Source organism: Macaca nemestrina, chromosome 7, assembly GCF_043159975.1.
Source record: "Macaca nemestrina isolate mMacNem1 chromosome 7, mMacNem.hap1, whole genome shotgun sequence".
Taxonomy (NCBI): Eukaryota; Metazoa; Chordata; class Mammalia; order Primates; family Cercopithecidae; genus Macaca; species Macaca nemestrina.
This window is the reverse complement of record NC_092131.1, coordinates 125,617,922-125,900,297: the sequence shown is the minus strand read 5'-3', so window position 1 is coordinate 125,900,297 and position 282,376 is coordinate 125,617,922. Positions and strand designations below refer to the sequence as shown.

Sequence of the window (282,376 nt, the reverse complement as noted above, 5' to 3'; positions counted from 1 at the left end):
CAAAAATGTTAATGTACAAACTGGTGTGGGGCCCTGGGTATCCACAGTCTTCTCAGGAGTGTCGCAATACCTAAAACCTTTTTCTTCTTCTTACATAAAACCTGGCCTTTGTACATGTCTGACAATTTGTTTTTGAAATACTTTCTGTTTTCTATAAAATCAAAGAGGAAAATCATACTCAATTCCTTTTTAAGCTAATTTCTTCCCGAGTAATCCTTGTTTCTTTTTAAATCGCTCCTCCATCCGTAGCTTTTGTGTAAGTGCCGATTCTGATTATAACGTTTCACTGATGGATATGATGGCTGTTTAAATGGAATATTCCAGTCTTGAAAGAGTTCTTTCTGTACTTTTTCAGATGGCATAAAATGACTCTCCAAGAGTCTTTCACCAAACAGGTAGTTGTTCATTGTTTCAACTTGGCAACATCCTCAGACTCAAACTCCACAAATGCATAGCCTTTGCTATTTCCAGTCCTTTTCTTTCTGGATAGTCTGAACCTTGAAACAGTGCCACACTGGGAGGACAGGAAAGGATCTGGGTTTCATTCAGTAGGTTAGGTAGGTGGCGCACATAGACTACTCCAGGAGAAAGTTGTTCTTGTTTGTTTGTTTGTTTGTTTTTGTTTTTGTTTTTGTTTTGAGATGGAGTTTCACTCTTGTTGCCCAGGCTGGAGTGCAGTGGCAAGATCTCAACTCACTGCATCCTCTGCCTCCTGGGTTCAAGCGATTCTCCCGCCTCAGCCTCCCGAATAGCTGAGATTACAGGCATGCGCCCACCACACCAGGCTAACTTTTGTATTTTTAGTAGAGACGGGTTTCTCCATGTTGGTCAGGCTTGTCTTGAACGCTCAACCTCAGGTGATCTGCCTGCCTCAGCCTCCCAAAGTGCTGGGATTACAGACATGAGTCACCGTGACCGACCAGTTGTTCTTGTTTTTTTTTTTTTTTGTCAGGGTATGCGCTTGCAAACCTGTGCCACCTCCTTCTGAAACTCAGCATCTACCTGCAGGTTCGGTAACAGGATAGGCGCAGCCAGGCTGGAAAAGGCTGCCATGCCAAAAGTGGCCAACACCAACTCCATGAGGCACTCCCGGAAACACCCAGTTTTTTATATTTCTAATATAAGCAGGGTTTCGCCATATTGTCCACGCTGGTCTAGAGCTCCTGGACTCAAGCGATCTGCCTGCCCTGGTCTCCCAAAGTGCTGGGATTATAGGCGTGAGCCACCGCACCCAGGCTTGACTTTGAAATATATGTTGTACATCCAGTCAGCAGTGAACTCTGGGGGAACACCAAAGGTGAGGAGAATGAGAGAAGAGATACCTCCAATTAAAGGAGTTAAGAAAAGATGCTTGAACTTATGTTTTAAAAAGCCACTGCAGGTTGGGCACAGTGGCTAGTGCCTGTAGACACAGAACTTTGGGAGGCCAAAGTGGGTGAACCACTTGAACCTAGAAGTTTAAGACCATCCTGGACAACATGGCAAAACTCCATCTGTACAAAAAATGCAATAAATTAGCCGGTCGCCGTGGTGCCTGTGGCCCCAGCTACTCCAGAGGCTGAGGTGGGAGGTCGAGGCTGCAGTGAGCTGAGATTCACCACTCCACTGCAGCCTGGGTGACAGAGTGATACCCTGTCTTAAAAAAAAGAAAAAAATAGTCACTGTTTTGGGGTTTTCTGCATGAAATCTCTGTTGCCATTGGAAACAAAAAGGGTTGAGACAGTATGTATTACTGATTCAAAATCATAATCAGCTGCTTAGAGTAAATCATTGTATCTATTGTTTCAAAAACCAACCTCAGGATTGTTAAAAGTTAGTTTTATTGGATTTTTCTTTAAGCTGGGCTGGTTCACTCAGGTCGGTCACTTCCAAGCCCATATTCTACTTAGTAACCCTATTTGGAAGGAAAACTGCAGCTAAGGTTATGATCCATCCTGAGATGAAAAGTTTCACACATATACACGACACATACCCCTCCCCCACAGTATGATGACACAGCGACCCAACCTTGGGCAAATGGTACCACTGCCAGCAAATGCATTTTTTTCTTTATTCTAAATTTTTTTTCTTTATTTCTTTTAACGGCAGCAAATGCATTTAACATTTTATTGAGATTCTCAACAGCTGCCATTTGATTTGCATAGCAAATTGTTTACAAAGTAACTTTTTTCCATTTTTGATATTTTAATGAAAATTATGTTCTTCAGTTTTAAAGCCCCGTCCCTCTCCCAGAGAAAGATTAATAACTAACTACCAAGTAATGATCATTTAGGAAAAGAACAAAAGCAAAAACAACTTTTAAACACTTCTGGAACATGGGTAAGCTTCCAAAGTCAAGACCTTCTGGGCCCAGTGGAGGTGCTAGGCTGCCTCAGGACACCATCAGCACTTCCCCATCCACAACATCCTCAACAGCGGGGAGCCATGCGCGGACCCCGGGGGCTTCCTGTTCCACAAGCTCCCCTCTCTTTTTCCTCTCCACGCTTGCTGCTGGGCCTCCCCTCCAAATCTGCCTAACGAAGGCAGCAGGGTCTTTAATACTGTTCGGCTTTGTCAGTGGAGACAGGGTACTCTAGAAAACTGAGAGATTCCCTGGTCCAGTCTGGGGGAGGAAAAAATATGCAGTGTAGCATAGATGGTTTCACTTGTCCACTTACACACGCTCATACTTATTCAATGGATGTATCAGATGCTTCAAAAGTCCTGATGTGTAGTAGAACAAAAGTTGCTTGTAAAAAAGAAGTTGCAAAATTATAAAAATCTCTGCAGCAGTTCAGGCTCCTGATGACAAAGCTGGTTCTGCTAAGTAGTTATTTTGACATGCACAGCAGCTTTCCCTAGAAGTCTTGTGTTCCAAGGGGTTCGTTTAGATCACAGGAAATTGAAATCGAAGTTTAAAAGGCTCTCTGCTGACAAAATGTGGTATATCCATCAATGAACTTCTACTCAGTAATGAAAGAAACAAACTACTAAAACCTGTTATACGTCATGGACTAACCTCTAAAACATTAGCTAAGTAAAAAAAAACCAGACAGGAGACCACATATTGTATAATTCCATTGCTTTGAAATGTCCAAAAAAGGCAAGTTGATAGAGACAGAAATGGTCTGATTTACTTCAAGAGGTAGGGATTCAAGCTCTCTAGAGTACATGTGATACATACCTGAGAAAAAAGAAGGAAAAGAAAAGAAATTTAAACATAAGTAGATGAAATAATACTTCTCCCTGAATATAAAGAAAATCGCATTCTTTTTGTAATAATTCGGAAGACAAAATATGAAGAAAAGTCTTTAATTTTGCCACTCAAAACATTCTGGTTTGTTGCTTTTTATATTTCTTTATGGGTATAAACATTTTTAAAAGTAGAATCATAATATATAGTCTTTTGTCACTATGTTGTGGGCATATTTCTATGGCGGTAAATATATCCTCGGCATCATCTGTTTTAAAAGCTCGATGTATATATTAAGCTAATCATTGCCACCCCTGAAGTAAGTTGTCTTTTATATATATATATATTCTAATGGACTTGAGCAAGCATTTTTGGACTGAATTCATAGAAGTAGAATTTCTGGAGGAAAATAACATATAAAACAGTTTGAGGATTTTTAAGAAATTTTCAAATTATCCTGCAGAAAAATTGGTTCAGTTTATACTGCCACCAACAGGAGCAGAGCTCCAGTTTCCCCCTTCCATTTGCCCTCTTTGCTGGTATTTAAGCAGAAAATCTCATTGTTTTCATTACATTTCTTTGGTTTCTAGTGCTTTCAATTTTTCTTTTCTTTCTTTCTTTCTTTTTTTTTTTCTTTTTTAGATGGAGTCTTGCTCTATTGCCCAGGCTGGAATGCAACAGTGTGATCTTGGCTCACTGCAACCTGCATCTCCTGAGTTCAAGCCATTCTCCTGCCTCAGCCTCCCAAGTAAATGAAATTACGGGTGCCCACCACCATGCCTGGCTAATTTTTATATTTTTTAGTAGAGACAGGGTTTCACCATGTTGGTCAAGCCGGTCTTGAACTCCTGACCTCAGGTGATCCACCCGCCTCGGCCTCCTAGTGTTGGGATTACAGGCGTGAGCCACCGCACCAGCCTTGAATCTTTTTTATATGCTTATTGGCCATTTTTATTCCTGTGGAAAGTGCCTGTTTTCCATTGCCTATTTACTGGCCAACCTCCAAAGTCACAATTCACTTAATTTTTATCTTGGTGATTGAAAGCATTTTAACTTAGTGATTTTAATGTAAACAGGAGCAGGACAGACTGTAATTATCTAGATCTTGCTCTGTCACCCAGGCTGGAGTGCAGTGGCATGATCATAGCTACCACAGCCTGGTACCCCTGAGCTGAAGCAATTTCCCTACCTCAGCCTCCCAAGTAACTAGGACTACAGGTGTGTGCCACCATGCCCAGCTAATTTTTAAAACTTTTTGTCGAGATGTGAATTCGTTATGCTGCCCAGGCTGGTGTTGAACTCCTGACTTAAAGTGATACTACCACCTTGGCTTGCCAAAGTGCCGGGATTACAGGCGTGAACTACTACTCCCGGCCAAGAGCTCATTTTGTTTGCTAGTGGTGTTCTTGGTATCTTTTCATATTTGAGGCATGGGTGCTAGTGCTGAAGTATTACATTCACCATCCGGGGTTTACAGGACCTTTGTTTTAATATTGAACAGATGGAAGTGTTTAGTTCTGCATTTTTGCAGGTATACAGAATGTGCTTACCAGGCCTCTGCTTTATACCCATTGAAAGCAAGAAGTAATACAGTAAAACTTTGCCTGGCTAGAGGCTGTGAAAGAATGGAGTATTCTGGTTTAATTCTATTAACTTGGAAGTATGAAGGTGAAAAGAATCCAAAACTTACATTTCCTGTTGAATGCAATTTGAAAATATAGCCAACGATTCCACTTTTCTTCTCTAGTAAGTTTGGACATTCTGATCTACTTGGTGTTTTATTATGGAACTGCTAGTGTGCCTGTGACTTACATTGTGAAGATACGTTTTTAAAACTTGAGAGGTAAGAGGGTGTAAATCGTATTGTATGAGATCAGGCTGGATGAGAACTGACACTTGTAAATATACTTTGTAGACTGAATCTCTGAATGCCACTTTTTTCTTATTTAACTCATAAAAATAAAACACATTGGATGGAGGGTGGGAGTAGGAAAGAGATTTATGTCTTTTAGTTGTATGTCATTCTTTCATGTCAAGACAGAACATTTGGTATCCCTGGCTTTGGATCTACAGAAGGAAACACATTTTTCTACCTACTATATGCCAGAGGTTCTTGAACATCTGGAGGGATTACTGCAGCACAGATTGCTGAGCCCTACTCCAGAGTTTCTGATTCACCAGGTCCAGGGTGGGGCCTGAGAATTTGCACTTATAAAAAGTTCTCAGGTTCTGCTGGTGCTGCTAGTCCAGAGACTACATTACTGAGAGCCACTCTTGTCTACTAACTGTAAATTGTAGAACTCTAGGAAATAGCTTAGTTTGGTGTGGGAAAAGAAGCTCACAGGTTATGGAGCAAATCATGAAAGATTCAACCCTTGATCTCAGCCTAGTGTGGAATTCAGGTACAAGCAATACACAGTGACATAACACAGTTCTTGGTTTTCATGACTATAAGTCCTAGCCAAGTATCAAGTGAGAAATTCAGTTTCATTTGCAAGGTTTAGAGAGGCCAGGTGATTCTAGAAAAAGAGACCTTGTATTTGCTTTAAAATGGAAAAGAGCTTTGAGTGCTTATTAAATTGAAAATTTTGTGTTTTTCTTTATTTTATTTTATTTTTTTGGTGATGGAGTTTCGCTCTGTCACCCAGGCTGGAGTGCAGTGGTCTGATCTTGGCTCAGTGCAACCTCCGCCTCCCGGGTTCAAGTGATTCTCCTGCCTCAGCCTCCCGAGTAGCTGGGATTACAGGTACCCACCACCATACCTGGCTAGTTTTTGTATTTTTAGTAGAGATGGGGTTTTACCACTTTGGCCAGGCTGGTCTTGAACTCCTGACCTAAGGTGAGCCACAGCACCCAGCCCAAAAGCTTTGTGTTTTTAAAGATATTAGACATGTTTCTTGTTTTAAAAAAAATCTTAATAATGTAGGAGAATAAGAAAAATGTTTTTCCAAAAGAGAGAAATCATTGTGATTATTTTACCTTATTGGAATGTTGGATAATATAGCCTCTTTCATTAATCATCAAACATACTATGGATTTTCCATTTTTATAGGATTTGTGTCTCAGTTGAGGTAATACTGGTAATTATCGTACTCCATTTGAAGATGAAAAATGTAGGCCAAAATCATAGACCATGCATAGAAGCTGGATAATGAAGACAGCACTGAGGAACATGTGGACACACACACAGAGAACACATATGTACACAGAATAAACACATATATTTTTTGAAGTTTATTTTTAAAGTTTTAAAGCAAAAGCTGGCCCCTCTCCTCTCCTGGAATGGGCAGCCCATCCCATCTCCTGGATTAAGCAGGCCCCGCCCCTCTCCACAAGTGGGTGGGGACAGCAGTTGCAGAGGCAGTTTTCCTTGTGATGCCACAGGTTCCTCTGGACACACTGCTGCCTAGCCACACCTCCTTTCCCTTTCATCTTTCTCATTGACCAATGGGCTTGGAGCATTAAGGCCACGCCCCTATTCTGTGTTCTAGTGGGGCCCTGGTTACCCCTCCTCTGGCTCAGTCACACAGCTGCCTGGTAGATAACTGGAGGTGTTTGCTGATGTGGCCCCAACCCTGCCTCCCTCCCAACCCTGTGATGTTAGAAGAAACTTGTCAGAGCAAATTGGGAGCAGCCAAGAAAAAGGTAAAACGAACCAGGTCTTGGCCCCTCAACCCAGCCAGAGATCCCTTCCAATGACCAGACCTCTGCCAGAGTCCATACCACTCCTGAGGCACACTGGGCTGGGTCCCTCCACCCCGGCATCTCTGGGCTCCCCGCACCAAAGTCTCAGCAGTCAGCCCCACCCCTTCAGCAAGCAGCCCAGCTCCTGCCCTCTCCAGTCACTCCAGGGTGACTTTGGACTGGTGACTCCTGGGGCTCCCCACTCCATACTCGGCCCTCACGCCCTGCTGCCACAAGCCCGACCTCCCTGGGTTCTTTGGGCTCACCTCACCAAGAACCTGGGTCTTGCAGCCCCAACACCCGCCCATTGCCAGTCATCCCTGGGTGACTTTGGGCTGGTGATTCCTGGGGTTCCCTGCTGTAGACTCTGCTCTCCTCTCCTGCTGACCCAAGCCCAACCTCCCTCGGTTCCTTGGGCTGGCATCTCCAAGGAGCTGGGTCCCAGCCCTATGTCCCCCTCCCCCATCATTGATCAGCGACTCAGCCATTGCACTGATGTGGTTCCCCCTACCCTAGGAGGAGTGGAATGTAGTGATGTCACAGTCCCCCTAGGAACTGTCATTACTGCTGCAAGACCGGCCTTTGATCTTACGCTCTGGTTGCAGCACAAATTTCCAGGTGGAAGGGGAATGGGGACTACAGGACCTAGGAGCAACAGGTTTCAGGCTGCCTTACTCCCTTCACATAGACATTGACAATGTGAAAAGCCTACACGTCACCCATGAGCTCAAAACGTTGACAGTGTCTCTGGGCGGCAATGGGAGAACAGGTTTGGGTTGGTTTTCTCCCAGGCTTCTACTCTCCAGGGAGACTTTAACATTACTTTCTGAGTTCTCCACCTCATATTCTTTCTCCACGGTTCTGGGACCAGACTGCCCTTCAGTCAGTGATCTCTGAAGTGAGATTTGCTCATCTTCTGTGGAATAGATCTTGGGAAACTGAACTTGACAGCTTGAATCTTCCTCATATCATCTCAACCTGGGTACTTTGAGTGCCACAGGATAAATGTGGGAGATCTTTCTGAAGCATCAGTTTCCCTTGATTCTCTTGAGAGAGAAAAAACATTAATGTACTTAGGGATGACTGTCACATACGTTTCTAAGAGTATACCAGACTTCTCTCTGAAATGAGGCCTGGGTTGTCCTCTTTCTGATAAATTCCCAGATTTAACAAAAAAGCTGCCTTCTGCCATGAGGACACATTGACATAAAGTTTGAGAGGTACTGGTGTACTTCTTCACACTAACAGATGTGTGAGGATGTATGACTAAACCACATAGCGTACAGTTCCTGCCTACTTAATGTTTACTTTTCTACCTCTGCTTCTGGTTTTGGTCCCTGGAAGCTGCTGAATCGTGGCAAAATCCCAGAGCTTGGAGTCAGAAGACTGAATTTAAGTTCCATTATTGCCACCCCCCGACTTTTTTTTTTAGCCATAATATCAATCCCTCTCAGTCACTAAGTTATTGTGACAACACCTTGTACAGTTGTTGGTGGCATTAAATCAGATGGTGTATAGGAGTATTTTGTAAAAACTGTAAAGGAGGATGTGGCTGTAGGGGCTGGTAGTCCTCATGAGTATGACTGCTCTTCTTTCCCACAGCTAAAAGAATATCAGCAGAGGAGCAGCCCTGGTGTTCCGGCAGGAGCAAAGATGAAAAAGAAAAAAACTGGCCGTAGCCCTGAGACAACCACTTCTGGTGGTTGCCACTCACCTGGGGATGTGAGTCTTGGCTGGCCAGGCTCCTGGGTACAGGGGGTCCAAGGGGCAGTAGAGGGTAATTGTTAAGATTGCCGGGTACTGGTTAAGAATTTTGGGTTTGAATCCTCCCTCTCCATCTGCTAGGAATCTGATTTATGGCAAATTGCTTGAGCTCTTTGGGCCTCTTTTTTCACATCTGTAAAATAGGGGTAGTATTGTTTGACTTCCATTTGTGAAGTTTAAATGAGATTTCTTATTGTTTTTATGTTAATCTTTAGTACATGGCCTGCTGTAAACACCCAGGACACCCAGGAAATGGTCATTGCTGTTTGATTTTCCTCATCCCCAGTCTCAAGGGGAACCTGGGCCAGTGAGCACAGTCACTTGCCATCAGGCTGTCCCTTTAGGAGTCACCAAAGGGGGCTCCAGTGTGTGGCGAGGAAACCCCAGGAACTAGGAGTAAGAGAAGATCTAACTTGCCACCAGCTTGCTGGGTGACCACAGAAAAATCACTTCTTCCCCTGGGCCTCAGTTTCCTCCTCTGTAAGATGATACTGGATAAGATCAGTGTCTTTCAAACTTGCTTTTTAGCTGGAGCCCTCTTAGTTCAAGTGAACCCTTACTCAGAAGTCTGGTTTTATTAACGGAGGTGGAGGTCTGGAGCATTACCAGATTCATCGCCCACATCCTGGGACTGAGGAGAGGGGTCCAGTGAGTGTGTTAAGAGCTGCATTGGTCAGGTGACTCCACTCTGACTGCATCGCTCAGTGGACTTTTCCATCTATTTGTTCCTGCCCCTGGCAAGGCAGCAGGTGGCCATTTGGAAGAATGGCACAGGCCATGGTTTTAATCTCCTCTGCTCTTCCTCAGCATTTCGTTTTCCTGAACCCACATCTTCCTCCTACCCTGACTTTCTTGCTTCTCTCTAAGCCACTTCTGTCTTTCTCCCCCTGCCCTTGTTATCCCCTTGTCACCTCCTATAGATTCAGGACATTCTGAAGGTGCTGGTGTCCAACCTTAACCATTCCAGTGGGGTAGCGCTCCCCCATTGCACAAGTGGAAGGTGAGGCAGTGCCAGGACCCCTCTCTGGCTTGCTCTCTCCAGCTGTGCATGCCCCTGAGGCTTCTCCGGTTTGGGGGATACTTTGCCTCTGGCTTATTTTATTTTGCTGCCATTAACCTTCAGCCTGTTTATGTCTTCTTCTTCACCTGTTTGATTGATTGGGTTTTTTCCTTCCCTGCATCTTTTATTATCTTGGAAATGGTGAGACATACCTTAAAGTTTAAAAGTAATTTGGGAATAATGTACAGAGCAGACATGTGGGATTTGGGGCTTTATTTTATTTTATTTGAGACAGGGTCTCACTCTGTCACCCAGACTAGAGTGCAGTGGTGTGATCTCGGCTCACTACAACCTCTCCCTCCCAGGTTCAAGCGATTATCTTGCCTCAGCCTCCTGAGTAGCTGGGATTACAGGCACCTGCCACCACACCCGGCTAATCTTTGAATTTTTAGTAGAGATGGGGTTTCACCATGTTGGCCAGGCTGGTCTTGAACTCCTGATCTCAAGTGATCCACCTGCCTCAGCCTCCCAAAGTGCTGGGATTACATGCATGAGCCACCATGCCCGGCCCTTTGCTGTTTTTATACTTTCTCTATATCCATAACTGTTTCCCATGTAAGTTTTTTTTTTCTTTTTTAATTTCTCATTTCTATTACCCCTGCATCATCTGCTACCCTGAAGGATCTGGAGGTAAGAGGCCCTGGGCCAAGGCGCAGTGACCCTGCAGGCCAGTCCTCCAACCTCCTCTCACAGCGGGAGCTGGGTGCCCCTCTACCAGCTGAGACAGCCCACACACACCCCAGCCCTAATGATTGTTCTCTCTACCTCTCCCCGCAATCCTCCTCCTACTCCTCCTCTCTGCATGTGCATCAGAGCCGGAACCAAGAACTAGCAGTAGCCCTGGACTCAAGCTCCGCAACCATCAATCAACTCTGAAAACAGAATCATTGGTAAGAGTCCATTGGGGTCCCCTGATTCCATGCTGCCAATCCTGGGCTTTAGTTTCCCCTTGGGGCTCTGAAGAAAGGGGCGGAGGGCCTCTGGTGCCAAGGGCAAATGGGGAGCTGGAGCACCCAGTCCTCACCTGGGGGAACCCCAGAACAAGGAGCATGCAGCATGGCTCTTCTGTCGCTGCCCTCTTTGCCAACTCTCTCTTCTTCAGACACCCCTGCTCCAGTCCTTGCCACACACGCCCTGGGGTTGTCACCTCTCAGGGAAGTACTAGTCTGACTGGTTGTCAAGGACCCCGTATTTCTGTCCTGACTCAGTCCCTAATTTGCTCCTTGAGTCTGGACAAGCCACCTCTCCTCCTTGGGCTCCTGTTTCTGGAGGAGGTAGAGCATCAAAGGTCTCTGTTAGTTCTGAGAGTCCGAGATTTCAAGGTCCCTAGAACGGAAACCTCAGGGCCAAGGGCTCCTGTCTGTCCTTTTCTGTCCTGTATCTCTGCTGTGAAGAACCCGTACCTGGTTCTTACATGCTCATTAAATGTTTGTCAAATGAACGCATCTTTCTAAATCACAAGCTGGCAGAAGGGTGTGCCTTTCCCAGACTCCGTCTCTAGAGGTTTGTGTTACTGTCTTTTGAGAGAATCCAGATTCAGACTGTGAGTTCTGTGGCTGTGGGCAAAACCCACAAAGACCCAAATCCTCTGCCTTTGGGAGCTTGAGGAGAGTTGACCAGTTCATGTTGCCATTGGGTCTGAGAACTTTGCCTTTAAAATCCATTCCTGGTCCCTGCCTACAACTTCCTGGCTTGGGCAATAGACTTGAGGGGCCCCCCCCTCAGTCACCTGAATTTGACTCTCCCCACAGAAACAACAGAAGAAACAAGTGGAACATCAGCTGGAAGAAGTAACATGATTTCTTTGCACACAACATGACTGCTGGGTTTGGGGGGCACTCAGATGTAGAGGTGCCAGTCTCGTCTCACCCACTCCCAGCCTGGGGAAGAAGGCTCACCCCTGAAAACCTGGTCCCATGGGTGTGCCTGTCCTGGGGCATTGGTGGCATGCTGGGGGCATGTCTCTTGCTGTGCCATCTCTGCCTCCCCTGGGTAAGAGCTCTGTCTTCCTCTTCCTACAGGAAAAGAAAGCAAACAATGACATACACAAAGCACAGACGGAGCAGTTAGAGGTGAGTGGAGGGTGGGGAGTTTTCTCCTGTCCTCCGGAGAATGTTTCTTTCCGTCTCTTTCAGCACTTGCTTGGCTTTTCTCCCAAACGTTCAATTCCAGACAATCAACATCCTCACATTGGAAAAGGCAGACTTGAAGACCACCCTTTACCATACTAAACGTGCCGCCAGACACTTCGAAGGTGGGAATCTGGGCACCCCGTCATCCTTCAACCTGGCACTTTGACAAGTCTTTAGGTGGAGTCCTTTGAACCTCATCTCAATCTCTCATTACAGAAGAGTCCAAGATCTGGCCGGCCGCCTGCAATCCTCCTTACAGCGTATTCAAGAATTGGAGCGGGCTCTCTCTGCTGTTTCTGCACAGCAGTGGGAAGAGGACAGGGTGAGTCCAACCAGCTGCCCCCTTCCCTGGCAGCCTGGCTTCCCAGATGCAGGAGTGAGCCTAAAGGTCCCTTCTGCAGGATGCAGTGTCCTGCCCAGAAGGCAGCATGCTCATTTCTCACTGCTTTTGTGTATGGTTGTTAGAGGCAGCCTGGGGCTGAGTCAGCTGCTGTGGGTGAGTTGGGGGCACTGTGGGGAGTGAACACTGGATACAGAACTCGGAGGCCAAGTGCCTGCCCTGCCCTTACCTGGCTGTAGCCTTGGCCAAGTCCTAGGTGGGGTATTGGGTACTTGTGCTGTGAAGGTACAGAAGAGTACCTTTAGTATGTCACCATTTCTGTAGAGAGAGGAAAGATGTGTGTGTGTGTGTGTGTGTGTGTGTGTGTGTGTGTGTGTGTGTGTATGTACTATGATAATATACATGAAACATGTCTGCAAGGGTTCATAAAAACCTCAGGAGAGAGTAACAGGGCGGCTGGGAGACACTTCCCTTCTGTACCTTCTGAGTTTTGAACTATGTGAATGTATCCTCTTTCCAAAAAGCGAACAAAAGATTAATTTCCCACTTCCTACCTGTGCCGCTACCCACAACAAGAAAAATGGGCTTAGAGAATTGGGTATACCTGGATGTTCAAATCCCAGCTCTGTCTGAGTGATCTTAGACAAGCACTTAACCTCAAATACTGCATGTTTTTCATGTACACAATAGAGGCAATCCTAGTAACTGTCTCATATGGTGGTTGTGAGGATTAAATAGGATTGTTAGCATGGTACCTGGTGAAGCACTCCGTTAAGGTTCAAACAGTGGTAGTAATAACACTAGCAATATTATCTGATCTCTCTGGGCCTCTGTTAGCCAGCTATAATTCAATCTCTTTCCCTGTCCCTTCCAAGTTTACTGAGTTCTTTTAAAAACCAGGCCACGGGCTTGGAAATGCCTTGATCTTTACTGACCGAGTTGTATATTGAGCCTAGCCCTAGCCCTTTTAAGGGGCACTGCCCGGGCTCCCCACATCAAAACTTCTCACTCTTCACCATCCAGTCCTCGAGCCGCAGTGAAGCAGTCCTCCAGCGGCAGTTACAGCAGACCATAAAGGAGCGGGCGCTGCTGAACGCACACGTGACACAGGTGAGGCTTTGCAGAGGGAGGGATGTGGAAGGAAGATGACCCCAGGTGGCCAGGAGCAGGTGAGGACCAATGACAGCCCTTCCTCACTTCTGTGGCCATTCTTGCAGGTGACAGAGTCACTTAAACAAGTCCAGCTAGAGAGAGATGAATATGCTCAACATATAAAAGGAGAGAGGGCCCGGTGGCAGGAGAGGATGAGGAAAATGTCGATGGAGGTGAGACCTGACCCTTCAGCCCCCACCTTAGATGGGTCACTGCATCTTTCTGGGCATCTGTAAAACGGGAATGGTGTGACCTGGGAGCAGGACTGGCATCACAGGGCTGTGGGGTGGCTTAGAATGCCCCAGGCAGGTGGGTGGATGGAAGGGATTTGAGGCAGTGGAAAAGAGGTCTGTGCCAGGATTCAGCAAGTCTTGTCATCTCCATGAGCCTTAGGGTCCTCATCAGCAAAGAGGAAGGAGTGCCCGTTGTCAGCCACCCACAGTGCTCTCTATCTGACATGGCTGGGAAATTGGCTTCCATCGGGTGTGAGGAATCATTAGCAGTGAGGCCAAGTTTGGGAAGCCTCAGAGGAGCTGTGCGTCAAGAGTAGGGTTGGTTTTTTTGAGAGGCGGGGGTTGGGGAATCCAGAGGCCCTCATTGTCTGCTTCCTTTCTCAGCTGAGCCCCCATCCCCAGTGCCCCCAGCAGGGCCCTCTGAAGTGGAGCAGCTACAAGATGAGGCCAAACACCTGAGGAAGGAGGTGGAGAGTTTGGTGGGAAAACTCCAATCCCAGGTGGAAAACAATCAGGCCTTGAGTCTCCTGAGCAAGGAGCAAAAGGAGAGGCTTCGGGAGCAGCAGGAGAGGCTGCAAAAGCAGGAGGAGAGGCTGCGAAAGGAGGAGAAGAAGCTGCAAAAGCAGGAGGAGAGGCTGTGGGATCAGGAGGAGAGGCTGTGGGAGAAGGAGGAGAGGCTATGAAAGCAAGAGGAGAGGCTGCAAAAGCAGGAGAAGAGATGCACACTCTCCCAGAACCACAAGCTCGACAAGCAGCTGGCCAAGCCACAGTGCGGCTTCAAGGACCTGGTAGGTTGCCCCACCTGGGGAGCCTGCCCTCATCCCTAGCCCTCCAGGCCTTTGTTTCCCCACATGTAAAATGGGGCAGTGTAGCCCTCACATGACATGGTACTGCTAAAGGCATCTGTGAGCCAGAGCTCATCAGGCCCTCCTCTGATGGCTGTGGGGGAGAGGGGATGATTTTTCTAACCTGCCTCCACCCTTCCCGCTGACATGGGAGACAGACACCAAGTTCTGGGGTCTCCAGCTGCAGTGGATGGCCACTGATTGCTTCTTTCTGTCCAGAACATGAGAACAAGAGCACACTGCAGTTGGAGCAGCAAGTAAAGGAGCTGCAGGAGAAGCTGAGCAAGGTGAAGGAGATGGTAAGCTCTGCCCCATCCAAGAAGGGCTGGGAGACAGGTACCAGCCTCTGGGGAGGCGAGGTGCCAGGCCAAAGGCAGCTCCAACTGCAGAGCAAGTGACCTTAGCACGCTCCAGGGCAGCCCTATGTCTGTTTGTTGCCTCCTGCCCTCTGACTTTTAGAGGTGGGTAGCCCTGGGCTCCTCCCAGGTCTGGACATCATCATCCCAGCTAGAGGCATGGATTCCCCCAATCACAGGGGAAGAGACAGTGGTATAAGAGGCTTCTTATGCTGGGCATGGTGGCTCATCCCTGTAATCCCAGTACTTTGGGAGGCTGAGGCAGGAGAATCACTTGAAGTCAGGAGTTTGAGACCAGCCTGGCCAACATGGCAAAACCTCATCTCTACTAAAATTACAACGACAAAAAATTAGCCAGGGATGGTGGCACATGCCTGTAATCCCAGCTACTCAGGAGGCTGAGGCATGAGAATCACTTGAGCCCAGGAGGTGGAGGTTGCAGTGAGCTGAGATTGCACCACTGCACTCCAGCCTGGGCCACAGAGTGACGCTCTGTCTCAAAACAAAACAAAAAAGCCTCCTTAGATTCGAACTGGATTCTGGCCTCAGTCCCACTGGTCACCATTCAACTACTTTTCATCTCTAAGTCTCTGTTTCTTTAGCTTCAAAAGGAAGTTAGCATTTTTCTTATGGAGGTGCTGGGGATTAAATGAGAGAACACATGGAAAGCATTAGGCATGGAGCACACTTAGCAGATGGTGATTGGCTCCCTCTGCTTTTCCACAAGTCTGTGGTCTACAGTTTAAATGGTGGGAAGAAGACATGAGGTTTGAGGCTGGGGAAGGAGGCATGGGGTTCTAGGCAAGGGAGGAAGTCTCTAAGGCCTGGAGCAAGAGGCCAGGGGCCTGGGCAGGTGACAGAGCCCCCACAGTGCCCTCGTTACCCTATTAATGGGCCCAGAATCTGGAAGCCAGCCACCACGTGCCCTCCTGCCTAGGGCCTTCCTGCAGCTGGAGCTGAAGAGCCAAGAGTCTCAGAGTCTGCACAGCAGCAGCGAGACTAGTACCTCGGTCACCCGCAGCAGTACGTGACCACCTATCAGCAGCTGACCTCTGAGAAGGAGGCGCTGCACAGGCAGTTACCACTACAGACCCAGCTCATGGACCTGCAGCAGCAGGAAACTCGGGGCAAAGCGGTGGCTGAGATGGCCTGCCAAAAGTTGCAGGAGACCCAGGGGAGTGAGTTGCTGAGGACGGGGCCCCCGAGGGGGACGACCTGGCAACCTCTATGCCTTCTCACTCTGTTTCCCATCCCATTAGGAGCACCTAGAAGCTGCCAACCAGTGGAACCAACAGCTGGAGACCCAGTTGAGCCTCATGGCTCTCCCTGGACAAGGTACAGGAGACCACTCAGGGGAAGAGGAGAGAGCCCCAGGAGGAAGGGGGGACTGTCAGCAGCATAGGATCAAGGAGCTGGAAGAGACCTTTAGAACATCTGGTCATTTTGCCAACTGGGTGTCTGCACTAAGTTCGGCATCAATCGGGTGACCTCCTGGCAGCAGGGGGCCACCAGGTTGCCTAAGGATGAGTGAACTGGCCCAGATCAGAAAGGGAGCAGGTCAGAACTCCCGCACCAACCGGTAGTGTGACTGTGCCTGGGCAATATAGCAAGATCTCGGTTCTTAAAAGGAAAAATAAAGAACAGCAGCTCATTCCCCTCTGGGGAGGGGCTGTCTCAGGGTTACACAGTGAGGGTGGGGACAGAGGTGGGCCCACAGTGCCTCCCTTGTTGGGTTGTCTGAGGACCCCTCTGGCCACCTCCCCACAGGAGATGGAGGAGGACATCTGGACAGTGAGGAGGAGGGGGTGCCTCGGCCTATGCCGAGTGTCCCAGAGGACCTGGAGAGCCGGGAAGCCACGGTGAGTCTCACTTTCCCTGTGCCCACGTTGCCACCTTCCTCTGTGGTCCCTCCCAGGCCCCCTTATGCTCTTGGTTTCCCCGCCTTCTGATTTCTCTGGACCTTCACCCCTTCCGGGAGCCAGTGGTCAGACACCATTTCACCTGTGACCAACAGGTGCACTCTCTGAGGCCCCAAGGGAAGGGGCTGTGCTCCACCTCCCTGCCCCATTTGTTCTGTGTATGCCCCTACAAGAATACTCACCTCTTGCCTTCAAGTGGCATTTTCAACTCCGCTGGAGCCAGTTTCCAGGAGGAGCAGGCACGGCTATGTGGGCAGCGGAAGGTGTGAAGGCTGTGCTGCCTGCACCTGGCTCACCTGGTGGCCTCGGCCTGGAAGGAGCCAGAGGAGAGGCCCCAGCCTCAGGGACTGTGTTTGAGTTTGTGTGTGGGGAGAGCTACCGGGCCCTGAGGGAGGCCATGGAGAAGGTGAAGGTGAGTGAGTCCTGGCATGGGCCAAGAAAAGTGAAGGTGGGGCAGGACAGGTCACTCCCGAGATATGACCAGATTATTTTGGCTGCAGAGTGGCTTTATGGACCTCCGAAAGGAGAAGGTGGACAGGATGGAGCAGGTGGAGAACCTAAAGCTTGGATTCATCCAGCTCTCTGGAGCAACAGACGGCATGAGTGAGCGGGAGGCCACGGCATGGGCACAGGGAGCTGCAGGGCCATTGGAGGGGCCCCAGCGTCTGAGCCCTGTCCTCTTGCAGGAGAGTACATCACCATATATGGGAGCCAAGGGGCAGTGCCAAACACGTGGCACCAGGAGATGGAGGATATCATCAGGCTGGACCAGAACGAGGAGGAGATGAAGGTAGGGCATGCAACATCTTTGCGGGGGTGGGGGTCAGCATGGGCACTGGCGCTGGATCCAGAGTGGCATCTGAGGACCCCTCCATTCAGGTGAATCTACTGGAGCTGCAGAAGCTGCTGTTGACACTTGTGGGTGACCATGAGGGACATGACAAATTCCTCCCTGCTGCCCACAACCCTGCTGATGAGCCTGCTCCAGGGGCCCCAGCCCCCCAGGAGATTGGGGCTGCTGAGGAGCAGCCTGGTGAGTGGATCCCTGAGGCGGGGTGGACAGGCAGGAGCAGGGGAGGCTCACACTGCACTCAGACCCCCACCTGCCTCTCTCCAAAGATTTTTATGAGGTGAGCGTGGTGGACAGCGTGGAGCCTGCACCAGGAGAGGCCAGGGAGGGTTCTCCCTGTGACAACCCCACCTCACAGAAGATCGTGCAGCTGCTTCCTGTAACGCAGGACACCCAGGAGCACCCAGGCTTGGCCAGCAAACCCTGCATGCCATTCTTTTACTGGGCAGCCGAGAACAGAGAGATAAACATCATCATCACCTAAGAGCTGGTCAAGAAATTGAAAAAACAACAACCAAAAGTTATGGGGTTAATCTCCTACACAATTCATTTACTTCATTTGAATGTTAGAGCTCCTCATGTTTATTTATGTTTCTAATTTACAGTTTAAATTTATTTGTAGAAAGTTAAGGGAGAGTGGGTCTTTCCCTGATGTTCACTCTGGCATCCTTCAACATTTTTGTTTTTAATTTGATAATTGTAGGTCATTAGCTCGCATATCGAGTTTGCCTTTACATGGTGGGAGTTCAAACACACAAAGACCCACTATTTGCACAAAACTATTCTTGCTGGTTTGGAATAGGCTGCCATGCTTTTTAAATGTTATTGCAGCATGTATACTCATTACAGAATTCAGATAAAATTTGCTTATGTTCTGCTATTATGTTTGATCGATTCCTAATCACAGTGAGCTCTTCATTAGCTCAATACGTGGTTTGCCCTCAAGTGCACACTGTTTCTTACTTTGTAATATGCCACTGTGAGTACTGACATTTAGAGTTGTTTAAAGGCCGAGAACTGGAAACAGATTTTCCCCTATTTTCTGTGTATTGGGGATGGGAGTAATAACATTTTGGGGAGCTTTTTAAATCTCACAGAAGAGGAAAGTGGCCTGCTCTGGCAGGTGTGTGCAGGATAGAGTGTGTTTCATTTGTTCTGGTGTCAAGAATGAGCGCAGTACTATGGTAGTTCCCTTAGGATTTGTATGTGCTCTGGGCTCATGAAGATATCGCAGCATGAGCTGCAGCAGTTGTACTCTTTCTCGATGACCTAAAAAAAAGGTATTCTTTCTGAGGAATGAAAGGCTCCCATCATTGACTGTGGATGTGGAAAACCTTTTCCAGCCTAGAGCATTTATATCTACAATACATTTTAAAGTCAGAGTTCATGTTACCTGTTTTAATCACGTGACTACATGTCACAGTACACAAAAGGGCACTGGTTGATATTCTTCTTAATGTATTTAGTAAAGATCATAAGAAATCCTTTCAGAGTTTAAATGTCCCTGGAACAGGCATACAGGCTCTAGTCAAGAATGAATTCAAGTGAAGGAAAGCTGTGTGACACCTGGCATTCCTCTATGTTCATGGAGCTTCTTTGAGGCTAGAAGATTGATTTTACCATCTAGACCTCTCTGGCTAATACCTATTCTTCAACCACATTGGTTACTCTGAAATAGGAATTTACTTCTTGTCCTTGAATGGAAAATACTTTAAAAATAACAAACATTATCATAAACTAATATATGTGACAGTACTTAGTTGAAACAAAAAGGAGTTTTAGTAGACAGTATTATATTTGAAAATCAAGGAGAAGTTTATGCAACTTAAAATGTTTACAGACTGCAGTACAATCTACTGTTTGTGAAAGTCAAAGTATTATGAGGAAAAGTGTCTATACAATCACAGAGTTCTATTTCCTCACAAAGTTCTTTACGAAGAGTGAAATATGTTTTTATACCTCTTGGTATCACTTAGAGGCGTATTTTTTTGCCATATTTATGTTCATGTGCCTATACATGATGAATGAATTATTTCAGTCATACATTGCCTAAATTGTAACTTTATGATGCTTGGGAAAGAATCAACAGCTAAAACTTCATGAAGTTCTAATGTCTATGTTCGAAAATATGTCACATTATTAGGATGTAGGGAGAGATGTGTGTGCACTCCCTGGGATGGGCATTTCTAGTCACTAGATCATCTCCATTTTCAGCATTTGACATCCTCATGATACTTTTATAAATATGACATTAATAGGAGAGCAATAATATGATTTTACAGATGGAATAACAGATTTGCCTGCATTCACTGAAAGAGTGCAAATATTGGGTCCTTGTGACTTCAATTGACTCTTCCAAATTGTATGAATTTATCAATGTATTAGATAAACCCAGTTTCAGAATGATAAAGAAAAACTGTTAGACCAAATAATGTGGCTAATTAACAGTGGTACGATTTCTAGCCTGAGTATTTAAAATGGACTTAAGGTCCTGTTCTTGCCTTCTATTTTGTGAACTTGCTGCTTTTGCATTATTTGAGTTCACTTGAAAGACTGTTACTTTAAGTCCATTTTAAACCCTCGGGCTAGAAATCTTACCACTGTTAATTAGCCACCTTCTTTGGTCTAACAGTTTTTCTTTATCATTCTGAAACTGGGCTTACCTAATACATTGAAAAATTATTTCAAGGAATTTTCATAGTTCAAATCACTTCACTTTTGCCTTGATAAATATAAATGACTAGGAATGTCCTTCAGATCACGTTTAGCATCTGTAACCAATCTGACAATAATGTGCTCATCAGGTACCTATGGGTGAAATCACACACTGGCATGTTGAAGCTGAATGTCAGTCTGGAAAAGAAATGTACTGTATTAACCAAAATACCACTCTTTGTGTAGATATTTTGTCCTATGTTTCCGAAAAAGCTAGAAAGAATGGAAATCCTATGACAATAACTTAAGTCTTCAAAGTGCATACAGTCTCTTGCGATACCTCATTCAGCCAAGTATTTATTCTCTTTCTTATTCAGTATAAGACAGCTTTCAATTTGCTTAGAAGGCAACATTAGAAGGTTAGAGTTCATCAGAAATATAGAATTTTAAAATGTGAGTTCAACTGAATAAATATGAATTTCTGTAGGAACTAAGGAATCAAAATACATATTTAAAGATTGCAATATATGGTCATTATTTTTAGAGTATCTGATTAAACCTGATAGGTTTTCCAGAAATGAAAAAAATCAGCTCTAAAACCAAAGCAGATTTTTAGAAAAATGTGAAAATGTAACTCAGCCCTATCCATAATACTTTCTCTTAAACCTTTATCTTACAGAGTCACTTTAAAATAATATAACTATTGAAAAATATAACTGCTATGTTAATGTTGTGAAATAAGTTAAAACATCTTAAAATATGAATACTGTAGTTTAAAACAAAGAAACTGGGGGAAGGAAAAGTAGAGAAAGAGATGTCAATTCCAGTCCACAGCTTTATTTGCCAAGTTTTCTTAAAATGACTTTTACCAATTTACGAATTCCTGTCAACAGAATGTATAATGGAAATACTGAAAGACTGTTGTCTAAAGTGCCATTATTGACTGCTACTGTGATGCTACTGTAATGTAATAAATTAGGAAATTGTTACAAAATGCTGTTTTTGCCTTTAAATTTTGTGTGTCTTGTAAACTATGTTGTTAAAGGTATTGAGTGTGCAAATCCTGGGCACGCTTGGCATGAGATCATCGGATTTTATTTTTACAAAATTGTAACTATGCAAGTGTGTTTATTGAAAGGACACAAACTAAAAAGAAGTTACAGGAATTTTAAAAGTGGGATGAGAAAGTTATTGGGATGAAAAATGTAGAAAAGTTGTGGCAAAAGAAGTTGTGGAAAAAAAGTAGAAAAATGTTTTATGAAACATGTTTTAAAAAGTTATGAAAAGGAAGTCATGGAATTTTTTAAAAAAAAGTCATGGGAGAAAAATAAAAGCAGGCCCCTGTCAGCATAACCCTGGAGAAGTGGGGCTGGAGTCTCCACCCCCACCATGTATCAACCACTCCTTCCCAGTCACCCCTTTACCATTAGGGTAGCAAGAAAAGACCCCGTCTAATGGAGGGAGACAAACAGACCCTTTGCCACCTTGACCAGGGCTGAGTCCTTAAATTTCTGGACGGTGATGTTTGTTATTTAAAAGCCAGAGGCTGGTGGAGCTGGTTTGTTTGGAGGAGGCCTGATGGCCTCTCTACTCTCACCAAAGCAACTTTTCCCTCAGGGGGCTCCCATCTTCTTATTCAGAGAGGCAGCTGAGGTGGGACAGTGGGGCTAAGGGTAGAGTAGGCGAGGGCACAGGCTGCTGGGGTGGCCCCCCTTCCCCAGTGTACATATACTATCTGTGTAACATTTTGTATATTCTGGGGGGTAGGACCACCCCCTGTATCATACATAGCAAAGGCTGGAGCTGGCATATGAGGAGGAGATTCTAATTGTTATTTACAGCTGGGAAACTTATTTATTGATACCATAGGATGGAGGAAGGAGGTGGGGATGGGGTCCTGCCTTCCTTGGTGGTGCGACTCCTGTTTATTTTGCTTTTCATTTCGGAATAAATGGATTTAGCCATACTGCGCAGCCTGGTGGGTTCCCATTTCCCTCACTGGGTCCTGGAGTTTGTGCCACTGAACGAGGAGCCCCAGAGTGTCTGAGCATGTCCAGCTGGGCTGTTGGGGACTTCCAGGCCTGTTACCTGTATGCTGCCTGGTGACACCTGGTGAATTTCATGGGGCCTACTATGGCGCCTAGCCCTGACAGCCAACAGGCTCAGAAGCCTAATCTAGCGGTGGCCAGGAAGACAGACACCAGCACCGAAGGCCACTGACTTCCATCCACCCCAGGCGTCTTCCGTTCCATCCCCTTGCCTCCCTCTCCTGTCTGCACCCGGTGGCCTATTCTGTCTGTCCCTCCAGAGTGCTGGCTGTCCCACAGGCTCCTTCAGGCTGAGTTCATGGCCCTGCCCCCTAGTGGCCAGAGCCTGCTTCACAGGATAAGAGCCAGTTAAGTTCCAGGGGCTTTCCAGGAAAAGTGTCCCTTGGAAAGGCCTTTTCACTACTCCCAATAGCACCCTAGAAATGGCTTGGCCTTTTCCCTCCCCTGAACTCCACAGAGAACACAGCCAGCAGAGGACACATTCCCCGCCACCCAGAAATGGGTTTGATTCTCAGCTGAGGGATGGCGGGACTGATAGAGACTGTCAGGCCACACGGCTGCCTGCACAGCACCCCCATGCACCCCCATGCTTGCTCATATATATATATATGAGTATTTATAGATATTAATAGAACACAGCAGGGCATTCCACAGAGTAATTATAGATATTTATAGAACAGGGCAGGGCATACCACAGAGTATTTATAGATATTTATAGAACAGGGCAGGGCGTACCACAGAGTATTTATGGATATTTATAGAACAGGGCAGGGCGTACCACAGAGTATTTATGGATATTTATAGAACAGGGCAGGGCGTACCACAGAGTATTTATGGATATTTATAGAACAGGGCAGGGCGTACCACAGAGTATTTATGGATATTTATAGAACAGGGCAGGGCGTACCACAGAGTATTTATGGGTATTTATAGAACAGGGCAGGGCGTACCACAGAGTATTTATGGGTATTTATAGAACAGGGCAGGGCGTACCACAGAGTATTTATGGGTATTTATAGAACAGGGCAGGGCGTACCACAGAGTATTTATGGGTATTTATAGAACAGGGCAGGGCGTACCACAGAGTATTTATGGGTATTTATAGAACAGGGCAGGGCGTACCACAGAGTATTTATGGGTATTTATAGAACAGGGCAGGGCGTACCACAGAGTATTTATGGGTATTTATAGAACAGGGCAGGGCGTACCACAGAGTATTTATGGGTATTTATAGAACAGGGCAGGGCGTACCACAGAGTATTTATGGGTATTTATAGAACAGGGCAGGGCGTACCACAGAGTATTTATGGATATTTATAGAACAGGGCAGGGCGTACCACAGAGTATTTATGGATATTTATAGAACAGGGCAGGGCGTACCACAGAGTATTTATGGGTATTTATAGAACAGGGCAGGGCGTACCACAGAGTATTTATGGATATTTATAGAACAGGGCAGGGCGTACCACAGAGTATTTATGGATATTTATAGAACAGGGCAGGGCGTACCACAGAGTATTTATGGGTATTTATAGAACAGGGCAGGGCGTACCACAGAGTATTTATGGATATTTATAGAACAGGGCAGGGCATACCACAGAGGGGCACAAGTTTTCAGGAACGGTCACACCTGGATGTGTCAGCTCAGCACTACAACAGACTAAGTCACAGATGAAGGGGGCTGGCTTTGGGGCTGGGGAGCCACTGTCAAGTCACAGGACACCCGCCCAGCAGGCCTGGAAAGGGAGGCCTCCGAGAAGAGGAGGATCTGTTTAGAGGTTAAAGTGTGGCTGGGGCTCTCAGGATGGGATGGACTTGCCTGACCCAATCAGCTGGCAGTCAGAGAGAAGCAGAGAGAAAACAGGAGAGAGAAAAGCAAGCAGAGAGCTGGTGAGGCAAGCGCAGAGCACTGGCGCGCCACAGCAGCTGTGGGAGGGCCAGGGAGGGGAGGGCGCAGGTGTGGGTGTGGCAAAGGTTCCTGGAAAAGGGGCTGGAAGGGAAAGGGGAGGAAGATGGAGGGAGGAGCCAGAGCTTCACAGGTAGTGCCTGGGGCTGTGGCAGCCCTCCCCAGCCCACACACGCTGGCCTCACCCATGGCACCCAGGCAGTGCACCCACAGTTCAGACCAATGCTCAGCCCCCTTGGGCTTCCCCCTTCTCTGGTCACCCTGTCTTCCAACCCACTGGCCCAGGGGCACCTCTTGTTTGGGGAGCCCCACCCAACAGCCAACTGGCCTGATAAGGAACACTGCTTGAACCAAAATGGTGAAGCTATAAGGGACGGATGGCTGGAGTGAGTGCCAGAGGCCCCTCTGAGTGGTCAGAAAGACCAGGGTCCTCTGAAGGGAGCCTGGGGAAGGCAGGGAGGGCAGGTAGCTGGATGCCACTGGCCATAGACTTGTAAGTCTAAGACGGGAGCCTCAACTGGTTGCGGGGCAGGGGGGCTGCGGGTTTCATAGGTGAGGCTGGGCCCTTCCTGCTGGGAAAAGCAGAAGAGGGAGAGTCTGTGGCAGGAGAGGCAGGTGGGCTCACTAGGCAGAGCTCAGCTGGGCCAACAGGCACTGTGGTCCCGTTGGCTGAATAGCACAGGTGACCCCTAGGAGCAACTGGCCAAGGTGCGTGAGCCTGCTGGCCAGTGGTAATGCTTCAGCGGGGGCCAGGGACCCTGCCTTCGGTCACACACTAGCAGCTATGATGGTACCTGGGAGGATGGGAAGGGGGCTGTGTGTCCCTTCCTGGCCTGTGAAGTGTGTTGTGGGATGACCATGTGTATGGGACTTTAAGATTTTATCCTAGATCATCACTGGATTGCCGACAGATAGAGGAGGTGGGACCCCGACTATCACCGCTGCTCTGCAGTGGATTCGGCTCTCGGCACTCCCAGGCTGGGAGCTGGATGCCCTGCCCTGGCAGCATGACTCAGACTGCATGACAGGTATGGCGTGCCCAGGATGACGTTCCTAGACCTCTGGCCTCCTCAGAGTCCAGCCCCACACAACGCCCTCCAAGCTCCCAGCCCCTACACCATAAACCATGAGCTCTATGCCCTCTCTGATGGCTCCAGAGAGCACCCATGTCTGCCAGCTTGGGCATGGAGCCTGTTCCGAGAGCCCCCAGGCTCAGCCATGGAGGCCATGGGCAGTGGTGCTGAGTCCCATGGCTCACAGGGAAGGGAGGTGAGAGAGCCACAGCACGAGGACAGAAAGAGGAAAGAGCAAATCTGCAGCTCCAGAAAGGAGGGGCAGGGAGCCTGGATCTGAGGTCCCAGGTGTGCCCCCCTGTGGAGCTGGTGCAGTGGGGCGGGAACACCATTCATGCAGCAGGTGGCGAGGCATGTATCTACCACGGCTGATGCTCCTCAGGGGCCACTGATAGTGATTCTGAAAGACAGCATCAAATCAACATGGCAGCTCATATGCATGGGTGGGGCAGGCCTGGGGTTGGGGGACACACACATGCACTTGCCGGGGTGTGCACACACATGCTGTGAGGCCCCACTGTTGGCATGCACATGCTAACACACATGCCCACAACACGCATACGCCTCCTTCCCTGCCACCTCCCAGTGCCCAGCACCCTCACTGGCTGGCACGTGCAGCACAGATCTGGGGTGTGCAGCCACTTGGCACACTGAAGCACACACATGGGCAGAGTCACAACACAGAAGCTCACCCACACACAGAGGCATTTGCACCAGCTCCCTGCACACTCATGCTGGCATGCTCAGAGGACCATCCATGCTGCTCATGGAGACAGCGCTTGCTCGCTAATGTTCAGCTGCCATTTCTCTACCTAAGAGCCTTCCATGGCTCCCTACTGCCTACAGCATTGAGCCCCAACAAGTCATACTCTTCGGACTTTGAAGTTCTCCACCCTATGCCCCACCCTCCCCACAGAGCTCTTTCTCTTTCTGTCTCTGTTCCCTGCTTTGGCCAGTGGGTGTCCTCAGTGAGTCCCACACTAAACCTCTGCCCACACTGCAGCTCTTTACCCAGATACCCTCCAATTCCTCATCACATAAGCCTATCTCAGTCATGCCCTGGACTGCATTGAAGCCAGGCTGCCTTGAAGAAGCTCTCTCCCAGACTGCCCTTTTCCTCAAGGCAGGATCATGACTTGCCAAATGTTTCACATGTGTTAGCAAGACTAGAGTTGGAGCAGACATCAAACCTTACATCCCATATGTCACACCTCACCACAGACCTGGGTTCCAAATACCCTGAAGAGTCTGAACTCATGTTGGTAGTTAGCAAAGTGCTCCTATGGCCACATCTACAGTTAACACAGTATCCCTATGACCACTGTCTCCCTTGATCCCCACAGCCACCCTGGGAGAAAGGCAGAAAGAAATCATTTGATAGAAAGGACGCTGAGGCTCTGGGAGGGAAAGGGACTTGCCTGAAGTCCCAGGGTGAAGCAGCATCTCTAGACTCCCAGTCTTGCCCAATACCGCACTGCTTGCCTCTACCTATCTCCGTTGGTCATCAGCACATCCTAGGGCAAGCCCCAATCCTTGCCTCATTTTGGTTTATGGGTGCTGGACCCACAGCCCCACTCTCCAGCCATTTGGAAACAAAAACAGATACTATTGTTCTTCCTTAGAGAACGTGGCCAGTGGAAACAGGGCACACTGGGAATCAGAGTGAATGTCCTTGAAAGAGGGCCATGGGTCAACAAGACCAAGCCAGAGGATGTAGAATGCTTTTCCTTAGAAATCTTTGGGAATTAAGTGGGCTTCAGACACTCCCATCCCTTCCCCAGCAGCCACCCCTACCACATTGGTTTAGATTGGGTAAGGTGGCGGGGGGGGGGGGAGGTGGATAAAAAATCAGATTGCTCATGGCCCCCAGGCTCCTTCCCCAGCTGCTTCTGTCCTAGCCCAGGCTTGGTGCCATTCTCACATTCTCACACTCATGTGATGTGTCACACACATCACAAACCTTGATGGTCACACAGTCACAGCCTGGTCTCTGCTCCTGTGGTCCAGTGGCTGGACACCCCCTGGGATGGCTCAAAGGAGTCAGGACTTGGAAGTGGGAACATCAGGGTAGCTGAAGGAAATCCACACACCCAGCGTATCTCAGGGTTCAGACTCTCTGACCTGAGGTAGGCTCCCCAGGGGCTGGGAGAGGAGTTGGAGGGAATGGAGGATGGAGGACAGCGAGGAGGAGGAGGAATGCAATGTGTGGGGCAGCCACCAAGAGTGAAAATAGAGGGAAGTGCCATGTACATGCTGGAAAGAAGGGGGCAGGTGGGACGAGCCCCATAGCCCCCTCCCCAAAAACGACCACCTCCGGGAGTCAGCGCTCCCTGGGGGGCAGGCTCCACCAGCCCTCAGCCATACGTGGCTCCGGCATCCATGGTCCCAGTGCCTTGGAAGGAGAGGGCCGGTTCTGGCAGCCAGGTCCGATGCTCTGGAATCCAGTCCCATGTCAGGGGAACATCTGACCCCTTCCCTGCCCAGTTCAGTGTTGTGGGACAGGGCTGCTGTCAAGACAATCCCCAGTCCTGCCCTCCTCCCTGAGTGGGCCAGATAGCCCATGTAGCCTCTTCCCCACTTGCCTTTGTGGCACTGCCAGCCTGGTACCCTGGTGCCCATTCAGTCTAGTCCTTCGTATTGCTGGGGCACGGGGAAGCTCTGAGTAACGTGGGACTATAGAGTGCGCAAGGGTTGCTGATGGCCGGGTCCCGTGCCCTCCCCATTCCTGTGCATTCTTGACAAAGGCTCCCAGCAACCGAGGGTACACAGCAGCTGTAGACACCAGCCTGATGAATATCTCATTGTGGGGAGGGGGCCATAGCAGGAGTGGGGCTCCAGGGAAATACAGAACCTGGGACTGGGAGGTGTTGATGTGAGAGGCCCAAGAAACCTCTGCTTTGCATTTCCTGAATACCATCTGCGCCTCTCAGGAGGGAGAGTGCCAGGCTCAGGAGGTCCCTGCCCAAGCAAGGGAGCTTAGAAAGGGGGCTGGGGTGGGCTGTGCCATTTTCAAGGGCTGGCGGGGGGACCAGCCAGCCAGACCCCTCTGGAGGTACTTGGGGCAGTACCGCCTGCCATGGCTCCTGAGTGACAGAGTCAGCTCTGCGCCCCACAAGACCGCTCCCTACTCAGAACTCACTGTGATCATGTGCTGGATCCAGATGCCCATGCAGCCTCCTGGCAGGGGCATCAGTTGCACCACCTGCCCAGGACGGCCCACGGAAGAGTCTGCGCCACTCTGCCCTGCTATGGAACAACTCCTGTTCTGCCTTCGGGAAGAGGTGTTCGTTTAAGTGATGACTGGGCTGGCCCCCATGGCACAGTTATCACAGAGTCTGCTGCTACCCATGGCTGAGAGCTCTAGTTCTTCCTAGTGGTCTCTGAAGCCACCAGGACGGATGAACCGTGGCTTCACCCTCTTGGCTGACTCAGCTGCCTTTCATCAGCTCATCTGCCCCTAGGATCCACTGTCTCTGGCTGGCACCTGACCTGAGCCCCAGGCTCACGCCTCTGCCCACAGGCCCAGCAGCTGCTTCACCTCCAACTCCAACCCTCTGGACCAAGCATTGCCCCTTGCCAGCTACTGGGGTACCACTAGTGCCCCCTCTCCAGACCCTTGGGTCTGGCTATAGCTTTCTTCTGGAAGCCACACCCCAAGACCCCAGCCCTGCTCTAGGGCCCTGTATCCCCAACTTCCTGCATCCTTCTTTCTCCTTCTGGGAACATGAACTTGCTCTGCCAGCCTGGTGGCTCCTGGAGGGCAGGACACCAGGGCCTGGACCATGGCAGGACTGGGAGTGTCTGCTGCCAGCGATGCTGGAACCTGCACCCATGTCCACATGATGTCTGTGGCACAGCGGCCACCTGAGGCTGTGGGCATCTGAGTGGTGGCTGCAGAGTGAGGCCCTTACCTCTGCCTGAGTGAAGTTCACCATGTCCTCCCCTATGCTGTCCTGCTGGGCATGGAACAGCCGGCCCGGCTGGGGGCCCGGGACCACACCATAGAGCAGAAGCTAGGAGTTGGTGTCTGCGCTGGAGCTGGCTCTGAGGCTCTGGCTGCTGAGTGGCTGGACGGACCCTTCCAGATGCAAAAGGGGCCATCACCCTTTGAAATCCAGGCACAGGCCTGTCTCTCCAGAGAGGCAGCGTGACCCTGGCGTGCCACCCTCAGCTCTGCCCCAGATCCTGGCACACCCCGGAATGCCCACAATCAGCACACCCGTCTAGCCAGACAGTCAGCGTCTGGCTGCCCTCCAGCGAGAGGAGCACTTGCTTCTGGGCCATCACTCGGAAGAAGTGTCTGGAGGAAGTGTGCTTGTCATCAGAGAAGCCGAAGTAGATGCCTCCGTCCAGGGCTCCTGAAGACAGAGTCATTGGGTCCGGCTGGCCCGAGCTGGCTCCCCATCTCAGGGCACCCCTGCAGGCAGCAGGAACCCAGGGCCTGGCCATCAGCACCCACCTCTGTGTGAGAACAGCACGAGCCCACTGCCCAGCTGGGCCTGCATGAAGCTGCGCACCTCGGTGCCCGGCGCTGCCCACAGCACTACCCGCCCTTTGCTGGGCTGCTCAATGGCGTAAACCATATGCTCAGGGGCCCAGAGTAACTGTCCATGCTCCTCAGGGCCTCCGCAGGGATGGGCACAGTGGCCCCCTCCCACATCTGGGGACACAGGCCTGTGAAGGTTCTGCCTTGCCCTGCTCACCCACCCCTTCCTCCCCAGCCCTGGGCTGCCACCAGGGTTCCAATCCTGCTGCGGCTCAGGCCCTCAGGTGGCACCGAGGCTGGCACTGCTCTGGCTCCCCTGCACAAAGGGCCCTCCCCACATTCACCTTCCCTGTCACCCCAGGGAAGGCCCCAGGGAAGGTCACCCTCCAGGCCCAGCCTCCTTGCTCTTCATCTGCCCTAGTCCTGCGTGTCCCTCAAGGCCAGCTTGTGTCCCCTACCCAGGAAGGCCCCAGTTCTTACCCTCACCAAGTTCTCACCCCCAGAAATCCCCAACGTTGACCAACAGTGCTCCTTAATCTGTCTCACTGGTGGGGCAGGGGTCTCCTTTCAGAGCCTCCGTGTGTGCCTGGCCAGGGCCGGGCACAGGTGGGAGTGGTGATTTTAGAAATGGGCCCTCCCTCCGGCTGAGGGAGGGGTGGGTGGCGCGGAGAGTGGGGGGCTGATGGTTGGTATGTTCTGCAGCACAGAATCAGCGCTGCGATGGGCCCAGGTGCTTCCAGAGCAGTTACGGGCCCTCCTCATGTTGGGTGAAGGGGACCCTTTTTCAGGCCTCCCACTTGCAAGCAGAGCAGGCGCCTGTTCCTGAGGTCCTGGTACCAGTCTTGGTGGGTCAATTACTTGTGGGCAGAGCTGCAGTGGGACTCACATGCCCGGGAAACAGAGCTTTCTGGCATTCTTGGGCTTCCTTCCCTGGCCCCAGGGAGCCCTCAGGCTGAGTCTTGGCAGAAGGGGCCATAATGTGGGGGACAGGGCCCCATTGCTGGGCTCCCAGACCAAACACGGGTGGATGGCACCACCTGGAGGCCATACTGACACACAGCTGTCCTGGCTTGTGGTTCCAGGGGCCTGTGGCCTCTGCACCATGAGGCCACCCTCTATGGGCACATCCTAGACTACCAAAGCCCCCCTCAGCGCCCCATGTCAGAGACAGCCCAAGTCAGCTCTCCTGTGGAACCTTCAGTGACTCTTGCTGACCCAGGAGGATGTACCCCAGAAGCTGGCATTCAAAGCCCTGCCATGTGGGCTTAGTGAAGCCATGCCCTTTCTGTTCTACCAGAACTACTTTCACAACCATAGAGAAGTTCCACCCCATGTCTGGGCCTCAACTTCCACCTCTGCCAAATGGGGGCCCTGCTCTGCTGTGGCACAAGGGGCAGGAGTTTGGGGAGCCAAGCCACGGCCTTTACTTGCTGGGGTGAAGGTGGGAAGCTTATTGGCTCCTGCCCTGACACCTGCCCTTATGGGCTTGTAAGTGATTCTGTCGGGAGTTCTGGTCCTGAGCCACAGGAGAAGGAACAGCAGAGCCACCCGTGGCCGCTCAGAAGTCTGCCTAACTTACCTGCAAGTGTCCATGACAAAACCTCCCACCTGTGTTCCGTTTCAGCACAATCTCACAACTCTCCTTCCAACAACCCCGTGAGGCATGCGGCAGCGTCCCCATTTTGCAGAGGAGGAAACTGAGGCTCAGACAGGGGGAGCTCTGTGCTGGGAAGTAGGGGACGCTGGCCTCTTTCTCGAAGCAGACATGGGGGATGGTGCCGGGAATACTCTCACCTGCAGGCCTGTGTTTGTAGTGAGGACGGGGGGTTGGTCATTGACAGGCAGGACGGTGACAGTGAAGGCCACAGGATGGCTCTGGCGGTCCATCTCAGAGGTGTCAGTCATCAGGACAAAACTGTCTGTCAGTGTCTCGCTCCCGTCGTGCACGTAGCGGATCAGTTGCTCTTCCACCTACGGGCAGGCCCAGGGCTAGTCAGGCCCCAGCAGCACCTTTCATGTCCTGCCTTTGGGTGCAGGAGGAGACTGACTCTTTTAGGGCTTCAGCTTCCATTGGTGGAAAATGGGGACCATAAGTTCTGGCTCCCAGAGGAGCTGTGAGGAAGAAAGGAGATACAGTATTTAAAGCACAGGTGCTTCTGATATGTGACTCCCCATCTCCTCTCTGTGTATAACTCCCACACTGGGAGTACCCAGGGTTCAGGGTACTCTGTGTCCCAGAGCTGGGCTGCAGCCCCTGGGCCTCTCTCACAGCTGTACCTCTCTCCAGGAGAAGGCGCTGAGGGTCCTGGCTTGAGGTCCGTCCTCCTTCTGCAGGGCCCCATGCCAGGGTGGCTCCAGCACCTGCAGGCTGAGGCCTGGGAGACTGGGGAAGTAGGGCCCGGTGACACGGAGCAGTGGAGGGGCCAGGGTGAGGCTGCCACCCATGGGGACACTGAAGTTTTGCACCTCCAGTGGGATGGCAGCGGGCAGCACCTCCAGCTCCACGTGGACGCCCTTGAGGGGAGCACCCAGGCCTGAGGGCACATCCATCGAGAAGGCATCGCTCCAGGCCTCAGGGCGGGATTGCAGGTACAGGACTCTGACCGCGTCCACTCCCTCCTGGGAGAAGCTCTGCACGGGGTCCAGGCTGGGTGGCTCATCTGCCAAGATGCCACGAGACACCATCACCACGCAGCTGGCACTCGGTGGACTCTTCACTGAGAATATGATGTCTGCCGGCGGCACTGCCTCCTGGGCTGCCTGGTTAACAGAGGTCATGAGGACTCACAGGGGGCCACAGAGGCAGTCTCTGAGGGGCCATTGTGGCCCTAAGCAGCCAGAACAGGCTTGATCTTGCCCCACTTATTCCTCCAGATACCACTGCTCATTTAGACACACAAGCACACACATGGGTTCACACACACAGCAGCCAGGCATGCAGCTGGTCACATTTTTTGTTTTTTGACAGTCTCACTCTGTCACCCAGGCTGGAGTACAGTGGTGTGATCACAGTTCCCTGAAGCCTCAACCTCCCAGACTCGAGGGATCCTCCCACCTCAGCCTCCCAAGTAGCTGTGACCACAGGCATGTGCCATCATGCCCAGCTAATTTTAAATTTTTTGTGTAGAGATGGGGTTTCACTGGTTTGCCCCGGCTGCTGGTCACATGTTAGTACCCACCCCACACACGGTTACAGGGGGTTAGTCACACAGCTTGAGATGCACTCCCTCGGGGAGGTGCCTAATCACATATCCCCAGACTCAGTGACACAGACACACAAGTTCATCATATGCTGACACAGTCACACATGTACATATGCGCGTGTACACACACACACACACACACACACACAGGCCTACCTGCTCAGGATCTGTTCAGGTCTGTGGCTGGTTTCCAGGCAGTGCTTCCCCAGCCCCTGCTATTACCACCGAGGACCATCAGAGGGCGCTCTGCCCCACCCCTCCTGGAGGCACAGCCGCCTTTAGCCCAGGCCCTATGGAGCTCAAGCCCCAAAGGCCACATGGGCTCCCTCACCTGATGGGCCTGTCACAAGAGGCTAAACCACTCTCAAACTCACATTCTTGTTCTATGCCTTTGCCTGGAATGTTCCTTCTGCCTGGAATACCACTCCCCATTCTCTGCTCCTGATGGCCTGTGCTCTTCAGAGCCCGGCCCAAATGCTGCCTCCTCCTTCGAGGCCTTCCTAATGCAAGATTTGCTGGCTCACTGTCAGCCTCAAGCTCCAGACATGCAGACAAGAAGGGTCTCCGAAATGAGCAGTGTAGGAGAGTAAGGCCGAGAGTGGGCAAGGACTGGCCTGAGGTCACAGGGCAAGTCAGCGAGCCTTCTGGAGGGCCCGTGGCTGCTCTGTGTGGTTCCTGGGTGGGTAGAAGCCCTTGACCGACCCTCCTAGTCCTGGTCTGGGCTCTGAGAAAATAGCGGGGAACATGTGGATCTGAAGAGCAGCCACCTGTCTCCACGGCCAGCAATCCCCAAAGTTCAGGACCCGTGATGCCCTCCCAGGAAACTGACTGCAATGCAGATTCTTGGGCTCCACTTCAGAGATTCAATAGGGCTTGGTGGGGCCCGGAAATCTGCACGCTCAGCCACGCCATGGACACAAGTGGACATGAACTCTGGAGGCACACACAACTCCCAGGAGGATGGGTGTACAGCAAGCTCCCCAGAAACTCTTGGGAGCACAACATATACGGGAGCACATCTGAGACCCGTGCACACATGCAACTGGGACCACCACAGCCACAGCCCAAGTCACATGTGTACCTGGCATGGAAGCTGGGCCGGAGGCCCTCTACCTGGCCCACACCCCCACTCACCACCTCCAGCTGGTCCCTTCTGATCTCAGCTGCCTCTCCCTGGAAGACATAGATCTTCTTGTGCCGGACCAGCTTCAGTGGGGCCAGTGGGCCCTCTAGGCAACGGTCACTTGTAGGGTGGCATCCGTGTGCACTGGCCCCACTTCCATTGAGAAGGTCAGGGTGCTGCGGGGGCTGAGGCTGCCATTGAGGTCTTAGAGAACAGCCCCATCCAACAGGTCCTCCTGGGAGAAGGCTGTGGCTGGCTGAGTGGCCCAGAGCAACTGACCCCAGCGAGGGCCGGCTGTGACATGGTAGTGCACCTCATCCCCACTGCAGATATCAAGGTTGGTGTCCAGGTGGAGCTTGGCTGTGTCGATGGTGCCCTGGCCTCCTTGAGGGACCACGAGGCCGGAGCCTTTGGCCACACAGAGGTAGGGCTCCAAGGCCTGCACCTCCAGCAGCGCAGTGGTCTGGTGTTGCCCATCGGACATCTGCAGCTGGATCCAGCCATGATCAGCCCAAGTGCATGAACAGGACTCACCTCTTCCTGAGGCCTCCTGGGTGATTTCCTCGCCATGTAATTCTATCTCAGTTATGGCCCGGGCTGCACTGAAGCCAGGCTGCCTTGAAGAAGCTCTCCCAGACTGCTCTTCATGACTTGCCAAATGTTTTGCATGTTAGCAAGACTGGAGTCGGAGCAGGGATCAAACCTTACATCCCATATGTCACACCTCACCACAGACCTGGGTGCCAAATACCCTGAAGAGTCTGAACTCACGTTGGTAGTTAGCAAAGTGCTCCTACAGCCGCATCTGTAATTAACACAGCATCTCTATGGCCACTGTCTCCCTTGATCCCCACAGCCACCCTGGGAGAAAGGCAGAAAGAAATCATTTGATAGAAAGGACGCTGAGGCTCTGGAAGGGAAAGGGACTTGCCTAAAGGCCCAGGGTGAAGCAGCATCTCTGGACTCCCAGTCCAGTGGTCTTGCCCAATACCATGCTGCTTGCCTCTACCCACCTACATTGGTCATAGGGCAAGCCCCAACCCCTGCCTCATTTTGGTTTATGGGCGCTTACCCTACAGTCATTTGGAGACAAAAACAGATGCTATTGTTCTTCCTTAGAGAACGTGGCCAGTGGAAACAGGGCACACTGGGAATTAGAGTGAATGTCCTTGAAAGAGGGCCATGGGTCAACAAGGCCAAGCCAAAAGATGCAGAATGCTTTTCCTTAGATATTTGGTAGTGAAGCAGGCTTCAGATACTCCTGTCCCTGCTGCTGCAGCCACCACTACCACATTGATTTAGACCAGGTCGGGTGGGGCGGGGGTGGGGGCTGAGGAAAACATCAGACTGCCCATGGCCCCCAGGCTCCTGTCCTAGCCCAGGCCTGGGTGCCATTCTTACACTTGTTGCAAGCTCCCCCCCACACATCACACACCTTGATGGTCGCACAGTCACAGCCTGGTCTCTGCTCCTGTGGGCCAGTGGCCGGACACCCCTTGGAATGGCTCAAAGGAGTCAGGACTTGCAAGTGGGGACATCAGGGTAGCTGAAGGAAATCCACACAACCAGAGCAGATCGGTGTTCAGACTCTTTCACCTGAGGTAGGCTCCCCAGGGGCTGGGAGAGGAGTTGGAGGGAATGGAGGATGGAGCACAGACAGAAGAAGAAAGGAGGAGGAATGCAACGTGTAGGGTGGCCACCAAGAGTGAATATGGAGGGAAGCGCCATGCAAGTGCTGGAAAGAAGCGGGCAGGTGAGAGGAGCCCCATAGCCCCCTCCCTAAAAACGACCACCTCCGGGACTCAGTACTCCTTTGGGGGCAGGCTCCGTCAGCCCTCGGCCACTCAGGGCTCCAGCACCCACGGTCGAATGCCTGGGATGGAGACGGCCGGTTCTGCCACAAGGTCCGATGCACTAGAATCCAGCCCCATTTCCCTCCCTGCCATGCCCGTCCGGCGGCCTCTCCCACCATATTCACCCCTTACTCACCTGGGGACCCCGGGCAGGGCGCGAGGGCACCTGCTGGGGGAGGGCGGAAGGGGTCAGGGGAAGCCCCCGGCCTGGAGGGTACAAGAGGCGCTTCCCCTAGGGCGGACCCAGCAGGCAGAGGCTGGGGGCACGGCGGGGGCTCCGCGCTGCGTCGTGGGGCTGGACTCGGGCGACCTGCGGGCGACAGGGAGCGAGGAAAGGAGAGAGGAATGATAAGTGGCCCCGCCCACCCTGAGGCCCCGCCCCAGCCCAGTGCCAGCCAGGCCCATGCATGCAAGATCCTCCCTGCCTGCCCAAGGCGGTCGCCGGAGCTTAAGCCCCGCCGCCAGCGGCACCAAAGTCCCAGCTCCACCCCGCCCGGCAGGCAGAGCTCCACGGCAAGCCCCGCCCTCTCTAAGCTCCGCTTCTTGCTTCAAGTGGTAGCCACTCTGGGGAAGGGGCGCGCCACTGCCTGGTCTGGTACTTCTCCTGTAGCCCGGGCTAGGGGGCTTTGGGGTCGTGGGAGCCGGCTGTGGTACCTGCGTCCGGCCGGGACGCTCTGCACCTGCAGCTAGGAGTCATCTACAAACCCCGTGGGCGTGCTGACGGTGGTCGTGTTAATGTCATCGATGATGCTGGGCGCCTCCCTCAGCACGTGGTGCATGCGCAGCATCTCTTTGCACCGCTGTGCCTGCTCTGAGGACTCCTCCATCAGCTGTTCTGGTTCCCACGGGAGTACAGGTTGGCCAGCAGCTCCGAGAAGATGAACTCGTTGGTCTGAGAGTGGGCAAAGAGGGAAGGAGGTTGGAACCTGATGCCTGTGCCGCCCTGGCCGCCCCGCCGGGCTCTGCTGGTACTGTTTGCTGGACTTGGAACCCCGAGTACAGCTTTTCAGACACTGCTTCTACACTGCTTACACTCCTTCGAAGGTCTGCCTCCCCACCGCCCTTTTCTCACTCAGATGAGGACACTGAGGTCCAGAGGAAAAGTCACCTGTCTAAGGTCACAGATCTGGGAGGGGACTCAGGATCTACCATGCCACCAGGACATCTGTCTACTCAGTTTTTAAAAATTTTTTTGGAGCTAGGATCTCCCTTTGTCGCCAGGCTGGAGTACAGTGGGCGAGATCACCGCTCACTGCAGCGTCAACCACCTGGGCTCAAAGTGATCCTCCAACGTCAGCCTGTCGAGTAGCTAGGACTACATGCACCTGCCATCACCAAGCCCAGCTAGTTTTTTAAATTTTTGTGTGGAGATGAGGTTTCATTATGTTGCCCAAGCTGGTCTTGAACTCCTGGGCTGAAGCAATCCTCCCACCTTGGCCTCCCAAAGTGCTGGGATTACAGGCATGAGCCACTGTAATCCCACATTGTATTTCTGTGGGACAACTCTGGTCTGGACCGTGCCTCCCTTTCTGAGGCTGGTCCCATAAGGCTGGTCGGCATCTCCCCCAGGCCAACATGGCCACCTGGGTCTCCAGTGCTACAGGAACCCCCTACTCCCATGAGGCGGCACATGCACGTCATGAGGTGGATGATGGTCTGGGCATGAGGTCCTGCATGTTTTTGTTGACAATGGCCATGTACGAGTCCACCAGGTTCTGAATGGTCTCCACTTGCTGCTCCAGCTGTGGTCCATGGAGTGCATGAAGCTGTCGGAGCCATTCCCCTCGGTCTTGCTGGCCTGTCATGAAGAACACAGGGCATCAGGGTACACAGGCCATGTAGCCAGGCTCCAGGCATCTCCTGCAAGGGTACCTGGAACATTGATGCAGAGAGAGAAGCAACTGGCCTAAACAGACACCCAGATCCCCACATGCTCTAAAGGGTTTCAGGTCTCTGCCCATCCCTATATCTCTCAGGACCCCAGACTCCCCTGATTCAGCCTCATTTGTTTCTGACTATAGTACCCAGAGTTTGCCTCAATTTCCCAATCCAGAAATGAGAAAACAACATCTGCAGGTCCTTTGCTTAAAGACCTGGCCAGAGCTGGTGCCAGGCTGCAGACGCCTGGCAGGAAGCAAGAGAAGGTCACACTCACTTTCTTCTTGTCCTGGGAGGCCCACACACAAACATTGCCACCACTGCTGGCACCAGGGAGCACAGCCAAAGTAGACACACACAGCGGGGAAAAGGGGATAGGTTGAGTGAAGCTGGGACACTGCACCCCAACTCTAAGGCTCCTCTAGACAGTGCCACAGTGAAATAGGGGAGAAAAGAGAAGGCAGTCACAGGAAACCAGCATCATAGAAAGGGCATGCAGGAAATACCATCTGTGGCAGAGACGGAGACACAAAACTGCCACTGGAGAAGGATGGGAGGACCAGAAAACTTAACTCTGATCTCACCCCCAGAGTAGATAGTGGGGAGGATTCCTGGTTATTTCTGAGCCAAATAAGGGCTCAGAAACATGGCATGAGTTGGCATCACTGTGGATGGTGCCCCAGGGCCCACTAGTATCAGCAGCTTGCCCCTCCCCTCCTTGCCTTGCCGCTCACCCCAACACACTCAAGGTACATGCCAGCCCTCAGAAAGGAGGACTTCCAGCTCTTCACCTCCTCCTGTGTCTCACGGGCCAGCTGCTGATAGTCCTTGTAGATATTCCTGCAAGACAGGGCAGGCAGTGAGGGCAGATGGGCAAAGCCCCACTCTCACTGGGGGTTAGGGGCATGCCTGGACTTGGAGATCATCACACCTGAGGCAAGTCCTGGCTTGCTCATTTCCCAGCTGTGTGATTCTGGGCAAATCCCTTCCTTTCAGCCTCAGTTCCCTTATTGGGAAGATGGGTTAATAATAATTCCTGCCTTGTTATGGTTTGGCTGTGTCCCCATCCAAATCTCAACTTGAATTGTATCTCCCAGAATTCCCACGTGTTGTGGAAGGGACCCAGGGAGAAGTAATTGAATCAGGTGGGCTGGTCTTTCCTGTGCTATTCTCATGATAGTGAATAAGTCTCATGAGATATGATGGGTTTATCAGGGGTTTCTCCTTTTACTTCTCTCATTTTCTTCTGCTGCTGCCAATGTAAGAAGTTCCTTTCGCCTCTCCCCATGATTCTGAGGCCTCCCCAGCAATGTGGAACTATAAGTCCAATTAAACCTCTTTTTCTTCAAAGTCTCGGGTATACTTTTATCAGAAGTGTGAAAATGGACTAATACAGTAAATTGGTACCAGTAGAGTGGGGCATTACTGAAAAGATACCTGAAAATGTGAAAGTGGCTTTGGAACTAGGTAACAGGCAAAGGTTGGAACAATTTGGAGGGCTCGGAGGAAGACAGAAAAATGTGGGAAAGTTTGGAACTTCCTAGAGACTTGTTGAATGGCTTTGGCGCAAATGCTGATAGTGATACGGACAATAAAATCCAGGCTAAGGTGGTCTCAGATGGAGACAGGAAACTTGTTCGGAAGTGGAGCAAAGGTGACTCTTGTTATGTTTTAGTAAAGAGACTGGTGGCATTTTGCCCCTGCCCTAGAGATTTGTGGAACTTTGAACTTGAGAGAGAAGATATAGGGTATCTGGTCGAAGAAATTTCTAAGTAGCAAAGCATTCAAGAGGTGACTTGGGTACTATTGAAGGCACTCAGTTTTATAAGGGAAGTGAGCGTAAGTTTGGAAAACTTGCAGCCTGACTATGCGATAGAAAAGAAAAACCCATTTTCTGGGGAGAAATTAAAGTCAGCTGCAGAAATTTGTGTGCGTAGCAAGGAGCCTAATGCTAATCCCCAAGACCATGGGGAAAATGTCTCCAGGCCATGTCAGAGGCCTTCACAGCAGACCCTCCCATCACAGGCCTGGAGGCCCAGGAGGAAAAAGTGGTTTTGTGGGCCAGGGCCAGGGACCCTGTGCTTTGTGCAGCCTAGGGTCTCAGTGCCCTATGTCCCAGCCACTTAGCCGTGGCTGAAAGGGGCCAACATACAGCTCAGGCTGTGGCTTCAGAGGGTGGAAGCCCCAAGATTTGGCAACTTCCATGTAGTGTTGAGCCTGTGAGTGCACAGAAGTCTAGAATTAAGGTTTGGGAACCTCCACCTAGATTTCAGAGGATGTATGGAAATGCCTGGATGCCCAGGCAGAAGTTTGCTGCCGGGGCTCTCATGGAGAACCTCTGCTAGGGCAGTGCAGGAGGGAAATGTGGGGTCAGAGCCCACCCCACAGAGTCCCTCCTGGGGCACTGCATAGGGGAGCTGTGAGGAGGACAACTGTCCTCCAGACCCCAGAATGGTAGATCCACTGACAGCTTGCACCATGTGCCTGGAAAAGCTGCAGACACTCAATGCCAGCTCATGAAAGCAGCTGGGAGGAAGGCTGTACCCTGCAAAGCCACAGGGGTGGAGCTGCCCAAGACCATGGGAACCCAACTCTTGCATCAGTGTGACCTGGATGCGAGACACGGAGTCAAAGGAGATCATTTTGGAGCTTAAAATTTGACTGTCCTGGCCGGGTGCAGTGGCTCAAGCCTGTAATCCCAGCACTTTGGGAGGCCGAGATGGGCAGATCACGAGGTCAGGAGATCGAGACCATCCTGGCTAACACTGTGAAACCCTGTCTCTACTAAAAAAAATACAAAAAAAATTAGCTGGACATGGTGGCGGGCGCCTGTAGTCCCAGCTACTCAGGAGGCTGAGGCAGGAAAATGGCGTGAACCCAGGAGGCGGAGCTTGCAGTGGGCTGAGATCCGGCCACTGCACTCCAGCCTGGGTGACAGAGCCAGACTCCATCTCAAAAAAAAAAAAAAAATTTGACTGTCCCACTGGATTTCGGACTTGCATGGGCCTTGTAACCTCTTTGTTTTGGTCAATTTCTCCCATTTGGAACAGCTGTATTTACCCAATAACTGTACCCTCATTGTATCTAGGAAGTAACTAGTTTGTTTTTGATTTTACAGGCTCGTAGGTGAAAGAGACTTCCTTTGTTTCAGATGAGACTTTGGACTGTGGACTTTTTGGGTTAATGCTGAAATGAGTTAAGATTTTGGGAGACTGTTGGGAAGGCATGATTGGTTTTGAAATATGAGGAAATGAGATTTGGAGGGGCCAGGGGTGGAATGATATGGTTTGGCTGTGTCCCCACCCAAATCTCAACTTGAATTGTATCTCCCAGTATTCCATGTTATGGGAGGGACCCAGGAAGTGGTAACGAATCATGGAAGCTGGTCTTTCCCGTGCTATTATCATGATAGTCAATAAGTCTCATGAGATCTGATGAGTTTATAGGGGTTTCTGCTCTTGCTTCTCTCTCATTTTCTCCTGGCACTACCATGTAAGAAGCGCCTTTCACCTCCCGCCATGATTCTGAGGCCTCCCCAGCCATGTGGAGCTATAGGTTCCATTAAGCCTCTTTTTCTTCCCAGTCTCAGGTATGTTTTTATCAGCAGTGTGAAAACGGACTAATACATGCCTCTTTGGATCACTGTGAGGATTCATCAAAACATTATCCTAAAAAGAAAAAAAATAAGTTAAAAGTCTTGCTTAAATATGACAAGCTTATAAAAATTAACAGAAGCGTTATATTAGAATTTCTAAAGTCATTTCCATTGAAATCAAGAATAAGAAAAACATGCTGCTTTCCTCAGTGTTAGTCAACATTATTTAAAATGTTTAGCTAATTAAAGTGAAAAAAAGAAAACAATTGGCATGTATATCATACAAAAAAGGTAAAATTGAATATTTTCGCATATAATAGAGAACAGAGAAAATTTGATTTTAATAAGATAAATACTACTACCATTAAAATAATTTAATAAAATATCTTAAATCAAGATATACACAGTACATAAAAAATATTAGCCTTTCTCAATATGAGGAATAACTAGTCATGGATATAAATTTATTTTTTAAATAACTCATAAAAGCATTATATATTACATAGGAATACATATAAAACCATTATCTATTATTTAGAAATGCAAAAATACATTTAAAAAATGTTTAAATGCCTGGGAATTATACACACTGACTCCTAGACACTAGCCACATATTTAGAAAGGGGGAAGATGAAAGAATGTCATCACATTCTATAAATATGTCAAAATGTTAAAATCTAGTGAGTATGAGAGGAGGGTACATGTTGCCTGGAATATTTTGTATATTTCTCTGTGTATTTGAAATATTTAATAATACAATTTTAAATTTGAAATAGCTTCTTTAAAATCATGATAAGGCCGGGCCTGGTGGCTCATGCCTGCAAATCCAGCACTTTGAGAGGCCGAGATGGGTGGGTAACTTTAGGTCAGAAGTTCGAGACCAGTTTGACCAATATGGTGAAACCCGTCTCTACTGAAACTACAAAAATTAGCCAGGCGTGGTGGCATGCACCTATAGTCCCAGCTTCTTGGGAGGCTGAGGCAGGAGAATTGCTTGAACCTGGGAGGCGGAGGTTGCAGTGAGTTAGATTGTACCACTGCACTGCAGGCTGGGTGACAGAGCAAGATTCCATCTCAAAGAAAAAAAAAAAATCGGCCGGGTGCGGTGGCTCACGCCTGTAATCTCAGCACTTTGGGAGGCCAAGGTGGGCGGATCACGAGGTCAGGAGATTGAGACCATCCTGGCTAACATGGTGAAACCCTGTCTCTACTAAAAATACAAAAAAATTAGCCAGGCATGGTGGCGGGCGCCTGTAATCCCAGCTACTCAGGAGGCTGAGGCAGGAGAATGGCCGTGAATCCGGGAGGCGTAGCTTGCAGTGAGCCAAGATCGTACTATTGCACTCCAGCCTGGGTGACAGAGCAAAACTCTGTCTCAAGAAAAAAAAAAAAAATCATGATTAAAAACAACAATAGGCCAGGTGCGGTGGCTCGCGCCTGTAATCCTAGCACTTTGGGAGGCCGAGGCGGGCGGATTGCCTGAGGTCAGGAGTTCGAAACCAGCCCGGGCAACATGGTGAAACACCCTCTTTACTAAAATACAGAAAAAAGAAAAAAGAAAAAGAAAATGAAAACAAAACAACAACAATAATGGCTAAGAATGTTTGTATATGAAGTCATTTTTAAAGACAGAAAACAAGATCTAAGCAAGTGGAGTGACATGCTAGTACTCCAGAAAGGATAGCGTTAATATTAATTTTTAGAAAAATTAATGTATGTGATGCAATCCCCATTAGAATCACATTGAATTACGTCTTGGTCCATTTTGGCCACTGTAACAAAATACTATAGATTGGAGAGCTACTAAACAACATAAATTGACTTTTTCTAGTTTTGAAGGCTGGGACGTCCAAGATCAAGGCACAGGCAGGTCAGTATCTGGTGAGAGCCCATTTCATTGTTTATTTACGGTGCCTTCTTGTTATGCCCTCAGTGGGGGAAGGGACAAGCAAGCTCCCTTGGGCCTCTTTTATAAAGGGACTAATCCTGTTTTTGGGAGCTCTGCCCTCACGACCTAGCGACCTCCCAAAAGCTCTACCTTTTAATACTGTCACCTTGGGGGATAGGATTTCAACATAGGAATTTGGGGAGGGCACGAACATTCAAACCATAGCAAGTCATTTTACAAAAGTACATGAAATGAACGTAAAGTTCAAATGAAAAAATAAATGAATAGGCAAGAAAACTATGAAAATAAAAAATAGAAACAGGGAGAATTGCCCTACCAAATTATTAACCTACATTATAAAGACACTATAATCAAAACAACATTAAAAGATGAATAAAAATGTCTCTGTGGATCAGCAATTGATCCCAAAATCAATGTAAGTATATATAAGAACATAAAATATAGGCAGGGTACTATTTCAATTCAGTGGGAAAAGGTTAATTTTTTAAATATAAACTGGCCTTCAATCTAGAAGAAAACACAACTAAATCCACTGTCTCATGCCATTCACAAAAATAAGGTTCTGATGGTTTAGACATTTAAATATAAGGAATAAAGAATATGAACAAACAATGCGCAGCAGAGAAACGTGTTTTATAATATTATGAAAATACACTCAATGTCATTAGAACTCAGGAATAAGCAAACTGAATAATCTGTAGTTTTATCAATAACTTGGAATATGATGTAGTTTTTAAAAATATTGATCCAGAGTCTCACTTGCTGAGACAGAGAGATGAAAAAATCACATTGCTTAAGTGTGATTTTTTTTTATCAATCATAAAACACACTATACTTGGATATACCAATTTTTATAGGTCTGTACAAGTATAAGGAAAGATATGGACCAAGGGACATCGAGCTGTTACTATTGCTTGTTTATGGGGTGAGGATGGAAAGGACTGGAAGAAGGTTATTAATGTTATTCTTATATATATATGAATATATTTTACTTTTTAAAATAAGAAGACTTGCTGATATAATTTAAAAATAATAATTTTAAATATTTAGGCATATTGAGAAAAGAAAACCAAGGAGGCTTTGCAGACACCCCCGCCGTCGGGAGCCCGGTACTGTCAGCCATGGCTAACCCCACTGTGTTTTTTGACATTGCCATCGATGGCGAGCCCTCGGGCCATGTCTCCTTCAAGCTGTTTGCAGACAAGTTTCCAAAGACAGCAGAACGCTTTCATGCTCTGAGCACTGGAAAGAAAGGATTTGGTTATAAGGGTTCCTGCTTTCACAGAATTATTCCAGGGTTTATGTGTCGGGTGGTGACTTCACATGCCATAATGGCACTGGTGGCAAGTCTATCTGCGGGGAGAAATTTGATGATATCTTCATCCTAAAGCATACAGGTCCTGGCATCTTGTCCATGGCAAATGCTGGATCCAACACAAACGGTTCCCAGTTTTTCATCTGCACTGCCAAGACTGAGTGGTTGGTTGGCAAGCATGTGGTCTTTGGCAAGGTGAAGGAAGGTATGAATATTGTGGAGGCCATGGAATGCTTTGGGTCCAGGAATGGCAAGACCAGGAAGAAGATCACCATTGCTGACTGTGGGACAACTCTAATAAGTTTGACTTAGGTTTTATCTTAACCACTAGACCATTCCTTCTGTAGCTCAGGAGAGCACCCTCCACCCCATTTGCTCACAGTATCCTAGAATCGTTGTGCTCTCACTGCAGTTGCCTTTGGGTTCCATGTTTTCCTTGTTCCCTTCCATGCTTAGCTGGATTGCGGAGTTGAGTTTATGATTATGAAATAAAAACTAAATAATCAAAAAAAAAAAGAAAAAGAAAAAAAAAATGAATTGGCCTTAAGAGGTATAATGGCTATTATCCTAGTGTCGTGGTAGAAGAAAGGAGAGGATGGAGAGAGATTAAATAAATTAGTTGTTTACTGAACTTTTTTTTTTTTGAGACAGAGTCTTGCTCTGTCACCCAGGTTGGAGTGCAGTGGTGTGATCTCGGCTCACTGCAAACTCCACCTCCCGGGTTCAAGCCTTCTCCTGCCTCAGCCTCCTGACTAGCTGGGACTACAGGTGCCTGCCATCACAGCAAGCTCATTTTTTGTATTTTTAGTAGAGACAGGGTTTCACCATGTTGGTAAGGCTGGTCTTGAACTCCTGACCTCAGGTGATCCACCCATCTCAGCTCCCAAAGTGCTAGGATTACAGGCATGAGCCACTGTGCCCAGCCTGAAACTTGTTAAGCCCAGGTAGAGTTCCTGGGGCCCAGAGGGATACAAGAAATATAAGGCACAGACCTTACTCTCTATTGGCATAAAGTCTGATCATGGATGAAATTAAAATACTTGAAACCATTTACATATAATGACACAAGCCCCTCCAAAACTGTCCAGTTATTTGTGTTTTATATAACAGTAGTTTCCTTTTCAATAGGTGAAAACTTAAATTTTTTTAACATGTTATAGGGTTGGGGTTGAAAAATTGATATGTATGTTTTAGAATCAGGAGTTGTAGAAATAGGAAAACTTGATGAGACCTGAAGAAATAGATTAAAACCTGTTTGTTTGGGGATGTTTTGGAAAGTTCTTGAGCAGATGTGTTACATATGCACCCACTTTGTGGGACAGTGCCTTTGCTAAAGTATAAATGATTATATTTCTGTAAATGGACTTTTTCCCCAAATTTTAATAATTTAAGTGTTCTTGGCATGAAAATGTGGAGGAACATTAAATTTTGCTTTTAATTTTAGTAGCATAATCAGAACCAACTCTGCAGCTCACCCCATGTGAACTACTTTTCCATGCATGATCAGGGAGCTGCTCCTTCACAGTTACTGTGAGCTTTGCTTCCTGGGGAGAAGCTCGGAAGAGGGAGGTCAGATGAACCTCAACCCCCATCACCGTGGTTAGTTTTGGAGTTGCAACTGGCACTCATTTCCTCTCTTCTCCACTGTGTATTCTAATGCCCTTTACCCTTGGCTATGACCTCTGCAAGTTTTGGATGCTTACTTGGTGACGTGTTCCAGACCACATTACTGTAGGGGCTGAGTCGTGAGTAATCTCTGGCCAAAGTTGCTATACAAAGGGGTCCCTTCACAGTACAGGTGGGTATGGGAATACTAAGAGGTACCCAAGTAGGTCACCTGAGTTCCATATGTACACCATGCCTCTGCCCATTGTATAAAAATGTTCTTACCTTCGCTTGCTGATCAAGATAAATTACTCCTGCCAGGATGGTGACTTCTCTTCTCACTTGCTGGTCTCTGGAGACAAAGAGCCCAAGGTGCCCTGGAAGGCTGCCTTAACCTTGTGTTCAATGGAACTCTGGATTTGCTCCCTGGCTAGAGCGCACCCACTTTGAGGACCGGGAGCTCTAACCCTACAGAGACCACAGTTGTGCAGCCAGGAAGTGAAAATGTCCCCTTTGAGTCATTAGAAGGGATGAGAAGATGGTAGAAAGGAAGGCACTCCTGCTCCTGCCCCTTGGTTCCTGGGTCCATGCATTCTTCTCACTGGAGACACAGCTGCATGCGTGAGGACAGGCCTCCCCAGGTCTTTGATTCAGTGTATATGCTGCATCCTGGAGGATGACACCCGCTCTTACAGAATATTGTGTCTGGGCTGGCACTGAAGTTGGGCAGTAAGAAGGTTATTGCAGTGCTCTTTCAGGCTGGCTGCTTCTGGATGGTTGTGGTACAACAAGTTGGCCCTGTGGACATGGGCTTCCTTTAGTGTGAAGTGCGTCTCCTGTTGGATGTTAAGTTGTGTGGGATTCCATGCCTGTGGATCAGATATTCCATAAGCTTCCAAATAGGGAGCTTAGCAGGCTGAGGCTCCGTGGGCAAGAAATGCAGACTTTTACCAGTATAGCTATCTATTCCAATAAGAATTAATCACTGGCCCTCCAATGAGGAAAGGGAACCAATGTAGTCAATTTGTCACCAAGTGGCAATTTGGTCTCCTCAGGAGATAGCGCCATATAGGAGGGTCAGCGTTGGGATCTATTGCTGGAAGATTGGATGTTCAGAGGCAGCCATAGCTAGATCATGGGAGTTCATGCTGTTGGGCCCAGCTCTGCTTCTGTGGCAGCTTCATTCATTCTGTGGCAGCTTAATTCTGGGGCAACTAATGACAAAGGCTGGATAACACTGGCTGCCCAGGTCATTTTTGCCTACTTGCTTATTCAGTGCCTCTTCCTTGGAGAATGCTTTCTGTAGGGTCATCACTTTCTTCGTGCTTCCAAGAACCACACAGACATGAATCTGCCTATCTCCTAAGAGACACGGTGTTAAATCCAGTGTCCTAAGACAGTGTCCCAAGACTATGAAGTCTTGCTCATCCAGTCTTATATTCTGGCCTCTTTGATGTAACACCCTCAACATGAAATCCCAGGAGTTCTTCCCTTGGCTTCTGCCAGTCCATGGTGGCTAATTCTTCTAGCTGTTTTGGGATGTGATCTTTTTCTTCCATGATCAGTCACAGCATGTCCTTGGAAGTGGTATGCTGGGGTTTAGGTCTGTTTATCCATCTGGCACCAGGAGAAGAGATAGTATTCTGAGGGGACACTTGTTGTATTGAAGAAAAGAGGCCTCTGCAGTGTCCTCCTTCCTGGGCAAAGGTCTCAACTTGTTGTGGGGTGAGGCACTTCTGCAGCCTCTAAGGGCTTGGGAGTTTGCAGAGCCACAGTCTTCAGGGGTCCTTCACCCAGATGTCCTTATCCCATGTTTCAGGGTCCCAGCTTTTCTCAACTAGGGCCCTGACCTTAGTGTAGCAGACCTGCCTTGCCTGACCACTCATTGACTTTGTAGTTCTGCAACTCTATGAAATGTTGACTTTAGGCCGGGCACGGTGGCTCAAGCCTGTAATCCCAGCACTTTGGGAGGCCGAGACGGGCGGATCACGAGGTCAGGAGATCGAGACCAGCCTGGCTAACACGGTGAAACCCCGTCTCTACTAAAAATACAAAAAACTAGCCGGGCGAGGTGGCGGGCGCCCTGTAGTCCCAGCTATTTGGGAGGCTGAGGCAGGAGAATGGCGTAAACCTGGGAAGCAGAGCTTGTAGTGAGCTGAGATCCGGCCACTGCACTCCAGCCTGGGTGACAGAGCGAGACTCTGTCTCAAAAAAAAAAAAAAAAAAAAAGAAATGTTGACTTTATACTGCAGTTATGCCCACTTTGCACTGCTGAACACAAGAATGCTGTGTAAGCTACCAAAAAGGACCTTTGTCTATCATACTTATTTTTTAAATCCAGGTTAAGGTAAAATCTACATATAGTAAAATTTAGATGTATACTTTGATCAGTTTTTGACAAATGTATATATTTGTGTAAGAACCACCACAACTGAGATAGAGAACATAAGCATCAGTCCCCAATATTCCTTCAGGACGCTCCTTTGTAATTAATCTTCTTCCCAACCCTGGTGCCTGGCAACCACTGATCTGATTTCTGTAGCTGTGACTTTTTAGAAGTATCATATAAATGGAATCACTCATGAGGTCTTTTGCACCTTGCTTTCCTCATTTTAACACATTTGAGATTCATTCACGTTGTTGCACGTATCAGTACTTCATTCCCTTTTGTTGTGAATAGTATTCCATTGTATAGATGCATCACAATTTGTTTACCCATTTCCTATTAGATGGGCATTTGGGTTGTTCCAGTTTTGGGTAATTATGAATAAAACTTCTAAAAACTTTCACATTCAAGTCTTAGTGTGAAGCTATGCTTTCATTTATCCTGGGTAAATAGCCATGAGTGAGACTGTTGGGTTATATGATAAAGTGTGTGTTTCAGTTAATTTAAAAATACTCGCAGGCTGGGGGCAGTGGCTCAGGCCTGTAATCCCAGCACTTTGGGAGGCCAATGTGGGAGGATCACTTCATCCCTGGAGTTTGAGACCAACCTGGGCAACATAATGAGACCCCCATCTCTACCAAAAATGGAAAAAGTAGCCAGATGTGGTGGCACATGTCTGTAGTCCCAGCTACTTGGGAGGTTAAGGTGGAAGGATTGCTTGAGTTCAGAGGGTTGAGGCTGCAGTGAGCCCTGATCATGCTACTGCATTCCAACCTGGGCAACAGAGTGAGACATTGTCGTTTGTCTGTTTGTTTGTTTGTTGACGGGGTCTCACTCTATTGCCCAGACTGGAGTGCAGTGGTGCAATCTCGGCTCCCGGGGCAATCAGGGCAATCTCCACCTCCCAGGCTGAAGCAATTCTCCTGTCTCAGCCTCCCGCCGAGCCTTACTGCCTGGCTAATTTTTGTATTTTTAGTAGAGACAGTTTCGCCATGTTGGCCAGGCTGGTCTTGAACTCCTGACCTCAAACAATCCATCTGCCTCGGCCTCCCAAAGTGCCAGGATTACAGGTGTGAGCCCCGGCGCCTAGCCAGACCCTTGTCTTTATAAAAAAAACAAAACAAAACAAAAAGAAAGAAAGAACGAAAGAAAGAGAGAGAGAGAGAGAGAGAAAGAAAGAAAGAGAAAGAAAGAAAGAAAGAAAGAGAAAGAAAGAAAGAAAGATGTAAGTTCAAAAAAAACGACGAAAAGGGAAGAGATGTGGCTATAAAATAATGGCAAGTGGGAGACCCATGGTGATGGTCCAGTTTGAGTATCTTGATTAAGGGAGTAGTTTTGCAAGGCTACACATGTAATAAAATTGCATAGAACTGTACACACACACACACACACACACACACACATATCACACAAATGAGCCTATACTGGTAAAATATGAATACATTCTATGGATTGTACCAATGTCAAATTGTTTTGTTTTGTTTTGTTTTGTTTTTGAGATGGAGTCTTGCTCTGTCACCCAGGCAGAGTACGGTGGTGCGATTTTAGTTCACTGCAACCTCTGCCTCCCGGGTTCAAGCAATTCTCCTGCCTCAGCCTCTTGAGTAGCTGGGATTACAGGTGTGCACCCCCAGGTCCCGCTAATTTTTATTTTCCTTTTTTTTTTTTTGACGGAGTCTTGCTCTGTCACCCAGGCTGGAGTGCAGTGGTGCAATCTTGGCTCATTACAACCTCCGCCTCCCAGGTTCAAGCAATTCTCCTGCCTCAGCCTCCCGAGTAGCTGAGACTACAGGTGCATGCCGCCATGTCCAGCTAATTTTTTGTATTTTAGTCGAGATGAGGTTTCACTGTGTTGCCCAGGCTGGTCTTGAACTATTGAGCTCAGGCGATCCACCCACTTTAGCCTCCCAAAGTGCTAGGATTACAGGCTTGAGCCACCGTGCCCAGCCCTTTTTTGTTTTCTTGAGGTAGAGTTTTGCTCTTGTTGCCCAGGCTGGAGTGCAATGATGCCAGCTAGGCTCACTGCAACCTCTGCTTCCCGGTTCAAGCACTTCTCCTGTCTCAGCCTCCCGAGTAGCTGGGATTACAGGCGCCCGCCACCATGCCGGCTAATTTTTGTATTTTTAGTAGAGACAGGGTTTCACCATATTGGCCAGGCTGGTCTTGAACTCCTAACCTCAGGTGATCCGCCTGCCTCAGCCTCCCAAAGTGCTGGGATTACAGATGTGAGCCACCACGCCTGGCCAATTGTCATGACTTTTCTAATTAAAAGTGGTACATCATTGTTGAACATATGATTAGCAACCACAAAAACCCACTGAATGAATATCAAAGTGAATGTCCTGCCTGTAGGCATTCAAACAACAAAACTTTTTCTTTTAATCAGTCTTGGAAGGATAAAGGGAATTTAAAATAAATAATATTTACACTTAAAACATGGAAAAATCATACATTATTTGCTAAGAGGTTTGGCAATAACTTGACTGTCGTTTGCCTTAAAGGTGCTTGCCAGCCTGCTCTCAGTGGGAAGACCAGGTTAGACCCTTGTGTAGGACAATCAGATTATTTCCTGGGTCTATCTCCTGATCATTAACAATGATTGTTGAATAAGGACTACTCCTTTCCTTCACGATCAGGAAACCCTGAAGATAAATCTGTTCTGCTCTGTTTTCAAGGCTTTGTGACCACCCAACAGCCTTCAGAGAGACTGTGGCAGCCTCAGCTGATGGCTCTTTGCTTCGTATCATAAAATCCCAAGAGAAAGGTGGTGTGTAAGCTTAACATTTGCTCATTTCCCTTAAGCAGGCATAATACTAATATTCATGGAGGCCTGCGAAGAGCCACTTGATGCAGAAGCCAGGTGACTATAAGTGATAGAGGAAATTTACCTGAATTGGTTCAAGATGTGTGTTGCTAGGAAACTATGTCCACAGGTGAATAATCATATTGATTCTAGGAAAATGGTGACATTAAGTAAGTGAACAGACAGGTGCAGCCACACAAACTCCATTTAGCTTTTTTATGCTCCTTAGATGAAAGGCTTGCTCTTGTTTTGTATTAAAGTTGATCTTGAGGAAAGAGAAGAACAAGGAATGATTATTTGCTATGATCATCATAATATTATTACTTAGATATATTTACCAAGGCCTTTTGCAGACATTATTTCTAAATTTTAAAACAACTTTTCCCTTTTTACAAATGAGGAAATTGCAGCCCAGAGAGGTGACATATTTCCCCAAAGTCACACAGTAAAGGGCAGAGCTAGAATTTGTAAGTCAGGTCTGTCAGATTTCGGCCTGGGCTCTTGTCACCACAGCTGCCAAATGATCACATCTTTGTGGTCAGAGGAAAATATTAAACTAAAATAAATGGCTGAGCGTGATGGCTCACACCTGTAGTCCCAGAACTTTGAGAGGCTGAGTTGGGAGGATCCCTTGAAGCTAGCAATTTGATACCAGCCTGAGCAACATAGTGACACCCTGTCTCTATAAATATTAAATTTAAACAAATAAGAAATGTATTTGTGGCGAACAGAAGGATGCTGAACATAGCCTTAGATAGATTTATGTTTGCAGTGAAAATATTTTCTGGTGTTTTCCTAATACATAATAGCGGAAAATACTTGGGGTCCCAATTAGATTGGCACCACACCTCCCATGTTTCACTGACACTAAGTAAGTGGACAGGTGCAGCCACACAAACTCCCTTTAGCCTTTTTATGCTCCTTAGATGAAAGGCTTGCTCTTGTTTTGTATTAAAGTCAATTTTGAGGAAAGAGAAGAACAAGGAATGATTATTTTGCTATGATCATCATAATATTATTACTTAGATATATTTACCAAGGCCTTTTGCCTTGGGGTCCCAATTAGATTGGCACCACACCTCCCAAGTTTCACTGACATGAAGTAAGTGAACAGACAGGTGTGGAGGGCAGGGCCATATCTCTGTTGTGTCCATGGTGCCCTACTGTAAAATGGGTATAACAAGGCTTCCAGGTTTGGAGCCAGCTGGCTGTCATTTGTTAACTATAATGACATTGGGGAAGTCACTTAGGACATCTGAGCTTCATTGATATCTATATGGGGATCATGGCACCCATGTTGCAGACATGTTTAAGGGGTCTGAATTTTATTGCACAATCCTGGGGGTAAGACTCATATTATTTTTCTAAATCAAATTTAACCTGACTTCAAACCCTATATGTCAGGGTGGGGCAATCTTTCCTTTGGGGAGTTGGGGCGCTGCTTTTGGGATGTATGGAAAACAGAGAACGATCTTTATTATTCAGTCCATCTGATTGCCACTGAGATGCTTGTTGTCTATGCCAATGTTTCTTAGAGTTGTCTTAGAGTCTCCCTAAGGCAGGCAATTTCATCCCTCCTCTGAAGTTCCGATTCTACTGTCTCACAGCTGCTCCCAAGGCCATGGCTCTTGGTGGCCAGTCCTCTGGTGGCCAGAGTGGGCCAAGAGCTTCCACCACCCAAGGAAATTCCCTTTAAATCCCTCTTCCTCAGTTCAGGGCAACGTTTCCCAGTGTATAGTTGCCCTGTTATTACTGCAACATAACATGGTTTCAGAGGTATGCTGAGGGAGAGACTTTTTTAAATTTCAAGAGTTATATATTTAATGTGTATTAACAATTTGAGCTAATATATTAAACCCATGATCTATAGCTTCCTTTTAAAATAACTTTAAAATGTCAGTCAATATAAAGTGAAAAATAATGATTTCATAATATTGCCATCAGTAATAGCAGATATTGCAAAAATCTTGAAGAGCTACAGGGATTTCTGAGGTCTGTTCAATAGAAATATCACATGAAATCAAAAATGCAACCACATATGGATATGTACTTTAAAATTTTCTAGGAGCCACATACAAAAGAAACAGGTGACATTAATTTTGATAATATGTTTTATTTAACTTGATATGTCCAAAATACTATAATTTAATATGTAACCAATATAAAAACTATTTGAGATATTTTACATTCTTTTTCCTTTAATGCAAAGTTTTTGTTTGTTTGTTTGTTTGTTTGTTTTTTTAAAACATTTTTGCTCTTGTCACCCAGGCTGGAGTACAGTGGTGTGATCTCGGCTCACTGCAACGTCCGCCTCCCAGGTTCAAGCGATTCTCCTGCCTCAGCCTCCCGAGCAGCTGGGGTTACAGGCGCCTGCCACCACGCCCAGCTGATTTCTGTATTTTTAGTAGAGGTGGGGTTTTGCCATGTTGCCCAGGCTGGTCTTGAACTCCCGGCCTCATGATCCGCCCGCCTTGGCCTCCCAAAGTGCTGGGATTACAGGCGTGAGCCACCACGCCCAGCCAATGTGAAGTTTTTGAAACCTGGTATACATTTTATACTTACTGCACATCTCCTTTAGACTAACCGTGTCCCAGGCACTCAACAGTCACATATGTCTAGTGGCTACTGTACTACAGGACGCAGATTTAGGGAAGTGAGGACAGATTCTGCCACTTAAGCCTCCAAATCCCACAATGGCTGTTGCCAAACATTTTTTTGGCTCAGGTACCTCCAAAAGAGTTTTAGAAACCTATGTGTCCCCTCCCCACCCTCCTCTGTCTCACAGACACACATTGCTAGATTGATAACGACAAGTTCTGTAAGATTAAATAGTTGTTAAGGGTATAATTTGCAGTATCTTCTAAATATTGACTTTAGGCCGGGCATGGTGGCTCATGCCTGTAATCCAAGCACCACTCCAGCCTAGATGACAGAGTGAGACTCTGACTCAAAAAATGAAATAAATAAAAAATAAATATTGACTTTAAAACAAAATTCTAACAGCATTTTTAGAATAGTCAATGGAATGTAAATATCATAGCACTCTGTTCCCTACCATTGTCCAATTATACAAATCATTAAGGTCTTGCTTTTCTTCATTTTTCTTCTTATACTTGTATTTCTATTTCTCTTTCCTCTACCTAACTTTATCTAAAGTTCTCTTATTGTCTTAAATGAGCCTCTCCGCAAAAGGAATTTATATATAAATTTAAATTTAAGAATGACTTCCTGTGACCATAAAGCTGTGTTATTTAAACAGTACAATTATTTTGGAAACCCTTATCTAAACAACAGAACTGGTCTTGCCACCCGCTTCGTTCATGTAGCCATGGATGAATATTTCAGGTGGGAACAAAGATCAGACCCTACTTTTACCCTGGGGTGTAAACTAAGCCCAATGAAGGTAATCTTCAGAACTTGTTTAAAGATGTGCTTCAGCTCCTTAATAACTATTTTTGTTCTCAGTAGGTAAGGTTTTGGTTTAATCTTGACACATTAGAAGGAGTCAATCTGAGAAGCTTGGATGGGAGGGCAAGGACAGTTAAGAGTCTAGGATGAGTATGTTTCTGGGTATTCTCCCGTTTTGTGGAATCCTCTAATTACTAACATCCAAATAAATGCCCACTCAAATCAATAAAATCCTATACCTAAACTGATTGGAAAGCAGGAACAATGTAAAAAATATATATATATGTATAAACGAGGACTTCATTTTAAATGTCTTCTTCCATGAGTTGCAAGAAGCAGGGCCACTAATCAGGATTTGATGAGATCAACAGGGCTTTGTGTGCCCCAGCTTTTCAATGGGGAAATTACATAGTGGGAATGCAATTTTTATTTAAAATGGACACATACAGACCTAAATGGTGGGTGGATCACAGACTAGAGAAAAAAAAGATTTCAGGGCACCTCCAATGGGACACAGGAACTAGGAGGAGGGCTACATAACAGTAAACTTGAGCTTGTTCTCTGTGCCCTCAGATGTTAATCTTCACAGCTTCCAGTTACATCCCTCTCGGATGCGAATAACAATATTTCTCAAATTCCCATGTGGGCTGTTAATGACATGTTATAGAAGCACAAACTATTGGAAATTTTTTGTTTTGTTTTGTTTTTTTGAGACAGTCTTGCTTTGTCGCCCAGACTGGAGTGCAGTGGCGTGATCTCAGCACACTGCAACCTCCGCCTCCCAGGTTCAAACAATTCTCCTGTCTCAGCCTTCTGAGTAGCTGGAATTACATGCATGTGCCACCATGCCTGGCTAATTTTTGTATTTTTAGTAGAGATGGAGGTTTCACCATGTTGGTCAGGCTGGTCTTGAACTCCTGACCTCATGTGATCCACCTGTCTTGGCCTCCCAAAGTGCTGGAATTACAGGTGTGAGCCACCGCGCCTGGCCTGAAAGTTTTAAAATTGGATTTCATTCTTACTGATTTCTCAATTACACATATTTCAACAGGCTTTGGCATCTAGAGTTAATAACAACCGTTGCTCACCAAACACCTAGAGTCTGTTGGGCACAGTGCTAAGCCATTATATGTGTTATTTCAGCCAGGAGTTTGAATATCACACCTTGGAGAGAGTTTGGTGCTGAAAACTGGCTCCCACAACCTAAACGCACATGATACTGACTGAGTCTCAACTCAGTGGATTAAGTTTCAATGGGGAACATGCCCTCCCAGTGATGAGAAAAGGGTTGTCCATGGGCCATCCCTCCAACCTGGAGTAATAATCAGAAAGTAGCAGACTGAACATGGAGCCGGAGAGAGAGGCAGCTGGTGCTGAAGGATCCTTCAACCAGACAGGAGGACAAGTCCCCAAACAGCCTTGGCTGACTCTCTCTTGCTTGCAATTCTTGGGCAGAATGTATGGAGAATGCAACGTGCTGAGATGAGGAGGAAATGCCCAGAATACTCCAGGCTTCGTCTCTGTCATTCCTAGAAGAGCCTGCACTGCTTGGCTCAGCAACCCAAGTGGCCTCTGAGGTATAAAACCAGAGCAGAATGCTTTCAGGGTGCCTCAGCTGTGGTGCTTTATTAGTCCAGTTTGTGTTGCTATAAAGGAATATCTGGGTAATTTATACAGAAAAGTGGTTCATTTGTTTTATGGTTTTGCAGGCTGTGCAAGAAGCATGGCACCTGCATCTTCTCAGCTTCTGGTGAGGTCCTCAGGAAGCTTCCACTCATAGAAGGCAAAAGGGGAGCCAGCATGTCACATGACATAAGAGGAGCAAGAGAGAAAGGAGAAGGCGCCAGGTTCTTTTAAACAACCAGATCTCATGTGAACTAATAGCGTGAGAACTCACTCATTACCATGGGGAGGACACGAAGCCATTCATGGGAGCTCTGCCCCCATGACCCTAACACCTCCCACTAGGCCCCACCTCCAACACTGGGGATCACATTTCAACATGAGATTTGGAGGGGACAAATATCCAAACTATATCAGGTGCAAAGTAGGGCACATACAGATAAGTCAGCATCTACTGTGGGCAGCCTCCCTGAGCCTTGGGGGCCAGCACATCATGGATCCTAGACTTCTGTTGGCCCTTGCTGCCTGTCTGGGAGTAGTAAGTTGCTTTGCCTGACATGCTGCCCAAGTGCCGTGTCTCACCAACACTGGCAGCTGGGTTTGGGCAAAACCTCCTGCTAGATCTAGAAAACTGCTAGATCTAGGAACCTTAGTAGTAGTAGACGTTGGTGAGTGTTTAGAGTTCTCCCCTGGGATTAATAAGTACACAGAATTCCCCTGCAGGGATTGATACCCATACACAGTATTCTGCTTAACAGAGACCCTGGTGGTGCTGATGAGCACCTACTCCCCACGCTCCACCACACCTTCAGGGAGTCCAGAATATCCATGTCCATCAGAAAGTCAGGCTCTTCTTCGGGACAATATTAGACTCTAAAAATTATTATTATTTTTTCAGACATAGGGTCTCACTCTGTCACCCAGGCTGGAGCACAGTGGCACAATCATAGCTCACTACGGCCTCCAACTCCTGGACTCAAGTCATCCTGCCTCCTCAGCCCGCTGAGTAGCCGGTACTACGAGTGTGCACCACCAAGCTCAGCTAATTTTTTTTTTTTTTTTAAGAGAAAGGGTCTCACTACGTTGCCCAGGCTGGTCTCAAACTCCTAGCCTCAAGTGATTCTCCCACCTCAGCCTCCTAAAGTGCTGGGATTCCAAGCATAACCTACTACGCCCAGCCCCCTATAAATTCTTAACTCACAGTCATCTCCATCCTAAATTTGATGAGTTTAGATCTTCTTCCTTGTGTCTCAATCATTCCATCAGATTTTTCAACATATTTTTGCTCTTTTCTAAACATGTAGACAGTGTTACGTCATGTACTGACAAATAAGGATTATCAACAGACACACGTAATGCCAACGATCCCACGGCTTTCCTGGGAAGATGAGTCTCCTGCCCCTTCCTTTGCAATGTCTTCCAGATTTCATCTCCACTGTACTTATAGAAATGATGTTCTCAGCCCTCCACTCATGTCCCCCGACCGATTCTGGCAGTGAGGCCTGCCCTGGGATTCCCACAAATCTGACAGAAATTTATGTGACCTCTTTGCTAGGTCTCACTGGTTATTAGTGAATATGTGGTGTGTTATCTTCTCTTAACTACCTTGTCTTTGGGGGCAAATGCAAAGCAATTCTGTACACCTCACCTCTCTCCATCCAAGCCAAGCCAAGCCAAGGGCCAGAGTCCTCGGGTGACTGTCCTGCCCTGTGATCAGGCACACTTTCTGGCTCTGCTACAAGGCAAACTTGACCTTCTTGTTTCTGCCAGCCTGCAAAAACATTAACGATCAACTATTGCTGAGACCAGCTCGGTCAGGGAGACCCTAACCCAGTGGTGCTAGAGGAATTAAAGACACACACACAGAAATGTGGAGGTGTGGAGTGGGAAATCAGAGGTCTCACAGCCTTCAGAGCTGAGAGCCTTGAACAGAGATTTACCCACGTATTTATTGACAGCAAGCCAGTGAAAAGCATTGTTTCTATAGATTAGAGATTAACTAAAAGTATTCCTTACAGGAAACAAGATGGGCCAAAATAAAGGGATGGACTCTGGCTAGTTATCTGCAGCAGGAGCATGTCCTTAAGGCGCAGATCGCTCATGCAATTATTTGTGGTTTAAGAATGACTTTAAGCAGTTTTCCACCCTGGGTGGGCCAGGTGTTCCTTGCCCTCATTCCCGTGAACCCACAACCTTCCAGTGTGGGCATCATGGCCATCACGAACATGTCACAGTGCTGCAGAGATTTTGTTTATGGCCAGTTTTGGGGCCAGTTCATGGCCAGATTTTGGGGGGTCTGTTCCCAACAAACTATCACAACCTTTATGCCACATTTATCAACCTTAAAGGGATGCCTGGACTTTGAAAGCTTTTTAGCATGGTTGGCTGCCCAAGAAGTCAAAGACCAGACCAGCCAATTGTGTCAAAGTTGACCTCGTTCTTTAGAGCCATAACTAATACTTGTTTGTTTGTTTGTTTATTTTGAGACAAAGTCTCGCTCTGTCACACAGGCTGGAGTGCAGTGGTGCAATCTCAGCTCACTGCTACCCCTGCCTCCGAGGTTTAAGCGATTTTCCTGCCTCAGCCTCCTGAGTAGCTGGGACTACAGTTGCATGCCACCATACCTGACTAATTGTTTTGTATTTTTTTTTTTAGTAGAGGCAGGGTTTCGCCATATTGGCCATCCTGGTCTCGAACTCTTAACCTCAAGTGATCCACCCGCCTCAGCCTTTCAAAGTGCTGGGATCACAGGTGTGAGCCACTGTGCCCAGCCTACATTTTTATTTAATATGTTTTAAGTCACTGTGCTCAACTAAGCAGTAAGATTTGGAATGTGATCTACAGTTCTTACTTTGGGGCATCAAGGAAAACTTCCAGCTCAGTGAACAAACAGGCAGTTTAATGTGGTATAGAAGAGTGGCTTTCAAACTGGCTTCACGATAAGAAATTCATGTTAAATGATAACCCAATGCATGCACGTGTGCACGCGTGCGTGCACGTGCACACACACACACACTCCTACATCACTGAAACAGAAGTATCTTCAAGCAGTGCTGCACTAGAGGAAAATGCACATGAAAGTGATTTCTTAGGAAATATTTCCAGGGAAAAGAGAGAAGTGAGAAAGTAGGAGTAGAAAGAGGCCACGTAAGGGTACAACATCAAGTCAAGTCCCAATTGGAAGGCAATTTTGATTCATTCCCACAGAGGGCTTGGGGGAACATCATAGATCACACCTCAAAGTCATCCCAGTGAGACGGCAAAAGAGCTGGAGTATGTCTGTCCCCACCCTCATCAGTCATTGGTTAAGGGCTGTGCCGGGAGGGAAGGGACACAAATTCTCAGGCGCTTCTGGCTCTCTTGCACCTTCCAGCAGAATGCTGGCTTCTGTGAAAGAATGCACACTGGAATCCAGCTGGTCTACAAAGAGATGGCAGAGGGATCCCAGATGACATAGGTAGAGCAGGGACAGCTTCTGCTACAAACACCCTATATTGCTTTTGTTTTCTGATATTTTTCACAGCAAAGCAAACTTTCTTGTTGCTCTGCTAACTTTGTTACCGCTCACCCATCTGCCTTCCATCTTCCAGCATTTTGTTGCTAGTTCTTGTCTGTTGTTGCCTCTTCTGTTCTCTTTATCCTTCCAGTTTTTATAAGATTGTTTTTTATTCCTTTTCAGTCATTTCAGAGATGCTTCAGGATGGAGCTGTGATAAACACATGTGTTCAGTCCACGATGTTTAACAGGCACTGCCTCCTGATTTTTCCATATGAATTACTGAAGAGTAGGTAGCAGACTGTCTTGATGCCCTTCCCCATGTCCCCTGAACTGAGCTGACCTGACCTGCAGCTGCAGTGAACTTAGGAATCCTAAGCATGCTGACGGCTTGCCCACTCAAACACCTGCCTCATTCTGCTTCTCTGAGGATTTCTTCCAGTACAACAAAAGCTTGCCCAACCTTCACAAGGCATCCTAGAATTGCTGGGGACAGAACACCCCTCAACCCATGAAGGATGAGGATCAGTGGATTAATATCCAACCATCCCATACCTTGGTGGGACTATTATAAGGCATTCTGTGTGGTTCCTCAGAGGTCCCAAATGGGAAAGAGCCCAAATTGCCCACAGTAATAATCCATTCATCAATTCAGTTTTCTATTTCACCTCTCTCACTTTCCACACTCACTCACTTGCTCTACCTGGGATCCTCTCCAAGAGAGACTCTTGTATCCAAAGCTTTGTCACAAGGTTTGATTTTGGAGGAAGTCAAATTAAGGTAACGGGTACTGGAAGTGACTATAGAAAGTATATTCTCAATGGTATGGTGGCAACAAAAACCCCACTGATGGTGGTGAGTAAGGTGGTGACAAACCCTGGCACTTCGAAGATTCCATACCTACACTTGACCCATGGTGTACTTGGATGAGGTAAAGGTGAAAGAGAAGCTTAGCTTATGCAGTAGTGCTCATCCTCCTGAAGGATGTGGGGTTGTGATAGTCACAGGAATTGAAGAGTTGTCTTGTTCTTGTTAACTGCCTTAGAAGAATTGGGAAAAAAGAAAGACAGGTTTATATCATCCAACTATCCATTCACAGCATAGCAGTGAAAGCCAGAAGGCCTCCTTGGAAGGATCTAAAGTGATGTCCATTTCCTTAGCCAGGTATGGTGGCTCACGCCTGTAATACCAGCACTTTGGGGGGCTGAGGCGGGTGGATCACTTGAGATGGGGAGTTCAAAACCAGCCTGGCCCACATGGTGAAACCCCGTCTCTACTAAAAATACAAAAATTAGCTGGGCATAGTGGTGCACGCCTGTAATCCCAGCTATTTAGGAGGCTGAGACAGGAGAATCTCTTGAACCCAGGTGGCAGAGGTTGCAGTGAGCCGAGATCATGCCACTGCACTGCAGCCTGGGTGACAGAGAGCCAGATTCCGTCTCAAAAAAAAAAAAAAAAAAAAAATCTCCATTTCCTGCAACTGGGGGCAGACTGTTCTAAAAAATGACACTCAGGGGTTCATTGCAAGAGTAACAGAACTACAAAGCTGACTGAAGGCACAGTCCAGGCAGTCCTCTGATGTAAAAGACAAAGCCCTAGAGGAAGGAAACGGTCCCTAGAACTACTGGGGTGCAGGCAGGCATCTGGGTAGACATGCTTGAGAACCTTGAACCCCTAGATTCCCTGAACCCTCCAGGTTAGAAGTATCCTGCACCCCATTAGTTGAAGAGAACAGCTTCCCACTGCCTAGAGACTCTACACAGTCCTCCTCTGAAGCAGACACCTCCAAGATCGCTTCAAGGTCTGCTACTGCCTGCCCTCATTGCATCTATTCCAAAAACTAGGAACAAGTCTCAGCAGGCCCTGAGCAGGGCAGCATAGTTCTTGCTGTGAGACATGTGGCAGGTTGTATTTTCTAAAGAAGGCTGCAACAATATCTCTCATCCCAATTGCTTTGCTACGATGCAAACTTGTCATTCTCCTACGAAAAGATGAAATCTAATTTCTTTTTTCTTTCTTTTTTTTTGAGACAGAGCCTTGGAGCCTCGCTCTGTCACCCAGGCTGGAGTGCAATGGCACGATCTTGGCTCACTGCAACCTCTGCCTCCCAGACTCAAGCAATTCTCCTGCCTCAGCCTCCCAAGTAGCTGGGATTGCCGGTGGCTGCCACCACGCCTGGCTATTTTTTTTTTTTTTTTTTTTTGTATTTTTCGTAGAGACGGGGTTTTCACCATGTTGGTCAGGCTGGTTTTGAACTCCTGACCTCAAGTGACCCGCCTGCCTCGGCCTCTCAAAGTGTTGGGATTACAGGTGTGAGCCACCGTGCCCGGCTGAAATCTAATTTTAATCCCCTTGAATCTGAGCTGGACTTTACTTGCTTTGACCAGTAGTGTTCAGAAGGGATGCTGTGTGATTCTCACAGCTGAGTCATAAAAGGTGATGAAACTTCTATCTTATTCCTGGGGACAGTTGCCTCTGTGGCATTGAGCTACTGTGTAAGAAGACAACCTACCCTGAGGCCACCATGCTGAAAGAAAGCAAAGCCACATGAACACTGAGTAAGCTGGTTGCTTTAGCAAGATCCTTCATACTGATAGTGAATGTGTACTTCTATCTTTCTCTTGTGAATGCAAACTATTTTTGCAATAGTCTCACACTAAGTGCCAAAGACTTGTTTTCGTTGAATGCATTCTCTTTATCATTCACGACCTGGTCCTAGGAATTTGTTAAATGCTCCTCATTTCTGTTACAATATAGTCTGCAGTCACCTTGATCATCTTGACATTCTATAGAACATAATCCTGGCCCATTATATTAATGACAGAATAATAATTGGACTTAGTTTTCAGGAAGGAGCAAGTATTCTGGCTTGAAATACTTCATGCTGAAGGATGAGAGATAAACCCTACAAAGTTCTGGAAGCCTGCCACGTCAGGGAGTATTTTAGAGGCCCAAAGATCTAAAGGTATGTTGAGACGTCCTATCTGAAGGAATATTTTACATTTCCTACCACTAAGAGAGAGGCACAGCACTTGCTGAGCTGCTTTGAATTCTTGAGGCAAAAGCAAAAACAAAAAGACACAACAAAACCAAACCAAAACTACCCTTGAGAGTAACGCTCTGATCCATTGTATCAGAAGACTATTGGCTTTGAGGAGGTCAGAGGAAGCATCTGAATAGCCTTGTAAACACTTAAGGCATCAATTTAGAAATGACACCTCGCATGGCTGGGTCATTGTCCTTGAGGATGCAGTATGTTTGCTGAACCAATGATCACCATATGCAATCACTGTGCTGTTTCCCCAGCATCTCGAATACACAGGAACGCTAATTAAAGGGTGCAAGTAGGATGGACTTAAACACACTCCCTTTGAGCCACTAGTGGAAATTATGTTTTTAATTCTTATAACTTCAGGCTCTTCCTGATGAAAAGCCTTGGTCTCAGGGTGTGTGGACAGAGGGAGACAGTAAGCGTTTCACTGCATCAATACAGTGTCACCTGAGGACTTGGGCATCTCCATGCTGTCAGATCAGCAGGCAAAATGGGCATGATTACACTGGCAGGGGTGACTGACTTTGATTATCTTGAAGAGTTGGAGTTGCTGCTACACAATGGGCCCAAGGAGGAAGATGTCTAGAACTTGGGGGATTCACTTGGGGACCCCTTAGTATTTCTATGCCTGATGATAATAGCAGAGAAGCAAGTGAAGCAACCATGGCCTGACAAGGGCAAGGTAATCAAGGCTCAACCACTCAGGGATAAAGGTGCAGTCATTCACTGAGCAAGCAACGATGACTAGTGGAAGTGCTAGCCAAGGATTCGGGAAATCTAGAAGAGGTGGTGGAGCAGAGGGATGATGAGTATAGATTATAGCCTTGGGACCAGCTGTAGCAGTGAAGATTGTGACTTGTTCCACATATTCTTCTATTTTCAATCATTTTTGGAGATTGCAGCCAGCTACAACCCTGAAATGTCAGTAACAGAGCAAACTCAGGGTGGGCATGAGAGGATCTGCTGAGAGCAAGGAGTGAACACAGTAGTCACTACTGACACCCTGCCCACGGCCCACCTGTTAGTTCCCCTGTAGCTTGCAAACATGTCCATACACACTGACATCTTCATACCACGAGTGCCGTAACTCTGCTTCTCTGCTGAGGCCCTTCTCAGCCCGTAGTGAGAGTAGCCTGGAAGTGCTGAGGGCATAGTGCCCCCAAGGTCAACCTTTAATCAATAAGGTTCAAGAGTTAGAAGATAAGCACTCCCAACTTCCCCATCCCTCAGTGAATTCCTCCTGAGGCATATTCTATATGGTTTCTCAGAGGCTCCCCAGTGGAAGTGAGCCCCAGTGGCTTAGGAAAATGGAACCTACTAATTAAGGTACCCCCTTTTAATTTTTCTCCTTTCTTCCTCTCCCTTTCCTCACTCCATCCCATGAAGTTCCTGAGATCACCAAATAAACTATCTGTAATCAAGTCTTTATCTCAGTCTGCGTTTTGGGGAACCCAAACAAAGATGTAAGTTTTCATCATAAGTTTGCCTGTCTACATTTATTTCTTATTTGCTACAAATATTAGTAATTTTCTTGACAAAAGTAATATGCTGTCAGTTGATAGGCCTAAATAATACATACTTGTGGTGATACCTGCAGTAAAAATGTGAAGAGCAATTTTTAAAAGTTATTTTCACTAGCTTATGAAAAATAAAGAAATCGAACTTTGAAAAAAATGCAGCAGTACATCCTAACGTCATATAAAGAGGAATATTTTCATAACTGTAGAAACGGTTGGCAGGCTGTCAACTATCCAGGGATTATTTTGAAATTGCTGTCATTGGCCAACTACTATGACCAATGAAATCAACATTTTCACGATGCAGGCAAAATAAACATCAAAAGTCAAATTTAATAGGTGTACGTTTTCCTTTAAAAGTTGTTGAACTATCTAGGATACTCAGCCCTTTATTTTTCATTTTACAGCAGAGTTTTTACATATGCAAATACACATACACACATTTGCATTCAGACATACATGCACATATCTTTTTGTATTTTAAATATTTTCAAAGTGTAGCTCTATAGACTTATGCATTTTAACTTTGGTAATGGATGCAGTATTCCGTTTGGAATCCAGCTTTTGAAGAAATTCATGCTGAGGGCAAGTATATAGTAATTCTTTATCTCTTGCATATTAGGAAACCCTTCAGGAGGGATATTACTAAGACAAATTTAGAAAGACCTCCACATTCAGAGACAAAAATGTCAGTGGCATACTGAGAAAGCCAGTGAGTGGTCAAAAATCAGGAATAAACAAGCTTTGCTCATTTGAACCTATATAAATATTTGTTGAATACATCCTGTTTGTTTTCACTTTTGATGGGATATTAGTTTGTGAAACCAAATGATATCCAGATTCTTTCTTCCCATAGGCTTATGAATACCCAAATATGGCATATTTGCCTCCATATTACAGGCTTCGTTGAACACCAATTGTTTCTCTCTACCTTTCTCCATTTCAATCATGTGATTCTAGTGTGAACTTCTAATTATGGACCCCTGATCTCTCTGTTTCAGTCATAGGGCAGGAATGTTGTTAATTACCATGCATCAAGCACTGTCTTTCATAGAGGCTATGAAAGCTAAACCAATCAGAGGCTTCCCCAGAATTCTGAAGTGGAGTTCCATAGGGAGGAAGAGCTTTCTATTCTAGTGATGATGTCTGGAAGCAGCCATGTACCTCCACCACATGGAGAAGGCTAGTATGAAAGAATGAAGTCGAATTGTACAGACACATGATACAAAGTGCCAAGTCCCCAGTTCTAGAGCTGGAGAATCCCACTGGCCAAATCTGTGCCCCCTGTCTTCTGGGGCTTGGTCCTTCTCTCCTCCCACTTTCTGGGAGTGCCTCTTGTATCTCTCCCTTCGTTCCTCTGTGGTGCTCAAAGTAAGCCAACGTGGGTTCCCACTGTTTACAAACAAGGGCTCTGATAAATGTGCTGCATTTACTTTTGTTATTTTATCAAATAGTTATAAACTCAACTGCTTAATCTGCTGCTTTTCCTTTTTGATATCTCAGTAATTGATTTCTAAGGAATAAACGGTATCTTGCTGGAATTGTTTTCACCTGTTGCTCTTTCACCCAGCCTCACCCAGCTCAGATATTGACTAAAGCTGTTCAACTCAGCTGACCTGGCTACGGAGTACAGAGGTAGGTGGGCACCATGGCTTGGGTGCAAAAGAGACCTTAGTGCCCCAAATTGTAATGTTTGGTTACCAATGCCTAAATGCTATCTATATTTTGGGACTGCATGATCAATTCCCAGGATACCCTCACCTTTTTACCCCAATGATAAAAACCAGAGATCTCAACAAAATAGCTCTTATCTACCATGCTGCAGACAGACTGACAATTCTTTTTTTCTTTCTTTTTTTTTTTTTGGAGACACAGTCTCACTCTGTTGCCTAGGCTGGAGTGCAGTGGTGCGATCTCGGCTCACTGCAACCTCCACCTCCTGGGCTCAAGCGATTCTTCCACCTCAGGCTCGTGATTAGCTAGGATTACAGGCGCACACCACCGTGCCCATTTCATTTTTGCCTTTTGTATTGTTTGTAGAGATGGGGTTTCACTATGTTGCCCAGGCTGGTCTTTGGTTCCTGGGCTCAAGCAATCTGCTCACCTCAGCCTCCCAAAGTGCTGGGATTACAGGCATGAGCCACTGTGCCTAGCCAACAATTCTTACAACTATTTTTTGTTACAATTCTGAAGACCTGCTTCAATGTTGGTTTTAGGGTTTTGTTTTGTTTTATATTTTGCTGAGTACTTGCTTTGTTTTTAATCATTTTAGAGCCATTTTGAGGATGCATAAACTTCAACTGTTCTTTAATTGTCAATTTCTCCAAATTAGGCTGGGCGCAGTGCCTCACGCCTATAATCCCAACTCTTTGGGAGGCCTAGGCGGGTGGATCACCTGAGGTCAGGAGTTCAAGACCAGTCTGACCAATATGGTGAAACCCCATTTCTACTAAAAATACAAAAATTAGCTGGCGTGGTGGCGTGTGCCTGTAGTCCCAGCTACTCGGGAGGCTGAAACAGGAGAATTGCTTTAATTTGGGAGACAAAGGTTGCAGTGAGCCGAGATCGTGCCACTGCACTCCAGCCTGGGTGACAGAGCCAGACTCCGTCCCATTAAAAAAAAAAAAATTCCAAATTTTAGGTTTAAAAGAGGCAGTATCTGATTGGCCTCGCTTGGGTCATGTGGCCACCTTCGCTAGAAGATGTGCAGGGCACACCCAAAAATGTTATCCACTGGGGAGTGTAATTCTCTCTAAGGAAAGTCAGATGCTGTTGGTAAGAGGAATGGATGCTAAGCAGTAAAATAACCACAAATGCCCACTACAGGGAGCATATGAGTATTTTCACCAGAGCTAAGCAGAACATAATTGGATAGTAACTGCTTCCTAAAACACCACATTCACCTGCCATATACAAACAGTTGAGACTACTTCTCTTGAACTTCCCACTTTCATTTTTCACTTCATTTAGCCTAAGGCAGGATTCCTGGTTTCTTTTTCCCTCCCTTATTTATTACAACAAAAAAAGACCACATTTTCTTTTTTCTTTCTTTCTTTCTTTTTTTTTTTTTGTTTTTTGAGACGGAGTCTTGTTCTGTCACCCAGGCTGGAGTGCAGTGGCACAATCTCAGGTCACTGCAACCTCTGCCTCCCGGGTTCAAGCAATTGTCCTGCCTCAGCCTCCCAAGTAGCTGGGATTACAGGCACCTGCCACCACGCCTGGCTAACTTTTTTGTATTTTTAGTAGAGATGGGGTTTCACCATGTTGGTCAGGTTGGTTTTGAACTCCTGACCTCGTGATCCACCCTCCTCGGCCTCCCAAAGTGCTGGGATTACAGATGTGAGTTACCATGCCTAACCAAAAACGGCCACATTTTCTAAAAATTTCAGAAGAAAATCTTCCTTTAAAATATTAATAGATTTATCTTGTCCAATGTGGAAAGCTATGCATTATATACTGTTAAGTAATAATAATCAAGCAGCAGAATAGTATGAAATCTCATTTTGGTAATTTAAAAAAAAATTTTTTTTTAATTTTTTAGAGACAGGGACTTGTTAATGTTGCCCAAGCTGGAGTGCAGTGGCTACTCACAGACATGACCATACCACACTACAGTCTCAAACTCCTGGCCTCAAGAAATCCTCCTGCCTCAGGCTCCCAAGTAGCTGGATAAAAGATTTTGAAATACAAATATAACTGAATATGTACCAAAAAGTCTTCCTAGGTATGCACCAAACACATAATGATGGTTTGGTAAGCAGAATAATGGCCCCTCAAATATGTCCACATCTTAATCTCTAGAATCTTATTTTTTTTTTTTTTTTGAGACAGAGTCTCGCTCTGTCCCCCAGGCAGTGCAGTGGCACCATCTGCACTCACTGCAAGCTCCGCCTCCCGGGTTCACGCCATTCTCCTACCTCAGCCTCCCATGTAGCTGGGACTACAGGCACCCGCCACCGCGCCCAGCTAATTTTTATATTTTTAGTAGAGATGGGGTTTCACCGTGTTAGCCAGGATGGTCTCAATCTCCTGACCTCGTGATCCACCCATCTTGGCCTCCCAAAGTGCTGGGATTACAGGCGTGAGCCACTGCGCCTGGCCAATCTCTAGAATCTTTAAATATGTTACCTTATATGACAAAAGGAACTTTGTGGATACGGTTAAATTAAGATCTTGGGATGGGAAGCTTAGCCTAGATTATTCAGGTGGGCCCAATGTAATGACAGGGGTCTTTAGAAGTGAAAGAGGGTGGCAGAAGAGTCATTTCAGAATGATATAATAGGAGAAAGATTCTACCACCATTGCCAGGTTTGCAGATGGAAAGAAGCCACAAGCCAAGGAATGCAGGCAGCCTTAGAGGCTAGAAAAGGCAAGGAAATAGATTCTCCCTTAGAGTTCCAGAAAGGAACTCATCCCTGCCAGCATCTTGATTTTCATCCAGCGAGATCCATTTCAGATTTCTGACCTCTAGGACTAGATAATCAATTTGTCGTGTGTATTGTTTTTTTAAGCCACTAAGTTTGTGATAATTTGTTACAGCACCAATGGAAAATGGATGCAAGTGGTTGCTCCTGAGAAGTGGGCTTTTTGGGGGCAGGGATGTAGGAGGAGAGATCAATGTATATTAATACTTCCAAGCTGGGCATTTTTGCAAGAATATATTATTTGTAAGTTAGACACTAGTATATATATTTTTGATTATACTATACAAATAAGTTAACAACATATTTTCAGAAGGGTTTACTGAATTTGCTGAAATTATCAGTTTCCCTAAGAGATTTGCTACTTAATGTTCATAGATATTTTTAAACAAATATAGATTTGTATTAAGAAATGTTTCAGGCCGGGTGCGGTGGCTCACGCCTGTAATCCCAGCACTTTGGGAGGCTGAGGCAGGTGGATCACGAGGTCAGGAGATCGAGACCATCCTGGTCAGCATGGTGAAACTCTGTCTCTACTAAAAATACAAAAAATTAGCTGGGCATGGTGGCACACGCCTGTAGTCCCAGGCACTCAGGAGGCTGAGGCAGAAGGATCACTTGAGCCCGGGAGATGGAGGTTGCAGTGAGCCGAGATCGCACCACTGCACTCCAGTCTGGCGACAGAGCGAGACTCCGTCTCAAAAAAAAAAGAAAAAGAAATGTCTCTAGCTGTGTGGACGTGTATATGTATCTGTATGCATGTGTCTGCGTGTATACACACCGTATTTATTTATTTGACCAAGATGAATGCACGTGTTCATTTGTGATCATTAAGGGAGCATTTTGCTAGGGCAGCAAGCTCAAAACAAATCACCTGTTGCCTCTGACAGCTGAAAGCCAGATGATGCTGAGGATGGCTGGAGAGGTCAGCTGTGACTCTTTTGCTGAACTGTTGGACAAGAGTAGGCTTGAAGTTGATAACCTCTATTCCTCTCCTGGGCAGTGCTTCTCAAACTTCAAAGAGCATAGGAATCACCTGGAAATCTTGTCAAATGCAAATTCACTTCAGCTGGGCTGGGTGAGATTGCCAGTCCATACGTCTAACAAAGTCCCAGGTAAGCCAATGCTGCTGGCCCACTGACCACCCCCTGGGTAACAAAGCTCTATGGCAGTGGTCTTTACACTTTGCTGCATAATAGAACCACCGGGAGCACTTTCAAAAATCCCTTGCCCATGCAATACCCCATACCAATGAAATCAGAAAATCAGAATCCTTGGGAGTGGACTCCAGGCCCCCAGGTAATTCTAATGTGCGGCTGAGTTTGAGAACCAGAGGTCAAGCACAGAGATTCTCAAACTGGAGTTTGAATCGGGATCACTTAGAGGGGTGCTGGGCATCACCCTCGAAGTTTCTGATTCAGGAGTTCTAGGGTGGAGTCCAGAGGTTCGTGATATTAGAGACAGAGGGAGAGGAAGATGGAGTTGGGTGCAAGAAAGAGAGAGAGGTGGTGGAATGAGCAAGAGAAGGAAAAAGGGAGAGGGGAGGAAAAAGGACAGGTTCCTAGAAGAAATAAGACAAATATTCACATAAACAGGAAACAAGATTAACTATGACACAAAGCCAAGAGAAAGAATCCAAATATTCTGGGGGAGAAGACTTCCAGCAGAGGTGATGAGAGGTGCTCCCAGGGGTGTGGAACTGATGACCAAGAAAAGGAACTGGGTTTAAGGAACGCTTTATGAAGAGGATCTCCAAGGGTTGGCACTCAAACAACAGCTGGGATGTTGTCACACAGAGATGGGACAAGGCTATTCCAAGCCAAAAGTTCAGGAGCAAGGGCCGGACATGGTGGCTCACACCTGTAATTCCAGCACTTTGGAAGGCCGAGGTGGGTGGATCACCTGAGGTCAGGAGTTCCAGACCAGCCTGGACAACATGTTCTCTACTAAAAATACAAAAATTAGCCGGGCATGGTGGCATGTGCCTGTTGTCCCAGCTACTCATATTCAGGAGGCTGAGGCAGAAGAATTGCTTGAACCTGGGAGGTGGAGGTTGTAGTGAGCCAAGATAGAGTCATTGCACTCCAGCCTGGGGGATGCAGCAAGACACTGTCTCAAAAAAAAAAAAAAAAAAAAAATCAGTAGCAAAAGGTGAATACTCGAAAACATAGGCTGTGTTCAAGAAACAGCAAGATCTGGTCTAGAATGGAGTGGGGATAGAGCATGGGGGGCCGGGGGCAGGAGCAGGCTGCAGGGGAGATCTGGGCCAGGTCCCATAGGGCCGCAGACTCCAAGCAGAACATGGAGGTCCTGCTTAATTTAGTAGACAATGGGAAGCTCATGAAGGTTTTTAAGCAGGAGCACCCTATCACTCAGGAAGGAGTGAAAGAGCTACAATGAAGGGGCAGAGGCTGAGGCTGTTTGGTAGCAGCTGCAAGAATTCAGGTGAGAAACACCAAGTGCCTGGATTAGGGCTGGGTATGGAGGTAAAATGTCCTTAGGAAACATTCACAGATAGAGATAAGCTCTGCCACTTAAACTGTTAACATAGGTCTGATCTTCATTAGAATTAGAAGATACATGAATTGTGAGTGCCTAGAAGTTCCTGCTAGATGAACATTAAACAACTACAGTCTAACCAGTTCTGGAAACATCCCGAGCTGGGTGAATGTGTCCAAAGGTCCCAAGCTGGACAATTAGAATAGAGGTCAAGCAGCCTTATGTCGAGTACATGTTTAAGAAGGAATGAAGACAAATGCACAGACTCCTGTGAGCAATCATGAGGAAGGTCAGGGGCATTTGTTAAACAAAGACCAACAAAGACAATCTCAGAGGCAGAAGTCGGGGACAGACAAACCCATGCACCTGGGATGGTCCCCAGTGGGCCCCATCTTGGGTGCCCAGTGAAAGATGAAAGGCACAGAGGCCCTGCCGCAAGCCAGGTGGGAAGAGCTGTAATCACCTCTGACGCCTGCTGAGACCTGAAACTCTGCTCTGTGCCTCCCCAACCAAATAATAACCTGAGGCTTCTCCTCAGCCCTCCACCACTCTCTCCTCCACAGTATCTGACTGCAGATCCAAAGTTCATGACAAACTGGTCACCTCCACTAGGAAGGAAGCAAAGATAGCTGTAAAATAGGATGAAAGTTTGCTTATTTTAATAGGAAGAATAAAATTAAAAATTTTTTTTTTCGGGGCCAAAGAAAATCAAGTACTTTGCTTCAAGCAAAACTGGGATCTCTATGCAGAAAGAGACAGGTCTGAGTTTGACTCCTGGCTCCATCACTTAACAGCCGTATGAGCTTCCTGAACTTGCATTTCCTATCTGTGAAATGACAATGCCAGCCACTCACAGGCTTCTTAGTGAGACAGGCATGAAGGTGCCCAGGGCAGGGCTGGGTCACTGCAGGCCTTCGGCATCAGTCCCTTTTGCCAGAGGGCAGCTCTACTCATTCTCCCAGTCCCTGGCAGTTGTCACAGTCTCTGCCCTAAACCCCCTTCAGTTTCCTTCTCTTCTCTTCTCTCTTCTGAATCCTCCAGGCCAGATGCTCTGGAGTTAGCCACTGTCTTAATTCCATCTGCATCCCCTCCTTCCAACACCCAGTAGGAACTGTCACTTAAAATCATACATGTGACAGGCCGGGTGCAGTGGCTCACGCCTGTAATCCTAGCACTTTGAGAGGCCGAAGCAGGAGGATCATGAGGTCAGGAGACTGAGACCATCCTGGCCAACATGGTGAAACCCTATCTCTACTAAAAATACAAAAAATTAGCCGGGCGTGGTGGCACACGTCTGTAGTCCCAGCTACTTGGGAGGCTGAGATAGGGGAATCACTTGAACCCAGGAGGCAGAGGTTGCAGTGAGCTGAGATCATGCCACTGCAGTCCAGTCTGGCAACAGAGCAAGACTCTGTCTCAAAAAAAAAAAATCATGCATGTGACAAAATGCTTAAAACATGGGCTATGTCTTCAGACACATGCATTCAAATCTTGGTTTTGCCTGGTACAAAGACAGCGATCTTAAGGGATCTCTGGTGATAATCCTGCTTATCTTCCAGGGTGGTGAAGATTACATGAGTTTTCCGTATTAAATGCCAAGCATATTTCCTGGCTTGCAGAAAGAGCTTGGGAAATGCTAGCCATTGTGACTTTCAGTTCTTTCTCACATGTGTCCCATCTGGGGCTGACCACCATCACTGCACACCTTCCCAGCTTCCCGGCTGCTCTCCTGTCCCTACCTCTCACTACCCTAATCAAACCTACATCCTGTTGCCACACTCCGCTTCCTCCCATGCCCCTTGGGCCCTAGTTCAAGAACCGGCTGAGGCCAATGACATTCAGTCCAAACCCTCACCCACCCTTCCCCTAAACTCTACTTCCTACCACTTCCTAAAAACACACTTGCCACTCCAATCAGCCAGCTCTCCTGTCACCCAAAGGTATAAACTACCTTGGCTCTGCCCTTCCCAGCCTCTGCTCAGCACAGCTCCTCTCAGCTGCTTGCTCCTTGCCCTATGCCTTTCCAAATTCTACTCCCTTCTACAACCTCCTGCTTTGGTGTCACCTCCTCCAGGAAGCCTTCTCTGACCTGACCTCTCCACTCCACGCTACCTTCTCTGAACTTCTGTAGTTCTCATCAGCACAAAGACAGCTATATCCTATGAACCCTGAGACAACTCTACTGGCACAGGTTCATCTAAAGTAAATATTTGGTGATCAAGTGAGTCCAGTTTAAAACGGAAAACCAGGAGGGACATAGGGCAGTTAAACAGCAGGTCGGGATCCCAACACTTATTAGTAACATTGGAGACAAATAGAGTAACTATTGCAAAGAGCTCAAGTTTCCAATTACTATTTTAAGAGCCCAGGATGACTTCATACCACAGAAAGTCTCTAGTCATTAGCTGGGTTACTTGTCATTTATGTTGGTTTCATAAAAATAATCACTTTGAAAACATCAGATTGTTTTCTCTAATTCCAGGAACTATTTGGATGTTTCTTGCACAACCAAGTGAAGGTGACAGAGTGTGGTTTGCAGGGGTCTCCAGCTCCTCCCTGTGTAACTTCCATCAGCTTTCCAACCTCTCCAAATATAAGTAAAAACTGTGCTTACTATGCAAATGCAGCTCTAAGCCCCTCCTACACCACAGTTCTGGAGCTGACACTACACACAGTGAGGACACTAAAAGGCTGATGAGTACACTGACTGCCTACAGACAGAGCAAAGGGATGGCGCTGTCCCCCACTCTGTCTTGAACACCACCTTCTCCTCTGAAACAACACACTCCTCCACCTTGGAAGGGTGCTCCCATCCTCTCCCTATGAGGTTGTATATCTCACCACTGTCCCGAAGGGTCTGGGTCAAGTCTTCCACCAGGGCTGCTGCCTCCTCACTGTTTTCAGGCCAATGCTCTTGCAGCCAAGCCTGAATTTCCTTGGCAGCACAGTCAACATCTGCTCCTTGGTGTGTACCTCTGGCCTCAGCCAGTGATGACAGAGCTCTCAGAGGTGGCCGAGTACATCCTGCAGTCCCCTGGTTGCCTCTGCCTGGGGGCTGCCCTTGCCGGCACTCTGGGGAAAGGGCTCAGACTGAGGGCTATCCTCCTGCAGTACAGCTACCTGCACCCAGGAGTCATCCTCCAGGATCATTATGGTGACCTCCTCCTCTTGTCTTTCTTCCTCTTTGACAGAGCAGAAGCATCGCCATCTTGGGCAAGCCTATTCTAAATCCAATCAAAAACCTAAATCCAAAGGGCATCAGCCTAATGGCTAAGGTCAGCATGACCATAAGCCACAAACTAACATCTCTCACCAGAAACATTCAAAACTCCTTCCCAACCAGAGACATGCTAGTCCTGAGACAACCCACCTCTTGCCGGAAAGATGTCAGCCCCAAGATAACCTCCCTTCTGCCCAGAGACGTTCCAAACCTGCCAAAACTTCTGCCCCACACAGAAACATTCCAAGCTTGTGATAAGCACCCTCACCCTAAAACCAATATATACTCTTAGTCTGGAAGAGAAAGGGCTCCTGACTGAAATTGGCCAGAAGCCCCTCTCAGGTTTTATCTAAAGTAAACCTGTCTTTAACTGTCTAGCCGTAGTTCATGTTTTTTTTTTTTTTTTTTAATCTTTCTTTAACTCTTACACTCTTGAGGCACCTGGACCAAGGGGCTCAGCGGAGTGGTCACTTTCGATATCTCTGTGGCCATCATCCAAGGTCCTGGGGCAATCACTTAGGCTTCAAGCCTTGAACCTCAGTCTTCTCCAGCCAGGCTCTGGGGTAAGACACCTCCCTCCTCAAATCGCAACAAGTAGTCCTGCTGAGAAACAAAAAAGAGAAACATAATCACTAAGTAGACTTTCCTAAAGCAATCTAACTCACAAGAGCCCAGGTCAGACCACCAGGTGGTCCTTACATATGCAAACCAACAGATGCTTCCTGTTGCTCTTAAAGGAAAAATGACTTATTCCTGAAAACATCTCTCTCTGTGGTAAGAGAAGTTAAGAAGTATTACAAGTGGCCAGGCACAGTGGCTCACGCCTGTAATCCCAGCACTTTGTGGGGGCTGAGATGGGTAGATCATGAGGTCAGGAGTTCGATACCAGCCTGGCCAACATGGCCAAACCCTGTCTCTACTAAAAATACAAAAATTAGCCGGGTGTGGTGGCATGCGCCTATAGTCCCAGCTACTCAGGAGGCTAAGGCAAGAGAATCACTTGAACCTGGGAGGTGGAGGTTCCAGTGAGCCAAGACCACGCCACTGCACTCCAGCCTGGGCAACAGAGCAAGACTCAGTCTCAAAAAGAAAAAAATAAAAGTATCACAAGCACAAAAAATACAGCATTGTTCTTTCCAAAACACCAGAGAATGAGTATCAGAAATGCAAAGTCCCCAGAAAAACCCATGACTGAAATACTGAGGACTCTCCTAAGTCAGCTCTGACTTGCACTGTGTGACCTTGACCTAACATACAACTTAGTCACTCAATCTCAGTGACCACTGAATAAAGAGAGATAATAACACTCATCTTTTTATTCTTATGGGGGCATCTTAAGGATTAGCAGTGGATCAGATATCAAAGCACTTTGAGCTTCATTGGAAGAAAGGCAATATCTCGACTGCATTATTACCATACTTCATGAAGATTAAGACATGCTCATATATCTCCAATCCAGTCTTGGCCCCTCAGTAATTTATCTTAAAAATGTTAGATATAAATTCCAAATTTATCTTCAAAGAATCAATATGTCAGTATGTTCAATTCTTTGCCTTCTACTTTTAAACTTAACTTCCTTGCAAAGCAATCTTTTTTGCCTATTCCACCCTGACTCATTCAGATTACCTTCTACCTGCTCCACCCTGACTCATTCTCCACCCTGCATAACCAATTTTTTCCGGCCAAAGCACTCACCCTGTCACTCTCTTTAAATTAGCCAATTGGAATTAGTTTAGCCTGTGTGGTCTAACCCTAGCCAATAGGGGAACAAGACAGCAGCAAGGGCCATGTGTGTCAGGGATAAGAACCCCTTCCCCTCCCTGGTCCAAGTGTGTGCTCACCATTGCTCCATCTGTAAGGGCGCACCCTTCTATAGAAGTAACTTGCCTTGCTGAAAATTCAAAAGAAAATTTTATATTAGAGTGCTATTTCTTTTGCGGCACCAAAACTTTATATATAACAACAACAAAAACCCATCTTTGCAAAAAGAAATTTATTTGCAAGGACACAAAACCACAACATCATTTCTAATTCCAAAAAATTGAGTCCTTAAGAATCCACCAGCAGGGGAATGGCTAATAAACTACAGCACATCCGTATAGTAGCACATATCAGAAACTGTGGTATAATAAAGGCTACCTTTGGGTGGTAATGACAGGGAAGGGGCTCAAAGGAGTCACCTGGGATGCTGGAAATTTTCGATATCTTGATTTGGCAATGGTTGCATAAGAGCAAACATGAAATTTAACATCTGTGCATTATACTATATGATTTTTTAATATTTTAAAAATTATGCTCACAAAGATTACTAATCACTAACGATTTAAGATAATCCTTCTGATATGAAAATAATGGATAAACGTCACTGGGCATGGTGGCTCACGTCTGTAATCTCAGTACTTTGGAAGGCTCAGGCGGGTGGATCACAAGGTCAGGAATTTGAGACCAGCCTGAACAACATGGTGAAACCCTGTCTCTACTAAAAATACACAAATTAGCTGGACGTGGTGGTGCACACCTCTAATCCCAGCTACTTAGAAGGCTGAGGCAGAAAAATTGCTTGAACTCAGAAGGCAGAGATTGAAGTGAACAGAGATTGCACACGGCACTCTAGCCTGGGAGACAGCCTGAGACTCTGTCTCAAAAAAAAAAAAAAAATTAATTAATTAATTAAATAATGGATAAACACAAAACCAGCAAGGCAGAAAAACCACAGACACAGTAAGTCCCCAATTCCCTTTAAAAATGAACTCATACACAGGAAAAAAGAACCAGATGGCAGTTAGAAAATATCGAGAGCAGTGGAATTGCAAACGACTTAAAATAAATATTACGAAAGCAATACAAAATTATTTTTAGGCCAGGTACTGTGGTTCATGCCTGTAATACCAGCACTTTGGGAGGCTGAAGAGGAAGATGGCTTGAGGCCAGTGTTACAGGAAAGGGGTCCGGATCCAGATCCCAAGAGCGAATTCTTGAATTCAGGACAAGTCCACAGTGCAAAGTGAAACCAAGTTTATTAGGAAGGCAAAGGAATAAAAGAATGGCTACTCCATAGGCAGAGCAGTCCTGAGGGCTGCCAGTTGTCCATTTTTATGGCTATTTTTTGATGATACGCTAAACAAAGGGTGGATTATTCATGCCTCCCCTTTTCAGACCATATAAGGTAACTTCCTGACGTTGCCATGGCATTTGTAAACTGTCATGGCACTGGTAGGAATGTAGCAGTGAGGAGGACTAGAGGTCACTCTCGTCACCATTTTGGTTTTGGTGGATTTTGGCCGGCTTCTTTACTGCAACCTGTTTTACCAGCAAGGTCTTTATGACCCATATTTTGTGCTGACCTCCTATCTCATCCTGTGACTTAGAGTGCCTTAACCATCCGGGAATGCAGCCCAATAGGTTTCAGCCTCATTTTACCCAGCTCCTATTTAAGATGGAGTTGCTGTGGTTCACACCCCTTTGACATCAGGAGTTGAAGACTGGCCTGGGCAACAGCTTGAGACCCCCTCTCTACAAAAAGGAAAAAAAAAAAAAAATTAAAAATTACTACATCATAAAGACTCAGATGACAATCCCCCTCAATAAAAAGGTGGGGGGAAAGTAGGAAAAAAAGCTTAAAAAGAAAGAAAGATAGAAAGAAAAAGCTATTGGGAAAACTGAAGCTCTCAACATGTATTTTACTCAAATGACTAGAAGAAAGAGTGGCATATGGTAAAAGAGAACCCTTCCTACTTGGGAGCCTGGGAAAACTGTGCCCGGTTAGCTAAGTTGCCGTCTGACTTGGGGCATCACACGTCCCTTCTGAACCTCAGTTTCCCCATCTGTAAAACGCGTAGGCTGCGCGGGATGTCGTCGAATGTCCCTTCCCGTCCAAAGTCTGCGCTTCCAGGTAGGAGAGGCAAGGAGAGCTCCACCAAGGAGAAGCGTCCGGGATGGTTCGCGGAGCGCAGCCGGGCGCCTAAATTGAGGCTGCCCGGGCCCGCGGGACACGAAGGGCGACCCAGATGCCCCAGCCCAAGCAGGGCTGCCGGCAGCTGGCTCCAGGCCCGCTATTCCCTTGCCTCGGTCTACTACCCGGGGTCCGCGCGGCTCCAGACCTGCATCTCCAGGTCACCTCTCGGGATACCAGGTCCTGCGGTGGCGGCTGCTCCACGTGCAAAAGTGCCCCCGGCCTTTTTGATGATATGCTAAACAATCGACCCGGCCCCTTGCACTCTGGCTCAAGCCCGTGGAGCACGGAGAGTCCTGGGCGGGACAGGTCCGCCCACCGCCGCGCTCATTGGCTGCCGAGAACGGCCCTGGGAATTCTGCCTTTCTATTGGCGGAAACAGCACCAAAAGCCGGAGGGCGGGAAGGCCCAACGCATTGGGGGAGACGTAGTCCGCCCGGAGACGAACCGGACCAAGGTCCCCTGAGCAGGGTTGCAGTTGATAGCCTGGGCAGTGCCCGCAGGCCAGAGGCAGGAAAATCCGCAGACTGGCCGTCAGGACCCCAGTATTGGCCAGAGCTGTGACCTGAGACAAACCGTTTCACTTCTCTAAGTCCTCTGTGTATTTGTCTATAAAAACTGAAAGGTGGATGGACGGATTTGAAGGTCGTTTTCAGCTACGAACCCGTGGCAAGGATTATTGTTAGGCGCCCCCGACCAGCGAGAGAGGACCCTGGGCAGGAAGGGAATCCATGCAGGAAAAATCCCTCATCGCCCAAGACTGGCGCCTGTTTCCCAGTTTGCAGCTGTACACATGCACCCGGCCTTGGTACACCGCTTTGTTTTCGCACGTGGTATACCTGTGTTCGGAGAAAAGCTCTGCCCGCCTCCTCTGCCGTGGAACTCCCATTCTTTCAGCTCCTCCTTGGTGGAGCCTGCCCTGTCATCACCTCCCTAGGCAGAGACACTGCTCCAGCACACCTGTTGGACGTCTTTTAAATTTTATTTAAAAAAATTATATATATATATATATACACACGCACATAGAGAGAGAGAGGGAGAGAGCGCGCGCGCGAGAGAGACAAGATCTCTCTATTTATATATATATCTATAGATAGATGGATGGATAGATAAATAGATAGATAAATAGATAGATAAATAGATAGATTTACCTCTCTCCTTGAATTCCTTGCTTGAGCCCAGGGTCTCCTCGAACTCCTGGGCCCAAGCAATCCTCTCTCTTCAGGCTCCCAAAATGCTGGGATTACAGGTGTGAGCCACTGCACCCGACTGACTCTCCATTTTAGTACCGACCACCATGTTGCTTACCTGTCATTCTCAGCATGGGGGAACGGAGGGTGCCAGGGACTGGGAGGATGGCCTGTATCTTGGTGTTCCTAGGGCTGGCGCTGTTGAAGAAATGGTTGCCCGAACCCTGCTTGAAAACAGGTGAGAAACTGCCTAGAAACTCAAGTGGAAAATCTCAGAATGGAGAGAGGCACCCTTAATGGCCTGTGATGGAATAGTTGTATATTTTGCACAGAGCAATTACTGGAGGCACATGCAGTGAAATAACTGCCTTTTTTTTTTTTTTTTTTTTTTTTTTGAGACAGTGTCTTGCTCTGTCTCCCAGGTTAGACTGCAGTGGCACAATCTCAGGTCACTGCAACCTCCACCTCCCGGGTTCAAGTGATTCCTCTGCCTCAACCTCCTGAGTAGATGGGATTACAGGCCTGCACCACCACGCCCAGCTAATTTAGTAGAGACAGGGTTGCACCATGTTGGCCAGGCTGGTTTCAAACTCCTGACCTCAAGTGATCTGCCCATCTTGGTCTCCCAAATTGCTGGGAGGCATGAGTCACCATGCCCAGTCCTTTTCCCATTTTAATTGGATTTATTTGTAAGAGCTCTTTGTATATTAAGAAAATTATCTCTTTGACACAATAGTTGCTACTATTTCTCAGTTTGCTTTTTGTTTTCTGTTATAGAAATTTGAAGTTTTTATGCAATCAATTTGTTAACCTTGTCTTTTTATAGCGTCTGAGTTTTGTGTTAGAAAATCCTCTATACCACTCCAAAGAAGTGAAATTCACCTGTTTTTCACTAACTAACCTCTTTAATCCAAATACAGAGATGCAAAGTGAGGTTTAGCTAGTGAATCTTATCCACTACCCTGGTAGTATCTTTATCAGTCCAGACTGACCACATGCAAACAGCACCACCTCCATGCCAGCCTGAGAAGTCTGCACTAAGCCCCTGGATGCAGAACTCCAGGCCACAACCCCACCAGTGATATTTGGGGGATGACATTGTGTTAAGAAAGATGAGTTTCCCCACATGTCCATCCTTACCAGGAATGGAAATTTACACAAAAGAGAAAAGATGCAGGGGAGGGTGGGGATGCACAGCTGGAACTTTCCAGCAGCCCAAGAGTTCATTTACCTCTCTGTTCCTAACCCATGTCGACCCTTGACCACAAGAACTGGCACTAGCTTGTCACTGAAGGGTCCTAGAGAAGCCGTCTCCTCTGTGTCTGATTCTGGGAGGTTAGTTCTTGCCAGTGTTAAGGACCTATCCTACATGAGACAGAGAGGAAGTCACACTTAAGATCAATATATGGCATAATGATCCCACTGAGAAGGGCCCTGGTAGCCGAGGCAGTACGCTAAGACCAGCCTGCCACAGTGAGGCAAGCCTGGAAACAAAGCCAAGTTCAAGGTTGCTCCCCCAAGAGATTCCTTTCTCTGTTGGCCAAACCACAGGGGTGAGAGAGGCTCGGTTCCACCAGGAAGCATTCTTGGTTAAAAGCTGGAGAACTAATCTAGCTAACTTAAGTAAAAGAGACCTATTGAAAGACTGTCAGGGAACTGACAGAATAGAAGGAAGCTGATAGATCAGGCTTGAGAACAGTTAAGAACCGAGAAACAAAGAGGAAGGCCCCAAGAACCACAACAACAGTCTCTTAACAGAAACGGTTCAGCCTGCCCACCCCACGACCTCTGGTGGTATTGCAGCCATCTGTGTTTCCCCGCCCTTCTCACCCAAATGTCCACATACAAGGAAAGAGCATTTGGTTGGCTGAGTCTAAGTCACATACACACTCCCTGGCTGCAGCAGGGCGAGAGAGGATCCGATGTGGCTCCTAGCTTTTCTTACTAAGACCCCACACAAAGGCAGATTCTCCACTCTGGAGACTGAAGGTCTATTAGGCAGAAACAGTGTCGCTACTTGTTTTTAGACTCTGAGCAGGAAGGGACTTCACCCCAAAGAATGCTACGCCTAAGGCATCTGGGGGCCCCTACCTCATCTAGAGTTGATGAAAAATGGTGTGTGTGGGGACCGGCAGAACTGCTTTTCCTAACAGTTCTTTCCATAACAGTTTTGATTGGAAGTTTAGTCCATTAACATTCAAGGTTATTATTGATCTGTAAGGACTTACTCTTGCCATTTTGCTATTTGTTTTCTGGTGGTTGTGGTCTTCTCTTTCTTCTTTCCTTCCTTCCTGTCTTTCTTCTTGTGAAGGTGATTTTCTCTGGTGGTATGATTTAATTTGTTGCTTTTTTGTGTGTGTATTAATTGAGTGTGTGTGTTTTTTTAAATTTGAGGTTCCCACAAGGCTTGCAATACTATCTTATCGCCCAGTGTTTTAAACTGATAACTTTACACTGCTTGCATAAAGGAACAAAGAAATAAACAAGCAAAAAGAAAACTAACCAAAACTCTACACTTTAAATTTGTCCCTCTGCTTTTTAACTTTTTGTTGTTTCTCATTGTACTGTGTCTTGAAAAGTTGTTGTAGTTATTATTTTTGTTTGGTTCATCTTTTAGTTTTTGTTGTTGTTTTTTTGAGACAGAGCCTCACTCTGTCAGCTAGGCTGGAGTGCAGTAGTGCCATCTCGGTTCGCTGCAACCTCCACCTCCTGGGTTCAAGTGATTCTCCTGCCTCAGCCTCCCAGGTAGGTGAGACTACAGGCACATGACACAACGCCCAGCTAATTTTTTTTTTTTTTTTGTATTTTTAGTAGAGATGGGGTTTCACTGTATTAGCCAAGATGGTCTCAATCACCTGACCTCGTGATCTGCCCGCCTTGGCCTCCCAAAGTGCTGGGATTACTGGCGTGAGCCACTGTGCCCGGCCTCATCTTTTAGTCTTTCTACTTAAGATAAGAGTTGTTTGCACACCACAATTACAGTGTTATAATACTCTGTGTTTTTCCATGTACTTACTATTACTAGTGAGTTTTGTACCTTCAGATAATGTCTTATTGCTCATTAATGTCCTTTTGTTTCTGATTGAAGACTTCCCTTTAGCATTTCTTGTAGGATTGGTCTGCTGTTGGTGAAATCCCTCAGCTTTTGTTTGTCTGGGAAAGTCTTTATTTCTCCTTCATGTTTGAAGGATATTTTCACTGTATATATTATTCTAGGGTATAAGGTTTTTTTTCCTTCAGCTCATCACATATATCATGGCACTCTCTCTTGGTCTGTAAGGTTTCCACTGAAAGTCTGCTGCCAGATGTATTGGAGCTCCATTGTATGTTATTTGTTCCTTTTCTCTTGCTGCTTTAGGATCCTTTCTTTATCCTTGACCTTTGGAAGTTTGAGTATTAAATGCCTTCAGGTAGTTTTCTTTGGGTTAAATCTGCTTGGTGTCCTATAATGTTCTTGTACTTGAATATTTATTCTCTGTTATTATTCCTTTGAATAAACTTTCTACCTCTATTTCTCTACTTCCTCTTTAAGGCCAAGAACTCTTGGCTTTGCCCGTTGAGACTACTTCTAGATCTTGTGAGTGTGTTTCATTCTTTTAAATTTTTTTTGTCTCCTCTAATTGTATATTTTCAAATAGTTTGTCTTCAAGCTCACTAATTTTTTCTTCTGCTTGATCAATTCCACTATTAAGAGACTCTGATGCATTATTTATGTCAATTGCATTTTTCATCTCCAGAATTTCTGTTTGATTCTTTTTAATTATTTCAATCTCATTGTTAAATTTATCTGATAGAATTCCAAATTCTTTTTCTGTATTATCTTTAATTTCTTTGAGTTTCCCTGTAACCACTATTTTGAATTCTCTGTCTGGAAGGTCACATATCTCTGTTTTTCTATGATTGGTCCCTGGTGCTTTAATTAGTTTGTTTGGTGAGGTCATGTTTTCCTGGATGGTCTTGATGTTTGTGGATATTCAATGCCTGAGCATTGAAGAGTTAGGTATTTATTGTAGTCTTCTCAGTCTAGCAGTGCATTACCCTCCTGGCTTTGCTATGTGCCAATACACATGGAGTATTCCAAGGCAGAGAGGCTCTCTCAAGCCTCAGTGTTCAAGGTGTTTACTGGAACTTCATCACAGAGGCATGCTTGATTGTCCACGTGGATCTTCTCAGTTTTCAGTTTCCAGTCCTTCCAGGGGTGACCTAAAGTCTGGACTTTAAATCTCCTAGTAGGTATTCCTGGCCTGGCTAGACCCCACCCTAAATCTCATTATTAGACTATCCGTTATGACCCAAGAGCCCCAGGCAAAGATACTCCTGTCAGGCATTACACATTGAAGATTACCTCCCAGGAGTCTAGGACAAAGGACAGTCCTCTTTTTGGTCAAGGTTAATTTTTATTTGAAACTGTACAACATGCCATCACTCTGTTATCCTTTCTGTTTTATCTTCAAAATAACCCTAATTGGTGGGTAAGGATGTTTATTATTATAAACAAGATCTCAAGAGGGAAGACGCTTGGGCAAGGTTGCGCAGTCGATCCTGGACTCATGGTACAAGACTCTTTCCACTCTCTGAGAGCCCCGAGTCCTGAGAAGAAGATGGAAACAAGGTGTGTATATGTGTGTGTGTGCGCACATGTGTGTGTAAATGTATATTTAATGAGTATGTGTGGATATGTGTATGTCTCTGTGTGTTTGTGTTTATATGTGGATGTTTGTGTGTCTATAAGTATTGTTATATATGTGTGTATCTGTTCAGTGGTGCACATCTGGAATGCCAGCTACTCAGGAGGCAGATGAAGGAGGATCACTTGAGCCTAGGAGTTTGAGAAAGAGAAAATTTCAATGATCTTCTTGCAATTAGAAGAAGAAACCTGGGGTTGGACATAAAAAGACATAAAGCACCGCATAAAGAGGCAGAGAAATGTCTAATGAAAAACAAGTGATCAAGAATTAAGTAGTTCATCTATAAAGAAATATAGCACTTGGCCGGGCGCGGTGGCTCAAGCCTATAATCCCAGCACTTTGGGAGGCCGAGACGGGTGGATCACAAGGTCAGGAGATCGAGACCATCCTGGCGAACACGGTGAAACCCCGTCTCTACTAAAAAGTACAAAAAAACTAGCCGGGCGAGGTGGTGGGCGCCTGTAGTCCCAGCTACTTGGGAGGCTGAGGCAGGAGAATGGCGTAGACCCGGGAGGCGGAGCTTGCAGTGAGCTGAGATCCGGCCACTGCACTCCAGCCTGGGTGACAGAGCGAGACTCTGTCTCAAAAAAAAAAAAAAAATATAGCACTTTTGCAGCAGAATAAAACTGCAAGATAATTTCCTCTAGAACCCTGATAATCTTTGTGAGAAACTGTTGATCGTATATGTTAATCGCCAAAACTTGCAGGACTCTGTGCAACAGAACTGGCTAATAAAATCATTTTTCTTAAATTCATTATGCTACAAGTGGCATTCAACTCTTTCTCAACCAAGATTTCACAAACCTATCTCCAGCTTCCAGATGGTGAGGGAAAGTGTGATCAGATTTTATGATAAATTGTGCCTGTCTCTGAGCCCATCTCCTCCTATTGAAGAGAAGGAAAATGAGGCAAGCACATTGCAGCCCTGCTGACGAAAGTCACAAGATAAGCAAATAATTATTATTTAAAACCAGAGAGTACTATAATTTATTCATGAATGCCACACATTCTATATTAGATCTTTCAGTTCAATTTACTTGTATTCTTCGAAGCAAATTTATAAGATTCAAATTATTCAGAAAATACTCCCAAGCTAATAAAACACTTTAACCACAGGAAGTATCGTGCCTCACAATATGGTGTGGTGGTGAAGGGTGCAGGCTTTAAAACCAGAAAACACAGGTTCAAGTCCTGGCTGTATCACCTTGGCAAGGTTACATGGTCTTGCTGTGCCTCAATATCTCCATCTAAAATGTAGGGATGACAATAATAGTGTCTATTTCACAGAGTTGTTTTGAGGAAAATAATATATATAAAGCACTTGGAACAGCAGTTATTGCTATATAAATGTTTGCTATAGTTATTCTAACATTTCAGATTATAAATATCTACCCTGTTACTCAGATAACAAGAGTCCCTAAGCTGATAACATGATGAAGAGCTTTTGGGTTTCTTAATTTCCATCAGTTTTGTGAGGGAAAAAATACTACATGAAGAAGAGCGACTAAGCAGGCGTGAGAAGGAAGCTTGGCTTAAGATTGGGGGGCTTGGATTTATTAGGCTTTTGTCTTCTAAAAATTTCCTAAGCTCCATTGATAAGAAGATGTTCAATATCAGTCTAGCTAAAAAGGACAAATAGACCCCACAAGACACTGAGTTAGAGCCAAAAGTAGAAGGGTAATAAATGAAATACAGAAAACTACACAACCAGAAAAATAAACAACTACCAGTACCCAAAACAAGGCTAAATCTCACAGGATTATGTTGAATGAAAGAAGCCAGCCACAAACGCACACATACTGAATGATACCATTTACATGAAGTTCAAGAACAGGCGAAACGAATCCATGGAATCATGTGAGATTTAGCCATGTTTTGGGTACCACCAAGATGGCACTTTGAACACTGTGTTCTAACATGGTGGAAAGGACAGAAAAACAAAAGAAGAAAACTGAGCTAGGTAGCTCCCTCAAGCCCTTTCATAAGGTCACTAATCCCACTCATGAGGGGGCTCCTCCCTCATGACTTAGTCATCTCCTAAAGACTCCACCTCTTAATGCTATCACACTGGGGTTTAAGTTCCAACATGAATTTTGGAGGAGACACAATCATTCCAACCATAGCAAATATACTTCACTAAAAAAGAAGAAAAGAAAAATCTTGTCTCTAAACATAGTATTTTAAGAGTTTATATATTTACAGCCCAGTTTTCCACTTGCATACATACATATTTGTGACCATGAGTGTCATTCTTAGCTGAGAAAAGTTTCAGTAAGTTAATTTTTTCTCACGTTATCTATTAATATCTTATTCAGATAAAACCAAATTTCTAACCTCGATTTTAGGTTGAGATAGAAACCCATAGTCATTTGTTGCGATGTGAGAATGACAGAGACAGATATTAACTAACAGAATCCAACTATTAAAATAAATTTAAGGGCACAATTCTCTACTGACTTCCCCAGACAAATCATTACTTGGATAGCAATGAATCAACTAAAAATGGAAGTGAGAACAGTTAGAGTCCTTTTTGCAATGGATGGATGTTTATGAGACTATTAAGTGAAGAGGGTTCAGAAACAAGGGGGTAAATGGCATGCTAATTTGGGGTTGAATGGAGTAATGAGATGATCTTGGAAATACAAGAATCGTGCTTAATGGGACTTGTCTACTTGCAATTCAATAAACCAATATACGTAAATTCAAAGAGACAAAGGACATGAGCACTCAGAACAAAATTATAGGAATACAGCCAGTCACAGTGGCTCATGCCTGTAATCCCAGCACTTAGGGAGGCTGAGGCAGGCAAATCACCAGAGGTCAGGAGTTTCTGACCAGCCTGGCCAATGGGGTGAAACCCCATCTCTTCTAAAAATACAAAAATCAGCCGGGCATGGCGGTGGGTGCCTACAATGCCAGCTACCTGGGAGGCTGAGGCATAAGAATCACTTGAACCGGAAGGTGGAGGTTGCAGTGACCCGATTGCCCCACTGCACTCCAGCGTGGGCGATGAGACTCCGTCTCAGAAAACAAACAAACGAACAAACAAACACAAATTTGCAGGGATAAATTTAGCAAAGAGGTGCCAAAGTTGAGATAAGGGTCACTGTTCCACGTCGACACCTTTAATTCTTGAGTCATGGGGATGGCAAGCCAAGAACAGAATCTTCTGACCAGAAGCTAAAACCAGCCTTTGGGGTGGGTTCAGAGAGACTGTTCAGACTCAAGATGTGAAAGCAGATGTTGCCTGGTAGAAAATATCCCGAATGCAAGGGCATTTTCAAAGACAGTGGTGCTCGGGAAAAGAGAATGCTGTGTTTAAAAAGGAAAAAAAAATTTTTTTAAAGAATAGAAACAAGGAAGGAAAAGTGACAGACAGTAGGGTGACCATACGTTCTCAGACCATCCAGGCTCTGAGGAGGGCGAGACTAGGCCAAAGTTACCCAGCAACAAGGTACAGCTAAGGTTATGTCTGCTGTCCCGGTGCAATTATTATAGTGCCCCTTTCACTCTCCGAAGTGTCTGGATTTCGATGATAAAGCTTATGATCACCCTACCAAAGAGAAGAAATTAGCCAGAAGACCCATGTGTCCATTTTAAACGGTGTGGACTGGCCCACAGTCCCGTGCCGCTGCCCAGCTGAGCGGCGTGCACCACCTCTGCCTCGCCCTACCCCGCCCTGCCCGGGGCTCCAGGAAGGCTGGAGCGGAACCCTCGGCTCCCGCGCTGCTCTGGTGCCACCTGCAGGTTACGTGTGGGAACTGCTTCTCCACACCCTGACCCTGGACAACCTTGGACTTGGCCAAAAGACATTCCCAGCAGGGGAAGCCCGGACTGGGGAGTTGGCTGGACCCTGAAGTCCACGTTACAGAATAAGATGGGCCCAGCTTAAACCAACAGAACCCAACTCCTCCTCTTCCTACCCACTCCTGTCCTGTCTCATTTTGTAGACGGGAAACTGAAGCCTAATTCAGATTTTTCATTGGTAGGATTGTGAAGCATACAGTTGGAGCCTCCCAGGTGCCATTCCCCACATATCTTTCCCCTAATACGTTAGGATAGTGGGGAAGCAAGAGAGCTTAAGCTCACTAAGCTCCTAACGTGTACAGGCCAGTGTGGGCACTTTTCTCTCCAGCCTCGCACTTGATGGGAAATAGGTGATCACACAACTAGGAGACAGGATCAGAGTGGGCTCGCGATGTGCTCACCGTCTGTCAGCTGAAACTGGAACGCAGTGTGAATATGTCAGTCTAAATGCAGAGCTCTATGCATGTTCCTCTCTATTCCCTTGGTCACCAACACCAATTCCCAAGGCAGAACCCCAGGAGGGCTGGACGGAAGGACCTGGAGGTAATAGAAAACAGCTCAAGAGTGGTGTACATGTCACTGGAATTTGGATTCCCCTGTGTTGGAGCCTGTGAATTGCTACTGGCAGTAAACTGAGGACATTGTAGGGTTCACCTTCTTTTAGGGATCACAGTTCTGCTTGACCTATCTCCAGTGTCTAAAAACTGTTGTTTTATATATTTTGTTCCATTTTTCTAGTTGTTCAAGGTGGGAGGCAAATCTGGTCCCTGTTATCAATCATGGCCACATGTAGAGGTTGCAGGATGTTGTTTATATCTGTATCTTTACTTTTTTTTTTTTTTGAGACAGGATCTCACTCTGTCACCCCAAGTGGTGCCATCTCACCTCACTGCCACCTCCACTTCATGGCCTCAAGTGATCCTCCCACCTCAGCCTCCCAAAGTGCTGGGATTACAGGTGTGAGCCACTGTGCCTGGCCTAAAACTGTATCCTTCTTATTATCAGTGAAGTTAAACAATTTTTCCTGTGTGTCAGCAGCATTTGCGTTTCTTTTTCTTTGAACTTTCATATATGTTTTCAATTTTTCTTAGAATTGTTGGTCTTTGTCTTCTCTACTTTTGAAATAGAATGAATATGATATTAATTGTACTTCAAATTCTGACCATGATGGAGTACCTGTATTGATGATAGTCTCCCAGCATGCACAACTACAAAGCTGGACAAAGTACATGAAGAAATTGTCTTCAAACATTGGGCAATAGGCAGTTCCAGGTACTATCCGAGAGACGGGAATCACATGAAGTTACTGTTACATTTTTCTGGTGGGGAGTTTCCAAACCCTCAATGACAGCACCAGGAAGCAGAATCCAAGCCAAGAGAATCAGTCTTGTTTGGTGGAGGAAACAGAGACTGCCGCTCAGGGCTGCTAAAATGTGTGTGGCAGAGTATCAGAAAGGACAGAGTTGCAGAGAAGGAGCCCCAGAAATCTTATAGAGGTTGCTGCAGGTCCTTGGCCAAATCGCACACTATGAATGTGTGGACTGAGACTCTGCAAGGCCCAGCACAGAACAGCCAATGGGGAGCTGAAAGCTAAACAGTAATTTCAGTGGTCACAGAGTGCTGGAGATACATCTGAATTCTGGCTCAGCCAGAGTCTCCAGTCTTGGAATCTCAGGTCTTGATGAATATCCCAGACATTCACAGGAGGGTCCAGAAGGCCATGCCTTGGGATTAAGGAGGATTCCCTAGGAATAAGGGCAAAACTGAAAAACAGCTCACCCTAACAAAACCTAAAATGGAGCCTTGACACACATGATCAAGTTAACCCATCAGTGATTTAATTCCCTGCCAAAATACAACAACACTAGAGTAGGATAACATAACCCACATCTTTACAATGAAGGTTCACAATGTCCAACAGCTCAAGAAATACTTACTAGATGTGTGAAAAAGTGAGAAAATACATCCTAAAATTAAGAGAAAACCAGTCAATTCAAACAGACCCACCATGCATGGCGGCTCATGCCTATAATCCCAGCACTTTGGGAAGCCAAGGCAGGAAGATCACTTGAGTTCAAGACTTCAAGACCAGCCTGGGCAAAATGGCAAAACCCCATCTCTACTAAAAATTCAAAAATGAGTTGTGTGTGGTGGTGTGCAGGGGTCCGTAACCCCCAGGCTGTAGATGGTACCAGTTAGGTACCTGTTAGGAACCAGGCTGCACAGCAGGACGTGAGTGGTGGGCGGTGAGTGTTACTGCCTGAGCTCTGCGCCCTGTCAGATCAGCAGGCATTAGATTCTCATATGAGTGTGAACCCTAATGTGAACTGCACATGTGAGGGATCTAGGTGTCGCACTCTTTATGAGAATCTAATGTCTGATGATCTGAAGTGGAACAGTTTCATACCATAACCACTGCCCCTGACTCCATCTCTGGAAAAATTGTCTTCTGTGAAACCAGTCAGGACTGCAGGTAGCACGTGCCTGTGGTCCCAGTTACTTGGAAGACTGAGGTGGAAGGATGGATTGAGCCTGGGAGGTGGAAGTTGCAGTGAGTTGAGATCATGCCACTGCACTCCAGCCTGGACAACAGAGTGAGACCTTATCTCAAAGAAACAAATAGACAAAAAGGGCCAGGCATGGTGGCTCACACCTGTAATCCCAGCACTTTGGGAGGCTGAGGCAGGCAGATCACCTGAGGTCAGAAATTCAAGACCAGCCAGGTGAGGCAGAGGTTGTAGTGAGCTGAGATGGTGCCATTGCACTCCAGCCTGGGCTACAAGAGTGAAACTCCATCTCAAAAAAAAAAAGGAAAAAGAAAGGATGAAAGGAAGAAAGAAAGGAAGGAAGGAAGGAAGGAAGGAAGGAAGGAAGGAAGGAAGAAAGAAAGAAAGAAAGAAAGAAAGAAAGAAAGAAAGAAAGAAAGAAAGAAAGAAAGAAAGGAAGGAAGGAAGGAAGGAAGGAAGGAAGGAAGGAAGGAAGGAAGGAAGGAAAGGAAGGAAGAGAGAGAGAGAGAGAAAAGACTCTCTCTCTTTCTCACACATTGGAATTATCAGGCCAGACGAGCTTTAAAGTAACTACGTACATACATTAAATAATTTAGGGAAATAGCAATACCTGTGAAGGATGGTGAAAAAAGAATTTAGAGAAATAAGTTTTAGTATAAGTACGTCCTAAATATGCATGGTACATACTTACTAAAAAAATAGTTTACTTTTTATCAGAAATCTAAATTTAACTGGGTGTCCTATATTTTATCTGGCATCTCTACCCCAAAGCCAAGCAGGAGAGAGTCCAGAGTCCTACCTTCCAGCAGGCGACCTAGCCTAGGACAGGGCCTGGCCAGGGGCAATTGTGCATTGGATGGGTTTGAGATGCCAGTCATTCATGTGTCAAAGGTTTGCCAGGCCAGCATACAATCAATATTATTTTTATTTAATATTTTTGTCCAAAGCAACTTCAAAAATTTTAACCTTTTATTTGGAAATATAGATTCAGAGGAAATGTCAAAGATGGTACAGAGAGGTTTCATGGACTCCTCACTCAGTTTCCTCCAAAGGTTCTATTTTATATTAGTGTAGAACAATATCTAACAATGTCACATGTCTAGGTCTATGCCATTTTATCACATATGTAGACTCCTTTAATCACTGCTACAATCAAGATACAGAACTGTTCCACCACCACAAAAATCCCCCTCCTGCTATTCCTCTGCACTCATTCCTGGCTCTTCCCCTCCACTATTCCTACTCCTGGCAACCACTAATCTGCTTTCTGTCTTTATAATCTTCTCACTTCAAGAACATTATAAAATGCAAAAATTAGCCAGGCATGGTGGCACCAGCTTATAGTTCCAGCTACACAGGAGGCTGAGGCAGGAGAATTGCTTGAACCTGGGAGGTGGAGGCTACAGTGTCCTGCCACTGCAGTCCAGCCTGAGAGACAGGGCGAGACTCTCTCAATGAATGAATGAATGAAGGCCTGGCATGGTGGCTCACACCTATAATCCCAGTGCTTTGGGAGGCCGAGGCAAGTGGACAAAAATTAGCCAGGCATGATGGTGTGTGCCTGTACTCCCAGCTACTTGGGAGGCTGAGGCATGAGAATCACTTGAACCTGGGAGGCGGAGGCTGCAGTGAGTTGAGATCGTGCCACTGCCTTCCAGTCTGGGCCACAGAGTGAGATTTCGTCTCAAAAACAAACAAACAAAAAAACAAAGGAAAAAAGAACATTATTGTAGATAATATAAATGGAATCACACAGAATGTGGCCTTTCGAGACTGGCTTTTTTTTTTCCTACTCAGCAAATGCCCTTTAAGATCCATCCAAGTTGTGCATGTTCCTTTTTATTTTTTTTTCTGTTTGAGATGGATTCTCGCTCTGTCACCCAGGCTGGAATGCAGTGGCGCAATCTCAGCTCACTACAACCTCTGCCTCCTAGGTTCGAGAAATTCTCCTGCTTCAGCCTCCTGAGCAGCTGGGATTATAGGTACCCACCACCATACCAGGCCTTTTTTTTTTTTTTTTTTTTTTGAGATGAAGTTTTGCTCTTGTTGCCCAGTACAATGGTGCAATCTCGGATCACTGCAACCTCTGCCTCCCAAGCTGAAGCAATTCTCCTGCTCCAGCCTCCTGAGCAGCTGGGATTACAGGTGTTTGACACCATGTCCAGCTTTTTTTTTTTTTTTTTTTTTTTTTGCATTATTAGGAGAGATAGGGTTACACCTTGTTGGCCAGGCTGGTATTGAACTCCTGACCTCAGGCGATCTGCCTGCCTCAGCCTCCCAAAGTGCTGAGTTTACATGTGTAAGCCATCATAGTATTTCATAGAATGGATGTATCAGTTTGCTTAACCATTCACCTATTGGGGGGTATTTGTTTGTTCCCAGTTCGGGGCTATTACAAATAAATCTGCCATGAACAATCATGTGTGAGGTTTTGTGCAGACATCAGTTTTATTTTCTGGTACAAATGCCCAGAAACAATTTCTGGGTCATATATTAAGGTGTATGTTTAATTAAAGAAGCTGCCAAACTATTTTCTAGAGTGTCTGTACCATTTTATATTCCCACCAGCGATGTATGAGAGAGTGAGTTTTGTCTGCATCCTCGCCAATATTTGATATTATCACTATGTTTGATTTGAGCTGTTTTAATAGATATGTAGTGATATCTTACTGTGGTTTTAATTTGCATTTCCCCAGTGGTTGGTGTTGAAGATCTATTCCTGTGCTTTAAGTCAACTCATTTTTAAAACCTAAATAAATGTATTTAAAAAGGAAACTTTTGCTTTGGGAGGCCAAGGCAGGCTAATTGCTTGAGTCCAGGAATTCAAGACCAGCCTCAGCACATGGTGAAACTCCATCTCTACTAAAAATAAAAATATCCGGCATGGTGGTGTGCACCTATGGTTTCAGCTACTCGGGAAGTGAGGCAGGAGGATTGCTTGAGCCTGGGAGGTCAAGGCTGCCATGAGCCATGATTGCTCCATTATACTCCAGTCTGGGTGACAGAGCAAAACCCTGCCTTAAATAAAAAATGAATAAAAGGAAATTTGTGATTAGTGGTTCTCAAAGTGTGGTCCCTGAGCCAGCAGCATCAGCATCACCATCACCTGAGAACTTGTTAGAAATGTAGATTCTCAGGTGCCACCCCAGACCTCCTGAATCAGAACCTCTGAGGAGTGGGTTCAGTGATCTGTGGGTTAACAAGCCCTCCCGGTGAGAATCAGTCTCATTTACTACAAATAGAAGGTAATGGTAAAAATAAATGCATCCGCATATCACCTGAAATCCTCTTGTGGGCACCAGGTTCACACACCACACTTTCGGACAGGAGTCCCACTCACAGAGGCTATGACAAGAATGCTCCTGCCCCTGGGGCTGTGCAGTGACAGCTCACACAGCTCCACGTGGCAGTTCTGAGTTTGGGAAGCGCTGATGCAGTCCTACTATAGCCCTTCCTGCCCTTCACTGGACTGAGAAAATCCAGGCTCTGAGGAGGGTGAGACTTGCCCAAAGTCACCCAGCAACATGGTCAGTCTCCTTTCCCAGGGCCCTCACAATGCCTGGCCTGTTTAAAGCCTGACTCTATTCACTGCTGGGTGAAAACTCCAGCTCCAAAACAGAATATGGGGAAGGATACTATCTTGGGCAGCTTATGTTTATAGCTGCAGATACATGGGAAAAAAAGTCCAAAAATACTGTTGAAGCTGTTATTTAGGGAGAGATGGGGTTTGCTGGTTTTTTGTGTTTTTCATTTTTATATTTCATAATTTTTATCACAATTCATAGTACACAATCAAAATTTATTAAATGTTAAAAATCGACATGAAGCCTGATCCAGTCATGGCCTATCATTGGCAGAGTCAGGAAGCCTTCCAGATAGAGCAGCCCCGCACCTGTCCCAGGTCACACTCTGGGCACATACTAGGTCCTCTGGACACCCTCACCCCGTGGCGGCCTCCACATCCATACTCACCAGCACCTCCTGTGGGCGAGGCCCTCCCCTGCATCCAGCCCTGGGCACCCCCTTGCCCAGAGGGCACCTCATGGTGTGAGAGTCCGCCTGTATGTCTCTAAAGAGAGGAAACTCCTTGGGACATGTGTTCCGCTTGACCATCACCCCGGCCTGGTACAGAAAGATGGACAGTGGGTATTTGGTGAATAAATGAATGAATGATTGGAATGAATCCACAAAATGGTGATTTCCTGAGGCCCGTCTCCAGCTGGCCTAGGTGGAACCAGTTCCACTTTTCACAGCAAAGCCAGGTGTGAGGAGTGGGGCAGGTATGTGTGAGGGGCCAGGTTCTCGAAGGCTGCATGGACACGGGGCTTGTGGCGGGTCTGGGGGTGACAGTGCTGCTGTGGGAGCCTTGGGGAGGGCTCATCCCTGGAATCCCCCCGGGTATCCTGGTGCCCCCAGCTGCTGCATGGTGTGAGAATTCCCGGCTGGTGGGGACACACAGGGACTTGTTTGGATTGGCCAACTGGTCCAGTCCAAGGAGCTGCGCCTCCAGCCCCTCAGGGAAAAACTCACTTTTGATGTGTGACAACAGCTGCAGGCAAGGGGAGGGAAAGGTGTGCTGGGCCTCGGACTTAGAAGCCAGAAGCCAGTTCATGCCCCTACCTTGGTCTACGTGGGAAAGGGATGGGACCTCAGCTAGCTCCAGGGTCCTGGGTTATAGTCAGAACCCTCCCTTATGCACTTAGTGACTTGGGCTGACCCAGCCCCTCCCTGAGCCTCATCAGTGAAACCAGGGCTGGGCCAGGGCTCTCAACACCTCCCAGCTCCAACCTCTGGCTTTGCCCCAGGAGGGCCGGAGATGAGAGAGGTGATCCAGGCTCACCTGTTTGCCTCAGCCTCCTTGTGGAGCCTCCCTCTTTCTGCCAGTGAGGTGGGTGGGGCCAGAAGGAAGGGCACTCACCTGTGGGTCTCTGACTTCTCTGTCCAGGTGTGCCTGGAGAGCCTGGTCTATACCCAGTGCTCTGCTACACCTATGGCCTGGCCACAACCTCCCTGCCTCCAGAACAGCCCAGGCCCAGGGAAGAAGCTGGTCTCTGCATCGAATGATAGGTAGAAAATGGAAGTGGGGATGACAGCTCTGGAAAGGAGCCAAGGACGAGGTGCCTTCCCAAGGATGTGGAGGGTTTTTCCAGAATGGAGCTTGACTGGTGCGGGCAAACATCAGGAGTTGGGAAGGGTGGTTCCCTCTGTGGGAGCCGGGGCAACTTGCCTGGGCCAAACGGTGGTAGGCTGTGGGTAGGGCAGGCAGAGCTGGGGTGCCTGGAGCCTGGGGTCCCTGTCCTTGCAGAGGACTGGAATACAAAACAAGTGTCCCCTGCCCTTTGGCTGGAGGTCATCCTCTACTTCCAAGCCCAGACACACACCAGCTGCCACAAGCCCCTGAGGCTCTTCAGAGGACCAATGGGCAGCCACACCCACTCTTAGCCAACTTGCTGGGCCCACCTGCACCCTGGTCAGGGCCCATGACTGAGGGGACTCCCTGGGGACAATGGGGGCAGTCTCATGCTGCCCTCTTATAGGTGGATCAGTCCCTGGGATCTGGTGTTGGGCTGGAGTGGGCTGAGGCTGTTCTCTGCCAGGGTGCCTGGTGGACAGCAGGTGGAACAACTTCTCCTTGGCTTTCCTGAACTGCAGGACACAGCTGAACACTGCACATTACTCTGGATGCCTTCAGATCTTCAGGGGACCCTGGGAAGGAAGAGGGGCTGCCCCTGCAGGGGGCCAGGACCCTGGCCCATGCTTGCTGCCTGCAGCAGGCACCTCCTCTCCAGATTGATATCACCTGATTCCTGAAGTCCTGGGCTACTGACCAGAGAGAGCCCCACACCCTCACCAAGGCCTGTTCTTACATCAGAGCAGCTAGTACATGAGTTCGGAGCTGAAGGGCGTAGAGAGAGAACACAGGGCTCTGTAAGAGTTCTCGGCTCCCTGCTGCAGTGGGACCCATAGAAGGCCCCCCAAAGATCTGCAGCTGCTGTAAGTCACTGGGAGGAAACTGCGGCAGACATGTGTTTCCCCAGCCTGGTAGATGCAGAGGGGTGTCTGGGCCCCCGAGTGGGAGGCCCAAACATGGCCTTGGATGTGGCAGTGCAGGAATTCTAGCCAGCTCTGGGGCCCTGGGCAAGTCATTTAACCTCTCAGAACCCCACTCCTGGTCACCATGGGGCTCTTGTGTGGATGTAAAGGACCCTCAGGCCACTTATGTCCCATCAGTGGAAGCCTAGCGTGGGTGGAGACCCCCGAGACTGAACTCAGTGGTGGGATCCAGCCTGACCAGCTCTCCTACATAGAGCCCAGAGCCAGCAGGGTGGGCTTCCTGGAGACGCAGGCACTCCTGCGGGCTGGGGAGCATGAGCAGGGGTCCCTTTGGGAAGGTGGAAGAGGCTGTGGTCAGTGGAGGCCATCATGAGGCAGAGCTTGGGCAGAAAAGGCATGATGATCTCTGAGACCCGACAGAGCCTGGACTGAGGACACTGTGGCCACCTCCTCCAGGTGCCGCTCAGGTGGTGGAAACTGAGCTAGGGCTGGGCCCCCTGGTCCTGAGTGAGGCCTTGCCAGTCTTGGAAGCTCTGCCAAAGGTGGCTTCGGGTAAGGGCGCATCTGAGGACTTTTTTTTTTTTTTTTGAGACAGGATCTTGCTCTGTCATCTAGGCTGGAATGCAGTGGCATTATCATGGCTTACTGCTGCTTCAAACTCCTGTCAAGTGATCCTCCACCTCAGCCTCCCAAAGTGAGGGAATTATAGGCCTGAGCTATGGAGCCCATTTTAAATCTTAATAAATATCTGCTCCTGGTCTGCTTCCCTGGCTGACACACATGCTGGCATCTTCCGCCCAGACAGACACGTTTCTGGACTTGGTTCCATTTGTTCTGATGGGCTCCTCTCTCAATGACCGCATGTTACAGTATGTGGCTATTCTTACACATTTCTGTAAAGACCTGAGCATTAGTATATTAATGTCAAAGTTCTACTGGTTTTCGAGGCGGGTGGAATGTTTGGGCTAATTACGTTGCGGGCATCTTGACAATATAGGCTTTCCCTCTGGGAACGGTGATTCTGGGACGCAGGTTTTGCACATTCTGGTTTATTGCTTGGCTCGCTGCCACAGAGGGATGGCACTGCTCCACACACCATGCCCAAGACATGTCCCACCTTATCTTTCTAAATCAAGCTGAACATTCTCAGCTGACAGCATATCATCGGTGCTGCGGGGACTCACTCCCCTCAACCCGAGATGAAGTGAGGCGGAGACTGTGGAGCAGATCCGTGCTGACTGCATTCGCCCTTCCTGACCCGCACTGCTGCTGGCTGGGGCTGTGTCTGAGCTGACAGAGGGCATTGATTTGGGGACCAGGCAGGGGGCAGTATGGGAGCAATGCCCCTCGCCTCCCTTAGCTCCTCCTGTCCCCCCAACACTTGGTCACCAAAGTCCCTGACTTCCAGGCCCCAATCACCACTAACAGGGTACTGCATGGGAAAAAAGTGTAGGCCCAGAACCTGGAGTTCAGGTCACTCCTCCTTCCAGTCAAAGTCTCTATCCCTCCCAAGTGATTCCAGCCTCATTCCTCCATGGGCCAAATATCCTAACCAAAGGCCTGGACAGGGGGTCTTTATCCGCGTGCCCAAAAACACATGCAGAAAGGCTCTGCATGCCTCCTTGGCCTGCCAGAGGTAAAAGCCTGGCCGTCAAAATGCACAATCCTGGTTCTTGCAGGAAGATGAGGAGCGGAGGAAGAAAAAATCTGTCTCATTCTTTTAGCAGGTACCTAAACTTGGGAAAGCCACACCCAGTACATTTCTTAATCCGGATACTTTTATAACTGATTACAGCGGGGTCACAAGCACAACTGTTTTCCAACATCTTTCAACTGGCCACATAACACAATGTAATTTATTTTTTTCTTTTTATTTTTTAAGGCCAGGGGGAGTAGCTCACACCTATAATCTCAACGCTTTCAGAGGCTGAGGCAAGAAGACTCCTTGAGGCCAGGAGTTCGAGACCAGCCTGGGCAACATAGCAAGACCCCATATGTAACAGAAAAATCCTGTCTCAAAAAATTTTTTTTGAGTACAGTGGCATGATCACAGCTCACCGTAGCCTCCAGCTCCCGGGCTCAAGCGATACTCCCACCTCAGCAGCTGGGACTCTCAGAGCACACCACCACATCTGGCTGATGTTTTAATTTTTGGTAGAGGTGCAGTCTCACTATGTTGCCCAGGCTGGTCTTGAATTCCTGGCCTCAAGAGAGCCTCCCAAAGTGACCTCACAATGCCCTGCGGTTACAGGCATGAACCGCCATGCAGCTCCTGCAAAATCTAACTGTTCTTCAGGTGCTTCTTTTGGACCTCCTAGCTAGACTGTCATTGTCAAATACTAGTTTATTATTTTCCCACATTTATGTTAATGGATTTCCCATGTTTTATTTGTCTAGACTAGGGTTTCTCAGCAGCAGCACTATTGACGTTTTGGGCTGGATAATTCTTTGTTTGGAGATGTTTGTGCCTCACAGGATGTTTATCAACATCCCCAGACTCCGCCTGCCACATGCCAGTAGCACTCCTCAGTGTGACAGCCAAAATGATTTCAGATATTGTCAAATATCCCCAGGGAGGCAAAATCGCCTCCAGTTAACAACTGCTGACCTAAAAACCTATGGAACAACGTTAGATCATGGTAATGATAGCACATACTGCTCCTGAGCTTAATGGGAATACCTCTAGCATCAAAGTATAGCAGCACCTGTATACTACTGTCTGGGCTGTTATTAGTACACTGTAGTAGTCCATTCTCACGCTGCTATGAAGAAATACCCAAAACTGGGTAATTTATAATGAAAAGATGTTTAAGTTGACTCAAGTTCTGCTGGGACGGGGAGGCCTCAGGAAACTTACAATTGTGGCAGAAGACACCTCTTCACAGGGCACAGGAGAGAGGAGAGCTGAGCAAAGGGGAAAGCCTGTTATAAAACCATCAAATTTCATGAGAACTCACTCACTATCACAAGAACAGCATGAGAGAAACCGCCCCCGTGATTCAATTATCTCCACCTGGTCCCACCCTTGACCTGTGGGGATTATTGCAATTCAAGGTGAGATCTGGATGGAAACACAGAGTCAAATCACATCATATCCTTTATATTAGCATACTGTATCAAACTATAATTTTCTTTCTTCATTTTTTTTTCTTTGAGACAGAGCCTCACTCCGGCTCTGGCTGCAGTGCAGTAGCATGATCTCAGCTCATGGTAACCTCTGCCTCCTGGGTTCAAGCAATTCTTGTGCCTCAGCCTCCCAAGTAGCTGGAACTACAGGTGTGTGCCACCACACCCAGCTAATTTTGATGGTTTTTTTTTTTTTTTTTTTTTTTTTTGAGTACACATGGGGTTCAACATGTTGACCAGGCTGGTATCAAAATCCTGGCCTCAAGTGATTCTGCCACTTCGGCCTCCCAAAGTGCTGGGATTACAGGCGTGGGCCACTGCCCCCAGCCTGAAGTATAATTTTCACAATATGAAAAGCTTGACTTTCACACAAATAATGAAGGAATATGTATAAGGTATTTTCTTTAATTTATAAGGGAGTCAGCAACATGGTGAAGCTAGTTCAAGGAGTGTTTTGAGAGTCAGTGTCTATAGTGCTCCAGGAAGGGCATTCTGAAATGCATTCTGAGATAGAGACAAAGCCCGTTAATACCCTAAAGGGAGGCTGAGCGTGGTGGCTCACACCTGTAATCCCAGCACTTTGGGAGGCCGAGGTGGGCAGATCACCTGAGGTCAGGAGTTTTAGACCAGCCTGGCCAACATGGTGAAACCCTGTCTCTACTAAAAATACAAAAATTAGCCAGATCGGTAGTGGGTGCCTGTAGTCCCAGCTACTCAAGAGGCTGAGGCAGTAGAATTGCTTGAACCTGGAAGGCAGAGGCTGCAGTGAGCCAAGATCATGCCACTGCATTGCACCCTGGGCGACAGAGCAAGATTCTGTCTCAAAAAAAAAAAAAAAAAAAATCATATTGGGAAATAAAACTGTCCTCTTTGGGAGTTATCTTTCCTACTGGACAGAAATCTGTAAGTTAACTTATATACATATTCTCCAGTATAGTCATAACATATTCTCTAGTATATTTCCCTACACTAGTGGTTTTCAAAGCATGGTCTCTAATTGGAAGCATCACCGTCACCTGGGAACATAGACATGCAATGCTCAGGCCCCACCTCAGTCCTACTGAGTTAGAAACTCTGGTGTGGGGCCCAGCAGCTGGTTTCACAAGCCCTGCAGGTGATGATGATACACTCTAATGTGTGAGAGCCAAGGCTCTAAATAGTCAAATAATCTTTAATTATAAAATAAGTATCTATGAAACAATGCTACAGTATGACATTAAAAGGGCACGGCACCCACCTTTAACTTTATTTCTGAATTTAAATATTTTGTCTGTCTGATGTTAAATTTGCTGTTTTGTTTTGCAAATACTCTTAAGACAGTTTTCATCTGTTCCTAATTTTCTCTTTTTAAATAAAAAATGGTTTTCCAAATCTATCCATTTTTCTCTTCTTTAAGCTATTGATAGGATGGAACTAAAGTTGAGCCATTATTCTGTGTTTTTTTTGATATGGAGTCTCACTCTGTCACCCACGCTGGAATATAATGGTGCGATCTTGGCTCCACCATCCAGGTTCAAGTGATTCTTGTGCCTCAGCCTCCCGAGTAGCTGGGATTTACAGGCACCCAGCACCAGCCCTGCCTTTTTTTTTTTTTTAAATTAGAGAGAGATTTTGCCATGTTGGCCAGGCTGGTCTCCAATTCCTAACCTCAGGTGATCTGCCTGCCTCGGCATCCCAAAGTGCTGGGATTACAGGCATGAGCCACTGCGCCCAGCATTTTTTTTTTTTTTTTTTTTTTTTTTTTTGAGATGGTCTCCTTCTGTTGCTCAGGCTGGATGGAGTACAGTGGTGCCATCATGGCTCACTGCAGCCTCCACCTCCCAGGCTCAAGAGATACTCTGACCTCAGCCTCTTAGGTAGCTGTGATGACACGTGTGCACCAGCACAAGTGGCTAATTTTTTGTAGAGACTGGGGTCTCCCTATATTGCCCAACAGATCCAGAACTCCTGGGCTCAAGTGATCCACCAGCCTCGGCCTACCAAAATGCTATGATTACAGGTCTTATGTTCTTAAAATTGTTCTTTGACATGGTATAGGATAGTCTAGTAACTTAACATACTGTTGTTTTCAACAGGCTAGTGCTTATGATTTGTAAAAGAACTCTTCAGAAATGAGCTCAATTTTACCATGAATTGGGACACTTTCCGTTTCTTTCTATTCTATAGAGCAGTTTACTTGTCATGAGCTCTGTCTTTCGAAAACTTGAAACCCTGCAACAATCAAACCAGCTGCACCTGGTGCATGGGATAGGCATGGAATTGAGGACAGAGCTCAAACTACGGTCAGTCCTCTGTATCCTCGGGTTCGGGATCCTTGCATTTTACCAACTGTGCATTCAAAATACTTGGAAAAAGGAAAACAATAAAAAACAAAAATTTATAAATACTTCATAACAGGTAATTACAAAGCATTTATGATTTATGTTGTATTAGGTATTATAGTAATCTAGAGATGATTTAAAATCTACAGAAGGATGTGTATAGGTTATATGCAAATACTATGCCATATTATATCAGGGACTTGAGCATGGGTGAATTTTGGTATCTCTGGGGTCTTGGAACTAATATCCTGAGGTTACTAAGGGATGACTCTATTCAATTTCTTCTCTGGTTATTAGTCTATTCTCTAATGTATTTTTGTTGTTGTTTTGTCTTTTTGTTTTTGCCTCTTCAAGTCAATGTCAGAAACTTAGTTGTTCTAGACTACCCATTAACTCAAAGCTACCAGTAAGCTGACTACCACTGCAATCTAAGCAACCGATTTTTTCCCCATCAGATTGGCAATAATTAAGCATCTATTCATGTTGAAGCTGTAAGGAGTTTTCCTGAGCATGTTAATTATGACAGCCCTTTTTGCTAGGCACCTAGACGATTCATCAAAATGAAATAAAATACCCATGCACTTGAAGAAGTTATCTGGTTATTTCCTTATCTGGGTGCAGGTTATGTGAGGTCTACAGTTGATGAAAACTTATTAAGCTTTTTATTTATAATAGCTACAATTTTCTGTATGTGCAGCATAATTCAATAGTTTTTAAAATGTCTTTTGCCACAGCCCGCAGCTGTGTATAATGCTATTTGCTTAACAGTGGAAAACATGGCAATGACCTGAATCTGAATCTCCCCGGCTCCCGGGATCCTGCCCCCTTAAGTTAAACAAATGAAATAACTCCCACTGTCAGTTAAACTGGCGGTGGGCGCTGGTTTTTTTCCAGGGAAGGATTCTGGGAGAGGAGGAGGAGACGCCAGCTTTTCGCCTGGGCACCTCCAGGGGGCTGAAGTCCGCTCTCTACCTCACTGGACCAGCCCCCACCCTCCCAGAGTCCGTTAGTCCAAGTCACCTGATCGTGGAATCAGCTGACCCCACGCGACTGGAAAAAGAAATTTCCGGGCCCTGGCTTCCTGGCGCGATGATGAGGCACCAGGGGTGAAGCAAGGCATGGGCTGCTGGAGCGGGAATGAGGAGGCATCAGTGGCTCCGGACACGGGGCGGGGGGGTGGGGGAGGTTGTCTGCCCTGGCCTCTCGGCAAACACAGTGTGTGCGAGCCTGAGGGCTGCAGGTCTGGTAGAGAAAAGTCCACTGCCATCCCGCTCCCGACACGGGGGCGGGGCTGGGGGGCGGGTAAGACAGAGCAGGCCGGCCAGCTCAGAGTCCCCGTGCTTCCCTGGCGGGAGGAAGGGCCCCGGTCTCCCGGGGCAGGAAGTGGGGCTTGTTTGGAGCTCGGAGTCCTTTCAGGTCTTCCCCAGCCCCAAGAGGACCTCCCAAGGACACCGTCTTCCCCAGCCCTCCTGTGGGACTTGGACACTTGCTTAGAATCAGCCTCACTCTTCCACAGTGTTAGGAAGCCCCTCCACTCTCTCCAGATCCCGAAAGTAGTAGTTTGGGGTTGAGACTTACCTGTCCATCAATCTAATCCATCCATCCATCCAATCCATCCATCCATCCATCCATCCATCCATCCATCCATCCATCCAATCCATCCATCCGTGCATTCTAAGCACTAGTCCATACCATGAAGTGTGCTAGGCACTGGGAGGACTTGAGCTGCCAAGGGAAGGAGAAATCGGAGGCTTGAATTGGCAGTCATAGTTAAGGCTCCAGGGGCGGAGACCTAACCGCGCGGTGTGTGTAGTGCTAAGGGGGCTCCCTGAGGATGCCATCAACCTTAAAGGCCGATGGCAGGAGCTGGCTGGCTGAAGTAGAGTTTGTGTACCAGGGGTTGGGAGGCAAGGGTGGGAGGCATGTGTCTTCAGACAGGGAACAGCATGTGCAGAGACCAGGTTAGAGAGAGCATGGCTTCCCAGGAATGAATACATTTCCCATAGCTGGCAGAGTATCATCTGGAGGTTAGGGAAAGATGAGGTTGCATAAGTAAAGATCAAATCTTCCTGGCTCTTGGATCACCACAATCAAGATAATGAACATATCCACCCGCCCCAACAATTTCCTTGTGTGAGGGGCTACTTTAGGAAGTATGATCAAGAAGGGCCAGCCTGGCAGGGTGCAGTGGCTCAAGCCTGTAATCCCAGCACTTTGGGAGGCTGAGGTGTGTGGATGACCTGAGTCAGGAGTTCAAAATCAGCATGGCCAATGTGGTGAAACCCTGTCTGTACTAAAAATACAAAAAAGCCGGGTGAGATGGTGCATGCCTGTAGTCCCAGCTACTCAGGAGGCTGAGGCAGAATTGCTTGAACCCGGGAGACGGATGTTACAGTGAGTCAAGATTGTACCATTGCACTCCAGCCTGGGAAACAGAGCGAGACTCCGTCTTTAAAAAAAAAAAAAAAAAAAAAAAGAGGGGGGCTGGTCTGATGAGGGGTCACTTGAGCCGAGAGTGGAATGAAATAAAGGATAGCAAGCCACACAGAGAATGCAGCAGGCATGGCGGCGGGAGCAAGGCTGGTGTCCCCGAGCAGCAGCAGGGAAGCCGGAGTGGCTGGAGTTGTGTGGGTATGGGGAAGAGGGGAGAGAGATCACCCATCTGTGTGGGGCCCAGGACTTTGTTTTATCCCCTGCTGTACCCCCAGCGCTTACAGTGGGAGCTAGCACAGAGAAGGCGCTTGATTGATGTTTGCTGAGCAGACGAATGCCTGGAGTAGACCTCAGAGCAGGGTTTGGTGGCAGGGTGGGTCAGGGAGAGAGTTCACTCAACAGCCTGGTGATAGGGGAGAACAAGAGGCCAGAGGGTATCCATCTATGATGGGGACCAGGGGTCCCTGCTGGACAGAAGTGTGGGAGACACGGATCCTGGCCACACCTCAGCCTTCCCTCCAGCCTGATTACCTGCCTCCCTCCCTTGCAGAGGTTTCAGTTCTGTGGTGATCTGGACTGTCCCAAGTGGGTCCTGGCAGAGATTGGCACGCTGGCCAAGATGGTTGAGTGCACAGGGTCTAGTCTGGGTGGAGGAGGGGCGCTGGGCTGGGGATTGTGGGTGTAGAGGATGGTGAGGTTTCTCTAAGGTTAGGGCCTCAGTGCTCTCAGCCTGTGCTACCATGCTTTGTGACCGTGATCAGCGGCTGGCCTGCTCTGAGCCAGTCCCCAGGAAGGAGGGGTGAGGTTCGCCAGCCTGGCTGATGTAAGGACTTCCCTTCCAGTCCTCTGTGAAGTTGCAGCTGCTCTGCAGCCAGGTACTAAAGAGCTGCTGGGATAGGGGAATGATGTGAGTACAAGACCCAGCACCCCATTGTCCCATGACCTTATGACCCCCAGTGCCCTGAAGCTCTGCACTAGGCCCGGGGAGATGGGTGACCCAGCCTGTCAACCTCTCTGGGCACCTCCCATACTTTTTTCCAGCCTGTCTGTTCTTATTGCAGGATCCAGGCTGAGGGTGAGGGGCTGGTGAATAGGGTACTGGCACCCTCTGAAGGTCTCCTTTCCCTATAGTATGAGAAGATCCTGAAGCTCACAGCTGATGTCAAGTTTGGTGAGTACCCTGCTGAGTCCATAGGCCCCAAGCTACCCTGGGACTTCAGCCTGGTGCCTGGCACAGAGGGGCCCTCTGTACCCACCCCTCCCTGCAGCATCCTTAACTTACCGTCCCTAGTGGAGGAGCATGAGGGAAAGAAAGACATTGACAGTCCCACCTTCCTGTCCTCTGCCAGCTCCTGGTGGAGCAGGAGCAGTGCCTGTGGCTTCAGGAGGCCTGGGAGCTTTGAGCTGAAGTTAATAGGGTAACTGGGAGGTGGCTGGGGCCACAGTGACAACCCTTGTCCCACTCACGGGTGCATCAGAGTCAAGCGATATGGAGGACACAGTAGCAGTGCTGAGTTTCATCCTCTCCAGTGCGGCCAAGCACAGTGTCGATGGCAAATCCTTGGCCAGTGAACTGCAGCAGCTGGGGCTGCCCAAAGGTATGGGCTGTGGGTGGGCAGCTGGGCAGCCTGGGGGCCAAGGTCTGCTGCCAAGGTCCTGTGACCCTGAGATGTACTCTGCCTTGTCTGGGCCAGGAACCCAAGCCCAGCCCCCACCTGCTACCTCCAGAGCTACTCCATTCTATCCCCAGAGCACGCGGCCAGCCTGTGCCACTGTTATGAGGAGAAGCAAAGCCCCTTGCAGAAGCACTTGTGGATCTACAGCCTACGCAGCAAGTATGAGGCCAGCCAGGGTCCAGGCTCCTTCTAGAAGGCACACACAGCACACAAAGTGCATGAGTGTCCAGGGAGATGACTAACCATGGTCACATACCAAGCAGCTGCCGAGCTGGGACCTGGCCCTGGCTCTCCTGACTCTGCGGGCTGTGTGATGTGTACCTACAGGATCACACCTTGCCCTTTCCTCCTGGCTGACCCTTCCCTAGTCCCCTGTGCCCCATGTGTGAGCACCCAGCTTTCTCTTATTCCTCCCTCTCCGAAGCGTGGTCCCTGGGAGCATGAGTGGCAGAAGGGGCAGCAGAGACTGTGGACCCCTCAGCTGCACCTAAGACCTCTGTGTGGTCTAGCTATGTGTGCTGGGGGAGGCTTTTGGCCACCATTTCCTCCTCTGTAAATGAGACCGATACCTGTGGCATGGAGGGCGGGAGGCCGGTGTGAGTGCCAAACAGTGGGAGCAGTGCCCTGTGTGAACATGGATGTGGAAATGGGTGTTCCTTGACTTTATGCACCTTGGGAATGGGAGTGGGGCTCCCTGCGTGGGTTGATAAGGCATTACTTTCCCCCACTCCACCTCTTTTCCAGCCCCAAAGTCCAGTCCTTCGGGGTCCAAGAGGGAAGAAGCCCCTGGCTGTGTGACCTTGGGCTGGTGCCTGGCTCTCTCTGGCTCTGAGTTCCTGGGAATGTCAGCACCCAAGGCATGCCCTCAAGTTTAACACCTTGACAAGAAGGGTGGGGACACTGGGATCAGGCCTAACCCTCTGGCCCCAAACCCTGTGGCCCCAGCTGGAGGATGAGGAGATGCTGGGCTTGGATGGGGGAATCAGGGGGGTAAAGGGACCTGCTCGCCCCTCAGCTTGGCTCAAAGGCTCAAAGTGTCAAAGGTTAAGCCTGCCCCTCAGGAAGCAGCCCTGGCCCAGCCAGACACTCACCAGGACAAGGGAAACTCTGACGAGCAGGAGGCTCAGGATGAGGAGAGCCACGGCATAGCTGGAGATGAAGACGTCTAGTGGGCTGGAGGCTTTGGGGCCAGGGGTGCCTAGAGCAGAGCTAGAAGACTATGACCAGGTGGGGCCCTGCCTCCCAGACTTCTGAGAAGGCAGAATCTGGGCCCAGAAAGTGCTGTGGGACCAGAGATCTGGGGCTAGGAGCATCTTGGAGGGCTCCATGAGGAGGGGAGGCAGGCTTCAGATCAGGGCATGTGGAGTAGGCAGATGGACAGAGGGAGAGGGCCTGCAGAGGGAAGGAGGTACTGACTGAGGTCTGGGATGACGGGTGTGCAGACCCTGGTGCAAACAGTCCCAGGAAGCTTTTAATCCTGGCAGGAGGTGAAGAGGGAGCAGGCCTGTCGCATGGTGAGAGAGGAAGAAAGAGAGAGGAGGCATCAGGCTCTTTTAAACAACCAGCTCTCCTGTGAATTGATAAAAAACTCACTCACTGAATCACTTGAACCTGGGAGATGGAGGGTGCAGTGAGCTGAGATCACACCACTGCACTCCAGCCTGGGCTGTGAGTGAACTCTGTCTCAAAAAAAAAAAAAAAAAGAAAAAGAAAAGAAAAAGAAAAAACAAAAGAAGAAAACTCACTCATTACCATGGGGAGGGCACTAAGCCATTCAAGAGGGGTCCCCCACCATGACCCAAACACCTCACACAATAGGCCCCACCTCCAGCATTGGGGATCACATTTCAACACGAGATGTGGATGGGACAAGTATCCAAACTATGTCAGAGGCCTCCCCCTCCCTCTCGTCAGAGTCTTCTGTCCTCAGTTCAGGTGCATGCTGGCCTCCATGCCTGGCTTCCTAGGAAATCATCTTGGCCCCAAGGGGTTGGGAAGGGCCACTAGGCTGAGGGCTGGAGCCCTACCTCTCCTAGTCCCAGCCTGGGTCTCCATCACTGGCTAGCCCACTCTGCTTGCTGCGTTCTCTCCACACCTGTTCCCTGCAGCCCAGGGGTCAGTCTGGGTGCAGGCCTGGGTAGAGGTCCAGGAGCAGACTCTGCACCCCCGGAGCTCATACCTCCTGTGCACCACGGCAGCCAAAATGCACCAGCATGGACAGGAGTGCTGCCTTGTCCCTGTAGTATCAGTGTTTTGGGAGGCTGAGGTGGAAAGCACTTGAGACCAGCCTGGGCAACATAGCGAGGCCCTGTCTCTACAGAAAATAAAACTAGGCATGGTGGCATGCGCCTGCGGTCCCAGCTACTCAGGAGACTGAGGTGGGAAGATCACATGAACCCAGGAGGTCAAAGCTGCAGTGAGCTATGATTGCACCACCACACTCCAACCTGGGCAACATAGCAAGACCCTGTCTCTAAAACAAGAAACAAAGTGCACCAGCGTGTGGATACCAGCTTCTCCTGGTGTGTGGACCTGACCGTACTTGGCCCCATTGGTGAGTAAGAGGCTGCCTGCTGTCTTCCAGAACATTCTCACCACTACACCTGTGTCCCTCCTGCATGCTCTGGCAGGCTTTGTGAGCAGGCCTGTCACCTGCCTCTCTGACTGCCCTAAGGCCCAGCTAAAACCATACCTGCCCCTGAGAACATTTTCCTGAAGAATCTTCCCCCAGTCGCAGGCCCCCTCATTTCAGAGCTTTTGGTGGGGTGAGTATAAGGATCGACTCTCTGCTACCAGCCTGGGAGGAATTGTCCCTAGGGTTGGGTCTCTGGATGGCATATGAGGGTCTAGACCAGGATCTAGATGCCTGTAACCTGAAGGGCTGGCCCTCAGTTGCCCCAGCTTCACAGAGCCCCTCATCCAGCCTGACCTTCCAGGACAGGACTGACCACTGCGTCCTTTGGTCTTGGTCCCTACTGGGAACTCTGGTTACCCTGGCTTATCTACTTTGATTCCAGAGGTAATGCTGACATCCCCCATGAGACACAGTGACAGATTGCTTACCTGGCTCAGAGTCACCATGGCCAGGCAGAGCTCAGGTCCTGGCCCTGTTCAACCTCTGCCTGCTGGGTTCAAGTGATTCTCTTGTCTCAGCCTTCCGAGTAGCTGGGAGTACAGGTGCATGCCACCATGCCCAGCTAATTTTTTGTAGTTTTAGTAGAGATGGGGTTTCACCATGTTACCCAGGATGGTCTTGATCTCCTGACCTCGTGATCTGCCCACCTCAGCCTTTCAAAGTGGAGAGATTACAGGCCTGAGCCACTGCGCCCAGCCTCCCTAACACCCTTCTAGCTCTGGTGCCCTGCAGGGTCTACTTTGGAGCACCTGGAGCCCAAGAAGCTGCCCCTCACCTTTGTGATCCCAGGGACCCACTCCCTGATCATGATGAAGGCGGACCCAAACCCGCTGAGGTGCCTGAAGGAGCAGGGTCAGCCTCTGCCTCCCACGGCCTCTCTGATGGTGAGTATGTTATCCCAGCAGCGAGAGCTGGGAGCAGAATCAGGAGGATGGGGGGTTTTCTCTGTAGGTAGCTCTGGGCTCCAGGGTGGAGCTCTTTTAACCTGGTCCCTCCCCTTGACTCTCCTTGGCCCCAGGCAATGAAAGCAGCTTGCTGGAGGTCACCTGTCAGGTAGGGACAGAGAGGGATCTGGGTTCTTTCTCACCCAGCCGCAGCTCCCCCTCCACCTGGCCCCTTCCCCCAGGTGATAGAGAACCTGGCATGCTGTGCCCCATAGAAGAGTCCCCTTTCCTTCTGGTGAGGGATGGAAACCAGCTTGGGGTGGGAGGGATGAGGGTTCTGGGGGCTCTCCCAGCCCGCCTCACATTTGAAGGATGGCATCTGGGTGGCAGCATGGTTTAGGCTCGACAAGGTGGCCCCTAGGTTTATTGTCTGGCCTTGGGCAGGATGCTGCCATGCCACCTTCTCTTCTGCACATCCTGACCTGGCACCCTACTTAGTTAAATGTCCTCAGGTCTCCTGCACCTTGGGCATTGCCCCCACTCCCTGCCCAGACACAGCTGTCCTTTTCCTGGACTAATCTTCAGAGATTCTTGTTCAGCCCACAGCTTTGCTGGACATCGCAGGCTGGGCCAGGCCCCCTGCCCAGCACTAACATCTCTCTGTGAGTCTCAACCAGACTGAGCTGCAGCTTCAGGGTCAGAGTAGGTGCTGACTTAATTGACGTGACCCAGGACAAGGGGGTTTATTGATGGTGTCACATCTGCTTAAGCTCTTGGCCTCTATGGTTTCTTTGGGGGCAAGATACTCCTCTGTCCCATGCTTAGGCACCCACATGTGGCCACAAGTGCCTTTCCTACCACCATCCCTACTGCAGGCCACTGTCCAGGCACCTGTGGCTCCAGGCAGAAGGCTGAGTGCAGAGCCAGGCTTGGGTGGACATTCTGCAGGGGCTGCAGGAGCTGACAGCCCTGGCCACCCAGCCCATGGCCATCCATTCCCCTTCACCGTGGCTGGTCCCTCATCCACCGTCCTTCCAGGGGCTAGGCCTGGGCCCAAACTGACTTTTGCCTGCCCTGGTCCCCCTTGTGCCTGCCAGGGTCTTGACTAGGCATGATGTTCTTGTCCATTTCCTTGATTATCCTCAATCAGAGGTTTATAGAGCCATGTGGGGACATCACATCTCCTGTCTACCAGGCCCTCACCAGACAGAGGACTGCCTTGGCCCGGGCCTGGGATAGTCAGGGGTCACACTCGCCTGTTGGGACCTAGCTTCAGCGGCTTCAATCTGGGCAATGGCCTGATGGGCGGCTGCCCCTTCTCTGCTTGGGGAGGCAGGAGAGGAAGGTCAGGCAGGAGATCTGCGTCCTGCCCACCTGAAGCTGGTTGGAAGCAGGGCGCCCACCTGTGCCTGTCTCACCTTGCTGCAGGTGCATTGGAGGATGAATCCCTCTCCTGATCTCCTGCAGGTGCAGATTCCAGGTTTACAGTAGGTGTTGGAGTGGGCTCCAGAGCTGTCCTGGCCCTAGGAAACCCTGGGCTCCATGAGTCCATGGCCTAGCCAGATTGTTTCCCACACTGTCACTCCCCACACTTTCACCTCCCCAAACATGGGGCTGCATGCTGTGTGCCCTGGGTGGGACATTGGAAGGAGTTCCACCTTCCAGGTTTGGATCACAGTAAAGCCTCTGCCATGGACATGTGCTCGCTGAGACAGATGGGGTTGAATCAGCCCTGTCACGTTGGCCTTGGGCAAGTCACCTGCACCTTGCTTCCCTTTCCCCAGCTGCTGGACAGGGATAATAGCACCTATTTCACCCATACTCAGGTGCTTACTTGTTAGCAGGAACTGAGTCCCGGAGGAGGTGCAGGGGGAGCCATCGAGGCAGCACTGCAGCTGGACCTGGTCTGAGTCCCAGCTCCTGGCTGTGAGATGTGTGTCTCCCTCTGTTGATTCATCTGAAGGACAGGGCTGTGCTGTTCTGGGGTCACTGTGACAATGCAGCTGGCCTGTGTGGGTTGGTGGTGGCCTCCTGAGGTGGTTTGAGGTGGGCTGGAGGTGTGTCTGGAATGACCCTCACCCACTTGAGGAAGACCCACTTCGGGAAGACTCATGTGTCTGTATGAAGGAAACCAGGTTCCCTGTCCCTCAGCTGTCCTCTGTCCCTTCCCAGCCCCCTCTAGTGTCATGCAGGCTCTGGTGGTGACCATCCAGCTTGGTGGCCATCTGGCTGGTCCACACTTCCAGGTGGACCCTCTCTCCTCACATGGTGCATGTCCCATTGTGCCACCTCCAGACAGACCATGCTAGCCCCAGGGCCTCCCTTCCCTGATACCCAGCCCCCACCACTAGGTATGTGCCCCCTCCCTAAAGCCCGCTCTGTTCCCCAGCTGTGTTTGAACTCTGTCTCTGTGCAAGGCCTCATGCAAAGCCTGAAACAGCCTGGCTTGTAGAGGTCCAGGAGACCAAAGCTTGAAGACAGAGTGATGGTCTCCCAGAGTCCACTTAGCCTCAGCCCCAGAGCTGCGTCCGTGCTGGTCCTGGCTCCAGTGATCCAGTTCTCTCCTGTGACGTCTGTAAGAGCTCCTGTGGTGATGGAGGTGGCTGGAGAGAACAGGCTGCCATAACCCTCCCTCCCTGAGAAGGCCCAATGGGGAACGTTTTAGGCATCAGGGCATCCCGGGGAGCATCTTCCAGGGACCCCTCCTACACCCTGCCCCGCCCTGGCTCTCTAGTCAGAAATTGCAGTTGCTTGGACAGCGGGGCTGACCCAGGACAAGTGCATCTATTAGGCTGGTCTTCGGGGTGCTGGGGTGGGGGCAGAGGCACTTCAGGGATAGGAAGGAGAGGCCTGTGTGTTCCAGAAGTACAGAGGAACCTGGTGCTGGCTGCAGTCAACCCCGATGTGATGACCTTTCTACCCGCCCTCTTTGATGTCTTGGTGCTGGCTGCTGTCTTTGGCCAGGTAAGTTCATGGTCTGGGCTTCTGGGGTCCCCTCACTGGGCCTGCCCACTGCCTACAGGCAGGGGAGCCTACGGGGCAGGACTGTCCTTGGCTTCCCGTTCCAGACCGTGGGTTCAAAGACCATTCCTGGGTTCCACCACCACCAAGCCTCAACGGTGTCCTGATGGGCACAGGAGCTGCTGGGGCTTTCTAGGTTAAGACTCTTGCCTATCCCGGTGTTCCCCCACTGCATTACGGGGGCTGGAGGGGTCAGCCTCAGTCTCTGCCCTGGGAGCCTGCCTTACCTTGCCCGGGCATCCCCAAACCTCCCCTGGAAGACCTACCCCCCACACCCAGTGGCTCTGATCCACTGTAGAGCAGCCAGGGCCCCCGTTGCTCACACCCTCTGGCCTGAGGCTGACTGGCATTGTGGCTGGGTTTGGGGATCAGGGTTGGGGGTGGGCCTTGCCTTCAGCAGCCCCCATTCCCACTCTGACCCCTTTTCAATCTTCCTCTTCTTGTGGGCTCTATCCTTGGACCCTCCCAGCTCCTCACACTGGATGACTTTCTAAATATCCAGAAATCACTTTTTACAATACCAGGTTCGGGGCTAGGAGTGCCTAGAGCAGACCAAGAAGGCTATGGCCAGGCAGGGCTCTGCCTCCCAGACTTCTGAGAAGGCTGAATCTGGGCCCAGAAGTTGCTGTGGGACCAGAGAGCTGGGGCTAGAAGCATCTGGGTGGGCTCCGTGAGGAGGGGAGGCAGGTTTCAGATCAGGGCATGCAGAGGCAGTGAGCCCAAGGGAGGAGGCAGGTGGACAGATGGAGGGGGCCTGCAGAGGGAAGGAGGTACTGACTGAGGTCTGGGATGACCATCTCTACCAAGAGGCCCTCTGCCTCTCCCAGGATGTGCAGACCCTGGCGCACACAGTCCCACATGAGAGCCTGGGCTGGCACCGCCCTGAAGAAGGTGGCACCCACTCTTGTGGTCAGCGGATCCAGCCTGGTGGGAGGATCATCCCACTTCAGGGGGCTGGCAGCCTGAGGGGCCTAAGGGAGGTCACCTCTTCCAGCCTCCTGCCCTCAACCCCAGAACGCAGGTCGGAGCCCCGGGCCACCCAGGCCACCCTGGACCCACCAGAATTCCTCCACCACCTCTTGGTCAAAGTTTTGTAGAGGTCTGAGGACAAGGGTCAGCTGGGGGATCAGGAGAGGATGAAGAGGGTCACAGCTCTAACAAAGTCTTGTCCAGTCATCCCTCATCTTCCCGAGGCCTCTTCCCCAACCCCCGTACTTCATTCCGCCACTTCACCCATCTCGTCAGCTGCCCCTGAAGTGCCCAGAGGTCAGGGCTGGTTTTGACCTCCAAGGCCTTGGTGTAGGGCTGGCCCAGGATCTGCAGCCAAACTTCATACAGCACCAGCTCCGCCTTCTCCCCTACAGAGATGGGGGTGGAGGTGGCATCAGCCTGCACTCCCTCTCCTGGAAGCCCTGGGGTGGGGCACGCACCCAAGCTCTAATGCTCCATCCAGGGGTCAGCTGCTGCTGGTCTAAAAACGAGATTTCTTGCTACCTGTTTTTGTGTGACCCATGAGCTAAGAATGACTTTTACATGTTTAAATGGTTGAAAACATGGAAAGTAGAATCTTATCTTGTGACACATGAGAAGTACATGACATGCAAACTTCCACGTCCATAAAGAAAGGTTTCGGGGAACATGGCCATGCTCATTTGTTGACATGTTGTCTAGGGCTGCTTTCTTGTGCAGGGGAGGGTTTGAGTATGTGATGATGGAGACCCAGTGGCCTGCGGAGCCTTAAAGAGTTTCCATCTGGCCCTTTACAGAAAACGCTTGCTACCCCCTGCACTGATCCATCTAATGGAATACGCTGCTCACTCCGAGAGTTGATCCTAGTAGGAAATGTTGCTGATAATCTAACAGATGCTGCTTTTATGTTTTATTTTGTCGCTGCTCTGGTGGGAGACATGTAAGAAAATTCACTCCCTGGGAGGAGGTCATGGTGGGGCTTGTGGCCATCAATGGTGAAGCCTCTTTAAGAGGATGTGTGGGGAGCTCTACCGTCTGCTGAGAGGGTTGTGATGGGCCCTCTGTGTTGAGGCATGAAGAGGGAACATGGTCTGTCTGCTGGGAACTGGCTTTCTGGGGAGCAGAAGAGATGGTAGTTCGGGCCTGTGGAGGCAGAGGCCCAAACCAATCTGGTCTCTGGGGCGGCCAGCAGGGAGAGTAGCTGTGTAGGAGTGGGTGCGAGGGCAGAGCCCGAAGGAGGGCACCCTGACCACACTCCCAGGAGGCTGCGGTGGTGGGGGTGGGGCAGCACTGTAGGAGGACCAGCACCTTCTGTGACTGAGGGGTCCTTGGAGAGCAGCTCTGGGCTGTGCATACCTGGAGGGGACTGATTTCACCTAGCGCTCTCCCAACCTGGGTGTGGAAGAGCTCTCCCTGTTAGGATGGCATGAGCTTGCAGAAGTCATCCTATCAGGAGGCCTCAAGAGGAGATATGGGTTTCTTGCAGCCCCTGCACTGGGCAGAGCTGAGGGGTTTTGCCTCTGACTTCGTGGGACAGATCTTGTCATGCATGTGAGAACCCAGTGAGGTCCTGGGCAATCAGGGAGGTGACGGGACCCTCTCATCCCTCTGATCTTGACTGCTTCTCGCCTATGTCCAGCTCCTTGCTGAAACTCTATGCCCCATTCCTCTCTGTGGCCCCAACACATGAGCGAGTATTGTCTGAAGAAAATTCTGCCCATTCTCTAGAAGGGGAACACCGAGGTTTAGAGAGGGGAAGAGCCTGATGGCCCAGAGACACACAGGGATCACAGCCCTACTAAAAACACAGAAATTAGCCGGTGTAGTGGCACAGGCCTGTAATTCCAGCTACTAGGGGGGCTGAGGCACAGTAATTACTTGAACCCAGGAGGCAGAGTTTGCATGAGCCATGATCTCACCACTGCACTCCAGCCTGTGCAACAGAGCGTGACCCTGTCTCAAAAAAAAAGTTAAAACCCATTTGTCCAGTATAAACTTTTTCAAAATATATACTCAAACATAGAAAAGTCTAGAAATGTCACCAATGGTAATTTCAGGAAAGAATTCTAAGGTGACTTGTTTTGGTTATCTGCATTTTTTTTTTCTTTTATTTTTTGGACATAGGGTCTTGCTCTGTCACCCAGGCTGGAGTGCAGTGACCCGATCAGGGATCACTACAGCCTTGACCTCACAGGCTTAAGCCATCCTCCCACCTCAGTCTCCTGAGTAGCTGGGATTGCAGGCACATGCCACCACACCTGGCTAATTTTTGGATTCTTGTATTTTTTGCAGAGATGGGGTTTTGCCATGTTGCTCAAGCTGGTCTTAAGTGATTCACCCACATCGGCCTCCCAGAGTGCTGGGATTACAAGTGTGAACAGTGTGTGCCAGGCCTATTTTCTATAATGACCATGACCATGGATTTCATGTGCCAATATTTTTCTAACTATAATATTTACAAAGCATACTATGAAAATATTCAGAGAAAAAGAAGAATACAAAATTGTAAAAATCATATATAACTAGTTTGGTTTTTTTTTTTTTTAAAAAGGAAGGAAGAAACAAAGTAGATTGTCCAGGAAGATAGTTACTTCCACTTTGTATTTCTCTGGTGAACTCATTAGGAACTCTAAAAAGTTCCAGGAGTAGAATCACGGGGTCAGAGTATCCCGGCTTTAACTTCTGGTTCAGAGAATCCTAACAACTTACATTGTCACCAGCAAGTTCTTTGACTACCTGAGCAAATCTCACCTTAAATCAATTCTCACCTGACATTAGCTGCTCAGCTTTCCGCTGACACATTGATTCCAGGAGAATCCTTGAGTTCTGTGTGTTCAGCTGGCCTCCCGTGGCCCCATTATTATTTTGTGCCAGGTAAAGGTCAGTCACCTGCACACAGATCTCATCACTCAACGATATGCTGCAGCTGGAATCAAACAAAGGCAAGCTGTTAGTGAACACATAAAACATTTCTCCATTATACAGCAACTCAAAAAAGGTTTTGATTTCTTTTGCTAGCAATTTTAGAAAATTAATCATGCAAACCACTGTATCATTCTCTTGGAGAATAATCAAGCCAAGATTTTCAACCGTCTCAGTGGTCCATTGAAAAATTTTCATATCTATTTAAAATCAAAACCAGAGAGAATTCAGGTTAATGTAGTTGTTGTTGTTGTTGTTGTTGTTTTTTGAGACAGAGTCTCGCTGTGTCACCAGGCTGAAGTGCAGTGGCTTGATCTCAGCTCACCGCAACCTCTGAATCCTTGGTTCAAGCGATTCTCCTGCTTCAGCTTCCTGAGTAGCTGGAATTACAGGCACACGCCACCACCCCCAGCGAATAATTTGTATTTTTAGTAGAGACGGGGTTTCACCGTGCTTGCCAGGATGGTCTTGATCTCCTGACCTTGTGATCTGCCCGCCTCAGCCTCCCAAAGTGCTGGGATTACAGTTGTGAGCCACAGAGCCTGGCCTAATGTACTGTTTATTTAAAATTCTAAGGATCTTTAAATAATTTTCCATGGATCATATTTTTATTACATTTTAAAATCATTTACACTTTGTTTCACACATATTCTCCCTCATTTGATCCTCACAACTGCCCTGGGAAGCAGGTTGGAGACAGAGTAGGGGCCTGTTAGGAGACAGATTTACACAATGCATAAGAAAGCTCACTGTAAGCCAAGTGACAAAGGGAGCCTTGGAGAATCATGAATGCAGTATCTATGTCTATATTCCCAGCCCAACTACAAAGCCTGAAATTCATTAGGTTTTTAAGAGATAGCTGCTAAATTATTGCCTAGGGGTGCTCAGTTGAAGAAGCACAATTGGGACTAACAGTCAAGCTTCCTGACTCCTAGCCCAATACCTTTACAAACACGCCACCTATTTTTCTATATCCAATAGAAAGTATAGTGCTTAAGTTGTACATAATGTTAATTCACTTTCAATACAGGTCAATCATGATTAACTGTCAGTAGCTTTTTTGACAAACTTAGTAAACTAGAAAGTTGAACCTTTCAGTGTTCCCATTCTCATGTCACATGCTCTTTCTGTTTTGAAATAAAAATCCTTCCACATGAAACTTTCTCCATCAAAATTACAGAGAAGTGAAAATAGATACAAGAAGAAAGCAAAACATTAATTTCAACATCAATTTGTCTATTTTGCTTTAGAAGTATAACCACCAAGACATTTTTAGGAAGATACATTCTTTTTGAAGTGTTAGGAAACATAATTACTATTCTTAACTTTAAGTCCTAAATGACCAGTATGTGTATTAGTAGATAACTGGACACAGTGTAAAGTCAGAAGGGTGACTGAGTGTGGCAGAAAGGGCAGTACGTCCAGCAACTGCAGATGGATAAATGACAATGAGTCCAGATAATGGATTCCTATACAACCATTCAAATAATGCTCATGAGTACTTGATAACATAGGGACAAGCTTAAGATACAGTGTTTTAGAAAAAAAGGAAAGGTGAAAAAAATAGATGGAAAGCATGACTTCAATCTTGCATACAGATGCTTCCACTTTATCCTTTTTGTTTGTTTGTTTCTCTGTTTGCTTTTGAGACAGGGTCTCACTCTGTCGACCAGGCTGGAGTACAGTGGCATCATGATCTCAGCTCACTGCGGCCTCTATTTCCTGGGCTCAAGCTATGCTTCCACCCTGGCCTCCTAAGTACCTGGGACTACAGGTATGTGCCACCATGCCCAGCTAACTTTTTGTATTATTAGTAGAGATGGGGTTTTGCCATGTTGCCCAGTCTGCTCTCAAACTCCTGAGCTCAAGAGATCTGCCTGCCTCGACCTCCTAAAGTGCTGGGATTATAGGCATGAGCCACCACCTCTACTTTCTACTTTCTTGTTGAAGTAGACTGTATTACTGATGCCCCACCCACACCCTCTTTTTGGACATCTGGCCCCTCCTCGAGTCTCTGGAAAGGGCAGCACTACAAATCCAGGGACAACTAGGGAACTCCCACCCTCACTGCTAGGCAGATCAGATTCTCTCTCCTGCTCATTGGAAATGACACAGAGAGTTTTCAATAGATTTTTTGCAGAGGAGCATCTATATGGTCCAGTAACACTGGGACCAGGGGTACTGCCAGGGCAAGCCAAAGCCTCAGAGGCTGGAGGAGCCTGGAGCACATGCCGAACGTTCATCTGCAGAGCAAAGCACAAGCATGGAGCAGAAGTCCAGAGTGAAGGCATGCAGGAGAGGAAAATCACCTCCCAGCCCATGCAGGCCTTCCATGGTGTGGTCCTATTTTAAGTTTTGTACTTAGATGTCTGTGAGGTTGCCTGTTGTATTCTTAATACAAATCCCACTTAAGCCAGCCTAGAATAGGTCAAGATAAATGTAATGACTTGACTTGGCTGGAGAACAGTGGCTTGGTCACGGCTCACTGTAGCCTCAACTTCCTGGGCTCAGGTGATCCACTTCTGCCTCCTGAGTAGCTGGGACTACAGGTGTCAGCCAACTTGCCCAGTTAATTTTTTGTATTTTTCTCATGAAAATATTTTTCAGAAGAAATCTATATACATTGAATATCACTGACTGCTTTTTCTTCGTCTTCTATGAATGTGTAGGTGTTTGAGTCTCTTATATTTCTTCTTTGACACAGGATATGGGCAGTTTGAAAACTATTTCATTATCTTCATCATTATCATTCATTTCAGCCACTTCAGATTTTTCATTTCTTTAAAAATGTTGATGTACAAACCAATGTGGGGCCATAGATATCCACTGTCTTCTCAGGAGTGTCAGAAGTGCCTAAAACCTTTTTCTTCTTTTTACATAAAACCTGGGCTTTTGTAGACATCTGACAATTCATTTTTGAAATACTTTCCATTTTCTGTAAAATCAAAGAAAGAAAATCATAATCAATTCCTTTTTAAGCTAGTTTCTTCCTGAGTAATCCTTCTTTGTTTTTAAATTGCTCCTCCTTCTGTAGCTTTTTTGTAAGTGCTGATTCTAATTATACATTTCACTGATGGATATGATGGCTGCTTAAATGGAATATTCCAGTCTTGAAAGAGTTCTTTCTGTACTTTTTCAGATGGCATAAAATGACTCTCCAAGAGTCTTTCACCAAACAGGTAGTTGTTCAGTGTTTCAGCAACTATCTTGGCAAAATCCTCAGACTTAAACTCCACAAATGCATAGCGTTTGCTATTTCCTGGCTTTTTATTTCTGGATAGTCTGAACCTTGTAACAGTGCCTTGCAACTGGGAGAAATAGGAAAGGATCTGGGTTTCATTCAGTAGGTTAGGTAGGTGGCACACATAGACTACTCCAGAAGAAAGTCGTTCTAGTTTTTGTGTGTGGTTTTGTTTCTGAGATGGAGTTTCACTCTTGTTGCCCAGGCTGGAGTGCGATGGCATGATCTCAACTCACTGCAACCTCTACCTCCTGGATTCAAGCGATTCTCCTGCCTTAGCCTCCTGAGTAGCTGAGATTACAGGCATGCACCACCACACCTGGCTAATTTTTGTATTTTTTGTAGAGACAGGGTTTCTCCCTGTTGGTCAGGCTGGTCTAGGACTCCTGGACCCAAGCAATCTGCCTGCCTTGGACTCCCAAAGTCCTGCAATTATAGGCATGAATCACTGCACCCAGTCCAGCCTTTACTTTGAAATATATGTTGTACATCCAGTCAGCAGTGAACTCTGGGGGAACACCAAAGATGAGAAAAATGAGAGAAGAGATACCTCCAATTAAAGGAGTTAAGACCAGATGCTTGAACTTATGTTTTAAAAAGTCACTGCAGGTTGGACACTGGCTGATGCCTGTAGACAGAACACTTTGGGAGGCTGAAGTGGGTGAACCACTTGAGCCTAGAAGTTTGAGACCACCCTGGGCAACAAGGCAAAACCCCATCTGTACACAAAATGAAATAAATTAGCCGGATGGGGTGGCGCCTGTGGTCCCAGCTACTTGGGAGGCTAAGGTGGGAGGTGGAGGCTGCAGTGAGCTGAGATCCACCACTCCACTGCAGCTTGTATGACAGAGTGACACCCTGTCTTTAAAAAAAAAATCAGTGTTTTGTGGTTTTCTGGGTGAAACCTCTGTTTCCATAAGAAAAAAAGGGGGTTTGGACAGTATGTATTACTAATTCAAAATCATAACCAGATGCTTAAAGTAAATCATTGTATCTATTGTTTCAAAAACCAACCTCAGGATTATTAAAAGTTAGTTTTATTGGATTTTTCTTTAAGCTGAGCTGGTTCACTCAGGTCTGTCACTTCCAAGCCCATGTTTTCCTACTGTTTAACCCTATTTGAAAGAAAAACTGCAGCTAAGATTATGATCCATCCTGAGATGAAAAGTTTCACACATATACACCACACATACCCCCCACCACAGTATGATGACACAGTGACCCAACCTTAGGCTAATGGTACCTCTGCCAGCAAATGCATTTTTTTCTTTATTCTAATTTTTTTTCTTTATTTCTTCTAACAGCAGCAAATGCATTTAACCTTTTATTGAGATTCTCAACAGCTACCATTTGGTTTGTAGAGCAAATTGTTTACAAAGTAACTTTTTTCCATTTTTGATATTTTAATGAAAATTATGTTCTTCAGTTTTAAAGCTCCGTCCCTCTCCCAAAGAAAGACAAATAACTAACTACCAAGTAATGATTTCTTATGAAAAGAACAAAAGCAAAAACAGCTTTTGGACACTTCTGGAACATGGGTAAGCTTCCAAAGTCAAGACCTTCTGGGCCCAGTGGAGGTGCTAGGCTGCCTCAGGACACCATCAGCACTTCCCCATCCACAACATCCTCAACAGCAGGGAGCCATGTACGGACCCCGGGGGGCTTCCTGTTCCACAAGCTCCCCTCTCTTTTTCCTCTCCACCCTTGCTGCTGGGCCTCCCCTCCAAATCTCCCTAACGAAGGCAGCAGGGTGTTTAATACTGTTCGGCTTTGTCAGTGTGGAAAGGGTACTCTAGAAAGCTGAGAGATTCCCTGGTCCAGTCTAGGGGAGGAAAAAATATGCAGTGTACCATAGATGGTTTCACTTGTCCACTCAGACACATGCTCATACTTATTCGATGGATGTATCAGATGCTTCAAAAGTCCTGATGTGTAGTAGTAGAACAAAACTTGCTTGTGAAAAAAGAAGTTGCAAAATTATAAAAATGTCTGCAGCAGTTCAGGCTCCTGAGGACAAAGCTGGTTCTGCTAAGTAGTTATTTTGACATGCACAGCAGCTTTCCCTAGAAGTCCTGTGTTCCGGGGGTTTCATTTAGACCACAGGAAGTTGAAATCGAAGTTTAAAAGGTTCTCTGCTGACAAAATGTGCTATATCCATTGGTGGACTTCTACTCAGTAATGAAAGGAACAAACTACCAAAACCTGTCATATGTCATGGACCAACCTCAAAAACATTAGCTAAGTAAAAAAAACCAGACAGGAGAACACATATTGTGTAATTCCATTGATTTGAAATGTCCAGAAAAGGCAAGTTGATGGAGACCGAAATGGTCTGATTTACCTCAAGAGGTAGGGATTCAAGCTCTCTAGAGTACATGTGATACATACATGAGAAAAAATAAGGAAAGAAATTTAAATGTAAATAAATGAAAATAATACTTCTCCCTGATTATAAAGAAAATCACGTTCTTTTTGTGATAATTTGGAAGACAAAATATGAAGAAAAGTCTTTAATGTTGCCACTCAAAACATTCTGGTTTGTTGTTTTTTTACATCTTTATGCATTTGAACATTTTAAAAAGTAGAATCATAATATATAGTCTTTTGTCACTATGTTTTGGGCATATTTCTATGGCAGTAAATATATCCTTGGCATCATCCTTTTTAAAAGCTTGATGTATATTAAGTTAATCATTGTCACCCCAGAAGTAAATTTTCTTATATATATATTTTAATGGATGCAAGCAAGCATTTTTGGGCTGAATTCATAGAAGTAGAATTTCTGGAGGAAAATAACATAAAACACTTTTAAGATTTTTCATAGAAATTTTCAAATTATCCTGCAGAAAAATTGGTTCAGAGTTTATACTCCCAAAGTGGCAGAGCTCCAGTGTCCCCCTTCCATTTGTCCACTTTACTGGTATTTAAGGAGAAAATCTCATTGTTTTCATTGCATTTCTTTGGTTTCTAGTGCTTTGGAATTTTTTTTTTTTAGATGGAGTCTTGCTCTATCGCCCAGGCTGGAATGCAACAGTGCAATCTCGGCTCACTGCAACCTCTGTCTCCTGGGTTCAAGCCATTCTCCTGCCTCAGCTTCCCAAGCAGCTGGGATTACAGGTACCCGCCACCATACCTGGCTAATTTTGTATTTTTAAGTAGAGATGGGGTTTCATCATGTTGGTCAGGCCGGTCTCGAACTCCTGACCTCAGGTGTTCCACCCGCCTTGGCCTCCTAAAGTGCTGGGATTACAGACATGAGCCATGGCACCCAGCCTTGAATCTTTTTTATATGCTTATTGGTCATTTTTTTTCTCGTGGGAAGTGCCTGTTTCTCCATTGCCTATTTTCTGGCCAACCTCCAAAGTCACATTTCACTTAAATTTTATCCTGCTGATTGAAAGCATTTTAACATAAACAGGAGCAGGACAGACTGTAATTATGTAGATCTTGCTCTGTCACCCAGACTGGAGTGCAGTGGCATGATCATAGCTACCACAGCCTTGTACTGCTGAGCTGAAGCAATTTTCCTACCTCATCCTCCCAAGTAGCTAGGACTACAGGTGTGTGCCACGATGCCCAGCTAATTCTTAAAAATTTTTGTAGAGATGTGAATTCACTGTGCTGCCCAGGCTGGTCTTGAACACCTGACATAAAGTGATCCTCCCACCTTGGTTTGCCAACGTGCTGGGATTACAGGTGTGAACTACTGCTCCCGGCCAAGAGCTCATTTTGTTTGCTAGTGGAGTTCTTGGTATCTTTTTATGTTTGAGGCTTTGGTGCTAGTGCTGAAGTATTACACTCACCATCTGAGGTTTGCAGGACTTTTGTTTTTAATATTGAACAGATGGAACTGTGTAATTCTGTATCTTTGCAGGCATACAAAATGTGCCTACCACGATTCTGCTTTATATCCATTGAAAGCAAGAGTAATACAGTCAAACTTTGCCTGGCTTACAGGCTTTGAAAGAATGGAGTATTTTGATTTAATTCTATTAACTTGGAAGTGTGAAGGTGAAAAGAATCCAAAACTTACATTTCTGGTTGAATGCAATTTGAAAATACAGCCAATCATTCCCCTTTTCTTCTGTAGTAAGTTTGGACATTCCAACCTACTTGGTGTTTTATTGTAGAACTGCTAGTGTGCCTGAGACTTACATTGTGAAGATAAGTTTTTAAAACTTGAGAGGTAGGAGGGTGTAAATGGTACTGTATGAGATCAGGCTGGATGAGCACTGACACTTGTAAATATACTTTTTAGAGTGAATCTCTGATTGCCACTTGTTTTCTTATTAACTCATAAAAATAGAACACTTTGGATGGAGGGTGGGAGTAGGAAGGAAACTTATGTGTTTTAATTGCATTTCATGGTTTCGTATCAAGACAGGACATATAGTATGTCTGGCTTTGGACCTAGAGAAGGAAACACATTTTTCTACCTGCTGTATGCCAGAGGTTCTTGAACACCTGGAGGGATTACTGCAGCACAGATGGCTAAGCCCTACTCCAGAGTTTCCGATTCACCAGGTCCAGGGTGGGGCCTGAGAATTTGCACTTATAAAAAGTTCTCAGGTTCTGCTGGTGCTGCTAGTCCAGAGACTACATTTTTGAGAACCCTCTTGTCTACTAACTAAATTGTAGAATTCTAGAAAAAAGCTTAGTTTGGTGTGGGAAAAGAAGCTCATAGGTTATGAAGCAAATCGTGAAAGATTCAACCCTTGATCTCAGCCTAGTGTGGAATTCAGGTAACAAGCAATACACAGTGACATAACACATTTCTTGGTTTTCATGATTGTAAGTCATAGCCAAGTATCAAGTGAGAAATTCAGTTTCATTTGCAAGGCTTAGAGAGGTCAGGTGATTCTAGAAAAATAGACCTTGTATATACTTTAAACCAGAAAGAGCTTTGAGTGCTTATTAAGTTGAAAGCTTTGTGTTTTTATTTACTTTTGACTCTTTTACTTTATTTATTTATTTTTTTTTTGAGATGGAGTCTCACTCTGTCACCCAGGCTGGAGTGCAGTGGCGTGAGCTTGGCTCACTGCAACTTCCACCTCCCGGGTTCAAGTTATTCTCCTGCCTCAGCCTCCTGAGTAGCTGGAATTACAGGTACCCACCACCACACCTGGCTAGCTTTTGTATTTTTAGTAGAGACGGGGTTTCACCACGTTGGCCAGGCTGGTCTTGAACTCCTGACCTAAGGTGATCCACCCGCCTAGGCCTCCCAAAATGTTGGGATTACAGGTGTGAGCCACTGCACCCAGCCCAAAAACTTTGTGTTTTTAAAGATATTAGACATGTTTCTTGTTTTTTAAAAAAATCTTAATAATGTAGGAGAATAAAAGAAATGTTTTTCCAAAAAAGACAAATCATTGTGATTATTTTACCTTATTGGAATGTTGGATAATATAGTCCACTTCATTAGTCATCAAACATGCTCTGGATTTTCCATTTTTATAGGATTTGTCTCAATTGAGGTAATACTGGTAATTCTTGTACTCTATGTGAAGGTGAAAAATGTAGGCCAAAATCATAGACCATGCATAGAAGCTGGATAATGAAGAGAGCTCTGGAGGAACATGTGGACACACACACACACTGACACACATATATTTAGAGTATAAACACAAATACTTTTTAAAGTTTATTTTGAACGTTTTAAAGCAAAAGCCAGCCCCCCCCTCCCGGAGAAGGCAGGCCCCGCCCCTCTCCCCAAGTGGGCGGGGACAGCAGTAGCATGGGCAGCTTTCCTTGTGATATCACAGGTTCCTCTGGCCACACTGCTCCCTGGCCACGCCTCCTTTCCTTTTCATCTTTCTCATTGACCAATGGGCTTGGAGAATTAAGGCCACGCCCCCATTCTGCATTCTAGTGGGGCCCTGGTTACGCCTCCTCTGGCTCAGTCACACAGCCGCCTGGTAGGTGACTGGAGGTGTTCGCTGATGTGGCCCCAACCCTGCCTCCCTCCCCACCCCATGATGTTAGACGAGACTCAACGGAGTCAATTGGCAGCAGCCAAGAAAAAGGTAAGACACAACAGGTCATGGCCCCCCAACCTAGCCAGAGATCCCCTCCGATGACAAGACCACTGCCAGAGTACATAGCACTCCTGAGGCACACTGGGCTGGGCCCCCTAACGCTGGCACCTCTGGGCTCCCCCCACCAAAGTCTCATCAGTCAGTCCTGCCCCCTCAGCAAGCAGCCCAGCCTCTGCCCTCGCCAGTCGCCCCATGGTGACTTTTGGCAGGTGACTCCTGGGGCTCCCTGCTCCGTACTCGCCCCTCACATCCTGCTGCCCCAAGCCCAACCTCCCTGGGTTCTTTGGGTTCAGCTGTCCGAGGACCTGGGTCCCCCAGCCCCAGTCCCCCACCATCGCCAGTCATCCCCGGGTGATTTTGGGCTGCTGACTCCTGGGGTTTCCTGCTGCAGACTGTACTCTCCCCTCCTGCTGACCCAAGCCTGACCTCCCTGGGCTCTTTGGACCGGCATCTCCAAAGGCCTGGGCACCAGCCCTACATCCCACTCCCCCATCATGGATCAGCAACTGAGCCATTGCACTGATGTGGTTCCCCCCACCCCCAGGAGGAGTGGAATGTAGTGACATCACAGTTCCCCTAGGAACTGTCATTACTGCTTCAAGACTGGCCTATGATCTTACAACCCAGTCCCCTAAGCATTCTCACCCCATTTCTGGTTCCTCTGGCCACAGCACACATTTCCAGCTGGGAGGGGAATGGGGACTATGGGACTTAGGAGCAACAGGTTTCAGGTTGCCTTACTCCCTTTGCATAGACATTGACTTTGTGAAAAGCCTACACTTCCCCTGTGAGCTCAAACGTTGACAGCATCTCTGGGTGGCAATGAGAGAATGGGTTTGGTTTGGTTTTCTCCCAGCCTTCTACTCTCCAGAGAGACTTTAACATGTTTTTCTGAGTTCTCCACCTCATATTCTAATTCTCCACAGTTCTGGGACCAGACTGCCCTTCAGTCAGTGGTCTCTGAAGTGAGATTTGCTTATCTTCTGTGGAATAGATCTTGGAAAACTGAACTTGACAGCTTGAATCTTCCTCGTATCATCTCAACTTGGGGTACTTTGAGTGCCACAGGATGAATGTGGGAGATCTTTCTGAAGCATCAGTTTCCCTTGATTCTCTTGAGAGAGAAAAAACGCTAATGTACTTAGGGATGACAGTCACATACGTTTCTAAGAGTATACCAGACTTCTCTCTGAAATGAGACTTGGGTTGTCCTCTTTCTGATAAATTCCCAGATTTAACAAAAAAGCTGCCTTCTGCCATGAGGACACATGGATATAAAAGTTTGAGAGGTCCTGGTGCACTTCTTCACACTTACAGACATGTGAGGATGTGTGACTCCAAACCACACAGTGTGCAGTTCCTGCCTACTTAATGTTTAGTTTTCTACCTCTGGCTCTGGTTTTGGTCTCTGGCAGCTGCTGATTCGTGGCAAAACCCCAGAGCTTGGACTCAGAAGACTGAATTTAAGTCCCATTATTGCCCACCCTCCCTTTTTTTTAGCCATAATATCCATCCCTCTCAATCAGTAAGTGATTGTGAAAACACCTTGTACAGTTGTTGGTGGCATTAAGTCAGATGGTGTATAAGAGTATTTTGAAAAACTGTAAAGGGGGATGTGGCCATAGGGGCTGGTAGTTCTCATGAGTATTACTGCTCTTCTTTCCCACAGCTAAAAGAATATCAGCAGAGGAACAGCCCTGGTGTTCCGGCAGGAGCGAAGACAAAAAAGAAGAAAACTGGCCGTAGCCCTGAGACAACCACTTCTGGTGGTTGCCACTCACCTGGGGATGTGAGTCTTGGCTGGCCAGGCTCCTGGGGACAGGAGACCCAAGGGGGCAGTAGAGGGTAATTGTTAAGATTGCTGGGTACTGGTTAAGAATTTTGGGTTTGAATCCTGCCTCTCCATTGGCTAGGGATCTGATTTATGGCAAGTTGCTAGAGTTCTTTGGGCCTCTCTTTTCACATCTATAAAATAGGGGTAGTGTTGTTTGATTTTCATTTCTGAAGTTTAAATGATATTCCATATTGTTGTTGTTTTTATGTTAATCCCTAGTACATATCCTGCTGTGAACACCCAGGATACCCAGGAAATGGTCATTGCTGTTTGATTTTCCTGATCCCCAGTCTCAAGGGAGAGCTGGGCCAATGAGTACAGCCACTTGCTATCAAGCTGTCCCTTTAGGAGTCACAGAAGGGGGCTCAGGGTGTGGTGAGGAGAGCCCCAGGCACTAGGATTAAGAGAAGATCTAACTTGCCACCAGCTTGCTGAGTGACCACAGAAAAATCACTTCTTACCCTGGGCCTCAGTTTTCTCCATTGTAAGATGATACCGGACAGGATCAGTGTCTTTCAAACTTGTTTTTTAGCTGGAGCCCCCTTAGTTCAAGTGAACCCTTAGTCAGGAGTCTGGTTTTTTAAATAGAGGTGGAGGTCTGGAGCTCTACCAGATTCATCGTCCACGTCCTGGGCCTGAGGAGAGGGGTCCAGTGAGCATATTAAGAGCTGCGTTGGTCAGGTGACTCCACCCTGTGACTTCATCGCTCAGGGAACTTTTCCATCTATTTGTTCCTGCCCCTGGCAAGGCAGCAGGTGGCCATTTGGAAGAATGGCACAGGCCATGGTTTCAATCTCCTCTGCTCTTCCTCAGCGTTTTATTTTCCTGAAACCACATCTTTCTCATACCCTGACTTTTTGTTTCTCTCTAAGCCACTTCTGTCTTTCTCCCCCTGCCCTTGTTTTTCCCATGTCCCCTCCAAAAGATTCAGGACATTCTGAAGGTGATGGTGTCCAACCTTAACCATTCCAGTGGGGTAGCGCTCCCCCATTGCACAAGTGGAAGGTGAGGCAGTGCCAGGACCCCTCTCTGGCTTGCTCTCTCCAGCTGTGCATGCCCCTGAGGCTTCTCTGGTTTTGGGGACACTTTGCCTCTGCCTTGTTTTATGTTGCTGCCATTAACCTTCATCCTGTTTATGTCTGCTTCTTCACCTGCTTGATTGATAGGGTTTTTTCCTTCCCTGCATCTTTTATCATCTTGGAAATGGTGAGACCTTACAGTTTAAAAGTAACTTGGGAATAACATACAGAGCAGGCATGTGCGATTTGGGGATTTTTTTTTTTTTTTTTTTTTTTTGAGACAGAGTCTCACTGTGTCACCCAGACTGGAGTGCAGTGGTGCGATCTCAGCTCACTATAACATCTGCCTCCCAGGTTCAAGTGATACTCTCGCCTTAGCCTCCTTAGTAACCTGGATTACAGGCATCTGTCACCACGCCCAGCTAATCTTTGTATTTTTATTAGAGACGCGGTTTAACCATGTCGGCCATGCTGGTCTTGAACTCCTGACCTCCACTGATCCACCTGCCTCAGCCTCCCAAAGTGCTGGGACTACATTCGTGAGCCACTGTGCCTGGCCCCTTTGCTGTTTTTATACTTTCTCTATATCCATAACTGTTTCCCTGTAAGTTTTTTTTTTTTAATTTCTCTTTTTTATTACTCCTGCATCATCAGCTACCCTGAAGGATCTGGAGGTAAGAGGCCCTGAGCCAAGGTGCAGTGACCCTGCAGGCCAGCCCTCCAACCTCCTCTCACAGTGGGGGCTGGGTGCCCCTCTGCCAGCTGAGACAGTCCACACACACCCCAGCCCTAATGATTGTTCTCTCTACCTCTTCCCACAATCCTCCTCCAACTCCTCCTCTCTGCACGCGCCACAGAGCCAGAACCAAGAACTGGAAGTAGCTCTGGACTCAAGCTCCACAACAATCAATCAACTCTATGAAAACATAGAATCACTGGTAAGAGTCCAGTGGGGTCCTGTGATTCCACACTGCCAATCCTGGGCTTTACTTTCCCCTTGGGGCTCTGAAGAAAGGGGCTGGGTCCCCTGAGGCCAAGGGCAAATGGGAAGCTGGAGCACCCAGGCCTCACCTGGAGGGATCCCAGAGCAAGGAGCATGCAGCATGGCTCTTCTGTCACTGTCCTCTTTGCCAACTCTCTCTTCTCCAGACACCCCTGCTCCAGTCCTTGCCACACATGCCCTGGGGTTGTCACCTCTCAGGGAAGCACTAGCCTGATGGTTTGTCAGGGGCCTTGTATTTCTGCTGTGACTCAGTCCCTAATTTGCTCTTTGAGTCTGGACAAGCCACCTCTCCTCCTTGCGCTGGTGTTTCCGAAGGAGGTAGAGCATCAAAGGTCTCGGTTAGCTCTGAGAGTCTGAGATTTAAAGGCTCCTACAATGGAAACCTGAGGGCCAAGGGCTCCTGTCTGTCCTTTTCCATTCTATATCTGCTGTGAAGAACTGTACCTGGCTCGTACGTGCTCAGTAAATGTTTGTTGAATGAACGCACCTTTCTCAATCACAAGCTGGCAGAAGGGTGGGCCTTTCTCAGACTCCGTCCCTAGAGGTTTATGTTACTGTCCTTTGGAGAGAATCCAGATTCAGACTTTGAGTTCCGTGGCTGTGGGCAAAAACCAACAAAGACCCAAATCCTCTGTCTTTGGGAGCTTGAGGACAGTTGCCAGTTCATGTTGCCATTGGGTCTGAGAATGTTGTCTTTAAAATTCCTTCCTGGCCCCTGCCTACCGCTTCCTGGGGAATAGAGTTGAGGGGGCCCCCCTCAGTCACCTGAATTTGACTCTCCCCACAGAAACAACAGAAGAAACAAGTGGAACATCAGCTGGAAGAAGTAATGTGATTTCTTTGTTTGCACACAACATGACTGCTGGGTTTGGGGGGCACTCAGATGTAGAGGCACCAGTCTCATCTCACCCACTCCCAGCCTGGGGAAGGAGGCTCACTCCTCAGATTCCACCATATCCCCACAGGGTCCCTGATAATCTGATCCCATGGGTGGGCCTGTGCTGGGGCATTGGTGGCATGCTGGGGGCATGTCTCTTGCTGTGCCATCTCTGCCTCCCCCGGGTAAGAGCTCTGTCTTCCTCTTCCTACAGGAAAAGAAAGCAAACAATGAAATACACAAAGCACAGACGGAGCAGCTAGAGGTGAGTGGAGGGTGGGGAGTTTTCTCCTGTCCTCCGGAGAATGTTTCTTTCCATCTCTTTCAGCACTTGCTTGGCTTTTCTCCCAAACGTTCAATTCCAGACAATCAACATCCTCACGCTGGAAAAGGCAGACTTGAAGACCACCCTTTACCATACTAAACGTGCCGCCAGACACTTCGAAGGTGGGAATCTGTGCACCCCGTCATCCTTCAACCTGGCACTTAGGTCTTTAGGGGGAGTCATTTGGGCCCCATCTCCACCTCTGTCATTACAGAAGAGTCCACGGATCTGGCCGGCCGCCTGCAATCCTCCTTACAGCGTATTCAAGAATTGGAGCGGGCTCTCTCTGCTGTGTGTACACAGCAGCGGGAAGAGGACAGGGTGAGTCCAACCAGCTGCCCCATCCCCTGGCAGCCTGGCTTCCCAGATGGAGGAGAGAGTGTAAAGGTCCCTTCTGCAGGATGCAGTGTCCTGCCCAGAAGGCAGAATGCTCATTTCTAGCTGCTATTGTGTGTGGTTGTTAGAGACAGCCTGGGGCTGAGTCAGCTGCTGTGGGTGAGTTGAGGGGCACTGGGGGGAGTGAGCACTGCACACACAGCTTGAATGCGAAGTGCCTGCCCTGCCCTTACCTGGCTGTGGCCTTGGCCAAATCCTAGGTGGAGTATTGGGTATTGTACTATGAAGGTACAGAAGAGTACCTTTAGTACATCACCATTTCTGTAGAGAGAGGAAAGGTGTGTGTGTGTGTGTATCTGTGTCTGTGTCTGCGTGTGCATACATACTATGATAATATGCATGAAACATGTCTGCAAGGGTTCACAAAAAACTCAGGAGAGAGTAACAGGGCGGCTGGGAGACCCTTCCATGGTGTACCTTCTGAGTTTTGGACTATGCGAATGTATCATCCTTTCAAAAAGTGGACAAAAGATTAACTTCCCCTTCCTTTCTGTGCCCCCATGCCCAGCAAGGAAAATGGGCTTAGAGAATCAGATAGACCTGGGTGTTCAAATCCCAGCTCAGTCTCAGTGATCTTAGGCAAGCACTTAACCTTGAACACTCCATGTTTTTCATCTACACAATAGAGGTAATCCTAGTAACTGTCTCATATGGTGGTTGTGAGGATGACATGGGATTGCTAGTATGGAACCTGGTGAAGCACTCCATAAAGGTTCAAACAGTGGTATTAATAACAGTAATAACAACAGCAATGTTATCTGATCTCTCTGGGCCTCTGTTAGCCAGCTGTAAGTTCGATCTCTTTCCCTGTCCCTTCCAACTTTACTGAGTTCTTTTAAAAACCAGGCCACGGGCTTGGAAATGCCTTGATCTTTACTGATCAAGTTGTACATTGAGCCTAGCCCTAGCCCTTTAAGGGGCACTGCCCGGGCTCCCCACATCAAAACTTCTCACTCTTCACCATCCAGTCCTCGAGCCGCAGTGAAGCAGTCCTCCAGCGGCAGTTACAGCAGACCAGAAAGGAGCGGGCGCTGCTGAACGCACACGTGACACAAGTGAGACTTTGCAGAGGGAGGGATGTGGAGGGAAGATGATCCCAGCTGACCAGGAGCAGGTGAGGACCAGTGACAGCCCTTCCTCACTTCTGTGCCCATTCTTGCAGGTGACAGAGTCATTGAAACAAGTCCAACTGGAGAGAGACGAATATGCTCTACATATAAAAGGAGAGAGGGCCCGGTGGCAGGAGAGGATGTGGAAAATGTCGGTGGAGGTGAGACCTGACCCTTCAGCCCCCACCTTAGATAGGTCACTGGATCTTTCTGGGCATCTGTAAAATGGGAAGAGTATAGCTAGAGGTGGTCATGGGTCTGGGCTTTGTGGAGGTGGGGGCAGAGAGGGAGATAGTAGCCTGTCCAGCCACCAGCCCCTCTCTCCAGGGCCCTTTCCCCCTGTGCTTTGGGCAGGCTCGCACATTGAAGGAGGAGAAGAAGCGTGACATACATCGGATACAGGAGCTGGAGAGGAGCTTGTCCGAACGCAAACACCAGATGGGTAAGATGGGGCTGGTGTGACGTGGGAGCAGGACTGGCATCAGAGGGCTGTGGGGTGGCTTAGGATGCCCCAGGGAGGTGGGTGAATAGAAGGGCTTTGAAGCAGAGGGAAAGAGGTCTGTGCCAGCAGCTGGCAAGTCTTGTCATCTCCATGAGCCTCAGGGTCCCCATCAGCTAAGAGCGAGGAGTGCCGTTGTCAGCCACCCACAGTGCTCTCCATCTGACATGGCTTGGAAATTGGCTACCATCGGGTGCGAGGAATCATTAGCAGTGAGGCCAAGTTTGGGAAGCCTGAGAGGAGCTGTGCATCAAAAGGAGGGCTTTTTCTTTGAGGGGGGGTGGTGGGTGGGGAATCCAGAGGCCCTTATTGTCTGCTTCATTTCTCAGCTGAGCCTCCATCCCCAGTGGACCCAGCAGGGACATCTGAGGTGGAACAGCTACAAGATGAGGCCAAACACCTGAGGAAGGAGGTGGAGAGTTTGGTGGGAAAACTCCAATCCCAGGTGGAAAACAATCAGGCCTTGAGTCTCCTGAGCGAAGAACAAAAGCAGAGGCTCCAGGAGCAGGAGGAGAGGCTCCAAGAGCAGCAGGAGAGGCTTCAAAAGCAGGAGGAGAGGCTCCAAGAGCAGGAAGAGAGGAGGTTGCGGGAGGAGGAGAGACTATGTGAGCAAAAGAAGAGGCTTTGGGAGAAGCAGAAGAGGCTGGGGGAGCAGAGTGAGAGGCTGCGAAAGCAGGAGGAGAGGCTGCGAAAGGAGGAGGAGAGGCTACAAAAGCAGGAAGAGAGGCTGTGGGAGAAGGAGGAGAGGCTGCGAAAACAGGAGAAGAGGCTGCGAATACAGGAGGAGAGGCTCGCGCTCTCCCAGAACCACAAGTTCAACAAGCAGCTGGCCGAGCCACAGTGCAGCTTTGAGGATCTGGTGGGTTGCCCCACCTGGGCAGCCTGCCCTCATCCCTAGCCCTCCAGGCCTTTGTTTCCCCACCTGTAAAATGGGGCAGTGTAGCCCTCACATGACATGGTACTTCTAAAGGCATCTGTGAGCCAGAGCTCATCAGGCCCTGCTCTGATGGCTGTAGGGGAGAGGGGATGATTTTTCTAACCTACCTCCACCCTTTCCGGTGACATGGGAGGCAGACACCAAGTTCTGGGGTCTCCAGCTGCAGTGGCTGACCACTGATTGCTTCTCTCTGTCCAGAACAACGAGAACAAAAGCACACTGCAGTTGGAGCAGCAAGTAAAGGAGCTGCAGGAGAAGCTGAGCAAGGTGAAGGAGATGGTAACCTCTGCCCCATCCAAGAAGGGCTGGGAGGCAGGCACCAGCTTCTGGGGAGGGGAGGTGCCAGGCCAAAGGAAGCTCCAGCTGGGGGGCAGGTGACCCCAGCACCTTCCAGGGCAGCTCCATGACTGTTTCTTGCTTCCTACCCTCTGACTTTTAGAGGTGGGTAGCCCTGGGCTCCTCCCAGGTCTGGACATCATCTTCCCAGCTAGAGGCATGGATTCCCCCAATCATAGGGGTGGAGACAGTGGTATAAGAGGGTCCTTATGCTGGGCACAGTGGCTCCTGCCTGTAATCCCAGCACTTTGGGATGCTGAGGCAGGAGAATCACTTGAAGTCAGGAGTTTGAGACCAGCCTGACTAACATGGCAAAACCTCATCTCTACTAAAATTATACCAACAACAAAAAATTAGCCCGGCATGGTGGCACATGCCTGTAATCCCAGCTACTCAGGAGACTGAGGCATGAGAATCTCTTGAGCCTGGGAGGTGGAGGTTGCAGTGAGCTGAGATTGCACCACTGCACTCCAGTATGGGCCACATGGTGACACTGTCTCTAAACAAAAGAAAAAAGCCTCCTTAGATTCAAACCGGATTCCGGCCTCGGTTCCACTGGTCACCATCAACTACTTTTCATCTCTAAGTCTCTGTTTCTTTAGCTTCAAAAGGAAGTTAGCATTTTTCTTATGGAGGTGCTGGGGATTAAATGAGAGAACACATGGAAAGCATTAGGCATGGAGCACACTTAGCAGATGGTGATTGGCTCCCTCTGCTTTTCCACCAGTCTGTGGTCTACAGTTTAAATGGTGGGAAGATGGACAGGAGATTTGAGGCTGGGGAAGGAGGCATGGGGTTCTAGGCAAGGGGGGAAGTCTCTTAGGCCTGGAGCAAGGGGCCAGGGCAGGTGACAGAGCCCCACCGTGCCCTCGTTACCCTATTAATGGGCCCAGAATCTGGAAGCCAACCACCACAGGCCCTCATGCCCAGGGACTTCCTGAAGATACAGCTGAAGAGCCAAGAGTCTCAGAGTCTGCAGCAGCAGCAGTGAGACTAGTACCAGGGTCACCTGCAGCAGTACATGGTCACCCATTAGCAGCTGACCTCTGAGAAGGAGGCGCCGCACAGGCATTTACTGCTGCAGACCCAGCTTGTGGACCAGCTGCAGCAGCAGGAAGCTCAGGGCAAAGCGGTGGCTGAGATGGCCTGCCAAAAGTTGCAGGAGACCCAGGAGAGGGAGTCGCTGAGGACAGGGCCCCGAGGAGGACGACCTGGCAACCTCTATGCCTTCTCACTCTGTTTTCCATTCCCTTAGGAGTTCCTAGAAGCTGCCAGCCAGCAGAACCAACAGCTAGAGGCCCAGCTGAGTCTCATGGCTCTCCCTGGACAAGGTACAGGAGACCACTCAGAGGAAGAGGAGAGGGCCCCAGGAGGAAGGGGGGACTGTTAGCAGCATAGGATTGAGGGGTTGGAAGAGACCTTTAGAAGAGCTGGTTGTTAAGCCAACCGGGTGTCTGCACTAAGTTCGGCATCAATATGATGACCTCCCAGGAGCAGGGGGCCACCAGGTTGCCTAAGGATGAGTGAACTGGCCCAGATCAGAAAGGGAGCAGGTCAGAACTCCCGCACCACCGCTAGTGTGACTGTGCCTGGGCAATATAGAAGATCTTGGATCTTATAAGAAAACTAAAGAACAGCAGCTCGTTCCCCTCTGGGGAGGGGCTGGCTCAGGGTAACACAGTGAAGGTGGGGACAGAGGTGGGCCCACAGTACTTCCCTTGTTGGGTTTTCTGAGGACCCCTCTGGCCACCTCCCCACAGGAGATGAAGGAGGACATCTGGAAGGTGAGGAGGAGCAGGTGTCTCAGCTCATGCCAAGCATCCCAAAGGGCCTGGAGAGCCAGGAGGCCACGGTGAGTCTGACTTTCCCTGTGCCCGCTTTGCCACCTTCCTCTGTGGTCCCTCCCAGACCCCCCTTATGCTCTTGCTTTCCCCGCCTTCTGATTTCTCTGGACATTCACCCCTTCCGGGAGCCAGTGGTCAGACACCACTTCACCTGTGACCAACAGGTGCACTCTCTGAGACCCCAAGGGAATGGGCTGTGCTCCACCTCCCTGCCCCGTTTGTTCTGTGTATGCCCCTACAAGAATACTCAGCTCTTGCCTTCAAGTGGCATTTTTCAACTCCACTGGAGCCAGTTTCCAGGAGGAGCAGGCACGGCTATGTGGGCAGCGGAAGGTGTGAAGGCTGTGCTGCCTGCACCTGGCTCACCTGGTGGCCTCGGCCTGGAAGGAGCCAGAGGAGAGGCCCCAGCCCCAGGGACAGGGGGTGAGTTTGTGTGTGGGGAGAGCTACCGGGCCCTGTAGGAGGCCATGGAGAAGGTGAAGGTGAGCGAGTCCTGGCATGGGCCAAGAAAAGTGGGGGCGGGGCAGGACAGGTCACTCCCGTGATGTGACCCTATTATTTTGGCTCCAGAGCAGCTTTATGGACCTCCCGAGGGAGAAGGTGGATGGGAAGCAGCAGGTGGAGAAACTAGAGCTTGGATTCTTCCAGCTCTCTGGAGCGACAGACGGCATGAGTAAGCAGGAGGCCAGGGCACGGGCACGGGGAGCTGCAGGGCCTTCAGAGAGGCCCCAGTGTCTGAGCCGTGTCCTCTCACAGGAGAGCACATCACGGTATATGAGAGCCAGAGGGCAGGGCCAAACACGCGGCACCAGGAGGAGGAAGCCAGCAGGCTGGCCCAGAACGAGGAGGAGATGAAGGTAGAGGGTGTGCAACATCTCTGCGGGGTTGGGGTGAGGGTGGGTGCTGGCGCCGGCTCAGGCATGGTAACTGAGCACCCCTCCCTTCAGGTGAAGCTGCTGGAGCTGCAAGATATGGTGTTGCCGGTTGTGGGCGACCACGAGGGGCATGACAAATTCCTCCCTGCTGCCCAGAACCCTGTTAATGAGCCCGCTCCAGGGGCCCCAGCCCCCCAGGAACTTGGGGCTGCGGAGGAGCAGAGTGGTGAGTAGAGCCCTCAGGCGGGGTGGGCAGGCCAGAGCAGGGGAGGCTCGCAGTGTACTCAGAGCCCCGCCTCCCTCTCTCTGAAGATTTTCAGGACAGCGTGGAGCCTGCACCGGGACAGGCCAGGGAGGGTTCTCCCCGTGACAACCCCACTGCACTGAAGATCCTGCAGCTGCTTCCTGTAACGCAGGACACCCAGGAGCACCCAGGCTTGGCCACCAAACCCTGCGTGCCATTCTTTTACCGGGCAGCCAAGAACAGAGAGATAAACATCATCATCATCTGAGAGCTGGTCAAGAAATTTAAAATCAACAACAAAAAGTTATGGGGTTAATCTCTTACACAATTCATCTACTTCTTGGAATGTTAGAACCCCTGATGTTTATTTATGTTTCTAATTTACAGTTTAAATTTATTTATAAAAAGTTAAGGGAGAGGGATCTTTCCCTGATATTCACTCTGGCATCCGTTAGCATTGTTGTTTTTAATTGATAATTGTAGGTCATTAGCTCACATATCGAGTTTGCCCTTACATGGTGGGAGTTCAAACACACAAAGACCCACTATTTGCACAAAACTATTCTTACTGGTTTGGAATAGGCTGCCCTGCTTTTTAAATGTTATTGCAGCATGTATATTCATTACAGAATTCAGATAAAATTTGCTTATGTTCTGCTATTATGTTTGATCGATTCCTAATCACAGTGAGCTCTTCAAATTAGCTCAATACATGGTTTGCCCTCAAGTGCACACTGTTTCTTACTTTGTAATATGCCCCTGTGAATACTGACATTTAGAGTTGTTTAAAGGCCAAGAAGTGGAAACAGCCTTTCCCCTATTTTCTGTGTATTGGGGATGGGAGTGGTAACATTTTGGGGAGCTTTTTAAATCTCACAGAAGAGGAAAGTGGCCTGCTCTGGCAGGTGTGTGCAGGATAGAGTGTGATTCATTTGTTCTGGTGCCAGGAATGAGCGCGGTTCTATGGTAGTTCCCTTAGGATTTGTATGTGCTCTGGGCTCATGAAGATATCGCAGCATGAGCTGCAGCAGTTGGACTCTTTCTCAGTGACCTAAAAGGGATTATTTCTGAGGAATGAAAGGCTCCCGTCATTGACTGTGGATGTGGAAAATCTTTTCTAGCTTAGAGCTTTCATATCCACAATACATTTTAAAGTCAGAGTTCATGTTACCTGGTTTAATCACATGACGACATGTCCCAGTACACAAAAGGGCACTGCTTTTCATTCTTCTTAGTGTATTTAGTGACGATCATAAGAAACACTTTCAGAGTTTAAATGTCCCTGGAACAGGCATACAGGCTCTAGTCAAGAATGAATTCGAGTGAAGGAAAGCTGTGTGACACCTGGCATTCCTCTATGTTCACGGAGCTTCTTTGAGGCTAGAAGACTGATTTTACCATCTAGTCCTCTCTGGCTAATACCTATTCTTCAGCGACATTGGTTAATCTGACATAGGAATTACTTCTTTTCCTTGAATGGAAAACACTTTAAAAATAATAACAACCATTTTAATAAAGTAATACATGTGAGAGTATTTGTTGAAACAAAAAGTAGTTTTAGTGGACAGTGTTATACTACATTTGAAAATCAAGAAGTTTATGCAACTTAAAATATTTACAAACTGCAATGCAATCCACTGTTTGTGAATGTCAAAGTATTATGAGTAAAAGTATCTACACAATCACAGAATTATATTTCCTCACAAAGTTCTTTATGAAGAGTGAAATATGTTTTTGTACCTCTTGGTTTCAGTTAGAGGCATATTTTGTGCCATATTTATGTGCCTATACAGGATGAATGAATTATTTCAGTCATATGTTGCCTAAATCATAACTTCATGATGCTTGAGAAAGAATCAACAGTTAAAACTTCATGAAGTTCTAATGTGTGTGTTCCAAAATACATCACAGTATTAGGATGTAGGGAGAGATGTAAGTGCGCTCCCTGGGGTGTGCAATTCTAGTTACTAGACCATCTCCATTTTTAGCATTTGGCATCGTCATGATACTTTTATCAATATGACATTAATAGGAGAGCAATAATATGATTTTACAGATGAAATAACAGATTTGCCTGCATTCACTGAAAGAGTACAAATATTGGTGCTTCAAATGACTCTTCCAAATTGTATGAATTTATCAAAGTATTGGATAAACCCAGTTTCAGAATGATAAAGAAAAACTGTTAGACCAAATAGTGTGGCTAATTAACAGTGGTACAGTTTCTAAATACCACTCTTTGTGTAGGGATTTTGTCCTATGTTTCAGAAAAAGCTAAAAAGAATGGAAATCCTATGACAATAACAAGTGTTTCTTCAAAGCATGCAGTCTTTGCAATACCTCATTCAGCCAAGTATTTGTTCTCTTCCTCATTCGGTATAAGGCAGCTTTCAATTTGCTTAGAAGGCAACACTAGAAGGTTAGAGATCATCAGAAATATAAAATTTGAAAATGTGAGTTCAACTGAATAAATTTGAATTTCTGTTAGAAGAATCAAAATACCTATTTAAAGATTGCAATATATGGTCATTATTTTTAAAGTTTTTGATTAAACCTGATAGGTTTTCCAGAAATAAAAAAAAAAAAATCAGTTCTAAAACCAGAGCTGATATTTAGAAAATGTGAAAAGGTACATCAGCCCTATCCATAATACAGTTTCTCTAAAACTGTATCTTACAGAGTCACTTTAAAATAAAATAAAATAACTATTCAAAAATATAACTGCTATCTTAATGTTTTGAAATCAGTTAAAGCATGTTAAAATGCAAATACTGTAGTTTAATAGAAAGAACCTGGGGGAAGGAAAAGTAGAGAAAGAAATGCCAATTACAATGCCAAGCTTTATTTGCCGAATTTTCTTAGAATGACTTTTACCAATTTATGAATTCCTGTCAACAGAATGTATAATGGAAGTACTGAAAGACTGTTGTCTAAAGTGCCATTATTGACTGCTACTATGATGCTACTGCAATGCAGTAAGTTAGGAAATTGTTGCAAAGTGCTGTTTTTGCCATAAAATTTTGTGTGTCTTGGAAACTATGGTGTTAAAGATATTGAGACTGTGCAAATGCTGGGCACGCTTGGCATGAGATCATCGGATTTTATTTTTACAAAATTGTAACTATGCAAGTGTGTTTATTAGAAAAACACAAACCAAAGTTACGGGATAAAAAAGTTGTGGATGAAAAAGTTATGGGATAAACAATGTTGTGGAAAAGTTGTGGCAAAAAAAAGTGTTGTGGAAAAAAAGTAGAATAACACTTTATGACAAGTTTTTAAAAAAGTATTATGAAAAAGAAGTTATGGGATTAAAAAAAAGTCATAAGATAAAAATAAATAAAAGCAGGCCCCTGTCAGCATAAGCCTGGAGAAGTGGGGCTGGAGTCTTCACCCCCACCGTGTCCCTACCACCCCTTCCCAGTCACCCCTTTACCATTAAGGTAGCAAGACAAGATCCCTGTCTAATGGGGGGCAGACAACCAGTCCCTTTGCCACCTTGACCAGGGCTGAGTCGTTACATTCCTGGACGATGATGTTTGTTATTGAAGAGCCAGAGGCTGGTGGAGCTGGTTTGTTTGGAGGAGGCCTGATGGCCTCCCTACTCTCACCAAAGCAACTTTTCCCTCAGGGGAGCTCCCATCTTCTTATTCAGAGAGGCAGCTGAAGTGGGACAGTGGGGCTAAGTGTAGAACAGGTGAGGGCACGGGCTGCTGGGGTGGCCCCCCTTCCCCAGTGTACATATAGCATCTGTGTAACATTTTGTATATTCCAGGGGTTAGGGCCACCCTCTGTATTGTACCTCATGGAGGTTGGAGCTGGCATATGGGGAGGAGGTTCTAGTCATTACTTATGGCTGGGAGACTTATTTATTGATAGCATAGGACAGAGGAAGGAGGAGGGGATGGGGTTGTGGCTCCCTGGTGATATGACTCCTGTTTATTTTGCTTTTCATTATGGAATAAATGGATTTAGCCTTACTGCTCAGCCTGGTGGGTTCCCGTTTCCCTCACTGGGTCCTGGAGTTTGTGCCACTGAACGAAGAGCCCAGAGTGTCTGAGCATGTCCAGCTCAGCTGTTGGGGACCTTCCAGGCCTGTTACCTGTATGCTGCCTGGTGACACCTGGTGGATTTCACAGGGGCTGCCATGGTGCCTATGGGGCACAGTGAGGCCCTGACAGCCAACAGGCTCAGAAGCCTGATCTACCGGTGGCCGGGAAGGCAGATACCAGCACTCAAGGGCACTGACTTCCATCCACCCCAGGCATCTTCCATTTTGTCCCCCTGCCTCCCTCTCCTGTCTGCGCCTCGTGACCAGTTCTATCTGTCCCTCCAGAGTGCCCACTGCCCCGCGGGCTCCCTCCAGGCTGAGTTCATGGCCCTGCTCTCTAGTGACCAGAGCAGGCTTCACAGGATAAGAGCCAGCTAAGCTCCAGGGGCTTTCCAGGAAAAGTGTCCCTCAGAAAGGGTGTGGCCTTTTCACCACTCCCAACAACACCCTAGAAATGGCTTGGCCTTTTCCCTCCCTGAGCTCCACAGAGAACACAGCCAGCGGAGGACACATTCCCCGTCATCCAGAAATGAGTTTGATTCTCAGCCGAGGGACAGCAGGACTGGTAGAGACTGTCAGTCCACACAGCTGCCTGCACAGCTCCCCCATGCTTGGTGGGGGCTCGGAGGGATGGCGGAGGCTGGCTGTCCACAGGCCAGGCATGACAGGGAGGCTCACTGGAGGTGGTGCAATTTGGAGGGGAATGTCGGGGGAGAGCTTTCTCTTGTTGGGCCACAAGATTCCACAAGGACAGCACGGTGACTGATTCCCAGCGCTAGAGGTGAGGCAGTTGGCCATGTGTAGGGTGTGTGTGTGTGTGTATGTGCATATATATATATATGTATATGTATGCATGTAGTTATAGATATTTATAGAACAGCACAAGGCATACCACAGAGTATTTGTAGATATTTATAGAACAGGGCAGGGCATACCACAGAGTATTTATGGATATTTATAGAACAGGGCAGGGCATACCACAGAGTATTTATAGATATTTATAGAACAGGGCAGGGCATACCACAGAGTATTTATGGATATTTATAGAACAGGGCAGAGCATACCACAGAGTATTTATGGATATTTATAGAACAGGGCAGGGCATACCACAGAGTATTTATGGATATTTATAGAACAGGGCGGGGCCTACCACAGAGTATTCATGGATATTTATAGAACAGGGCGGGGCGTACCACAGAGTATTTATAGATATTTATAGAACAGGGCAGGGCATACCACAGAGTATTTATGGATATTTATAGAACAGGGCAGAGCATACCACAGAGTATTTATGGATATTTATAGAACAGGGCAGGGCATACCACAGAGTATTTATGGATATTTATAGAACAGGGCAGGGCATACCACAGAGTATTTATGGATATGTATAGAACAGGGCAGGGCATACCACAGAGTATTTATGGATATTTATAGAACAGGGCAGGGCATACCACAGAGTATTTATGGATATTTATAGAACAGGGCAGGGCATACCACAGAGTATTTATGGATATTTATAGAACAGGGCAGGGCGTACCACAGAGTATTTATGGATATTTATAGAACAGGGCAGGGCATACCACAGAGTATTTATGGATATTTATAGAACAGGGCAGGGCATACCACAGAGTATTTATGGATATTTATAGAACAGGGCAGGGCATACCACAGAGTATTTATGGATATTTATAGAACAGGGCAGGGCATACCACAGAGTATTTATAGATATTTATAGAACAGGGCAGGGCATACCACAGAGTATTTATGGATATTTATAGAACAGGGCAGGGCATACCACAGAGTATTTATAGATATTTATAGAACAGGGCAGGGCATACCACAGAGTATTTATGGATATTTATAGAACAGGGCAGGGCATACCACAGAGTATTTATGGATATTTATAGAACAGGGCAGGGCATACCACAGAGTATTTATGGATATTTATAGAACAGGGCAGGGCATACCACAGAGTATTTATGGATATTTATAGAACAGGGCAGGGCATACCACAGAGTATTTATGGATATTTATAGAACAGGGCAGGGCATACCACAGAGTATTTATGGATATTTATAGAACAGGGCAGGGCATACCACAGAGTATTTATGGATATTTATAGAACAGGGCAGGGCATACCACAGAGTATTTATAGATATTTATAGAACAGGGCAGGGCATACCACAGAGTATTTATAGATATTTATAGAACAGGGCAGGGCATACCACAGAGTATTTATAGATATTTATAGAACAGGGCAGGGCATACCACAGAGTATTTATAGGTATTTATAGAACAGGGCAGGGCATACCACAGAGTATTTATAGGTATTTATAGAACAGGGCAGGGCATACCACAGAGTATTTATAGGTATTTATAGAACAGGGCAGGGCATACCACAGAGTATTTGTAGGTATTTATAGAACAGGGCAGGGCATACCACAGAGTATTTATAGATATTTATAGAACAGGGCAGGGCATACCACAGAGTATTTATAGATATTTATAGAACAGGGCAGGGCATACCACAGAGTATTTATGGATATGTATAGAACAGGGCAGGGCATACCACAGAGTATTTATGGATATTTATAGAACAGGGCAGGGCATACCACAGAGTATTTATGGATATTTATATATAGGGCAGGGGCATACCACAGAGTATTTATGGATATTTATAGAACAGGGCAGGGCATACCACAGAGTATTTATGGATATTTATAGAACAGGGCAGGGCATACCACAGAGTATTTATGGATATTTATAGAACAGGGCAGGGCATACCACAGAGTATTTATGGATATTTATAGAACAGGGCAGGGCGTACCACAGAGTATTTATGGATATTTATAGAACAGGGCAGGGCGTACCACAGAGTATTTATAGATATTTATAGAACAGGGCAGGGCGTACCACAGAGTATTTATAGATATTTATAGAACAGGGCAGGGCATACCACAGAGTATTTATAGCTATTTATAGAACAGGGCAGGGCATACCACAGAGTATTTATAGATATTTATAGAACAGGGCAGGGCATACCACAGAGTATTTATAGATATTTATAGAACAGGGCAGGGCATACCACAGAGTATTTATGGATATGTATAGAACAGGGCAGGGTATACCACAGAGTATTTATGGATATTTATAGAACAGGGCAGGGCATACCACAGAGTATTTATGGATATGTATAGAACAGGGCAGGGCATACCACAGAGTATTTATGGATATTTATAGAACAGGGCAGGGCATACCACAGAGTATTTATGGATATTTATAGAACAGGGCAGGGCATACCACAGAGTATTTATGGATATTTACAGAACAGGGCAGGGCATACCACAGAGTATTTATGGATATTTATAGAACAGGGCAGGGCGTACCACAGAGTATTTATGGATATTTATAGAACAGGGCAGGGCATACCACAGAGTATTTATAGATATTTATAGAACAGGGCAGGGCATACCACAGAGTATTTATGGGTATTTATAGAACAGGGCAGGGCGTACCACAGAGTATTTATGGATATTTATAGAATAGGGCAGGGTGTACCACAGAGTATTTATGGGTATTTATAGAACAGGGCAGGGCATACCACAGAGTATTTATGGATATTTATAGAACAGGGCAGGGTATACCACAGAGGGGGCACAAGTTTTCAGTAACGGTCACACCTGGATGTGTCAGCTCAGCACTACAACAGACTAAGTCACAGATGAAGGGGTCTGGCTTTGGGGCTGGGGAGCCACTGTCAAGTCACAGGACACCCGCCCAGGCAGGCTTGGAAAGGGAGGCCTCAGAGAAGAGGAGGATCTGTTTAGAGGTCAAAGTGGGGCCTGGGGCTCTCAGGACAGGATGGATTTGTCTGACCCAATCAGCTGGCAGTTGGAGAGAAGCAGAGAGAAAATGGGGAGAGAAAAGTGAGCAGAGAGCTGGTGAGGCAAGCGCAGAGCAGGGCTGTGCTGCGGCAGCTGTGGAAGAGCCGGGGAAGGGAGGGTGCAGGTGCAGGTGTGGCAAGATCCCTGGAAAAGAGGGACTGGAAGGAAAAGGGAAGGAAGATGGAGGAGCCAGAGCTCTGCAGTTAGTGCCTGGGGATGGTGGCGGCCCTCCCCAGCCCACACACACTGGCCTCTCCCATGACACCCAGGCAGTGCACCCACAATTCAGACCAATGCTCAGTCCCCTCAGGCTTCCCTCTTCTCTGGTCACCCTCTCTTCCAACCCACTGGCCCAGGGCCACCTCTCGCCTTGGGGAGCCCCACTCAACAGTCAGCAGGCCTGACAGAGAAAGAACACTGCTTGACCCAGGATGGTGAACCTAAAAGGAATGAATGGCTGGAGTGAGCGCCAGAGGCCCCTCTGGGTGGTCAGAAAGCCCAGAACCCTCTGAAAGGACCCTGGGGGAGGCAGGAAGGGCATATGCCACTGGCCATAGACTTATAAATCTAAGAGGGGAGCCTCAGCTATTTGTGGCGTCTGCAGGCCGCATAGGTGAGGCTGGGCCCTTCCTGCTGGGAAAAGCAGAAGAGGGAGAGTCTGTAACAGGGGAGGTGGGTGGGCTCGCTAGGCGGAGCTCAGCTGAGCCAGCAGGCACTGTGGTCCCCTTGGCTGAATAGCACAGTTGACCCCTAGGAGCAACAGGCCAAAGTGCCTTAGTCCGCTGGCCAGTGGTAGGGCTTCAGCGGGGGCCAGGGACCCTGCCTTCAGTCACACGCTAGCAGCTATGATGGTACCTGGGAGGAAGGGACAGGGCCTGTGTGTTCCTGCCTGGCCCGTGAGGTGTGTTGTGGGATGACCACGTGTATGGGACTCTCAAGATTTTATTCTAGATCATCACTGGATTGCCGACAGATAGAGGAGGTGGGACCCTAACTATCACCGCTGCTCTGCAGTGGATTCGGCTCTTGGCACTCCCAGGCTGGGAGCTGGATGCCCTGCCCTGGCAGCATGGCTCAGACTGCATGACAGGTACCAGGTACGGCATGCCAAGGATGGTGTTCCTAGGCCTCTGGCCACCTCACAGTTCAGCTTCACACACACCCCCCTCCAAGCTCCCAGCCCCTACACCATAAACCACGAGCTCTGTGCCCTCTCTGATGACTCCAGAAAGCACCCACATCTGCCAGCTTGAGAATGGAGCCTGTTCCAAGAGCCCACAGGCTCAGCCATGGAAGCCCGGGTGCTTTGGTGCTGTGGGGGCCAGGCCTGGTACCTGAGTCTGGCTGGGACGCTCTGCACCTGCAGCCAGGAGTCGTCCATGGGCCCCCGTGGGCATGTTGTTGGTGGTTGTGTTGATGTCGCTGATGATGCTGGGCACCTCCCTCAGCACGTGGTGCATGCACAGCATCTCGTTGCCCCGCTGTGCCTGCTCTGCCGACTCCTCCATCAACGTGTTCTTGTCTCCACATGAGTGCAGGTTTGCCAGCAGATCTGAGAAGATGAACACCTTGATCTTAGAGTGGGCAAAGAGGGAAGGAGGTTGGGACCTGATGCCTGTGCCACCCTGGCCACCTGGCCAGGCCCTTCTGGGACTGTACACTGGACTTGGAGCCCCAAGTGTGGCTTTTCATATGCAGCTTCTACACCACTTAGACTCAAAGACCCACTTCCCCACTGCCTTTTTTCACTCAGATGGGGACACTGAGGCCAAGAAGAAAAGTCACCTGTCCAAGTCACAGATCTGGGAGGGGAGTCAGGACCTATCATGCCACCAGGACACCTGTCTACTCAGTTTTTTATTTTTGGAGACAGGATCTCGCTCTGCTGCCAGGCTGGAGTACAGTGGATGAGACCACTGCTCACTGCAGCCTCAACCTCCTGGGCTCAAAGTGATCCTCCAATGTTAGCCTGTTGAGTACAGGCACATGCCACCACCAGGCTCGGCTATTTTTAAAATGTTTTTGTAGAGACCAGGTCTCACTATGTTGCCCAGGCTGGTCTCAAACTCTGGGGCTCAAGTGATCCTTCTGCCTTGGCCTCCCAAAGTGCTGGGATTACAGGCATGGGCCACTGTGCCCAGTCCCACGTTCTAGTTCTATGGGACAGCTCTGGTCTTGACTGTGCCCCTCTCCCTGGACCTGGTCCCATAGGGCTGATTGGCATTTCTGCCAGGCCAACATGGCCACCTGCATCCCCAGTGCCGCAGGAGCCTCTGCCCCCATGACGCGGTGCATGCACATTGTTGATCATGAGGTGCATGGTGGTCTTGGGCATGAGACCAACCAGGAGGTCCCACATGGTCTTGTTGACAATGGCCACATAGGAGTCCACCAGGCTCTGTGTGGTCTCCATTTGCTGCTCCAGCTGTGGGTCCATGGAGTGCATGAAGCTGTTGGAGCCATTCTCCTCGGCCTTGCTGGCCTGCCATGGAGAACACAAGGGCATCAGGGTGGCCAGGCCATGCAGCCAGGCTCCAGGCATCCCCAGGATCTCAGCCCCTCTGAGGGTACCTGGAACACTGAGGCACAGGGAGAAGCAACCGGCCAGAACACACACCCAGCTCCCCACACACTCTAGAGGGTTTCACGTCTCTGCCTCTCAGGACCCCAGGCTCCCTTCTATTCAGCCTTGTCTTAGTTCTGACTCTAGTACCCAGAATTTGCCTCCATTTCCCAATCCAGAAATTAGAAAAGAACATGTGTGAGGGGCCAGGTTTTCTAAGGCTGGATGGACACAGGGCTTATGGCAGGTCTGGGGGTGACAGTGCTGCTGTGGGAGCCTCCAGGAGGGCTCATCCCTGGAATCCCCCCGGGTATCCTGGTGCCCCCAGCTGCTGCTTGGCATGAGAATTCCTGGCTGGTGGGGACACACAGGTACTTGTTTGGATTGGCCATCTGGTCCAGTCCAAGGAGCTGGACCTCCAGCCCCTCGGGGAAAAAACTCACTTTTGATGTGTGACAACAGCTGCAGGCAAGGGGAGGGAGAGGTGAGCTGAGCCTCGGCCTTAGAAGCCAGAAGCCAGTTCATGCCCGGGCCTTGGTCTACATGGGAAAGGGATGTGGCCTCGGCTAGCTCTAGGGTCCTGGGTTATGGTAAGGGCCCTCCCTTATGGACTCAGTGACTTGGGCTGACCCAGCCCCTCCCCGAGCCTCATCAGTGAAACCAGGACTGGGCCAGGGCCCTCAACACTTCCCAGATCCAACCTCTGGCTTTCTCCCAGGAGGGCAGGAGATCAGACAGAGGTGACCCAGGCTCCCCTGTTTACCTCAGCCTCCTTGTAGAGCCTCCCTCTTTCTGCCTGTGTGGTGGGTGGGGCTGGAAGGAGGGGCATTCACCTGTGGGTCTCTGACTTCTCTGCCCAGGTGTGCCTGGAGAGCCTGGTCTATACCCGGTGCTCTGCTACACCCCATGGCCTGACCACACTCTCCCTGCCTCCAGAGCAGCCCTGGCCCAGGGAAGAAGCTGGTCTCTGTATGGAATGATAGGTAGAAAATGGAAGTGGGGACAACAGCTCTGGAAAGGAGTCTAGGAGGAGGTGCCTTCCCAAGGATGTGGAGAATTTTTCCAGAATGGAGCTTGACTGGTGCAGGCAAACATCAGGAGGTGGGGAGGATGGTTCCCTCTGTGGGAGCCGGGGTGACTTGCTTTGGCCAAATGGTGGTTGGCTGTAGGTAGGAGCGGGCAGAGCTGGGGTGCCCAGAGCCTGGGGTCCCTGTCCTTGCTGAGGACTGGAATACAAAACAAGTGTCCCCTGCCCTCTGGCTGGGGGACATCCTCTACTTCCAAGCCCAGACACACACCAGCTGCCACAAGCCCCTGAGGCTCTTCAGAGGACCAATGGGCAGCAACACCCATGCTGGGCCAGCCTTCTGGGCCCACCTGCACCCTGGTCGGAGCCCATGACTGAGGGGACTCTCTGGGGACAATGGGGGCAGTCTCATGCTGCCCTCTTACAGGTGGATCAGTCCCTGGGATCTGGTGTTGGGCTGGGGTGGGCTGAGGCTGTTCTCTGCTGGGGTGCCTGGTGGACAGCAGGTGGAACAACTACTTGGCTTTCCTGGACCCCAGGACACAGCTGAACACTGCACTTTACCCTGGATGCCTTCGGATTCTCAGGGGACTCTGAGAAGGAAGAGGGGGATGCCCCAGCAGGAGGCCAGGGCCCTGGGCCAGGTTTGCTCCCCCTAGTCCCTCCAGCAGGCACCTCCTCTCCAGATCGACATCACCTGATTCCTGGAGGCCTGGGTTACTGACCAGAGCCCCAACTCCCTCACCACAGCCTGTTCTTACATCAGACCAGCTAGTATATGAGTTCAGAGCTGAAGCAGGTGGAGAGAGAACACAGGGCTCTGTAAGAGTTCTCGGCTCCCTGCTGCGGTGGGCCTTGTAGAAGACCCCCAGAAATCTGCAGCTGCTGTAAGTCACTGGGAGGAAGCTGCAGTAGACATGTGTTTCCCAGCCTGGTAGATGCAGAGGGGTGTACAGGTCCCTGAGTGGGAGGCCCAAACATGGCCTTGGATGTGGCAGTGCAGGAATTCTAGCCAGCTCTGGGGCCCTGGGCAAGTCATTTAACCTCTCAGAACCCCACTCCTGGTCACCATGGGGCTCTTGTGTGGATGTAATGAATGCCTCTGGCCTCGTATGTCCCATCAGTGGAAGCTTGGCGTGGGTGGAGACCCCCGAGACTGAACTCAGTGGTGGGATCCAGCCTGCCCAGCTCTCCTACTTAGAACCCAGAGCCAGCAGGGTGGGCTTCCTGGAGACGCAGGTGCTCCTTTGGGCTGGGGAGCATGAGCAGGGGTCCCTTTGGGGAGGTGGAAGAGGCTGTGGTCAGTGGAGGCCATCATGATGCAAAGCTTGGGCAGAAAAGGCATGATGATCTCTGAGACCCGACAGAGCCTGGACTGATGACACTGTAGCCACCTCCTCCAGGTGCCGCTCAGGCGGTGGAAGCTGAGCTAGTGCTGGGCCCCCAGGTCCTGAGTGAGGCCTCGACAGTCTTGGAAGCTGTACCCAAGGTGGCTTCATGTAAGGGCGCATCTAAGCACTTTTTTTTTGAGATGGGGTCTTGCTCTATCTCCAGGCTGCAATTGGGTGGCATGATCAGAGGTCACTGTAGCCTCAAACTCCTGGGCTCAAGTGATCCTCCACCTCAGCCTCACAAAGTATTGTAATTACAGGCCTGAGTTACGGAGCCCGTTTTAAATCTTAATAAATATCTCCCCCGGTCTGCTTCCCTGGCTGACACGCATGCTGGCATCTTGCGCCTAGACAGACATGTTTCTGGAGTTGGTTCCATTTGTTCGGAGGGATTCCTCCCTCTCAATGACCACATGTTACAGTATGTGGCTATTCTTACACATTTCTGTATAGAACTGAGGGTTAATGTATTAATGTCAAAGTTCTACTGGTTTTTGAGGCTGGGTGGAATGTTTGGGTTAATTTAGCTGTGGGCATCTTGACAATATAGGCTTTCCCTCCGGGAACAGTGATTCTGGGATGCAGGTTTTGCACATTCCGGTTTATTGCTTGGCTCACTGCCACAGAGGGATGGCACTGCTCCACACGCCATGCCCAAGACATGTCCCACCTTATCTTTCTAAATCAAGCTGAATGTTCTCAGCTGACAGCATATCATCAGTGTGCGGGGACTCACTCCCCACAACCTGAGATGAAGCGAGGCGGAGACTGGAGCAGATCCGTGCTGAGTGCATTCATCCTTCCTGATCCACACTGATGCTGGCCGGTGCTGTGTCTGAGCTGACAGAGGGCACTGATTCAGGAACTGGGCGGGGGGCAGTGCTGGAGAAATGCCCCTTCATCTCCCTTAGCTCCTCCTGTCCAGTCAACACTTAGCCACCAAGGCCCCTGAATTCCAGGCCCCAGTCACCACTACCAGGGTGCTGCATGGGAACAAAGTGTAGGCACAGAACCTGGAATTCAGGTCACTCCTCCTTCCAGTCAAAGCCTCTAGCCCTCCCAGGTGATTCCAGCCTCATTCCTCCATGGGCCAAATATCCCAAACAAAGGCCTGGACAGGGGGTCTTTATCCGAGTGCCCAGAAAACACACACGGAAAGGCTCTGTATGCCCCCTGTGGCCTGCCAGAGGTAAGAGCCTGCCTATCAAAATGCACAGTCCTGGTTCTTGCAGGGAGGTGAGGAGCAGAGGAAGAAAAGGTCCATCTCATTCTTTCAACAGGAGCCTAAACTTGAGAAAGCCAGACGCAGTACATTTCTTAATCCTGATACTTTTATAACTGGTTACAGCGGGATCACATGCACAACTGTTTTCCAACATCTTTCAACAGGCCACATAACATCCTGTACCTTCTTTATTTTTTTATTTTTATTTTGTAAAGCCAGGGACAGTGAGTGGCTTATGCCTGTAATCTCAACACTTTCGGGGGCTGAGGCAGGAAGACTACTTGAGGCTGGGAGTTTGGGACCAGCCCAGGCAACATAGCAAGACCCAGTATACAACAGAGAAAGTCCCTGTCTCAAAAAATATCTTTTCCAAGTGCAGTACCATGATCACAGCTCATCGTAACCTCCAACTCCCAGGCTCAAGTGATACTCCCACCTCAGCAGCTGGGATTCTCAGAGCACATTGCCACATCTGGCTGATGTTTTAATTCAGTCTCACTATGCTGCCCAGGCTGGTCTTGAACTCCCGGCCTCAAGAGATCCTCCCAGTGTGACCTCACAATGCACTGGGGTTACAGGCATGAGCCACCATGCAGCCCCTGCAAAACGTAACTGTTCTTCAGGTGCTTCTTTTGGACCTCCTAGCTAGACTGCCATTGGCAAATACTAGTTTATTATTTTCCCACATTTATGTTAATGGATTTCCCATGTTTTATTTGTCTAGTCTAGGGTTTCTCAATAGCAGCACTATTGGTGTTTTGGGCTGGATAATTCTTTGTTATGGAGCTGTTTGAGCCTCGCAGGATGTTTATCAGCATCCCCAGCCTCTGCCTGCCACATGCCAGTAGCACTCCTCAGTGCGACAGCCAAAATGATTTCAGATATTGTCAAATATCCCCCCAGGGGGCAAAATCACCTCCAGTTGAGAACTGCTGACCTAAAAACCTCTGGAACAATGTTAGATCATGGTAATGATAGCACATACTGCTCCTGATCTTTTTTTTTTTTTTTTTTTTTTTTTTTTGAGACGGAGTCTCGCCTCTGTCACCCAGGCTGGAGTGCAGTGGCACGATCTTGGCTCACTGCAAGCTCTGCCTCCCAGGTTCACGCCATTCTCCTGCCTCAGCCTCCAAGTAGCTGGGACTACAGGCGTGCACCACCATGCCCGGCTAATTTTTTGTATTTTTTAGTAGAGATGGGGTTTCACCGTGTTAGCCAGGATGGTCTCAATCTCCTGACCTCGTGATCCGCCTGCCTCGGCCTCCCAAAGTGCTGGGATTACAGGCATAAGCCACCACACCCGGTCTGCTCCTGACCTTAATGGGAATACCTCTAGCATCAAAGTATAGTAGTACCTGTATACTACTGTCTGGGCTGTGATTAGTACACTGTATTAGTCTGTTGCGGGAAGTCAGGGACCCCGAACAGAGGGACCAGCTGAAGCTGCAGCAGAAGAACATAAATTGTGAAGATTTCATGGACATTTATTTGTTCCCCAAATTAATACTTTTATAATTTCTTACACCTGTCTTTACTGCACTCTCTGAACATAAATTGTGAAGATTTCATGGACACTTATCACTTCCCCAGTCAATACCCTTGTGATTTCCTATGCCTGTCTTTACTTTAATCTCTTAATCCTGTCATCTTCTTTGTAAGATGAGGATATATGTCACCTCAGGACTCTGCGATGATTGCATTAACTGCACAAATTGTTTGTAGAGCATGTGTGTTTGAACAATATGAAGTCTGGGCACCTTGAAAAAAGAACAGGATAACAGCAATCTTCAGGGAACAAGAGAGATAAGACTTCTGGTCACCAGTGAGCAAAGTGGAACAGAGCCATATTTCTCTTCTTTCAAAAGCAAATAGGAGAAATATCGCTGAATTCTTTTTCTCAGCAAGGAACACCCCTGAGAAAGAGAATGAGCCCTGAGGGTAGGTCTATAGACGGCCCCCTTAAGGGAACCGCCTTTTACGGTCAAAGCTTTTACAGTCAAAGCGAAAGGATGAAATAAGCCCATCTCCTGTAACACTCCCAGGCTTATTACGACTGAGGAAATTCCCACCTAATAAATTTTGGTCAGACAGGTTGTCTGCTCTCAAACCCTGTTTTCTGATAAGATGTTATCAATGACAATGTGTGCCTGAAACTTCATTAGCAATTTTAATTTCACCCCATCCTGTGGTCCTGCTATCTCATACTGCCTCCACTTGCTTTGTGGAGTATTACCTTGTGAAGTATGTGATCTCTGTGACCCACACCCTATTCATGCACTCCCTCCCCTTTTGAAAATTGCTAATAAAAGCTTGCTGGTTTTATGGCTCAGGGAACATCACAGAACCTGCCGACATGTGATGTCTCCCCTGGACACCCAGCTTTAAATTTCTCTCTCTTGTGCTCTTTCCCTTTATTTCTCAAACCAGCTGAGATGCCTAGGAAATAGAAAAGAACCCACGTTAACCATTGTGAGCGGGTTCTCCTGACATTAGTCCATTCTCATGCTGCTATGAAGAAATACCCAAGACTGGGTAATTTATAAAGAAAAGAGGTTTAAGTTGACTCACAGTTCTGCATGGCTGGGGGGGGCCTCAGGAAACTCACAATTATGGCAGAAGACACCTCTCCACAGGGCAACAGGAGAGAGAAGGAGAGCCAAGCAAAGGGGAAAACCCGTAATTAAAACCATCACATCTCGCGAGAATTCACTCACTATCACGAGAACAGCCCCCATGATTCAATTATCTCCACCTGGTCCCACCCTTGACATGTGGGGATTATTGCAATTCAAGGTGAGATTTGGATGGGGATGCAAAGCCAAGCCATATTATATCCTTTATATTAGCATACTGTATCAAAGTATAATTTTCTTTTTTTCTTTTTTTTCTGTGAGACAGAGTCTTGCTCTGGCTCTGGCTGGAGTGCAGTGGCATGATCTCAGCTAACTGCAACCTCTGTCTCCTGGGTTGAAGTAATTCTTGTGCCTCAGCCTCCCAAGTAGCTGGAATTTTAGGTGTGTGCCACCCCCAAGCTAATTTCGATTTTTTTTTAGTAGAGATGGGGTTTCGCCATGTTGGCCAGGCTGGTGTCAAACTTCTGGCCTCAAGTGATCTGGCCACTTTGGCCTCCTGAAGTGCTGAGATTACAGGCGTGAGCCACTGCACCCAGCCTGAAGTGTAATTTTCACAATGTGAAAAGCATGACTTTCATACAAATAATGAAGGAATATGTATAAGATATTTTCTTTAATTCGCAAGGGCGTCAGCAACATGGTGAAGCTAGTTCAAGGAACTTTTTGAGAGACAGTGTCTGTAGTGCTCCAGGAAGGGCATTCTGAAATGTATTCTGATATAGAGACAAAACTTGCTAATATCTTACAGTGAGGCTGGGCCTGGTGGCTCACGCCTGTAATCTCACCACTTTGGGACGTCAAGGCAGGCAGATCACCTGAGGTGAGGAGTTCAATACCAGCCTGGCCAGCATGTTGAAACCCTGTCTCTACTAAAAATACAAAAATTAGCCAGGTGCAGTGGCGGGCGCCTGTAGTCCCAGCTACTTGGGAGGCTGAGGCAGGAGAATCACCTGAACCCTGGAGGCGGAGATTGCAGTGAGCTGAGATCCTGCCACTGAACTCCAGCCTGGGCAACAGAACGAGATTCCGTCTCAAAAAAAAAGGTGGGGGGGCCAGGTGCGGTGGCTCACGCCTGTAATCCCAGTACTTTGGGAGGCCGGGGCAGGCGGATCAACTGAGGTCAGGAGATCGAGACCATCCTAGCTAACACAGTGAAACTCCATCTCTACTAAAAATACAAAAAAATTAGCTGGGCGTGGTGGCGGGTGCCTGTAGTCCCAGCTGCTTAGGAGGCTGAAGCAGGACAATGGTGTGAACCCAGGAGGCAGGGGTTGCAGTGAGCCGAGATCGCGCCACTGCACTCCAGCCTGGGCTACAGAGCAAGACTCCATTTAAAAAAAAAAAAATCATATTGGGAAATAAAACTGACATCTTTGGGCGTTATCTTCTCTACTGGACAGAAACCTCTAAGTTAACATATACACATATCTCAAGAATATTCATAACATATTATCTAGTATATTTCTCTACATTAGTGGTTTTCAAAGCATGGTCTCAAGTTGGAAGCATGAGCGTCACCTGGGAACACAGACATGAAATGCTCAGGCCCCAACTCAGTCCTATTGAGTTAGAAACTGGTGTGGGGCCCAGCAGCTGGTTTCACAAACCCTGCAGGTGATTATGATGCACTCTAATGTGTGAGAACCACTGCTCTAAACAGTGAAATCATCTTTTTTTTTTTTTTGAGACGGAGTCTCACCCTGTTGCCCAAGCTGACTGAAATGCAGTGGTGTAATATCAGCTCGCTGCAAACTCTACTTCCTGGATTCAAGTGATTCTTGTGCCTCAGCCTCCCGACTGGCTGGAATTACAGGCACCCACCACCACACCCTATTTTTTTTTTTCCAGTAGAGACGAGGTTTTGCCATGTTGGTCAGGCCACTGGTCTCAAACTCCTGACCTCAGGTGATCTGCCTGCCTTGGCCTCCCAAAGTGCTAGGATTACAGGCATGAGCCACTGTGCCCAGCCTTTTTTTTTTTTTTTTTTTTTTGAGATACTCTCATTCTGTCGCTCAGGCTGGATGGAGAATAGTGGCACCATCATGGTCCACTGCAGCCTCCACCTCCCAGGCTCAAGAGATCCTCTCACGTCAGTCTCTTAGGTAGCTGGGACAACACATGTGCACCAGCACAAGTGGGTAATTTTTTGTAGAGATTGGGGTCTCCCTATGTTGTGCAAGCTGGTATAGAACTCCTGGGTTCAAGCGATCCACTGGCCTTGGCCTGCCAAAGTGCTATGGTTACAGGTCTTATGTTCTTAAAAAATTTTTTGACATGGTATAGGATAGTCTAGTAACTTAAGGTACTGTTGTTTTCAACAGGCTAGTGGTTATGATTTGTAAAAGAACTCTTCGGGGCCGGGCGCGGTGGCTCAAGCCTGTAATCCCAGCACTTTGGGAGGCTGAGACGGGCGGATCACGAGGTCAGGAGATCGAGACCATCCTGGCTAATCTGGTGAAACACCCTCTCTACTAAAAAGAAATACGAAAAACTAGCAGGGCGAGGTGGCGGGCACCTGTAGTCCCAGCTACCTGGGAGGTGGAGTTTGCAGTGAGCTGAGATTCGGCCACTGCACTCCAGCCTGGGCGACACAGCCAGACTCCCTCTCAAAAAAAAAAAAAAAAAAAATGGCCGGGCGCGGTGGCTCAAGCCTGTAATCCCAGCAGTTTGGGAGGCCGAGACGGGCGGATCACGAGGTCAGGAGATCAAGACCATCCTGGTTAACATGGTGAAACCCCGTCTCTACTAAAAAATACAAAAAACTAGCCAGGCGAGGTGGCGGGCGTCTCTAGTCCCAGCTACTCGGGAGGCTGAGACGAGAATGGAGTAAACCCGGGAGGCGGAGCTTGCAGTGAGCTGAGATCCGGCCACTGCACTCCAGCCTGGGCTACAGAGCGAGACTCCGTCTCAAAAAAAAAAAAAAAAAAAAAAAAAAAAAAAAAAAGCTCTCTTCGGAAATGAGCTCAATTTTACCATGAATTGGTACACTTTCCATTTCTTTCTATTCTATAGAGCAGTTTACTTGTCATGAGCTCTGTCTTTTGAAAACTTGAAAGCCTGCAACAATAAAACCAGCTGCACCTGGTGCATGGGATAGGCATGGAATTGAGGAGCGAGCTCAAACTACGGTCAGCCCTCTGTATCCTCAGGTTCTGGATTGTTGGATTTAACCAACTGTGCATCGAAAATATTTGGAAAAAAGTAAAACAATTAAAAAAAAAAAAAAAACACAGGCTGGGTGCAGTGGCAGGTGCCTGTAGTCCCAGCTACTCCGGAGGCTGAGGCAGGAGAATGGCGTGAACCCGGAAGGCAGAGCTGGCACTGCACTCCAGCCTGGGCGACAGAGCAAGACTCTGTCTCAAAAATAAAAATTTTTTAAACTTTATAACAGCTATTTACAAAGCATTTACGTTGTATTAGGTATTATAGTAATCTAGAGATGATTTAAAGTATACGGAAGGATGTGTATAGGTTATATGCAAATACTATGCCATATTATATCAGGGACTTGAGCATCTGTGAATTTTGGTATCTCTGGGGTCCTGGAACCAACATCCTGAGGTTACCAAGGGACGACTGTTTTCAATTTCTTCTTTGGTTATTGGTGTATTCTCTAATGTATTTTTGTTGTTCTCTCTTTCTGTTTTTGCCTCTTCAAGTCAATGTCGGAAACTTAGTTGTTCTAGTCTACGCATTTGCTCAGTTACCAGTAAGCAGACTACCAATGCAATCTAAGCAACTTATTTTTCTTCCCCATCAGATTGGCAAAAATTAAGATAAGCATCTATTGATGTTGAAGCTGTAGGGCGGTTTCCTGAGTATGTTAATTACGACAGCCCTTTTTGCTAGGCACCTAGAAGATTCATCAAAATGAAATAAAATACCCATGCACTTGAAGAAGTTATCTGGTTATGTCCTTATCTGGGTGCTGGTTATGTGAGCTCCACAGTTGACGAAAACTTATTAAGCTTTATATTTATAATAGGTACAATTTTCTGTATATGTAGTACATTTCAATAGTTTTTAAAATGTCTTTTGCCACAGCCCGCAGCTGTGTATAATACTATTTGCTTAACAGTGGAAAACATGGCAATGACCTGAATCTCCCTGGCTCCCGGGATCCTACCCCCTTAAGTTAAACAAATGAAATAACTTCCACTGTCTTTCCTAATGTCTTAATTCAGTCCTCAGTTAAACTGGCGGTTGGCGCCAGTTTTGTCCAGGGAAGGATTCTGGGAGACAGAAGAGGAGACGCCAGCAGTTCGCTGCGGGAACCTCCAGTGGGCTGCGGTCCGCTCCCAGTCTCACGCGAGCAAGCCCCGCCCTCCCAGAGGCGGTTAGTCCCAGTCACGTGATCATCGACTCAGCTGACCCTGCGGGACCGGAAAAAGGAATTCCCGGGCCCTAGCTTCCTGGCGCGATGGTGAGGCACCAGGGAGTAAGGGAGGGTTAGGTTGCTGGAGCGGGAATGAGGGGGCGCCAAGTGGCTCCGGAAACGGGGGGCGGGGGGGGGGGTTGTCTGTACTGGCCTCTCGGCAAACACTGTGTGCGGGCGTGAGGGCTGTGGGTCTGGTAGAGAAAAGTCCACTGCCATCCCGCTCCGGAGCCGGAGGCGGGGGTGGGGGGCGGGTAAGACAGAGCAGGTGGGTCGGCTTAGAGTCCCTGTGCTTCCCTAGCGAAAGGAAGGGCCCCTGTCTCCCGGGGCAGGAACTAGGGCTTATCTCGAGCTGGGAGTCCTTTCAGGTCTTCTCCAGCTCCAAGAGGACCTCCCAAGGACACCCCCTTCCCCAGCCCTGCTGTGGGACTTAGACAAGAATGTGCTTAGACTCAGGCTCACTCTTGCATACTGTTAGGAAGCCCCTCCGCTCTTTCCAGAGCCAGAAAGTAGTAGTTCTGGGGTTGAGATCCATCCATCCCTCCCTCCCTCCCTCCCCCCACCCATCCATCTCCCCATCCATCCCCATCCATCCCCATCCATCCATCCATCCATACGTTCTAAGTGCCTAGTCTATACCATGAAGTGTGCTAGGCACTGGGAGGACTTGAGCTGCTTGGGGAAGGGGAAATCGGAGGCTTGAACTGGCAGTCATAGTTAAGGCTCCGGGGGCAGAGACCTAACCACGCCTTGTGTGTAGTGCTAAGGGGGGCTCCCTGAGGGTGCCATCAACCTTAAAGGTGGATGGCAGGAGCTGGCTGGCTGAAGTACAGTTTGTGTACCAGGGGTTGGGAGGCAAGGGTGGGAGGCCTGTGTCTTCAGACAGGGAACAGCATGTGCAGAGACCAGGTTAGAGAGAGCATGGCTTCCCAGGAATGAATGCATTTCCCATAGCTGGGAGAGTATCATCTGGAGGTTAGGGAAAGATGAGGTTGCATAAGTAAAGATCAAATCTTCCTGGCTCTTGGATCACCACAATCAAGATAATGAATATATCCACGCGCCCCCAGAATTTCCTTGTGTGAGGGGCTATTTTAAGAAGTATAATAAAGAAGGGATGTCCTGGCCGGGCGCGGTGGCTCATGCCTGTAATCCTAGCACTTTGGGAGGGTAAAGAGGGTGGATCACCTGAGGTGAGGAGTTTGAGACCAGCATGGCCTGGGCAATGGAGGGAGACTCTGTCTTATTTTTTTATTTTTTATTTTTTTAAAAAAGAAGGGCTGATCTGATGAGGTGTCACTTACAGGATAGCAAGCCACTGGCTCATGCCTGTAATCCCAACACTTTGGGAGGCTGAGACGGGCGGATCAACTGAGGTAGGGAGTTCAAAACCAGCCTGGCCAACATGGTGAAACCCTGTCTCTACTAAAAATACAAAATGGCCGGGCGCGGTGGCTCAAGCCTGTAATCCCAGCACTTTGGGAGGCTGAGACGGGCGGATCACGAGGTTAGGAGATCGAGACCATCCTGGCTAACACGGTGAAACCCCGTCTCTACTAAAAAATACAAAAAACTAGCCGGGCGTGGTGGCGGCGCCTGTAGTCCCAGCTACTCGGGAGGCTGAGGCAGGAGAATGGCGGGAACCCGGGAGGCGGAGCTTGCAGTGAGCTGAGATCCGGCCACCGCACTCCAGCCTGGGCGGCAGAGCAAGACTCCGTCTCAAAAAAAAAAAAAACAAACAAACAAAAAAACAAAATTAGCAGGGTGTGGTGGCACATGCCTGTAATCCCAGCTACTTGGGAGGCTGAGGCAGGAGAATCACTTGAACCTGGGAAGCGGAGATTGCACTATTGCATTCCAGCCTGGGCAACAAGAGTGAAACTCTGTCTCAAAAAAAAAAAAAAAAAAAGGGATACCAAGCCACACAGAGTGCAGCAGGCATGGAGGCAGGAGCAAGGCTGGTGTCCCCGAGCAGCAGCAGGGAAGCCAGAGTGGCTGGAGTTGTGTGGGTATGGGGAAGAGGGGAGAGAGGTTACTCATCTGTGTGAGGCAGAGGAATTTGTTTTATCCCCTGCAGTACCCCTAGCACTTAAGAGTGGGAGCTAGTACAGAGAAGGTGCTCGATTGATGTTTGCTGAGCAGACAGATGCCTGGAGTAGACCTCGGAGCAGGGTTTGGTGGCAGGGTGGGTCAGGAGAGAGTTCACTCAACAGCCTGGTGATAGGGGAGAACAAGAGGCCAGAGGGTATCCACCTATGATGGGGACCAGGGGTCCCTGCCGGGCAGCAGTGTAGGAAACACACGGATCCTGGCCACACCTCAGCCCTCCCTCCAGCCTGAGTACCTGCCTCCCTCCCTTGCAGAGGTTCCGGTTCTGTGGTGATCTGGACTGTCCCGACTGGGTCCTGGCTGAGATCAGCACACTGGCCAAGATGGTTGAGTGCACAGGGTCTACTCTGGGTGGAGGAGGGGTGCTGGGCTGGGGATTGTGGGTGTAGAGGATGGTGAGGTTTCTGGGGTTAGGGCCTCAGTGCTCTCAGCCTGTGCTATCATGCTTTGTGACCATGATCAGTGGCTGGCCTCCTCTGAGCCAGTCCCCAGGAAGGAGGCGTGAGGTTCGCCAGCCTGGCTGATTTAAGGAATTCTCTTCCAGTCCTCTGTGAAGTTGCGGCTTCTCTGCAGCCAGGTACTAAAGGAGCTGCTGGGGCAGGGAATTGATGTGAGTACAAGACCCAGCACCCCATTGTCCCATGACCTTATGACCCCCAGTGCCCTGAAGCTCTGCACTAGGCCCAGGGAGACGGGTGACCCAGCCTGTCAACCTCTCTGGGCACCTCCCATACTTCTTTCCAGCCTATCTGTTCCTTATCACAGGACCCAGGCTGGGGGTGAGGGGCTGGTGAGCACGGGCCTGGCACCCCCTGAAGGTCTCCTTTTCCTATAGTATGAGAAGATCCTGAAGCTCACGGCTGACACCAAGTTTGGTGAGTACCCCGCTGAGTCCACAGGCCCCAGGCAACCCTGGGACCTCGGCCTGGTGCCTGGTATAGAGGGACCCCCCCACCCCTCCCTGCTGCATCCTTAACTTACCTTCCCTAGTGGAGGAGCATGAGGGAAAGAAAGACATTGACAGTCCCACCTTCCTGTTCTCTGCCAGCTCCTGGTGGAGCAGGAGCAGTGCCTGTGGCTCCAGGAGGCCTGGGAGCTTTGTGCTGAAGTTAATAGGGCAACAGGGAGGTGGCTGGGCCCACAGCGACACCCTCTGTCCCACCCACGGGTCCTTCAGAGTCAGGCGATGTGAAGGCCACAGTGGCAGTGCTGAGTTTCATCCTCTCCAGTGCGGCCAAGCACAGTGTCGATGGCGAATCTTTGTCCAGTGAACTGCAGCAGCTGGGGCTGCCCAAAGGTACGGGTTGTGGGTGGGCAGCTGGGCAGCCTGTGGGCCAAGGGCTGCTAGAGAGGGGGCCAGGCCCTGTGACCCTATGGTGTACCCTGCCCTGTCTGGGCCAGGAACCCAAGCCCAGCCCCCACCTGCTACCTCCAGAGCTACTCCATTCTACCCCTAGAGCACGCAGCCAGCCTGTGCCGCTGTTATGAGGAGAAGCAAAGCCCCTTGCAGAAGCACTTGCGGGTCTGCAGCCTACGCAGTAAGTATGAGGCCAGCCAGGGTCTGGGCTCATTCTAGAAGGTGCATGCAGCATGCAAAGTGCTAGTTCCAGGGAGATGACTTAACCATGGTCACATGGTTACTAGCAGCCATAGAGCTGGGACCTGGCCCTGGGTCTCCTGACTCCAGCCCAGAGTCCAGCCAAGACCTCTTGCCACTGAGGTCTGCTGTAGGTGATCCGAACTGATTATCGGGCACCTGCCCTGTTATGAGCCTGGGTCAGCGGGATGGGAGCTTCTTAGAGGCCACATAGCCTTGAAGGGTTGAGAGCTTAGCCAGGGTGTCAGCTGAGAGCCACTTGGCTTGCCTGCCTTTGGTCCTGAGAGCCACCCACCCTATCTCACAGTGAATAGGTTGGCAGGCGTGGGCTGGCGGGTGGACTACACCCTGAGCTCCAGCTTGCTGCGGTCCGTGGAAGAGCCCATGGTGCACCTGCGGCTGGAGGTGGCAGCTGCCCCAGGGACCCCAGCCCAGCCTGTTGCCATGTCCCTCTCAGCAGACAAGTTCCAGGTCCTCCTGACGGGTGAGGCTCAGCTTTCCTCGACGGGTGAGAGGCTCTCCCAGATCCTGCCTGACAGCCTCCCGGCTGCTCACCTCTTCCCTCTACAGAACTGAAGCAGGCCCAGACCCTAATGAGCTCCCTGGGCTGAGGAGAAGGGCATTCCAGGCCTGTGTGAAGCCGCCCTGCCTGTATGGAATCACTCCCTCTGAACTGCTCTTCAGGAGGCAGCCCTAGTTCTAGGATGCTGAGGTCCTGGCCTGGACTCTGGCCTCCCAGATCCCCAGCTGCCTCACTTCTCTCTTGAGAACTCGGCTCAGGGCTCCTGAGGACGTTTCCCAGCATTACCTTCCCTTCCCTCGAAAGGCAATTGTTGGCTGTTTTCATGAGCAGGAAAAATAAACAGAAGTATAAAGGAATGTGTGCAGGGGTTCTGTTTGGGTTCAGATCAAGGGTTTTGGTGAGAGAAACAAGTGACATACGGGCCTCCTTGGTCCATCGCTCATTTTCTTTTCTCAGTTGCTGATTGAAGGTGGTCACAGGTGAGGCCAACTGAGGACCAAAATGCATCTGCTTGTCTAATGAGAGGAAAATCAGGGTTCTGTCTCCCAGACCTGGGATGCTCTTGGCTCTGCTGTCTTTGCCCTCTGGCTATGTCCTCAGGCTAGCAGCAAGTTGGCCACCCCAAAGCCAAATGCCCCTTGTACAGAAAGGAGATTGCCCTTGTTTCACTGCCATCTTTTATTTATTTATTTAGAGATGGAGTTTTGCTCTTCTTGCCCAGGTTTCACTGCCATCTTATTTATTTAGAGACGGAGTTTCACTCTTCTTGCCCAGGCTGGAGTACAGTGGTGCGATCTCGGCTCACCACAACCTCTGCCTCCTGGGTTCAAGCGATTCTTCTGCCTCAGCCTCCCGAGTAGCTGGGATTACAGGCATGTGCCACCATTCCCAGCTAATTTTGTTTTTTTTTTTTTTAGTAGAGACGAGGTTTCTCCATGTTGGTCGGGCTGGTCTCGACCTCAGGTGATCCACTTGCCTTGCCCTCCCAAAGTGCTAGGATTATAGGTGTAAGCCACTGCGCCTAGCCACTGCCATCTTCTTTAGGAAGAGAGAAGCGACCATGCCTGAACCACTCATTGGCAAGAGGAACATTGCCAATGTTATGGACTGAATGTTCATGTTCCTCCAGAATTCATATGCTGAAGCCTTTGTCCACATGCACACACCACCAGATAAGGACCATGTGAGCATACAACAAGAAGGTGGCTGTCTACAAGGCCAGGAAGAGGGCTGTCAGCAGGAACTGAGTCTGCTGGCACCTTGATCTTGAACTTCCCAGCCTCGAGAACTGTGAGAAAGAAATCTCTGTGGTGTAAGCCACCGGTCTGTGGCATTGTTATAGCAGCTCGAGAAGACTAAGGCAGATGGGCTCCCAGGACCGGCCCAGACCAGCCAGGGCCCCTTGTAGAAAAGGCTGATGCCAAAGTTGGCACATGGAGGGTACAAGGAGGACCCGCCTGGAGTACCTTTCAGTGTAAGGAACCTATCAAAGAATAATCGCTTGTTCCACTGGCCAAAGATGAGACAATTTGAACATCAAAAGAGATAAGTACTGACTCTACTCTGACTTCTGCTTCTGGAAAAATGAAGTAGGTGTTTTCCGTATTCCTCCCACTAAGTACAGTTAACAACCCTGGATGTTACATATAAAACAAACTAAAAGACTGAGCGATGGAGAGAAGGCAGCCTATCCTGGCCGGGATCCTCAGGACCTGAGGCTCCACACAGCAGAGAAATTCCTGGAATCTGGACCCCACGGCCCAGTCAGGTTGACACATAAAACTGATCATCACCGATCTGTAGGACTACACAAAAGTGCTAACATTCATGATTAGCGTCTCAGAAGGTTAAGGAGGAAGAGAGTAGAATGGAAAAAGTATTCAAAGAAATAATAACTAAAGGCCAGGTGCAGTGGCTCATGCCTGTAATCCCAGCACTCTGAGAGGCTGAGGTGGGAGGATTGCTTTAGACCTTGTGCCTGGCCTGAGCAACATAGGGAGACTCAGTCTCTACAAAAAAATAAAAAATTAGGTGGGCGTGGTGGTGCATGCCTATAGTTTCAGCTACTCAGAAGGCTGAGGCGGGAGGATCAATCGCTTGAGCCCAGAAGTTTGAGACTGCAGTGAGCTGTATCATACCTCTGCACTCCAGCCTGGGTAACAGAGCTGAAACCGTGTCTCAAAAAAAAAAGTATATATAGACGTTGGAATACTATTCAGCCCTTAGAAAGCAGAAGGTTCTGTCATTTGTGACATGGATAAACCTAGACAACATGATGCTAAGTGAAATAAGCCAGGCACAGAGACACATACCACATCACCTCACTTACGCCTGGAATTGAAAAGAAGTCTTGGGGCAGTGGCTCGTGCCTGTAATCCCAGCACTTTGGGAAGCCAAGGTGGGAGGATCGCTTAAGCCCAGGAGTTTGAGACCAGGCTAGGCAACATGGCAAACCTGTCTCTATAAAAAATAAACAAAATTAGCTGGGTGTGATGGTACATGCCTGTAGTACCAGCTACTTGGGAGGCTGAGGTGGGAGGATTGCTTAAGCCAGGGAGGTCAAGGCTACAGTGAACCATGATAGTGCTCCTGCACTCCAGCTTGGGCAACAGAGTGAGACCCTGTCTCAAAAGAAAAAAAAAGCTAAATTCATAGAAGTCGACAGTAGAATGGTGGTTAGCAGAGGCTGGAGGAGAGAGGGGTGGGTTGTGGTCAAAAGGTACAACATTCCAGTTAGGAGGAGGAAGTTCTGGTGGTTTATTGCACAGCGTAGTGACTAGTTAATAACCATGTATATTTCAAAATAGCTAAAAGAGGGTTTTAAATGTTCTCATCACAAATAAATGATATTTGAGGTAATAGATATACTAATTAGCCTGATTTGATCTTTTTTTGTTGTTTTTTCTTTTTTCTTGAGATGGAGTCTCACTCTGTTGCCCAGGCTGGAGAGAAGTGGAGTGATCTCGGCTCACTGCCGCCTCCACCTCCCGAGTTCAAGTGATTCTACTGCCTCACCCTCTGTAATAGCTGGGGCTACAGGCATGCACCATCACCCCTGGCTAATTTTTTGTATATTTTGTAGAGACAGGGTTTCACTATGTTGGCCAGGCTGTTTTTATTTTTTTTTATTTTTTTTTATTTTTTGAGACTGAGTCTGGCTCTGTCACCCAGGCTGGAGTGCAGTGGCCGGATCTCAGCTCACTGCAAGCTCCGCCTCCCGGGTTTGCGCCATTCTCCTGCCTCAGCCTCCCGAGTAGCTGGGACTACAGGCCCTGCCACCTCGCCCGGCTAGTTTTTTGTATTTTTTAGTAGAGACGGGGTTTCACCATGTTCACCAGGATGGTCTCAATCTCCTGACCTCGTGATCCGCCCGTCTCGGCCTCCCAAAGTGCTGGGATTACAGGCTTGAGCCACCGCGCCCGGCCTAGCCAGGCTGTTTTTAAACTTCTGACCTCAGGTGATCCACCTGCCTCAGCCGCCCACAGTGCTGGGATTACAGGCATGAGCCACCATGCCCAGCCAATTTGATCATTCCATAATATATACATGTAACAAAACATCACACTGTACCCCATAAATGTATACAGTTATTATTTGTCAATTAAAAATAAAATTATAGGTAAGTCAAACTGGTATTCTAAAAAATGTTCAACTAGCCACAGTTGGGCAAGAAGAAACAAAAATGAAAACCGGAAATAAACAAAGTGATAAAAAAAAAATCACAAGGAGACTAGCCTGAGCAACATGGAAAAACCCCATCTCTACAAAAAAACCCCAAAAATTAGTCAGGTGTGGTGGTATGCACCATTGTCCCAGCTACTCAGGACGCTGAGATTGGAGGATCACCTGAGCCCAGGAGTTCGAGGTTGCAGTGAACAATGATCACACCACTGCACTCCAGCCTTGAGTGACAGAGTGAGACCCTGTCTCAAAAAAACAAAAAATAAAAAAGAGCTTATCCTGTCTTTTTAGTCAGGATAACCAAATAGCCTTGGTCAATGAGGTAAAGCTATACTTGACAGATGGATTCTATCAAATATATTAAGAATGACAATTAGAAAATCACTTTCAGGCTGGACACGGTGGCTCACGCCTGTAGTCCCAACACTCTGGGAGGCCAAGGCGGGTGGATCGCTTGAGGTCAAGAGTTCGAGACCAGTCTTGGCAACGTGGTAAAACCCTGTCTCTACTAAAATATACAAAAAAATTAGGCATGGTGGCTCCCGCCTGTAATCCTAGCTACTGGGAGGTCGAGGCTGCAGTGAGCCAAGATTGCGTCATTGTACTCCAGCCTGGGTGACAGAGTGAGACCTGTCTCAACAACAACAACAAAAACCTAAATATTTTATTTTCTTTTGAGACAGGATCTCAAAGCGAATTTTTGTATTTTTAGTAAAGACGGGGTTTCACCATGTTGGCCAGGCTGGTTTTGAACTCCTGGCCTCAAGTGATTCACCCCCCCTCGGCCTCCCATAGTGTTGGGATTACAGGCGTCAGCCACTGCGCCTGGCCAAAACCCCAAAACTTTATATTCATTGAATATCTACTACCCATTTCCTCCTTCCCGGCAGCTCCTGGCAACCACCATTCTACTTGCCGTTTCTATGTGTTTATTTAGATACCTCATATAAGTGGAATCATGAGGTATTTGTCTTTCTGGGTGTTTTTCCTTGTTTGTTTGTTTTATGAGACGGAGTCTCCCTCTGGCGCTAGGCTGGAGTGCAGTGGCACGATCTCGGCTCACTGCAACCTCCGCCTCCCAGGTTCAAGCAATTCTCCTGCCTCAGCCTCCCAAGTGTCTGGGACTACAGGCGCCCACCACCACACCCGGATAAGCTGGACCTGACCTGGGTCCTGTTTGCTTCTCTATCTTCACCTCCCATCACTACCCGCAGCTACACTCCAGCTACACAGGACTTCTTTGAGTTCTTTCAGTGACCAATCTCTTTCTCGCCGCAGGGCTTTTTCACTTTTTCCTTCCGCCCAACATGTCGGGTTTCTTCCTTTTTGCGGGCTGGTGCCTTCTGATTTCAGAGACTCTCTCCAACACAACCATCTGAAATGGGTCTGCTTCCCCGCCTTTTTTGTTGTTGTTGTTGCTTGGCTGCACTTCTGACCGGGCCGGCAGTGATGATGTTTGTTTATGAGTTAGGTCTGACTGTTCGTTGGTGCTTAGGGTCCCCACCGAGTCCCTAGGGCATGCGCGTACCGCGCACCTGTGCACGCCCTGCGCGCACCTGCAAGCGACTCCGCTCTGGCTCGTAGCTGCTGTTTCCTCCTGGGGGTGCCGACCCTGTCCCAGGCTAGCTGGGTGACTTCCCCCAACCGCAGAGACAGCGGCGACCCGGGGCCTGAGACCTGCGCCCGCATCCCGCCGGCGCCAGGCAGTGGGAAGTCAGGTTCCTCCGCCACCTCCCAGCCAGGTAACTGCCCCGAAGCCTGCCCCACAGCCCGGAAGCCCCCCGTCCCCCAGCTCGGGGACCCCACCCCGAGGACTCGCTACCGCCTCCCTGAAGGACTACACCTCCCAGCGGCTCCCAGCGCGCTCCTGGGCGCCGCCCGTCCTGGCCGTAACCCTTTAGTGGCTGCAGTGGCGAGGAATGGAGTGCGGGTTCCCGGGGAGGGGGCGTGTAGGATCCGGGTGCGGGAGGTGCGCTATAGGGCTAAGAAGAGGATGGGCTTTGGGGGGCCCTGAGGAGGAGGGGAGTCAGGACTAACCGAGGACAGGGTTGAAGCGGGGGCATGGGGAGGGCGGGCCCTAGAGCGCCGCTCCTCCCCCAAACTAGGATTTGGAGCCTCACGTTCTCCCAGAAAACGAACCTGTGGGTGCCAGGCCAGGGGCGGCGCTCAGGTGCGGAGGGGGCAAGGTACGGGCGTCTGCCGTCGCTAAGTGCCCCCTTCCACTTGAGGCACACCTTCGCCTCCGATCCCAAACCGCCCGGGGACAGAGGCAAGTGGCAAAGCGGGGAGGGCGAAGGTGAGGAGTGGGTACCCCCACCCCAGGGACCAGGCGCTGCCGCGGGCCCTTTGCCTCCCCCCGGCCCGGGGCCGGAGCTCAGGGAGCCCTTCCTGCTGCCCCCCGTCCTCCTGCGGAGCCATGGGGTCGGCTCCAGCGCACGGCAGCAGACCCCTCGCCTCGTCCTGGCCCATGCCCTGACCCGGGGGCGGCCGCGGGGGTGTCCGGCCCGTGAGGCAGGCCCGGGGGCTCGCTGCGGCCTAGCGGCCGATCCCGCTGCTCCCTTGCGCCAGGCCGAGCTGCTCTTTTTCCCTCGGTGGTGCGCGTCCTAAGTGGGTGGGGTGGGGTGGGGGGCGCAGGGAGGGGCGGCCACGCTACTCTAAGACCCTTTCACATGGTGGGAAGGCCCGGAGAAAGAGACAGCGTGTGCGGAGAGGGTGCCCCCTCAGATGGGGGGTCGGGAAGTCTCCCTCAAGTGTCCAGGACAGAGGGACAGCAGGGGCCAAGGCGGAGATGAGATCAGTGAGTGAGGGGAGCCCGGAAGAAGTGAGGCTGCAGCCGCGGCCCCGCAAGGGTTCGGACTTTCCTCTAAACGGGGCGGAAGCCCATGGAAGGAAGCGGTTAGCAGCAAGGCAGAGTCCTACCCCCTCTGCAGCCCCAGCTCCCAGTGCCCTGGGCTTTCCAGGCACTTGTCCGGGTAGGGGATTCAGGGCAGTGGCCAGGCCCGCACTTTCCTGCCAGCCTCAGCTGGCCACATGCCCCTCTGACCCTCCGAGTTCTCCTCTAAAAATGGGGCTGACAGCCCCTACCTCACAAAGTCCACACCCGGCTCCACCTGCTACCTTCCTCCCCAACAGGGCTCCGCCGCCCCCCTCAGGATGCCTGAGGGCCCTGAGCTGCACTTGGCCAGCCAGTTTGTGAACCAGGCCTGCGGGGCGCTGGTGTTCGGCGGCTGCGTGGAGAAGTCCTCTGTCAGCCGCAACCCCGAGGTGCCCTTTGAGAGCAGTGCTTACCGCATCTCAGCTTCAGCCCGCGGCAAGGAGCTGCGCCTGATACTGAGCCCTCTGCCTGGGGCCCAGCCCCCACAGGAGCCCCTGGCCCTGGTCTTTCGCTTTGGCATGTCCGGCTCTTTTCAGCTGGTGCCCCGCGAGGAGCTGCCACGCCATGCCCACCTGCGCTTTTATACGGCCCCGCCTGGCCCCCAGCTCGCCCTGTGTTTCGTGGACGTCCGCCGGTTTGGCCACTGGGACCTTGGGGGCAAGTGGCAGCCAGGCCGCGGGCCCTGTGTCTTGCAGGAGTATGAGCAGTTCAGGTAGGGCCAGCACCAGGTGTGATGAACCTGTTAGTGCCTTCTTGGTCAACACTCTGTAACACTAACACTCTGTTAGTGCCTTCTTGGTCAACAAAGGGCAAGTCCCTGCTCCTTCTGGGCCTCAGTCCCCTCATCTGCAGATCAAGACAGTGACCCTGTCCTGGGTCAGCTCCCTGAGCCAATGGACATGGAAACTCAAAACTAATTGGAGGCCGGGTGTTGTAGCTCATGTCTGTAATCCCAGCATTTTGGGAGGCCGAGGCAGGTAGATCACTTAAGGTCAGGTCGAGACCAGCCTGGCCAACATGGTGAAACCCTGTCTCTACTGAAAATACAAAAATTAGCCGGGCATGGTGGCACATGCCTGTAACCCCAGCTACAGGCTGAGGCAATAAAATCGCTTGAGCCAGGGAGGCAGGGTTGCAGTGAGCCGAGATAGCACCACTCCACTGCAACCTGGGCAACAGAGCATGACTGTGTCTCAAAAAATAATGATAATAATAACTGATGGGGCAGGAGAGAGGAGAGTCAAGAGGAGGATGGGTAGGCACTGCCCTGAGGACATGTGGCCAGTTAGTGTCAGAGAAGCTGGGGCTCCCACTCACAATCCCACACCACCTCTCAGGGCTCCCAGGAGGCTGAGAAAGTAGAGGGGCTTTAACATGGTAAGTGAGGCTGAGCAGAATTGTTTCAAGGGGATGGGGAGGGGACTACCTCATGACATGGCTTCCGTCTTGGGCTTTGTGGTCTCCCACATCCGGCCTGCCCACTACTCTGTGTCCTGTGGTCTCCTCTGTGCCGCTTCCCTGCCTGCAGGAGGGTATAACAGCCCCACCTGGGATGTGATGCAGGTCACCTCAGATGGTACAGTGTTGGCCACTTCCTTTCCTCTGAAGAAGAAACGTGTATGAGTCTCTGCTTCGTGCCAGGCCTTGTTCTAGGGGCTCGGGGTACAGCAGTGAACAAGATGAATGTGGCCCCTGCTCCCACAGAACTGATGTTCACATAGGGTAGGGGAATGAGAAATGGACCCATGCCTGAGGAAAACCCAACGGGTGAAGGAGGTAGAGGATGACTTGGCCGAGGGTGGGGGTGCATTAGCAATGGCCACTCTAGGGAGGTTTGAGCTGAGGCCTGACTGATGAGAAGGAGCCAGCCAGAGGAAGGCATTGGAACTGACAAGAGTCACAAATGCAGAGGCCTGGAGTGGGCTTGGCAAGTTCTCCCCTTCTGGGGGACCCTGGGTGTCCGTTGGCCCTTAGGGGACTTGGATGCCTGTGGGATGGGTCGGGGATGTCTCTGGTGCCTTAGAAGGCCATTGACTCCTGGCCTTCCCATGTGTGAACCCCAAGCACATCCCCAGGGAAACATCTGTCTTTGGTTCTGGATTCCTCCAACCTCAGCCTTCCTGGGGAGTCATGCCACAAGTTAACTCTGCCAGCTGGCTCTGAAGTTTCTCTCAAACCGCGAGCATTTGGGCTGTTTTCTTAGTCCTCCAGCTGGGGCGTGTGGCGATTGGATTCCCACAGGGATCAGGGCACCTCCCAGGCTACCCTTGTACCTTCACCCCAGAACTCTGTCTTCTGGTCCACTCATCACACCCACTAGTCAGTCTTGCCACGACCCTTTTCCGCAAAGAAACAAGATGCGCATCCTCTTTACTGTGGGGAGGAGACACCCATGACCCTTGGAGGTGGGGTGGGGGCTGCTAGGGCCCTCACTGGTACCCCACATATCTGCTGCACAGAACCAGACAATATCCAGGATCTTGAGAAGAATGGACCCTAACAATGGCAAACCCACATATAGTCTCTAACCCACCACAAATGCTATACAGGGAGCTCCAGACTACAAACGCACTTGAGGTCCTGTGGCCACACTGTTCTCATGTCCTGAGGAGTCTGAGGTGATAAACTCACAACCTCATATACAACCTCATGTTGCTTTTTTTTTGAGACAAGGGTCTCACTTTGTTGCCCAGGCTGGAGTGCAGTGGTGCCATCACAGCTCATTGCAGCTCCAGGGCTGAGGTGATTCTCCTACCTCAACCGCCTGAGTAGCTGGAACCACACGAGCACACCACTAAGTCCCTGGCTACTTTTAAAATTTTTGGTAGAGACGGAGTCTTCCTTGTTGCCCGGGCTGGTCTCCTGGGCTGAAGCAATCCTCCTGCTTCAGCTTCCCAGACTGCTGGGATTATAGGTGTGAGCCACCACACCAGCCTCACGTTACTTTAGATCAGTATTTTTCACCTTTCACAATGAATTTATTTTTAATTTTGTTTTTATTTTTTGAGATGGAGTCTCGCTCTGTGGCCCAGGCTGGAGTGCAGTGGCATGATCTCAGCTCACTGCAACCTCTACCTCCCTGGTTCCAGAGATTCTCCTGCTTCAGCCTCCCAAGTAACTGGGATTACAGGCACCCACCATCATGCCTAGCTAACTTTGTATTTTTAGTAGAGACAGGGTTTCACTATGTTGGCCAGGCTGGTCTCGACCTCCTGACCTCAAGTGATCTGCCTGCCACGGCCTCCCAAAGTGCTGAGATTACAGGTGTGATCCACCGTGCCCGGCCGTCCTATCACAATGAATTTAAATCCCATGATGTTCCCATTTAACAGACAGGAAAACTGGGGCAGGGAGAAGAGAAACTGGAACTCCCAGTTTCCTTCCCCTTGCACCCAGAAATAGGTTCTCTGAGCCCCTCTCCCCATCCCATGGAGAGTGGGAATGGGTCTTAGGCACCCAGACTGTGTCCCTCCAGGGAGAATGTGCTACGAAACCTAGCGGACAAGGCCTTTGACCGGCCCATCTGCGAGGCCCTCCTGGACCAGAGGTTCTTCAATGGCATTGGCAACTATCTGCGGGCAGAGATCCTGTACCGGTCAGCAAGCAGGCATGGGCATGGGGACTGGGGTGGGCCAGGTGTGCCCACATTCCCCACTGCCTAGCATGGCTTCCCCTCCCCCCACTACAGGCTGAAGATCCCTCCCTTTGAGAAGGCCCGCTCGGTCCTGGAGGCCCTGCAGCAGCGCAGGCCGGTGAGCCCAGAGAGGGATGGAGCACATGTGCTGGCACACTGGTGTCCATGTGGGCTGGCAAGGAGATGGGTGGGGTCAGGTGTCCACAGCTTAGCTCAACAACGGGGGTGGGGAGGCGATGAACCACCCAAGGTCTGGCCAAGCTCACAGGGAAGGTCAGCTGCCTTTACATTGCCCCACTGACAGACAGGTCCTGCCCCTGCCCCTGCCCCTGCCCCTGCCCCTTCCTCAGAGCCTGAAGCTGACCCTCAGCCAGAAGATCAAGGCCAAGCTGCAGAATCCAGACCTCCTGGAGCTATGCCACTCAGTGCCCAAGGAAGTGGTCCAGTTGGGTGAGGCCAAAGATGGCGGTGACCTCTGCTTCAGCAAATGATTGTGTAACCCTGGGGCACTTGTCCCTCTCTGGGCCTGATTCACTCATTTGGAAGTTTGTAGCCCTAGTTATTCAATGGACTAGGCCTCCTGACTTGTCAATAGTGTTTCCAGGCCGGACGCAGTGGCTGCCTGTAATCCCAGCACTTTGGGAGGCCGAGTGGGGTGGGTCACCTGAGGTCAGGAGTTCGAGACTATCCTGGCCAACATGGTGAAATCCCATCTCTACTAAAAATGCAAATGATTAGCCAGGTATGGTGGTGGGCACCTGTAATCTCAGTTACTTGGGAGGATGAGGCAGGAAAATCGCTTAAACCTAGGAGGTGGAGGTTGCAGTGAGCCAAGATCACGCCATTGCACTCTAGCCTGGGCAACAAGAGCAAAACTCCATCTCAAACAAAACAAAACAAAACATAGTGTTTCCTCCAAGCTGCCCATGAGACAGGCAGGACAGGGATTCTTTCATATATTCACACACACACACACACACACACACATACGTGTATATGTATTACTTTTGGTAGAGATGGGATCTTGCCATGTTGCCTGGACTAGCCTCAAACTGGGCTCAAGTGATCCTCCCACCTCTGCCTCTAAGTAGCTAGGACTACAGGCTCACACCACGACACCAGGCTAATTGTTAAAATTTTTTTTTGTAGAGACAGGATCTCCCTGTGTTGCCCAGGCTGGTATTGAACTCCTGGCCCCTAGGGCTCCTCCCACCTAAGCTTCCCAAAGTGTTGGGATTACAGGTGTGGGCCACTGCACAGGGCCAGGACAAGGATTCTTAATCCCACTCCAGGATGGGAAACCCATGGCCGAGTGGGAAGAAACCAGCTGAGGTCACATCACCAGAGGAGGGAGAGTGTGGCCCCTGACTCAGTCCATCAGCTTGTGTAGCTGAGGTCTGGGCCAGGTCTAACCAGGCTCTCCACTCCTCCCAACCTGAGCCTGCCCTCTGATCTCTGCCTGTTCCTCTGTCCCACAGGGGGCAAAGGCTACGGGTCAGAGAGCGGGGAGGAGGACTTTGCCGCCTTTCGAGCCTGGCTGCGCTGCTATGGCATGCCAGGCATGAGCTCCCTGCAGGACCGGCATGGCCGTACCATCTGGTTCCAGGTTGGGCCCTACTGTTCACACAGGCAAACAGAGACCCCAGGAAGCTGATGCGTGGAAACGTGGGCTCACAAGAATTGGGGTGGAGATACTCAGGGCCTGTCTAGACCCTCCAAGGATCACACTGTTCCTGAGGGTCACATCCCTCCCCTCCCTTGCGTCCCAGGGTCGCAGCTAGTGGAAGTAGCCCAAGGGCAGGGCAGCTTTGCTGATGTGGACTCTGACATGGGGGAGGTCTTAGAGGCTTCCTGGGGGAGAAGCTACATTGATCTGGATGGGTGTGTGTGAGTCCCACCTCTCCAAGGAATACTGCCCCTGTGCCAACCCAGGCTGATTCCTGAATTATCCCCATCCCATTTTAGGGGGATCCTGGACCCTTGGCACCCAAAGGTAAGCTACTCCTAATGTAATAGGCTAAGAGAGCAGAAAGGACTTCACACCTGCAAGGGCTACAGCACCCTTCTCCACTCTATCCCCCTGCAACCCTGGGAGTCACCCCTGGGCAGGATAGGACCCTCCAACTCCAACAGCAGTGTCCTGCAGGGCGCAAATCCCGCAAAAAGAAATCCAAGGCCACACAGCCGAGTCCTGAGGACAGAGTGGAGGTATCGCTGCCTGCTCCCGCCTCCTCTTCCCCTGCACTCTCCAGCCCTGGCTGCCCCTCCTAGGCAGCTGCCTTACCCTAAGAGGGCGGGGGGAATAGTGGGCCCTAACCAACCTCTAAACTGCTCTCTGAGCCCCTCAGGGACCCGTGTCTCCTCCATCCAGGACCCTTCGCCTCCAAGCAAGGCCCTTTCCAGGACACGAAGGGCAAAGAGAGACCTTCCTGAGAGGACTGCAACTCAGCGGCCTGAGGGGCCCAGCCTCCAGCAGGACCCAGAAGTTCCCACAGTGCCCAAGAAGGGGAAGAGAAAGGGGCGACAGGCGGCTTCCGGTGGGCTTTCCTCATCACTCCCAGCAACGGGCTCTACAGGAGAGGATGGGATGGTGGCCTAGGAGCGCGTGAACAAAGGTGGGGGAGAGGCTGCCACGGCAGCCCCTGGGAGTCTGAGCTCACCATCTTGCCTGTTCTTCCCCCAGGCCACCGCAGACCCCGGAAGGTCAAGGCTGACACCCCATCCTTGGACCCGGAGGGGACCTCAGCCTCTTAGCAGGAGGGTCTCCTTGCTGCACTCACCCTTTCTTGTCTTGCCCTGAATCTTGGGGTCTGAATTCTTGGGAGCAGGCAATATCTGAAGGTGCAAACAGGCCCTATGGCTGTTCCCTGCACAACTCTCATGTTTTTAATTGTACCCCACCTTCCACATCTTTAAAGCTCATGTGAAAAATGCTGCATTTTTAATAAACTGATAAATTTGAACTTCTTGGCACCTCTTGGTCTGACATGGCCAGGTAGGAAGGGCCTGCTGCCCAGTCCTGGGGACAGGAGGCCCAGCTCCTCACAAGGCAAAACTGAGCCCCCATACCAGTCCTCAAGTCTCTGGCTCTATCAGAGGACAGTTTGCCTCTGCAGGGACAGCCCCTCAGAGGTGGTACAAAGACCCTGGCCCCAGGCCGCCCAGGAGCCATAGCTCCTCCAGTTCAGATTCTCCAGGGTCCAGGGCTGTTCCCCCATCCTGGCAGGAGCCAGGCAAAACCCACCCTTCGGCCCCTCCCCAGCCCCAGGCCCAGGCCCTTTGCCTGCTGGCACAGAGGGGAGCTTCTCAACTCATGGTCTCTTCATTGGCTTTTGGTCACTCGAGGTCACCAATCTCTTGTGGGGGCTGCAACCCAGACCCTGCACACACAGGTACTTTAGGATCTTGCCCCTACCCACCAAATACCTGGGAAACCATCCCACCCCAGACCTCCCACCCCGACCCCAAGCCTGAGGATGGGCCCTAAGGGGAGCGAGCAGTGGCTACCAGCAGGGTTCCTGATCCAAGGATTTATTCCACAAGAAGAGACTGATCCCTGCTTTAGGCTGGGGAAACAGAAATTAGGAGTCCCCAGAACCTTCCACAAACAAAACCCCAGCCCCAGGGACTCAGTGTGGTGGAGGCTGAAGCACGAGCAACAGGGACAGCACTTGGAAGGGAGAAAAGGTGAGCTTCAGGCGGCTGTCCCGAAGGGGCAAGTGGCCAGCAGGGTCTGGTCGCTCCAAGAGGTCGCAGCTGGAGAACAGGAGGGGCCATGAGGGCTCTGCGAGGGCGAGACTCTACCCCCACTCCCATCCCGCACTGCCACTCACAGGATGGCCTCCTGAACCGGCAGCGACAAGTGCAGCCAGCAGTCCACGTGGCTGCCGTGGGCTTCATACAGCCTCAGGACCAGCGAGCGGCGCTGGGGGCTGCTCTCCGCCTGCAGAGGGACAGGGCTGGTGAGCGGGGGCCGAGGGCGGGCCCAGTCCAGGACCCCGCCCCCAGCACATCCCACCCCTTGCCTGCTTGACAGTCTCCAGTACGACCGCGGGTGAAGACAGGGAAAAGGCACTCCAGGAGGTGGCGGGCGCTGGGCTGGGGGCTGGCAGAGCCAATAGGGGGAAGTTTAGGCTGTAGGCAGCTTGGATAACGCCAGCATCCTGGAAAGAGCCTGGGGAATGACCAGGAAACAATGCTGGTGGAGAGTGGGGGCTACCCTCCCATGTCCCTAGAAGGAACAGGGAGCCAGGCTGCTGGGGTTTGGGCTCACAGAAGGGCAGAGAGGTGTCTAGGGATGCAGGAAGGCCCCACCGTCCCCAGCACTCACCCTTGTGGGGCATCAGCGCATAGGTGAACTCGTGGCGCCCCATGTCAGCAGTAGCGTCCGGGGCTTTAGGCGCCCGCAAGCTGGGGTAAGGAGAGCGAGTAGGGGCCAGGCTGAAGCTGGTGGAGTTGTGGCCGGGAAGACCCATGTCCCCATGCCAGCTCCCAGGCCTGGTGGGTACCCCACTTACAGCGAGAGGCTGAGGATGCTGCCTTGCACTGATGCGCCATACTTGCAGTCGTTGAGCAGGGCCAGTCCAAAGCCGTGTTCTGACAGATCCATCCAGCGGTGGGCCCACACCTGGAGAGCAGATCCAAGACCCACTTGGTGGCCCTGTGCCCCTCTCTGTGCTTGTAGACTCCAGAGCTCCTGTCACTAGGCTGAGCACAAGCTCTAGAACCACACAACTGAACTCCAGCTCCCACTGCACGGGGCTCTGGGCATGCCACCCAACCTGCCTAAGCCTCAGTTTCCTATCTGTGAAATGGAATGAATAAATAATAGTACTTACCCCACCGAATGATCATGAGTATCAAATTAAATGCAAAACTTTTTTTGTTTTTTTCACACAGGATCTCAGTCTGTCACCCAGGCTGGAGTGCAGTGGCATGATCTGGGCTCACTGCAACCTCCGCCTCCCGGGTTCAAGTGATTCTCCTGCCTCAGCCTCCCAAGTAGCTGGGATAACAGGGCATGTACCACCACACCCGGTTAATTTTTTTTTTTGAGATGGAGTCTCACTCTGTCACCAGGCTGCAGTGCAGTGGCATAATCTCAGCTCACTGCAACCTCCACCTAAAGGGTTCAAGCGATTCTCCTGCCTCAGCCTCCCAAGTAGCTGGGACTACAGGCGTGCGCCACCACACCCAGCTAATTTTTTTTTATTTTTAGTAGAGACGGGCCTTCACCATGTTGTCCAGGATGGTCTCGATCTCTTGACCTCGTGATCCGCCCGCCTCGGCCTTCCAAAGTGCTGAGATTACAGGCCTGAGCCACTGCGCCCAGCCAATTTTTGTATTTTTAGTAGAGACGGGGTTTCACCATGTTGGCCAGGCTGGTCTTGAACTCCTGAACTCAGGCAATCCACCTGCCTCGGCCTCCCAAAGTGCTGGGATTACAGGCATGAGCCACCGTGCCCGGCCAATGTAAAGCATTTAGTGCAATGCCTGGCACGCACCTTAGGAAGCAGCAAATGTTGATTATCCTCTTCCTCCCCAGCCCGTACCACACAAGCAGTCTCCCCAGCCAGGGAGGAATCCAAGGCCACTCGCACCCTGCCATGTCAGACCTCAAATCGAGCCCAGTCCCAAGAAGTATTGTAGTGGGTAGGTCGCTGCAGGTGCCCAAACTGGATCTCATAGGTAGCCTGGGAACTCCGCACGCGAGCAGGGAACTCCACCTTCAGGAACTTGTGGGCCTCATGCCAGTGTACCTGGGAGCAGGATGGAGGGTGGAAGTCAGGGAAGGAAGAGACACACCCAGGCCTGGGGCTGACCCCTCCTTACCAAGCACACTTGGGGAAAACAGCCACCCTGTCCCCCCCCAACCACTACCTCGGTGTGGAAGCGGACATAGGGGCAGCCAACATCCAGCACGACCTCCTGGCTAAGTCGACTGTTGGGGCTAATCTGCAGCAAGAACCAGGCGCTGCCCCGCAGGCCACCCTCGGTGCCCACTGCCAGGGTCCCTGCCTGGCCCAGCACAGGCTTCCTATGGGACAGGGGTGGACATACTGAGCCAGAGCAGCCTGTGTTCCTGCCACCTCCACCATCCCCACATGCTGCCCAGCCCATACCGTGTCTCCAGGTGGTAGTCCATGACATCCCATGCATCCCAGTACAAGGGGACATCATCAAACAGCACAAACTGGTTCCCCACGGCACCCTCAGCAATGGCCTCCCTGGAAGGACATGGGATTGATGCTGTACAACCATCTGACCTTGCTCCCTCCAGCTGCTCTTGGTGGGGTAGGAGTGAGTAGACCCAGGGGACAGGCGACTACTGCCCAGCCTGCCCTGCTCCATGTGTGGGTTCCAGCCCACAGCCACTGGTGGGCTGCTGTGGGCAGTGTTGCGGCCAGGGGACAGAGGAAACGGGCTGGGGTCTCCTTGCCAGGCACTGGGAAAGGGCAGTAAGGAGTTGGCACCTGCCAGAGGCCACCAGGACCAAGGATGTCAGGCGGCCAGTCGGGTCCAGCTTCACTCGGATGATGCCATTGTCCAGAGTCACGGAGCCATCAGTCTTTGTGGGAGGAGGCCTTGAGGCTGAGTCTGTAGGGGCTTCCCACACCAAAAGTCCTCCCACCCCAACCCCAGCCCCGCCTCACTACTTGCTCCAGGCAGGGGAGCTCAATTGTCAGAAAGCATCCCAGCACAGCTCCTGCCCCCTAGGACATGCAGGACTCACCTCTTGCAGTACGAACACAGGCTGCTGGGGCAGCAGGGGCTGCAGTGAGGTGGGGGGAGGAACAGGAGCATAGCCCATGCTGGGCACCGTCACCAGGGCTGGGGGTGAGGCCTGGGCATCAGTGCAGCCTTCCTGACCTTTCAGGAAGCTTGCGTAGGTGGGGGTGGGGTGGTGGAAGATGAGCTACTACTCTCCAGTCAGGGGCACCCAGATCCCTAGGGGTATCCCAGGCCTGATCTGTCTGGCCTCCATCCTTCCTGCTGCAATAGCAACCCTTCCCCTCAGCTTGTACCTAGGCTGTGGGCCCCACCCGGCTTGGGCAGGGCCATCACTTCGGTCCGCTTCCAGGGCAGCGTGTTGACGATGAGGAGGCCCTCGGGACCTGGCTCCCCAGCACACAGGGCTGCGGCTGCGGTGCTGAGCAGTGTATTGCCATGGGAACGGATGTCTGAGGAGAGACTGGCTGGTCATAGGTGGGCAACAGGTCTGGAATGAGCCCATGGGTATCCCACAGGAGACAGTCCGGGCTCAGCCCTGGCATTGGAGAGAGCGGGAAGGACTATTGTGAGCCTAACCTTCGTAGTGGCACATGGCTTCCTCTGCAACTATCTGGATGCAGCTTCCCGTCACCACATCATGGAACTGGTTCAGAAGCAGGAGCCTGCAGGGGCGAAGGGCAGGGATGGGAAGACTGGGAGGGGCAGCCACAGAGGTATCTGCAGTGAGCAGTCAGGTGGGTGGCAGGGACAGAACCAGGCTGACCTCCAGAGGTGCTGCAGCTGGGCTGCTGGGTATAGGAACTGGGCACTGCGGGCCAGGGCCAGGCTACTGAGCAGCTCCACATCGTGCAGGATTCGCTCACATTCCCGGTTCCCCTTCTTGATCTGAGCCCGGGATGGGAAGATCAGTCTGGAGCCTGCTTAGGTGTCCCAGGACACCTTCCAAAGCCCTCCCTTGCTCAGAATCCCTGAGGACCCCCCCCCACCAAGGGCCTCGTGGAGAAGGCCTCTGGAAGTGACCTGCCTTAAATGCCTTCCCTCTTCTCCCCGCAGCCCCAACCCCTTTCTTCAGGGACACTGCCTCCTTCAAGCCTTCTTGACCAACCCAGGTCTTGAACTTCTCTCCTCCAAACTTCTCTTCCCCTAGATCTGGCCTGGGCTCTCTCCTCTGCTGCCTTCTCTGACCCTCTGCAGATCAAGGGCACACCCTCCCTGCACGGCCCTGCAACCTGCCCCTGACCTGGGCATGGGTGGTGTATGTGCCATTGTGCAGCTCCAAGAAGAGCTCCCCAACCCATGTGCACAGCTGCCCCGAGTCACTCTCCAGTGCCGAGAAGAGCTGCCTTGGAGAAGATAGCTGCACCCTGAGGAGACCACAAGTCTGGGTCTCCCAGCCTTGGAGACCACATGGCTCACCCTTCTTCCACACCAGAGCAAAGGATCCAGCCCCTACAGAAAGAAGCCACTCCAGAAAGCTCCCCGTCCACACATTGCCAGCCCCGGATGCCCTAGGAGAGCCTCTCTCTCTGGTGGGCTGGAGCCCTTACCACCTTCAGCTTTTCCCCCACCCATCCCCAGGGTGGAAGTTTGGAGGAACCCGTGGTCTAGGATTGGGACAGGACAAGGTCCAGATGAGGGGTTGGGTCCAATGTCTGAGGGAAGGCAGGGCTCATGGCAAGGGCCCAGGTTGGGGCTAAAGGAGAGCCAAGGCCCGGCCTGACCTGGGCAGCCCATCCGTATTGCTCAGGCGCTTCAGGCGGTCCAGCATGGTCTGGGTGGGACCACCACCCCCATCCCCAAAGCCAAAGAGGAAGGCACTGTGGTTGGCCCGCCCCTTGTCCCGGTTGTTGGCCACAGTCTTCAGCACCTAGACAGGTGAGGGCAGGCCAGCATGGATCAGCCTGGGACAAGCCAGCTCTCTCCAGCCTGCCCCTACCCCACCACCCTAGGTGACCCCTCACCTCCTCCACGCTGCCCTGCATCCCATAGGAGTCGCCAGGTGGGAAGTGGACCAGTACGCGGGAGCCATCCAGCCCCTCCCAGAAAAAAGTATGGTGCTACCAGCAGAGAAACAGAGGCAGGGCAGAGAGGCCAGAGTCAGGGCTGAGGCAGCGCCAGGCCTTCCAGACTTGGTCCTGCCCCTGCCTGCTATGTGACCCTGGCAGAAGCAGAGTGAGGGTTTGGTGGTCTGTCTAGGACCCCTCAATAAGGGGGAAGAGGCAAATGGGCCAGGTGGGACTTTGACCCACTCTGACCTTGACCCCCCCTGGGTCCCTGCTTACTGGGAAGGAATTCACCAAATTCCAGCTCAATTTCTGGGTGAGAAAGCGCCTGATGCCACAGCCGTGCATGATCTGGGGAAGCTGTGCTGAGTAGCCAAAGGTGTCCGGCAGCCAGAACTGCTGGGAAAGAGGATCCTGGAGTGCAGGAACCAGAGCTCCAGGTGGACTCACCCCAGCCTCAGCCCCTCAGCACTCCAAGTCGAGCGCCAGCCCCACTTGCCCACAGCCTGATGCAGCAGCTCTCAGCCTACCTCGGAGCACATCTTCCCAAACTCCTGCAGAAAGAAGTTCTGGCCCTGCAAAAACTGCCTCACCATGGCCTCTCCACTGGGCAGGTTCCCATCCTGGCAGTGAAAGAAGTGGGAGGCAGCCCAGGTCAGTGCTGGATGGGGAGCAGGCAGGCACTCAGGCCAACCCACTCCCTGCAGGAGAAGCCAGGGCTGCTCCAACATGGGAGTTACAGCCGGAACTCAGTAAGGGCCCCTGTCCTTCAGGCCTGACTGTCCATCTGCCTGAAGGGGTGCCTAGGACTAGGCCATGCAACTTGTCACAGTGCTGGAGGCTCTCCTCCCCCTTCAAGTCCCAGGCCCTGAGATCCCAGGCACTAATGAGCCAGCCCTGCCACACAGGGGATGAGTGGCCTGCGGAAAGTCACCAGCAAAGCCAGGAGGGCTGGGGCTACCTGAAGGAAGGCCGTTGTCATACGGTTCAAGGCTGAGGGGTGCTCAGTGCACTTACCATCTCCACCCAGGTGCCCCCCACAGGCACAAACTGCCCACGGCGCGCAAACTCCTGGAGGCGGGAGTGCAGGCCAGGGTAGCGGTTCTTCACCCACTCCAGCTGCTGCGCCTGTGGGCAGGTTGAGGGGAGCTGGGCCCAGAGTGATGAGGGCCCCACCCAGGACAGAGCATATGGGACTCAGTGGGTGGCTAAGGGTGAGGAGCAGCCCTGCCCCCAGGCCCAGGAAACCTTCAGGGCCTGTGGAGCTCCAGGGAGGGCCACGTGCTTCCCTTCCCCCTCACAGCTGTCCCTCTGACCTGGGAGCAGGCAAAGATGAACTCAGGGTTTCGCTCCATGAGCTGCAGGGCGGTCACCCAGCTCCGGGCACATTTCCTCACGGTCTCTTTGAAGGGCCAAAGCCAGGCTAAACAGGGAGTGGGGTGGAGGATGGAGGGAGCGGCAAGGCTGACCAGGCCCGTGCTGGGGTTCCAGAGGGTCACCTAGCCTCCCTCCCATCCCAGGCCCTTCACCCTGGAAAGCCCTGTGGTGTCTCTCCTGAGCGGTCACTTCACTTCACTCCAGCAAGGTGGGAGGGGGGGCTGGGGAAAGGAGGCGGCAGTGCTATAAGTCCAATTATACAGGTCAGGAAATGGAGGCTCCAGGTCCCGGAATAGCTTCAGTCCTCTTGGGGAATTAGACATCCCCTAGAGGATCCTCCGAGAGGCAGCAGGGACTACCCTGCCACTGCACACACTTGACGGATACCTGGGAACAGGGGCATGGCTCCCAGGATGGAGCCGGCTGTCCTGCCAGAGGTGCTACAGCCTCTCCTGACCCCCAGGCCGCAGTTCCTTCCTTACCAGTTTAGAACCTCTCACACCTTACCCTACATCTTGGCACAGCAGAGAAAGCCCTTGTTCTGTGATCCCAAAACTCCAGCTGCATCAGAATCAATACCTTCAGGAGCTTGTTAAAAACGTGGATTTCCCATAAAACTCAAGACACTGCAAACTTGAGGAAGCCTCTCTGGAATCCCCCAGCCCAGGTGGAGTAAGTACCTCTTCTGTGCTCTCCAGTGCCCCAGACTCCCCACCATTGTGACACCAACTCTGCCTGCTGAATCCTTCTCTATAATCCTACCCTCAATATCTAGCATGGGCCCCACGAGGCATCATATTTTGTTGAAAGAATAAATGAGGCTGGGCACAGTGGCTCATGTCTATAATCCCAGCACTTTGGGAGGCCAAGGCAGGCGGATCACCCAAGGTCAGAAGTTCGAGACCAGTCTGACCAATGTGGTGAAACCTCGTCTCTACTAAAAATACAAAAATTAGCCAGGCGTTGTGGTGGGTGCCTGTAATCCCAGCTACTCAGGAGGCTGAGGCAGGAGAATCACTTGAACCCAGGAGGCAGAGGTTGCAGGGAGCCGAGATCACACCATTGCACTTCACCCTAGGTGACAAGACTAAGACTCCATCTCAAAAAAAAAAAAAAAAAAAAGAATAAGTGAATCCAAAGCAAGCAGAGCCCACAGTCCAGCCCCCTGGTCCCATTTTACAGATGGGGAAAACTCAGGTCCAAGAGGGGCAGGAACTTGCTGAGCATCACACAGTGCTTCTAGGACACATCCAGGTCTTCAAGGGCACTCCTGCCTCCCCAGCCAGCCCAACCAGCTGCTGTCCTACCTGTATCAATGTGGCAGTGCCCTGTGGCATGAATGGTGTGTTGGCTTTCACCTCCACGTTGGCCAAAGAACCTGGAGGCCAGGGCCTGGGCCACTGGGAAGGTCTCGGGCTGGGCAGGGTCACACACGTTCACCATCTGGTTGGCTGTGTACAGGGCCTGAAAGCTGCGCTGGTTGTCCTTCCCGAGGCCCTGCAGCAGGGTTCTGCCCCTTAATCCCCTTTTCAAGTATGGCTTCCAGACCTAGGCCCCACTGATCTCCTCAGCGCTCTCAGCAGAGCTCCCCTGACCTCCAACCCTTTTTCCCTGCTGGTCCCCCTGCTCAGCACCATCTCCCTCCTCCCTTTCACATAGGAAAATTCTCTCAACCCTCAAGCAGGTGGAAACCCTCTTCCTACTCTGGATTCCCAGAGTCCCATTTATCTGACCCAAAGAACAACCTTCTTGGAGCAGGGCTCTAGAGGGTAGCAGGGGGTACAGGGGGTGTCAAATACCTTGGCTATGCCCAGCAGCAGCTCCAGATCCACCAGGAGCATGTGGACATCTCGGTGGAACACAGCCAGCTCAGCCCGGCTCAGCTGGAACATCTTCTCAGGATCAGGGGCTGCAATGATGCTTCCCTTCCCGGCCCCCAGGAGCCCATTGCAGGCTACTTCCACATAGAGGGTGAGGCTACAAACATGGGGAGACAGCCTCAGGCTAAGGGACTGGCACAGCACTCTGGGGACTTGAGGAGGGGGCACCCAGGAGGCATCCAGCTGAGGCCAACCTGTCTGCTTTCAGGATCCACTACCCAGAGTATCCCACAGTGTGTCAAGAGCGCATGTGGGAGGGTTGGGGTACAAATACCAGATGGATCCTATGTCCTGCTGTCAGAGAGAATAAGTAGCAGTTTGGAATCATGTAAATTACACTGCTGTTTAGTCTTATATTTCCAAAGTTGTCTTTGCAAAGCACTGCCTTGGTCTTGGAACCCTCTTTGCATATTAAAACATGTTCGGATCTCCCAGGCTTGAACTTTTAGACCCAAGATCTAAAACCAACATGGCTTACATGGGCGGGCCATTCATTGGAGAACAGGCTGGGCTGTGGTGATGCCATACTCAGGCTTCAGAGAACAAACACGACTTCCTTAGGGAGGCCTTGCTGACTCCACTTCCCCACTAAGTCTAGAGCAAATTCCTCAGTGGACAACCCAGGATTTTCTTCCAGAGCCTTCAGCTTTGTAATTATATGAGTAGACCTGTCTCCCTTTGTTGGCAAGGACTATTTTATTCACCACCATACTCCCAGTGTCTGGAAGCATCTGAAACAGTGTTCAATCAATATAAAATACAATAATAACGTCTAAGAAGTGTGTTTAATGGTGTCATAAAATGTCCAGGTTATAACATGGAATGTAAGAAGTCAGGATACAATCTCAACTAGTAAAAACTACACCAGGATGAGTCGGGCACAGTGGCTCATGCCTGTAATCCCAGCACTTTGGGAGGCTGAAGTGGGTGGATAGCCTGAGGTCAGGAGTTTGAGAACAGCCTGGCCAACAGAGTGAAACCCCATCTCTACTAAAAATACAAAAAATTAGCTGGGCATGGTGGTGGGCACCTGTAATCTCAGCTGCTAGGGAGGCTGAAACAGAAGAATTGCTTGAACCTGGGAGGCGGCGGTCGCAGTGAGCTGAGATTGTGCCATTGCACTCCAGCCTGGGTAACAAAAGTGAAACTCCATCTCAAAAAAACAAAACAAAACAAAACCCAAAAAAAACAAAAAAAAACTATGCTGGAAAGATACACCAAGAACATGAATACTGGGCTGGGCACGGTAGCTTGCACCTGTAATTTCAGCACTTTGGGAAGCTGAGAAGGGTGGATTACCTGAGGTCAAGAGTTTGAGACCAGCCTGGCCAACATGGTGAAACCCTTTCTCTACTAAAAATACAAAAAAATAGCTGGGCGTGGTGGCACACACCTGTAATCCTCTGCTACTCAGGAAGCTGAGGCACGAGAATCACTTGAACCTGGGAGGTAGAAGTTGCAGTGAGCTGAGATCGCGCCACTGCACTCCAGCCTTGGCGACAGAGGGAGACTTTGTCTCAAAAAAAAAAAAAAAAAAAAAAAGAACATGAATGCTGAGATGTTAATAATGTTCATCTCTATTCTAGGGAGTGGAATAACAGTAGTTATTTCTTTCTTTGTGCTTTCCTGTATTTACCACAAGGCAAACATTATTATTTTTGAGACAAAGTCTCACTCTGTTGCCCAGGCTGTAGTGCAGTGGTGTGATCATGGCTCACTGCAGCCTCGGCCTCCTGGGCTCAGGTGATCCTCCCACCTCAGCCTCCCAGGTAGTGTGGGTCACTGCACCCAGCCCATTATTTTTATGGTTAGGAAAAAATCATGCTTTTAAAAGCAAACAATGAGATGTGAGGATGATTGTGCTGGAGCAGAGGGGTGCTTCTGAGATCACTCTGGGCCTCAGCTCCTCCTTGCTCACTGGTACTCCCTCCCTGACAGCACTGATCAACCAGGGCACAGGGACTCACCTTCGGGGGTCTCTTTCCCCCAGCCTGTCAGTCAGGACATAGCTGGTCTTCTTACCCTCTTTGGTTAAACCCTAGTAGGGAGGGGAGTGAGAAAGACAAGGCTTGAGGCCTTTGGACAGTTCAGATAAAGTGTAAGCCATGGGGAGACAGGTCCCTCCATCTGGTCCCCAGCTCTGGGTCCTCTCTCCCAAGCAGGGCCAAGATTGGCAAATCAGGGACCCTTGGCAGTAGATGCCCCAATTCCCATGGCAGCCAGCACCATGAGCACCAAATAGCCCCTGTTTACCAGTGGCAAAGCCATGGTCTTATGGGAAGGGCCCTGGAAAGGGGTTAGGCGGCCTGAGTGTGGATTCTGGTGGCCTCTGCACCCCCAAATAAATACCTGAAAAGAAACTCCATGAAGTTAAGGGCAGGTTTGCCTCATTCTCTGCCACACCCTAGTGCTTAAGGGTATGGCCCAGAATGGACACCAGGGGATATTTGCTGAGTCAGTGAAGGGAGGGAGGGAAGGTCTCTGCCTTCTTGTAGCCAGGAAGAACAGTCTTAACCCCAGATTGAGTCAATCCAACTTGAAATGGAAGCTGTGTGAACCTGAGTGAGTGAACTAACCTCTACACATCTCAGTTTCTTAATCTGTAAATGGGTATAAAGACCTACTAGATAGGAGTATAAGGACTAAACCTGATAAGGGTGGAGCATGAACAAGACATTTAACAGTGGTTATAGCTGGGGAATGGGATGGGTGATAGGGAGAGATCCATTACTTTATCTAGAACTGTTTGAAATGTTTTCCTATAAGTTTGTATTACATGGAATAAAAACTAAGGACCAATAGCAGAGATGCCCAAGTGACAACTTCCTTAGTCCTGAAATCCTGATACCACCCTGTAGGCAGAGCAACTCAGCTGTAGCTTCTCTAGAGTCCACAGGAGAAGGGCTGCAGTCATTTCAGGGCTGAAATGTGGCCATACCTGGCCCTAGGGCAGGGTTCCTCACCTGGACAGGTTCCCCATCACGCCACACCAGACCTTCTCCATCACTTTCCCAGCAAAGGTGAACTTCCTGGCCTACCCATGCCTCTGGGATGGTCAGTTCCACCCGGAACCAGCAGGTCCACCATCTGCAAGAGAGCTGTTGTGATAGGCCCAAAGGTAGAAGCCCTATCCTGATATCCTTCCTTGGATAAAGTATCGGCCGGGGCTTGAAACTCTCCAAGAATCTGCAGTGTCACAAGGTACTCAGCTTTGAGCCACAAGAAAGGAGCCACAAGGTGAGAAGCAAGATGAGGGAAAGAGGCAGAGGCGTCAAAGGTAAGTGATCCCTAGGGTGCCCTTCCTAAGGGATGTCCAGAGGCGGCTACGTGGGGATGAAAACCATCCCCTGAAGACTGAGGGACCAGGGAGCTGTTCCCAGCAGAGGGTGCTGCTCGATCCCACATAGTTGCCTAGGGCAGACGGCGGACAACGAAGGTGTGGCCGGGAGCTGGGTTGGGACTTCCCTTAGACCCGTAGCCCCGCCCACCCGCTGGGCGTTACCTACGTGGGTCCGAAGCTGCAGCCGACCTGTGCTGGGCGGAAGTCCCGCTGGACTGCCTCCTGGTAGGGAAGCCTATCTGGCGTCAGGAAGCTGGAGAGCGCAGCCACAGGGCAGCTGGCCCCAAAAAGCCTGCGTAGGACGGGCCAGTGGGCACATGCTGGAGGCCGCCCGGTTTCCGCCTGGGTGCCAGCTGGCCAGTGGGGCCGCACTTTCCCTGGATCCTCCGCCAAGAGGGCTGCCTGGCCGCGCTGCGGCAGTCCATTCCCTACCCCCTCCTCCCCGGCCTCTGCCCTGCCCGCGGCGAGCACTTCATCCTGCGGCCCGGGTGGCTGCAGCTTGGGTTTCTCCCCGGAAGGAAAGCCTGAAGCACACGGATGCGGTCGGCCGGCTACCGAGACCAGGGCCACACCTGCCGCGGAGGTTACAGTCGGTAAAGTAGAGTGGCGACACGAACTTCTCCACCCGTTCCACTGTGGTGCGCCAGTGCTTCAGGGCCGGCGCAGCCGCCATCGCCGAGCTCTCGCTCCTCTTTCCGGAAGGCCCCTGGCGCTACAGTCCCGCTCCACGGCAGGAAACCAAAGGTTCCGGCGTCCAGAGGGCGCCTCCCGGTCCCGGGCAGCTTTTCTTGGCACACCGGCGGCACTCGGAAGCCCAGCTGCTGTCTGAACCTTGAGCCGAGTTGGAAGCTAGAAACTGTGTTTTTGAGGCTCCCCTATGTTGTCCGAGATAGTGGGCCGCAGGGCAAATCTCAAAATAAAATGGGAAATTTGACGATGAGAACTCCTGAAAGTCTCGGGACAGAGACTTAGGCCATTCAGCAAGAAGGGCACTAGCCTCAGCTGCTGCAGACCCAGCCTCAGAAGCAGCAACCGGCAGGGAGACCTCTGGCTCTAGCTGTCGCTGAACACAGAAAGTGGTGTTTGCTTAACGTGGAGAGCCAGACTACCCGGAATAGGTGTTTTCATACCGGACGGAGGTCAGGGTGTTAGTGAGCAGGAAAGTAGAGCTATATGCCCAAGTTACCACGACTTCCTCGATTACAGGCTTTACTGAACGTATATTGCTAACTCTTGCACATCACCAGAAACTCTGGAGTTTGAGGTGGCAGAACAGTCATGGCATTGACGATTCCAATGGAAAAATGTATTTCACCATACAGGACTGTAGAGTCCAGGGAAGTCATAATACCAGAAACAGAACTCCAGTTTCATTCTCACCCCTAGTACTCCACTGACAGCTTTGTTTTTTTCTCCTGGGGTTGCCAAGAGAGTGTCTATAAAATCATTAGGAACAACAACAACAAAAAAAATACACAAGATTAGCCCTGATATTTTAATGGAAATACGGACCAAGTTTACAACATTTCAAATGCAAATCACACGGAAAGGTGACTAAGTACAGAATACCAAATGTGATTTAAAATAAAGATAACCTGCTGCTGCATATAATACAGGTTGGGTTTAGAGCTTGGAGCTCAGATGTCAGACAGCAGGAGGAATAAAAATGCTACTTGTGAAAACCCAGGCTATAGGTAAAACTGTCTTCTGTTGGTTGCACTGGTGGGTTGGGACTTTCTCCTGACTTTGGCCTTGAAATCCTATCCTGACCTGCAGGCAGGTGCTCTGGATGTAACACTGTGCAGGGGCAGCAACAGCCAGGGCTGACCCTGATCACACCCCACCAATTTCCCCTATGGTTCCAGGTCAACATGACCTTTCTTGAGGGAACACAGGGGAATAGGTGAATCATTTCTGAGAAAACCTCAGGATCTTTCCCCAAAATCAGTACATATGACCACTCCCAAGTCGACATTGCCCCAGTTTTGCCCTAAAATCTTATCCCACAAAGCTCTTTTTGGCACCCTACACTTTGGCTCACAGTCTCCTCTCCCCAGTACAAAAGCAGCCTAAAATCAGGCCGGCTCTGGTGGCTCACACCTGTAATCTCAGCACTTTGGGAGGCCGAGGTGGAAGGACAGCTTGAGGAGGGGAGTTTGAGACCAGCCTAGGCAGCATAGCAAGACCCTGTCTCTACAAAAAGTTAAAAAATTAGCTGGGTGTGGTGGCATGCAGCTACTCAGGAGGCTGAGGTGGGAGGACTGCTTGAGCCTGGGAGGTCAAGCCTGCAGTGAGCTATGATCGTGCCACTGCACTCTAGTGTGGGTCATAAAGTGAGACTTTGTCTTTAAACAATAATAAAAGCCTAAAATCAGGTCTACCATGTATTTTGAAAATCCAAGAGCCAAAAAATTTTTCTTTTTGGTGGTGGTGGTGGTGGTGATTTTTAACTAAAAAGCAAACATAAAACACACAAAACATTGCTGCTTACGACTAAGACTTGCGGAATGGTTGCTGAAGAAAAATCCACCGGAGTACTGGGAGGGGCTCAGTTGGTCTTTGTTCAGAAAGTCCAGGTTAACCACATAGAAAAATTCTAATCATTCATGTTTAAATGCTAGTTTAAATTTATGTAATTAAAAAAATAGGTATCCCATTTCAAATTCTCTCCCTCCCAACCCCATTTATAAGGTATACCACATGCCTTATACACACTTTTTTTCAAATACTGGTTTGGTATTTAAGTTGCTCACCCCCATCCATCACCAATGTGAATAAGAAAAAATATATAGAAATACAAACTACATAGCTTGACAACTTACCCAAATATAAAATATTTTCAGATAGTTGAACAAGGGGAAAAAACATGTACTAAAAGACTGAAGTATTCTAAGATTTTGGAATATTTTGATTTGGAACAAGTAACAAGTATTTAAAGCAAAATCCTGTTTCTACCCTGGATAAGGAACTGAAACCAAAATCCCTGCTTCACAGTATTTTCTGGTGAGGACAAGGGACGTGGGTTGAGAGTTTATTCCTTAAGTAAGAACCAAGCTTTATTTATTTACAAAAAAAAAAAAAAAAAAGTTGGGGGCAAAGGGGAAGACAAGTTTTACACAAAAGTACTACAATGATAACTCCCTTTGGTAAAAAGTGTAATAAATGTCTTGTACATCTGTTCATAGGTACTAAATCTGAAGCCACACAGTACTATGGTACACAAGAAGCTAGAGCAATTATGCTAGCACATCAAAGCATATTTCTTTTAATAAAAAATTGACAGTATGTACATTATGTACAAAAAAACAAGTTAAAATCGTGTGTGTGTGCATGTGTGTGTCAGAGAGTAAAGCTGGTGGATGGCACTAGGGTAGACTAGTAAAGAGGCAGATACAAAACAGTTCCACGGGAGCTAAAAAGGACGACTGATTTGAACTCGTTGAGGTTGAGAACCAAAGGAAAGGGTAGGCAGCAAGGGATTCGTCAGGAATAAAATCCACAAGATGATCAATCCCAAAGCCAAACTGCAGGTCCCAGATAAAACCTAATGGGTGATCTTAGATGTGCTCAAGTGACCAGAAAAAAAAAATCAAATCCAGTTTTTTTTTTTTTTTTCCTTTTGTGGGGAGGGGAGAGGAGCACTGACCATGATAGTTCCAATCCATTTGAGTATTAAGTCCTTCCCCAGTCTGTTTTGTAAATGCATCTCCATCCAGTCAAAAGTGTGAACAGCATCCGGTTCCCTCACTGAAAGTTAGGCCACAGGAGACTCCAGTCTTAGCTCTGCTGGTGTGTGCAAGCAAACTGCACGTCTTTGCTTGCAAGGACTTCCTTCCCCTCCAGGGCAGGCTATACCCAAAACCCTTTGGAAAAGTTCCAGCTTCAGCTTTGTAAGGTATTCATGTTCCTAACAGGTAGCCCACTTGGTGCCAGGCTGCACCAGCCACACACAGGTCAGGTGGCCATGTCCCAGAGAGGCCCAGTGAGGCTTGAAAGGCATCTTCCTTGTTTCTTCAGTGTGTGAATGCATAGGCCTACACACACACCCCCACACACACCCCAAGTTATCTGCTCTGGCTTTGCAGTTAAGGGGCTTTGAATACTGTGCCGTATTTGACACGATACTTGTTAATGCTCACAAAATGCAGGGTCTCTGTATCACAGGTGGTGGTACAGGGCACCAGGCCCTCCAGCCCCTCACCCATGAGCCACTTGCTGGTCTCTGCTGCCATTTCACGGGGCACATGCTCCTTGGTCCATTTATCTACCCAGGCCTGGAATCTCTGATGTAGACGCTTGCTTACACGCTCATGGGACTGCAAAACAGAAAAAAAATATTTTTTATTAAATGAAGCAGAACCAAAAAAGAGCCCTTCAAATACAAAGCCTAATCTTCTTCTAAAGGAGCAAAGGAGAGATTGGGCTCAAGTCTTAGATACTGTTTTTTTCTTTTAAAAAAAAAAAAAAAAAAAAAAGCTTCTCTGTTTATAGAGAAGTTAAAGTAGTAAGAACATAGAACATGTGAGGGCATGAAAATCCATAACGCCTCCAAAGAAATGTGAACACAGGCTCTGGGCTGAAAAAGCTCAGTGTTCTCAATTTTAGCATGCATTAGTATAACCTAGGGAATGTGTTAAAAAGACACATTTCCGACGAGGCGCAGTGACTCACGCCTGTAATCCTAGTACTCTGGGAGGCCGAGGCAGGCAGTTCGCTTGAGCTCAGGAGTTTGAGACCAGCCTGGGCAACATGACAAAACCCCATCTCTACAAAAATACAAAACTTAATCGGGCATGGTGACACAATCCTGTAGTCCCAGCTACTCGGTAGGCTGAAGTGGGAGGACCGCTTGAGCTGGGAGGTGGAGGTTGCAGCGAGCTGAGATCGTACCACCGCACCCCAGCCTGGATGGCAGAGCCAAACCCTGTCTCCAAAAACAAACATACAAAAACCCAAAACCCCACATTTCCTTGGTTTTACCAATCTGCTCTAATGTATCCTGGGTAGGACCCAGTGAGCCACTGATCACTTCTATCAGCATGGAAATCCACTTCTAAGCCAGATAGTGCAAAGCAAAGGGCTTAAAACCCACTCTCCCTCCATTGTGTTACCCTACCCTGGCAAGCAGAGTCCAGGCTTGCCAGATCTTCTGCAGGGGGTTCTGTTCCCACCAACACACCCAGTAAAAATTTATTGGTGACCACATGCAAGGATACTAGAAGAGATACAAAAACAAAACTGCTGTTGCCCAGTGTCCCAAATAATGTGAATCAGAGACAGGCAGACACACACACATAGCAAAAAAAATTTGTCAGGCGTGGTGGTGCACACCTGTAATCCCAGCTACTCGAAAGGCTGAGGCAAGAGAATCTCTTGAACCCAGGAGACAGAGGATGCAGTGAGCTGAGATCATGCCACTGCGCTTCCCTCCATGCCATGAGAGAAGTACAGCAGACTCCTGAATAACACGGCTTTGAATGGCACAGGGCCACTGATAGGCAAGTTTTCTTCCACCTCTGCCAAACCCGAGACAGCAAAACCAACCCCTCCCCTTCCTCCTCCCTCTTCAGCCTACTCAACAAGATGAGAATGAGGACCCTTTATGATGAGCCACATCCACTTAATGAAGAGTAAATATATTTTCTCTTGCATATGACTTAACATTTTCTTTTCTCTAACTTCCTTTATTGTAAGAATATACAGTATAGGCTGGGCACAGTGGCTCACACCTGTAATCCCAGCACTTTAGGAGGCTGAAACAGATGGGTTGTTTGAACCCCTGAAGACCAGCCCTGGGCAATGTAAGGAGACCCCGTGTCTATTTCCATTAAAAAAAAAAAAAAAAAAAGAAAACAAGAAAAAAAGAATGCAGTATATATAATACATACAACATACAAAGTATGTCTATCAACTGTTTATCAGTAAGCCTTCCAGTCAACAGTAGACTATCAGTAGTTCCATTCCGGGGGAGTCAAAAATTATACATAGATTTGACTGTGCAGGGGCCAGTGCCCCAAACCCCGTGTCATTCGAGGGATAATCATACATTAAATTGTATGCTCAACATCTCCCACTTGAAAGTTTTGTAGTCCTTTCAAACTTAAAACGCACTTCGTCTGTCTCCTAAACCTCATAACCCTTTTCTATTAACAGGTGAGCCCCTAAAATATCCACTTAAGCAAAACAAACCAAAAAACCCCAAAACGAATTAGGCACCATCCTTGATGTCCTCCTTTTGCTTACCCCCACATTTGATCCAATACCATCTCTTGTCAATTAAATATCTAAATTATATCTACATCCAGGCGTGGTAGCTCATGCCTGTAGTCCCAGTACTTTGGGAGGCTGAGGTGGGTGGGTCACTTGAGGTCAGGGGTTTGAGACCAGCCTGGCCAACATGGTGGAACCCCATCTCTACTAAAAATACAAAAAATCAGCCAGGCGTGGTGGCGCGTGCCTGTAATCCCAGCTGCTCAGTAGGCTGAGACAGGAGAATCGCTTGAACCCAGGAGGCAGAGGTTGCAGTGAGCCGAGATTGGGTCACTGCACTCCAGCTTGGGCGACAAGAGTGAAACTCTGTCTCAAAAATAAACACATAAAATCTACAATGTAATTCTTGCAATTCCACTGCCACCCTAGTAGTCTGGGTGGTCCCCAAATCTCATTTGGACAAGGGCACCCTTGAGTGGTCTCTGCTCTTCCAACTTTATACATACCCATCTCCACTCTCCTCATAGCACTCCAAGCTATCTTTGTCAAATGTCCCAATGCATCTCAAACAAACTCCAAACCATGGCCTATTAGACAAAGTAATGTGGCCTCTGCCTACCCTTCTAACTTCATGCAACCTTGAGCCACAACGGTGTCTGTAGTTTCTTGAATATGCCATGTTCTTTCCTCCCAGCCTTGTACTTGCTGTTTTGTCTAGAAAACACCCATCCTCTACTCTTCACCAGGCTAATTCCTTGTCATTATTCAGGCCTCAAGCATCACCTCCTTTGAGAAGCCTCCTCCAGTGAAAGCAAGGCCTGTATGCTAGTTACCCTTGATCACTGCACCTGATTTGTTTCCCTGGTAGTGCATATCATCACATTACTTCATCTGATCAACTTCATGGCTGTAGTCCCAGGGCCTGGCATAACACCCTGTACACAGCTGCAGCAGGAAGGTTTCACAATTGAGACAGAATGTAAAAACAGGTAGAATTCATACAAGCAAACGATCAGATACTACTTGAGATGTAAATATCCATGGTAAATACTGGGAGTAAATTCACTAAAAAGGTGCCACCAGGTATTTATGTGCTCTTACGGGCTGAAGTGTGTTCTCCCTAAAATTCTTATGTTGGCTGGGTGTGGTGGCTCGTGCCTGTAAAGCTAGCACTTTGGGAGGCTGTGTCAGGCAAGACTGTCTCAAACAAACAAAAAATCAAATATTGAAGTCCTGGCCCACAGTACTTCCAAACGTGACCTTATCTGGAGGCAGACATACACACAGGTAGAAACACCATATGAAGATAAAGGCAGGGATCTACAAGCCCAGGAATGCCAAAGATTGCCAGCAAAGAACCAGAAGCTAAGAGAGGCCTAGAACAGATTGTCCCTCACAGTCCTCAAAAGGAACCAACACTGCTGACACCTGACTTTGGACTTCTAGTCTCCAGAACTTTTGTCGTTTAAGCCACACTCTGTGGTACTCTGTCACAGCATCCTTAGCAAACCAACATACCTACTTCCTCAGCTAAGTCTCAGCTCCAAGAACAGGTTTGCATAAACAAAGAGAAACAATCAGAAGACTCTGGGCCTCCCCTGCTCCTAGCTAGGGTGGCAGATGTGTACAGAAATTAGTTACTGGTTCTCACCTGATGAGCCCGGAGCAGGGCAGTCCTCCGATACATATAGTCCTCTGATTTGATCACATACACCATCTTGTAGGAATTCAGCTTGAATCTACACTCCAGCTTATCCAGACTATCCACATTCTCCATGGTCTTCTTACTGTTTCCTTCCTTCCCTTCCTTTTCCTGCTGCTCTCGACCACGCTGACATTTCCGGATCCGCCGTAGATTCCTATGGCAGAAAAGCCCTGAAAGATGAGAGCTTATCCAGACACAGATTCCTGTGACTTCCCCCAAGTGAGTTTTCTTTATTATATGCTTACATAGTACTCATCCCAATTTGTTAAATACATACAAAAATGTTCCGTTGTTTCACTGCAAAAAAAATTTCAACTGCAAAGGTACACAGAATAAAAAGTAGAAATCTTCACCCATCCCCTACTTGCCTTAGCAGATGCAGCCAGTTAAGAGTTTTAATGAGAAACTTCTGGGCCTCCGTCTGTAAATTTACACATGTAATTACCAGCTGTAATTCTGCTTTGGGATTTGTTTTTAAGACAAAATAGGATCATACTATATATTCTGTCCTCAACTTTTCACTTACTGTCATGAGTATTTTTTCATTTCATGACAGATTTGTCTTATTCTCTTTAACTGCTGCAGAAAAATGTACCCCAATTTACCATTCCTTAACAGTTTATTTCAACTGAGGTTCCTCATCTGAACCACATAACAAAAAATTATTTGAATGCCTATTTTTAAAAATTCCCCCAGATGATATAAACTAGTGCCACTCTACATAGACAAGAAAGAAGATAATTCACATGAATGGATGCCCTGAGGGGTGGGAGGCTTGCTAAATCTCCTCAACATCCAGTGAAGAAAGGTTATCAGCTAGACAATTATACTGTTTCTCATAACTTGCTATTAAAAACACTGCTTCAGGTTGGCCGTTGTGGCTCATGCCTATAATCCCAGCACGTTGGGAGGCAGGTGGATTGCTTGAGCTCAGGAGTTTGAGACTAGCCTGGGCGACATGGCAAAAACCCCTTCTCTACAAAAAATAAAAAAATTAGGCAGGTGTGGTGATGTGTGCCTAGAGTCTCAGCAACTTGAGAGGTTAAGGTGAGAAGATCGCTTGAGCCCAGAAGGTGGAGGTTGCAGTGAGCCAAGATCCCACCACTGTACTATAGCCTGGGAGACAGAGTCAGATACTGTCTCAAAAAAAAAAAAAAAACCCAAAATATTGCTCTAGTGAGTATCTTTGTATACATGTATTTCTGTAGACAGCAGTTCTTTGTCCAAAGGGTCCCAAGACCCTTTTAGGAGATCTGTGAGATCAAAACTATTTTCATAATAATACTAAAATATTATTTCCCTTTTTTGCTGTGTTGACATCTGCACTGGCACCATAAACGTAATGGTGAATAAAAATGGTGGTGGCGCCAAATTGTATTTGCAATATCGAACAAATTGTTACCAAATTCCAATATCAATCTATATACATCACTGAGCTTTTCATACAGTTGTCAAACTCTATTGGTTTATCTTGTACCATGAATGAATCCTTTTACTTCCACGATTTTGTAACCTCATGCAATTGCAATTCAAGTCTTTGAACTTCACACTGACTGCACAATGACATTAAGTGAAAAAAAGCCAGTTTCACTTAAGAAGGTTTCTGATGGGCCAGTCACAGTGGCTCACACTTATAATCCCAGCACTCTGGGAGGCTGAGGCAGGCAGACCACTTGAGGTCAGGAGTTTGAGACCAGTCTGGCCAATTGGGGGAAACCCCATCTCTAATAAAAGCACAAAAATTAGCCAGGCATGGTGGCGCGCACCTGTAATCCCAGCTACTTGAGAGGGTGAAGCAGGAGAATCACTTGAACCTGGCTGGTGGAGGTTGCAGTAAGCCAATATCATGCCACCACACTCTAGCTTGGGCAACAGTGAGACTCTGCCTCAAAAAAAAACCAATGTTTCTGATGAAGGAGTAACATTTTTTATTAAATCCCAACCCCTCAGTTTACATATTTTTAACATGCTGTGTGATAAAATGGGAACTACATATAAAGCACTTTTGTGTGCTAACGTACAACGGTATTTTTTTTTTTGAGACGGAGTCTCGCTCTGTCGCCCAGGCTGGAGTGCAGTGGTCGGATCTCAGTTCACTGCAAGCTCCACCTCCCGAGTAGCTGGGATTACAGGCACCCGCCACCTCGCCCGGCTAGTGTTTTTGTATTTTTTAGTAGAGACGGGGTTTCACCGGGTTAGCCAGGATGGTCTCGATCTCCTGACCTTGTGATCCACCCGTCTCGGCCTCCCAAAGTGCTGGGATTACAGGCTTGAGCCACTGCGCCCGGCCAGTACAATGGTATTATTAAAGAAAAGTACTTGAGCAATTGCTTGAGTTGTAAGTGGATCACCATTTTTACCTGAAAGAACAACTGACTAAATATAGTCAATCTCAGCCAAGTATTTGGCAGATGTTTTCTCAAAAATGAACAAGGGAGCCTATCACTTCAAGGAAAATAATGTTGCCAATAATAAGATTAGAATTTTCAAGTAAAACTATGAATTGTGGTGAACTGGTATTAGCCACCCTGAGCTTGACAGCTTCCCAATACTTAAAGATGTGTTTGATGACCTAGTGATAGTGATATTAATCAATGTGATTTTTTTTGGAGACACTGTAAAATATATCAACATTTAGTAGGTCTGTACAACTTAGTGAGCTAATGTTTCCAAATAGCCAATTGCATAGTTACAAAATCATAGAGGAAAAAAAGATTCCTTCATGATACACATGAATGAATGTGAGAGCTCAGTGATGGATAAATTGATATTGGAATTTGGTAACACATGTGAGAGACACATGATGGATTTTGACAACTGTATGAAAAGCCCACTGATATATAAATTGATATTGCTACTAACCTTTAAGAAACTATTGGCTGGGCACGGTGGCTCACGCCTGTAATCCCAGCACTTTGGGAGGCCGAGACAGGCAGATCACGAGGTCAGGAGATTGAGACCATCCTGGCTAACATGGTGAAACCCCGTCTCTACTAAAAATACAAAAAATTAGCCGAGCATGGTGGCAGGTGCCTGCAGTCCCAGCTACTCGGGAGGCTGAGGCAGGAGAATGGCGTGAACCTGGGAGGCGGAATTTGCAGTGAGCCAAGAAAGCGCCACTGCACTCCAGTCCGGGCGACAGAGCGAGACTCCATCTCAAATTTAAAAAAAAAAAAAGAAAGAAAGAAACTATCACTGGGGTCAGGTGCGGTGGCTCACACCTGTAATCACAGCACTTTGGGAGGCTGAGGTGGATCACCTGAGGTCAGGAGTTCAAGACCAGCCAAACCAACATGGAGAAACTCCATCTCTACTAAAAAAACAAAAACAGCTGGGTGTGGTGGCACATGCCTGTAATCCCAGCTACTTGGGAAGATGAGGCAGGAGAATTGCTTAAACCCGGAAGGCAGGGGTTGCAGTGAGCCAAGATCGCCACTGCACTCCAGCCTGGGCAACAAGAAAGAAACTCCGAAAACTAGCCAGGCGAGGTGGCGGGCGCCTGTAGTCCCAGCTACTCGGGAGGCTGAGGCAGGAGAATGGCGTAAACCCGGGAGGCGGAGCTTGCATTGAGCTGAGATCCGGCCACTGCACTCCAGCCTGGGCAACAGAGTGAGACTCTGTCTCAAAAAAAAAAAAAAAGAATGAAACTCCGTCTCAAAAACAAAAACTATCACTTGTGGTTTTGTTGTCATATCAAAGAATATCCAGTTATCTGAAGGATCTGAAAATACTCCTTTTTCCAGCTATCTGAAGGATCTGAAAATACTCCTTTTTCCAGCTACACATTTGCGTGAGGCCAGATTTTCTTCACATATTTCAACCAAACAACATAATGCAACAGATTGAATGTAGAAGCAGACATGAGAATCCAGCTGTTCTTCTAGTAAGCCAGACATTAAACAAATTTATGAAATACAAGCAATGCCAGTCTACTAATTTTTGTTTTGAATTAGCTTTTCATTAAAAAATATTATTAAAAAATATAATGGGATATATATATACACATATATATATATATATATATTTTTTTTTTTTTTTTTTGAGGCAGAGTCTCGCTTGGTTACCCAGGCTGGAGTGCTGTGGTGCGATCTCCACTCACTGCAAACTCTGCCTTCCAAGTTCAAGCGATTCTCCTGCCTCAGTCTCCCGAGCAGCTGGGACTACAGGCGCCCGCCACCACACCCAGCTAATTTTTTGTATTTTTAGTAGAGACGGGTTTCACTGTGTTAGCCAGGATGGTCTCAATCTCCTGATCTCGTGATCCACCGCCTCGGCCTCCCAAAGTGCTGGAATTACAGGCGTGAGCCACAACGCCCGGCCCAATATTGTTATTTTTCAAATGAATTAAAGATTGAAAACATTTCTTTGTTTTTATTTCTAACTTGGTAAATATTACCAGTATAATCCATATAAACAAAAGCTTTTGGAGAACTCATGCTCTAAGAGTGTAAGGGGTCTCAAGGCCAGTAAGATGAGCCCCTTAGCTGTCAGACAAATCATTAAAAACTGAAATTCTGGAGGGAAGGTTCCATACACTTCAACTATCCTGCCACCAGAACGATTATATCAATTTCTTTTTTCTCACAGTACATAAATGTGCCTCCTTCCTCATATCCTGGTGAGAGACACATGATGACAGGTTTATTGTAGTATGTTATTAGCATGGAGCCTGTTTTGTTGAGAGGAACCTGACACAGAGCAACTGCTCAAATGTGTTAAATGATTCCATGAATGGAGAACCTGGCAGGGCCCATTTTTCTGGTACCCCTTTGCCCATGTTCTCATTAGGACTCAGTAAGTCTAATAACACTGGGATGATACTTTCTTGGAAACCTAAGACATAAGATTTCAATTCAAAACTTTTAGGAAGGAAGAAAGCCATTCTACCCATTTTATACTTCTTAAACTCTGTTATCATATACTTGGAGGATCAGTATCACAATCTGCCTATATACAGAGGGAACATTTTTAAAATTCTGTGCAGAAAAGAGTTAATGTAGCAGGCCTAAGACTGCTATTCTTTGAAAAGCCTGCTTATAAAAGTTGGCCCTTGGCTAGGGGCTGGGATCTTGGATTTTGGGCAATGTTCTATCATTCCTTAACTCATGTAAGTGTCACACTGTACCTAAAGTATCTGTACAAACTCTATAGCTTATGCTGAAAACCTGCTTTCTTTCTGAGAGTTTGGGATTTTGGTACATGCTAGACATATAGTGCTTAGATGACTAGATATCAATAAAAATCGTGGCATAGTCTCTAATGAGCTGCCCTGGTAAGACAGCATTTTACATGTGTTGTCACACTCATTGTTGGAAGAATTAAGAGTGTCCTGTGTGACTCCACTGGGAGAGGATTCTAGGAAGCTTGCACCTGGATTCCTCTAGCTTTGCCACAGGCACCTTTTCCCTTTGCTGATTTTGCTTTGCATCTTCTTGCTGCACTGTATCAGTTTGACTATATGCAGAGTCCTGTGAGTCCTCTTCCATCGAACCATGGAGACTCTGACACACATTGCCATCCAAAGTAGGGAGGTTATTGTTGATTCTCTGTAAGTCTCACCTCCCGGATGCTTTGACACATGCTCCAGGTAAGCCCATGTTGTGACAGCCATATAAACCTTGAATTAGCATCCCCAGCAGACAGAACAAATGAATAAAATATATGAAAGCCAAGAACGTGAAAGTCATTTAATTCTCCATTCCTAAATCACACACAGTACGGACTGCTGACAAATGACATGGCTCACTCACCTGGGGAGAAATACTGGTTTCTGTGCTAGATGTTCACGAAGCTCAGGAGAGGTAGTATCTGAATTCATGTATCGCTCCACGTAGTCTGACCAGCGCTAAGATGGCAAACACAAAATACAGGTAGAAGGAAATCACAAAAACAGCTCGTAACGCATTGGGTACTCTAGTAAATTCTATGACTACAATGCCCCAAATTCATAAATTTCAAGATCAAAAAAGTCCCTTTCTATAAAGACATGATTGTTAGTAGGTACTGGAACACAGATTAAAAATTCTGTTAGCCAGTAATACTGTTAAGTTTCTCTGAGGTGCGCTAAGGTTATCGGAAGTCATAAACAGGTAGAAGCTGGCTCACTGACAAGTTTCATTTCCCCACAGAGGATTTTGTTAAAGAACAAAATTTACAGTGGCAAATGTGTGAAAGTTTCCTTCACATTACAATCTAGATTTCTGACATCACTTTAAAAAACAAAAAGATCTGCCAACAAGCCAACATTCCCACCAAACAGGTCATCCCACATGTCCCCCGCAACATCATACATATGGCCTGCATCTCCCATGTACATTATCTGCCATAACTAATTATGATAATCACACCTGTCTATTCAGGGGTTGAAAACTCTGTGCTTTATCAGTCCAGTATAAAGTAAACATGACCCAAAGAATCCAGATGACACGAGAAAGACAGTACCTCATTTGTTGTTTTTTATACTTTAGTAAAAAACAGGAAAGCTGCCAACCATAAGACTTACTTAGAGGAGATAGCTTTACTAAGTGCAAGATGAGGTTAACATCTATAACCAGGCAGCCCTTCTCTTCAGCTAAAGACATGGCTGGATTGACTTGTACTTTAAGCATCCAGGTCCTGACCCTTAAACAGGCCTAAGGTGCCTTGGCCTTTTGGCAGACAGGGTCACTAGACAGACTCTCAAGACACACCAGCTCTGCTTGGCACCTGGGGTGTGTGATGCACTTGCTCATACCTCTGCTTCCACAGGGTCATCCGAATTCTCCTCTTCTGTGTCCAGAAGCTCAATAGTCAGCTGGACCTGGCCTTGGCTCTGAATAAACATAAGCTGCAAATAAGAAACCTAAGCGTAAACAAAAGACCGTCTCTATAGCTATAATCTATCTTCTCAAGGAAATGAGAGATGCAGAGGCAATAAACTTAGTAAACTTTGCTCCAACTGAAGAGATGAGGAAGATACTGGATCTTGGGAGGCCAGTGATAAAGGCAAAAGTCTACACTTACTACAAGTAAAATGAAATATGTTAAAGAAAAAAGTACCATTTCATGTTTCAAACTTCTAGAATTCACTAACATAATAATCAATGCCAGTAAGAATGTTTTACAAAACAAATATTTTGTTAGAAAGAAATATGGCACATGTAGCCAGAACCAAAAAATGTCAATGCTCTGTCCATTGATAATCCCACTTCTAGGACATAATAGACAAGGTAACTATCAGAATCACACGGAGAAGATCAGAGCCTGGAAGGAAACCTGAGAATTTTTTATTTCAACTTTCTTCATTTTACAGAAACAAAACTGAAATTCAGAGAGTTCTGGTTTCTCAACGCACACCACTAGTCAATAAACACACAGATTCAGAAGCTAGATCTAGCTCAGTGTTCTTCCAAAGCTTTAAAAAATGATCTCTACTAGTAAAGCTTACAACCTGACAATAACATAACATATATACACAAATACAGTTACTTCCAAAATAGATTTTGGGGGATGGGGGGCAGACCCTGCATTTTTACAATTTATAATTTAAGAATTGCAAAATCTGTCTCCAGTATTCATAACAGGATGTCATTAACCAATCCCCACAGTGGGTTGGACGTCTAGGTTGTTTCCAACTATCTGCTTTTATAATTATCCATTATAATGGTGAAAAATTGGAAACAACCTAAATGTCCAATAATACAGGCATTAATTCTCTAAAAAGTGAATATCAAATAGCCATAAAAAAGACATTAAAGACCCAGAAGTGTTGCTAATTGATCAAAAATACATTAAAGACCATTTCAGGTCAGATGCAGTGGCTCACACCTGTAATCCCAGCACTTTAGGAGGCTGAAGCGGGCAGATCAGTTGAGGCCAGGAGTCTGAGACAAGCCTGGCCAACATGGCAAAACCACATCTCTACTAAAAGTACAAAAATTAGGCAGGGTGCAGTGGCTCATGCCTGTAATCCCAGCACTTTGGGAGGGCAAGGAGGGCAGATCACCTGAGGTCAGGAGTTCAAAACCAGCCTGACCAACATGGTGAAACCCTGTCTCTACTAAAAATACATACACACACACAAAAGCTGGCCATGGTGGCACGTGTCTGTAACCCCAGCTACTCAGGAAGCTGAGGCAGGAGAACTGCTTGAACCCAGGAGGCAGAAGTTGCAGTAAGCTGAGATAGTACCACTGCACTCCAAGCCTGGGCAACAAGAGTGAGCCTCCAACTCGGGGGGGGGGGGGGGGGGGGGAAAGACCATTTTGTCCAGTATAAACTCTTTCAAAATATATACTCAAGCATAGAGAAGTTAGAAGCATAGAGATGTCATCAATGATAATTTCAGGAAAGAATTCTAAGGTGACTTTTTTTGGTTATCTGTATTTTATTTTCCTTTTTATTTTTTGGGGACAGAAAATGCTTGCTCTGTCACCCAGGCTGGGGTGCAGTGACGTGATCAGGGCTTACTGTAGCCTCGACCTCCCAGGCTCAAGCAATCCTTCTACCTCATTCTCCCGAGTAGCTAAGAGTATAGGTGCACGCTACCACGCTGGACTAATTTTTGTATTCTCATATTTCTTGCAGAGATGCCGTTTTGCCATGTTGCCCAAGCTGGTCTCAACTGATCCGCCCACCTCAGCCTCCCAGTGTGCTGGGATTACAAGTGTGAGCCATGTGTGCCGGGCCTATTTTTTTCTTTCTATAATGATCATGACCATGGATTTCATGTACCAACATTTTTCTAACAATAATATTTACAAAGCATACTATGAAAAATGTTCAGAGAAAAAGAAGAATACAAAATTGTAAAAATCATATATAACTAGTTTTTTTTTTTTTTTTTTTTTTTTAAAGACAGGAAAGAAACAAAGTAGATTGTCCAGGAAGACAATCACTTCTACTTTGTATTTCTCTGGTGAACTCATTAAAAGTTCCAGGAGTAGAATCACAGGTCAACGTACCCTGGCTTTAACTTCTGGTTCAGAGAATCCTAACAACTTACATTGTCACCAGCAAGTTCTTTGACTACCTGAACAACTCTCACCTTAAAGCAATTCTCATCTGACATTAGCTGCTCAGCTTTCCGCTGATACGTTGACTCCAGGAGGCTCCTTGAGTTCTGTGTGTTCAGCTGGCCTCCAGTGGCCCCATTATTATTTTCTGCCAGGTAAAGGTCAGTCACCTGCACACAGATCTCATCACTCACGATATGCTGCAGCTGGAATCAAACAAAGGCAAGATGTTAGTGAACACAGAAAACATTTCTCCACTATACAGTCAACGTTCCTTTGACTGATCTAGTCACTCAACTCAAAAAAAGGGGTTTTTTTTTGGGGGGGGGGGAGCTGGCAATTTTGGAAAAAAATTTTTTTTTTTTTTTTTTTTTTTTTTGAGACGGAGTCTCGCTCTGTCGCCCAGACTGGAGTGCAGTGGCCGGATCTCAGCTCACTGCAAGCTCCGCCTCCCGGGTTTACGCTATTCTCCTGCCTCAGCCTCCCGAGTAGCTGGGACTACAGGCGCCAGCCACCTCGCCCGGCTAGTTTTTTGTATTTTTTAGTAGAGACGGGGTTTCACCGTGTTAGCCAGGATGGTCTCGATCTCCTGACCTCGTGATCCGCCCGTCTCGGCCTCCCAAAGTGCTGGGATTACGATTACAGGCTTGAGCCACCGCGCCCGGCCAATTTTAGAAAATTAATCACACAAACCACTGTATCATTTTCTTGGAGAATAATCAAGCCAAGATTTTCAGCCGTATCAGTGGTCCATGGTAAAACTTTCATATCTATTTAAAATAAAAACCATAGAGAACTCAGAATAATTGTACTATTTAAAATTCTAAGGATCTTTAAATAGTTTTCTATAGGTCATATTTTTATTGCATTTTAAAATCATTTACAATTTGCTTTCATACATATTTTCTCCCATTTGATCCTCACAACTGCCCTGGGAAGCAGGCTGGAGAGAGTTGGGGACAGTTAGGAGACAAATTTACACAATGCATCAGAAAGGTGGCTCACGTCTATAATCCCAGCACTTTGGGAGGCTGAGGTGGGCCCATCACCTGAGGTCAGGAGTTCAAAACCAGCCTGGCTAACGTGGCGAAACCCCAGCTCTACTAATAAATACACAAATAGCCTGGTGTAGTGGCAGGTGCCTGTAATCCCAGCTACTCGGGAGGCTGGGGCAGGAGAATCGCTTGAACCTGATAGGTAGAGATTGCAGTGAGCCGAGACTGCACCACTGCAAAGCTCACCATGAGCTGGGGTGAGGAAGGGAGCCTTGGAGAATCATGAATGTAATATCTATGTTTTTATTCCCAGCCCAACTACAAAGCCTGAAACTCATTAAGTATTTAAGAAATAGCTGCTGAATTACTGCCTGGGGTGCTCAGCTGAAGAAGCAGGGTTGGGACTAAAAGTCAAGGTTCCTGACTCCTATAGCCCAATACTTTTCCAAACACACCACCTATTTTTCTATATCTGATAGAAAGTATAGGGCTTACATTGTACATAATGTTAACTCACTTTCCATACAGGCCAATCATGACTGACTATCCAGTACTTCTGTGACAATCTTAGGAAACTAATGACTAGAAAGTTGAACCTTTCAGAGTTCCCATTCTCATGTCATGCTATTTCTATTTTGAAATAAAAATTCTTCCAAATGAAACTTTATCACCAAAATGACAGAAGTGAAAAATAGATACAAGAAGAAAGCAAAACATTAATTTCAATATCGATTTGTCTATTTTACTTTAAGATTATCATAAACACCAAGCCATTCTATTTTTAGGAAGATACATTCTTTTTGAAGTGTTAGGAACCACGATAACTATTTATTCTTAACTTTAAGTCCTAAATGACCAGTATGTATATTAGTAGATAACTGGACACAGTGCAAGGTCAGACGGGTGACTGAGTGTGGCAGAAAGGGCAGTATCTCCAGCAACTACAGATGGATAAATAAATCACAATAAGTCCAGATAAAGGATTCTGATACAACCATTAAAATAATGCTGATGAGTACTTGATATCATGTGCAAAAGATTAAGTGTTTTAGAGAGAAAAAAGGTGGAAAAAATAGATGGAAAGCATGACTTCAATCATGCATACAGATGCTTCCACTTTATACTTTTTTTTTTTGTTTTTTGAGACAGAGTTTCACTCTGTCACCCAGGCTAGAGTGCAGTGGCATCGTGATCTCAGCTCAGTGCAGCCTCAACTTCCTGGGCTCAAGCAACCCTCCCACACCTCAGCCTCTTAAGTAGCTGGGACTACAGGCATGTGCCACCACGCCCAGCTAACTATTTTGTATTTTCAGAAGAGATGGGGTTTTGCCATGTTGTCCAGTCTGGTCTCAAACTCCTGAGCTCAAGTGATCCACCTGCCTCAGCCTCCCAAACTGCTGGGATTACAGGCGTGAGCCACCGCCTCTACTTTATACGTTCTTGTTGAAGTAGACGTATTACTGATTCCCCCCACCCCCACACCCTCTTTTTGGATATCTGGCCCCTCCTCGAGTCTTTGGAAAAGGCAGCACTACAATCCAGGGGCAACTATGGAACTCCTACCCCCACTGCTGAGCAGATCAGATTCTCTATCCTGATAACTGGAAATGACACAGAGTGTTCAATATATTTTTTGAGGAGGAGCATCTGTATGGAAAGGTCCAGTAACACTGGGATCAGGGGTACTGGGAGGGCAAGCCAAAGCCTTAGAGGCTGGAGGAGCCTGGAGCACGTGCTGAATGCCCATCTGCAGAGCAAAGCACAAGCATGGAGCAGAAGTCCACAGTGAAGGCCTGCAGGAGAGAAAAATAACCTCCCAGCCCAGTCCTTCCATGGTGTGGCCCTATTTTGAGTTCTGTACTTGAATGTCTGTGAGGTTGCCTATTGTATTCTTAACACAAATCCCTCTTAAGCCAGTCTACTATAGGTAAGATAAGTGTAATGGCTTGACTTGGCTGGAGTGCAGTGGCGCGATCACGGCTCACTGCAGCCCCAACTTCCTGGGTTCAGATGATCCTCCCACCTTAGCCTCCTGAGTATGCTGGGACTACAGGCATGTGCCACCACGCCCAGCTAATTTTTTTGTATTTTTAATACAAAACAAGGTTTCCCCATGTTGCCCAGGCTGTTCTCCAACTCCTGGACTCAAGATACATGCCTGCCTTGGACTCCCAAAGTGCTGGTATTAGAGGTGTGAGCCTTGACTTTGAAATATATGTTGTACATCCAGTCAACAGCGAAATCTGAGGGAACACCAAATACGAGGAGAATGAGAGAAGAGATACCTCCAATTAAAGGAGTTGGGAAGCTTGAAAATGTTTTAAAAATAGGCTGGGCACAGTGGCTCATGCCTGTAATTACAACACTTTGGGAGCCCGAAGTAGGTGAACCGCTTGAGCCCATAAGTTTGAAACCAGCCTGGACAACATGGCGAAACTCCATCTCTACAAAAAATACAATAAATTAGCCAGCGTGGTGACCCCTTTGGTCCCAGCTACTTGGGAGGCTGAGGTGGGAGGTCGAGGCTACAGTGAGCTGAGATCACACCACTGCACTCCAGTCTGGACAAGAGAGTGAGACCCTGGGTTGAAGAAAAAAAGTCACTGTTTTGGGGTTTTCTGGATGAAACCTCTGTTTCCACTGGAAAAAAAAAAAAAAAAGCAGGGGTGGACTGGGTGGTGATAGTATTTATTACTGATTCAAAATCATAACCAGATACTTAGAATAAATAACTATATCTCTTGTTTCAAAAATCAACCTCAGAATTATTAAAAGTTTTATTGGATTTTTTTTTAAAGCTGTGCTGGTGGTATGAAAGACTTTGTTCCTAGCTGAAGGAGCAGCAAGCCTGTAATCAGCAACATAAGCACAGGGTAACTGGAGTCTGCATTTTATATGAATTTCAGGGAAGTTAAGGAAGATTAGTCTGAAAAAGTATGACTATGGGTGACTATGTATCCATCTAATGATTTCTGCCAGTTACCATCCAGACCTCTTAAGGGAAGGCCTAATAACTTCTTCAACTTATTGGAAACAACTATTTGACAACTTTCCCCCAGATGTTAAGGTTCATTTATGTGAAGGGCTCTTCCTAAATCACGCATAGACACTGTGGGAGGAGTGCAAAGGCATGCACCCTTCCAAAACCAAGGCAAAAGCAGGGGTACTTTGCAAAAGATTCAATATTTTAGCCCAAGAGAACATTAAGCAACAAGCTCTTTCCTTCTATAGTGGCAGTGTGGACTCTAGAATTAGAAATTGCTTTTTGCAAGTTTTCGCTTAAGTATTTCACTGCCTTTCTGCTGAGCTGTTCTATGGAAGAGGGCTGTAGGTAGCCACGGTGCCCAGGTGGAACAGCATGATCCTAAAGCCCTACTTACACAAGGAATCGCAGCGGCCCATGGCCACGTGGTTAACCAGCCAGCCCAGAAGATCTGCAGATGCAAGCAAAAGCACACCACATTGACCTGCACCCTGCATCTGGACCCATCTGGCCCATGGTAAGGTGTCCCACAGTGAGGTATCACACCAAAGTACAAGCTGGCAGGGGCTTCAGCTCAGAAGAGTTAAGGGTGACCAGCATCCACAAGAGGGTAGAATAAGTCCACCACGTCCCTGCGGGCCAATGTTCAGCACCTGAAGGAGTAAGACTCCAAGCTCAACCTCTTCCCCAGGAAGCTCTTAGCCCCCAAGAAGGGAGACAGTTCTGAAAAACTCAAATCAGCCACCCAGCTGACAGGACCAATAATTCCCATACAGAATGTCTATAAGAAGGAGAAAGTCAGACTCATCACTAAGAACTTTAAGGTATTTGCCAGTCTTCACATGGCCCACATCAATTTTCAGCTCTTCAGCATATGGGTAAAAAGGGCCAAGGGAGCCACAGAACAGGATGCTGAAAAGGAAAAATGAAGCCCTACTGGGGACTTGCAATATATCAGCAGTAAAGCTGGGTCTCCAAAAAAAGGAAAAAGCAGTTAACCAACAATCTCTCTGGGAGTTCAGAACTCAAGTCCAAGAAGTAGAAATGTGACTATCTGTTACAAGCTATTTTTCATATCATTGTTGTAAAGAACATGTTTACAAGTTCCCAGGGTGCCACAGGAAGAACACACAAAACCAACCACAAACCTGACTTACAGGGAACCACAGATAAGTGAGGTGGGTAGAGTATTGTAAAAGATGTATGTGAACCCTCTTATAAAAATAATTTCAAATATTGAATAATGCAAGTACGTAAGAGTTACCAACACCTTGACCAGGCGCAGTGGCTCATGTCTATAATGCCAGTGCTTTAAGAGGCCAAGACAGGAGGATCACTTGAGACCAAAAGTTCAAGACCAGCCTGGGCAAACTAGTGACACCGTGTCTCTATTTAAAAAAAAAAACAAAAAACAAAACAAAACAAAAAAACAAAAAACTTACCAACACCTATGGAAGAGGCAAGGTTCCACACTGTGTGCTTGCCCATGGCAGACAAGGTAAGAGATAGACAAGTTGGGCAGGAAGCTGGGGTCAGGACCACTGCCCTCTACAGGTGGCCCACAAGAAAAGATATGGGGTAGGTAGGCTCATACACTGCAACTTTGTTAACATGAGAAATCAGGCATCACATTAACCTTCCCTCCTCTCTTCAGAACCTTATGTTCATAAACACTGTTATATGAAAAAGTTGCCTTTCCTTTTCCTTGTCTTTTCTTTGCCTGGTCCATCTCTAGGTAAGGATTTCTTCCCTCACTCACCCTAGCCTCCTCCATGCCCTCACCTGTCTGACAATGCTCTGGATCAGTTTGTCCATGGTAAAGGCAATGTAGGCATGAATGGTGAACATCTCTCTCAGTGAATCTTCATACTGTGATGAGTCTATGTTGCCATCCAGCAGGCTCCGCACCATGTCCAGGAAAGCTGGGTAATAATCTTCTACATCAACATCCACTGTGGGAGAGATGGGATAGGTGAGGCCTTACCTTGCTAAGAAAAGACTAGGGATAGAGTACAGGGCAAATCCCACAGCTGGCCTAAATGGCATTTGAAAGTATGAACGCCAGGTATTCAAAATGTACTCACTCATTCCAATGTAAACAGAGATGAATTCTGACAGGTGACTACAATCACCAGCACTATCTGAGAGTGACTCTGCAACTTTAACAGCGGCTTCTAATATTCTGACTGACCATGCTAGAAAGATAGTTCTTTATGGTACTGCTGGGCCATTTTAGCAGAGGAAAATATCCTAGGGAAGCCAGTCCTTCAAAGAGCTGTTGGCTCCCCTGCTGAGAGAGGAACCTGCTCTCCCAGACTGCACAAGAGCATTCCTCACATGGGTCACTTGCTCATAAAGCTATTTCAATGAAGCATAAAGTACAGATGAGAAAAGGCAGACACAGCCATACTCCAGCACTGGGAAACCTCTTGGGAACAGAAAAACAGGAGTGCAAATTAAATCCTTTATGAATAATGAAGTAATCTGCATTTGTCAAAGTCCTTTTGTTTAAACATGGATTTGCAACATTGTATTTCACAAATTGCATTAAATCATCTGTACTTACTGCACATGAATCATTTCAACCACTAGCTAGAATAAATCTCATCAGTTGTTAGAGACATTTGGCAACTAGTAGAGGGCACAAGGAATGTTAAAGAGTTTTGCCTTTAGTTTACTAAAGACTCGTTTATATAAAGTTCGAAAACAGACAAATCTAATCTCTAGTGTTAGAAATCAAGAAAGTAGAAAAAGGATTGGTTATTAGAGTACTGGTTATGTTTCGTTTCTTGAATATAGGTACGTCTAGTCTGTAAAAATTCACTGAGCTTCACAATTCTGATTTGTATACTTTTCTATATATATATGCTGAACCTTGTGTGTGTGTATGTGTATATATATATATATATATTTTTTTTGGTAGAGATGGGGTCTCACTTATTAACCAGGCTGTTCTCAAACTCCTGGCCTGAAGTGATCCTCCCACATCGGCCTCCCAAAGTGCTGGGATTACAGGTGTGAGCCACTGCACCCGGCCTATACATTGCATTTCAACAAACAGTTGACTAAAACGAAAAGAGTTACAAAACCAACTATTTGTCACTGACTAATTGGTTACTTGCTAGTCGTGTTTGTGCTGGGGGAAAAATGCTAGGAGCAAAACCGAGTTGTCTCCATTTATCTGAAGTCTGATGAATTCATTAAAAACAGGCAGAACAGGACAATTACTGTTTAAAAGAGGCAACTGGCTTGAGTTTCATCACAGAGTATCACATTGTTTAGGTCCATAGAATAGGTATGGGCTTTAGACTCCAAAATATACCACTGCTATGAAAACTGCTTTTATGCCAGAATGAAGTCTTGAGTCCAAACAAGCTATGGTAAATGTGAGGGTTGGCATTATCAGACAAGACAACATTACGTAAAGCCTCAAACCAGGTTAAGTCCATGGCCAAGCCAGGAATAAGCCATTTTATTTCTAATTTCTACCCAAGTAGATTGAATCACCATAATGAGGTCTAAAATTTATCTTTTTCAAGCTAGGACTAGTCCAGATAAAAGCTTTCAGAACTTCCAGTGTCATTAGCTCCTCAACAGATAGAAGGCTAAGGCCGTATCTGGGCTTCCTACATCAGCAACACTTTAAAAAAAAAAAGATACACTCCTCAGATTGACTATTTCCTTAAGAGCCCAGAAGAAATCCTTCATGAAAAAGCTTTTGGCTCATAGCTCAAGTACTTAATTTATGAAGTGAACTGGAAGCAGGCAGTACAAAATTACATAAAGCACATGACAGCGTCCTGAACCCTCACTTACTTTCCTTTTCCTGGGTTCTACATCTTTATCCCTGTCCTGCCTGTTCTCCATGTCTCACATCACCTCTTCAGTTCCAGTCTCCTTCGCATAAATTATTTCTACATATTAGGAATGAGCCATAAACCCTACTGGTTAAATGGAAGTCCTGCCCAAAAATATGAGAAAATTCTGTTTTAAGCACTAGGAATTTATGTTCTGTCATGGATTGAAATTGACTGTGACAGTTTAGTCTCTATCTGTACTTTGAAACAGCTGGCAGTAACCCAGAAATCTGCCATTTGACAAATTAACAGCGATACCCCTTTCCCTGGTATGTCCACAACACCAACCACTGACCAAGTGTCCATGATCTAAGCCCTGCATAGGATACTTTGCACAAAGCAACAGCACAAGGCAACTAGCATCTCCATTTTTCAGATAAACAGGTTCAGAGAGTTTAACCAACTACACAGACTCTAAGGCCTGTGCTCTATTAATAAAAGAAGCAGTCCCAAGTCTAGGTAGCTCTAAGGTCCTCAACCTCACACATCCTCTGTAAATCAAAGGTCTCAGCACTCACTAGGTTCTTTGAGACGTAGCTGAATGGCAGGGCTGTCACTCTTGTCTCGCTTTATGCCCAGCACTTCCCGTTCCCATTCTCTCTCTCGGTTTTCTTCTTCAATTTGTCGTTCGGCTTGGGAACAAATCCGTAGCAGCCTCAGGCAGAGAATCTGGTGCAGTCGCATAAAAATATACCAGTTGTTATTGACATAGAAGAGGTTGTATACTTCATCCATTCCTCTTAATTTTTGAGCTGCTGTGTTACTAAACAGTAACTTGGACTTAGGGGGACTGCTCCCAACACCATTGTGCTTCTTAACTGCCCCTGTGGCTTCATCTACATCCATCTCTTCTTCTTCCTCTTCCTCCACATCTGAGAGATCACCTCTTTGGGCAAAGAGCAAATCTGGAATAAAATGATGCATGATTTGTTTTATCTTATACTTGTCCTCCTTCTGAATGCCTGTCTGCCTCTTCACATGGTGGATAATCAGAGCAGCAGCATCTTCCAGTATTTGTTTGTCTTCATACGCAAGTGAGAGGTGTGGGCCAACAGGTACACCAGCATTCTCCTCCGTAGCCTGCTCTTGCCTCTGATGGGACAGAGACACAAAAATATTCTGTGAGGTGTCTACAGCGACAACATGCCTACGAGACCACACCAGCCATACATCCCATTATCAACTACAGTGTCTATGTTTTTCTAATAAAAAACTTAGGACCTGGGGTTGGGAGCGGTGGCTTACACCTATAATCCCAGCACTTTGGTAGGCCGAGGAGGGCGATCACTTGAGGTCAGGAGTTTGAGATTAGCCTGGCCAACATGGTGAAACCCCATCTCTACTAAAAATAACAAAATTAGCTGAACATGGTGGTGGGTGCCTGTAATCCCAGCCTTCGGGATGCTAAGGCAGGAGAATCACTTGAACTCATGAGGCAAAAGTTGCAGTGAGCCGAGATCGTACTGCTGCACTCCAGCCTGGGCAACAGAGTGAGACTCTGTCTCCAAACAAAAAACAAAAACAAAACTTAGGGCCAAACCGTAACAATAATTTTGTCCCTCTTCCAGAAACAAATAGGTAATGACGGAGATGTGGTTTGATGTCAAAATACAGGTACCTTCTATACACCAATGACTTACAGGGCGAGTGGGACAGAACTGGAGCCATCTTTCTTTTTCTTTTTTTTTTTTTTTTTGACAGGGTCTCGCTCTGTCACTTAGGCTGGAGTGCAGTGGAACAATCCTGGTTCACTATAACCTCCATCTCTCGGGTTCAAGCCATTCTCATGCTTCAGCCTCCTGCGTAGCTGGGATTACAGAAGTGTGCCACCATGCCAGGCTAATTTTTGTATTTTTGTTAGAGATGAGGTTTCACCATGTCCCCAGGCTGGTTTTGAACTCCTGGCCTCAAGTGATCTGCCCACCTCAGCCTCCCAAAGTGATGGGATTATAGGCGGAAGCCACTGTGCCCCGTGGGACTATCTTTCAAAATTCTGGACTAGTATTTATATAGAGGATATGATATGAGGTCTGTAATTTACTTCTGGGGTGGGGGTACGGAGGGTGACAAAGTAACATCAGCAAAATATGGAGGATTAAGTTTATTTATTTTATTGATTTTGAGACAGAGTCTTGCTCTGTCACCCAGACTACAGTGCAGTGGCATGCTCTCAGCTCATCGCATCCTCTGCCTCCCGGGTTCAAGACATTCTCCCACCTCAGTCTCCCAAGTAGCTGGGACTACAGGTGCAACCACCATGCCCGGCTAATTTTTGTATTTTTAGTAGAGACGGGGTTTCATCATGTTGGCAGGGCTGGTCTCTTAACTCCTGACCTCAGGTGATCCGCCCGCCACGGCCTCCCAAAGTGCTGTGATTACAGGTGTGAGCCACTGTCCCCGGCCTGATTGAGTTCACCTAAGAGCTCATTTTACTATTTTTAAAATTCAGGATCACCCCACTCCAGGAATTCCCAATTGCACTGCATTTATGTTTCTATCCATCTGCTAAAACTGAGCCCATGGAAACCAGAATTGATTGCTTATTCATCTCTGATCCTAGCTCCTAGTACTATTTATAGTTCTAGTAGGCATGCTGAATAAGCAAGGATTACAAAGAGTTTGGTGGTCAATGACAAGTTTTGAAGCTATAGTAAGGAGAGATGGGACTATATGAATACAAGGTATTGTTTGAGGGAAACAGGCAGTGGGAGAAGTGGAAAATGGAGGCAGGAGGTATAAGTTGAAACCAGGATAGTAAACTAGGGAACTAGTCAAATAGCTTAGGTATAAAGGTAAAATTTAGATTTAAAATAGTAGAATGAAGAATAGAAAAGGCTATGACAGCTATAAAGCAGGAATCAACAGGTCTTAGAGAGTCTCACCTGCATTTAACAAAGGTAATTTCCAGAAATCAAAGCTGTGCTAAACATAGACTAGAGTCCTCTCACAGATGTAGAAAACCCCAGCTCACCTCATCATAGATACTCTCAATCTCATTGAGTAAGCTCTTAGACCTCAGGACCTTTGTGTCATTCTGTTTAAAGTTGATCCCCTGGTGGTCCAGAGACTTCAAGTAGTATTTCTCATTTTGTTCTCGCCATACTTTGTTAAAGCCTCGCTGAGCTTCTCGCCATTCTTCCTCTTTCATCTTCAACCTAGTGAAGTGGGAAGGGATGGAAACAACACATGGGAATTCAGAGGGTTTAGAAGAAAGAAATTTGCCAGGTTTACTTTCTTTCAAGAAAAGTCAAAGCTATATTAGGTCTGTCAAAATTATTGGCAACTTGGGATGTTATCAAACCAGTCTTGAACTCTGTTTCATGAGGAAATTACTTATCTAAGACTTATTTTGGGGAAATGAGTTATCTCAAAGTCAAATAATTTACCTAGAATGGTTACTTATCAAACAGCATTCCAGGGAATACCTTTGAGATGTAAGTATTCCTTGCAAAAAGAGTTCTTGTTTCTCTGCTGTAGGACTTTGTAAAATGTTCACAATGCTAATAGAAACACAGAAGTCCAAGAGCAGAGAACTTGCACAGTTATGTTCCTCTGGATACAGTCTGGAAAGTTCTGATCAGAACTGATTCTAATAAACCAGAAGAGAACAGGCTAAGACAAAAAAACAGCACTAAAACTGAAGAATAACCTATATTTCAAAAGCCAGAAGTTAAATACTACAGGCAAGAAGAAGAAACCATCAATCTGTGCCAGCTCTTGAGGGGAAGATGAGGGAGGACAAATAAAATCTGGGTATTTGTGAACTGTGCAGCAACTAAGAATTAGTTTTTACCAGATGATACTGAGAGAACCAAGCTCCTAACAAAGGATTTACAGTGTGGTCAATAATGACATGGGGCTGGGCATGGTGCGGCTGGTGCCTGTAATGCTAGCACTTTGGGGAGGCCAAGGCAGGAGGACTGCTTGAGCCCAGGAGTTAGAGGCCAGCCTGGGAAACATAGCAAGATCTTATCTCTATTAAAAAAAAAAAAAATAAAAATTAGCTGGGTGTGGTGGTGTACTCCTGTAGTCCCAGCTATTCAGGAGGCTGAGGTGGGAGGATCACCTGAGCCTGGGAAGTTGCGGCTGCAGTAAGCTGTGTTCTTACTACTGCACTCCAGCCTGGGTGAAAGAGAGAGATCTTGTCTCAAACAAACAAACAAACAAAAAAACCACAAAGATGTTAACAACAGTTAGTCCTGAGCGTGGCAGGAACATGGGTGGTAATTATCTTCTTTTCTGTATTTTAAAATACTCCCCCAGGGTTGGGGAGAAAGAGAGGTCTCATGGGACAACCAGGTTGAAAATGAGAGACTTATTTAATGGGACACTGAACCAGTAATGAAGTACACACTAAAGCACTAAGGGCACATTTGCTCAGGTACCTTTTAAGGACAATCGGAACAGCAATGGAGGGATTCTTTCTCAGACCATCAATGATGTCAGCTGCTTTATCAGCATATATCCTCTGGAGTGCTTTTCTATGGATGACTTCTGATGTGCCCCCAAGGGTGTTGTCCAAGCGAAATTTGGCTTGTTCCTCAGCAGACAAGCGGGAAAGCTTCTTCTGTATTGCTTCCAGAACCCGGATTGTTGCCAGATTGGTCTCTAAAACTACATCAAGCTGAAGAGGAAGACAAAGAAGGGTATGCTCAGGACCCAAATCAGAATAGAATAGAGTAGTGATTAGAAAAATAAGGTAGGGAGTCAAACTCCTTGGATTTGAATCCTGGTTCTGCCCTACTAGCTACATAAGACTGTTTCTTTATCAGCAAAATAGGGATAACAGCACCTATTACTCTCACAAGCCTATTTCTGGATTAAATTATACAATCCACATAAAGTATTCAGCGCAATACCTGGCACATAAGAACCACAGGATGAAGCTGGATAAACGGTAGTTATCACCACCACCACCTGCACCGTGTGCTTTGCTTAAGACTACTGATCTTAGACCGGAGGAACCTAACAAGAGATGACTTTACTGATACTTTTCCCTGAACTTTCCTGAATTGCTAAGATCCGTTATGAACAAACAATAACAATCAAAACAATACCAAAAGACGGCTCTGTCTTGAGAGTTTTTTTTTTAACTTGAAATATTTAAATATATTCAAATACTAAAATACTCAATAGCCTTGTTCCACATCCAGTAATAATAAGAGCAGTGACTATCATACCCTAAGGAGTTCACTGTTGTATCTGCGGGTAATGATTTAAATTCTTATTGGACTCCTAAATGAACAGTCTACAACCAAATGTTTGCAGAAGTGTTCCCTAAATTTTCTTGTTTTGGAAATGTGGTCATCATTTTGTCAATACTTCTGGCCCCTCTTGCTCTCCAATTACCGACAAAAAATGGACTAACTTCCTGACTCCCTTATGATTGGATAGGGTCATGTAACTAGTTCTGACAAATGAGTTGTTATGAGTTGAGAAAAAGTAATGTTTATCGCTTCTAGGCTGGAGCATTTAAAGGTGTGAGATCCTTCTGAGATCTCTTTTCCTCCTAGTGACTAGCAACAATCATAATGGTGGCAATCCCTTGGCCTGAATCCCCAAGTGATTCTGATATGCCAAATCCCCTGCTAAACATCAATGTACATGTAGAATGATTAGAAATTAAACCCATTGGCTTTACAAGTCACTCAGATGTGGGAGCTGTCTGTACTGAAGCATTACTAACCTATCTTAATTGGTAAACATGTTCCTTCAAACTCGCTCATCCCACCAAATCTTAAACACATGCTTACCCCACTTCTTTCATCTTTGCCCTTGTAGTCATAAATGGGAAATGAAGTTGCCTCTCATTTGGAAGCATACCAGTTGAGAGGGGATAGGAACATTCTGTCAAAAACAGATGCCAAGCTCTGCTAACTCATCAGCTAACCTTACTAAACATAAGTAACAAAGAAATGCTTGCTTTTTTTTTTTTGAGACAGATCTCGCTCTGTAGCCCAGGCTGGAGTAGAGTGGCGCAATCTTGGCTCACTGCAAGCTCCGCCTCCCGGGTTCACGCCATTCTCCTGCCTCAGCCTCCTGAGTAGCTGGGACTATAGGCACCCGCCACCGCGCCCGGCTAATTTTTTGTATTTTTAGTAGAGACGGGGTTTCACCGTGGTCTCAATCTCCTGACCTCGTGATCCGCCCGCCTCGGCCTCCCAAAGTGCTGGGATTACAAGCGTGAGCCACCGCGCCCGGCTGAAATGTCTTCTTTAGCTTGATAGCACTCCCTATGGAAGTTAACATCTGTCATGATTTAGTTTTCTGCAAACAGGTGCAACTACTTATAAATGCTGGGGCAAAGATGGCCAACCACCTGCCAGTGGCCAGGCAGCATGTGGCTCTTAATTAAAAACACACCAGAAACAGCTGAAGCAAGTGTGAGGATGGAAAGCTGGCAAAGAGCTAAAAGAGTACTTAAAAAAACAAAAACAAGATACCTATCCATACAAATAAGCACAGCCAGTCAATTTAATGTAATAGATACACTAAATAGGATACATGTCATTTTACCTCTTTAGACAAACCAGACTTCCCTTTTTTAAAATGATAATGTAAACCAGACATATAAACACATTGGGGATTTTGAGCCCACTTTCAGTAGTCCCCCTCCTGATACAGGTGGTATGGGGCCCTCTACCACCTCATTTATTCACTCCACTCTTCCCTTCCTAACTACTTCAAAATAAAGTTCCTGGGACAGGCGCAGTGGCTCACGCTTGTAATCCCAGCACTTTGGGAGGCCAAGGCAGGTGGGTCACTTGAGGTCAGGCGTTCAAGACCAGCCTGGCCAACATGGTGAAACCCGTCTCCACTAACAATACAAAAAAAATTAGCCGGGTGTAGTGGCATGCACCTGTAGTTCCAGCTACTTGGGAGGCTGAGGCAGGATAATGGCTTAAACTCGTGAGGCAGAGGTTGCAGTGAGCCGAGATCACACCACTGCACTCCAGCCCGGGTGACAGAGCAATACTCTGTCTTTAAAAAAAAAAAAAAAAAAAAAAGGCCCTAATTTAACCTTCTTTCAAAAGGAGCCAATCAGGCCAGGTATGGTGGCTCATGTCTGTAATCCCAGCACTTTGGGAGGCCAGGGTGGGATGATCACTTGGGCCCAAGAGTTTGAGACCAGCCTGGGTAATGTAGTAAACACTGTCTCTGTAAAAAAACAAAAAATTAGCCGCAGGGGGTGGGAGGCAAGGGGAGGGAGAGCATTAGGACAAATACATAATGCATGTGGGGCTTAAAACCTAGATGACGAGTTGATAGGCGCAGCAACCCCCATGGCACATGTATATTTATGTAATAAACCTGTACGTTCTGCACATGTATCCCAGAATTTAAAGTTAAAAAAAAAAAAAAAAAAATAGCCAGGCATGGTAGCACATGCCTGTAGTCCCAGTGACTTGGTGGTGGGCAGGGGTGGGGGTCTGAGTGGGAGGGTCATACTTGAGCCTGGAAGGTTGAGGCTGCAATGAACTGTGATTGTGCCACTGCACTGCAGCTTGGGCAACAGAATGAGACCCTGTCTCAAAAAAAACAAAACAAAACAAAACAAAGCAATCAATACCAGAAACATGAAAGAAAAATTCCAGTTCTCATAACAGAGCTGGTTTACTAACCATGGCAAGATACTTGCTAAGGGTAATGATACATACAGATCTTAAATAATTTAAAAACAGTTTCAAGAAAGTACTATAAACCTTAGGATGCTGATTTTCTTCACCATGTAAAACACAATAATCTTAAAATGCCATGCAAAATCAAAAGAACTATTATTCAGTCATCAATGGACCATTTCAGTTAAAAGGGCTAGCTAAAGTGGCCTAGATAAGTCACATTTGCCATAAAACATGTACTAATATATTTGACCAATGCACAAAGCATGGAAAGTACCACAACAAGCATTTACCACAGAAGAATGTGAGCCTCTGGCTCTTCCATCTTAATACCCCTCAGAGATAGGTATTAAGATAGTCTTTCACTGAGCATCTCCCATATCCCCCAACTTCAAATGCCAAAGAAGCTTGTACCTCAAAGCGCTCATCTTCACAACGATAAATATGTTCTTCATATTGAGTCTTCTTGGAACTCACAAAGGTGGAGTCCTCAGACCACGAAGGGAAGGAAACCCAGGTATCATTTAAAACCTTTGGGTAGAAGAAGAGAGACTGAAACAAAAGCCTAAAACAGCTTTCTGGTGATTAAGCATTCTCAATAAAAAGACAAAACTCTAGCGGAGAAATAGGCAACTAACATTACTTCACAAATTTCACCTTTAGCAAGTTTACAAAAAGGTATTAGTAAGAAAAGCGTTCTGAATATATGCGGAAATATAATTCCAGTGCTTTGGGAGGATGAAGCGGAAGATCACTTGAGCGCAGAAGGAGTGACCCCATCTTTACAAAACTAAAAACTTCTATTTTTACATTTTTAGCTGGGTGTGAAGGCATGTGTAAGTCCCAGGTACTTGGGAGGATCATTTGAGCCCAGTAGGTTGAGGCGCTTTGAGCACTCCAGCCTGGGTGACAAAACAAAATCCTGTCTCAAAAACAAACAAAAAAGTAGAAAACATTTTTTTAAAAAAAAGGACTAAAAGCATTCTTAATTTCATCATTCATATAAATTCTCAATCCTTGGTACCACCACTCCCTTCTGGAAAAAGCTGAGGACCCAGGGCTGATCCTTGTTAGGGAAGGAAGGCCTTACCTCTTTACAGAGAGGAGTCCTTCCTGTACACTTGGGCTGCTGGTAACTCTTTGGTAAGGCTCGATAGCTGGAGCCCAATCGTTTACAAGAAGCATAATCTATCTCCATAGCAATGCCCTCTGTGGCTCGTTCCTTTGGATAAGTTTCCAGATGTACAGACTCCTTATAGCCCAGAAAGTTTTTAAACCAATTAAACAACTCAGGGAATTTCCTGAAGAATCAAACCAAAAAGTGACAAGCAATTAGGGGCATGATGCAGTTATCCTGAGGTATGACTACTACCACCTGGTTTTAGCAGATCAGAAATCTGCTACCAGGGACAAATTATTTCCTGCCTAAGAAGAATTGCTTCTGAGCATTTGGTTTCCCCTTTTTCTAATAAAATACTCTCAGATCAGTTAAAGTGGTGATAAAAGAGTTGTACCGAAACCAGGCAAAATAACAAACCATTCTTTTGATCAAGAATATTGCTTTAGGCCGGGCGCAGTGGCTCACGTCTATAATCCCAGCACTTTGGGAGGCCGAGGCGGGCGGATCACGAGGTCAGGAGATCAAGATCATCCTGGCTAACATGGTGAAACCCCGTCTCTAATAAAAATACAAAAAATTAGCCAGGTGTGGTGGCGGTCGCCTGTAGTCCCAGCTACTCGGGAGGCGGAGGTAGGAGAATGGTGTGAACCTGAGAGGCGGAGCTTGCAGTGAGCCGAGACTGCGCCACTGCTCTCCAGCCTGGGTGACAGAGCGAGACTCCATCTCAAAAAAAAAAAAAAAAAGAAAAAAAATATTGCTTTAATGTTCACATAATTCTTAGGCTGTCAAATATAGTAAAGATTCCAGGCTCGGCGTGGTGGCTCACGCCTGTAATCCCAGCACTTTGGGAGGCCGAGGCAGGTGGATTACCTGAGGTCAGGAGTTCTAGACCAGCCTGGCCAACATGGTAAAACCCCCATCTCTACTAAAAAAAGTACAAAAATTAGCCGGGTGTGTGGTGACAGTAGGTCAAAGTAGGAGAATCACTTGAACCCAGGAGGCAGAAGTTGCAGTGAGCCAAGATTGCGCCATCACACTCTAGCCTGGGGAACAAGAGTGAGACTTCGTCTCAAAGAAAAAAAAAAGAAATAATAATAATAATAATAATGATAATAATTTTTTTTAAAATTCCAGAACTCTGGGAGAGATTTTTCTTGATAAACATCCAGCACTGGTCAAAAGATCAGGAAACCACTAGTCTTGGCCATTAGTCAATAAATACTTAATGCCCTCACTATTTTCTCATCTCTAGAGTTAGACTAGAAGACTTCTTAGGACTCTTTTGGCACTAACATTTGAGTCAACTGACCTATCTCAAGTAAATTAACTTTGCCTATCACATACTCTCACAAATCAAATATTACCTGGCCTCCATATCATGAATCAGGGCTGAGCCCCTCACTTCACTTACCCCAGGAAAGGAGAAACTAGTTGCACAAGCTCAGCACGAGAGATCACCTCCTGGTTAAAAATAACAAGACAGCGCAGGAAATTTTCATAGGCTTCTGCACTCCGAAGAGCCTTTCGGACCTTATGGAGACAACAGGAAGAAAAACAGTTTTTGTTTTTCTTAAAGTGGGGAATTGAAAAGGGCCTTGCTCTGTCACCTAGGATGGAGTGCAGTGGTGTAATCTCAGCTCACTGCAGCCTCCCACCCTCAACCTCCCAAAGAACTGGGACTACAGGTGGGAGCCACCATGCCTGGCTAATTTCTAAATTTTTTGTAGAGATGAGGTCATATATGGCCCAGGCTGTCCTGTCATTAGTTTTTAAAAATTGGGGAAATCTGTGGCTGCGCGTGGTGGCTCATGCCTATAATCCCAGCACTTTGGGAGGCCAAGGTGGGTGGATCACTGGAGGCCAGGACTTCGAGAATAGACTGGACAACATGCTGAAACCCTGTCTCTACTAAAAATACAAAAATTAGCCAGGCATGATGGCACATGCCTCTAATTCCAGGTACTCGGGTGGCTGAGTGAAACATGAGAATCACTTGAACCCGGGAGACAGAGGTTGCAGTGAGCTGGGATAATGCCACTGTACTCCAGCGTGGGTGACAGAGCAAGACGCTGTCTCATAAGTAAAAAAATAAAATAAAAATGGGAAATTTGAACTGATATTTTATGATGCTAAGTAATCAATGTTAGTTTTTTTAGATGTGACGATGATTATGTTTGCAAAAAGGAGGTTTTTTTTGGTTTTGTTTTGTTTTTTAAACGCAGTCCAGCTCTGTTGCTCAGGCTGAAGTGCAGTGGTGCGATCTCAGCTCATTGCAACCTCTGCCTCCTGGGTTCAACCAATTCTCCTGCCTCAGCCTCCTAAGTAGCTGGGATTGATTACAGGCATGTGCTGCTACACCCAGCTAATTTTTGTATTTTTAGTAGAGACGAGGTTTCACCATATTGGCCAGGGTAGTCTCAAACTCCTGACCGTAAGTGATCCACCCGTCTTCACCTCCCAAAGTGCTGGGATTATAGGCATGAGCCATCGTACCTGGCCACAAAAAGGAGTCATTTTTAAAAGAAACTTACTAAAATATGTATGGATGAAATAATATATCTGCAATTTGTCTCCAAATAAACTGGGATGGGTGGGAATATATATGAAACAAACACACCGGCTAGGATTGGGAACTGCAAAAGCTGGATGGTAGGTACGTGAGGAATCATTTTACTATTCTCTTTACGCATGTTCAAAATTTTCCAGCTGGGCACGGTGGCTCACGCCTATAATCCCAGCACTTTGGGAGGCTGAGGAGGGTGGATCACCTGAGGTCAGGAGTTCGAGACCAGCCTGGCCAACATAATGAAATGCCATTCTACTAAAAAAAAAAAAAAAAAAAAAAAAATTAGCTCAGCGTGGTGGCGGGCACCTATAGTCCCAGCAACTTGGGAGGCCGAGGCAGGAGAATCGCTTGAACCCGGGAGGCAGAAGTTGCAGTGAGCCGAGATCGCGCCACTGTACTCCAGCCCAGGCAATAAGAGTGAAACTCCGTCTTAAAAAAAAAAAAAAAGAAAAAAAAAATTACCGTAGTAACAATTTAAAAAATGAGATCTCGGAGTATACCTTCTCATATGCTTGATTCTCCAGACCATATCAGAATTACCCCGGCTTTTGTTGCCTCTTTTTTTTTTTTCAGACGGAGTTTCACTATTGTTGCCCGGGCTGGTGTGCAATGGTGTGATCTCGGCTCACTGCAACCTCCGCCTCCCAGGTTCAAGCAATTCTCCTGCCTCAGCCTCCCGAGTAGCTGGGATTATAGGCGTCTGCCACAATGCCCAGCTAATTTTTTTTTTTTTGTATTTTTAGTAGAGAGGCAGTTTCACCATGTTGGCCTTAAACTCCTGACCTCAGGTGATCCACCCACCTCGGCCTCCCGAAATGCTGGGATTACAGGCGTGAGCCACTGTGCCCAGCCTGTTGCCTCTCTTAACACATGTTTATAGCAAGAATCTTTGCCAAGATTGTTTTAAACTCTGGTAATCTGGAATAATGCTCTCTTAAGATACTTCTGTCCTCTGATCTGGTCTTTTTTCTTCCTCTATTTACAGTATTGAGCATCTTAATACCAAAAACCCAAAAATGATCAATGGCATAGACAAAGCAAAACTAGCCTAGCCAGATTACCAATCTGGGGCTTCAGTTCCAAAGTAAATATTTAGCACTGTGATCCTTTGGTGAAGACCACAGACTGCCACCAAACCAAGTGGCTTACCAGCAACCCCTGCTCCAGACTTCCGTATGCTTTTCGTTAACTATTCATCAGTAGACACTATATGGAATCTAGACTTTTAAAGCTAAAGATAAAAGAGCACTGTACCTGTTATACTGTATACCCTATTTACCTTTACTTTTTATTAGCTTTTAAACATACACAAAAGTAGACAGAAATATAACAAACCTATGTACTCAACCCTAACCTCAATGATCTATAGTATATTTTGTTTCATTTATACTCATTTCTCCTACCACTGCATTTTAAACCAAATTCCAGACATTTCATCTAGATATAGTATATATGTTTAAGAAAAAGTACTAAGAAAATGCTATTAAAGGACAGGGCGCAGTGACTCACACCTGTAAAACTAACACTTTGGGAAGCCAAGGCAGGCAGATCACCTAAGGTCAGGAGTTCCAGACAGCCTGGCCAACAGAGTGAAACCCTGTCTCTACTAAACATACAAAAATTAGCTGGGTGTGGTGGTGGGCACCTATAATCCCAGGTACTCGGAAGGCTGAGGAAGGAGGATTGCGTGAACCCGGGTGGGGGGGAGGTTGTGGTGAGTCAAGATGGCGCCATTGTACTCCAGCCTCAGCAATGGAGTGAGATTGTCTCAAAAAAAAACCATTACTCTTAGAAATTAACTTATTTTCAGAAGATTCCTTAAGGCAAGGCATGGTGGCTCATGCCTGTAATCTCAACACTTTGGGAGGCCAATGCTGAGGCTAAAGGAGGAGGACTGCCTGAGCCCAGGAGTCTGAGACCAGCCAGGGCAAAACAGTGAGACCCCCCCCTCTCCAAAAAAATTTTAAACATTAGCTGAGTGTGGTGGTGTGTACCTGTAAGTCCCAGCTACTCAGGAGGGTGAGAAGGATCACTTGAGCCCAGGAGTTCCAGGCTGTAGTAAGCTATGAAAGCACCACTGAGTTCCAGCCTGGGTGACAGAGCGAGACCATCTCTTAAATAAAAAAGGCCAGGTGTAGTGGCTCACACCTGTAATCCCAGCACTTTGGGAGGTGAAGGTGGGCGGATCACCTGAGGTCAGGAGTTCAAGACCACCCTGGCCAACACAGTGAAACCCCATCTCTACCAAAAATATAAACATTAGCCAGGCGTTGTGGCAGGCGCCTGTAATGCTAGCTACTTGGGAGGCTGAAGCAGGAGAATCGCTTGAACCCAGGAGGTGGAGGTTGCAGTGAGCTAAGATCACACCACTTTACTCCAGCCTGGGCAATAACAGCGAGACTCCGTCTATAAAAAAACAACGCAAAAATGTAAAAAAGATTCCTTAATAGCATCTAATATTGAGTCTGTACTAAGTTCAATTGCCTAATTAATATCTTAAAAATTGGCTATTGGCCAGGTGTGGTGGCTCACACCTGTAATCCCAGCACTTTGGAAGGCTGAGGTAGGTGGATCACTTGAGGTCAGGAGTTCAAGACTAGTCTGGCCAACGTGGTGAAACCCTGTCTCTACTAAAAACACAAAAATCAGCTGGGCACAGTGGCAGGCGCCTGTAGTCCCAGCTGTTTGTGAGGCTGACGCTGGAGAATCGCTTGAGCCGGGGAGGCGGTAAGCCAAGATCGCACCATTGCACTCCAAGCTGGGCAACAGAGCAAGCTCTGTCTCAAAAATAAAAATAAAAATAAACTGATGTTTAAATGCAGAATCCAAAGTCTGCATGTCACATTTGGCTTATATATTTCTTAATTCTTAATTTACAACAGCTCTCCTTCCCCACCCTTTTCTTGACATTCATTGGTTGTGATCTAGACTTCTACACTTGTCTAAAAGCACCAACCGCCCAAGCAGAGTTTGGTAATGGTTCACATCAGAGCTAAGAACTCAACACTCTTGCAGGATTCTCCTGCAAAAAGCTCACACAGGCACGGCAGACAGAAAGAGATTAGGAGATACCAATCAAGGAGATGTTAAATCATCTGCTCTTCTGCAAAACCCAAGAGGCACAAAATAGAGTCAATCACCACAGATCAATCCAGGTTGATTTCTACCAGTGAGAAGTCCAACAGTTCCTTGAAGTCCATCAAGTTGACTCCAAGGAGCAAATCACACTTAAGTTTATGTGGCCAAACTAAGGCACCACACAACATCATTTATGCCAATAATCTCAACTCTGGTTGCTCATTAGAATCACCTGGGTAGCTTTGAAAACATGCAAGTAAATCACAATTCCCCTGAATGCTATATATATGCATACTACAAATAACTATTATAGCAATAAGATTACAAGTCATCTTAAATCCTCAAAAATTGGTACAGGCACTGGTACTACCTGCCACACAGACCCGGATATCTACAACAGCGAGCCCCAAACATCTTTCAAGAGAAACATAATACATTTTCTAAAAATCTGTCTTCTGCCCCAAACTGCTTCATAAAACCAAAGCAAACAATGCTACCATTTTTCTAGCTATGCTAATAGTACTAGCAGACTCAAAGGACTCACAACTGGGAAACTATGTTAAAAAACAGAAAGCCCTAATTAGTTTGACACCTTTAAAACAAAACCTTTGGGGGGATAAGATGATTTTCTTTTGGCATTAACAGGCACTATCAAATCTAACTCATCCATTACTCACCTTATCGAAAAATAACGATTCTGTTCCACCACCATGTTTGCTGGCATCTGTCATAGAAGAATCCTTTAGATTGAGCAGTTTGGGTTTCTTCTGCAAAAGAAAGATACAAACATGTGAGATTCAAAGAGTGGTTTTCTCTGAATTTTATTTTTGTCTGTTCAATGGTTTCAACACTGAAGCCACTGCTGATTAATAATCTGAAACAAATGAGAGAACTCTAACCAACTCACTCCATACCCTCTAAGATTTCTACTCATAAATGGTTTCAACACTGAAACCACTGCTGATTAATAATTTGAAACAAATGAGAGAACTCTAACCCACTCACTCCATACCCTCTAAGATTTGTACTCATATTTTCTATTTCAGTTTGCCTGTTAAGTTTCTTTCTCCAACAGAGGTTCAAAGATCATTCTACCCCGAAATGTTTTCTCCAAAAATCATCATGACATTACTGTGACAAACTTTTAGATCAGCCTTACTTTTTCTAGGGGCCCAAAGTAACTTCATTTAGACTCTAATGCCACTGTTTTGTTCTCCTACCAGTTGAGGGAGAAGAGGCTGTTTGTAAAAAGAGCTGGTGCACGTGGCCTGAAATTGACAGAAATCAATCTTTAACCCTGAATAATATTTCAATTAAAAATTTACTTAAAAAGCATAATTTGCTGGGCATGGGGGCTCACGCCTGTAATCCCAGTGCTTTGGGAGGTCAAGGTGGGCAGATCATGAGGTCAAGAGATTGAGACCATCCTGGCCAACATGGTGAAACCCCGTTTCTACTAAAAATACAAAAAAATCAGCTGGGCGTGGTGGTGTGCGCCTGTGGCTGAGACTACTCAGGAGGCTGAGACAGGAGAATCGCTTGAACCCGGGAGGCTCCATCTCAAAAAAAAAAGCATAATTTTTCTAATAGAAGAAATAACTATCTTGCCAGAAATATCCCCTCAGACTAATTTAATATTGTTCTTTTAAAGGGAACCAACAGGCCATGATATAATCCTGTCAAGCAAGAAGTTACTTTTGAAATCCACCACTTACTCTCTACGAAGAAATGCACAAACTTGGTGAGAAGTAGCACATTTACCTTGGCTATCTCAGAGTATACTTTCTTAAGAGCCGCAGCCTCTGCTTACACTGCCTATGCAGAAAGTAGGTGGAGAATTGTAAGCCCCCACTATATTCTTTCCACCTGTAGGTAATCAAGAGTGGGAGGACGTAAATCCAAGCATGGAGTGTATCTACTGAGCTGATTCTTGCTACCCATGTAACTAATTCTCTTTACTGAAGTGAAGAAATAGAAACCATTATTATGTTCAACTTGATTTCAAAAGAAACCATGACAAACACTAATGAAAAAGGATACTTCAAAAGTGTCAGTAACACCTAGTATGTGAGACCTTGTAGTCAGTCACTTACTATTTATCAGTCACCTCTTACTATTAGAGGATAGAAACACCTCTTACTATTAGAAACTTTTGTCATTATTTAATTCTGCAGACACATCTATCTCTTCCATATTACATATTGCTTTGAAATTCACTGAAGAATTCAACATTCAATACATATAACTAGCCCTCTCCCTATCATAGCTGTGTTACATCAAAGAAGGGAGCAAGCTGTGCTTTCTGCAGACGGACCATCAGTGTTAAATGTAATAAAAAACATCATGTAATGGATTACTAATAGGAGTTTAAGACTTCCCTATGCTACAGCCCAAAGGTCCTGCCTTGGAGATTAGATGATACAGATAAGATCTGGTAACCCAACAAAGAACTCTGACCAGGACAGGGTTCTAGACCAAAGAGACCTCAAAAAGCACACGCACTCTACTCACAAGAGGACCTCAGAGATCATTTATTTCTGAAATAATTCTCAAACTCAAGAATGTTCTTTCTTAACACAAGGCAGATTTAAAGCATCAAATAAGAAGGGGCCAGGCACGGTGGCTCATGCCTGTAATTCCAGCACTTTGGGAGGCCAAGGCGGGTGGAACTCCTGACCTCAGGAGTTCAAGACCAGCCTGGCCAACATGGCGAAACTTCATCTCTACTAAAAATGCAAAAATTAGCTGGGTGTGGTGGCACACGCCTGTAGTCCCAGTTACTCAGGAGGCTGAGGCAGGAGAACGGCTTGAACCCAGGAGGCAGAGGTTGCAGTGAGCCGAGATCATGCCACTGCACTCCAGTCTGGGTGACAGAGCGAGACTCTGTCTCAAAAAAAAAAGAAGTAAAAAAAATTTTAAGTATTGGAAATTCTTAGTAGCAACCAAAACATTAAAGAAATGGCAGCTCATTGCAAAGAAGATAATAAAGAATTCAAAAACGTACAGTAATCCAAGCAATCAATGTTATTCTAATACTCTTTTGTAAAGCCAGATAAACTTTGCACTGAGTTTCTGTGACACATACTAACTTGCTCCAAATATCAAGGACCCAACTGTTAACGCACTTAAGAACACGTGACCACCCCTAGCGTACCTCTCCCTTAGAATTGCTTGTGAGTGTCAAAATGAGCAGCTGCTGCCCATTCTCACCTTAACTGGAGGCGTGGTTCCTGTAGGGTGTCTGCGGATCTGGCAGCCATTCTGGCTGGGCCTCTGCGGCTTGTTGTTCAGTTGGGGCTTCTTGACAGTGCCTCCATGATCATTTCTCACAGAATCAACCTTCTCAGCAGTTGTTTTGCTTAAAAGCTGATTAAGACACATGAAAGAGATTAATGCTCTTATCAAAGTAAACAAATATCATCTAGGAAAAGTCCCCTTCTGAGCACAGTTTTCCAACTTCTCTAAGATAATAATAATAAATAGTGTAATTCTTACAAAAAAAAAACATACCACGGAGCTGTTGGCATCTGGTAGGAATTGTCCAAACTCTGACAACAAATCTTCCTGGTTTTTAAAGAGACGAGCAACCTGGGCATACACCTCCTGCTCTGTCAACGCTGGAGTGTAGTTTCCTCCAGCTTCCTTGGCATTTCTCTGCTCTTTCTGAGGAATTGCAAATGAAGAGATCACATTAAAGGGCTACTGTTTTGAGTCGCTCATCTTTGCACACTTTCTGGAATCACTGTTATCTATTCAGGCTGCATGTAAGAAGAAAGTCTATGTTCTCAGCACCCGTTCTGACCACAAACGAAAATTTCAAGTTGAGAAAAAAGTGCAAGATGGTGGATGACAATTCCTTTCAAAACTAGGGTAGTAAATTTTTTTGAGATGGAGTTTCACTCTTGCTGCTCAGGCTGGAGTGCACTCATCTCGGCCTCCCAAAGTGCTGGGATTACAGGTGTGAGACACCATGCCCGGCCTAGGGCAATAAATATTAATGCCCAGGGGACCACTACCAACTGATAAAACCTTAGAAATTTCTCCTCCTCCTACTGTAGATTAACTAGACTAAATAAGTCACCATCTAACTGTCCCAGATAAAACAGAGTTTCATTTCATGGGACAGTGACTAAAAATCCTGACTGAGGCCAGGCGCAGTGGCTCACACCTATAATCCCAGCACTTTGGGAGGCCATGGCGGGCAGATCACCTGAGGTCAGGAGTTTGAGACCAGCCTGGCGAATATATTGAAACCCCATCTCTACTAAAAATACAACAAATCACTTGAACCCAGGAGGTGGAGGCTGCAGTGAGCCGACATTGCACCACTGCACTCCAGCCTAGGCAAAAAGAGCAAAACTCTGTCTTAAAAAAAAATCCTAAATGAATGTTGCAGGGCAATCAAGTCAGGCAAATAAAACTGGCTTTATAGCATGGGTGTGGTGGCTCACACCTGCAATCCCAGCACTTTAGGAGGCCGAGGCAGGCGGATCACAAGGTCAGGAGTTCGAGACCAGCCTAGCCAACATAGTGAAATCCCATCTCTACTAACAATACAAAAAATTAGCTGGGCATGGTGGCAGGTGCCTGTAATCCCAGTTACTAGGGAGGCTAAGGCAGGAGAATCACTTGAACCTGGAGGCGGAGGTTGCAGTGAGCCGAGATCGCACCACTGCACTCCAGCCTGGGTGACAGTGCAAGACTCCCTCTCAAAAAACAAACAAACAAAAACACTGGCTTTATAAACACGCATGGTAGTTTCTAACTGGCTAATTTCCAGTATGAATTAATGGACACAATAATGGTTACTTAAGTTGTTCTTTGACTAGATGGCCTGATTAAGACAAGCTGAATGGATACTCTTCTTACCTGATATGTGTGCAAAATCTCCAGGAATGCTTTGTAGATGTCTGGTTGGCCCTGGAATCTGTTCTTGATCTTATTAACATAGTTGATGGCATGATTAAATTCCACAGGTTGATTGTTCTGCAAGGATGGGGCCGTTCCCAATGAGATTGTCACTGGTGTGTGAGGCTGGACCGGCGGAGAACGTGGGGATGCATACGGTGGAAGTGGGGGAGTCTGCTGACTGGCAGGAGTATGTGCTTGTAGTTGGGAGGGCTAAAAAGAAAAAAAGTCTTTATTCTCCTCAGATGCATAGATGAGTTGATAGAAGGAAAGTTCAAACTGAAGAGAAACAAAGTGTCAACGTATATCCTTTATTTACTCACTCAGGCCAGGTCATTTTAGTCCTACACAAATCATACTGGGCAACAGTGGGAGTTGTAGAGAGTTTCAAACATGCTGATACAAATATCTCAGTCTCACATTTTCTAAATAAAATCTTAAAACTGGAGCCATCTCCAATTACAGTGAAGAATTTTTCATATGCAATGTTTTAGCTTAGTAGCTCAACAAGTACACATAGAAAAAATCTCATTCTACACAGCCTTTTGATGTCAACAAAAAGACACCTCAATTGTTGCAGCAGCTCCACATAGTCTTCTATGCCAACTCTGTCCTATAGAACTGAGATGATGGAAATGTCCTTTATTTGCACTGTCTTAAATATACAGCCACTAGCCACATGTGGTTACTGAGCACTTGAAAGCTAGTGCAAATGAAAAACTGATTTTAATTTAAATTTAAATAGTGCTATGTGGCTAGTGGCTACTGTGTCAGACAGTGTGGTTCTAGACCAAGAACACCCCATCTTCATCATCATCACCATCACTGTTCATTAGATCTTCTACTTAGCTTGATATAATCTGGTAAGTGAAATAACTTTCATAAAATAACCATGTGGGCAGTAGCACAATTTGACCATAAGAGGATGGTTTCTGTTTGTGCTATCAACTACTACTACACAAAGTCACCACCTGTTGGGATGTTCATGGTTTTATAAGCAGAAACTGTAAAGAGAAAGACCTTGAAAATTGTTGCTGTGTTGATTTAAATAGATATCTAAGTGGTGTGTAAATGTGAACCATGTTATAGTGAAGTGACTACTGCATTTTTCTCTGATGAAATCTTTGTAACCTTGTGTCTCAGTATCTAAGTCTTATATAAAGGGGAAATGTCAAAGGAAGGTACTTTCTAGGGATGCATTCACATTGATGCAATATTTTCCAAGTGCTCACCTTGCTGACTTTGGCAGGTGGGGGCTGAGGAGCTGGCTGGGCAGGAGCTGGGGCTGACTGGGTTGAAGGCTGGGAAGGATGTTGGGGTGGTGGTTGAGGCTGGGGCTGGATGCCATGGGTGGGAATCTGATGAACCTGGCCAGGAGTTGTCACATTCACCATGTCATTGGTCTGCACCTCAATTTTGTAGCCAGGGGGCAAGAAGGTGTTGAATCCCATTATCAGATCGGGGTGGCCTTTGAATAGCTGGGACACACGACTAATCACTCCTGGGGTGTCGATGCTAATAAAAAAACAAAAAGAAAAGTGATGAACTGTAAGCTTGACAAACACCCTGGTCATAAAAAATTTCATGTTTCTTTTTTCTTTTGAGATGGAGTCTCACTCTGTCACCCAGACTGGAGTGTAGTGGTGCGATCTTGGGATCCTGGCTCACTGCAACCTCCGCCTCCCAAGTTCAAGTGGTTCTCCTGCCTCAGCCTCCCAAGTAGCTGAGATTACAGACATGCGCCACCACACTCGGCTGATTTTTGTATTTTTAGTAGAGATGGGGCTTCACCATGTTGGCCAGGCTGGTCTCGAACTCCTGACCTCAGGTGATCCGCCCACCTCAGCCTCCCAAAGTGCTGGGATTACAGGCATGAGCCACCTCACTCAGCCAAAATTTCACTTTCTACTAGGTTTTCTCTAAACAGGAAAACAGATAATCTACGCATTTTAAAATTAACACACAAAGAACTCTGAGACTCAAAGATACTCGGCCACAATTTTTTTTTTTTTTTTGAAACAGAGTCTCATTCTGTTGCCCAGACTGGAATGCAGTAGTGTAATCTTGGCACACTACGGCCTCCGCCTCCCAGGTTCAAGCAATTCTCCTGCCTCAGCCTCCCATGTAGCTGGGATTACAGGCACCCACTACCATGCCCGGCTAATTTTTGTAGTGGTCAAAATTCTGAACAGAATATATGTTCATGGTAATAATCCTACCAAGCAGATACTCAGACAATACATAGAAAGCGACATATCCCAAACAAGATCCACTCTTTGATATATCAGTATATATCATTTCAGCACAAATCTACATTGTTCAGATGAGTTACAACAGTGAACCATGAGTACAACAGTTTACAACAGTGAACCAGGCAAGAATATAAGGGTATCTAAATCAATTCAGAAACCAAGTAGCCTAAATCACTACCAGTGCTACTTCCCTGATTGAGATAAAGCACTGAAAAACTTTAGTTAACAAAAATTTACCAATAAGGATAAAACAGTCTAGTGGCCATAATTTCCATCAATAAAGGAATGCATAAAATAAAGGCATGATTTTGAAAATTCAGCCGCAGAAAGGAGCGTCCTTTATCTTCCAGTAAATAAACTATCTTCTCCTTTCCAAAATCAATATGCCAGATACAAAGCTTGAGTACAATCACACATCTTTTACCTCTGAGATTTAAATTCCTTCATGATGTCAAGGAAATCATTGTAGACCTGAGGCTGACTACCAAATTGCAGCTTCACCTGGTCAAGATAAGACAGCGCATCCTCCACCTGAGGCAGGGATAAATATCAAGGTTATAAAAAGAAAGTAAACTCACAATTACAAAAAAAAAAATTATTTATGCCTAAGTATGCTTAACACAGTAAATAAAATAAAAATATATTAAATATATACTTAAAAGTTAGTATAGATGTCAGTAATAAACTCAAGCTTAAAATAATAATCAACTCATAAAGTCTGTAGCCTTGCCTTGGATAATTTTGAACAGAATGATCAGTAAAGAATAATTACAATGATATGTCATTTATTCATTAATTCATTTCACAAGTATCTACTAAACTGCAACATGCCAGGCCCAATGTGAGTACCAAGGATTCAATGACAAATAATTTGTAGCCCCTCGTCTACAGACGTTTGTTTGTATGTAGTCAGGAATCATAACACAGCGGGTAACCCAGTAACACTCAATGCCTGGAGATGACATGGGAAGGACACGTCTTCCCCACCAAAAAAAGTGAGGCTTCCCTAGGAGGTAATATATAAACTGAGACCTAAAGATGAGTATAAGCTAGCAAAAGTAAAGACCAGTGAAAAAAATCAAAGGCAGCAGCATGGGCAAAATCCTAGACAGGATACAATATGGGATATTTAGAAATCTGAAAAGTTTAGTTTGGCTGGAGGATCTGTAGTGAAGAGGAGCACTGGAAGGAAAAGTAACAAGATGAGACAGAAAAAAAAGCAGGATCTAGATTCTGAAAGGACTTGTAAATCTTGTGAAAAAGCAATTTAGATTTTTATCATCTGCATTTTCGTGTACGCAATTCGACTGCAGTGTTGAGAAAAAATAGGCACAAGAGCAGAAAAGACTGAAAGGAGGTAGGAAGACCAGTTATGCTACAACAATAACTGAACAACTCATGTGAAAACAGTGGCTTGAATTATAGTACTGGCCCAGAACAAGAGAGACAACTGCATAGATAAAACAGCTTGTTGGGTAGCAGAAGTGACAGGATTGGGTAACTGACTGAATAGGGGAGCTAAGGGAGAGCCAGCATTCAAAAGTGATCCACCACAGAGCACTGTGAGGAAGAAGAGGCCAGAGTGACTATCGGACCGATCAAAGCTCACATGCCACTGCATCCTGCACCCAGCACTTACATCCTTCCGCATCACCACCACACCCAAGAGAAAGCCTGAAGGGGATGCCAAAGGAGATACAGCCAAGGTGAACAACGACCCAGAGAAGATCTGCAACGTTGTCTGTTAAACCTGCTCCTCCAAAGCCAGAGCCCAACACTAAAAAGGCCCCTGCAGGCCGGGCGCGGTGGCTCACACCTGTAATCCCAGCACTTTGGGAGGCAGAGATGGGAGGCTCATCTGAGGTCAGGAGTTCAAGACCAGCCTGACCAACATGGAGAAACCCATCTCTACTAAAAATACAAAAATTAGCCAGGCAGGGTGGTGCATATCTGTAATGCCAACTACTTGGGAGGCTGAGGCAAGGGAATCACTTGAACCCAGGAGGTGGAGGTTGTGGTGAGTCGAGATCATGCCATTGCACATCAGCCTGGGCAAGAGCGAAATTCGGTCTCAAAAAAAAAAAAAAAAAAAAAAAGTTCCCTGCAAAGGAGAGCGAGGAGGTACCCAAAGGGAAAAAGGAAAATGCTGACACTGTCAGGGAAGGGATTAACCTTGCAGAAAATGGAGATGCCAAAACAGACCAGGCACAGAAAGCTGAAGGTACTGGAGATGCCAAGTGAAATGTGTGCATTTTTGGTAACTGTGTACTTCTAGTAACCATAAAATTTGAACTATAAAGTTATGAAGTTTGTAAATTTCGAAATACCATTGTTTAAATCAAGATTTTAAAAAATGCAGAATTTTGTTTTGCTTTTTCTAAAGCTGTGTTGTTAGCACACAGAACACTTCATTGTTGTTTTGGAGGGAAGGATCACAGGTCAGTAGAATGTCTTTGAAGCTGGACTGATGTGGGGAAAACACCTTTCCCTTCTAGTTTTGAGAGACTTCCTCTTGGCTTATAGGAGAAGAAATTCCCTGACTTTATTTATGTATTTATGTAGAGATGGAGTTTTGCTATTGTTGCCCAGGCTGGAGTGCAGTGGTGCAATCTCGGATCACTGTAACCTCTGCCTCCCAGGTTCAAGTGATTCTCTTGCCTCGGCCTCCTGAGTAGCTGCGGTTACAGGCGCCCTCCACCATGCCTGGCTAATTTTTGTATTTTTAGTACAGACGGGATTTCACCACATTGGCCAGGCTGGTCTCGAACTCCTGACCACAAGTGATCCGCCAGTCTCGGCCTCCCAAAGTCCTGGGATTACAGGCATGAGCCACCATACCCAGCCTAGATTCCCTGACTTTTGACACACAGGGCCACCTTGGCCCAAACACCTTGTGCGATGGAAAAACAAATTCATTTTTACATCCTGTTCTCCCTTCCCACCTTCACAGACTTAACTCCCTTATACCCAGACACCTGTTGGGACCTAACCCCCAGTAATTGGTTACCAGTGTGTGTCAGACAGTCAAACTTTCCAGTGATGCCACTGAAATGGCAGCCCTCAAAAGAGCAGTGGTTCCTTTTCTAGACTGTGGATCTTCAGATAAGTACTGCCATTTTCATTTCACTTCCTGAAAGTCAGGGTCGACTTGTGAAAAGCTGTTAAACAACACGCTAAATGTGAAATGTCAACCTTCACTCTAAACTTGCCCTGTTCAGAGCATCACATGAAGAATTCACTGGGTTTTATAGTGGCTTTTCGTGTTTTTTTTGGTAGTTCATTGTTAAGGATTGTCCATGTCCTGCCTGAAATACCATGACTGTTTATGGAAAGTATCTTTAAAGCCGGATACAGTTTGGCCTGGGGAGAAAAAAAAGTGACCTATCACAAAGAAGAACAGGTTGGAAAGGTTAAGCTATGAGTCTGATTTAGGACAGAGACACCCAAAAGAAATCCCCACTAGGTGTTTCCTATTTACTCTGAGATGAGTAAGTTTTTTTGGTGGTTTAATTGAAGCCTAAATATTTAAAATTATACAAAATATCAGGTTCAAGAAATTTCAGGAATAAATATTTGATGTGATTTAAGCCAGTCTTTTTCTTTTTTTTTGAGATGGGAGTCTCGCTTTGTCTCCCAAGCTGGAGTGTAATGGTGCAATCTCGGATCACTGCAACTTCTGCCTCCTAGGTTCAAGTGATTCTCCTGTCTCAGCCTCCTGAGTAGCTGGGATTCCAGGCTCATGTCACCACATCCAACTAATTTTTTTTGTATTTTTAGTAGAGATGGGATTTCACCATGTTGGCCAGGCTGGTCTTGAACTCCTGACCTCAACTGATCCACCCACCTCAGCCTCCCAATGTGCTAGGATTACACGAGTGAGCCACCACACCTGGCTAGGCATAGATAGTCTTTTGATTTGTTGCAAAATGGAACACTTACGTTCAAATCAATCAGTAATTGGTGCTATGGTCTGAATGTGTCCCGCAAAATTCTTACATGGAAACTTAATCACCAATATGATAATATTAAGAAGTGAGGCCTTCAGAAAGTGATTGTGGAGCCCTTATGAATGGGATTAGGGACCTTATAAAAGGGCTGGAGTGAACCAGTGTTGGTCCCTTTGGCCCTTCTCCCTTCCACAGTGTTAGGACACAGCTTTCAGGCACCATCTTGGAAACAGAGTTCAGGCCCTCACCAGACACCAAACCGGCACCTTGATTTTATTTTATTATTTTATTTCATTATTTATTTTATTTTTTGAGATGAAGTCTTGCTCTTGTCACCCAGGTTGGAGTGCAAAGGCGCGATCTCAGCTCAATGCAACCTCTGCCTCCCGGGTTCAAGTGATTGTCCTGCCTCAGCCTCCTGAGTAGCTGGAATTACAGGCGCCTGCCACCACACCTGGCTAATTTTCGTATTTTTAGTAGAGACAGGGTTTCACCATGTTGGCCAGGCTGGTCTCAATCTCCTGACCTCGTGATCCGCCCACCTTGGCCTCCCAAAGTGCTGGGATTACAACAGGCGTGAGCCACCACGTCCGGCCTATTTATTTATTTTGAGACATGGTCTCACTCTGTCACCCAGGCTGGAGTGCAGTGGTATAATCTCAGCTCACTGCAACCTCCGCCTCCTGGGTTCAAGCGCTTCTCGTGCCTCAGCCTCCAGGAGTAGCTGGGATTACAGGTATCTGCCACCATGCCCGCCTTATTTTTTTGTATTTTCAGTAGAGACAGGGTTTTACCATGTTGGCCAGGTTGGTCTTGAACTCCTGACCTCAAATGATCTGCCCACTTCAGCCTCCCAAAGTGCTGGGATTATAGGGGTGAGCCACCGTGCCTGGCCAACACCTTGATTTTAGATTTCCCAGCCCTCAGAATTTCTCCAGAACTGTGAGAAATAAAATTCTATTATTTAGAAATAGATTATCTAGTCTCAGGTATTTTGTTATAGCAGCACTAATGGATTGAGACAAATAGCTTTTTTTTTTTTCTTTTTGAGACGGAGTCTTGCTCTGTTGCCCAGGCTGGAGTGCAGTGACACTTTCTCGGCTCACTGCAAACTTCATACCACTCTCCTGCCTCAGGCTCCCAAGTAGCTGGGATTACAGGCGCCTGCCACCATGCCCGGCTAACTTTTTTTGTATTTTCAGTAGAGATGGGTTTCACTGTGGTAGCCAGGATGATCTCAATCTCCTGACCTCGTGATCCACCCGCCTTGGCCTCTTAAAGTGCTAGGATTACAGGCATGAGCCACCACGCCTGACCCCAAGACAAATGGCTCTTTAAGAGTTCTTCAGAGTTCCATTATGGCCATGGGTTAATCAGTGTTTCAGTGTTGCTAGAAATCAGATTGTATACTTGGTCAATACCCACTTGTTTGATGGTTAGTTTTTCTATACAAATATTATGACAATTTCTGTTGAAATTCAATGGACTATTTTAATTCATATTCTGAACTTTCCATAGTAAAATATTTCATTAATGACCAAGTTAAGTGAACACAAAATGCAGTAAGTTTGCAAAAGGAACCAAGACTTTGGAAGATATTTAAGAAAAGGACGTATCAATACACAACAAAAGAAGAGTTATCAGTAAGATATGGTATGGTATAAGGTAACTACTGCAGAGAAGGAAAAATGTACAGAAACCCAAAAGAAAGCAATTATGTGTGATAGGTGTATGTCTAAAACAGAAAGGTACTGAAAGTCGCAACAAACCGCTGTTTAAAAACTAGTTCTAGGCCGGGTGTGGTGGCTCACACCTGTAATCCTAGCACTCTGGGAGGCCAAGGAGGGTGGATGCCTTGAGGCCAGGAGTTTGAGAGCAACCTGGCTAACATGTCAAGACCCGTCTCTAGTAAAAAAAAAAAATACAAATATTAGGTGTGGTGGTGCACGCCTGTAATCCCAGCTATTTGGGAGACTGAGACATGAGAATCACTTGAACCCAGGCAGGGGAGGGTACAGTGAGTTGAGATGGCGCCACTGCACTACAGCCTGGGCAACAGAGTAAGACTGTCTCAAGAAAAAAAAGGTAAAATAGAAGTTATAGAATAACCCTATGCTTTAAAAACCCTGCATGACACTCACATAATAAATAAGACACCTACAAGTAAGAATAGTGAGGAAATTATCTCATCACCCAAAGCATAGTCCAACTCTTATATAAACTTTCTTTAAATGCATGTATACAGTTCTAGGAAGCACAACTTAAAAAAAAAAAAATTGGATGTAGTTATTTAGAAGCTACAGATTTAAGGAAGCACTTGGGGAGACCCTTAGACTCTGCTGATAAAGTTTCATAGCTCACTTGAACAGGGATTTACTATTAAGGCCCTGAATCTCCTGAAGTCCACAATCTTGTTGGAGAGAAAAACACAAGCAACTATAAAGAGAACCTGCTAAACATGTACCAAATATCACTGCTGCTGACATTCAATAACTAAATAACACCAAACATGCCTCAAATCGCTCAAATCCCTTCTTGTCACCACCAATCTACCAAAGACAAAAAAAAAATAGACAATGTTGAGGCTTGAAATAATGTGTAAGCATTCTCACTGAACGTTTTTCTTTCTTTCTTTTTTTTTTTTTTTGAGATGGAGTTTCGCTCTTGTCGCCCAGACTCGAGTATAGTGGTATGATCTTGGCTCACTGCAACCTCTGCCTCCTGGCTTCAATCAATCCTCCTGCCTCAACCTCCTGAGTAGCTGGGATTACAGGCATGCGCCACCATGCCTGGCTCATTTTGTATTTTTAGTAGAGGCGTGGTTTCACCACATTGGTCAGGCTGGTCTTGAACTCCTGACCTCAGGTGATTCACCCACCTCGGCCTCCCAAAGTGCTGGGATTACAGGTGTAAGGCACCATGTCCGGCCTACAATATTGTGGAATATAAATGACTTATTGAAGTTGATTCAAATGCTTGTAATGCATTTTAAGACCGATCCAAAAATGACAGGCAATGTGGGAATACTGGGTTAAATTACATGGAGGTACAAGAAGCATTTTACCTCTCCTCATTAGAAAGGAAATTCAACAAGTTATTTTATGTAGGAATATAGTCAAGAGCTTGTGACTAAAAGAACACAGCAAGAAATCCTAACTCTATCCATGACTCACTCTATAACCCCAAATCCAAAACCCTTCCTTGTTTCCTTGCCAGTTTCCGTAAAGCAAACAAAACATAATCCATATACTTATACCAAAGAGTCCTGTGAGGAAGATGGGTAAAAACTGGTTGTGCTTTGATAGGGCTGATTGAAAAAGGCTATAGAAATAAATATGTTTTTGTTAGTTTAATAAGCAAGTTTATAAGCTATTTTGCAACATTAAAGCATATCTACTGTCATAGAGTGTTAATACAGAATTAAATCACATGCAACCAAGTTTTAAAAAAAATATTCTCAGGACTTAGTAAAGTGCTAAGCCCACAGCAATAATACATTTTGGTACACAGTCATCACTCTACAAGAGACCGAAAATGTTTTAAAGAAAACACCAATATTCCTTATACACATTTTCCCAAAGACAGAATTCAGAGTGAAGCTTCAGGCCTAAAAAATCTGCACTCTCTTTAAAAGGCTATGCATTAGTCAATATTATGTAAGCCAATAGAGAGAGTAAATTTTACAAAATTACTCTAAATCACTTAGCTTTGCCGTACTTTATAACATTTATGTAGCATTTAATATTCTTAGGCCAATATTAAACAAGTTCCCAAGAATCCACACCAATGAGGGCAGGGATCATGAAGAACTAAAGTAAGTACCAGGGAAAACAGAAGAAAGAACCATTTGCTGCATATGGATGTGTCCTTAGAGGGTTTATTTCTCATTCCTGCCTGCAAGCAACATAAGTAGGCTGCCATAACCAAATGAAGAGTTAACATCTCTTCAGAGTTCCATCATTTATTATTTCCTGAACTTAATTTTATATAAATGTAAAATCAGAAAAATTGAAACCTGAACACTTGCTGCAACAATCACATATTTTGAAAAGTAATATTCAAGTGGTCAGAGATACAAGGTTAGCTGGGAACACAAGCTTCACTTCTCCAGGGATGCCCTATGAATTTCAAAGCACTAAAAACCTACCACACATACTCAGCGGAAAATATGAAAACACTGATAATTCATTCACAGTTATAGTTTTCCCTAAACTTTATCAAGATTCCCCCCAAAAAGGAGCATGTGTTTACTAAGGATGGACTTGATGATGTGAGTCAATTCAGCTATTCATAAACAGGAATAAAAAGATAAAGGTAATAAGAACATTACAGGCATGAGCTGGGCATAGTGGCTCACACTTGTACTCCCAACACTTTCGAAGGCCAAGGTGGGAGAATCACTTGAGGCCAGTAGTTTGAGACTAGCCTGGGCAACACAGTGAGATCCCCATCTCTGAAACTAAAAATTAAAAAAAAAAAAATTTAAAAGAATTTAAAAAGATTCAACTGTAAGACATATTACCGGGCCAATTGCTGTACAAACCTGTAGCCAATCATGTATGTGCTCAATAGAGAGATCAAAAGGAAGCAGTCAAAAAATGAATTTTAAGGTTTATTTTGTATGAAAATGGCCCCACAATCCTGGTAACATTTGAGTGACATGCATTTCATACAGTCCAAAAACATCTGAGTATATTCTTCTCTGGATCAGGCACTGGTGCCAAGATAGGAAACAGAAGCAAATTTTACAAAACAAAAACAGTAAAACTTGTGATTCGACAGCTAGTATCTCAGGTTAGAAGTTGTACCACCACAACCGACAAGCTGCAGCCAGTATTTCCTGCTAAAGATAAACTTTTTGACCCAAGAAAAAGAGCTGAATACCACCTTCAGCCTTTGAAATTGCTGCTGTCCTTGCACTGGTGCAACTGGTGGGGCTGGATGAGCGTGACTCTGGACCACCTGGCCTCCATGGGGTTGCACAGCTGTTGGGTGATGATGGCTGCTATGAACTGCTGCTATGGCGGGCCCATGACTGCCGGAGCTCTGTGGCATGGCTGAAACCTGGGGTGAACAGAATACAGACAGGAAACTTCAAGGCTTGTATATTCTTCCCCAAATGTGTCTAAATAACTAACACAAATGTACAAAGATAATTAATTGGAAACCCAAATTTCTGCTGGGCATGATGGCTCACACCTATCTCACCTACATGGGAAGATCGCCTGAACTCAGGAGTTCAAGGCTACAGTGAGCTATGATCATGCCACTGCACTCCAGCTTGGGCCACAGAGTGAGACCACGTCTCTAAAAAGAGAAAAGAAAGCCTGGGCAACATAGTGAGACACCATCTCCACAAAAAATGAAAACTTGGCCAGGCGTGGTGACATGCACCTGTGGTCTCACCTACTCTAGAGGCTAAAGGAGGATTGCTTGAGTCCAGGAGTTCAAGGCCGCAGTGAGCTGTGATCACACCACTGCTCTCTAGCCCAGGTGACAGAATGAGACCCTATCTCTAAAACAAACAAACAAACAAACAAACAAAAAAACAACAACAAAGAAAAGAAAAAGAAGGAAACCCAAATTTTCCACAAAAGGAACTGGTTAAATACATTACAGCCCACCCAAGTTATAACCAAATTATTTGTAGCTATTAAAAATTATATAGTTTAGCTGGGAACAGTGGCTCACACCTGTAACCAGCACTTTGGGAGGCCCAGACAGAAGGTTCACTCGAGTCAGGAGCTCGAGACCAGCCTGGCAAACGTGGCAAGACCCCGTCTACTAAAAATACCAAAAAAATTAGCTGGATATGGTAACACGCATCTGTAATCTCAGCTACTGGGAGGCTGAGGCATGGAAATCACTTGAACCTGGGAGGTGGAGGTTGCAGTCAGCTGAGATCACGCCACTGCATTCCAGCCTAGAAAACAGAGCAAGACTCTGTCTCCAAAAAGAAGAAAAAAAAAATTATATAGTTTATCTCAAACTATATAATTTGTGGTAAAGGATGAATGTTTTTCTTAAAGTTCCAATCCATCAGGGACCACAACCTTTATAAAAATCCAGTAAAATTACTATGAAAGTGAAAATAAAAAATACACAAACCCCCCAGGCATGGTGGTTCACGCCTGTAATCCCAGCACTTTGGGAGGCCGAGGCGGGTGGATCACCTGAGGTTGGGAGTTCCACCCTGACCAACATGGAGAAACCCTGTCTCTACTGAAAATACAAAATTAGATGGGCGTGGTGGCGCATGCCTGTAATCCCAGCTACTCAGGAGGCTGAGGCAGAAGAATTGCTTGAACCAGGGAGGTGGAGGTTGCAGTGAGCCGATATCACGCCATCACACTTCAGCCTGGGCAACAAGAGTGAAACTCCATCTCAAAAAACAAAACAACAACAAAAACAAAAAAAACATAAACTCGTAATTTTTTTTTCTTGCCTTTTTATTGAGACAGGGTCCCGTTCTCTCACCCAGCCTGGAGTGCAGTGGTACAATCATGGCTCACTGTAGCCTTGACCTCCCCAGGCTCAGATGATCCTCCCATCCCAGCTTCCCGAGTAGCTGGGACTACAGGCATGTACCACTATGCCTGGTTAACTGTCGTACTTTGTGTAGAAACAGGGTTTCACCATGCTGCCCAGGCTGGTCTCGAACTCTTGGGTATGGAGTCCACCTGCCTTGGCCTCCCAAAGTGCTGGGGTTATAGACATAAGCCACTGTGCCCTGACTGTACCTTTCATTACTGGATTTTACAAATAAAGAATGATCATGTCCAATTGCTAGAATAGTTTCTAAACACTCTCAATTTCTATACTTATGCCATTACGAACTCGTAACAAAGGATACAGATTAGCCATTTGTAAGCCACACTTTCAACAGTGATATAGAGATATATTTGAATATGAAAAAAAAGTTCATAATCCACAAGTTGAATGTATTCATGTACTGTATATAGAATTAAACTTTTAAATAGTTCTTTTTTTTTTTTTTTTTTGAGACGGAGTCTCGCTCTGTGGCCCAGGCTGGAGTGCAGTGGCCAGATCTCAGCTCACTGCAAGCTCCGCCTCCCGGGTTTACGCCATTCTCCTGCCTCAGCCTCCCGAGCAGCTGGGACTACAGGCGCCCGCCACCTCGCCCGGCTAGTTTTTTGTATTTTTTTAGTAGAGACGGGGTTTCACCGTGTTAGCCAGGATGGTCTCGATCTCCTGACCTCGTGATCCGCCCGACTCGGCCTCCCAAAGTGCTGGGATTACAGGCTTGAGCTACCGCACCCGGCCTTTTAAATATTTTTTTAACGCACATTACACTGGGTGACAGAGGAAGACCCTGTCTCAAAAAAATAATAAAAGCACATTACAAAGCGGTATGATAAAAAGATTTTAAACCTTAGACAACTAATATATAGCAAAATGTTAGCATTTAATCTTGTGGTTACAGAATTAAAGATGACTCTTACTTTGTTCTTTTTGTTTTTTTGTTTTTGAGACAGTCTAGCTCTGTCGCCCAGGCTGGAGTGCAGTAGCACAATCTCGGCTCACTGCAACCTCTGTCTCCCAGGTTCAAGTGATTCTCCTGCCTTAGCCTCCTGAGTAGCTGGGATTACAGGTGCCTGCCACCACACCCGGCTAATTTTTGTATTTTTAGTAGAGACAGGGTTTCACCATGTTGGTCAGACTGGTGTCGAACTCCTGACCTCAAATGATCTACCTGTCTTGGGCTCCCAAAATGCTGGGCTTACAGGTATGAGCTACCGCGCCCAACCTACTTTGCTTATTTTGCTTATCTTGATTTGCTATGAGCATTATATCTAATGTAAAATAAATTTTTTACCCAAATTGTTGATGGTTTGGCCTCAAACAAATGTCTTTTCTATTCTTTTATCTCAATCTTTCTCTTGTCCTCTTATAAGTTTGAGGAAATAAAAGCCAAAACCACTTTCCTTCTATATCTATTGCAAGAAGTGCTATAAAACATTTTCAGAACTTTTTTCCTTTTTCAGAACTGTTGATCACCACAGAAGACAACAATCTGTCCAAATGCCTGAATGCCCCGTCCCCAAAATAAGGAGACTAAATAACATGAAACTTTCTTTCTCTCAACAATGTTAAGTTTTATACCACAATTTAAAGAGAGAATAAAACTTTTTTCAAATCCTCACATTTATAAAAATTATCCTGGAGGTAGATGAAGAAATGAGAGGGAGAAACCAAGTGACTATGCATAAATCCACAGAAACGATACAAGGCATATTAAGAGTAAAAAGAAACTATTTAGACAATTCTAAAAGCTCTAATGTACCTCAAAGATGGGCTATTATTCTGAGCTTCTATATTCCAGGATGCATGTTTTTTACAGGGTTTACAGGCTTTTACTAGACTGACTTATACAAGCACATTCTAGTTTCCATTCAGAAGAAATGTAACTATCCCATATGTAGAAAACAGTCATTAACCTGTTTAGATCATGAAAGTAATCACCCAAGGTAAACAAGCAACTTTCTTTTCTTCCAAGTCCTAAAAGATGCCATCTGTTGGCAGTCTTCTGACTGCTGCCCCAGCCCCACAGGAAGGGATCAGACTGCTTCAAGGGGACTCCTGAGGAAGAGTGATGCCTCAGGAATCACCATTTCCTACTTCAGCTGCATTTCCTCTTCTTTGTATTTTTATACTAAATTCCTAGAAATGGAAATGCCAGGTCAAAAACTAACAAAATAATCTGACACAAACTGCCAAATTGTTTTTAAAAAACATTACCTCAGTTTATGGGTACCCCAGTACCCATATATTTTTAAGGTCACTAACAAATGAGGTTGAAGGCCTCTCCAGACCAGTTATATGTTAAAGTAGAAAGATATCCACTATATATTAAATGAAAAGAGCAAACAGCAGACCAGTATGTAAGGTATGATCCAAATTGTACAAAAAGAAAAATGGAAAGGCCAGGCAAGGTGGCTCATGCCTGTAATCCCAGCACTTATTGGGAGGCCGAGGCGGGCAGATCACTTGAGTACAGGAGTTCAAGACCAGCCTGGGCAACATGGCAAAACCCCGTCCCTACAGAAAAAATACAAAAATTAGCCAGGTGTGATGGCATGCATTTGTAGTCCCAACTACTTGGGAGACTGAGGTGCGAGGATTGCTTGAGCCCAGGAGATGAAGGGTGCAGTGAGCTGAGATCATGCCATAGCATTCCAGCCTGGGTGAGAGTGTGACTCTCTCTCAAAGAAAAAAAAAAAAAAAGGTAAATTTAGATAGCTAGATAGATTGATATACATATGCTTGTATATGCATACAAAACTGGATACCCAAGAAATTCACCAGTGGGAGAAAATCTGACACATGACAGAAAAAAGTCATTTTGTATCTTTTTTAAAAAAAAATCAAAGTGTGGCAGGGCACAGAGGCTCACGCCTATAACCCCAGCACTTGGGGAGGCCAAGGCGGACAGATCACTTGAAATCAGAAGTTTAAGACCAGCCTGGCCAACATGGCAAAACCCTGTCTCTACTAAAAATACAAAAATTAGCCAGGCATGGTGGTGTGCACCTGTAATCCCAGCTACTCAAGAGGCTGGGGCACGAGAATCACTTGAACCTCAGAGCCAGAGGTTGCAGTGAGCCAAGATCATGCCACTGCACTCCAGCTGGGGCAACAGAGCGAGATACCATCTCAAAAAAATAAAATAAGGTCGGGTACAGTGGCTCACACCTATAATCCCAGCACTTTGGAAGGCAGACACAGGCGGATCACCGGAGGTCGAGACCAGCCTGGCCAGCATAGCGAAACCCCATCTCTACTAAAAATACAAAAATTAGCTGGGTGTGGTGGTGCACGCCTGTAATCCCAGCTGCTCGGGAGGCTGAGGCAAGAGAATTGCTTCAACCTAGGAGGCAGAGGCTGCAGTGAGCCAAGACTGCACCATTGCACTCCAGCCTGGGCAACAGACAGAGATTCTGTCTCAAAAAAAATAAAATAAATAAAATAGACTAGGCGTGGTGGCTCATGCCTGTAATCCCGGTACTTTGTAAGGCCAAGAGGAGCAGATCACCTGAGGTCAGGAGTTCAAGACCAGTCTGGCCCACATGGGGAAACCCCATCTCTAGTAAAAATACAAAAAATTAGCCAGGCATGGCAGCAGGTGCATGTAATCCCAGCTACTCGGGAGGCTGAGGCAGGAGAATTGCTTGAGCCCAGGAGGCAGAGGCTGCAGTGGGCCGAGATCACACCACCGCACTCCAGCCTGGGCAATAAGAGCAAAACTCTGTCTCAAAAAAAAAAAAAAAAAAAAGAAAGAAAGAAAAAGAAAAAAAGAAAAGAAAAAATAAAAATAAAAAAAAAACTGAAGTGATATATTACTTTCACAATAAAAAAGGGCAAAAACCAAATTTCTTCACTTCTACAAAACAGAGTAACAGATGATCAGTGTTGGTCAGGACATAGAACAACAGGAATATACAATGCTTGGGGGAACTTGCTAAAGATGCATATACCCTGTGACACAGCAATCCCTTTCATAGGTACTTGACAAACTCCTGTATGTCCTCAAACCTGCTGACTGGTTTGCAACAGGGTAAGGAGTTTGCACCACAATGTAAATCAGCTATGGCAGACCCTTGAATAACACGAGTTTTTGTTTTGTTTTTAAGGAGACAGGGTCTTGCACTGTTGTCCAGTCTGAAGTACAGTTGCTTGACCACAGCTCACTGCAGCCTTGACTTCCTGGGCTTGAGCAATCCTCTCACCTCAGTCTCCCAGGTAGCTAGGACTACAGACGCACATCACTATGCCTGGCTAATTTTTTATTTAATTTTTAAAATTAATTAATTAATTCTTTCTTTTTGAGACAAGTTCACACTCTGTCACTCATGCTGGGTGCGGTAGCATATTCACTGGAGCCTCAACCTCCCAGGCTCAAATGATCCTCCCACCTCAGCATCCCAAGCAGCTGGGAACACAAGTGTGCACCATTATGCCCTGCTAATCTTTGTTTATTTTTAGGAGACATGGGGCTTGCTATCTTGCCCAAGCTGATCTCTAACTCCTTGGCTCAGGCCATCCTCATGCTTCCAACTTCCCCAAGTGTTGGGATTATGGGTGCAAGCCACTGCACTCAGCAACAACACAAGTCCACTTACACGTGGATTTTCTCCCATCTCTGCCACCCCTGAGATGGCCAGACTAACCCTTCATCTTCTTTCTCCCTCCTCAGCCTACTCAATGTGAAGACAAGGATGAAGACCTTTATGATGATCCACTTCCACTTAATAAACAGTAGATATATTTTCTCTTCCTTACGATTTTCTTAGTATTTTCTTTCTTCTAGATTATTTTAAGAATACAGTATATGACAAATATACGAAATACATGTTAATCAACCATTTATGTTATCGGTAAAGCTTCTGAACAACAACAGGCTATTTGTATTTAAGTTTTGGGGAGTCAAAAATTATACATGGGCCGGACACAGTGGCTCAGACTTGTAATCCCAGCTCTTTGGGAGGCTGAGGCGGGAGGATAGCTTGTGGTACGCACCTAGTCCTAGCTACTAGGGAGGCTGGGGCACAGGAGGACTGCTTGAGCCCCGGAGTTCGAGGCTGCAGTGAGTCATGATCACACCACTGCACTCCAGCAGGAGCCACAGAGCAAGACCCTATTTCCAAAAAAAAAAAAAAAAAAAAAAAAGAAAGAAAAGAAAAAAGTTATACATGTATTTTTGACTGCATGGGGGAGGGGGGCGGTCAGTGCCTCAACTCCCACACTGTCCAAGAGTCAGTCATATTTCACTATAATGATGTTTAATTCAGCTGTCTTTTTAAAAAATAAATAGCAAAACTGTCTTAATAAGTGCATTGATTTAAATTCTGGCACAAGCTTCTTATTTTGTCATGAATTGCCAATGAGTGCACTAAGAGAATATCAGAATGTTCACAGCAGCACCTTTGTAAAAGCAAAAACCTGGAAACAGCCCAATAGTCCAACGGTAGAATTGACAAATAAATTAAGTATATGCATATAATTTACACTAGAGTGAAAATGGTGGAATTACAGCGATCTATAAAAATGTGAGTTTTTTTAAAAAGTGAGTCAAAGAAGAAAATGTTTCCATTTATATAAAAGTTCAGCAATATCAAAACTAAACAATTATGTTAGTTTTTTTTTAAGTAAATAAAGTCAAGGGAATGATAAATACAAAGTTTAGATTAGTGGCTACCTCTGAAGGGAGGGAAAAGAAGGGAGCAGAGTGGGATATGCAGAGAACTTCAAAGGTCATGACAACATTCTTTTTTTTTTATAAATTTGTATGGTGAGTACACAATTTTTTTTTTTAACCTTACACATTCTCAACAATTTTTAAATATCTAACAGTATTAAAAAAATGTTTTATAACTGCCTAAAATCACTATTCCTCCTCCCTCATTCTAGTCCCTTGGTTCGCTCCAGCTTACCTGGTAGCTGGGTGTTACAGAGTACTGAATTCCCGTGGCTGACTGCATGGTCTCAGACACTGCTTCATACACAGGAGGGGCAGGGGCAAGCACCCGGTGCTGGTGAGGAAAAGCCTCTGTGCTGCCAGGGATCCGACGCTGCTGGGCTGCATACACCGGTGACTCCTGGTCATCCAAACGCCGCTTCATTCTGCGCTCATGCTCAGGGATGCACTACAAAACCTGCAGAAACCAAAAGCAATAGCATGCAAGTCAATTCTCACTCCAGTATGATGTACGTAACTTAGGACCAGTCACCCAAGTTTAGTAAAAGCCTGACTCCCAGAACTGATCATCTGTTTCATCTTAGTAATGTTTAAGTGTATGTGGGCATACCGCCCAACCACAGTGAACAAGTTATAAATGAAAAACACATTTAAATAACATAGTTTTAATTAATTTGGTACTGTGAAGTTGAAAAATAGGCTCCAATTTAAAAATACAAACACAACCTTTTATCCCATTATTCTCTAGTTTTCTCCTCCAGTGCTATTACTCCTAATATTAATTACATATCCACACGCTGCAAAAATATTCAAGCACTTCTTAAATCCTCTCAAAACCTACTACTATAATTGTGGTGTAATTTAAAATTTGTTTCAACAATTAAAATGGTATCATGGAAAGAACACTGTGCCAGGAATGGGAAGACAAAGATTCTAGACTTGCCAATTTAAAATGCTATGTAATTTCAACAAGTTCCCCATTCTATATGAATTTGTTTCTCCAACTATAAAGTAAGAAAGTTGGAACAGATCACGCCTAAGTTTTCTTCTGGTTCTAACAGTTATAAGAAGAGATTCTCTTAGCTTAATAATACCTCTGTGGGAGACAATTTCCTTCCTGCAGGACACAAAAAGTCTATGAACATTTGGCCCAGGAATCTACTTGGGTCTTTGGAGTCTTTCCACATCAGTATCACTAACACAAGCGTAACACACCATCAGTGAGAAAGAATGCATCAGCCATCCAAAGAAAAAAGGCCCCACCACTTTTCCAGTCCCCAAAAAATATCTTAAATAAGACACCACTGCTATGGAAAGAAGACAAAAATTACAGTAATAGTGGGAGATTTGGCAAACCACTCCCCTCATCTAAAGTAAAGTACGTTAAAAAAATAATAATAATCTTTACCTAATTCTTAAGTCTACCCAAGATCTTTTCTTTATCCTCTGGGAGCACACAAACCCTGAAGGGAAAGTAGTCTTTACAAGGACTCTCCATGGCTGTTTCACCTTTTCTTTGTCCTCACGATAGTCCTCAATCTGGCCGCTACTCTAATCCTTAGATATGAAATCCTGTCTCAGGTTTTTCTCACATTTCACACACCTAAGTGGGAACCTGACACAGCAGCACAATGATTAATTTGCAAGCTGGCCACTTTTATCTTTCTGTAAACTCGAGCCACAAATACACTCTCTGTGGCCTATATAACTTCAGACTAAGTCTCTCAGCTTTGTGTGTGATAATATGTGGAACTCAGTTAAATGGAGTTGAGAACGTTTCTTTTCTTTTTTTTTTTTTTTTTTTTGAGACGGAGTTTTGCTCTCTCGCCCAAGCTGGAGTGCAGTGGCACGACCTCGGCTCACTGCAAGCTCCGCCTCCTGGGTTCACGCCATTCTCCTGCCTCAGCCTCCCCGAGTAGCTGGGACTACAGGCGCCCACCACCGCGCCCGGCTCATTTTTTGTATTTTTAGTAGAGATGGGGTTTCACCGTGGTCTCGATCTCCTGACCTTGTGATCCGCCCGCCTCGGCCTCCCAAAGTGCTGGGATTACAGGCGTGAGCCACCGCGCCCGGCGAACATTTCTGACAGTTGCTGATAAGTAATTTAAAATGTCTTAGCTAGTTATGCTTTCCTAGGTTTTTCTAGTACAAAGCAGCATGTTTAGCTTAGTATTCCAAAAGCTTTTAGACATATTAAGAGGTTGAGAATATAGATTTATGCATGCTATTTGATATTTGAAGAGCCACTAATCAACTACGAACACTAAACCTCAACGTGCTTTGGGATGAGGAACTGAGTCTAATCATAGGTAGAGTAAAATGTCTTTTTGGCTATTTCTTATATATGTTCATGACTTTCAGTGGTTTGGTCTTGGGTTCTGTTGGTTGAAAACTGATGCTTAACTCATTGGAGACTAACCTCTGTAACCAAAAATGAAGTCAATACTTTATAGGCTGGATGCAGTGGCTCACACCTGTAATCCTACAACTTTGGGAAGCTGAGGCAGGCAGATCACCTAAGGTCAGGAGTTCAGGACCAGCCTGGCCAACACAGTGAAATGGTGTCTCTAGTAAAAATACAAAAATTAGCCAGGCGTGATGGCGCACATCTGTAATCCCTGCTACTTGGGAGGCTAAGGCACGAGAATCGCTTGAATCCAGGAGTCAGAGGCTGCAGTGAGTGGAGGTCCCGCCGCTGCACTCCAGCCTGGGCAACAGACTGCAAATCTGTCTCAAAACAAAACAAAAACAAAAAACAATTATAGAAATGTTATGATAGGGCAGCACTGGGTTTAAAAAAAAAACTTTATAGGCTGGTCACAGTGGCTCACACCTGTAATCCCAGCACTTCGGGAGGCCGTGGTGGATGGATCACCTGAGGTCAGGAGTTTGAGACCAGCCAGGCCAACATGGTGAAACCCTGTTTCTACTAAAATTACAAAATTAGCCGGGCATGATGGCATGTGCCTGTAATCCTGGCTACTCAGGAGGCTGAGGCAGGAGAATCGCTTGAACCTGGGAGGAGGAGGTTGCAGTGAGCGAGATTGCACCACTACACTACAGGCTGGGCGACAGAGCGACTCTGTCTCAAAAAACAACAACAACAACAAAAACTTTATAAATAATAAGCCAAAATCAGATGTGAAGAGCACAGCACGACTATAGAAAAAACACCAGAGTACCTTTTAAGAACTGGATTCTATCGGATGGGAGAATGTTTGAGGGCAAAAAATAAAAACAAACAAAAAAGAACTGGATTCTACTCCAAACTCTTATCTACCATGAAGCTTTCTAATTTTGGCCCTATTTTCAAACAGGGGCAAAAGGAGGGGATCAGCCTACATTAGTGATTTCCAAATGCTGGTTTATGAACCATAAGGAAAAAGAAGAAGTGAGCTTTTCATAGATTAAGTATCACAGTACTATGGTCTATTCTGATATCATATCCTATCTTTTGGCTGTTAAAATATCGTTTGTTTTATAAAGCGACTGGGATTTCATATGGTACTTAACTTCATCTACCTCCAGAGTTTGCTTTCCATACCACCTCTACAACACTGCAGAGGCTGAACTTTCTCTGAACCATACTTTATTTCTTTAACAATTACCACTCACAGTTCTATTCCTAACTCTCTCTCTCAAATACATTGCTTCCACTCTAATCATACCCCTTGTTTCAGGGCCTGATCATCCTTCACAACAACCTTATAAGCAAGGTGTTCTCTAATTTATGAATGAGGAAATTGAAACACAAAGATTAAGTAAACCGCCCAAGGTTGCACAGCTAGTAAGAGGCAAAGCTGGGATATAAATCCAGGAAATCTGTCTCCAGAGCCTGGTTCTTAACTACTTCACTACCTTACCTCTCACAGAAGAGAAGAAATGAAGGAAGAGTCAGTCCCTTTACTTATTTAAGGCACACATGCAGGGAGCAAGTTCAGCTGTTTTTAACCTTTCACATACTTAGCTAACTCATCCTTCTTCAGCCTAAACCTAATAAAGCAGAAATGCTTCAGCAGCATTCATTCATTAAAAGCAAATGCTTAGTGAGTAGATATGAAGTCCGTAGATGATTTCAGCCCTTGCCCTCTAAAAGTATAAAAACTAGTTGGGGAAACCATACATAGTCTCACTAGTAATAAAAAATGTGTAAAGTAGGCCGGGCTCATGCCTGTAATCCCAGCACTTTGGGAGGCCGAGGGGGGGCAGATCACTTGAGGTCAGGAGTTCAAGACCATCCTGGCCAACATGGTGAAACCCTCCCTCTACTAAAAATACAAAAATTAGCCGGGTGTGGTGGTGGGCGCCTGTAATCCCAGCTACTCAGAGGCTGAGACATGAGAATCACTTGAACCTGGGAGGCGGAGGTTGCAGTGAGCTGAGATGACGCCATTGCACTCCAGCCTGGGCAACAGAGCAGAACTAAGTCTCAAAATAAATAAATAAATAAAAAAGGCTGGGCACCATGGCTCACACCTGCAATCCCAGCACTTTGGTTGGCCGAGGTGAACGGATCATCTGAGGTCGGGAGTTCGAGACCAGCCTGATCAACATGGAGAAACTCTGTCTCTACTAAAAATATAAAATTAGCCGGGTGTGGTGGTGCATGCCTGTCATCCCAGCTACTCCAGAGGCTGAGGCAGGAGAATTGCTTGAACCTGGAAGGCAGAGGTTGCAGTGAGCTGAGATCACGCCATTGCACTCCATCCTGGGCAACAAGAGCAAAACTCCGCCTCGGGGGAAAAAAAAAAGTAATCTACTCCAAAGCAATTTAAAAAAAAATGATGCAGTGTGGGTAAGGATACAGGGAAACACTGATGGAGGAGGCTTTAATTGGTACAGCCTATTTAGTTGGCAACTTGTAGGTATTTATTAAAATTTTAAATGTGCATACCCATTCCAAGTATTATGGAAAACTATGTAAGAATCAGATCAAAGCTTCTCCACAAATATAAATAATGAACGCTAAAACATACTAGATTTTGGAATACTAAAACTAGCAATTCCACTTTCAGGTCTCTATCCTACACATCTGCCAAGTATATTTATTGCAGCAAAGTATGAAAATCTAAATGTATATCAATAGCTAAATAAACGTGATCATGCATATTATGCAAAACTGTGTAGGAATCAGAAAGATCAGGGTTTATCCACAAGTACAAAGAATGAACTCTAAGACATACTAAGTGAAAACAGCAGGCTAGGTCGGATACGGGGGCTTACACCTATAATTCCAGCACTTTGGAAGGCCAAGGCGGGTGGATCACCTGAGGTCGGGAGTTCGAGACCAACCTGACCTACATGGAGAAACCCTGTCTGTACTAAAAACACACAAACATTAGCCGGGCGTGGTGGTGCATGCCTGTAATCCCAGCTACTGGGGAGGCTGAGGCAGGAGAATCGCTGAACCCAGGAGGTAGAGGTTGAGGTGAGCCAAGACGGTGCCATTGCACATTCCAGCCTGGGTAACAAGAGTGAAACTACATTTCCAAAAAAAGAAAAAAAAAAAAAGAAAACAGTAAGCTGTGGAATACATATAGCATGATCTCATGTATGTATACACACACAAAACGTACTAAAGATTTGTACATTTTATTATATGCAACATTTGCATCGAAAGAAAAATGTGGCTGGGCACAGTGACTCATGCCTGTAATCTCAACACTTTGGGAAGCTGAGGCTCAAGGATGGCTTGAGCCCAGGAGCTCGAGACCAGTCTGGGCAACAATGGGATGACCCTGTCTCTACAAAATAAAAAAAAATTTTAGCTGGAAATGGTGGTGTACAACTATGGTACTAGCTACTCCACGGACTGAGGTGGAAGGATCGCTTGACCTCAGAAGTTGAGTTTGCAAGGCTGTAGTGAGCAGTGATCATGTCACTGCATTCCAGCCTGGGCAACAGAGTGAGACACCGAGACCCCGTCTCAAAAAAAAAAAAGAAAAAAAAGAAAAAGAAAAAACATGCTAGCGAGGCACAGTGGCTCACAAAGTGCCTGTAATCCCAGTACTTTGGGAGGCCGAAGCAGGTGAATCTCTTGAGCACAGGAGTTCAAGACCAGCCTGGACAACATAGCGAGACTGTCTCTATAAAAAATACAAAATTAGCCATGCACGGTGGCATGCACCTGTAGTCCCAGCTATTTAGGGGGCTGAGATGGGAGGATCATGTGAGCCCAGGAGACGGAGGTTGAGGTAAGCTGAAATCTTGCTACCGCACTCCAGCCTGGGCAAAAAAGAAAAATGCTATAAACAACATTAAACTCTAGATAATGATAAACATGCTCAAGTACTAAGATGAAGAATACTAATGTCTGCAATTTATTTTGAAATACATCAAAAAATTAGATTCATTGACGGAGGGCTGGATAGGTGGACACGCTTATGTTAAACCAAGTAGTAGAAAAATGATAATGGTAAAATCTAGGTAGTGTGTATATGGGTGTTCATTATATTTACTAAAATTCTATCAACTTTGTTGTATATTTGGAAATTTTCTTGATAAAGTCTTGGAAAAAAAAAATCCACAGATTCTGAGGGTTAGGAAAAAAAAAAAAAAAAAACAGGAAGAAAAGCCAACAATACAAACCAGCTCCTGAGTGGAAAAAATAAGTACTATAAATTGGGAAAGGGGTACAGACAGGTACACTTCGGAAGACTCTATAAAGGTAAATAATCAGCTACATCTTGAAAATTAGAGACGAATTAGAACACAGGGGTATAGAGCATGAAATTAAAATATTATAGTAAGTTTAGACGTATAGGCAATAGTTATTTACAATCTTTGCCAAGTCATTCATCCCACAAGTAATTAGCAAGTGTGTACGTCATACCTGGCGCTGTGTGGAGGGTTATAAGTCCAGCACTGAGTCAGAGATTTCCTCCCTGACAACAGCCAAGTCTTCCATATATGACTGCTATCAGCTGACATCCTCCTCACAAGAATCCTGTCAGATAGGCAGTCCCAGAACCCTCCTTTTTTTTTTTTTTTTTTGCAATAGTATACCATTATGTCCACCAGGCTGGAGTGCAGCAGTGCAATCATGGCTCACTGCATCCCCAATCTCCTGGGCTCAAGTAATCCTCCCACCTCAGCCTCCCGAGTAGCTGGGACATAGGCAGCGCCACCATTATCTGGCTAACTTTTGTATTTTGTACAGACAGGGTCTCGCTATGCTGCCCAGGGTGGTCTCGAACTCCTGGCCTCAAACAATTCTCCTGCCTTGGCCTCCCAAAATGCTGGGAGTATAGGCATGAGCCACTGCGACCAGTCAGAACCCTCTTCTTTTGAGGGAAACTGATACTCAAATAACTTGTTTAAGGTCACATACCTAGCTAAAGGAGCAAGAGGTTGAATTCTTCCTCCTTGGAATATATGACCAATCTAAAGTAGAAACACTGGACAGATCATAAAACCATGCTTGCAGAGGGGTACAGTATAATTCTAGAATATAAAATATTTGAAAACCAAACGATGGAACCACAAAGTCAGTCACAAAAGTATTGTCAAGTCCTGCTTTAGCCAACATGGTTGGTCTCCAACTGTTTCAAATTTGGAGTTTACAGTACTATCGGAAGTCTAGTCTATGAAAACATAAAAAGAAAAAAAACAAAAGCACTTTGACGTACAGAAACTATGGAGAGAAGACTAAATAATGGCAGCAGAACATTTAAAAGTCACCTGGCGGGCACAGTGGCTTGTGCCTGTAATCCTAGCACTTTGGGTGACTGAAGAGGATCATTTGAGGCCAGCAGGTGGAGGTTACATTAACCAAGATTGTACCACTGCACTCCAGCCTGAGTGACAGAGGAAGATCCCGAACACACACACACAAAAAAACAACTACAGGTCCTAAAAGTCACCTGGCCATGTGTTATAATAAAAGGTGGGGGCTGGGCATGGTGGCTTACACTTGTAATCCTAGCACTTTGGGAGGCTGAGGCGGGCAGATCACTTGAGGTCAGAAGTTCTAAACCAGTCTGGCCAACATGGTGAAACCCTGTCTTTACTAAAATACGAAAAACAAATTAGTCGGGTGTGGTTGTGGGTGCCTGTAACCTCACCTATTCAGGAGGCTGAGACACAAGAATCACTTGAACCCAGGGTGTGGAGGTTGCAGTGAGCCGAGATCGCTCACTGCATTCTAGCCTGGTCAACAGACCGAGACTCCATCTCAAAAACAAACAAACAAACAAAAAACGGGTGGGATGCTGGGTGTAGTGGCTCACATATGTAACCCTAGCACTTTGGGAGGCCGTGGTGGGAGGACTGCTTGAGTCCAGGAGTTTGAGATGAGCCTGGGCAACAAAGTGAGACACCATATCTACAAAAAAATTTAAAAATTAGCTGGGCATGGTAGTGAGAGCCTGTAGTCCTTGCTGCTTAGGAAGCTGAGGTGGGAGGATCACTTGAGCCTGGGAGGTCGAGGCTATAGGTAGCTGTGATTATGCCACTGTACTCCAGCATGGGTGATGGAATAAGACCCTGTCTCAAAAAAACAAAAGTCTATCCCAGTCAGTTTGTTTAAATGCATACTCTTAAAACAAAAAATAAAATAAATAAATAAATAAATGCATACTCCTTATTTTTTATAAATGCATACCCTTGATATAATGGAAAGTTTCTCTTCAAAAGCAAACTTCTATCAAAGTTATTAAGTCAATGTAACTTCAACCCAGTGCAAATTTGAGTAGTCTAATTCAAAATTTGTCCAAAAGTCCACCTCTGGTTTAAAATCTGCTAAGAAAAAATCTATTACAGAATGAAAGGCACTCTATTTAGATTTCCTATAGTGATTAGAATTATTACTTCACAAAATTAACAACCAGCTCTTCTCAAAAGACACCGTTAGATCTAATATCCAAGCCTCCTTTGAACTCAGTTTTTACATTTTTCTAAAGCAGCGGTCCTCAACTAGGGGAGATTCTGCCTCCCCAGGGCACATGTAGTAATGATGGAAGACATTTTTGGTTGTCACAACTCAGGAGGATGGAGTGCTACTGACATCTCACAGGTATTGTAAAAGGATGTTGTCAAACATCCTACAATGCACATGACAGTCTCCTCACAACAAATTATTTGGCCCCAAATGTCAACAGTGTGCCAAAGTTGAGAAACCTAAATCTAATCACAACCCCAACTGTCGTGTGTGTGTGTGTGTGTGTGTGTATATATATATATTATTATTATTATTATTATTTTTTTTTTTTTTTTTTTTTTTTTTTTTTGAGACAGAGTCTCGCTCTGCCGCCCAGGCTGGAGTGCAGTGGCGTGATCTTGACTCACTGCAAGCTCCACCTCCCGGGTTCCCGCCATTCTCCTGCCTCAGCCTCCCGAGTAGCTGGGACTACAGGCGCCCGCCACCTCGCCCGGCTAGTTTTTTTTTGTATTTTTTTAGTAGAGACGGGGTTTCACTGTGTCAGCCAGGATGGTCTCGATCTCCTAACCTTGTGATCCGCCCGTCTCGGCCTCCCAAAGTGCTGGGATTACAGGCTTGAGCCACCGCGCCCGGCCTATATTATTTTTTAGATAGAGTCTTGCTCTGTTGCCCAGGCTGGAGTGCAGTGGCGCAATCTTGGCTCACTGTAAGCTCCACCTCCCAGGTTCACACCATTCTGCGGCCTCAGCCTCCTGAGTAGCTGGGACTACAGGTGCCTGCCACCACGCCCGGCTAATTGTTTTTTGTGTTTTTTTTTTTAGTAGAGAGGGGGTTTTACCGTGTTAGCCAGGATGGTCTCAATCTCCTGACCTCGTGATCCGCCCGCCTCACCCTCCCAAAGTGCTGGGATTACAGGCGTGAGCCACTGCTCCCGGCCTTGTCATGTATCTTTTGTGAGCTTTGGTGGGATTATCTTAGGCTGTGGCTTGACAAATTATACAAAGGTAGTCCAGGACAGTCATCTTGGTTATGGAACGACATCAATGCTTTTTTTTTTAAGACGGAGTTTCACTCTTGTTGCCCAGACTGGAGTGCAATGGTGTGGTCTTGGCTCACTGGGACCCCTGCCTCCTAGGTTTATGTGATTCTCCTGCCTCAGCCTCCCAAGTAGCTGCAATTACAGGCACCTGCCACCACACCCGGCTAATCTTTGTATTTTTAGTAGATATGGGGTTTCACCATGTTGGCCAGGCTAGTCTGGAGCTCCTGACCTCAGGTGATCCACCCGCCTCAGCCTCCCAAAGTGCTGGGATTACAGGCGTGAGCCACTGCACCCGACCATCAATGCTTCTTTTACGGCATATGATACACCTTTAACCTGCATTATACCATTACACATTGGCCAGACACTCTGGCCTAGAGTTTTTTAGAACTCTTTTTTTACGCCTGGTCCCCTTTCATCCCTTTCTTGGTTTACTGTCAAGTTTGATCTGTAAAACTCTTCTGACTCAAAATTTTACAGCTGTTCTGATACCATAATGCTCATCGAGTCTATAAAAATAAAAATAAAAAATAAGGCCAGGTGTGGTGGCTCACACCTGTAATTCCAGCACTTTGGGAGGCTGAGGCGGGCGGATCACCTGAGGTCAGGAGTTCGAGACCAGCCTGGTCAACAGGGTGAAACCCCATCTCTACTAAAAATACAAAAATTAGCCAGGCGTGGTAGCGGGCGCCTGTAATCCCAGCTACTTTGGAGGCTGAGGCAGGAGAATCACTTGAACCTGGGAGGCAGAGGTTGCAGTGAGCCAAGGTCACGACATTGCACTCCAGCCTGGGCAACAGAGCAAGACTCCCTCTCAAAAATAAAAATAAAAAATAAAAATATTATTATTACTTACTATTTTAATAAGAATGTAAGTAGCAATTTCCTTTTTTTTTGAGATAGAGTCTCACTCTGTCACCCAGGCTGGAGCGCAGTGGTGCAATCTCAATTCACTGCAACCTCTGCCTCCCAGGTTCAAGCAATTCCCGTGCCTCAGTCTCCCAAGTAGCTGAAATTACAGGTGCGTGCCACCACACTTGGTTAATTTTTGTATTTTTAGTAGAGATAGGGTTTTGCCATGTTGGCCAGGCTGGTCTCAAACTCCTGACCTCAAGTGATCTGCCCGCTTCAGCCTCCCAAAGTGCTGGGATTACAGGCGTGAGCCATCGTGCCCAGCCTTAAGTAGCAAATCTAAATTTTTATTCCGTACTTTCCTGGGCACTGGGGGATATAAATATCCAAAATGTGCAACATCCTTTAAAATGCAACCAACTACTCATCAAATGTCATGCAAGAACCTGGAACATAGCCATTCTATACATTTTTTCTTTCTTTTAAGAAACAGGGGGTCGGGCTCAGGCCTATAATCCCAGCACTTTGGAAGGCTGAGGTGGGCGAATCACAATGTCAGGAGATTGAGACCATCCTGGCTAACACGGTGAAACCCTGTCTCTACTAAAAATACAAAAAATTAGCCAGGCATGGTGGCAGGCGCCTGTAGTCCCAGCTACTCGGGAGGCTGAGGCAGGAGAATGGCGTGAACCTGGGAGGCAGAGCTTGCAGTGAGCTGAGATCGCACCACTGCACTCCAGCCTGGGTGACAGAGCAAAGACTCTGTCTCACAAAAAAAAAAAAAAGAAAAAAGAAAAAGAAACAGGGTCAGCCGGGCACAGTGGCTCACGCCTGTAATCCCAGTACTTTGGGAGGCCAACTCGGGTGGATCACGTGAGGTGAGGAGCTCAAGACAGCCTAGCCAACATGATGAAACCCCATCTTTACTAAAAAAAACAAAAAAATTAGCCGGGCATGGTGATGTGTGCCTATAATCCCAGCTACTCAGGAAGCTGAGGCAGTAGAATTGCTTGAACTTGGAAGGTGGAGGTTGACCGAGATCTTGCCACTACACTGCAGCGTGAGCAACAGAGCCAGACTCCGTCTCAAAAACAAAAAACAAACAAACAAAAAACAGTGTCTTGCTCCATTGCCAGGCTGGAGTACAGTGGCATGATCATAGCTCATTACAGACTGCTGGGCTCAAACAATCCTCCCACCTCAGCTTCCTGAGTAGCTGGGATTACAGAGTGGCTAATTAAAAAAAAATTTTTTTTAGAGACAGTCTCCCTACATTGCACAGGCCGGTCTTGAACTCTTGGCCACAAGCGATCCTCCTGCCTCAGCCTCCCGAGTAGCTGGTACACACCACTACACTTGGCTTCCACTCTGTAAACAGGTACACACCACTACGCTTGGCTTCCATTTTGCAAATTTTGATTCCAGGTTTCAGGTACAGCTCTAGTAAGGTTCTAGCTTATCACCTCTGGGTCTTTTTTTCCCTTTCTGCCCATGCATCATCAAGTGAAATACTTTGAAAACTCACTTCATAATTTTGTCGGAGAGAACAGTCATCTTCTTTGCTCCATAATCGTAAGCATTCTCATTTTTAGACTAATAAATGACAATCAGAATGAACAATCCAGGCTGGGCGCAGTGGCTCGTACCTCTAATCCCAGCACTCTCAGAGGCTAAGGTGGGTGGATCACGAGGTCAGGAGACAGAGACCATCCTGGCTAAAATAGTGAAACCCCATCTCTACCAAAAATACAAAAAATTAGCCAGGCACGGTGGCATGCACCTGTAGTCCTGGCTACTCGGGAGGCTGAGGCAGGAGAATCACTTGAACCTGGCAGGCAGAGGTTGCAAGTAAGCCAAGATTGAGCCACTGCACTCCAGCCTGGGCAAAAAGAGTGAGACTCTGTCTCAAAAAAAAAAAAAAAAAAAAAATCCAATTTTTTTTTTTTTTCATTTTTACATACTTTTTCATTCTAACCATCTACATACATGTACATAACTTTGGCACATGTCCATTTACAAACTGCATCAACTAAGTTTTTGGTGTACAAATATCCTGAAAGATGAAAGAATACTATCATACATCTTTTTGGCAAAGTGCAGTGGTTTTTGTTTTTTTTTTTCATTTCTTAAAAATAGAATCTCACTATGTTGCCCAGGCTGGTCTCAAACTTCTGAGCTCAAGTGATCCTCCTACCTCAGCCTCCCAAGAAGTTGGGATTGCAGGCATATGCCACTGCACCCAGCCCAGTTCTGATTCTTATAAAAAGAAAATCACATTCTAGCTGGGTGCCTGTAGTTCCAGTTATCTGGGGGTAATGAAGCAGGAGAACAGCTTGAGCTCATGAATTTAAATCCAGCCTGGGCAACATAGTGAGACAGATCCCCTCTTTAAAAAAATAAAAAATAAAAATTAAAAAAATCACCATCGGGCATGGTGGCTCACAACTGTAATCCCAGCACTTTGGGAGGCTAAGGCAAGTAGATCCTGAGGTTGGGAGTTTGAGACCAGCCTGACCAACACGGAGAAACCCCATCTTCTACTAAAAATACCAAAAATTAGCCAGGCATGGTGGTGCATGCCTGTAATCCCAGCCACTCGGGAGGCTAAGGCAGGAGAATCCCTTGAACCCAGGAGGCAGAAGTTGCAGTGAGCCGAGATTGTGCTATGGCACTCCGGCCTAGGCAACAAGAGCAAAACTCCGTCTCAAAAAAAAAAAATAATAATAATCATATCCTAAACTCATCTAGGGTACAGTCACATATGTATATGGGTGGAAACAGGATCCTGCTATGTTGCCCAGCCTGGTTTTGAAGTACTGGGCTCAAGTGATCCTCCTGTCCCAGCCTCCCAAGATGCTGGGAATATAGGTGCATGCCACCATGCCTGGCTGAAGACTCGTATTTTACAACTTGGTTTATATAACTTTACCATCATCCTAACAGTATAGAGTACTACTGTCACACAGCATTCATCTACAAGTTCCTCCGAAATGTCTTCTATGGTCAGTTTTCTTCTCTTTGCCATTATAGGAGGAAAATGAAAAACTATGGATTTTTAAATATGTCCAATGAAACCTTAAAAGTTGAAAAATAGTATAAAAATTACCATGTACTCCTTCCCCTAGATTCTCCAAATGTTAACATCTTACATAATGCTTAAGATGGTATCTCCCAACTTCTTTTATACTTTCTTGAAAGATGCTGTAGGCTGGGCATGATGGCTCATACCTGGAATTCCAGCACTTTGGGAGGCTAAGGTGGGTGGACTGTTTGAGCCCAGGGGTTCAAGACCAGCCTGAACAACATGGCAAAACCTTCTCTCTACAAAAAAAATACAAAAATTAGCCAGGTGTGGTGGCACATGCCTGTAGTCCCAGTTACTTGGGGGGCTGAGGTGAGAAGATTGCTTGAGTCTGGGAGAAGGTTGCAGTGAACTGAGATTGCGTCACCGCACTCCAGCCTGGGTGACAGAGTGAGACCGTGTATCCAAAGAGAAAAAAAAAAGTTGCTTTAAGTTTTAGGAAAAGCAATAAGAAAATTGAAGGGCTGTGGTGCACACCTATAGTCCCAGCTACCTAGGATGCTTAGGTGGGAAGATCACTTGAGCCCAGAAGCTTGAGCTATGATCGTACCACTGCACTTCGGCCTGGGCAACAAAGCGAGGCCCCATCTCTAAAAACGGACGTGTAAAACTAATGATTTATTTCATTACTGCATATCCTTTTAAGCAATTCTGTAATTCTCCCTTTGTCATATTATTTTAGTCCTTTTTAGCATATTTGGGAATTGATGAGTAATGATGAAATAATTCCTAGGATGATGAAATACCAAAATATTTCAATATATAGGAAAAATAAGATCAGTAAAACTCCATAACGTTGTTTAGATGTACAAGTGGTAATAGCTAAAGTGAGTTTATTACTTTGGAAAAAAAATAATTTTCAGGCTGGGCGTGGTGACTCATGCCTGTAATCTGAGCACTTTGGGAGGTCAGGAGTTCAAGGCCAGCCTGGCCAATATGGTGAAACCCCATTTCTACTAAAATTACAAAAATTAGCCAGGTGTGGTGGTACACACCTGTAATCCCAACTATTTGGGAGGCTGAGGCCGGAGAATCGCTTAAACCCAGGAGGCGGAGGTTGCAGTTACCCGAAATTGTGCCACTGCACTCCAGCCTGGGGACAGAGCAAGACTCCATCTAAAAAAAATATTAAAAATAAAAATAAATTTTCTCTTTGCTGTTTTGAAGACCTCCAATAAATAAAAGTCATGAAATATACATCTTTACAAGTAGTCAGTACTGCTTTTTTTAAAAAAAACTCAAAACTATGAGTCCAGACCACGTGGGGTGGCTCAGGCCTGTAATTCCAGCACTTTGGGAGGCCGAGGTGGGCAGACTGCTTGAGCCCAGGAGTTTGAGACCAACCTGGGCAATACAGAGTTCAATGACACTGATGTTACATAGACATTTCTTACTACCATAGGTAGAAAGTGAACAGGAAATTATTTCGTTCAATTCAAAATGTATTAATAATTGTTATCAACGTTAATTTTCTGATTTGATCATTGTATTGTGGTTTTAAAAGATACACTTGGGGAATCTAGGTGAAGATTATAGGGCCCTTATTTGTATTATTTTTGCAACTCTCTTTGAAGTCTGAACTTATTTCCAAACAAAAAGTTTTTTAAAAAATTAAGCATTAGGCCAGGCATGGTGGCTAACACCTGTAATCCCAGCACTTTGGGTGTCTGAGGCAGGTGGACTGCTTGAGTCCCGGAAGACCAGCCTGGGCAATATGGTGAGACCCTGTCTCTGTTTAATATAAGAAATTTAATCTTTCAAAATATCTATAAGGCCAGGTGCAGTGGCTCATGCCTGGAATCCCAGCACTTTGGGAGGCCAAGGCGGGTGGATCGCCTGAAGTCAGGAGTTCAAGACAAGGCTGCCCAGTGTGGTAAAACCCTGTCTCTACTAAAAATACAGAAAATTAGCCAGGCATGGTGGTGGGCACCTGTGATCCCAGCTACTCAGGAGGCTGAGACAGGAGAACTGCTTGAACCTGGGAAGGGGAGATTGCAGTGAGCCGATATCGTGCCACCGTACTCCAGCCTGGGCGACAGAGCGAGACACTGTCTCAAAAAAAATTAAAAAAATGAGCCAGGTGTCGTGGTGGGTGCCTGTAATCCCAGCTATTCGGGAGGCTAAGGCAGAAGAATCACATGAACCTGGGAGGTGGAAGTTGCAGTGATCCAAGATTGCACCACTTCACTCCAGCCTAGGCGAAAAGAGCGAAACTACATCTCAAAAAAAAAGAAAAAAGAAAAAAAAATTTATAAAAGACAGAAAAAGTAAATAAAACAAAAATTTAAGTATTAATAGTAGGGGAGGGTCAGGCTCATAATCCTAGCAGAGGGAAGATTACAGAGAGACACTGTAGGTGGGAGGACTGCTTGAGGCCAGGAGTTCAAGTCCAGCCTGAACAAAATGATGAGAACTTGCTGCTCTCAAAAAAAAAAAAATTAAAAAAATAAAAATAAAATAAAAAATAACAAAGCATTATAAGCAGGGTATGGTGGCACATCCATATAGTCTGATGTTTTGGGGAGGCTTAGGTGCGTAGATCACTTGAGCCCAGGAGTTTAAGTCCAACCTGAACTAACATAACAAGACCTTGTCTCTAAAAGGAAAAAAAAAAAAAATTTTTTTTTTTTAAATTAAAAAGGAGGCCAGAGGCCGGGCATAGTGAGTCACACCTACAATACCAGCACTTGGGGAGACTAAGACGGGCAGATTACTTGAGCCCAGAATTTCGAGACCAGCTCGGGCAACATGGGCAAACTCGTCTCTTTAAAAATTACAAAAATTAGCTGGGCAAGCTAATGTTAGCATGCCCCTATAGTCCCAGTTACTTGGAAGGCTGAGGTCAGAGGCTCACCTGAGCCCAGGAGGTCGAGGATGAACTCAGCCATGATTGTGCCACTGCACTTAAGCCTGGGAGGCTGAGCACCATGGCTCACGCTGATAATCCCAGCACTCTGGCACTTTGGGAGGCCAAGGCGGGCGGAGCCCTTGAGATCAGGAGCTACTAAAAGTACAAAAATTAGGCCGGGCACAGTGGCTCACGCCTGTAACCCAACACTTCGGGAAGCCGAGGTGGGTGGATCACTTGAGGTGAGGAGTTCGAGTCCAACCTGGTCAACATGGTGAAACCCTGTCTCTACTAAAAATACAAAATTTAGTTGGGTGGGGTGGTACAGGCCTGTAATCCCAGCTACCCGGGAGGCAGAGGTTGCGGTGAGCTGAGATTATGCCAAGCCGAGATTACACCACTGCACTCCAGGCTGGGGGACAGGGCAAAACTCCGTCTCAAAAAAAAAAAAAAAAAATAGCCAAGCATAGTGGCACATGCCTGTAATCCCAGCTGCTCAGGAGGCTGAGGCAGGAGAATCACTTGAAGCTGGGTGTGTTTATGTGTGTGTGTGCAATGAGCTGAGATAGTACCACTGCACTCTAACCTGGGCAACACAGTGAGACCTTGTCTCAAAAAAAAGAAAGAGAGAGAGAGAGAACGAGAGAGAGAGCGAGAGAGTGAGAGAGAGAGAGAGAAAGCAAAAGAAAAGCAAAAGAAAAAGAGCATTACAAAGAATAAAACTTAAGATGGCTCTTGAAAGGACAGGTGGATGTGTCACTCACATCTCACACTGCTTTTATCACATTAGCTCTTCTGCTCCCACACAAACACACAAACATGGGCACACAACATCTTTAACCATCTATGTATCCTCTACTATGCTCAACATACTGCTTTGTCTGTCTGTGGTGGAAACCAAATCATTCATTCGTGTATACATCCTCTAATATTTACTGAGCACATACTATGCACCAGGTGTTTTAGGAGTTGGAAATACAACAGTAAACAAAAATTCCTTCCCTCAAGAAGCTTACACTTTAGTGAAAGATGACACAACAGACAAAATATAATATTTAGAATATTAGGCAGTGACAGGTATCAAGAACAAAAGGCAAGGAAGAGTTTTTGAAATTGTAGATAAAAATGGCCAGAGAATACCTACTGAGAAGGTAACTTTTGAGTAAAGGAAGTGAGGGAGCTAGTCATGCAGAAATTAGTGGAGAAAGCCTTCTAGGCAGAGGGGACAGCAAACCCAAAGACCCTCATGTCTTTGTGAGGGCTCACATGTGCTTGACATTTTCCAAAACAGCATGAAGGCTGGGTAGCTGAAGAAAAACGAAAGAAGAACTAGTCAGAAATGTAGTCAGAGAGGTACTAGGATGAGGGTGGCAGGCAGAGGGTACATCAGATTTGTTCTTACAGGTGTTTTTTTCCTTTTTTTTCTTTTTCGAGACAGGGTCTCATTTTGTCATCAAGGCTGGGGTACAGTGGCACAGTCATGGTTCACTGCAGCCTAAAACTCCTGAGCTCAATCCTCCTGCCTCAGCCTCCCAAGTAACTGGGACTACAGGCACATACCAGCATGCCTGGCTAATTTTTAATTTTTTTTATAGAAACAGGGTCTTGTTACAATGCCCAAGCTGGTCTCAAATTCCTGGCCTCAAATGATCCTCCCACTTCAGCTCCCAAAATGCCGGAATTACAGACATATCTTTTCTTTTTTTTTTCTTTTGAGATGGAGTCTCGCTCTGTCGCCCAGGCTGGAGTGCAATGACGTGATCTCGGCTCAGTGCAAGCTCCACCTCCCGGGTTCACGCCATTCTCCTGCCTCAACCTGCTGAGTAGCTGGGACTACAGGCATGTATGCCACCATGCCCAGATAACTTTTTTGTATTTTTTTAGTAGAGACCGTGTTAGCCAGGATGGTCTCGCTCTCCTGACCTCTTGATCCGCCCACCTGGGCCTCCCAAAGTGCTGGGTTTACAGGCATGAACCACCAGGCCCTGGCCCATTACAGACATATCTTAATAAGGACTCAGGTTTAATACTCAGACTGAAATGGAAAGCCACTGGATGGTTTTAAGCAGAGAAGTGACAAGGTATGACAGGTTTCAAAAGAATCACTTGGGTTGCTATGTTGAGAAGAGATTTAAGAGTCGCAGTAACAAAACAAGGAGAATAGAATCCAAGCTAGAGATGCACAGGCGCTGACTAGGGCAATGGAGATGCAGATCCTAAGTGGTCTAATTCTGGATAGTATTTTGAATATAGAGCAAATAAAATTTACTGATGGACCACATATGAAAAAGACAGAGAAGAGTCAACAATGTCTCTTAGTTATCCAAGAGGAGACATCAAGTGGAGACCTTGAGCGGGCCACTAGACCTATTAGTCTACGGTAGAGGGAGAGATCCCCGTTAGAGAGTCATCAGCATTGTTTGGATTTTAGAAAGGCAATATGGTACATATACTGTATCATCTCTCTATCCCAGCTAGGGCTGGGGTAGATCCCCGTAATCAAGCAGTAGCATTTCTGCATCATGCGGGACAGCCCAGGTCAGGTTGTACCCCAAAATTAGTTGTGGAACTAGACTTACCAAAAAACAAAAATTCTTGCATTTCAGAACTGCAAATAAAGGACGTGGACCTGCATATCCTCCAATAGCCCATATATCAGCAAGCCTAGCCCTGGAGAACACCAAGAAGACTCATGAAGGGTCTACTGTCATGCTGAAAAATATGGGTAACATACAAGCACACAGGACAAAAAGGGGGTAAGGAAAACAAAAGCAAAAGGGGCAAATAAGAAATACGTCAGTTAGAAATTGCCACCAATGACCAGGCACAGTGGCTCACGTCTGCAATCCTAGCACTCTGAGAGGCTGAGGCAGGAGGATCTCTTGAGCCCAAGAGTTCGAGACCAGCCTGGGCAACATAGGAGGACTTCATCTCTATAAAAATATTTTAAAAATTAGCCGGGTGTGTGGTGGCACACACCTGTAATCCCAGCTACTTGGGAGGCTAAGGTAGGAGGGTCGCTTAAGTCCAGAAGGTCAACACTGCAGTGAGTTGTGATCATGCCACTGCACTCCAGCCTGATGACAGAGTGAGACTTCGTCTCAAAAAAAAAAAAAAGACATTATGCGAAGAAAAGACATTATGCGGCTGGGTGCAGTAGATCATGCCTGTAATCCCAGTACTTTGGGAGGCCGAGGTGGGCAGATCATGAGGTCAGGAGTTCGAGACCAGCCTGACCAACATGGTAAAACCCTTCTCTACTAAAAATACAAAAATTAGCTGGGAGTGGTGGTGCCCCAGCTTCTTCTTCGTGGAGGCCGAGGCCGGAGAATCGCTTGAACTCGGGCGGCGGAAGTTGCAGTGAGCTGAGATTGCACCACTGCACTCCAGCACTCCAGCACTCCAGCCCAGGTGACAGAGCAAGACTCCGTCTCAAAAAAAAAAAAAAAAGTCTAGTGCCTAACACAGTATCTGTGACACAGTAAGTGCTCAATAAGTATCATCTTTTATTATTCAAGGGGCAAGGAAGGTGTATTTTGAAAAAGCATATACCACGTATTTTTTTTTTAAAGGCCTACAGAAAGTAAAGCTTAACAAACTCTTGGCTGGTGGAATTGCCCAGAAAAGTGAGAAAGCCTTGAAAAGCACTATGCTGAACTACTGAATGCCATGGACATAACCTTTTAATTCCAATTAAAATTCCTGGGTACTAACATCTGCCATGCACAGCTCTCCAGTGTCTTGTCTGCTTACACTGAAGATGTAAAAAGAATTATACTTTGCCAGGAATCTTGTCAAATTACTACACACCTCCTTCCTTAAAAAAGAAAAAAAGTCTTTCTCTGTATGTAAATTATTAAAACCCTCTTAATTACGAAGTGCCAATCTTTCTAAGCTATTTATCTCTGAGCAACATTATAGTATATAAAATAATTATCTGGAGATTATGAAGCATTTATGAAACCGCTCCTAATACAGCAAAACCAAGTTCTTACTTGAATCCTTAAAGACTCTTCTGTGTTCCCCAGTATACAGCATTGCAAATCATGGGAACTACTATATGTAGACCAAATTTTCCTCAGTGGTCAATAGTTCTCCACTATCTGTTTATGGCATCAGGAAAAAAACACCTGGATTTTTTTGTCTCCCCATCAATTCTATTACAGCCATCATTAGCTAAACTAAAATGCTGTTGCTTTTGCAACTTTCTTGGCAGACAAGATAGAACCTACCCTTTTCACATAAACACAGCACAGGGCACCACTCAGGCCCTACTAACCAAAGCACAAATCTAGAATTTCACTTCAGATAATTAACCAGAGGCTCATTTAGACATTACTGCATAAATAAACATTGGTTCCATGTTTATTTTTCTCATGAAAAATGTGAAAAATATTGAAATAATTTCTCTCAATAGGAAAAGATAATGTATCAAGTGAAAGCAAAAACCTCATCTAATGTGGTTCTGCTATAGGTTAGATTTGAAATGTCCTAAGGCAACTCTCCAATGCAGGCTGGAGAGCAACGCTACAGAAGTCACATACAGAAGGCTACCCTGATCCACAACTTCACCCTACTCTGAAATATAAAGGGCAAGAACACTGTACTATGTATACTATAAATAGAAAGTGGTCTAGATGATCGAACATAATTACATAAAACCAGAAAGAAAAGACTTCTCACCTATAGTTACCTAAATAGCAAATTCTTTGGGAAACCAAATTTTTTCTGTTTGTTGAGACGGAATTTCGCTCCTGTCGCCCAGGCTACAGTGCAACGGCCCGATCTCGGCTCACTGCAACCTCGCCTCCCGGGTTCAAGTGATTTCTCCTGCCTCAGCCTCCCCAGTAGCTGGGATTACAGACTCTTGCCACCATGCCCAGCTAATTTTTGTATTTTTAGTAGAAATGGGGTTTCGCCATGTAAGCCTGGCTGGTCTCGAACTCCTGACCTCAAGCGATCGGCCCGCCTCAGCCTTCCAAAGTGCTGGGATTACAGACATGAGCCACCGCACCCGGCCAGGAAACTAAGTTTATATAGTAGAACCATGTGCACAATGAAAGCATTCAAAACTACAAGCGTCAGAGATATCACAATATTTTATTCAAAGTCTGAATTTTTCTTAAAAAAAAAAAAAACCTATTTTATAAACAGACCAGTTTTGAGATTAAAATGTAAATCCCAACTTTCCTGTTATAAATCTCAGCCTTGTAAAGAGGAGGAGCTTCCACTGCCTTTTCAAGGCTAACTTGGTTAAAGTCCTAACGCACCGAAACAGACGCCAAGTCTACTACCCACCACCCATTGGCTCAAAGGAAGCCCCGCCCCATACAGCCACGGTAACTGAACATCGAGGGAACCCCAGAAAGGTTTTCTCTCCGCCACATTTCTAGTCTCTGATGACTCCCTGCCCCTCCCCGACCATCACCACCGCGGAAACAGGGTTCCAGCACCAGCCACACACGCTCCTACAAGAGGACCTTAGGCACTTCGCCCCAATAGATACAACCAGGAGGGTGGTGGGGGTGACCATGCTCCCACTCTCCCAGCTGCACGGTGCCAGACACGCTGCATGGAGCAAACAGAGAAAGCAGCTCCGGCACAGGGCCCTTGTGCCCCAGGCAGAAGGCATGACCGAGCCACAAGAGTAAGTCCTGACACCTCCGCAGCTCTCAGTCGGCGGGAGCCCCTCCCTCCCCACGGAGACATAAGGCGGGGCAGACCTAGGCGGCGAGACTCCCAGCCAGACCCGACAGCGGGCTTTCCCTAGCACCGCCTCATTGCCAAGGAGGCGGAAACCCAGGGCCGGGGTGGGAGGCGGGGGACGGCCAAGGGGAGTGGCATCACGGATCAGTACGGCCCCTCCGGCCAACCGGATCCCGAGAAGGCGGAGAAACTCAGACTTCACGCCCCCTCCCTGCCGCGCCCTGAATCTACACGCGGGAGACCCCCCTACCCGTCCCCGACCCCAGCAGGCAAGAGCGCGGCCGCCAGCCCGAGGCCCCGCCCACCCCAGGAGGAGGAGAGGGGGTGGTCGGCCGCAAACCGCACTCAGCGAGAAGCCGGCCCCGCCCCTTTCTCCACAATCGCACGCGCGCGCCGGCCCCGCCTCTGAGCGGCGGCGCGAGAGCCCGCCCCCCTCCGCGCGCACCGGGACTACGCTCTCCTCCCCCTCCCGCGAGGAGAGCTACCCTGCTCCGCCCCCCACCCCCCTCACACAGCCACACACCTCCCGCCCGTCTGCTCTACGGGAAGCCGAGGAGGTCAGCCCCCCCTAAAAATACACACCCTCGAGTCCGGCGTTACCCGCCACTAGGCTCCTGCCCGGCCCCCGGCCCAGCGTGCTCTCACCGCAAAGCTGCTTCGGCCGCTCGTCACTGCGTGTCCCTCTCGGCGTGAGCCGCGAGCTCAGCAGGGAGGCCCTGAGAACGGCGCGGGGCACAGGCCCGCCGAAGCGGACTGCCAGCTACCTCTCCGCTAACCAAGCGGTCACAGGCCCCGGTGCCCAGACTGGGAAGGAGGGAGGGAGGGAGGGAGGGAAACTCCGAGGGGGGAAGGGGAGGGGGGAAGATGGAGAAACCGTCTCCGCCGCCTCTACCGCCGCGGCCGCTTCTCTGTTACCCGGGAAATCCCGCCCACTCCCCCGACCCCGCCCCGCAGGGGGAAGACTCAGCTTCGTTCCAACACAGGACGCAATACCCGCCCGTCAAAGACTGAGCCAATCACCGAGCCCTGCCTTATGACTTCCCGCCCCTTCCCCCTCGACTGGGAGGGGAGGGGGAGCCGCTCACCTTCTCCACGCCCCTATTGGCGGGGAGCGTCCCTAACTCAACCCCGCCTATTGGAGACAGACTGCTGAAGCCCACCCCCGAGCCACAACGCTATTGGAGGAAGCGGGGAAGCTCTTCCTGTCTCATTGGAGGACACCACATAACCCGCCCCGCAGCGTCTCAGCCACAGGCCTAACAAGTTGGCTCCCGCCTCCGCCGGTCATCGCATTGGAAGGCTACCCCTGGCTCTCCCACCGCCCCAGTAAGGTAAGTAACCGATGTGGGGTAAAATGTCTCTAAGTGAAACAGGCTCCGCCTACTGCACTGCCGGGCCAGGCCCCGCCCCAAGAGTTGGATTGGCTATCTTGGCACTGGTAGGACCCTCCATTGGCCAGGGCGCCCGTCTAGGAAGGAACTTAATTCCGCTCTGCGCGAGGAGGCTGAACCTTAGCAGTCCTTTTGTGGAATGTTTACACTAGAGACTGAAGCTCGGAGTTCCAGGGCCCGAGACAGGAGGGGGAGCGGAGCTCATCAGCGGAGACTCCACATCCTAGGATTTGAAGGAAAGGCAGTCCACCCCGGCGGACTCTCTTACAAAAAAAATGAGAATGCGAACTCATCCTCCCTATCCAGTTATCTTTGCAGTTTACATTCTACACACTGCGTCCTTGTAAACACAAATATCCGGAGCAGCTGGCAACTCCTTTCAGTCAAGTAGAGTACAGAACTAAGGTCTGGAGACCTAGGCAGAGAAATAACCCATAACCCCAAGGGTTGCCAGCGCACTCCCTAGAGCTGAATGTGCAGTCCTAAGAGGGCGGAGATAACCAAAAGAGAGGCGGGCCCTAACAGCCACCGCCCTGGCAAGCCTCCGGAAGGCGGAGCGTGAGGCACAAGGTACTCACGATCTCCCGGGTGGATCTGTAGGCATCCTCAGAACTGAGAAAGAAGAGAAAAGGACCAAAACAGGCCACAGCATAAATTAACCTTTAGAACATGCCACACTCAGAGAAGGGATAAAACTTCCGTAGTTGGGGACATAACGCTGTTCACCTTCTCCTTAGCCAGGAGTGTTAATAGTCCCTGTGCCCTCTCTGTGTAGGTAACAGTGCCTCGAACGCACAGTGAGACAAAATGCTTTCAATTCCTAGTTTGCTTTTATTTATTCACCAAATAGGGCGTGGGCCTGACGCTGACCTTACTTTGGGGGGCGCTCTCTCGGCGCCAGGAGGGGACGGGATTACGTTGTTACCGCTCTCCCGAAGAAGTAGAATCCTCCTCCCGGAGAGCTAAGACCCCAAGGGACAGGCCCAGGGAACCCACTCCTAGGTCCAACTCTGTCCTCCCTCTGCAATCCAGCGGAAACGGCCAGGAACGAGCTCTGGCAGCAGGTGGGCCTCACTCCAACGATGGCTTCGAGCCGCGAAACCACAGCAGGGAATTGCGAACTCCAAGGGTAGCCGACAGGTGGAAGCAGCCTCGCCAGTAGCCAAACCCTGCCCCAGGACAGAGGTCTAAAAGTAAGTCAGACCAACAAAGCGACCCCCGGGCCAAGCTGCTCCCAGGTTAGGAGGAAGCGGCACTCCAGCAGAACTGACCCAAGGCTACTTTTAACTTTGCTCCGCCTTCCACCACTAGACTGAGTAGCACAGGGCATTCCCACCATGGTATCAAGAACTACTCAGAACCCAAGCCAGCATTAGGCTGCCCACGACTTCCCGTGAACACAGGGTACCACCTGCGCTGGATCTCGCCTAAGGGCCCGAGGCCAGGGTACTAGGTTGTCAGAGTCTCGGATACAGCCAACTAAGGACAGCTGCTACCATGCCTAGGGAAGAACAAACACTTCCAGCGTCTGCAGAGTTCTCGAGCTTAAGCTTAGGGAAGTCAAAGGGCGCGGAAATAGCCAAGCGACAGGGTTAGAACTTGAGTACTTGGCCCCGGCCTCGAAGGGCAGATCTCAAACCCTGCAGAACCTACGAAGCTTCGCTCCCGAAATCCACTCCGCACTGTAATCCCCTGGCTTCACCCCGAAGGCTACCAGGTCTCCAGCCTCGGTGGAACCTTTGTGTGGCTTCTCGGCTCTCCCCGCCCCCCTCGCCAAGGGCGCCGAGCCTAGGACTTCCGGGCGGGAGGGCAGTTCGAAGGAGCTAGGCGGGCCTCACACATGTGCGGAGCGCGCTCAAGAGCGAAGGAGGGAGGCGGGGAACAAGGCTGGACTTCCCCCTCCGAGCTCTCTCCGCCGGAGGAGGCCGGGCTACCCGTCCCACCAATCCGAGGCGGGGGCGGGACCTTGCGCCTCGCGTCAGCCGCAAGAACCATCCCTCCTCCCTCCGCGGAAAAAAAAATCCTAGCAACTTAAACTCCAGCCCGGCCTCCCGATAGGCGGAGCTCGGGAGAATGTCATCCAATCCACATCCGAGAAGGGGAAAAAAAGGGAGTCTCGTCCAGCCAGTGGAAGACAAGAGAAGGCGGGGCCTCCGGGCGAGCCTGAGGTGGGTGGGAGAGAGGAAACGGGCCCGCCCCTCAGCTCCCCTCCAGGCGGGTTGCACAAGCCACCAGCGGAGTAGATAGTAAACAGTCTGGGCCGAGGAGTGCAGGCAGGGGCCGCTCGGCGCTCGGTGGACTGGGCCCCTGCGCCTCCTCTCCCGGCGTCGCCCCGCCCGGCCGGGACGGTTCCCGCCGGCGCCCCGCCTACCCGCCCGCCATCCCGGCTGACAGGCGCGCCCCCCGCGCCCCTCCCCGCCCGCTGATGCATTTCCTTTTCCCGATTCCGAGCGTGGAGACTGTTTTCCCAGTTTCCGACCTTCACTGCCCCTTTCAGGCCACCCCCTCGTGGGCGCGCACACGCCCGCGCCCTCGCCCCCGCCCCATCCGCGCCGAGCGGTCCGCAGCGGCATCTCGCAGGAAGGGGGAGCCCGGCGGCGGCACGGCCGGGGGAGGGGAAGAGAGCAGCAGTCGCCGCCGCCGCCTTGGGGTGGGCGGGGAAGCAGGCAGCTCCATGTTTGCAAGGGGATCAGCCGGGACCGCGGGGCGAAGCCGCCGAGTTTCTGGGGGTTTTCCGTACCACCGGTGCGAGCTCGTTGCCGGCTCGTGGCCTGCCGGGTGCCGGCACCAAATGCTGACTCGACCGCCAAGGCCAGGGAGTTTGGAAACCCGGCAGCTCGCGGGGCTAGCGGCGAGGCGCAGGGGATCTTTCCGGTGGCCTCTCCCGCCCCCGGCCGCCCCTCCCGCAAGTCCAGTGTTGCCCCCGCCCCCAGAGTCCATAACAACCGCGGGCCCACAGTGCCCGCGCCTCTCCGGAGCGCGCCCACCGCCCCCTCCAAGTTTGCAGGCAGAAACAAAACCCTCGAGGCGGCTGCCGCCCTTGTCCAGCGTGGGTAGCCAGGAAAGCCGCGGGCCCCGGCTCGCTCGCTAACTCCAGCTCTCGAGCAACTCCGGGCTCCGCGAGCTTAGTGGGCCCCGCCGACCATGCTCGAGCCGCCGCCCCCTGCCGAGCCCGCACGCCGCAGCTCTGGCCCGGTTCTAGTCGGTGTGCGGAATCTCCCTTTTCTTTCTAATATTTTTCTGTTTTAAAAAACGGCACAACAGGAACTGGGGGTCTCCTGCCCGCCCCTTCTCCAGTCCGCCGCCAAAACCTACCGAAACGGACTGCTCGGTGAGATAAACTAGGCAACACGGCCGGCGCAGGGACGACCCCAGGCCGGGCCCACCCCCTCCCCACGGCTCCGGCCCGGCTGGGAAACACACACACTGGCGAGCGGGCGGCGCCAAGAGCTCTCCTTCCTGGCCTGTCCCTCGCCTACCTCGGCCGCGGAACTCCGAGCCTCCCCTCAGCTCGGTCCCAGGGCCCACGGGGCCCACACCACGTCGGGCCGGCCAGACCGAGCGGCCGGCGGACTAACCCCCCAAACGCCTGAGATTGGGGGGACCAAATTAAAAGCAGCTGTTTAACATACCTTCCGAGCCAGGCGAGGAGTCCTGAATGGGGGGAACGCCCCCCACGGGCTATTGGCTCCCCGGCGCTCACGTCAGTCACCCTGGGCCCGCCTCCGCCCTTCGCCCCGCCTCTTCCCCTTCATTGAACGCCCCCTCCTTCCAAAAAATATAAATAAATTAATTGAACTAAACGCGAGTGGGAGACGCATCCGTGGTAGAGGCCCTTATAGCTCCCTTTCCGCCGACTCAAGTTTCTTGAGGTCCTCGGACTGGAGGGAGGCCTTCTGGGACTCGGAGATCCGCTGGGTGGACGCGGAGGAGGAGCCAGCGGGGCTACCCGGCCCCAACTTCCTTCACACACACAACCCATTTGGAACTAGGTAGGAGAGGAGGGTAGGAGCACCCTGGCCACTGGCTGAAGTGGGCAGACCCCTCTGGCTGTGTGACCTAACCGTGTTCGGTCCCCTCTGTTAGGCGCCTAAAAATGAGTGATGCAAACGGGAAGCTCTGCGTCCGCGGGCAACAGGCACTTGTCTGAGCACCTACTGTGGGTGAGGCAGACATTCATACCGTACCTGCTGCTGGGTGCAAATACAGACTGGATGACATGCTTACTCTACTCCTCCAAGGGCTCCAGATTCAGCCGAGGAGATTCTACGTAAAGAACTAAGTCAAGGCAGGAATGTGTATGAAAATAGGAGTTTGTATGTAAATAGGAGCTCAGAGAAGAGAGATTCCTTCTCGCTGAAGGAAAATTGGGAAAGGTTTCATGGAGGAGGTGGCATTCAAGTTGGGTCTTAAAGATTTCATCCAGCAGAAGTGGAGGGGCAGGTCATTTTCAGCAAAGGACACAAAGGGGTAAATGCAAAAAAGGACCTTCATATGTGGCTGTAGTAATTTTAAAAAGTGGGGGTGGGGAGATGGAACAAACAGTTTAAGACTTTTAATTGGGTAAAATTCTTGGATGTGCACAGCAGAATGTGCAGGCAGCACGGTCACAAGGCCCACAGGCCCAGAACTATAGTGTAAGATGTTTGGCACCCTGGCAGAAAGATGGGTTCTGACGATGCACTGAGAGAGAAGTGTCTATAGGCAGCAAGGGGAGGCCCAGAGGCTGTTGTATTACTGTATTTGGAGACTACAGAAGTGTCTCTTGTGGAAGGAATAGCCGAGGGAAGAGAAGGCTTCTTTTCTCTATCAAAGCCACCCAATCCCAAAGCTTTCCCCACCTTCAGCAGCCCTCAAGTCAAAGCTTTGACTCAGATCCTTCCTTGCATCGTTTGCTTTATTTATCATAACTTTCAACCAAAAGGAGTTTCTAGGGACAGAAGCTACCCCACATGTCTGTATTGCAGAGAGCTGAGCCTAGAGCCAGGGCACACAATGTGGGGGAAAAAAAAAACACACAAAAAAAACCTGTTTGTTGAGGCATTGAGGAAAGGAAGTTAATGTGGCTAAGGTGGGGTGTGCAGAATGTGAAGGACCTTGGCGTCCATTGGGCAGAATGAGGGCCTGCTGCCGGTTAGGAAATTATTGGGAAATCTATCCCAATACTTCAGGAGACACGTAAACAGGATTGACCAGAACAGTGACAGTGGGTGAGAAGAAATTTTTTTTTTTTTTTTTTTTTGAGACGAAGTCTTCCTCTGTCACCCAGGCTGGAGTGCAATGGTGTGGTCTCAGCTCACTGCAACCTCTGCCTGCCAAGTTCAAGTGGTTCTCCTGCCTCAGCCTCCAGAGTAGCTGGGACTACAGGCTACAGGCGTGTACCACCACACCTGGCTAATTTTTGTATTTTTAGTAGAGACGGGGTTTCACTATGTTGGCCAGGTTGGTCTCCAACTCCTGACCTTGTGATCCACTCGGCCTCCCAAAGTGCTGGGATTACAGGCGTGAGCCACTGCGCCCAGCCCATGAGAAGAATATTGAAGGAGAGCCTGTATTTGAGAAAGACTCAAGGGGAGTGGGTGAATGATTCAGTGTGGGTAGTAGAGGGAAAGAAGTAGCCTGTGGCCTGCTGTGTGAAGAGTTGATAGAGCTTGAGGCTACTAGTTAGGTAATCTGGGTTCTACACTTAGCATGGTGACTGGTGTTATAGTCTTAGGCAAGTCTCTTCCTCCCTCTGAGCCTCAGTTTCCTTGTGAAATAGGGGTGGGAATTGGAATAGAAAGACTCTAAAGACCTTACATAGGATCCAAGTGGGGGAAGCTTGCCACTGAGGAGACAGGGTAGGTGGGAAGAACCGATTTTGGAAGGGCAGTGGGTCACCCCAAGTGGAGTCTGGAGACTGGAATGTGGGCAGTAGCTCAGTCGATTGAATTATTGGGCAAAAAGTATGGAGAAGGAAAGGCCAGGAGATAAGGACTATGTGTTCAGCAGGAGGCCCACCCTGGCAGAGCCATGGAGGTCAAGGTTCATCTTCCCTAGGGTGAGGACCCAGTTTTTCTTCAGAACAGACATCCCAGCTGGGCAACATAGCAAGACCCTGTCTCTACAAAATATTTAACAATTAGCTGTGCGTGGGCTGGGTGCTGTGGCTCATGCCTGTAGTCCCAGGAGTTTGGGACGCCAATCACCTGAGGTCAGGATCACCTGAAGGCAGATGACCTGAGGCCAGGAGTTCGAGACCAGCCTGGCCAACATGAAGAAACCCCGTCTCTACTAAAAATTTTAAAAAATTAGCCAGGTGTGGTGGTAGGCGCCTGTAATCCCAGCTACTCAGGAGGCTGAGGCAGGAGAATCACTTAAACTGAATGAGCCGAGATCGCACCACTGCACTCCAGCCTTGGCGATAAAAGCGAAACTCCATCTCAAAAAAAAAAAATTAGCTGTGCGTGGTGGCACATGCCTACAGTCCCAGCTACTTAGGAGGCTGAGGCAGGAGAATCACTTGAACCCGGGAGGTGGAAGTTGCAGTAAGCCGAGATCACACCTGCACTCCAGCTTGGGTGACAAGAGCAAAACCCTGTCTCAAAAAAAAAAAAAAAAAATTAGCTGTCCATGGTGGCAGTATGCCTACAGTCCCAGCTACTTGGGAGGCTGAGGCAGGAGAATTGTTTGAACCTGGGAGGCGGAGGTTGCAGTGAGCCTAATCATGCCACTTCACTCCAGCCTGGGCGAAAGAACAAAACTCTTTGAGAGTTGTTTTTGAGACAGCGTCTCAAAAAGAACCCAGCCGGGTGCAGTGCCTCACACCTGTAATCCTAGCACTTTGGGAGGCCCAGGTGGTTGGATCACCTGAGGTCAGAAGTCCAAGACCAGTCTGGCCAACATGGCGAAACCCCATCTCTACTAAAAATAGAAAAATTAGCTGGGCATGGTGGTGGGCGCCTATAATCCCAGCTACTCAGGAGGCTGAGGCAGGAGAATCACTTGAACCCAGGAGGCAGAAGTTGCAATGAGCTGAGATTGCGCCACCTCCCTCCAGCCTGGGCCGGGAAGAGTGAAACTCCATCTCAAAAAAAAGAAAAAAAGGCCGGGCGCGGTGGCTCAAGCCTGTAATCCCAGCACTTTGGGAGGCAGAGACGGGTGGATCACGAGGTCAGGAGATCGAGACCATCCTGGCTAACACAGTGAAACCCCGTCTCTACTAAAAAATACAAAAAAACTAGCCGGGCGAGGTGGTGGGCGCCTGTAGTCCCAGCTACTCGGGAGGCTGAGGCAGGAGAATGGCCTGAACCCGGGAGGCGGAGTTTGCAGTGAGCTGAGATCCGGCCACTGCACTCCAGCGAGGGGGACAGAGTGAGACTCCGTCTCAAAAAAAAAGAAAAAAAAAAAAAAAGAAAAAAAAGGCCGGGCACGGTGGCTCAAGCCTGTAATCCCAGCACTTTGGGAGGCCGAGACGGGTGGATCACGAGGTCAGGAGATTGAGACCATCCTGGCTAACACGGTGAAACCCCGTCTCTACTAAAAAACACAAAAAAACTAGCCGGGCGAGGTGGCGGGCGCCTGTAGTCCCAGCTACTCGGGAGGCCAAGGCAGGAGAATGGCCTGAACCCGGGAGGCGGGGCTTGCAGTGAGCCGAGATCTGGCCACTGCACTCCAGCCTGGGCAACAGAGCGAGACTCCGTCTCAAAAAAAAAAAAAAAGACAAAAAAAAAGAAAAAAAAAAGAACCAATTCCCTGATGTCTGGATCCCCATCTCAAATTCATTCCTGCTCTATTTCTTAATGGCTCTGGCTGAAGGCATAACAGATACTGTGTCAAAGTGAGATGAGGCAGATTGGTGGTGGAGCAGAAAGAACTAGTCTGGAAGCTGAGTCCCCTGGTTCCCACTTAG

General features: G+C 47.5%; 9 protein-coding genes, 2 long non-coding RNA genes and 6 pseudogenes across 52 annotated transcripts; 8 read left to right on the top strand and 9 right to left on the bottom strand.

Annotated features, from left to right (window-relative positions):
- LOC105491032 (MKI67 FHA domain-interacting nucleolar phosphoprotein-like) overlaps positions 1-1,053 on the bottom strand; it is a 3,747-nt pseudogene extending 2,694 nt beyond the window's left edge.
- A 5,631-nt stretch (positions 1,054-6,684) lies between these two features.
- LOC105491033 (golgin subfamily A member 6A-like) lies at positions 6,685-13,477 on the top strand (annotated as a pseudogene).
- LOC139364149 (uncharacterized) lies at positions 12,165-13,148 on the bottom strand (annotated as a pseudogene).
- A 521-nt stretch (positions 13,478-13,998) lies between the features above and the next one.
- LOC139364420 (golgin subfamily A member 6B-like) lies at positions 13,999-19,231 on the top strand. 3 transcript variants are annotated; one of them, XM_071100982.1, is made up of 9 exons: positions 13,999-14,325; positions 14,602-14,681; positions 15,998-16,073; positions 16,506-16,597; positions 16,881-17,069; positions 17,158-17,260; positions 17,344-17,447; positions 17,537-17,690; positions 17,777-19,231. In XM_071100982.1, exons 1-9 carry the CDS (start codon positions 14,217-14,219, stop codon positions 17,989-17,991), a joined length of 1,122 nt encoding a protein of 373 aa, XP_070957083.1. In that variant the 5' UTR covers positions 13,999-14,216; the 3' UTR covers positions 17,992-19,231. The 3 variants fall into 3 exon arrangements, with proteins under 3 accessions (XP_070957083.1, XP_070957082.1, XP_070957084.1); XM_071100981.1 differs by having other exon boundaries at positions 16,854-17,069; XM_071100983.1 differs by lacking the exon at positions 16,881-17,069 and having other exon boundaries at positions 17,777-19,230.
- A 1,839-nt stretch (positions 19,232-21,070) lies between these two features.
- On the bottom strand, positions 21,071-33,021 carry LOC105491003 (chondroitin sulfate proteoglycan 4-like). Of its 3 annotated transcripts, none has more exons than XM_071100984.1 (3): positions 31,953-33,021; positions 31,470-31,646; positions 21,071-25,589 (listed from the first exon to the last, which is right to left on the bottom strand). In XM_071100984.1, the coding sequence occupies exons 1-3, from the start codon at positions 32,451-32,453 to the stop codon at positions 25,371-25,373; spliced, it is 897 nt and encodes a 298-aa protein (XP_070957085.1). In that variant the 5' UTR covers positions 32,454-33,021; the 3' UTR covers positions 21,071-25,370. The 3 variants fall into 3 exon arrangements, 1 of the variants encoding a protein (XP_070957085.1); XR_011626340.1 differs by having other exon boundaries at positions 25,500-28,458; positions 29,101-31,646; XR_011626339.1 differs by having other exon boundaries at positions 25,502-25,589; positions 27,150-31,646.
- Positions 33,022-35,516: 2,495 nt separating this feature from the next.
- On the bottom strand, positions 35,517-37,006 carry LOC112428237 (dynamin-1-like; annotated as a pseudogene).
- A 4,041-nt stretch (positions 37,007-41,047) lies between these two features.
- On the bottom strand, positions 41,048-78,933 carry LOC105491000 (uncharacterized). Of its 12 annotated transcripts, XR_011626347.1 has the most exons (9): positions 78,681-78,933; positions 77,925-78,093; positions 76,422-76,471; positions 75,009-75,183; positions 63,942-71,968; positions 60,772-63,837; positions 58,025-60,082; positions 51,431-51,610; positions 41,048-41,400 (listed from the first exon to the last, which is right to left on the bottom strand). It is a non-coding gene; the product is annotated as an uncharacterized lncRNA (long non-coding RNA). The 12 variants fall into 12 exon arrangements; XR_011626344.1 differs by having other exon boundaries at positions 41,056-41,400; positions 58,025-63,837; positions 63,942-69,905; positions 75,022-75,183; positions 78,681-78,930; XR_011626341.1 differs by having other exon boundaries at positions 41,057-41,400; positions 58,025-63,837; positions 63,942-69,905; positions 78,681-78,930.
- Positions 78,934-84,332: 5,399 nt separating this feature from the next.
- LOC105490999 (uncharacterized) lies at positions 84,333-98,957 on the bottom strand. Of its 2 annotated transcripts, XR_011626337.1 has the most exons (4): positions 98,837-98,957; positions 94,697-94,846; positions 88,619-88,754; positions 84,333-84,541 (listed from the first exon to the last, which is right to left on the bottom strand). It is a non-coding gene; the product is annotated as an uncharacterized lncRNA (long non-coding RNA). The 2 variants fall into 2 exon arrangements; XR_011626338.1 differs by lacking the exon at positions 94,697-94,846 and having other exon boundaries at positions 98,837-98,931.
- Positions 98,958-103,265: 4,308 nt separating this feature from the next.
- Positions 103,266-108,002, top strand: LOC105480303 (COMM domain-containing protein 4-like; the record flags this gene model as incomplete). The annotated part of the gene is made up of 6 exons (XM_071099248.1): positions 103,266-103,331; positions 105,501-105,533; positions 105,790-105,829; positions 106,137-106,256; positions 106,409-106,493; positions 107,079-108,002. Coding segments are annotated over 6 exons (432 nt in total), but the record flags the coding sequence as incomplete, so codon positions are not given.
- A 793-nt stretch (positions 108,003-108,795) lies between these two features.
- LOC139355408 (golgin subfamily A member 6C-like) lies at positions 108,796-139,050 on the top strand. Of its 5 annotated transcripts, none has more exons than XM_071100978.1 (21): positions 108,796-108,888; positions 118,419-118,539; positions 118,895-119,100; positions 123,002-123,123; positions 127,711-127,830; positions 129,752-129,832; positions 130,685-130,723; positions 130,989-131,039; positions 131,140-131,221; positions 131,314-131,420; positions 132,464-132,550; positions 132,658-132,765; positions 132,959-133,046; positions 133,433-133,962; positions 134,239-134,307; positions 135,632-135,707; positions 136,137-136,228; positions 136,791-136,893; positions 136,977-137,077; positions 137,168-137,321; positions 137,408-139,050. In XM_071100978.1, exons 3-21 carry the CDS (start codon positions 119,055-119,057, stop codon positions 137,605-137,607), a joined length of 2,256 nt encoding a protein of 751 aa, XP_070957079.1. In that variant the 5' UTR covers positions 108,796-108,888; positions 118,419-118,539; positions 118,895-119,054; the 3' UTR covers positions 137,608-139,050. The 5 variants fall into 5 exon arrangements, with proteins under 5 accessions (XP_070957079.1, XP_070957078.1, XP_070957077.1 ...); XM_071100979.1 differs by lacking the exon at positions 108,796-108,888 and adding an exon at positions 112,809-112,817; XM_071100977.1 differs by lacking the exons at positions 108,796-108,888; positions 118,895-119,100; positions 123,002-123,123 and adding exons at positions 112,717-112,817; positions 114,641-114,783.
- Positions 119,174-120,229, bottom strand: LOC139364148 (MKI67 FHA domain-interacting nucleolar phosphoprotein pseudogene; annotated as a pseudogene).
- A 19,340-nt stretch (positions 139,051-158,390) lies between the features above and the next one.
- On the top strand, positions 158,391-163,070 carry LOC105490996 (COMM domain containing 4). Of its 6 annotated transcripts, XM_011757054.2 has the most exons (8): positions 158,392-158,533; positions 160,849-160,920; positions 161,139-161,204; positions 161,430-161,469; positions 161,772-161,891; positions 162,052-162,132; positions 162,499-162,675; positions 162,762-163,070. In XM_011757054.2, the coding sequence occupies exons 1-8, from the start codon at positions 158,531-158,533 to the stop codon at positions 162,800-162,802; spliced, it is 600 nt and encodes a 199-aa protein (XP_011755356.1). In that variant the 5' UTR covers positions 158,392-158,530; the 3' UTR covers positions 162,803-163,070. The 6 variants fall into 6 exon arrangements, with proteins under 6 accessions (XP_011755355.2, XP_011755356.1, XP_011755360.1 ...); XM_011757053.2 differs by having other exon boundaries at positions 158,391-158,533; positions 162,499-163,070; XM_011757058.2 differs by lacking the exon at positions 162,499-162,675.
- A 4,485-nt stretch (positions 163,071-167,555) lies between these two features.
- On the top strand, positions 167,556-175,867 carry LOC105490995 (nei like DNA glycosylase 1). Of its 6 annotated transcripts, none has more exons than XM_071100964.1 (10): positions 167,556-168,137; positions 169,528-169,982; positions 172,746-172,865; positions 172,959-173,022; positions 173,255-173,354; positions 174,383-174,510; positions 174,870-174,897; positions 175,051-175,112; positions 175,276-175,441; positions 175,588-175,867. In XM_071100964.1, the coding sequence occupies exons 2-10, from the start codon at positions 169,549-169,551 to the stop codon at positions 175,656-175,658; spliced, it is 1,173 nt and encodes a 390-aa protein (XP_070957065.1). In that variant the 5' UTR covers positions 167,556-168,137; positions 169,528-169,548; the 3' UTR covers positions 175,659-175,867. The 6 variants fall into 6 exon arrangements, with proteins under 6 accessions (XP_070957065.1, XP_011755354.2, XP_070957064.1 ...); XM_011757052.3 differs by lacking the exon at positions 167,556-168,137 and adding an exon at positions 168,289-168,691; XM_071100963.1 differs by lacking the exon at positions 167,556-168,137 and adding an exon at positions 168,480-168,581.
- A 552-nt stretch (positions 175,868-176,419) lies between these two features.
- Positions 176,420-189,562, bottom strand: LOC105490994 (mannosidase alpha class 2C member 1). Of its 2 annotated transcripts, none has more exons than XM_071100960.1 (26): positions 188,809-189,562; positions 188,403-188,528; positions 187,860-187,983; positions 186,864-186,934; positions 184,816-184,993; positions 184,324-184,513; positions 182,956-183,062; positions 182,657-182,767; positions 182,170-182,262; positions 181,919-182,053; positions 181,598-181,693; positions 181,358-181,503; positions 180,877-181,000; positions 180,400-180,521; positions 180,213-180,298; positions 179,930-180,085; positions 179,638-179,735; positions 179,378-179,472; positions 179,027-179,131; positions 178,785-178,941; positions 178,520-178,663; positions 177,422-177,531; positions 177,235-177,314; positions 176,930-177,078; positions 176,738-176,847; positions 176,420-176,660 (listed from the first exon to the last, which is right to left on the bottom strand). In XM_071100960.1, the coding sequence occupies exons 1-26, from the start codon at positions 188,907-188,909 to the stop codon at positions 176,534-176,536; spliced, it is 3,141 nt and encodes a 1,046-aa protein (XP_070957061.1). In that variant the 5' UTR covers positions 188,910-189,562; the 3' UTR covers positions 176,420-176,533. The 2 variants fall into 2 exon arrangements, with proteins under 2 accessions (XP_070957061.1, XP_011755347.1); XM_011757045.3 differs by having other exon boundaries at positions 181,919-182,035.
- Positions 189,563-189,716: 154 nt separating this feature from the next.
- Positions 189,717-278,175, bottom strand: LOC105490991 (SIN3 transcription regulator family member A). Of its 4 annotated transcripts, none has more exons than XM_011757041.3 (21): positions 277,965-278,175; positions 250,922-251,143; positions 243,357-243,533; positions 234,947-235,053; positions 233,503-233,785; positions 232,232-232,483; positions 230,873-231,025; positions 230,573-230,728; positions 228,040-228,129; positions 223,130-223,248; positions 221,689-221,899; positions 221,013-221,129; positions 217,365-217,603; positions 215,951-216,134; positions 213,498-214,071; positions 210,905-211,074; positions 205,177-205,350; positions 202,885-202,977; positions 201,902-201,996; positions 196,098-196,305; positions 189,717-192,552 (listed from the first exon to the last, which is right to left on the bottom strand). In XM_011757041.3, the coding sequence occupies exons 2-21, from the start codon at positions 251,108-251,110 to the stop codon at positions 192,322-192,324; spliced, it is 3,822 nt and encodes a 1,273-aa protein (XP_011755343.1). In that variant the 5' UTR covers positions 251,111-251,143; positions 277,965-278,175; the 3' UTR covers positions 189,717-192,321. The 4 variants fall into 4 exon arrangements, with proteins under 4 accessions (XP_011755343.1, XP_011755341.1, XP_011755342.1 ...); XM_011757039.3 differs by lacking the exon at positions 277,965-278,175 and adding an exon at positions 273,740-274,008; XM_011757040.3 differs by lacking the exon at positions 277,965-278,175 and adding an exon at positions 273,677-273,804.
- LOC105490990 (large ribosomal subunit protein eL13 pseudogene) lies at positions 209,498-210,051 on the top strand (annotated as a pseudogene).
- On the top strand, positions 272,901-277,966 carry LOC105490989 (uncharacterized). Of its 8 annotated transcripts, XR_011626333.1 has the most exons (5): positions 272,907-273,035; positions 274,240-274,425; positions 275,518-275,678; positions 276,544-276,653; positions 277,750-277,966. XR_011626333.1 is itself a non-coding variant. In XM_071100972.1 (4 exons), the coding sequence occupies exons 1-3, from the start codon at positions 272,961-272,963 to the stop codon at positions 275,674-275,676; spliced, it is 420 nt and encodes a 139-aa protein (XP_070957073.1). In that variant the 5' UTR covers positions 272,907-272,960; the 3' UTR covers positions 275,677-275,678; positions 277,750-277,966. The 8 variants fall into 8 exon arrangements, 6 of the variants coding, with proteins under 6 accessions (XP_070957070.1, XP_070957073.1, XP_070957074.1 ...); XR_011626332.1 differs by having other exon boundaries at positions 275,518-276,653; XM_071100972.1 differs by lacking the exon at positions 276,544-276,653.
- Positions 278,176-282,376: the final 4,201 nt, after the last annotated feature.

Excerpts from the sequence above, each read along its gene's own strand:
- LOC105490989 (XM_071100969.1), top strand. The coding sequence starts at position 276,911 with ATGCATTTCCTTTTCCCGATTCCGAGCGTGGAGACTGTTTTCCCAGTT.
- LOC105490994 (XM_071100960.1), bottom strand. The coding sequence starts at position 188,909 with ATGGCGGCTGCGCCGGCCCTGAAGCACTGGCGCACCACAGTGGAACGG. Across the intron at positions 187,984-188,402 it reads GGCTGCAGCTTCGGACCCAC|ATGGTGGACCTGCTGGTTCC; the intron begins GTAGGTAACGCC and ends GCTCTCTTGCAG. Across the intron at positions 180,522-180,876 it reads CATACACCACCCATGCCCAG|ATCAAGAAGGGGAACCGGGA; the intron begins GTCAGGGGCAGG and ends TCCCGGGCTCAG.
- LOC139355408 (XM_071100978.1), top strand. The coding sequence starts at position 119,055 with ATGCAGGAGAGGAAAATCACCTCCCAGCCCATGCAGGCCTTCCATG. Across the intron at positions 131,040-131,139 it reads CACAGACGGAGCAGCTAGAG|ACAATCAACATCCTCACGCT; the intron begins GTGAGTGGAGGG and ends GTTCAATTCCAG. Across the intron at positions 132,766-132,958 it reads TGTGGAAAATGTCGGTGGAG|GCTCGCACATTGAAGGAGGA; the intron begins GTGAGACCTGAC and ends TGCTTTGGGCAG.
- LOC139364420 (XM_071100981.1), top strand. The coding sequence starts at position 14,217 with ATGAAAGCAAGAGGAGAGGCTGCAAAAGCAGGAGAAGAGATGCACACT. Across the intron at positions 16,074-16,505 it reads CATGGCTCTCCCTGGACAAG|GAGATGGAGGAGGACATCTG; the intron begins GTACAGGAGACC and ends ACCTCCCCACAG. Across the intron at positions 17,070-17,157 it reads AGGCCATGGAGAAGGTGAAG|AGTGGCTTTATGGACCTCCG; the intron begins GTGAGTGAGTCC and ends TTTTGGCTGCAG.
- LOC105490996 (XM_011757053.2), top strand. Across the intron at positions 160,921-161,138 it reads TCAGCACACTGGCCAAGATG|TCCTCTGTGAAGTTGCGGCT; the intron begins GTTGAGTGCACA and ends ATTCTCTTCCAG. Across the intron at positions 161,205-161,429 it reads TGCTGGGGCAGGGAATTGAT|TATGAGAAGATCCTGAAGCT; the intron begins GTGAGTACAAGA and ends CTTTTCCTATAG.
- LOC105491003 (XM_071100984.1), bottom strand. The coding sequence starts at position 32,453 with ATGACCTCTGTTAACCAGGCAGCCCAGGAGGCAGTGCCGCCGGCAGAC. Across the intron at positions 31,647-31,952 it reads GCGCCTTCTCCTGGAGAGAG|GTGGAAGAGCAACTGATCCG; the intron begins GTACAGCTGTGA and ends GCCTGCCCGTAG. Across the intron at positions 25,590-31,469 it reads CTACAAACACAGGCCTGCAG|AATCACTATCAGTGGCCCCT; the intron begins GTGAGAGTATTC and ends GCTGTCTTTCAG.
- LOC105490995 (XM_071100964.1), top strand. The coding sequence starts at position 169,549 with ATGCCTGAGGGCCCTGAGCTGCACTTGGCCAGCCAGTTTGTGAACCAG. Across the intron at positions 174,511-174,869 it reads GCCGTACCATCTGGTTCCAG|GGGGATCCTGGACCCTTGGC; the intron begins GTTGGGCCCTAC and ends ATCCCATTTTAG. Across the intron at positions 174,898-175,050 it reads TGGACCCTTGGCACCCAAAG|GGCGCAAATCCCGCAAAAAG; the intron begins GTAAGCTACTCC and ends AGTGTCCTGCAG.
- LOC105490991 (XM_011757041.3), bottom strand. The coding sequence starts at position 251,110 with ATGAAGCGGCGTTTGGATGACCAGGAGTCACCGGTGTATGCAGCCCAG. Across the intron at positions 221,900-223,129 it reads CTAGTTTCTCCTTTCCTGGG|GAAATTCCCTGAGTTGTTTA; the intron begins GTAAGTGAAGTG and ends TTGATTCTTCAG. Across the intron at positions 205,351-210,904 it reads TCCAGAGCATTGTCAGACAG|CTGCAGCATATCGTGAGTGA; the intron begins GTGAGGGCATGG and ends GTTTGATTCCAG.